Source organism: Neovison vison, chromosome 13, assembly GCF_020171115.1.
Source record: "Neovison vison isolate M4711 chromosome 13, ASM_NN_V1, whole genome shotgun sequence".
Classification (NCBI taxonomy): Eukaryota; Metazoa; Chordata; class Mammalia; order Carnivora; family Mustelidae; genus Neogale; species Neogale vison.
In genome coordinates this window covers 44,219,156-44,456,047 of record NC_058103.1, presented here as the reverse complement: position 1 = coordinate 44,456,047, position 236,892 = coordinate 44,219,156, and the positions used below count along the sequence as shown (strand labels likewise).

General features: G+C 40.6%; 3 protein-coding genes across 7 annotated transcripts; 1 reads left to right on the top strand and 2 right to left on the bottom strand.

Annotated features, from left to right (window-relative positions):
* Positions 1 to 62,259: 62,259 nt before the first annotated feature.
* On the top strand, positions 62,260 to 146,638 carry FBXO34 (F-box protein 34). 5 transcript variants are annotated; one of them, XM_044229747.1, is made up of 2 exons: positions 62,260 to 62,367; positions 143,400 to 146,638. In XM_044229747.1, the coding sequence occupies exon 2, from the start codon at positions 143,410 to 143,412 to the stop codon at positions 145,546 to 145,548; it is 2,139 nt and encodes a 712-aa protein (XP_044085682.1). In that variant the 5' UTR covers positions 62,260 to 62,367; positions 143,400 to 143,409; the 3' UTR covers positions 145,549 to 146,638. The 5 variants fall into 5 exon arrangements, with proteins under 5 accessions (XP_044085682.1, XP_044085686.1, XP_044085683.1 ...); XM_044229751.1 differs by lacking the exon at positions 62,260 to 62,367 and adding an exon at positions 62,817 to 62,840; XM_044229748.1 differs by lacking the exon at positions 62,260 to 62,367 and adding an exon at positions 116,646 to 116,757.
* Positions 146,639 to 153,874: 7,236 nt separating this feature from the next.
* Positions 153,875 to 191,548, bottom strand: ATG14 (autophagy related 14). Its single transcript, XM_044229716.1, has 10 exons — positions 191,314 to 191,548; positions 178,068 to 178,130; positions 176,836 to 176,878; positions 174,296 to 174,377; positions 171,500 to 171,737; positions 168,349 to 168,578; positions 166,267 to 166,384; positions 164,162 to 164,252; positions 163,998 to 164,083; positions 153,875 to 156,822 (listed from the first exon to the last, which is right to left on the bottom strand). Exons 1-10 carry the CDS (start codon positions 191,532 to 191,534, stop codon positions 156,516 to 156,518), a joined length of 1,479 nt encoding a protein of 492 aa, XP_044085651.1. The 5' UTR covers positions 191,535 to 191,548; the 3' UTR covers positions 153,875 to 156,515.
* A 1,825-nt stretch (positions 191,549 to 193,373) lies between these two features.
* Positions 193,374 to 223,017, bottom strand: TBPL2 (TATA-box binding protein like 2). Its single transcript, XM_044230239.1, has 7 exons — positions 222,964 to 223,017; positions 219,040 to 219,500; positions 218,116 to 218,203; positions 215,795 to 215,886; positions 208,353 to 208,520; positions 203,314 to 203,408; positions 193,374 to 193,525 (listed from the first exon to the last, which is right to left on the bottom strand). Exons 1-7 carry the CDS (start codon positions 223,015 to 223,017, stop codon positions 193,449 to 193,451), a joined length of 1,035 nt encoding a protein of 344 aa, XP_044086174.1. The 3' UTR covers positions 193,374 to 193,448.
* Positions 223,018 to 236,892: the final 13,875 nt, after the last annotated feature.

The window sequence follows — 236,892 nt, the reverse complement described above, 5'->3', positions numbered from 1 at the left end:
ATTTTCAGTTTGATGGGTCTAATTTATCAATGTTTTCTTTCATCTTAGTGCTTTGTTTATTTAAGAAATACTTGCCTACCACAAGGTCATGAAGTTATTATCCTGTTTTCTTCTAGAAATTTAGTAGTTTGAGCTCTTATATTTAGGTCAGTGATCCATCTCAAATTAATTTGTGTGTGGTATCTCTAATCTTTTTTCACTGATCTCAAAGGTCCAGCACTACATATAAATGAAATCTGTAAGTATGGCCATTCAGGCGATTTTTCTTAGTTAACTAAAACTGTAGTACTTTAGTGTATTAAGAAATATAAAACAAGGGCACTTGGGTGGCTCAGTGGGTTAAAGCCTCTGCTTTCAGCTCAGGTCATGATCCCAGGATGCTGGGATTGAGCCCCACACCAGGCTCTCTGCTTAGCAGGGAGCCTGCTTCCCCCTCTCTCTCTGCCCTCTGCCTGCCTCTCTGCCTACTTGTGATCTCTGTCAAATAAATAAATAAATAAAATCTTTAAAAAAATATATATGTATATATATGAAACAAAGCATGGTATATGGGAAGGACACAACATTGCATGTTCAATCCGTTTAGCAACAAGGATGAGATTGGCAACTTTGGTGAGAATAATCTCAATTGAATAAAGGTGGCAGAAACCATAGTGGAATGAACTAAAGCTTCACTAAGAATTACTGAAACACAGGCAGAGAGTGTAAGTAAGAAATAACGTTTTATTGATGGAAAGGACTTTGAGGACTAATGACTTGTGTTAGATCCCACAGCTATTTAAGTGGCAGATCCACGACTCAAACCAAGGTATTTTTATCTTCCTAGCTGAAAATACGGCTTGTTTCAATGTTAATTTGAGAATGAAAAAGCACACGGGCTTTGGAGTCAAATAGATGCAGTTTAAAATTGCACCTTTAGGGGCACCTTGGTGGCACAGTCAGTTAAGCCTCTGACTCCTGGTTTCATATCAGGTTGTGATCTTAGGGTCTTGAGATCAGACTCCAGGCTCAGCGTGGAGGCTGCCTAAGATTCTCTCTCCTTCTACCTCTGCCCCTCCTCCCACCCCACCCCTACTGGCTCGCGCAGGCACACTCTTTTTCCTTCTCAGATAAATAAATATATATATTTTTAAAATTGCAGCTTCACATTGGGAAAATTCCCCAACTCTCCATGTCCTTATCTACCTCTTAGGAACGTTGGGAAGATTAAATAAAATAATTAGTTGTAGATCTGTTTCCTACGAAGATGCTGACCAAGTAAAATTGCTGCCTCCTTCTTCCAAGATCAACCTCAAAGGAGCTACAGAGGGGGGGGAAATGCCACATTACCTAGTAAACACCCAAATACCAAGGAAAGAGGAGATTCTGGGGCAATGTGGCTGTTCTGAACTGGTGTTTATGGGAAGATGGATATGGCTTGGGGCAGGAGACAGTGGAGAGTAAAATAGGAAATTATAAAAATTTGGCTTTCATGTCTCTGCTACCATTCTCTTGGGACAACAGAGCCTGTTCCTATATAGCAGCAGCTGAGAGCTCCAGGAGATTTAGAGAGGAATATAAAAATAGGTGTTTGGGAGTGCCTGAGTGGCTCAGTCGATTAAGTGTCTGCCTTCAGCTCAGGTCATGCATGATCTCAGGGTCTGGGATCAAGTCCCACATCGCGCTCCCAGCTCAGCAGGGAGTCTGCTTCTCCCTCTCCTCTGCCTGCCACTCCCCCTGCTTGTGCGCTCTCTCTCTCAAATAAATAAATTAAAAAAAAAGATTTTGAGATATCACCTTACACCAGTTAGAATGGCCAAAATTAACAAAACAGGAAACAACATGTGTTGGAGAGGATGTGGAGAAAGGGGAACCCTCTTACACTGTTGGTGGGAATGCAAGTTGGTGCAGCCTCTTTGGAGAACAGTGTGGAGATTCCTCAAGAAATTAAAAATAGAGCTTCCTTATGACCCTGCCATTGCACTCCTGGGTATTTACCCCAAAGACACAGATGTCGTGAAAAGAAGGGCCATCTGTACCCCAATGTTTATAGCAGCAATGGCCACAGTCGCCAAACTATGGAAAGAACCAAGATGCCCTTCAACGGATGAATGGATAAGGAAGATGTGGTCCATATACACTATGGAGTATTATGCCTCCATCAGAAAGGACGAATACCCAATTTTTGTAGCAACATGGACGGGACTGGAAGAGATTATGCTGAGTGAAATAAGTCAAGCAGAGAGAGTCAATTATCATATGGTTTCACTTATTTGTGGAGCATAACAAATAGCATGGAGGACAAGGGGCGTTAGAGAGGAGTAGGGAATTTGGGTAAATTGGAAGGGGAGGTGAACCGTGAGAGACTATGGACTCTGAAAAACAATCTGAGGGGTTTGAAGTGGCGGGGAAGTGGGAGGTTGGGGTACCAGGTGGTGGGTATTATAGAGGGCACGGCTTGCATGGAGCACTGGGTGTGGTGAAAAAATAATGAATAATGTTTTTCTGAAAATAAATAAATTGAAAAAAAAAGATTTTTGAAAATGAACAAACACATTAATGTTTGTTGTTTAAAAACTGCTAAGACCAGAAGAAAGAGAACATACATTCACAATAACCTAGAAAGAAAGTCTCTAGATAATATCAAGATAAGGAAGGTAAGAGTAAAGAGAAAGCAAGGGATAATAGGGTGTACTCAAATTCTCATCTGATAAGGGGCTTTTACATATAGTACTTTTTTAAAAGTAAGAAATAGAAAATGTGGGAGAATCTGAAATTACAGATTAAGATGATAGAAATTTTGTAAATATATCAATAAGTACAGGAAGTATAAGTGGAATAAATCTCTAATCAGAAGATATATTGGATTTTAAAAATCCAGGTATGTGCTATTTATAAGACATATGCCCAAAGCACAGACATGAAGTGAAAAATAAAGGGATGGTATAAATTACGGCAGGCAAATACTAGCTAAAAAGAAAGCTGATACATTGTTAGGGATGAAGAGAGTCACAGTGTCATGATTAAAGTTTTTATTCATTAAGGTAGAGTAATTTGAAACATGTATACATCTGATAAAATAGACTCGGGGGGCGCCTGGGTGGCTCAGTGGGTTAAGCCGCTGCCTTTGGCTCAGGTCATGATCTCAGGGTCCTGGGATCGAGTCCCGCATCGGGCTCTCTGCTCGGCAGGGAGCCTGCTTCTCTCTCTCTCTTTCTCTGCCTGTCTCTCCATCTACTTGTGATTTCTCTCTGTCAAATAAATAAATAAAATCTTTAAAAAAAAAAATAAAATAAAATAAAATAGACTCGGAATGGATGAAGCAAAAATGTATAGAACTACTGAAAAAAACCGGTCTGTCCATTTGATTGTATGTGATTCAGCGCACCTCTGTCATTACTGATAGGCCAAACATACAGAATATTAGCAAGGATATATGAAGGGTCTGATCAAAACAATTCACAAACTTGACCAGAAGAACAAGGACCAATAAGAGAATCCATCTTTCTCAAGCACATGTGAAACAGCTACAAATAATCACATAGCAGACCATGAAGAAATGTCAACAAACTTCAATGAATAGATTCTAATGAAGTTAGATATTAAGACCAAAATGATAAATTAAGAAATTCCTGTTAAATAAACAAACAAAAAAATCTTTAGTAAATGAATAAACTTTAAAAAAATTCCTGTTAAAAAACTCTTGCTTTAAAGAGAACTTATGAGGGGGGCGCCTGCATGGCTCAGTGGGTTAAAGCCTCTGCCTTCAGCTCAGGTCATGATCCCAAGGTCCTGGGATTGAACCCCACATCAGGCTCTCTGCTCAGCGGGGAGCCTACTTCCCCCTTCTCTCTGCTTGCTTCCCTGTCTACTTGTGATCTCTGTCAAATAAGTAAAAAAAATCTTACAAAATAAAAATTAAAAAAAATAAAAAGAACTTATGAGGGAGATTTTGAAATGCCTAAAACCAAATGGTAATTTAAAAAATGCAATCAAGGGACGCCTGGGTGGCGCAGTTGGTTAAACGACTGCCTCCGGCTCAGGGCGTGATCCTGGAGTCCCGGGATCGAGTCCCACATCGGGCTCCCAGCTCCATGGGGAGTCTGCTTCTCCCTCTGACCTTCTCCTCGCTCATGCTCTCTCTCACTGTCTCTCTCTCAAATAAATAAAATAAAAAAAATCTTAAAAAAAAAATGCAATCAAAACTTGTGGGAGAAAGGAAAATTGATGCTTTGAGGGAAATTTTGAGCCTTAAATGCTCAAATTAGAAAAGAAAAAAAATCCCAATATTAATAAGCTATGTGTTCCTCTTAAGAAATCAGAAATAAAACAATAAAGCCAAAGAAAATAGAAAGAAATAGGGGCACCTGGCTAGCTCAGTCGGAAGAGCATGCAACTATTTATTTATTTATTTATTTATTTCAGCGTAACAGTATTCATTGTTTTTGCACCACACCCAGTGCTCCATGCAAACAGTGCCCTCTCTAATACCCACCACCTGGTTCCCCCAACCTCCCCCCCCCCCCCCCCCTTCAAAACCCTCAGATTGTTTTTCAGAGTCCATAGTCTCTCATGGTTCACCTCCCCTTCCAATTTCCCTCAATTCCCCTCTCTTCTCCATCTCCCCTTGTCCTCCATGCTATTTGTTATGCTCCACAAATAAGTGAAACCATATGATAATTGACTCTCTCTGCTTGACTTATTTCACTCAGCATAATCTCTTCCAGTCCTGTCCACATTGCTACAAAAGTTCGGTATTCATCCTTTCTGATGGAGGCATAATACTCCATAGTGTATATGGACCACATCTTCTTTATCCATTCGTCCATTGAAGGGCATCTTGGTTCTTTCCACAGTTTGGTGACCGTGGCCATTGCTGCTATAAACATTGGGGTACATCTGGCCCTTCTTTTCACTACATCTGTATCTTTGGGGTACATACCCAGTAGTGCAATTGCAGGGTCATAGGGAAGCTCTATTTTTAATTACTTGAGGAATCTCCACACTGTTCTCCAAAGAGGCTGCACCAACTTGCATTCCCACCAACAGTGTAGGGGGGTTCCCTTTTCTCCACATCCTCTCCAACACATGTTGTTTCCTGTCTTGTTAATTTTGGCCATTCTAACTGGTGTAAGGTGGTATCTCAATGTGGTTTTAATTTGAATCTCCCTGAGGGCTAGTGATGATGAACATTTTTTCATGTTTCTGATAGCCATTTGTATGTCTTCATTGGAGAAGTGTCTGTTCATATCTTCTGCCCATTTTTTATGTGATTGTCTGTTTTGTGTGTGTTGAGTTTGAGGAGTTCTTTTAGATCCTGGATATCAACCTTTTGTCTGTACTGTCATTTGAAAATATCTTCTCCCATTCCATGGGTTGCCTCTTTGTTTTGTTGACTGTTTCTTTTGCTGTGCAGAAGCTTTTGGTCTTGATGAAGTCCCAAAAGTTTATCTTCGCTTTTGTTTCCTTTGCCTTTGGAGACATATCTTGAAAGAAGTTTCTGTGGCTGGTATCGAAGAGGTTACTGCCTATATTCTCCTCTAGGGTTCTGATGGATTCCTTTCTCACATTGAGGTCTTTTATCCATTTCGAGTTTATCTTTGTGTACGGTGTTTCATTCTTCTACATATAGCTGTCCAGTTTTCCCAGCACCATTTATCGAAGAGACTGTGTTTTTTCCACTGTATATTTTTTCCTGTTTTGTAGAAGATTATTTGACCATAGAGTTGAGGGTCCATATCTGGGCTCTCTAGCATGCAACTCTTGATCCCAGGTATAGGAAGTGTGCTCATCTCGGTGAGGAGTTTGAGACTCACATTGGGTGCAGCGATTAATTAAAAAATGAAGTTAAAAAAAAAGAATATAGAAAGAAATAGTTAAAGAAAAATAAGAAAGCAATGAAATAGAAAGCAAAGATACATTAAGAAAATCAACACTGTTAAAAAAAATCAACACAGTTAAAACTTGATTCTTTATAAAAATCATAGCAGAGGGGTGCCTGGGTGGCTCAGTGGGTTAAAGCCTCTGCCTTCTGCTCAGGTCATGATCCCAGGGTCCTGGGATCCAGCCCTGCATCAGGCTCTCTGCTCAGCATGGTGCCTGCTTCCCTCTCTCTCTCTGCCTGCCTCTCTGCCTCCTCGTGATCTCTGTCTGTCAAATAAATAAATAAAATCTTTAAAAAAATTAAAATAGATAAAATGTTAGTAAGATGGATCCAAAAAAGAGACACAAATAATGTCATGAATGAAAATATACAAAGGGGATTCTATCAGTTATCTACTGCTGTGCAACAAACTATCCTAATGTTTGTAGCATCAAACAATAACCATTTTACTTGCTCTTGATTCAGTGGTTTGTGAATTTGGGCAGGTATCAGTGGGACAGCTCACCTCTGTTTCATGTCTGTGGTCTCATCCGTATTTCTTTTTTTTTTTTTTCTAGCTGTGGTTTCTTAAATGTTTTCCTTTGCACAGATCTAAGGGTAGAGAAGTGTTGGTGGTATCTCCAGTGGCCTGAGACAGCAGCCCAGCATGGTCCATCTCATTCTAAAGTTAGTCAAACTTATGTTTTTCCTTAAAAATCATATTGATGGGGGCGCCTGGGTGGCTCAGTGGGTTAAGCTGCTGCCTTCGGCTCAGGTCATGATCTCGGGGTCCTGGGATGGAGTCCCACATCGGGCTCTCTGCTCAGCAGGGAGCCTGCTTCCTCCTCTCTCTTTCTGCCTGCCTCTCTGCCTACATGTAATCTCTCTCTGTCAAATAAATAAATAAAATCTTAAAAAAATATTGATGTATTTTTCTCCATAAAATATGAATTCTATATGGAATTTATTTTAATATTAAAGTGTTATATTATTCTCAAAATTTTTAGCAAATGTAGATACCCCGGGGAGGAAGCCCTGTAATTTCCTGTGATGAGGTATAGGAGATGTTTATCTTTAGCCAAATGACACCTGAACCTTCATGGTTCTGAAGCTTTGTCTTCTCATATACAAACCATGGAAGTGATCATGTCTACTTACATACACACTTGATAGAGTTGTGTTTAAGATGAAATGGAAGTAATACATGTGAAAATGTTCTGAAAGCTGTAAAGCTCTGTATAGATAAAATCTGCTGTTGTTGTTAAAGTATTTTTTGATTGGCAAGAGAAAGAGAAAGCAAGAAAGAAAAGAATGTTTAGAAATAACATAGTCTGTATACACTATTTTCCTAAAATTACTAATTATGTTCTGATATAGGATCTTTGGGAGATATATGTTTTTTTTTTTTTAAAAAGAGATTTATTTATTTATTTTGAGAGAGAACAGGAATGGGGTATGGACAAAGGGCGAGGGAGAGAATCTCTAGCAGTCTCTCCGCTGAGCAGGGAGCCCATCAGGAGGCTCAATCTCATGACCCTGAGACCATGACCTGAGCTGAAATCAAGAGTCAGTTGCTTAACTGCCTGAGCCACTCAGGAGCCCCAGGAGATATATATTTTCTAAGAGTTGATTGTGTGGGGGTAATTGTTCCTCTTAACAAATTCATAAATCACGCCAGTAGTTTCAACAAATAAGATAGGCATAGAAGAAAATAGAGAATCTAGAACAAAAAGAGTTGGTGGATTTCCATGCAATTTTATTTATCTATATTACATTTAAGCATTTCTGGGTGAAACTACATAATGAAATTGGCAAAGATAGCATAGCTCTTTTAGTTGAGATTTTTACCATCAGAGGGACACCATCTTTCCGAAAGAAATATATTTAATAAGTACAAGTCTGCAAATCTTTGTCCGTTCTATAGACTTTAACTGTGCAACATTTATGATACATTCTAACTCAAAATAATGATGACCTAAAATCAGAATGATAACCCTATATTAAAAATTAATGAATCAGCAGTTCTTATCATTGTAGCAACCCTGAAATAAAAAACTGTTAAGAAAAAGGCTGTGGAAAAGAGGTCACGGTATCACTTAAAAATATATCAAAATTCCATTATTATGTATTTTAGGGCAAATGAAGACACATATGTAGAAGAAAGAATGCTGTAATTGGTGATGTTCTTCTATGTGGCCGGGAAATTATGCCAAAATCATATTTATAACAATGAAGTCAAGGGTGTAGATTTTTACATAGCTGTGACACTGTAAATTAATATAATCTTTCTGTTTATTTATTTTTAAGGTTTTATTTATTTGACAGAGAGACAGAAATGGAGCACCAGCAGGGGGAGTGGGAGAGAGAGAAACAGGCTTTCCACCCAGCAGAAACCCTGATGCAGAGCTGGATCCCAGGACCCTGAGACCATGACCTGAGCCTAAGGCAGACCCTTAATGACTAAACCAGCCAGGCGCCCTTATAATCCTTTTAGAAAACACTTGGGCAGAACATGTTGAGAGCCATAAAAACTTCAGAGCCTTTTGACCCAAAATGCCATACCTGATGATTTGTCATAAAATCATATGCTTGAAGAGGTTCACCAGTTTCCAGACAATGAAAAATGTCAACCCTGGGAGAATGGTTTGGTAAACAGTCTAATCTGTTTGATGGCATATTATGCAATCACTAAAAACATTAACAATGAAAGCCAAGTTACAGCATAGAAACATGCATATAACATAGTGTTAGTGGGAAATGAAATGGACTATGCTTGTTCACTGTTGAAAAAAGTGAACAGGAATGTAGCAAAATTGTAATAGCCATGTTACAGAGGAGCTAGAGAAAACTTTTTTCTTTCCTCTTTTCTTCAAAATGTCCAATAGCAAGGCACCATTACTTTATGATTACACATGTGTTGAATTCTTCTCACAAAGTCAATCTTAAGAGAGATCACAGCAACTGTAAATTTTAGACATGGTCAATGGTTATTTGGAGGCTTGGCGATGATAAGATCTCAATGTGTTGATATAGTTTGGGGAGTGGGACATTTTGCTCCTTCTACTCCAATTGCAAAGGCATTTTTAATACTCTGAAGGAATATTAATTGAATGGTAAAGAGTAGCAATGTAGAGGTGTTGACAACATAGACACCATTTTTGTCCCTCCACCTTGTTCATGCCCTGGAATGACCTCCCTCAGGGCTATGTGTTCCAGGCTCCCTGAGGTTAATGTCAGCCCCAACTGCAATGCCCCAAGTCTTGTTCTCTGACCCTCCCTAACTGGTGCACAGAAGGCACTGCTTTAGATAACGAGTAGAGATCTCCAGTTCTCAGATGGTGCCACTTTAGAGAACTACCCTGTGACCTCACCACCACGTCCTGAGGATTACGGTCAGGACTGGGCAGAGAATAAGACAGAGGAGAGCTGAGTGGTGCTTGGATCATTTGTCTACTGGATTTCCCTCCTGTCTGTAAGTTTCCCTGGATGAAAGTTTCTGGACAGTACGGAGTGGCTTACATCATTTTTCTGTCTCAAAGTACTTTCTCAGTTTGGCTGATACACCACCTTTAATAGGGAAGATAGCGGGGAGGAGCTCAATGACCTACAATTAACCAAACTGTAGTATTAATTTGTATTTATTTATTAACCTTTAAAAAATCTATTATTGGGGCACCTGGGTGGCTCAGTGGGTTGGGCCGTTGCCTTCGGCTCAGGTCATGATCTCAGGGTCCTGGGATCGAGTCCCGCGTCGGGCTCTGTGCTCAGCAGGGAGCCTGCTTCCTCCTCTCTCTCTCTCTCTGCCTGCCTCTCTGCCTACTTGTGATCTCTCTCTGTCGAATAAATAAATAAATAATCTTTAAAAAAATCTATTATAGAAGCCACCAAATGTTGATAAATGGTTACCTAACTTTTAAATCATTTTGTGGAATTTAGTTCAACATTCATTGATCTGTAAGAACTATTTAAGCACTTGGGACATCATAAATGAGTAATATACAGTTCTTGCCCTCAAATCGTTCTTCCAATGGTGACCTTATAAATATACTCGTATCAAATCCAGAGAAGCTACGGAGATCCCAGTCAGCACTAATCACCTTTTTTAGCTAAGCAATCACTTAATCAGCTAACCAGCAACTGCTTAGTGAAGGCCTGCTATTAATGAATAAACTAAAATTAGTGAGATTTTAGTTACTTTATTATTTAGTTATTATTTTAATGTATACTAGTAACCTCTGAACATTGTGCTATTTTCAGTCTTTTAAATCATATTAGTTCTTTTATATTATATTATTATTATTTATTTAGGTAGTCTTCACACTCAGCTCAGAGCCCAACGTGGGGCCCAAACTCACGACCCTGAAGTCATGACCTGAGATGAGATCAGAAGTCAGATGCTCAATTGAATGAGCCACCCAAGGGCTCCTAGTAGTTTTTTAATATTTTATAGTAAACATTTTTCTTTAATGAATACTATCTCAATTAGATACTGGTGAACTGTCCTCCATAAAAATCTCAAAACCATTTTTCCAAGAAGAGAATTCTGCCTGCTACCGTAAGCAATAGTTTTATCAATGAGGCCTTAAAAAAAAAAAAAAAAGGATATGGGAAAGTACTGTTAAAATAACGAAAAGTTTTTTTAAAAAGCAGAATCCAAAACTATATAGTTTTAATTCAGTTCTGGAAAGTAAAATATCTATAATTATAGTGGCAGTCACTGTTTTGAAAGTTTTTACCCATTTAGTCTTCACAAGAACCTTAGGAGGTAGCTAGGGTTAGGAAACTGAGCTACAGACAGGTAAGTGATGCGCCTTAAAATTACCTGCCCTGGGTCACTCAGAGAAAGTGGACAAAGGGAAAAGGAAATGTCAGAATTCCAATAATTCTTAGATCTAGAGGGTATAATAAGAGGTAGTTCTCATTTCCTATTTTTGGTTACATAATTTCCTAATTTTTCTACAATGAACCTAAATTGTTTGGTAATCATAAAATTGTTTAAAAATAAAATATTCAAGTTTTATGGTCAATAAAATTGCTCAGTAAAGTAGCAAATGGAGTGCTGTAAGCCAAGGCATTGCAATCATTTCAATGAGCATGCAAAGAGCAAACATGAGAGTGGGGGCACATGGTGGGGGGAGGGGCAGTGGGAAGAGAGAGAGAGAGAGAGAAGAGAAAATCTTAAGCAGGTTCCAAGCCCAGTGCAGAGCCTGTTTCAGGCTCCATCTCATGACCCTGAGATCATGACTTGAGCAAAAACCAAGAGTCGGTCACTAAACTGTTGGAGCCAAGTGCCCTGCAAAGAACATTTGTATTGACTCTGATGACATTTTCTTATGGTTTAAGTGGGGACATGAAATGATGTCAGAATGTTCCCTACAGTGACTGTAAAAATCCTTAGGCTTGCATTTTGAGTCTATTGCCTGGTACACACATACTATATACAATGTAACTTTATACAAAACTTCTTCAGGATAAATCTAATACATATTAATTGAATTCTGACCTAAAGAAACAGAGCATTGCAGACTCAGCAGGACTGCTACTATCTGGTTTTTGACTCCAGGTCTCCTTGAAAGCCATACTGGTGGGTCATGTTAAAGGGATAGCACTTCTTCATGCCTTGATTACTTGACTACAGATTTGAATCTACACCTCTGACCTCAATATTTATGCTCTTTCTAGAATACCAGGCTGCCTCTCAAAATGATCTTACCAGTGTTTCTCTTTGGTTTCTTGTATTCTGAAAACAAAAGATGTTCATGCAATATTGAAGCAAATATCAGAGTATACCTCAGAAAACCTGCTGATTAAAATGATTTACCAATGTTTCATAATTAGCCAAGGACAGAACTGCAACATGAATGTGGGTATACTTTTCCCCCATTAAGTCATCATGAGTTATACAAATGTCTGCTCTCTGAGGCCCTATCCACACAGATGGAAGTAGATAGGAGGGCTGCCCACAGTCTGGCAAAACTCTTCAATGCTGACTCAAGGCACTTTTAATCATTTCTGTCCCAAAGAACCTGAAGTGTATCTTACTTGTAATGGCATCTAATTTCAGGAAGAGCTTTGAAAAACTTCATAATTCCTTTATGCTCTTAGGGACGCACTTGGAAGAAGTAAGAGATAATGCTCCTAGGTAACAACGATGAGGGAATCCCTGCAAAGGGAGGAAACAGGGCTGATCAGGAGCCCTGAGATTAAATTTAAGGTGACCTAGCCTGCCCTGCAGCAGAAAAGAAAAACTGGAATCCAAGAAAATTGAGTTCCTTTAATGTGGCAGAGCATTTGTGAGTACCAAAAAGAAGGGATTAGTGTGGGGTCTCCTGATTGGATGAGGGCCACCAAATGTAGGGCAAACCTAGGTCTGGAGCTACTCCATTCCAACACGGTGGAGTGGAGGCCAGCAGCACAGAAGGAGAAAGAATTCACCCAAGGCAGAACAAAAGGAGATGGACGTTTATTGAAAATACCTTAAGGAAGCAGCAGGCAGGATAGCAAAGTTGACACTGTCAAGAGGTGGGGGGTGGGGGAGGAGGTATGGGAACCTAAGGAATTTTTCTTTTTGGTACCTGTGTCTGGTGTAAGTAGACCATTGGTCAGCTAGGACTGCCCCCCAATGGGCCTGTTTGGATTCAGCCCAGTGGTCATTGGGGGGGGGGTGGCGGCAGGTGGGGACACTGTGGGGGTGGGGGGCTGTGGGGGGGGCTGACTTCTACTTTATTCAGGACTCCATTGTTCAAATTCGTTGCCTAAAAGAGGCCTCTACAAATAGGAGAAAAAAAGAACTAAGGATAATGATGAACCTGTAAAATCTGCTTTTGTTAGTTATTGTCAAGGGCTTGGTGAGGAGAAAACGTATTCTCTAAAAGCATACATACACCTGAGCTGTCCAAAGTGGTTGCCACCAACCATATGTGGCTACTGAGCACCTGAAATGTACCTATGGTGACTAAGGACAAAATATTTTAATTTTACTTAATCTCCAGTAGTTTAAATTTGATTCAGTTGTTGGGAAGCTTTTAGGTATATTTGTAACAACCTGGGTAGGTGGATATACTTTGCAACTCTAGATTTTATGGCCTCTAAATACAGATCAAGCTTTCCCATAAAAATCTAAGTCCAAATTGAGATCCACTGTACTGGATTTGGGAGCCATGGTACCAAAAAACCAAAATATATAATATAATATTTCTTTATATTCTGTGTTTACATATTTTAGACAAATTGTGGATATATTGAGTTAAAACCCATTACTAAAATGAATTTCACCTTTTTTTTCTTTTAATGTGGCTATTAGAAAACTTTAAATCACCTGTGTGGCTTGCATTACCTCTGTTGGGAAATGCTATCATCGTTATGAGAAACATTGCCATTTGAAATATCAGTGACAATGGAATGTCTCATTCCTACTCAGAAGATCTGAGCCCTGTGGGTTACTTTAATACAGGGTAACAGAATCCATTTCTAACCAAGAGCTTCAGATAAGAGGTTCTTCAACTGCAGTTTCCAAGGAAACAGGTAATCAGAGTAGAATATTCCTAGGAGAACTTCTAAAATGTTTCCAATGGAAGGCCAAGGCCGTGTAAACAATGTTTCTCCTCTGGCTATACAGACCCTGTCCTTTGGAATGATTACTGACTTTTCTTTTCTCCCCCTCCCCCCCTTTATCAGTGATATCTGTTGTTCTGCTCTGTTCCTGTTGACTCCAGAACCAAAACTGCAGAGAAACCTCAGTTGCTAAACTGCTCCTGCTTCATGACATCACGATTTCAGAGCCGATCCCCACTTGTCCCAGGCCCTTTTCAGAATCCTTCGGCACAGGCTCCAACTTTGAGGTAAGTCCCTTTCAAGTCTCTGATGCCCAGACATCCAGGGTCCTGGAGAGGCCTTATGCTCTCTCTCTTGCAGCAGCAGGTAAGTAGCCCCAACTTTAACTACAAGTGTGTTCCTGGTGGTCTTCCTCTAATGAACTTCATCTAGGGACATCTGAAAATGAAGTCTTAAAATCTTGAAATTGGATTACCAAAAAGGAGCAAGAGGAATTATTCATTGATTCTAGAAAAATTTGAAATGTAAAGAGTGGAAAGCAGTTGTAGAGTCTAACCAACCTGGGTTCTAGGCCTGGAGCTACTCAATTTCTATTTTCAGACTTCATTAAACATCAAAACATCTATTTCAGGGGCGCCTGGGGAGCTCGGTCTGTTAAGCGTCTGCCTTCAGCTCATGTCATGATCCCAGGGTCCAGGGATTGAGTCCTGCATCTGGCTCCCTGTTTAGTGGGGAGTCTGCTTCGGCCTCTGCCTCTCTCTCCCCCCTGCTCATTCTCTCTCTTGCTCTCTCAAATAAATAAACGACCTTTTTAAAAAAATCTATTTCATAAGGTGGTAAGAATTTAAGGAAATATCCTACTTAAATTGCAGCTGGCACAGTGAACACTTTAAAATGGTAATTACCATTAGCTGCCCACAAAGGGGAAAGTTAGCAGGAGGACAGAATCCTGTGGGCATTTCTGTGTTCTCTGGACCAGCCCCGTTTCTGGCAAAGCAGGAAATGGGTGTGTGTGTGTGTGTGTGTGTGTGTGTGTGTGTATGGAACTTAATTCATTAATCAATTTTCCTGAAGAGTTAAAGCTAAAGGAAGGTAAAAGGAGCTCTAAATTTTCCTTTGGAATCAAAAGATGAAGGAATTGCTGATAAAAGATTCTCCTTTTCAGAAATTTGTTCTGCTTTTACGTGTTTTATTTTTATTTTTTAAAGATTCATTTGAGACAGAATGAGAGAGAGAAAGAGAGAGAGAGAGCGAGCATGCACCAGGAGGGGGAAGGGACAGAGGGAGTGGGAAAGAGAATCCTCAAGCAGACACCCCAGTGAGCATGGAGCCTGCTGCAGGGTTCACTCGTAGGACCCGTTATTAGGACCTGAGCTGAAATCAAGAGTTGGATGCTTAACCAACTAAGCTACCCAGGTGCCCCTGCTTTCCCTTGTTTTAAAGATGCTTTTATTTTATATGCCTAATAAACTTTTAATGTTTAGTGGCTCCAGAGTCCCTGTAAACCAAGCCTTGGATTAACAGGCTATCACAATGAGAATAGGATAGTAGTAAAAAGAGAGTGGGCTTTGGCCTCATAGAGACATGGGTTTAAATTTTGGTTCTGCCACTTTTTCAATCCATAGGTCCAAGGCTACATATGGCCTCGGTCAAGAGATTTACTTCTTCCTCAGCTTCCCTTTGATAACAATACTTTCCTCACGGAATTTTAAGATAGATTAAAGTATTTGACAAGTATAATAACAATATCCTTGGATCTACCAACAGAAACTATGTGCATATCTGATTAAAGTATTGAGAAATGAAGAGCAAAGAGATAATGCTGTCAAAAGTTAGTGAAAATGGGGGCGCCTGGGTGGTTCAGTGGGTAAAAGCCTCTGCCTTCAGCTCAGGTCATGATTCCAAGGTCCTGGGATTGAGCCCCGCATCAAACTCTCTGCTCAGCGGGGCGTCTGCTTCTTCCTCTCTCTCTGCCTGCCTCTCTGCCTACTTGTGATTTCTGTCTGTCAAGTAAATAAATAAAATCTAAAAAAAAAAGTTAGTGAAAATGGGAAAATTTACTGTTAATTGGTGACAACTATAAACTGATAGAGCTTTCTAGAAAACAAGCATTGAAGCTGTTTCCCAATCAGTCTCACTTGTGGTAAAGTGGGTAAGATTTTCCTCAATCCACAGCACTGTAAGCTTTGGAACAGCATCTCCTCCCCAACCCCCTAAGTCCATTTTGAAATTTAAAGAAAGTCAAACTCATTCAGATGTCTTTTCTCCTCCACTTATGGCTGCTTTCTTTCACCAATCATTAAAGGCTGTTGATTCTTCCCTCAGAACTGGTCTTAGAAAACACAGCAGAAATGTAAGAAATATTGATTGACATTTTTATTATGCAGATGTTCTATATAAAGTGACAAGACTTCATTTTTTATGCTGCCGTGAACTCATTTCAAAGTGATTGAAAACCCTTCTCATAATTTTCTGTAAAATTTAAGCACACACCTGCAAAATTATCTGTGAAAATATATAAATACAGAGTTGACAGATTGCAATTATTTAAAAGTTACATACATATTTTGACAAATCCTGGGTGGAACCATGCAATGTGGTGAGATTGTGTGGCGCTTTCTTGTATTTTAATTCCTACTGTATTGTATTAATAGTTTTTGTACAATAAATTGTAGCTTAAAAATTCCTGCAAATAGTTCAATCTAATTATATGTCCCTAAAGATCTAATTTAATGTTAAAATCTTCAGTTATTTAAAAAAAACACATCTATCTAAAAAACCCCACATCTTTCTTTAAAAGAAAATGCTTGCTGAATAATATATTATATTTTATATATGTTATATATTACAAATTAATCATTCTCTTCTTATTAGCTAGCTAAGCTATTTTTAATTTCCCTATTATACATAATCTTTCAATTAACACCTTTTAAAATGTCAAGTGTTGTTCAAGCTTTTCTTTTATATCTCAACATTTTTTTCTTTATTTGCCTTGTCTTTACAATGGGAGAAAGAGCAACATAATTTTTAAAAACTGAAGGAAGTAAAAATACCTGTTAAAGCAAAATACATATATTTACATCACCATCTGTCATTTCCCACTAGTGGCACCTCCTTCTTTTTTTTTTTTTTTTAAGATTTTATTCATTTTGTGGGGGAAGGGGCAGAGGGACAGAATCTCAAGCAGACTCCTAGCTGACTGTGGAGCCTGACACAGAGCTCAGCCCAGGGCTCAATGAGGGGCTTGATCTCCCAACTCTAAGATCATGACCTGAGCTGAAACCAAGAGTCAGAAGTAAGCCTCTGGCCAACCTAGGTGGGTCCCACTGCTACCTCCTTCTGAGTGTGATCTCTTTCAGTGTGAAAGGGATCTTTAAAAAAAAAAACCAAAAAAACCCCTATTTATTTATTTGAGAAAGGGAGAAAGAGTGCAGGGGAGGGGGAGGGACAGAGGAAGAAGAAGAGAGAGACTCTCCAGCAGACTCCCTCCTGAGCACAGAGTCCTGCATGGAGCTCAATCCTGACCCTAGTTGAAATCAAGAGTTGGAATTGTGGGGTGCCTGGGTGGCTCAGTGGGTTAAAGCCTCTGCCTTTGGCTCAGGTCATGATCCCAGAGTCCTGGGATGAGCCCCGCATTCGGAAGGGGAGCCTGCTTCCCCTTCTCTCTCTGCCTACCTCTCTGCCTATTTGTGATCTCTGTCTGTCAAATAAATAAATAAAATCTTAAAAAAAAAAAAAGGAGTTGGATTCGCTTAACCGACTCAGCCACCCAGGCGACCCAGTTTCTAATTATTTCTTAGGAGAGAATCCCAGATGGCGGTGCTTACTAAGTAACAAGGGCTTCAAGAATTTGGAAATTACAGAAACATTAAAGGAAATTGTTTGTGACAAGATAGAAAAATTCAAATACTGTCTATGTAAAGTGAGAAACATTTGTACAAAAGAAGACAAAGTCAAAAGGAAAAACAATGGAGTGGCAGAATGTTTGTAATTAATATGTTAGATGGAAGTTTGTGATCTACAAGGGAACTGATGATAAATTTCTCTGGACAATAACTAGCATCCCTTGGGTAAGTAAATATTTTTAAAAAATGAGAGCTAGGAATAAAGGAATTTTCCCAGTTCCTGAAGGAATTTGTACTCTGATACCTGTGCTAAGTCCAATTTCTTAGTGACTCAGTATAAACTTTCTCATATTCAGGACCAATGTGTATGTGTTATACATACACATGCGATTTCATGACTAAATATATAATGTAATTTATACTGATTGAGAGTATAGATAGGAACTGTGGTTTAATTTAACGGTGCTAGAATAGATTATTAGAAATAGTTTTACTGGATGATTTTTTTGTGACTCTGATAATGAAATGTTTGGATGATTTCTTCTTTTGAGAGTCTGTGTACTCATTAATACTGCTTTGTTCTCTTGTTAATTTTTATTAGTGTTTTTCCTTCCAGTTGTTTTCCAAGTGTTTCTTTTTGGGTAAACTATTTGTGCATCCATATAAAAACAAGATTTGTTTTATAGTGTGGATTACTTTTAGCAGGTGTTTATAATATGAGAAGGGATTAACTAGCGAATTTTTAAAATAAAGGCCTAGTGTCCATAGGCAAATTTTAATGTGTGAACTCTTTATTAAATACATCATAAATATTAATGAGACAGTGTGTTTAAAATAGCTTCATGTCTTTATTTTTAATTAATCTGGGTTTGTTTTTTTTTTTGGTTAGAAAAGAATTGCATGCACATAATAAAGAAGTTAGAATAAAAAAGCTTAAGATGAAAAAAAAGTCTCCCTCCTCTCCCCAACTCTACCCTCTCCACCAGAGTCCCTAATTCATTTCCTAGGAATCACTCTTATTAATAGCTTCTGCTTTTAGTTTATCATATTTCATGTCTTATCAAATCTACATAGGATCTATCGATATTCTGTTATGAAAGATTAATTTGTCATGAACCAACTACCCTTCTACCTCTGGATTTTATTGCTTATATTTTCATATTTCTAAATGTCTTCTAGTGGCTGCCTTGTTTACTTATTTACTTCAATAACACATTGATGCCTTACAGAAGCAAGAGACGGGGAGAGGCTTCTCCTGGAGGTTTCATGAGGGTGGTGGTGAGAAGCTGTGTGAGACTCAAACTCTGCTGCATGGTGAAGCCCTGTGAAGGGGGGCAAGCTCAAAAGGGAGCCGTGTCAGGTATCTGGGAAGCACACTGGCACAAGCTTCCCAACCTCAGCTAGGACTCCCATATCACATGTGGAACCCCAAAAGAGCAGAGATCTGCTGCAGTGGAAACAATCATTTGTTGAGGCTCTCAGTGAACTGAGCACAGATTACTGATGACTGGAGGCCCCCCTTCTCTCTGATGTCTTGGTGACTGTGCACTTTGGGACCCAGGGAGGGCAGAGAAATCCCAGTAATGTTTGTGTTTATGTTTCCCATCAAGCCCGTCTTGGAAGAGAGGTAGAGGGATAAAGGGACTATTCCCCAGAGGCAGACATTAAATTGAAGAGTAGAAGATAAAGTGATATTTCTTACATACTTGAATTTGTTGGCTGAGGTTTATATCCTGCCACATAATTTTTAAATTGCCAAGGATTATGACCTCCATGCTACCCTGTAATAGAAATCTCCTACACTTTGGGCATTCTTTGATACCCCAAAGAATAAACCCCAAAGGTTTATTGGTGAAGCCAATAAACCGCGTGTATGATATTATGATTACATAAGTATTATTTACTATAAAGCAAATATTATGATTGGACTAATTTAGAAAGAAACCAAATCCTAGGACATTAAAAATTTGTTGCTTAAGTGTGCCTGGGTAACCCAGTTGGTTAAGCATCTGCCTTTGGCTCCAGTTATGATTTCCCAGTCTGGGGATCAGGCTCCTTGCTCAGCAGAGAATCTGCTGCTCCCTCTGCCTCTGCCTTCTCACTCTTGCTTGCTTTCTCTCTCTCAAGTAAATAAATAAATCTTGTTTTTTAAAAAATTGCTGCTTAAATCTTTCCTTTATTTTTTCTCCATTCTATTTAGTTGTCACCATTATTGTATAACCTGATGACTTGGGTTCCTATTTCTGTGCTGAAGGACTTCCTGTAGTAATTTTTTTTCAGGTAGGGAGTATGAATGGTAAATGTTTTATTCCCAGATGTCTTTATTTTGCCCTCATGCTTAATTAGCAATAAGGCTAAGTTTAAAAAAAAAACTCCCTTTGGACCTTTGAAGTCATTAGTCTACTTTCTTCTATATTCTTACTTTTTATCCACTTGCTCTAACAGATTAAGGGAAGTGAATTGAAGTCTGTACTTTTAGTGTTTCTATTGTTTCCTTGTATCTTCTATAGTTTTTTTGCCTTATGACTACTGATGCTATGTTATTTGGTGCATAGATTTTATATTTTCCTTGTGAATTCTGCCTTTAATATTTTCTTTCCTGTATCTTATATAAAGTATTATATAGTATTAAGAAGTATCTTGTTTTTTTTTTCTTTATTTATTTGTCAGAGAGAGAGAGGGAGAGAGAGCGATCACAGGCAGACAGAGAGGCAGGCAGAGGCAGAGGGAGAAGCAGGCTCCCTGCCGAGCAAGGAGCCCGAAGTGGGACTCGATCCCAGGATGCTGGGATCATGACCTGAGCCGAAGGCAGCTGCTTAACCAACTGAGCCACCCAGGCGTCCCAAGAAGTATCTTGTTTATAAAGTATCTTGTTTATAGTATTATAAAGTATCTTGTTTAATGCTTTTATATATTAAGTATTATAAAGTATCTTGTTTAATGCTTTTTTGGCACAAATTCTTTTTTTTTTTTTTTTGGTAAGATTTATCTATTTATTTATTTATTTGAGAGAGAGATAATGAGAGAGAGCATGAGAGGCGAGAAGGTCAGAGGGAGAAGCGGACTCCCCATGGAGCTGGGAGCCTGATGCAGGACGCGATACCGGGAGTCTGGGACCGTGACCTGAGTGCCCACAAATTCTTTTTTTTTTTTTAAGATTTTATTTGTCAGAGAGAGAAAGAGAGGGAGACCACAAGCAGGGGGAGCAGTTAGCAGAGGAAGAAGCAGGTGCTCTACTGAGCAAGGAGCCTGTAGCAGGACTAGATCCTAGGACCCTGGGATCATGACCAGAGCTGAAGTCAGATGCTTAACTGAGACTGAGTCACCCATGTGCTCTGGCACAAATTCTTAAGTTACTACAAGTCTGGCTTTGATTTTTCTCTCAGGCCCCATCTTATTCAAGCATCTTGAATAAATGACACTGAGAGTTGTTGTACAGCCAACTTTTCTCTTTGAATTTGCTGATACTGACCTGGATCTTGTCTGAGGCTTTTTAGAAAGAAGTGGTTGGCCTGTGGTATCCTGAGATGCAATTTCTTCTTTATTGATTTTTTTTCAAGGAATTCAAACCCATTTGCTTCCTATTTTCTAAGTAGTTCTCAAAATTTCTGATATACTGATGATAATACTCTAATTGTTTTCTACTGTTCAGGTTTTGTGCTTTTAAAATGATTTATCTTTGGAATTTCAGTGGGCTGTGGGAGGGGGCAGGAGGAATCATGTGTCACAGTCTATACTTTGGTATGAAATCTTTCTTGTAACAGAATCTTAATCTCCACATTTTTGGTGCCCATCTATTTTCTTCTTCCCTCTCTTATTCTTCAACCTTCATTTGCATGCTGAAATTATTTAATCATTTAATATATCATCTGTATACTTTTCCTTAATATTTACTAAAAATTTCAGTGCTGGAATTCTGTTTTTTCCCTCATCCTGAATATTTAAAACACTAGAAAGACCTATTTGACTGACGGGTATCTAGCAAGCATTCAAAAATTTCAGCGTACATTTTAAGATGTTAGTGTTAGGTAGCCATGATAGAATGGTATAATTTCAAAGGGAATTATAGCAACTTGTAGTCAGAATATAGTACAATAATAAAAATATATATCACTAAGTTTGAGGACTTGAATAAATTACTTGCATGTAATTTTATTCTTTTTTTTTTAAAAGATTTTATTTATTTGACAGAGAGACAGCAAGAGAAGGAACACAAGCAGGGGGAGTGGGAGTGGGAGAGGGAGAAGCAGGCTTTCCTCCAAGCAGAGAGCCCAATGTGTGGCTGGATCCCAGGACCCTGGGATCATAACCTGAGCCAAAGGCAGACACTTAACGACTGAGTCACCTAGGTGCCCTATTCTTTTTTTTTTTTTTTAAATAACACTTTTGTTTGCCCCAGAAACAAACTTCTCATGACAAGAAATCCTTAATCTCTAGATCACAATTTCCCAGTGGCACTTGAGAGGACCCAGGCTGTGTGTGATTAAGTGTTAAAATGAGTGATACCAAAAATGAGGGCTCTAGGGATTCAGAGACAGTGGCACAGTGGATTCTATGGGAGAACACAGGGTCCAGAGCCTTCGGCTGGACCTTACAAGGGAAAAGACACAAAGGGCCAGAAGGAAGACAAAAAGCATACACAGGCCACATGAGGGTAGCAAGGTGACAAATTCTAAGTTCAGGAGAATCAGTATAGCATCATTGCCCAAGTCCAGTCATGGCATCTGTATAATGATACGGGCACTCCTCTGAGATAGTGAAGGCTCCATTCCAGGCCGTAGTCACTTCCCTTTATGGAAATTGGCAAGAAGCAGAGCACAGGAGTCAGGCCTGACATGGGTCAGCATGAACGGACTACGCGGTCTGGCTGGAGACAGAAGACTCTGAGATCATTCTCCCTCATGCCAGGACAGGGACCAACTCAGATCAGGGTCTTATAAACAAATGATCAGATCAGGCCAGCAAAATCCTCTGTAGATACACCCAGGGGCAAAGAGGTCATGTCTTCCTCATCTTTGGATCCTAGTGTTATGCTTTGAAGGACTGGGATGGGGGAGTCAGGAGGACGGTTGTAATTTTATTCTTATCCTTTCTACGCATTACCACCTTCAAGGCATTTCACAACTAGTGGCTAAAAATATTTGTAGTAAGTCATTTTTTCTTTATATGGTAAATATTCAAGCAGAAAGTTATATACTCAGTTTAGCTATAAATGATGTCATTATCTATATGATCTTAAATCCTCCTTTTTGAATATGAATCTTTTTTTTCTTTAATAGAAATATTAGCTCACCTACTTTAATGGTTGGCCTCATCAGAATCTGTGTAATTACTTTTCATTTTAGGAATCTAATTGCTTGAGTCCTTGTTTCAAAGAATCAAATAGCAGTAAACAGACTCACCACGTGGTGGCAGCCAAAAGCCTGGAAACCAACATCAGCCAGGCCTGTATTAGGCATGTGTCCAAAAACTTAGGCAGACAGCTGCCTTGTGGGAATGTAAGACAGTCCTATTAAAAGGCTGCTGGAGGGGCACCTGGGTGGCTCAGTTGAGCCTTCAGCTCAGGTCATGATCCCAGAGTCCTGGGATCGAGTCCCGCGTTGGGCTCCCAGCTCCACAGGGAGTCTGCTTCTCCCTCTGACCTCCTCTCTCATGCTCTCTCTCACTCTCTCTCTTTCTCAAATGGATAAATAAAATCTTAAAAAAAAAAAAAAAGGCTGCTGGAAATGTTCTCTATCTTGATCTGGACAGTGGTTCCATAGGTATATTCATATGTAGAAATTCATCAAACTATTTTTTTTAAAGATTTTATTTATTTATTTGACAGAGAGAAATCACAAGTAGATGGAGAGGCAGGCAGAGAGAGAGAGAGGGAAGCAGGCTCCCTGCTGAGCAGAGAGCCCGACACGGGACTCGATCCCAGGACCCTGAGATCATGACGCGAGCCGAAGGCAGCGGCTTAACCCACTGAGCCACCCAGGCGCCCCTCAAACTATTTTTTTAATCAAACTAGTTTTTCAAACTATATTTAAGGTCAGTGCATTTTCCTATATCTATACCTTAAAACAAAATTTAAGAGACCATTAATGACAACCATTTTACATAGGTCATCTTCAACTTCACCCTAGTACTGAACTCAACAATAAATTTCAGAGGGGAGTACTCGGTATGAGAAATTCCCCTAACCAGTAGAAAACTATTTTGTGACAGTTATTTTAACTTATAACAATAAATTTAAAGGATTCCAAGATTGTTAATTTAAGTGAAAACAGCACCATTAAGAAAATAGCACAGGGGCGCCTGGGTGTCTCAGCAGGTTAAAGCCTCTGTCTTTGCCTCAGGTCATGATCTCAGGGTCCTGGGATCGAGCCCCACATTGGGCTCTCTGCTCAGCAGGGAGCATGCGTCCCCCTTTCTTTCTCTGCCTGCCTGTCTGCCTGCTTGTGATCTCCGTTTGTCAAATAAATAAATAAAATCTTAAAAAAAAAAAAAAGAAAAGAAAACAGTACAATGGATAGATAACTCGTGAGCATAATCACATTTTGAAACATTATTTAACAAGGAGAATTAAGCACAGCTGCATAGATAAATCTCACACGCACAGTGTTGGGTGAAAGAAATCACAAAGAGCATTGCCTGGGTGGCTCAGTCAGTTAAATGTCTGCCTTCAGCTCAGGTCATTATCCCAGGGCCCTGGGATGGAGTCCCACATGTCCCATGTTGGGTTCCCTGCTTAGTGGGGAGTCTGTTTCTCCCTCTCCCTGCACTTGTGTTTTCTCTCTCTCAAATGAATATATAAAATCTTAAGAGAAGTCACAAAGATAACGGATACATACATTTTTATATAAAGTTCAAAAGCAGTCAATATATATTGCTTATTGTTGCATACAAAGGTAGCAAACCTAAAGAAACACTAGAGACTGATAATAAAAGGGATAATGGTTTCCCTCGAGGGGCAGGAAAAGGAAGCGATAAGAGGAGAAGAACAGAGATGGTTTCTAAGGTACTGGCATTGTTCTGTTCTATTTCTTAACCTGGGTGATACTTACACAGGAGTTTACTTTGTAATTGCTCTTTAAATGTAAAAGAGGCAGATTAAAAAGTGAAAATCGAGGTATCAGATATTTTATTCTCCAGGAATTCTAGTGGTTTACTCTTTGGCAAACTAAAGTAGTCACCGGCACTTGGTATTACGTGTAGGGGTGCCAGATTTAACAAATAAAAACAAGAAACTATAGCAAATAAAAATATAGAATGCTTAGTTTGTGAATTTCTGAGAACAAATGACTTTCAGTGTAAATGTATCCCCATGGGGTATTTTGTCCCATACACTATCTGGGACATACTTAGACTGAAAAATAATTCATTGTTTATCTGAAATTACATGTAACTGAGCATCCTGTATTTTGTCTGGCAACCCTAATTATGTGGCCAATTGCTCAGGCAGAAGCTGTTCTCTTAGTGGAGTATCCAGAGGAGGATCAAAGGAAGAGGAGAAGTCTTTTTTATTCTTTGGATGAATTAATTTTAATTTTTTTTTATTTTTTGGAAGAAGTATTAAAATAAACTAGTCTGACCCTAAACCCCTGTTTGAAGAACAGAATAATTAAATTTGCTGAGTTTACCCATTATTGCAGTAGTTTAGGAATAATGAATCCACATGACGTATTGCATAATTTCTATTAACAAAAAAAAACAGCATCAGCAAATGTTTAAAAGAGGCATCAGTGTTTCCCGTAAAACTTGTGTGTCTCTCACCGCATCAGTCCTTCTTCTGATCACTTTAGTTAAAGATACTGTGAAAGATGCCTGAAAATGTTCATTCTGTGGCTAATGTTTTTCTAGTTAGTAGCCAATGATTAGGAGTGAAGTTGAAAGGCAGTTTGCTTGGTTTTGTTTTTATTCTCAAACATTCTGACAACCTACCATGGGCCAGGAAACCATCTTAGACTCAGAGAAGAGAATAATGAATAACACAGACATAGTCCTTTTTTGTGAAGCTCAAAGTCTAGGCCCTAGGGGATGATAGATTAGATAGATGGATAGATGATAGATAGATAGATAATGTGCACTTGGTAAAACGTTACCCAGCAATAGTGGGTATTTGCTCTTTGCTGCCCAGCATTCCTCTTTATTTGGGGAATTCAGCCAGACCCCCTTCTGTATTATACGGTTTGGGTAGAATTGACCCCAAGTCAATTGCCAAAATGACAATACTTGAATAAAGGATGGGCATATAATCCAATTAGAATTGATGACCCCAGTATGTAGAAGCTTCTGGAAAAGAGAAGCATTCAGTCTTGCCTTAAGTTATGGTCACCACGTTGCTAACGTGAAGGGAGCCATCCAGATGACCAATGCATCAGGTATGTTGCAGGGACGTCTGGGTGGCTTAGTTGTTAAGCATCTGTCTTCAGCTCAGGTCATGATCCCAGGGTCCTGGGATCAAATCCCCCAACAGGCTCCCAGCTCACTGGGAAGCCTGTTTCTCCCTCTCCCTTTGCTCCTGCTTGTGTTCCCTCTCTTGTCGTCTCTGTGTGTCAAATAAATGAATAAAATCTTTTTTAAAAAGTTACAGATTAATTGCAGCTTCTTCTATACTCCCACTAATTCCATTCCTGTCTCTTTCCCCAGAGGTAACAACTACATTGAAGGTGATGTGCTTGTTTTTGGAGACTAGAAACCTGAAAACTCCCTCATATGCACCGAAGGTTTAAATATTTTCTTGTCTCCCAGAAAGAAAAATAAAAGGCAGCAATAACAAATGGACTGTTAACAGTTGTTCTCAACTAAGTCTTCTCAACTCTCAACTAAGAATCTGCAGGCATATTTCTAAGAGATGTTAATTTCACATTATTGCAATAGGAAGGCTTGCAAAGTTCCCATGAGAAGCTGTTCACAAACTGTGCCAGCCTTCTGATTAATGTTGCTAATAAAGAACAGAGGAGAATCTGCCCATCAAACTTGCTTCAAATGAGGTCACTGCATTTTTGACAGGGTGTGCTAATACTATAATTTATTTTTAGCCCAGAAGAGGTTATTTTTAAAAAGGCCATCATACCTCTTTCTGCTCACTTTGGAGCAGACATTAGTTGGGGTCAAAGACCTTGTGTCCGTTTCCATAACAAGTGAGCTTGTGGCAGTGAGTGTGTTCAGATCCCCTTGGACATATGAAAAATGAAGAAATTTCATAAGTAGAGTGATGAAATCAATGCAGTTATGCCTGAACATTGTTGCAGAAAGAAAAGACTGTTGAACATTCTTTGAGTAATCTCTAGTCTTTTGACTGAAACTTATATCTTCACTGTTAATTTTTAAAAGGACCCAAATTAAGCTTTGCCTAAACAAGGGAGTCACCTGTGATTTTGACAAGCACCTTAAATAGTATACTTTTATGGTTTTACATTTTTTTAAACAGATCTATATTTCTTTAGAAGTTGTCTATAATATAATTTTGTAAAATTGCAAAGTTTATATAAATTTCATGATACTGTGCATAGCATTCTGCAATTTGCCATAGTTGTTCCAGTGTGACTTCCAAATTTATCCATGTTGATACATATAGATTGATTTTTTCATTTTAGCTAGTGCATACTATTCCCTTTCATGAATGTGTCTATTTTAAAATTAACGAACATGTAGATTATGCACCTTTATTTCCTCTAGTAAAAATAATGCTGCATTGAATGTATCTCCTTGTGCATACGTCTGAGAATTTCTCTAGTGTATCTGTCTAAGGGGGACATTGCTTGACTCTGAGTCCTGCGTACCTTTTAACTGCATGTTGCCAAATTGCTTTTCAAAATAGTGTATCATACAAGTTAGACTTTCCCCAGCAGTAAATGACTGTTACTCTTAGGGGGATTCTCATATCCTTTCTGTCTCTGGTATTTTTGCTTTGGGTTTGTATGAATTTGAGTAATAGCATAATGTACCAAACTCTTGCCTTATGGCCTCTGTGTGGGATGAGTGTGTTCTCATGTTTAGAGGGTGTTGGGGTTATGTTTAGTTGGGGCAATGAATGGTTATTGCTGCTTACCTTGGAAACACGGTGATGCTGTTCATTTTGCTTCATAAAGGTAAAGCTGAAACAGAAGAGCACTGATAGTCCAGGAACCTAGCAATCCTGCAGCACAATTCTACCCAGATCGTACAACACTTTGCCTTCCGCATATTAAGAGGGGCTAACAGGGGCGCCTGGGTGGCTCAGTGGGTTATAGCCTCTGCCTTCGGTTCAGGTCATGATCCCAGGGTCCTGGGATCGAGCCCCACATCAGGCTCTCTGCTCAGCGGGGAGCCTGCTTCCTCCTCTCTCTGTCTGCCTCTCTGCCTCCTTGTGATTTCTGTCTGTCAAATAAATAAATAAATCTTTAAAAAAGAAAAAGAGGGGCTAACGGTAAAGTTATGTAAATTTTTAAAAATTGTGTTGGGGAAACCGTGCTGATCACTGTGTGTAATAGGCAGGTGTTTGTTCATTGAGAAGTTTTCCCTCTCTGCACAGAACTGGGTTATGTAATTGTAGTGTTAATAACTGTATCAGTCCAGGGGCCCCTGGGTGGCTCAGTCGTTAAGCATCTGCCTTTGGCTCATGTCATGATCCCAGGGATCCCTGGGATCGAGCCCCACATCAGGACTCCCTCTCCCACGCCCCCTGCTTGTGTTCCCTCTCTCACTGTCTCCATCAAACAAGTAAAGTCTTTAAAAATAAAAAATAGAATACATTTTTAAAAAATAACTGTATCAGTACAGGGTGAATTGTTAATCTAGAGAATTCCAGGGTTAATGTTTCTCTTCCCCCATCTCCCTCGTCCTACTTCTGAATAGTATTCACGTTCCCTTCTTTATCAGATCAAATCTTGAAGTTTCAGGGAAGTCCTAGATATAACAAAGTTCAGGCTAAAAATTTTTGTGGCCTGAGCTTATCCATGGTATTAAACTTTCTTATACCATCCCAGCTAAAAATAAACAAAAACTCCAAACCAGTAGGATAACCAGATGTGACATCTGCTGAGCTGTCCTGTATAAATAAACTATAAATTACAGAGTGAACAAGGAATTTGGCAGGTGTGGTAAATCAGGAATGACTTTGTGACATAAACTGGTATTTTTACTTCTGGAACAATTGGAGGCATTTTCTTATTTTACATGTTCAATGTTATTTTTTTTTAAATAAAACATATTATTTCATAACAGTATAAAACCTAACAACAGTTTTTGATACTATCTCTGGGTGTGTGGGGATTTTTTTCCTTTCACCATCTAAATGTCCCTAAATGGAAAATTCTTGCCTCAAGATGTACATTCTTCCAATTACATGTGAAATTTTTTTTGAAAAGAGCCCAGCTGCTTTAGGAAAGTTTAAATTCTGTGTAAGCAAAATCATTTTTAAAATTTATTTTTATATTTTTTTAATTTAAACAAAATTTTTTTTAAAGATCTTATTTATTTGAGAAAGAGAGAGCATGAGAGGGGAGATTGTCAGAGGGAGAAGTAGACTCCCCATGGTCCCCCCCTGGGACCCTGACGCAGGACTCAGTCTGGGATTCTGGGATCATGACCTGAGCTAAAGGCAGTTGCTTAACTAATTGAGCCACCCAGGTGCCCTAACTTTTAAAAAATTTTTAAGTTATCTCTACATCCAATGTGGGGCTCGAACTCACAACCCTGAGATTAAGAGCTGCATGCTCCACCAACTAAGCCAGCCAGGCACTCCTTGTTTTGTGTGTTTTTTTAAATATTTCACAATTTTTAGAGGGTGGGAAAATCCTTAATCCCCTTTGGCCATATCTGAAGATTTTTTTTTTTTTTAAGATTTTACTTATTTATTTGACAGAGAGAGAGAGAGAGAGAAAGCACAAGTAGGCAGAGGGGCAGGCAGAGGGAGAGGGAGAAGGAGGCTCTCTGCTGAGCAGGGAGCCCAACGTGTGGCTTGATCCCACCATCCTGGGATCATGACCCAAGCCAAAGGCAGCCGCCCCACATACCTGGGTTTTTAATGAGAGTTTAAGGAACTCAAATAAATCTTCACTCAAGACACATGGAAAGACATTCCTAGTTTACAAAACCTTCTCAGGCTCTTAGGGTGCTGTATTTGTAATGTCAATTCTCTCTACAGCTATGTGTTGACAACAATTGTGTTATAGTATCTCCCATTTATTATTACTGTAGGCTATTCAATTATTGGAGGTCACTGTTTCATAAATCTGTACCTGCCATTCACCTACCATCTGACTCCCTGATTGCTGACTCCTACCTTCCACTTACATCAGCTCTCAAGTGAAATGGGTCAACTCAGACTCCAAGAGGGAAACGGCTGTTGCCTTAGATGATAGAGGTGCCGGGTTTAGAGCAGCCTCTGGGGAAGCAGGCATTTGTTTTGAGAAAGAAGGCCAAAGTTCCTTAAGGCAACTACCGTCAAGGCCTGCGAGTAACATTCCATGGGACACTTAGATTGGTTCAAGATTGACTTTAATAACTATTTTTTTTCCTGAATGTTCAGACTCCATCATTATTAACCCATTGTCTTTTGTTCCCTTTATTACATTCTTTTTTTTTAAAGATTTTATTTATTTATCTGACAGAGATCACAAGCAGGCAGAGAGGCAGGCAGAGAGAGAGGGGGAAGCAGGCTCCCTGCCGAACAGAGAGCCTGATGCGGGGCTCGATCCCAGGACCCTGGGATCATGACCTGAGCCAAAGGCAGAGGCTTAAACCACTGAGCCACCCAGGCATCCCCCCCTTTATTACATTCTTATGGAACTAGTCAAAGATTTAAAAAAATCTTTTTAGAGAAGATGAAGTTACCTATAATTATTCATTCAGTTGCTGAATGACTACTTCGAAGAATACTACTGGACAAGTCCTGAAGCCTAGAGCAAACATCTGGATTCAAAGAGTAACAACTGGTATAGCAGTGTTTCTTCTTTGTAGTTCCTACTAGATGCCAAGTAGCCAATTTATTAGCTTAAGAAAGTACTTTCCTGCATTGTAACTGTCAAGGGGTGAAAATGTTGGCTAGAAGCATTGGCTGAGCAGTGTGCCTGTTGTGAACTCTTCTATGTATGAAACGTAAGTGAATGATCCTATTATATCAAAAAGGCACAAAGTCTTTTATGCAGTCAGTAGTGATCAAAGGCAAAAATTAAAAAAAAAAAAAAAAAAAGGGCGGCTCACTCAGTTGAATGTCTGCCTTCGGCTCCGGTCATGATTTCAGGATTCTGGGATCAAGTCCCGAGTTGGGCTCCCTGCTCATCCGGGCGTCTGCTTCTCCCTCTGCCTCTCCCCCTGGCTTGTCATTCTCTCTTTCGCTCATTCTCTCTCTCAAATAAAGAAAAATAAGAATTTTAAAAAGACAAAAATCATTTAATGTGACAATATATGTATTGAGATACAAACTGAATTAATTACTTGTTCCTCTTTTGGATACTGCCCTGAGTATTTTTTTTTTTAATTTTTAGATGCATAGTAACTATATTTTGAAGGAAAAGGAGTGTAACATAAACTTTTGAGTCCTGAAAAGAGCAAACTCAGTCAATACATTTAATTCCTTAAGCTGCTTGTAACATCATCTTCAGTGGTATAAGAAAAATTCCTCTTTTTCACATCTGGAACTTACAAATCAAACTTTTTCAGTAGTATGTGTCTCTCTGTACTCACTGGGAGCTCCTAGCAGCTGGTGCTTGGTATTAATCTCTTCTAATTAGAGAAGCATATGCTATAAATTTATCATTCCGAATGAGAGCAAAATGTTTCATCAGTTTCTCTGATCCTTCTTGCTTTACTGTCCGTCAAACACTGCCTGACGATTATGCAGCTTGTCATACAGGGTATGGGGTGATAGAATAACATGCGAATGGGAGGTTTATTGCTTTGATTGGAGTCTAGGCTTCTAACTAGCTGTGTAACTTCTGATGTGTTACCTAATCTCGCTGAGCCTCAGATTCTTTATCTGTAAATAGAATTATTCCAGTTATCTCACAAGACAGTTTCGATGATTAGATGAGATAATACGTGGGAAAGCACCACAAAAATATCTTTTTTTTTAAAAAAAGATTTATTTATTTACTTATTTATTTATTTGACAGACAGAGATTCCAAATAGGCAGAGAGGCAGGCAGAGAGAGAGAGAGAGGAGGAAGCAGGCTTCCCGCTGAGCAGAGATCCCGACACGGGGCTTGATCCCAGGACCCCGGGATCATGACCTGAGCCAAAGGCGGAGGCTTTAACCTACTGAGCCACCCAGGTGTCCCACAAAAATATCTTTTAAAAACTTTAATTAATGAAAATTTCAAATGTATGTATGTATGTATGTATTTATTTTTAAAGATTTTATTTATTTATTTGACAGAGAGAGATCACAAGTAGACAGAGAGGCAGGCAGAGAGAGAGAGAGAGAGAGGGGAAAGCAGGCTCCCCGCTGAGCAGAGAACCCAACTCGGGGCTTGATCCCAGGACCCTGAGACCATGACCTGAGCCGAAGGCAGAAGCTTAATCAACTGAGCCACCCAGGCGCCCTATTTTTATTTTATTTTTTTTAAGATTTTATTTATTTATTTGACAGACAGAGATCACAAGTAGGCAGAGAGACAGGCAAAGAGGAGGAAGTAGGCTCCCCGCTGAGCAGAGCACCTGATATGGGGCTTGAACCTAGGACCCTGGGATCATGACCTGAGCTGAAGGCAGGCTTTAACCCACTGAGCCACCCAGGTACCCCTCAAGTGTATTTAAAGACTGAGAGAAAGGTTGTACCCTTATTACCTAAGACTCAACTTCAACAATCATCTGCTCATAGTCAATGATGTTCATATATACTCCAGTTGGTGCTCCCCCATCCCCAAAAGGAATGGTGAAAAACAATTTCCAGATATTATATCATTTCCATCATTGACTATTTAAGTACATGTCTCTAAAAGATAAGTTATTTTTTATGTTTTAATTTTTTTATTCTTTTAAGGATTTTATTTATTTATTTGAGAGAGAGAGCAAGAGAGGGGGTGGCTCAGACAGAGAAGCAGGCTTCCAACTGAGCAGGGAGTCTGATGTGGGACTTGATCCCAGGACTCTGGGATCATGACCCAAGCCAAAGGCAGACACCTAACTGACTGAGCCACCCAGGTGCCCCAAAAAACATTTCTTTTTTTTTTTTTTTTAATTTGAGAGAGAGAGAGAAAGTCAGCATGAGCAGGGAGAGGGCCAGAGGGAGAAGCAGACTCCCTGCTAAGCAAGGGGCCTGATGCAGGGCTTGATCCCAGGATCCCGGGATCATGACCTAGCCAAAGGCCGACGCTTAACAGAATGAGCCACCCAGGTGCCCCTTAAGCTTTTATTTATTTAATCATTTAAGTAATCTTGGCACCCAGCATGGGCCTTGAACTCTCAACCCTGAGACAAGAGTCACATGCTCTTCTAACTAGCCAGCCAAGAACCCTAAAAATGTTTAAATTATTTTTTAAAACATGACTGTCAAATCATTATCATATTTAAAAATGGACAAATATCCAGTCAGTGTCCATTTCCCCAATTATGTCATTAATTTTTTTTTATAATTATTTTGTTTAACTCAGGATCTACATAATTCTCCATATAGCATTTGGGTGATCTTTTTGTCTAATCTACAATTGCCCTGTTTGATATGGTAGCCACTAGCTACATGTGACTCACTTTAAGCATAAACGAATTAAAAGTGAATAAAATTAAAAATTCAGTTCCTCAGTTACACATAGCCACTTGGAGAGTGTAGATATAGAACATTTCCACCATTGCACATAGTATTATGCGATAGTACCAATCTACAAGTCTCTTTTCCCTCTGTTTTATTCTTTAAAATTTAATTTTGAAAAAAACCAAGTCATTTGTCTTACAGAATTTCCCACATTCTGGATTTTTTTTTAAGATTTTATTTATTTATTTGACAGAGAGAGATCACAGGTAGGCAGAGAGAGAGAGGAGGAAGCAGGCTCCCTGCTGAGCAGAGGGCCCGATGCGGGACTCGATCCCAGGACCCTGAGATCATGACCTGAGCCGAAAGTAGCAGCTTAACCCACTGAGCCACCCAGGCGCCCAACACATTCTGGATTTTTAAGTTGAATTCCCTGGTGTCATTTCACATGTTCCTCCATCCTCTGTATGTAACTGATGGTTAGAGCTAGTGACTGAAATGTTCACCTGGCTTGTGAGCTCAAGTTCAACTGTGTGACCTTGAGCACATAATCTGACCTATGTAAATATCAGTTCCCTCATATATAAAATGTGAACAGTAACCATTCCGATACTGAAGGGCAGTTGTGAAGACTAAACAAGATCATTGATATAAAGTGCTCAGCCTGGCGCATGGAACATAGATTAAGTATATATTAGCTATTACTTGTGTTTGTTTTTTTTTAAAGATTTTATTTATTTATTTGACAGACAGAAATCACAAGTAGGCAGAGAGGCAGGCACAGAGAGAAGGGGAGACAGGCTCCCTGTCGAGCAGAGAGCCCGATGCGGGGCTCGATCCCAGGGTCCTGGGATCATGACCTGAGCCGAAGACAGAGGCTTTAACCCACTGAGCCACCCAGGCACCCCTACTTGTGTTATTATACTTATTTTTAATCAGTGATTCTCAAATAGTAGTCCATGCCTTGGCTGCATCAAAATAATCTATAAACTTAAAAAAAAGTTCTAGAGATTTTAGTTCAGGACGTTTCAGTGTGGTCCAAGAAAAATCTGTATTTTTAATAAGTTCTTGATGATTCTGATGAAGTTATGACTTTAAAAACTCATGGTTTTGTGATATGTTGACTTGACCAGGCAGAATTTCAGTCCCCAGAATTTCTGTTCTAGTATGCTGCCTGTTAGAGTGGATGACAAGAGATCATTTCTTGCAAGAATTGGAGGAGGGCAGGGAGGCAGCAGTCATTTTGTAGCATGCACATATCTTCTCCTAGTTATTCAGTCCAACATACTTTAGGTGCTACTGTAAAGAGATTGTGTCATTGTAATTAAAACCCCTAATTAGTTGACCTTAAATTAATCAAAATGGAGATTATCCTTGTTAACCCTGACTTAAATCAATTGGAAAGCTCTTATAAGAGGGTTTAGGGCATAGTCCAGACCAAGCTGGCTTCACTGGTGAATTCTAGCAAACATTTTTTTAAAAGATTTTATTTATTTATTTGACAGACAGAGATCACAAGTAGGCAGAGAGGCAGGCAGAGAGAAAGAGGGGGAAGTAGGCTCCCCACTGAGCAGAGATCCTGATGCAGGGCCTGATCCCAGGACCCTGAGATCATGACCTGAGCCGAAGGCAGAAGGTTAACCCACTGAACCACCTAGGTGCCCCTCTATCAAACATTTAAAGAAAAATTAATACTGATTCTGCACAAACTCTTCTAAAATATGGAAGAGGAGAGAATACTTTGCAATTTATTCTATAAAGCCAGTGTTAACATGCCAAAATCAAACACATCACAAGAAAGCAAAATTAGAAAACAGTATCTTTAATGAGTATAGATGGAAAAATCCTTAATAAAATACCAGCATACTGAATCTAGCAACATATAAAAAGGATTATATACCATGACCAAGAGAGCTTTCTCCTAGAAATACTAGGTCACTTTAATAACTGAAATGAATGTATTATTAATAGAATAAAGGGCAAACCCACATAACTATTTCAATAGATGCAGGGAAAGCATTTGATAGAAATCACTGATTTATCCTAAAAGCAATCAATAAACCAGGAATAGAAGTGAACTTCCTCAGCCCGGCAGAAGACATCTACAAAAAACTTTCTCTGGGGAACTCATGCTTTCCCAGCGGGGAAGGTGGGGAGATCTGGAATAGCCAAGTATCTGGGTCTAGGCAGGTGAGACTGTCTTCTCAGTGGGGTTCAGTTTTAAGAAGTCCACCTGCTCACAGGTGTATGAAATATTATCCACTGTAGTCTTTATTAATAACAAAGGTGCTACTTTGCTGGCTCAGTTGGTGGAGCTTACAACTCTTAATCTCGGTCATGAGTTCAAGCCACATGTTGGGTGTAAAGCTTACATAAAAAAATAAAATATTGGGCGCCTGGGTGCCTCCGTCTACTGGGCATCTGACTCTAGGTTTCAGCTCAGGTCATGATCTCATGGGTGTGGAATCGGGCCCCACAATGGGCTCTGTACTCCGCGGGGAGCCTGCTTGAAGATTCTCTCCTTTTTGCCCCTGCCTCCCGCTCCGGCACTCACTCTCTCTAAAGTAAATAAATAAATCTTAAAAAAATAAAATAAAAAATTAGAAGTAAAAATAAAAATATTTAAAGGTGATACTTTGCCTCCTGCCAGTCCTTAATGTTTTAAACTCTATATTCTCAGCTGATTCAGAATTAGGGCACGAGAGAGGGATGGTAGTTGTTGACACCCTCAAAGACTCCAGCATGAAACAATGGAAGAAATAATCTATTGAAGTTTTAGACATGCACAATAGTAATCCCTGTAGTAATGATTAGAGTCTTAGACTTATTTTAAAAGTTGGAAAAGATCTAGAGATCATTTAGCAGCTAGATTTGAACCCCCCAGAGATTAAGAAATGTGTACAAGACTACCTAGTCCTCTAGTGACATATCAGAACTAGAATCCAAATTTCCTTCAACCTGCCATACTTGCCACCACACCCTGTTGCTTCCTTAATATGTGGAGATAAAACGTTTTTATCATCTGCTTCCCTGAAGATCAGAATTTTGTCATTGCTATAAATGAAGAAATAAATGCAATTAAGTTAAACAATTTTCCCGTGATAATGGGACTTATCAAAGTAGCCCTGGAAATGAGAAATACTCCTCTAATTTTAGTTCAAGGCTGTGCCGATGAGATCATTTTCTCTGTCAAAATGCCAAACTGGAATAAATGGATGAGTGGTACATCGTGGAAACACAATTGCTATGGCAGAGTTTCCGGTTCACATGTTAATTCAACTGGTGATCTCTGGTTCCTTTTCTAGCATGATGTCATAGTATGTTATGGTATTAAAATTTCCTCCTGAAAGAATAGAAGGAAGTGAGTAGAATGGGGTGTTACTGCCTAACTCCAAAGCCTGTGATCTTAATTAACCACGATGTTTACTGCCTCCCCAGATCTGTAAGGTACAAAGGCAAGTGTTTGGACAGTAAGATGAAAGTTTAGGTGAATTCTAAATGTAGGTAATTTATGGTATGTGTGAAAGTAATAGAACCAAGCACTTGGCTCTTTGAGCTTTCTTTAAATAATCGTCCCTGCAGTTCTATTGGTGGAAATGCAATCATGTGAAAGATACACATTAAACCACCAAAATAACAGCGGATGTGCTTTATTAATCAGGCCATTACTGTTTGATTTTCTACAAAATCTACAAATGAATTTGGCTTTGCTTTTCTACAACAAGATCTTTAATCTTATATGCTTTCCACATTGAGAAATCATTCATTCATTCATCAAGTAGTTTTTGAGTGTCTACTGTGTATCAGGCACTGTTTTAGGTACTGGGGGGTAGAGTTATAAATAGAACTAGGTTCCTGATCTCACTGAGCAGAGGACATTATAAAACAGTAACATCCTTTATTTGTTGCTGTTACAGATAGGCATAATTCTATTTAATAAAGTTGTTATATTAGTGTTTTTAGAAAAGAAAAAAACCAATGGTCAAATCAGTTTAGAAAATAATGCAATGATAACCTCTTCTTAATGCTTGAAATTACACACACTTATTAAAGGTCCAAGGATATTAGACAATAAACATTTCTGCTTAACACTGTTTTCCTGACTTGACCATTTAAACTTTTCTTCCTTTCTCTCTCTCTCCTTTTTTTCTTTTTTTTTTTTATTTCTGGGATAGTACCTATTAACTTCTTGTGGAATTAATATTCCAAAGAAGACAGTTTTAGAAAATGACAGACTGTAAGCGCTCTTTGTGTTGTTTCGTTTTTATATGTGTTCTACATTTCTGTGTCAGTTGTAGTTCTTATTTTATATGGTTACATTTTGGAAGACACAAATGGACCTGCACTAGCTTAAATACATAATAATAATCAACTCTGTTATAAGGGTGTATCTACTGCATGTACTTCTTTCTTACCATTTTCAGGTTGATTTGTCTCCTAAACCACTGTAACTTTTTAATACTTTTAAAGTTTTGGGGTTTTTTTTTTTTTGACAGAGAGATAGAGAGCACAAGTAGGCAGAGCAACAGGCGGAGAGAGAGAGGGAGAAGCAGGCTCAGCAGAGAGCCTGACGTGGGGCTTGATCCCAGGACCCCAGGGTCACAACCCAAGCCAAAGGCAGACGCCTAACCAACTGAGCCACCAGGTGCCCCGCTTTTTAACACTTTTAAATTACAAAATAAATAGAAACACATAGAAACAGGAAACTAAACACATGTAGAGCTTAGTGAATAATTGTACAGTGAATACCCTTGTAGCCACACCCATGTCAAGAAACAGAACTTTTCCAGTCATCTCGGGAGCCCCCCAAAAGCCCTAGACAATGCACAGCCATCGCTCTTCCTCCAAAATAACCTCGATCCTGACTCCTAGCAATCACTCTCTCACATTTACTTACACTACAGTTTAGTCTTGCCTGTTGAAAAGAAAACCCCTTGTTATTTTTTCACATTTCCTTTGATCTTCACGTTCTCCTCTACTGTTTCTTTTCCTTATACTTTATCTGTGGTGGAACTCCCCTGTGACACAGAGAATTTCTTGCAGTCTGGGTTTTGCTGAGAGTACCCTCGTGGTATGGCTCAATATGATCCTGTGTCTTACGTGTGTCTTAGGAATTGGCAGGTGGAGCCAGAGTCCCATCAGGTTTAGATTTGATTCCTTTGTGTTCTTTTTTCAGAAGTCTGGTTTTCACTCCTTTTCTTTTTCTTTCTTTTTCATGCTAGCAGCCATTGATCCTCAATATTTAGATTTATTAACTGAAGCTTGCAAAAAGATGATATTCTGTTTCTACCATTTTGCGTTCATGTATTACTTTGAGATGCATCCCAATGAAACAGTTTACTACAGAAAAGGCAGGAAAGATGTTTGAGTTTTTCCCTTTTATTTCCCCAGGTTTTAAAAAGATGTATTTATTTGAAAGAGAGAGAGAGAGCGTGCACAGGGCAGAGGGGCAGAGAGGCAGAGGGAGAGAGAGAATCTCAAGCAGACTCCGCACTGAGCATCGAGCTCAAGGCAGGGCTCAATCTCACAACCCTGAGATCATGACCTGAACCAAAACCCAGATTCTGACCGTCAACTGACTGTGCCACCCAGACACCCCTCCCCAATTTTTTTTTTAAGATTTTATTTATTTATTTGACAGACAGAGATCACAAGTAGGCAGAGAAGCAGGCAGAGAGAGAGGAGGAAGCAGGCTCCCTGCTGAGCAGAGAGCCTGATGCGGGGCTTGATCCCAGGACTCTGGGATCATGACCTGAGCTGAAGGCAGAGGCTTTAATCCACTGAGCCACCCAGGTGCCCTGTTCCCCAGTTTTTGATGCAACAAATTGATTCCCTGTCATCTTTCACAGATTTAGATTTTTAAACTATTACAATAAACTTAAGGACTTAAACATATTTGGGGAATTTCAATCCATTGCAGTTCTTATCTTTCTTCTTTTAATATTTTATTTATTTATTTGACAGAAAGAGACAGCACAAGCAGGGAGACTGGCAAGCAGAAGGGGAGGGAGAAGCAGATTCCCTGCTGAGCAGGGAGCCAGATGTGGGACTTGATCCCAGGACCCTGGGGTCACCAATTCTTATCTTTCTTGAAGCTCCAACTGTCCTGTCTTTGCCTGTTGGTACTCTTCAAATTACCTCCTTGGATGTGATCCTAATAGTTTCTTTTTAAATAGCTTTCTTGATAGCTGATATGTTGAGATATTCCATTTTCCTTCCAGACCTCAGTTCCTGGAATCAACCATTTCTCCAAGGACCCCGATTTCTTTCCATGGCATGTATTTCAAGATCACAATGTAATTGCTGTTTCTAAGCCTCTTTAGTGGAAGTGGATATATATATTACATGATGAGTTCATACTAATATTTCTGTTTTAAATTCAGAACTACCAGGTTTGTACTTAACCTCTTTTGTGTTATATCTTTATCTCCTGTCTTTCATACCAACAACCCTGTTTCTCAAGGTAACAGGGAATGGTAGAGTTAGAATATTCCCTATTTTTCATTTACTTCTTTCCATATGACACCAACAATAGTCCAGAATTATAACACTAATACTACTACTGATGGTTAATATTACTAATATCACCACCAATTACTAAAAAAATTAAAATTTGTGTATGCTATCTCCATTTCTCTCCATTTTAAAAATGGTTGTGGTGTGTTTGTACCATGCTGTATATGATCTACTTGGTGAGATCATCTAGCCATTGTACACTGTAATTTCCTCCTTTTTCAACTTTGTCTAACTTCTGCAAACAGCTAGATGTTTAATAATCACCTCTTGTCTTTATATTAATAATTCTGTAGTCATTTTGGTTGGCTGAAACTCTCTATTCAATTTCTTAGGAAGAGCACAGAGGAACAATATTTTTTGAGATTTATCAAAAATAATTTGTACCTTTTATACATGCAGGTCAGTTTTGCAGGATATCAAATGTTTGGCTGATAATTTATTTTTCTGAATCTTGTAAAAACAGCCCTTACCTTTCTTCTGGCGTAATGGCTGCTGTTGAAAAGTTTGATGACAACCTAGTTATTTCTCCTTTTTAAGTCAAATGCTCTTTTTGCCTCAGTACCCAAAACTTTATTTTTTTAAAGTCCAGTAATTTTAGGGGTTCCTGGGTGGCTCAGAGGTTAAGCCTCTGCCTTTGGCTTAGGGTCCTGGGATTTGGCCCTGCATTGGGCTCTCTGCTCAGCTGGAAGCCTGCTTCCCTCTCTCTCTGCATGCTGCTCTGCATACTTGTAATCTCTCTCTCTCTCTCTCTCTCTGTCAAATAAATAAAATAAAATCTTAAAAGAAAATAAAAAATAAAGTCCAGTAATTTTAGTAGAATACGTCTTGGTCTTGGTTATTTTGATCAATATTCTCAGGTACATAAACTGTTATTTCAATATTAATTTCAAATCTTTTTTTTATTCCAGAAAACTTGTTGTGAATTACAGTATTTGTTTTGTTCTTTCTGTTGGTTTTCTTCTTTGGACCCCTTTTGTCTGCATGTTGATCTTCTTTGACAATCTTCCATATTGTCAACTTTTGAATCCCTTTTTAGTTTCTTTTTTTAATTTAAAAAACATTAATTTTGTTTTAGTTTTAAAATTGTCCTTTTCATCTTTTATTTCTTATAAGGCATTATTTGTCAGTGTGTGTGTGAGTGTGTGTTTTACTTTTATTTCTTCTAGTTTAGCATTTATTTCTAAAATGATTTTTTATTTTCAAATTCTCCTTTGAGAATTATTACTTAATTTGTAAATTTTTCTAATTATGATTTATGTTGTTTTCTCATGTGTTGTATTGTTTATTAAAATTCATTTTTAAATACTACAATTTGGGCGCCTGGGTGGCTCAGTGGGTTAAGCCACTGCTTTCGGCTCGGGTCATGATCTCAGGGTCCTGGGATCGAGTCCCGCATCAGGCTCTCTGCTCAGTAGGAAGCCTGATTCCCTCTCTCTCTCTCTGCCTGCCTCTCCATCTACTTGTGATTTCTCTCTGTCAAATAAATAAATAAAATCTTAAAAAAAAATAAATACTACCATTTGTACTACCATATTTATCTGTTTCTTGAGTATAGCCTTCTAATGTGCTTTTGTTTCTTTATAAGGATGCTATTCTTCTCCTTATTTTACTTATTTTTGGGGGGGTGGGCAGTAACTGTGAGAGTTGACCTTGATACTTCTCTATTGCTTGCTCTTAAGTAAAATTAGTTTTCCTGAACTTTCTGCAGGAGGCTTGGTTCAGTCAGATAGCTTTTAAAAACTTGACAGTGATGCTACTTCATGTTTTTGTATAATATTTAAAAAATAGGATTGTTTGCTTTTTGAGATTTTCTTTTTTTTAATCTTTAACTTTTTTTGGAGATTTTTTAAAAAAGATTTTATTTGTTTAATTGAAATAAGGCAAGACCAAGAGAGTGAGAGAGTGAGAGCACAGAAAGAGAGGGAGAAGCAGACTCTCTGCTGAGCAGAGAGCCCAACTTGGGGTTCGATCTCAGGACCCCAAGATCATGACCTGAGCAGAAGACAGCCACTTAACTGACTAAGCCACCAAGGCGCCCCTCTTTCTGAGATTTTTCTGACCATTTCCCTCGACCACTCCCCCCTCAACCATTTTTGGTATGGATCTTCTCTTTACTTCTATGTTGTTCCTGCCCTGATCAATTTTTATTACATGGCCAGTAGTTTCTTCTCAGAGCTATGTCCTAGAAGGGCATTTTGGTTGGTCAGTATTGAGAATTCATAGGGACGAGACTATTCCTACCCCTCTGGGTCTTATCAGGGCACCCTTGCCCTTATCTGTTATAGGAATGGGCAAAATCATCCCAGGTATAGTCATTATTCTCAGATTGACCTAATGGGCTTTCTAGCAAATATCTGTTTCTTTTTGGGAATCTTCTGTTCTCAGGTCCATCAAACATCCCATTGATTCCCTCTCTTCTGCCTTTCATAAACTCTAGTACATGGCCTTGTGTTTGTTAGTGATTTTCCTCCACCTGCTTATATTTGTGATTTGTGGAGACAACTTACTATCTTGTTTTGTTGTAAATGTTATCCACGAGTTTTTAACTTTACTTTCTAATTTATTTGTTTATATGTAGGGATTTGAGAAGATCCAAACCTTATGTTGTCACTTTTTAGATGCTGACTATAATCTTCAATGAACTGAGAAATGATTATTTTTATATTATATATTACGTTTTTTTAAAATACAATTTTATTTATTTATTTTTAAGATTTTATTTATTTATTGACAAAGATAGAGAAAGCACAAACGGGGAGAAGCAGGCAGAGGGAGAGGGAGAAGCAGGCTTCTCGAGAGCAGGGAGCCTGATGTGGGGCTCAACCCCAGGACCCTGGGATCATGACCTGAACCTAAGGCAGATGCTTAACTGACTGAACCACTCAGGCACCCCAAAAATACGCTTTTAAAAATTGTTCCAACCTTACAGAAAATTGCAAGAACAATATAAAGGATTTTAGTTTACCCTTTACCCAGATTCCCTAATCAGTTATTAGCATTTTACCATATTTGACTTATCATTCTTTCTGTCTCTTTCTCTCTCTCAATTATTTTGTATAGCATATAGTAAAATCATTAAAGTCAAGTAATTGGTAAAATTATTAAAATAAAAAAATTACGATTGTTACAATACTACCATCCAATCCATTGGCTGCATTTACATTTATCTAATAATATGCTATGTAATCACTCTTTGCTTTTTAATGCAGGATCCAATTAAGGATCATGTGTTGTATTTAGTTGTTACATGTCTTTAGTCTCTTTGGAGCAGTTCCTTGGTTTATTCCTGTCTCTAATGCCACTGACTGTTTTTTGGAAGACAACAGGCTAGTTACTTTGGAGAAGTTCTCAATCTGAGTTTACTTTATATTTATTCTGACTAGGTTCATGTTATTCATTGTTTGGGAAGGATACCATAGACATGATGCTATGTTCTTCTCAGTGTATCATCAGGGAGCAAATTAACAAATGTTAATTTGTCCCATTTCTGTCAGTGTTGATTTCTATCACTTTGGTAAGGTGTAAAATTAATTGTAAAATTTTTAAGTATTACATTGTTATTAATCAATGAGTTATTAATATGTATTTTTTGAGAACTACTTCGATATTTTGTTAATATTTTGTTTCTCAATACATTTTCACTCACTGTTTTAGTGTCCATTGTTGGTTCTGCTTGGAGTCAGCTATTACTGTAACGGCTGACAAATGGTGGTATTCTAAGTCCACCATTCATTCCTCAGTCATTAGTCGGCATTGTACTATGAGGTAAAGCTTTCTATCTTTCTTCTTATTTATTTATTCCATATACTTATATCAAGATGGATTCATGGATTCCTATTTTATTCAATGGGTCATAATTTGTTATAATTTTTCATTTTATGTTTAATTGTCCCAGAGTTAGCCAACGGGAGTCCTTCAATCTGGCTCTTGTCCTTCTAACATGTCCTCATTGTTCCTTGAGTACTTCCTTACTTTCATACTCAACAAGATGTTCCAGGAACATGTTGTACTTTCCCTGTCCCAGTTCTAAATTCAACTATTTCTCCAAGGAATTCTAGATCCTTTTAGTGGAGAATAATATTCAGAAGTTACCATCCGGGTGTAGGTGTACTCATTGCTACTAGGGGATCACTTCCTGTGGGTCTAGTTTTCTCCCTTTCCACATTAATAATTGGCAGTGAGAAGTCTGGCTCCCATTATCTTTTTATTTTTTAAGATTTTATTTATTTATTTGACAGAGATCACGAGTAGGCAAAGAAGCAAGCAGAGAGGTGGTGAGAAGCAGCCTCCCCACCAAGCAGAGTGGCTCGCATAACTACATTAATGTAGTTACTTCATCTTCCTATATGTAACCAATCCCCTGACCTACTAGTTGCCTTGCAGATCAAGACCCCCACCCTCCTACTTCTCCCCATTGAGGCTACTGTGTGGGGGAAATGAAGACTTTCTCAATGGGCCAGGTCCATTACCCTTCCCATTATAACTTATAAATTGCATCATCCAAGCAGAGGAGACACTTAAAAAACTCATTTCTACTCCTTACAAAAAAAGAGTATATATGAAATTTGAGACTCTGTGTATGTAATTTATTATAATTCTAAATATTTTATTTTGCTGTAGAAATTAATGCCATAAATATTACAAGTGGAATCTTTATGTGAAATTTCTGTCTTTGTGTTTAGGAGTTTGTTATGGCACAGTGGGAATATTTGCTCAGCTACTTTCTGGATGCACATCTAACAATTTGATAAATAAGACCTGCCTAGCAGGGAAGAAAACAGTGAGAATTTTTTTAAAAATTCAATTAACCACAAAACTCAGTTTCTTGTGTTTAAAATGTGTTCTTAAAAAACTAATGAAAATCTCACATATCATTTTTACCTCAATAAGTGTATTTTACAAAATTAACCATGTTACCGTAAGCCTCATTATAATTAATAACAGTTTCATCTGAAGGAACATTATTGCTCACAAAACACTTACCAACGATTATTTCAGGTCATCTTTTTCCAGCTTGGTGAAGTAGTTGATTTTATCTCAATTTACAGATATCATCACAGTCTTCTAGAAGTTAGGCAATGTGTCGAAGATTGTGCAACTCTTAGATGGCCAAAATGGGGTGTAAACACTGTTCTTTTAATGCATAATTTATTGTTTCCTTTTCACTATTTCAATCCTCTGAATTGGGATTTTTCCCCCCTTCTCACCCCTGTCCTGTTTGCCAGATTACACATGGATAATTACTTTCCCAAATAATTTATTCATTAGTCATGTAGCCTGAGATCATTCAGTCAACTCCAACAGATCTTATTTCTTCAGAGTAGCAGAGAGTTCTTGTCCTCAATATTCATTTTCCCTTCATTCCACAGTAATGGAATGGTTAGCCTGGAAAATAGTCACCCAGGATAAAGTTAATTCTTGTTATAGATGTGTTCCTTTGCCCCTTCTTTGTCACTTCTTCCATCTTGCTCCCTGGAGCAGAGATCCTCCCTTGGATAATGAAAATTAGGGCCTGCACCCAAGAAATGTCCCCAGGGTGGTGGGCTAGAAGGAGACTCCTGGGTCCCAAGGACTTTCTTTGCTCACTTCTTCACTTCCTGAAATGCCTTGCCCTTCTTAACATAGTTTAATCTCATTTCTCCCTTAAAGCTAAGCTCAATTTCTACTTCCTTAAAGAAGTAGTTTATAAGGTGGTGGATGGAGGTCTCCTTTCCACCTTTTTTCTTTTCCCTCCTTCCTCTTTCTTCCCCCCACCTTCCTTCCTTCCTTTCTCTCTTTCTTTCTTTCTTTGTTTGTTTCCCAGAGTCAGATACATGTCTGGCCAGCTAAACAGAGGACAGCTAGTCTTTAGCAAACCTTTCAGCAAGTTCAGGAAACACCTATAAGATGTTTAACTTTATCCCCGCACAATCTAATTACTGTACAGAGACCACAACCTGAGGGCAGGCCACTAAGAAGGACTCTTTTTTCTCTTCCCATCTCAAGTCTCCAGGGTTAAACCCCAACCCCATCTGGCAAGAAACCTGACTATGTCAAAACACTGGCATTTGGGATGCCTGGGTGGCTCAATCGGTTAAGCATCTGCTTTCAGCTCAGGTCACGATCCTGGAGTCCTGGGATAGAGTCCCACATCGGGCTCCCTGCTCAGCTTCTCTCTCTGCCCGCTGGTTGCTCTCTCTCTCTCTCTCTCTCTCTGTCTGACAAATAAATAAATAAAATCTTAAAAAAAAAAAAGAGAGAACGAGAGCAGGGGAGTCACTCTGTATCTCCAATTCTAGAAGCAAACATTCCATATATTCTTTCAGAATGTGTGAACTTGACCTGTCTCTCCAAGTGGTAAGACTTTTTGGAGACAACTACAGTACCATCTCCTTTCTAGAATATGAGTATGATGGAAATAAAAAGCACACTCAATGGGTTTAACTGAGGAGTTTAAAAAGGGACTATTCCCAGTGGAAAGCCATAGGATAAGGGAGTAAAGGGCATGCAGTTCTTGGAGGTCATTTTTCTAAGACACAGAAAACAGGATGGAGAATAATAGACAATAGATCTGTGGTGAGGGGACAAACCCAGAATACCTAGCACAATGGAGCTGTAACTGTTCTCTCTTCCAAATCCCATAGCATTTATTGCTTATACTCTCATTTCAATTTCCAACAAACATTTCCTAGGTGCTTTGGGATGATATACAAATTAACCAAACATGGGGTCCCTTTAGAAGCTCAAATCTGGTGGACAAGCACTGGACACAGAATTCGCTATACTTTTGGTGGGTGCTGCATGTTTTCACGCTGCAGGTGCAGAGATGTGTTCAGGTCCTTTCTTATGATGTGTGTTTTGTATCAGGTTCTGTATAAAACTAGAAGGTTGGTTCAGACACTGTGGCAAATTCTAGTGACAACCCAATGGGTTTTGCAAGAGTTGTCTCTGAACCAGGTGGTTGTGGCTCTTGGTTCCCTACTCTTGTTCCTTTCCATTCCTGTAGCCCCACTCTCTCTGCTAACTGTTGACCACTCTGTATGTTTCACTCTCAGATTGTATTGTCTGAGAGGATTAAATTGGGGCAGTTTGTCCCTCTCTGTCCGTATTAGAAAGTGTTCATCTATAAGCCACTTCCGAGGGTACCTATTTTTAATATGCTCCATAATAGATGATAAGTTATGCCTGACTAGCCAGGTCACGTGACACAAGTATGGGAACTGTAATGAGTATCCATCATTCATGGCTGTTCAAAATTTTCTGAGCATTCTCTCCTCATAATTGTAGTTCTTCACAGAGGAAATCCTGCCTTCCCCATGTAGAACTCTTTCCCTTCCTCAGCTTTCCTTCTTCTTAGGGTACAGACATGTGATGTGGATTCTGCTCATCAGATTTAAGACTTTCAGAATGGAGGGAAAGAGGGAGAATTTAGAGTATGTATTTTGCAGGTGCGGATCCTGGCAAAGATGCTATGGTTGGAGCTTGCAAGTGAACCAGAGAAACAGAAGAAAAGAGCATCTGTATCTGCTCTTACTCTATGTCCCAGTTCCAAACAGCCTTTTGTCTCCCTGAGGATGAGAACTTCATAGGAAGAAAAGAGAAGGCCATCAAGGCAGTTGTGGACATCTAATAGCCAAGGCAAACTTTATAAAATGTAAAAGGTCTCTTGTGCTTCTGCCATTGCCAAGGGATGACATGACTGAGCTTTTCTGCTGTCCTGGGAGGAAGATGAGAGATGGATAGGGAGAGCTAGTGCACAGCTGGGTCCAATCTTCATCAGCTGATTCCCAGCTGACCCTTCGATACTTTGAGCTTGTCTAACCCAGCTCAGTCTACATCAGCTGACCCCAAAGCACATGAGCAAATCTAGGCAAGATCAGTAGCCCTGCCCAGATCAGCTGACCCCTAGGTAACCTTGAGACATGTGAACAAAGGCAGCTGAGGTCAACAGACCTACTCATTGCCTCCCTTTTAAAAATCAGCCAATTCCCAACTGACCCACAGTTTAATTGTCAACAAGATTCAGCTGGACAAGGCTGGCATTCCCCACGCACCCGCTATGCTCAAGGACCAGGCTCTACATTGAAGAGATGTTCACATGGCCCTATACTCCTGCCATAGGGAGGAAAGCTCCATCCAGCACCCAACATCCCCTAAGATTCTCGTTCTGAATAACAGCACCTTGAAGGGCCTCCGTGTTATCCAACATTTCACCACTATGTGCAGGAGTAGTTTGAATGTCATACATTCCTTGCTCACAGGTGGACTGCACAGTCTTGAAATGTGAAGACCTTGAAAATACCACTTGCTTCTTCCTTAGTTTTTAAAGGTAAAGTTAACAAAGTAAGTTGAAACTCATTGTGGGTTCAGTAACCCCTATAGTATCTCTTCTCTCCCCCACCCACCCCTACCCACCCCCACCGCCACACACATGCAGAGGTCAATCAGGTATAAACCATGAGGGGAGCTGAGAATAGTTTTTTGTGACTTTTGTGGGCAGGACAAGGCCTCTAGGTTCTCAGAATTAAATATTTATTTAAGAAAGGGACCATGAGGGATGCCTGGGTGGCTCATTTGGTTGGACGACTGCCTTTGGCTCAGGTCATGATCCCGGAGTCCCGGGATCGAGTCCCACATCGGGCTCCCAGCTCCATGGGGAGTCTGCTTCTCTCTCTGACCTTCTCCTCACTCATGCTCTCTCTCACTGTCTCTCTCTCAAATAAATAAATAAAATCTTAAAAAAAAAAAAAAAAAAGAAAGGGAGCATGATTGACCAGTGTCTTACGGTCTCACTTCCTCACCTCCATGGAGGTTTGTGCCTGTTGCTAACAACTATTTGGTTCTGGGCTGTATGCTCACCAGTGTTCCCTGTACTCCCAGCAGTGGCCTGGCATATTTTTTCTTTAAATAAGATTTCATTCATTTATTTGAGAGTTAGACATAGTGACAGAGATAGCAAGAGAGAGAGCACAAGCAGGAAGGAGAGGAAGAAGCAGTCTCCCCGCCAAGCAGGAAGCCTGATTCAGGGCTCGATCCTAGGACCCTGGGATCATGACCTGAGCCTAAGGCAGAGGCTTAACTAACTGAGACACCCAGGTGCCCCAGAGTCTCAGCATCCTGAAGAGGTCAAAGTAATAGCCATGATGCTCCATGTTACATTGGTCCTGGAGACACTGTGCCAAGTGGTGGCAGCACAGACAGGAGACAGCAGATCAGACCCAGATCTTCATGGATTGTTGTGGGAAATGATGTATTTATATTCATAGTCATATTTTTAACTATTAAAATCTAACTTTAGGGGCACCTGGGTGGCTCAGTGGGTTAAAGTCTCTGCCTTCGGCTCAGGTCATGATCCCAGGGTCCTGGGATCGAGCCCTGCATTGGGCTCTCTGATCAGCAGGGAGCCTGCTTCCCCCTCTCTCTCTGCCCGTCTCTCTGTCTGCTTGTGATCTCTGTCAAATGAATAGATAAAATCTTAAAAAAAAATAAAAGCTTACTTTAGATAAAGAAAAAGGATTGGCCACTGGAGTTTGTGCCCTTCTGTAGAAAGATAAACCAAGTTTTTGACAAGCTTAGCTTGGTTCAGTAAGAATAGAAAAGGCTACATGCTGTATGATTTCAGCCACAGGACATTCTGGAAAAGGCAAAACTGTGGATACAATGAAGAGATCAGTGATTGCTAGGGGCTGGGGGAAGGGATGGATATGTGGAGCACAGAGGATTTTAGAGCTATGTATTCTGTATATACTACAATGGTGGACACATGTTATTATACTTTGTCAAAGCCCATAGAACGAATAACATCAAGAGTGAACCCTGAGTGAACTATGGACTCTGGGTGATAGGTCCATGGAGGTTTATCACTTGTAATAAATGTATCACTTTGGTGTTCCATGTTAATAATGAGGCTGTTGTATATGTGTGAGAACATGGGCTATATGGAGCTTTCTGTACTTTCTGTTTGATTTGCTGTGAACCTAAAACTGATCTAGAAAACAAAGTTTATTAATTAAAAAAAAATCTTTAAACTACAGAGAAGTTGCAAGTACAATGCAGACAACATTTGATCTTGAACTATTTAGGAGTAAGTTCTTTTTTAAAAATTTTTTATTTTTTATAAACATATATTATTAGCCCCAGGGGTACAGGTCTGTGAATTGCCAGGTTTACACACTTCACAGCACTCACCATAGCACATACACCCCGCAATGTCCATAACCCCACCCCCTTCTCCTAACCCCCCTCCCTCTAGCAACCCTCAGTTTGTTTTGTGAGATTAAGAGTCACTTATGGTTTGTCTCCTTCCCAATCCCGTCTTGTTTAATTTATTCTTTTCCTGCCCTCTTAACCCCCCATGTTGCATCTCCACTTCCTCATATCAGGGAGATCATATGATAGTTGTCTTTCTAGGGGCAAATTCTTAACCTGTTGCCCCACACCCACAAATACTTAGGGGGTATATGGAGGACATTCTACTACGTAATCCAGATATCACCTTCAAAATGGGAGTATTTGAGCCACAACAAAGGCACACACACTAGCTAGTCAGAGCTCCAGGAGTAATCCAGCCTCATCCCCAAGAGTCAGTTTACCGACATATCCCTGGCTCTAGGGCAGTAATTCTTAACCTTCCCTGTGCATTAAGATCACAAATGCCTCGGTTCCTCTTCCCAAAGACTACGATTCAGTGGGTCTGGGCTAGTACCTAGACATCCAACTGTTCAAAAGCTTTCTAAATAATTTTAATGTGTGCCAAGCTTCAGAACCACTGCCTGTAAATACTTTCAATCAGACTTTGATCTGTTTATTGTGGAAGAGACCTTTAGATGTTACCTTCATAATGATTCAAGGAAAAATAAATTGACCTCATTAAGTTCTGAATTCTTATCTTCTGGGGCTTCTCTCCCCCCACGCAGTAAACAACAGTAAGTAAAAAAGATTATAGACTGTCTGGCACAGAGCTACAGGCATTTCATAGCTGGAAATCCCCTCCTGAGTATATTTGGGTGTTACTAGCTCTTCTTACCATGGGGTACTTAATAATGATCACAGAATGGTCTCTTTAGATTGGATGCTGCTTTTGACATAGGTCTCTGGCACTAACTCATTTGAAATAAGTGGCGGGACTTCTTTTTCTCATAAGATTTTTATACCTAGGCAAAATAAAATGTTTGAATTATTATTCAGCTTTTTGTTTAGAGCTTTGCTGAGTAAACAGAGAGGAACAACATATTTGAAATTTATATGAAGCATAGGGGTCAAGAATTGGGTACTTGATGTGGTGACCAAAGACAATGGCTTTGCCACAGCTCCATTAAAGACACATAATGGAATCATGTTGGTTTCTCTATATGTATGCCTTGGCTCCTAGCATTCTCCACTGCGCTGGGTCATTGAGTGGTACCGCTCTGTAACAGGTTAGCCATATATTTCTGTGCTTTCTTTGTGTACAGATCTGGAGGGTATGGAACAACCACAAATTCATTAATGCAATTTAGTAATTTTCGAGAAGATTCACATCATTTATCTCAGACATTGGTGTGCCAAATTGCAGTCCAGTCCAGGAAAAGGTCGAATGTGTTAACTTGGGCCATCAAGCTCTCTAGAGAGAACCTGTAAGTAATTTCACGTGAGCCTTTGGAAAGACCAGCAAGATCCATTCCAACAGCATCGCGGCCACAAAGACTAGTTCTAAACAACTCAGAAAAGGATCACAGAGCTGTGACTGTTGAAGAGTGTCATGTGCTTTAAATTAGTTTCACTTATTAAAGTTGACAAGTTTGGTCATTCAAATATCATTGCACTTGATGAAAAGGTAACTTTCCCTCTGAATGTTTTGACATAGTCACCAAACTGTTCTCAGAGATCATCTATTCTCTGATTCACTAAATCTTTAGCATGGGTCCTTAAAGAGCTCACAAAGAAAGAAGGTAAGGTCTGTATATAAATCACATTAAAATGTCTAAAGTGCGAGATGGCTGGCTGGTTCAGTAGGTGAAACTTTTTTTTTTTTTAAAGATATATTTATTTGAGAGAGAAACAGCAAGAGCAGGGGTAGGGGTTACGGGAGAGAGAGAAGAGTCTTTAAGCAGACTCCACACTGAGCACAGAGCCAGCCAATGTGGGACTCATTCTCATGACCTGAGATCACAACCTAAGCTGAAACCAAGAGTCAGATTTTTAACCAACGTTGCCACCCAGGCACCCAAAGGAACATGTGACTTTTGATCTCGAGACTGTGAGTTCGAGCCCCATGTTGGGTGTAGAAATTACTTAAAAACAAAATCTTTAAAAAATAAAGTAGGGATGCCTGGTGACTCACTGTTACGCATCTAACTTTGGCTCCAGTCATGATCTCAGGGTCCTGGAATGGAGCCCCTCTTCCGGCTCTGCCTTCAGCGGGGAGTCCGCTTGTCTCTCTCCTGCCACCCCTGCCCCTGTTCAAGCTTTCTCTCTCAAATGAATAAAATCTTTAAAAATAAAATGTCAATTTAATAGCAAAAGTGCAGCAAAGTACCATGAGATGATATGCGATGGGGGTGAATAATTCTGTTTACTTTTAGGGAAGAATATTATGATATTCTGATGATATTATGGTAGGTGGATAACCTGTTTGTGTGAACTATGGTGTTCACCTCTTCTCTGGACAGCTTGATAGCTACCCATGTATAAGAACAAGGGTGAAAAAAAAAAAAAAGAACAAGGGTGGAAGCATAAAAAATGAAAATGACCAATTTCATTCATTTTATGGTTTGTGTAGCTTTTTGAAGGAAGGAAGCCTCAGCCGATTATTTTGGAGCTTGAAAAACATCTCTTTTTCTGTGATGTTCCAACAGGGCTTCTATTATCAGAGCACAACTTCCTCCTCAAAGCAGGAGATTGGGAATCAGAAATGACAATAACACATATGTAAAAACACAGTGAGGACATGTTTGAGACGTGTTTAGTGAACTTACCTGTTACCACACGTATGAATCACACGTGGGTTTTATTCAGAGTGGAGGCTGAGAGCCTCGCTGAGCCTAGAAATGTAAAAAAAAAGGCAATGCATGCTGCCATGTGAAAGTAGCCTCTGAGTAGCAGAGAATGAAGGAAATGACTTAAGGGGAGAGGGCTCAGACCTGCACTCAGGATGCAGAGGCTTGAGTGGGAGTACGTAAGGATCAGGAGAGCCTCACCAAGAGGAGTCCGTGATCTTCAGCTAGGGATGCCTGTCAAAGTCAAGCTGTTTGCTAAGAAAGTCAAGATATATGGGAGGAGGAGGAGGCACAGAGAGGAGAGAAGGAACGCCTACAAAAGCTAGAGAGGTGTAGCAACAGCAAAACCAACATATGGTAAAAGCCATGGGAGCAATGAAGTCTTAAGGAGCTTGGAATCAGAGTGTGGAAATGCTGACTTTAGAGTAGCTCCGAACAAGGAGGAACAGTCAGATGCCCCTTCCTTTTACAGGGTCATCACTCTACCACCTTGAAGGCACACGCTGGCTTTGTTGAGGGGAGGGACATCAAGAAAAAGGGCAAAACAGGTTTAATTTATTTTTTTAAAAGGAGAATTTATTTGAGAGAGAGCGAGCATGAGAGAGAGAGAGAAAGAGAGCATGAGCAGGGGGGAGGGGCAGAAGGAGAAGCAGGCTCTCCACTGAGCAGGGAGCTCCCTGTGGAGCTTGATCCCAGGACCCTGGGATCATGACCTGAGCCAAAAGCAGCTACTTAACTGCCTAAACCACCCAGGTGTCCCAATGTACTTTAATAATACATACATGTATTACTTTTCAGATCTTGCCAGAGGTGTCTTGCTGGAGGCACGCATACACACAACAATTACACATAGCTCAGCAGTCTCAGAAGGGGGCAAGAGGGGAGGTGTGGTGAGAAATCAGTGGGATTCCGTTAGAGCAACAGTAAACTATAGAGTGGTGGGACAGAAAGCATGCGGTGGGCATTCAAAAGAAGCCCAACCACTGTACACGTTTCCAGGGAAAATCCAGTTTGAATACACTACTTAATTGATAAATGATTTTTGCAAGGAAATGCTGGTAACTGAGCTCTGTACTTTTTGATAAGCATCTTTGGTATTTCAGAGCAAGACTGGGCATGAAAAGCATAGCTATACTTGGTAGAAAATGTCAGCAAATCATAAAACTGCAGAAAAAGTTACTGGCTTTCTTAAGAAACTCAATTCTGAGCAAAATCAATCCCCTGGACCAGGTTAGCAAAGTTGATATAACTAGGTTATTTTAGCCTGGCTGTCTCTCCTCTGCTATGGCAGGTGCCTGTGAATTAAGTGTATAGAACTTAGGAAGAATAAGGACAGACTGGCTAGTCTTAGGAAGACAGGCTCCCTCAAATTAAATTTCAGTGGTTGGAAAATGTCATTTTCTTAAAGATTTCAAGGTGTCATAAAAGTTCTCTTCCTTTATTTAAAGAATACAAATATATTCATTGACAAAGATTTTGTTCCCACTGATTTTTATTTACTTCTGATATCATTAGTTTGATTACTCTGAGAGCATGGTAAAATAAAATTATTTTATAACAGACTATTGTAAAGCTTGTTCCCAAAGAAGTAGGTTAATGTCTTCACCTGCCCATTTATATGTGTGTGCGTGTATAGTGAATGAAGATGTTCTCAGTTACTTTCCTATAAAATAAATGACTTAAGATGGTTACAACATAGATTATCTCACATAACAAGGGGACTCAAGGACTGGGTAAGTCAGAGGTGCAGTGATGACCTCAAGGATGTGGGTTACTTACACCTTTCTGCTTGGCCATTCTCTTATGCTCTCTTCAGCTAACAACTCTCATGGTCCCCAGACAGAAACTGTAGTTCTAGACACTGCACACAGACATAATGACATCTAGCCGCACAGAAGGGACTCTTTCTTTTTGTATGTTTCTCTGTCCCATTCTTGGTAAATATGTTTCTACTTAGGAAAGTAATGCATTGCAACAGAAAATGAGTATCTTCCTTTAATGGTAAGAAAAACCTTTCCAGAAGTATATCAGTCGATTTCTCATTGCATTTTATTAGCTAGTTTTGCATCACACCCCCATGTCTGAACCAATCCCTGAGAAGGAGATTGGGACCACACTGATTACCTTAGAGCAAGGTCTCTGAACCTTGGCACTATTGGCGTTTTGGAACAAATAATTCTTTGTTGTGGGGGACCAGCTGAACTGTATATTATGGGATATTGAGGAGCACCTCTTTTCCTACTAGATCCAATAGTATTTCTCCCAAGATGTGACAATCAGCAATGTCTCCAGATGTTGCTGAATGTACCCTGGGAAAAAAAGTCATCAATCACCCTATTGAGAACTACTGGTTTAGGTCAATCATAATTCACTCCATGAGTCTGGGCTCTCTTCCCCTGAAGCACAGAGAAGGCCTGAGATCAGGATTCTGTTAACAAAGAAGAAAAAGGGAATTGTTATTTGAGAGGTAGTCAGTGGTCAGGGACACCCTACCCCACCCTTTTCCTTTCTTGCCATTTTTCAACAAACAGATCAAGGACTTATTGAAAATATGAAAGATAGAAGGATGAGTTATCTGGTATTACCCAGAGAATGCTCGTTCCTGTCTAAATGCCAAGAGATAATGCAAATATCCTTATAACCAATTGGTAATCTAGAAAATATAATCAAGGATAGTGTGTGTTGAAGCACCCAAATCGTGACTGGTAGGTTGGTTGGGTTCTATAGGTCTCTGACGTTCTTACTTTTGGTTCTGTTCTTGAAGCACCACCTTCGATTCTCCCTTAACTCAGGTCCTGTTTGTGATGTGTAAGACTTTCTACTCTTGTAATTTTTGTCATCCACTGATGTTAAACACTTGCATCCTGAGTTAATTGTTTGGGGATAAATAGTATGAATATTTTGATTAATTCAACAGCCATCTATTGAGTACCTTTTTTTTTTTAAAAGATTTTATTTATTTCACAGACAGATCACAAGTACGCAGAGAGGCAGGCAGAGAGAGGAAGGGAAGCAGGCTGCCCGCTGAGCAGAGAGCCTGATTCAGGGCTCCATGATCATGACCTGAGCCGAAGGCAGAGGCTTAACCCACTGAGCCACCCAGGCACCCCTAATAAGTACCTTTCATCAGGCATAAGTACTATGAAGGAAAGTGACAAGGCTGAAATACCATAGTTAGAAAGCTGAGGAAGCAACATCTCAGCCAAGAAAAGGGGGAGAATGGAGAGAGATTGAGGGAGGGGACATGTCTGATTATATAATGGGGTGTAGGAAGGAGTTCTGATTTTATGCTAAGGTCAGCCAGAAGAACTGATGGACTTGGGGATGGTGTCTGTGTGTGTGTGTGTGTGATGAATTGTTTTCCTTTTGCCTGTTGTGTTTTTGTACTTGGAATGTAGCATAATTCTTGGCTAGGTTTAATTTCTTCTGTGCTATAATAATTTGTGGGATATGCAAACCTTCATTCTCTTTTTGTGATTTTTTTTTCCCCTTTCTCTTTCTTAAGGCAGCATTGTTATTCGGCTTTCAATCTCCCAAGCCGAGTTTAGACCTCCTTGTTCTCTCAGAAGCCCCACCCTCTAGCTTTAGACCTGATGTAGCTTTAGACCTGATGTTCCCACATGAGTGGCTTCAGGCTATAGGTCTATGGCCTTATCTGGATATAAGACTTTTGGTCTTACTCCACTGGCTAAAGAGAGAACATCTCTTGGGGAAAATTTCACTAGGAAAACTCTTCTAGGAGCAGTGAGATACTCTATTTTTTTCTGCCCCACTTTCAAAAACGTCTTCTAGCTCTCATAACTGCTGGAATTAAACCATTCTTAATATAGATCACTGCTGTCCTTGCAGAAAATTAGTTCTAGGATTTAAAAGAGATCATTGAACCATTACTTATTTTTTTTTTAAAGATTTTATTTATTTATTTGACAGAGAGAAATCACAAGTAGATGGAGAGGCAGGCAGAGAGAGAGAGAAAGAAGCAGGCTCCCTGCTGAGCAGAGAGCCTGATGCGGGACTCGATCCCAGGACCCTGAGATCATGACCTGAGCCGAAGGCAGTGGCTTAACCCACTGAGCCACCGAGGTGCCCGAACCATTACTTATTGAGTAACTTCTGTCAGACACTGGGCTTAGCATTAGGATATGGTAATGAATGAAGTCCAGTCTCCATTCTTTTGAAGCTGTCCGTCTGCAGGGGGTTATAATAATAATTATTAAAAAATAGTGTAAATTATGTAACACAATTTTTGAAAGGATGGCTAGGGACATCCTGGTTTGAAGAGGCTCTACCCACTTCCTCATGTCACCCCAAAGGAAAATAAAATCTAAGTAAAAACTAGACTTGATAGGGAAATAGTTCCCCAGCTTATCTCCTTCTTTCCCTCAAGACCCTCCTGAATATAAATTCCAGTGTTTCCAGTGCTCTGTGGAGACTTCAAGCCAATACCTAAGATCATGTCAGGGCTAAGCAGTTGCAGAGAGAGGAGAAGAACCTTCTAGGCTGAGGGACTAGCAGGCCCAAAGTCCTCGAGATGGAACAGAGATTACCTGATTTGATAGAGCTAACAAAATGCTTTCATTGTCTCTTGCTGAACTGCACGACTTGGATTCTATGGACTACATGGAGTTTAAATAGAGGAGCATCTAGAATATACTCTTGTTTATGTATAGATTTCTAGTAAAAAGTCAAACGTTAAGAAGGGACTTGGAATCCCTTATGGCTGGGTATCAAATCTACCCACGTGTTAATTATGATGATCAGAATATGAAGAGTTTGGTGGGGGAATTGCCTTTTATATGCTTCAGGAAGTGGGATACACAGAAATTGCTGTGGACCATAGGGTTGGTGTTATAGAAACCGTCATCTGAAATGTCAAGGGTACTGAAAATAAGGAGAGATTCTAAGGACAATCGTACAGGGGAAGGAGAACTTGGGAACTTGACTGGGTTTTGCCATGGCATTTCACTGGAGGAGACTGTCAGTCACCACCCTGCATTTCTTTTACTTCCTTTCATAAGCATGCAGGGCATTATAAAGTAAGCTATTCTAAAGGACTTTTTTTTGAGAAATTAAAATTATTTTAAAAATTATCTGTGTATCTATCAATATGTCTCCCCCTCAGCCCCGCTCCATAAAGAATCTCTTGGTTTTTAGCTTTTATCAGATTTTCATGGGGCCACAGATCCAAAAAAAAAAAAAAAAAAAGGATAAGTAATAGGGTTTTCTGATTTCAATATTCAACTTTATGTATATCTCTCACAATCTACAACTAAATTGTGAGATACATTCATCTGTTGGCAGTTTGCTGCCTTTGTTGTTCTGTTTCTCCTTAGTTGTTCTTCAATGTATCATGAATGAAGTCATCTCTCATGACTGAGTAGCCTCTGCCCAGCTTCCCGGTGCCACCTCCATGCTTCATACATGCATATGGGCTCAGAGCTTTAAGCATGCTCCAGTGACTTTTCCTTAGGCCTGTTTAAGTGCATGCCTTAACTTGGTGAACTTGAAAGTACTTTCCCTTTTTTCCCTTTTTTTGACAGAGAGCGAGGGAGAGAGAATGGGAGTAGGGGGAAGGGGTAAAGGTAGAGGAAGAGATGGAGAGAGAGAATCTTAAGCAAGTTGCATGCCTAGCATGGAACCCGACACTGGGCTTGATCTCACTACCCTGAGGCCATGACCTGAACTGAAGTCAAGGGTCAGATGCCTAACCACTGAGCCACCCAGACAACCTTCTTTTTTCTAATTTAAACTTCATAATAATAGGGAAAGGCATTCTAACACCCAGTGACCTAGTTCTATAGTGAAGATGGACCTAGAAGTCTAATGGAGTCTGTCTCTGGCTTTCTTTTTTACTGCAGTGGAGGCTGTAGATTTGGTTAAGGATGAAGAGCTTGGGGCAATGGAGGGAGATGAGATGGTGTTTTTCTTTTAGAGGTAAGAGTGAGCTTCTTAAGGAATGGGTGGAAGGTTCTGAGTTTTATTTTGTTTTGTTTTTTGTTTTTTTATCTGAGCAGAGAGGAATAATGAAACCAAATGAAACCAAATAATGAAACCAAAAATAACGAAACCAAATGGGGCTACAAAGAGCCCCATTTGATTTAATATGCTTGATGGCTTGAGATAATTGTTTTAATCATTGCTGGAATAAACAAAGTTGTATACAACATATATTTAGGACTTTTCTGCCACTCTGCCATCTCAGGCCAACTTCATCTTGTTCCTCTTTCAGCTTCTTCTCACTCACTGTGGCCTCACTGTGCCACACTGTTGCCTTTTTTGGGGAACTCCCTTAGAAGAGCGTATCATAGGGTCTGTCACCTGATGCACTGCACTGGCTCTGGTAGCTGTGTTTTTGGGGATCATTCCCACTGTGTAAATGGAGAAAGAAAATCAAGGGAGCAACTAGCCTAAAATGGTTTCACTGCCCTCTGACTTAATCTTATTTCCCCCAAACTAGTCCTATTCGAAGTGTGGCCCACTGGCCAGCTTTAGGATGAGTCTGTGATAAGGACAGAAATTAAGGGGGTGCCTGGGTGGCTCAGTGGGTTAAAGCCTCTGCCTTTGGCTCAGGTCATGATCTCAAGGTTCTGGGATCAAGCCCCGCATTAGGGCTCTCTGCTCAGTGGGGAGCCTGCTTCCCTTCCTCTCTCTGCCTGCCTTTCTGCCTACTTGTCATAACTGTCAAATAAATAAATAAATAAAATCTTAAAAAAAAAAAAAAAGAACAGAAATTAAGAATGGGTGCCTGGATGGCTCAGTCAGTTAAATGTCTGACTCTTGATCTCAGCTCAGGTCTTGATCTCAGGGTTGCGAGTTCTAGCCCCATGTTGAGCTCCATGTTAAGTATGGACATACTGAAAAAACAACAACAATAACAACAAAACTTTGAAGAACAGAAATAGAAAATAAGAGTTTTAGAAATTTTACTGGCAATTTGACAGAGTAATTTTCCATGTGCTGAGTTTAATAATAAAGAATTTGGGCTTTTATTTTGTCTTTTTTAATTTTCATTTTTTAGTAGTTTTATTATATTTTACAAAACAGTTCACAGTGTATTAAGAAAAAAAGCAAACTGGTCATTAACCACAGACAGTTTGAGAAATTAGACCACAGAGTTTCTAATAGGACTTTTTAAAATGAAGGTGTGCTCTCCACATACAAACCATTGTCATTTTAGTTTGATGATCTCTCTGTAATGCTTTGTCGTTTCATTGTTTTTAACTCATCTGAAATTCCCCCAAACAGTACAGTGACATGGTGAAAATGCTGGAGTCTTTACTAAATTTGGCTCTATGCCACCTACAATCCTGGGAAAATGGTTTAAGTTTTCCAACCCTGGCCTCCTTATCTGTAATATGAAACCTGAGAGAGGTGTTTTTCAGATTAAACGAAAGAATGTATGTAATACACAGAATAGTGTGGATCAAACATTGTCAATGCAATAAATGTTGGGTATTAATTAGCTGTAGTAAATACTATTATAAAATGATCATACTTATCTACCATCATGAGAAAAGTACAGATTAACATATTATAATTACTCATTAAACATGAAACCATATCAAGTACAAGATCTTTTGGTGGAATGAAGATATAATCTTTGTCCTCTAGCAGTTTAGAATCTAGCAGAGGATATTAAATACACACATTGAAGATGTGTGTGGAGGAAAATCAAGGCCATCAGAGGAAAAAATGAAGGAAATCAATTTTTTTTATTCTTCCAAGGAAGCAAAACATTTAAACAGGACAGTATTCGCAATGAACCTGAAAGGGTGGATTTACATTTTAGAACTTTGAATCAAATATAACACAGAGTAGTTTCAAATGATCATGATATATTAAGCTAATACTGATCAGATATTAAATCAGACATTAAGTTTGATGTTAATATGTACAGTATGATTCCTTCCCAATTTTTTAAAAAATTATTTGTACAGGGATGCCTGGGTGGCTCAGTGGGTTGGGCCTCTACCTTCGGCTTGGGTCACGATCTCAGGGTCCTGGGATTAAGTCCTGCGTGAGGCTCTCTGCTGGGTGGGGAGCCTGCTTCCCCTCTCTCTGCCTGTCTCTCTGCCTACCTGTGTTCTGTCAAATAAATAAATAAAAATCTTAAAAAAATAATTTTACAGATAAAGGCCTAGGTGAAGAAATTAAATGATTATTTCTTGGAGGTGAGATTATGGGAAATATTTGTTTTCCTTATTCTCTTAATTAAAAATTTTTTTTTGATATTTAAGATTTTTTTTAAAGATTTTTATTTATTTGTCAGAGAGAGAGAGAGAGCACACAAACAGGCAGAGTGGTAGGCAGAGGCAGAGAGAGAAGCAGTCGCCCTGCCAGGCAAGTAGCCTGATGCAGTACTAGATCCCAGGACCCTGAGATCATGACTTGAACCAGAGGTGGTGGCTTAACCCACTGAGCCATGCAGGCGTCCCTATATTTAAGATTTTATACGTATGTATTTTATCAGAATAGTTTTATAATTGGACAAAACTACTTTTTTATTTTTTATTTTATATTTTACAAAACTACTTTTTAAAGGGCTGGCTCAAATCAAAGCTGCTAGTTTAAGTATAACTTGGTACAACCTTTAAAAAATCATTTTGGCAGTTTGTATTAGTAACTATAAATGTATGGATACACTTTTACCTAATGATTCCATTTCTGACATTAATCTTAAAAAAATCTACATTCATGAGTGTCTTGTGATTTCTTTGTAATGGCAAAGAGAGGGGAATAAGTTACGTCCAAGAATAGAGAATTCAGTAAATTTTTCATGTCCAATTAATTTTATTCAGCTGTTAAAATGCTTATGAAGCTTACGTAAAATATGAAAAACACTTATACATGTGAAAAAAGAGGACCCCCCCAAATTGTGCGCACTTTATGGTAACATTGTAAAATAAATACACACAGGACAAAAAGTCTAAGAGAAAATACACCAGATGCTGAGAGTGGCCGTGTTTATGAGAAAGGAATTTTTCTTTATTGTCCTCATGTTCTACAATGCAGTTAAAATTATTTTTACAATGAAGGCAATGATAATTTTTTTTTAAAGATTTTATTTATTTGACAGCGATCACAAGTAGGCAGAGAGGCAGGCAGAGAGAGGGGGAAGCAGGCTCGCCGCTGAGCAGAGCGCCCTATGCGGGGCTCAGTGCCAGGACCCTGGGATCATGACCTGAGCTGAAGGTAGAGGCTTTAATCCACTGAGCTACACAGGCGTCCCAAGGCAATGATCATTTTAAAGCCTGGGTATAAAAAGTTTCCTCACTGGCACTCTGATTTGAAAGTACTAAATTAATTTAGTATTACCTATTCTATATATTCCTTTATAATTTCGTGAGCTTCTACAGACCACATTTCGAGGTTGTCCATCTCAAAAGTTTATCTATGTGCGGTAGTCCTGCCATGATTTGCATAGAAACGAATGACAGAAGGGACTCTCCTTTTACAGATGAGAACTCTGAAATCCAGCCTTCCAAGCTGGTAGCAGAACCAAAATTGGAACCCGAGTCTACGAGGATATCTAATAGCATTTAATACCATTTGTAGCTCCAGATCCACCCATGAGTGCTACACTGGCCATTGCTACCTTTCTGGCTCGCCTGAGGGTTTGATTCCTTTCGCTACAGCACATCCCCGAGCTTTCGCTCTTCTCCACCACTTGGGGGCCCGCAGTACTTCACCGTTTTTAAGTCCCTCAGTCTTTCCGTCCCCAGCGTCCGAAGTACCGCAGAATGCCCGGCAGGAGTCGCTGCAACCCACCCCCCCGGTACGGAGGCCCCTCCCCTGGCCAACCGTCGATTGGGCCGGCGCGTGACGTCACGCCGTTTTAGCCAAACAAATGGGTTTCGGGGCGAGCGTTGGGCTCCGCCGCGCCGCGCTGGGCGCTCGGTCCGCCTCAGCGGTGGGGAGCGAGCCAGGCCTGCAGCTGCCGCCGCCGCATCGGGGTGTGCAGCCCCGGGCCAGGCCCCGGCCGGGGCAGGAGCGCAGGTGGGTTGGGGCCGCGGTGGGGCGTGGCGTGAGGGCAGCGCGGTCGGGGTCCTGCGGCGGCGGCCACCGTGGCCGCTCCCCGCCCCCTCCCGCCTGCCTGCGCTCCCCGGGCGCGGGGCGGGTGGGGGCGGGGGCGCCGCCCGCGGGTCCCGGGCTCGCGGCGCGCTCGGCGCGTCTGGGGCAGGGGCCGAGCGGCCCGCGCCTTCTCCCGGGCCGGCCTCGGCCAGCGCTCTGGCGGGGCGCTGAGCGCCCCCACGGGCCACGGAAGGTCGAGCGGGCCGGCGGGCGACAGCCGGGTCCCCGGTCCGGGCTGAAGCCCCGGAGATCACGGATAGGCCGTGAGGAGGCGCTGGACCTGCTCTCTCAACCTCCGTGACCCGTGGCGGGTGAGAAAGTCGGGCTCTGGGTGGAGGTCGCGTCGCCCGGTCGCGCCCGCCTGGGCTAGCCACCCTGTCGGTTCCGCCCCGGCGCAGGTGAGCTGACGCCGGCCCTTAACCTTCCTCCGGGATTGGGCCGGACGGGGGCTCGGGAGCTTCTCTCGCCTCGGAGCAGGCGCGAGTCGACTGCGGGTCGGCCCCAGTCAGCCATGAGGTCATAGTGCTCTGGGTCCTCGTGTCTGTGACGTCAGAGGTTTCCAAGAGATGGGCTGTGATGTCACAGCAGGCCCCGGCTTGGACCTTGGCGCGCGGAAGGGCGGGGAAGACCCGGAGGGGAGAAGAAGGAAGTTCAGTCTTCTGTCGACGCCTGGAATCGCCGTGGATTTGAATCGAAAGTGGTTCGATACCAACATTTCATAGTTGTAATAGTTGTCAAGTTCTTTAACATCATTTCAAGCAAGCATTGTTGGTACAGTTCAATGTAAGACACATTTGATATAGAAAAATCTAAGTCCGGAGGTTGCGGGGCGGGGGTTGAGTGTGCAACTGCCTTTCAGAAAGCTGAACCTAGAGTTTGATGGTTTGTGATTGGAATTGCTTTAGAAATGGAACCAGTTGGAGTGCTGATAATTCAGTTCGCCTCTCTCTTTTTAGCTACACAGTCTTGGAATTATATCCGGTATCTGCTTGTTTGCATTTTTCTTAGTGGCTGGGAAAAGGGGGAGCAGATCCTAAATGAACTTCTTCTGTTGCGGAGGAGCGGGGAGGGAGATTTGATTAATCCAGTATTATTTTTAAGTAGTCATTACCTGACGATTTAATTGATCTAAGTTGGGTTTGTCCTGTGCTATCATGGATAATTGAGGGTTTCCTATGGTTTTAACTCAACAAGCCGTTTTCTGCTTTCCTACTAACACTGGGCTATGACAATAACATATCCCAGGATGGCTTGTCTGGACAAGTAACTAAAATTTTGTGTTTATTGCTTTCAAATATGAAACTAACAGAATTTCATTAAAGTTCCTTGTCTGTGAATACTGTGAGTCGCTTGCCATTACTAACCCTTTTCAGGTATTTCAGCATATCAATATAATTTTTTCCTCTCTGTAGGATCATTTAAATAGAATCTAGTTTGAAAGGTAGTTGCCTTAAAATTGAAGCATAATTACAATTTAGGGTCGTTAACAGGAAGTTTGGGTAGGAGTCCTCAGTCCTTCCTTGTTGACTTTGACTTGAAATGGTAGTTTTTCGTTGCTAATACTTCCTCTTCTCCATTTGCTCTTTAAAAGTGATCGATAAGGGATTGTCTCTATGGATTTTGCACCAGCAATCTGGTGGAAGTTATGCTGTGCCCATTAACACAGGAAATGAAAGCAAAAATTTACCCTCATTAATTACTGTTGGATTTGACTGAAAGTTCACCAAAGAAGGCTTTCTTTTTTTTTTTTTTTTTAAAGATTTTATTTATTTATTTGACAAAGATCATAAGTAGGCAGAGAGGCAGGCAGAGAGAGAGGAGGAAGATGCGGGGCTCGATCCCAGGACCCTGAGATCATGATCTGAGCTGAAGGCAGAGGCTTTAACCTACTGAGACACCCAGGCGCCCCGAAGGCTTTCTTTTAAATCTCATTTTGATCTTCACTCACTGTACCTTGGAAATTTGACAGCATTGTGTGTACCACTGAAAGTTGTTATTTTTTTCTTTTAAGAAATTAGGAATTATATGTTAATATGTTGTTTGAAGGCTCAGAAGACAAAATTTGAGTGTTTGGATCCTCGTAACTGATAGTTACAGAGTTAAGGCGAAACTGCTGATAGTGAGGGCGTTAGTCAGCCTACTCTAAGAGGAAAGGATCATGGCAAGATACTATGTAATGAAATTGAAGGAGGTTCAGAAGGACACTTGCTTGTGTCTTTTCCAAGTAACCTTTCTGGGGCAGGCTATGCGGCTCTGTGTAAATTAAATGTACTTGTGTATATGGGAAGGGATGAAAGTCCAACTAAATGTGAGTTGAAAGACATATAAATGATGATAATAAAATAACCACTCCCTGGCAGTGCTTTTTTCCCCTCTATTGTGTTTAGTAGTTATGAATTTTTTTCCCTAATGGAAAATGAGATAATAGGTGGAGAATAATGTCTTTAGTGTATTCTGATGTGACTGAGGAACAATAACAGGTTTTTAAAAGCCAGCTTATGTATACAGTTTTATAACTACTTAACGAGCCATAATTCTTCTGAAACATTTTTTTACAGCTTGTTTCCATCTTTGGCAGGATGTCTAGGAAGTAGCTTTTACTTCTTATAAATGGGAATTTATTTGAAATTGGGTTTATTATTTTAAAATGTTTCATTATCATATTCGGTTACTGCATTTGAAAGGACTAAATCATTCATTCATTAGTGTCTATGGCATCTTTCAGACAGGTAAAGCAAATATGAGGAATGAAAGTGCTGTATTTTTTGAATTTTCCAAGTTCTTTGGAAATTCTATTAATTTAAATTCCTGTGCAAAATTTCTTTTTTTTTTCTATGCAAAATTTTTACATTATTTTCTAAGCTTATATTTATGCTCAGTTTAATTTAGACAGTTTGGTTAATCTAGTAATCTTGTTTTAGTATTTGTTGGGGGAGAACATACTAATAGTTAGAGACATCATTTCGTGTTACCTTCCAAAATTTGCAGCTGTTTAGAACCAGATACTTGAGGGATGCTACTATGGTATAATGAATGCCTTCCTTGTTAAGTCATGTGTGACAAAGGCAAAATTCAGTAAATGCATAATCTACAGTCCTTTGCAAACAACCACAAGACAGAGCAAATTAACTCCAAATGCATTTAAGTTATCTGGAAATTGAATTCCTGCCATTCTTTGTCTTTGTATAATTGAACTTCTCTTTAGGTGATGTTTATGGTATTTTGAAGCTGATGAATGTATTGTATTATCTAGGAGAGTACTAATGATTAAAATGTATGTGTCTCTTAACATTAGCTGAAAGAGTTTATCAACCTATCATTTCCAACTCCATCTTCTAGTTAGCTCTCTCCACAGAGGAAACTCCAGATCTTCTCCTTTTAAATATTCAACTTCAGAATCCTAGCACATACATTTCCCACCCTCAGGACAGTGTAGGTACAAATATGAAACTAAGCATTAATATGTGAGATTAAATATTATCATGAAGCATGGGTTTCATTCATCTAACACATATTTTTTGAGTACCTCTGTACCAGGTACTTAGCCAGGGACTGTGACATGCCATTTTGTCCTTGCTGCAAGGGTTCTTGACCTTGTTTTAATATTCCTTTGCCATGGAGGGCCATGGGTTTGAGGAACCAGAATTGGGCCAAGAAGGTGAACCATTAACGTTATGCTAGGTTGGCCAAAGGTCTTATCTAAAGGTCAGTGTAAGGAGGTATTTAGGGGGTGGCTGGGTGGCTCAGTTGTTAAGCATCTGCCTTCAACTGAGGTCATGATCCCAGGGTTCTAGGATCCAGCCCCACATAGGGCTCCCTGCTCGGCAGGAAGCCTGTTTTTCCCTCTCCCATTACCCCTGCTTGTGTTCCCTCTCTCACTGTGTCTCCCCCTCTGTTAAATAAAATCTTTAAAAAAAAAAAAAAAGGTATTTAGAAAATCAGGTGAAAAGAATGGGAACAGATTGTCATATAGGCAAAGGGTCTAGATGCCACGGATTTTGATTATTCTAAAGTGAACGGAACTTAGTGAGTGAGCACTTTGTTTCAGTGAAGAACAAGCATTCAAGGCCAGAACTAGTCTGTGTAGGCAGTCTAAAATTAGAGCTAGAGTGAAAGGGTAGAATCCATACTTCCCACTCTGAAGCATGTATATAGGTTTTCTTTCTTCTCTAAGGTTGTTCCTTTGTCTTTTGTTTTCATTCCTTTCCTTGACAAAACTGCAAAATATATGAGCCTCTCACAGCCTTCATTTCCACTTTATTTTTGTTTTTTTAAAGATCTTATTTATTTATTAGAGTGAGCAAGTGAGAGAACACAAGCAGGGAGAGTGGCAGAGGGAAGAAAAGCAGGCTTCCTGCTCAGCAGGGCTTGATCCTGGGACCCTGGGATCATCACCTGAGCCCAAGGTGGACACTTAATGACTGAACACCCAGGTGTCTCTTCCCTGACATTTTATTATGAAAAATTTTAATCACAGAAAAGATGCGAGAATTTGTTGAACAGTTGAATACCTACATACTAACAAACCTAGATTCTATAATTTATAATTCATATTTTGCCATATGTACTTACTTATCCATCCATCCTACCCTGCCTCTCTCTACCTCTGTCCTTTCATCAGTCCATCTTCTGTTTAGTTGTATTTTTACCCCCAAATACTTAAGTGTGCCCATCCTGAACTATTTGTTTACTGAACTTTTTTTTTTTTTTTTAAAGATTTAGACCACAAGTAGGCAGAGAGGCAGGCAAAGAGAGAGGGGGAAGCAGGCTCCTTGCTGAGCAGGGGCCTGATGTGGGGCTTGATCCCAGGACCCTGAGATCATGACCTAGGCCAAAGGCAGAGGCTTTAACCCACTGAGCCACCCAGGTGCCCCAATTTTATTTTTTTATTTTTTTTAAGAGCGTGCATGAGCAGGGGCGGAGGGTGCAGGCAGAGAATGAGTGAGAATTTTTTTTTTTTTTTTTTAAGATTTTATTTATTTATCACAAGTAGGCAGAGAGGCAGGCAGAGAGAGAGGAAGGGAAGCAGGTTCCCCACTGAACTGAGAGCCTGACGTGGAGCCACCCAGGCGCCCTACGAGTGAGAATCTTAAGCCTCACAGGGCTGATCTCAAGACCCTTAGATATGACCTGAGCTTATATCAAACGTCGAATGCTTAATTAACTGAGCCACCCAGGCGCCCCTCTTAATTGTTTTTAAGGTAGAATTTATATTAAGTGAAATGTACAGGTCTTTCGTATACCATACCTCTAGCTTGGATGAGTTCATCTTTGTGATATATAACCCTGTCAAGGTATTAAACATTACTGTCACTAGAGAAAGTTCCTTCATGTACCTTCCAAGTGTTACTTACACCACTTTATTCTGAAACTACCTCTTCAAAGGTCCTACTTTGTTAGGTGGCATTGTTCTAGGTGTTCAGAATATAAAGAAATGAAGAACACAGTTTCTGTTTTCTTTAAGCTTATTATTCATTTTGGGTTTTGGTTAGGTGTCAGTTTCTGAAAAGAGATAAGTAAATGTTATATGTATTTAGAGGAGGCAACTGGGACTGCCAGAGAAAGCTTCCAAGGTGTGGGTCTTGAGTGGGGCCTTTATTTTAGGATCCAGAGAAGAGTTGGGTTTTGGCTTGTGTTTTATTTAAATAGAGCATATGATTTGAAGTTAGAAGTGACTGTATTAAGGAACAGTAGCACTCGTGTGGTTGGGGCCTATTTTGGAGTGAGTATAAACAGTATTTTATACCCAATGATAATTATTGAAGAAGGAAGTAATGTTTAAAAAAAAAAAAACAAAAACCAACAGATTAGGGGCACCTGGGTGGCTCAGTTGGTTAAGTATCTACCTTCAGCTCAGGTCATGATCCCAGAGTCCTGGGATCAAGCCCTGCGTTGGGCTCCCTGCTCAGTGGGGAGTCAGCTTCTCCCTCTTCCTCTGCCCTTCCTCCCACTCATGCTCTCTCCTTCTCAGATGAATAAATAAAAATCTTTTAAAAAGACAGATTTAATTCTTATCTTGTTTGTTATCTCTGGTATTTAATTGTGTAGATGACTTCTTCATTTTTTGAGTTCTCTCCTTTCTTGGTTACTTGCCTATCTGGCTTCTCAGCAATGCTGGCACTTCTTTCTCTTCCAGATTTAAACTGTTGAAAGCTTTTTCTTGGCTCTATATTGTGCTCTTTGTTATCTGACCCTTAGCTGTTAGGGCTTCTCAATTATAATTCTTTCCAGGTCATGGATACTTCCATATCCATAAGCTGTTAACTCTTGTTAGGTTTCTGAATGCTGCTTTTTGTATATCCCAGTTTACTTTGTACTTGTTCAGGAGTCTGTAGCAACAGTATTTATTTAAGTAGTTGTAGTAAATAGGATTTATTGAGAAAGATATATTCTTGGGCTGAGTGAACAGACTAGGTAGAGCTTCTAGGAATAAACCCCAGAATGACACTGCAGACTTCCTGCTGAGTGAGCCACTGCAAGCCAACACTGCCTTGTTGAATCAGAAAGCTTCTGCCACCATACTTGGCGAAAGTTTATCTTTCTGGAAAAAAACATAGTTTAACTTTCTTGGCCAGAACTATCATTACAAAATATCTTATTTTTTGCCTTATGTTTCTTATGCATGTATGTCTGCTTAGCTGCACTTAGGACAAGTGTGAAATCTTTGTTTTAAGGGCATCTGGAAAATGTAGTTTTTAGTTGTTCAGTCTCTGTAAAACAGGAAATCTATGTGAGAATGGATTAGGGTAAGTACTGAGTGACACTCAGTTTGTGGAAATCTAAACTCATTTTCCCCAGATTCCCTCAATGTAACAAAGTCAAGTTTTCTATAATTTTGCTGTTTCAGTGCAAAGACCATGCATATTGTTCTAGTTTCCTGAGATAGAAACTATTGAAATCAAGTGTACCATTTAGATTTTTATGTTCTGGATATAGCAGAAAACCAGCTCAAGTTTGCTAGCTCACAATATTGAAAAGTTCAAAGGTGAAGCTTGATACACTTGTATACTTGTATGTGATCAGAATCTATCTTTCTCTTTTTTCCTTTATTTTTTTTTTAAAAGATTTTATTTATTTATTTGACAGAGAGAAATCACAAGTAGATGGAGAGGCAGGCAGAGAGAGAGAGAGGAGGAAGCAGGCTCCCCGCTGAGCAGAGAGCCCGATGCGGGACTCGATCCCAGGACCCTGAGATCATGACCTGAGCTGAAGGCAGCGGCTTAACCCACTGAGCCACCCAGGCGCCCTCTTTTTTCCTTTATTTAATGAGCTATGCTTCTGATGTGTTTGTCCCTTTGTGATCTCAGCACGTTTGTCAGCAGCTCAAGCTCTAGGTCTCATGCCATTAGATCCAGAGGGGAGGGATGAGTGCTTCAGAAGCTGTAGGGGCAGGGGTCTTGATATTCGTTCCTTCCTCCACTCCATTGGCAGTCTGAAGCCTACAGGACTCATTTCATATGTTATTTTATTTTTATTAAAAAACCAAATGGTTAAGAGTAACAGTATTTCATTGGCGGCCCTCAAGGCTGGCCAACCTCATCCCACCTTGTGGAGGGGATGGGGCACCAGTGGCCTCCCACTCATTCTGCACCTCTTATGTCACTTCACCATGCCAGATTACAGTCAAGTTCAACAGGGTCATCTTTCCATGTTCCCTTGGCTGTGGTTTTACTGGATAGTAGATAGGGACAGTGGGACTCTTGTTCCTGTACATCACTAATTATTAGATGGTGAGGCATTTGGCTACCTTGAGAGAGTCATAGTTACTCCCATGATTTACCCAGGCTTCATTGAATTTCTTCATTTTGACATTTAGAACACCGGCCAGAAATCACAACATGTCAATAGCTGCCGAAGGCCTTCACTTAAATTAAGTACATAGGTCTAATAAAGAGAAGTTATATTAAAACACTGTTATCAAATTATTTTTTAAAAACTGAAAGCTAGTATGTACTTCTTTGTTAGATAGTAAGATTTATTATGAGTCTAATAATTTCCAGGTAGTGATGAACATTGTCACTATTTGTGGGTGTCTGCAACCAATGATAATGTGATAGGAAGCTGTGATTTCTGCTGGTGACAGAGTGACTGGTGTTACTAATATTATGGTCTGTTGACTGGATTCACAAAAGAAGGACATGGTAAATTTCAGTTAAATTCATTGAAGTTGAAGATACCTTTCATCCCTTTATCTGAGTTTACAGACACCCTCAGTTCTATAACCTAAACCTTTTAGGGGATCTGTGCACTTCAGTTTAAGAAGTGTAGCTAAGAAGAGACTTTCTCTTCCCAGGAGCCCCAGCAAATGTCTTATGCATTTCATTGACTTTGGGTTAAATTGACATTTCTGAACCAACCACTAAGGCCAGATAAGATTTGGTAACTGAGTTTAGCCAGCCTAGACCTACCCCTGGAGCTGAGGTTGGGGTCATTGCTACCTAAACAACATGATGGCTTAGCTTTTTTGTCCTGAGGAAGATTCAGGGGCTACTGAATACTGAGTAGCAAATAGTAGTTATCCATTATGTCATCTTAATTCATCCCCTCTCCTTTGCTCCCATAGTCAACAAATAATTAAATTTTAGTGAATCTTTTAGTTGGATTTGTCTTTCCCTTGATCGGTCTCTCTGCTAACATCCTAAACCACCAGAATGGGGCATATGGGATAGTCCACTGGGTTGCAAAAAGAAAAGTACTAGAACCTCCACTTAATTTTTCATCCTTTTAGTATTTATTTTTGTGTTTGTTTTATACTGTATATAAAATACAGAAGTTTGGTAGTACATATATATATATATATGTAAAATTTAGAAGTATGGACATTTATGTGGGTGCATGTTAAAATTTTTCAAATCATGGGAGTGGTCAGAAAAGTTGAGATAACCATAGAGCAGTGCTGTTCAGTAGAAATATAATGTGAGCCACATGTAATTTAAAATTTTCTTGATTACCACATTAAAAATGGTAAAAAGAAACAGCTGAAAAGAATTTTAATAATGCTATTTAACATATCTCATACAGCATGATTTCAACAGGTAGTTAATTATAAAAAATTACTGATGGTTTGCATTCTTTTTTTCATGCAAAGTCTGAAATTTGATGTTCATACTATATGTAAATATCATCTCAGTTAAGGCAGGTGATATTTCAGATGCTCAAAAACCAAATGTCTCTAGTGGCTTCTGTACTGGATATCACAGATTTAGACCAGTGGTCATTCTGGGTTTAGATTTCTATAATAGTCTTGGTAGTTTTTGTAAATCCATTATTTACTCTCTTCAGTCTTTTTGTACACTTGTTGGGTTAATTGAACAAAAATCCCACTGGAATTTTACTTTTCTACATCACATTTAAAAGTAGCTTTTGAGACTTTTCATAAGGTGATTCATCCCATCTTTCTTCTTCACATGTTTCTAGGACTACCTGCAACAAACATGGGGTTCAGTTAGGTAGTTTCCTGAGCTGTGCCTTCTCTTCCCATTTCTGCAGATGTCCTCATCCATTATGAGGAGCCTGTTCCCATAAAACCGTGGACTGTCCAGTCCCTCTGCAGTCTGTCCGGAACTCCGCTGTGTGTAATGAGTGCTCAGGCGCACCTTAGCTCTTCATCATGTACTGTCATTTCTTGCTATTGTTTCCTGAGTATTATTTGTCTTATCTCCCTTACTAAATACTAAGCTTCAGATCTTATGTCTTCAAATTGTAGACACATAGTTAAAGGCTTAGCTTTTCCCCCTCATCCCCCCACCGCCCGTTCATTTATTTATATCTACACCCAGTGCAGGGCTCAGACTCACAATCCTGAGATCAAGAGTCACATGTTCCTCTGGCTGAGCCAGCCAGGTGCCGCATTTCCTCTCATCTTTAAGGGGGATTTAAATTTGTAGCTTTAAATTTTTTGAAATTCTGTTTTGTTTTCTACTCTGCTGGTTAACTTGGATACCTTCTAGCAAATTCAGTTGTAGGAGTTTGTGTATTGAAGTACTCATTTGGTTTTTAAAAATTAGTTAATTAGTTTTGGTTATAAAGTAGTCTACTTGAAGCTGTAAGATCACTCTTGGAGCTACAGTAAGGAATTATTGATTAGCTGGAGTTTCTGAAGATGAAGTTTTGAGTTTAATAAGGAAGTTTGAAAGGACACATTTGCTCTATTGTCCAGGAACCAAGAGTGGCAAACTTGTTTCCTAAGTAGGCCAAGAGATTTTATTTCAAGTTCAGTCATCAGGATTATTCTCTGGAGGTTTGTGGTACTTTCTGCACAGTAGTCACTTTAGCCCTAGGAGATAGGTTTCTCTAGTTCAGGCAGTCTTCTAGTTGAAGAGCCCTATCATTCATTACAGTGCTTTAGCTCATTTGGAATACTACAAGAAGAAGGACTAAATGGATCCTGAAAATAATTCTGAAGAGCATATGTAGCTTTATGTTTTATGAATCCTGTCTTTCATTTGATATTTTGCCTGTGTTATATTTAACATGTTATATGGTTATCTTGGTAAAATAGCTATAAACCAACATTTTTAACTTGTGGCATTTCAAGACCTATTTGTTTACTATTCATTTACTAAGAAAAGGGCAGTATGTTTAAGATGCCAGGCATTATGTTAAGCACATTAGTTAACTTCTGTCACTTTTTCTTTTAGCACTCTTTTACGAATCTTGTAAATACTCTTTGGCAAATAGCCAAAAAATGGTCTGGTCTTGTCTTTTTTTTTTTTTTTTTAAAGATTTTATTTATTTGTCAGAGAGGGAGTACAGGCAGTGGAAGAAGCAGGCTTCCCATTGAACAAGGAGCCTGGGATCAGGACCTGAGCTCTAGGCAGATGCTTAACCAACTGAGCCATCCAGGTGTCCATGGCAAATAGGAGTCTTTTTAAGAATATATTCTTTTGTTTTATTTAACACCTTGTAGGTTTTCCTGTCTTTTTGGCAAATACTAAGTAAAATTGTTTTTGTTTGGATATTTATTTATTAAAATATATTAACTTCTAGAAAGTTCACATTTTTTTTTAATTAGCAGGAGGATATGTTTTCCTCAAAATATAACTTTACATATAAGTTGCATATATTTGTAAGACTGTAGTATAAAATATTTTTACCTTTAAAAATTACACTTAAAACATTTTAGAGCTACTAATTTTCTAAAAAAAATTGATAGTCTTGAAATTTAAATGAAAACTTAAGCTATGTTATTAGTAACTGTTGTATTTCTGAATTGAAAAAATGAATTATTTCCCCCCTTCTTTATTTGATCTAGGGGCTTAGCTTTTGCATTACAGATCTTCTAAGTAACCCAAAATATCCTTGGGTATATTACAAAAAAAAAAATTACCTGATTCTTAACTGTAGTTATCTTTTTTTGTGAATCTACCTTGTCTATCCTGCTTAAATTTTTATTATCCTATTTTAGGAGAGAATGAGGAGTTGTAAAGCTTTTAAGAATTGTTGCTTTATGAATATCTCATGGATTTCCCCTCTTAAGGGACATTAAAAACAAGGGCAGCCTGCTTCTTTAAAAAATATAATTAATTTTGAAGATTAAAATCTGCTTGCCAGCTCATTTGTTGGACTACTTAAATATTATGATTTTATGTTATTAAAGGTCTGTGTGCCCCCCCCCCGCCCAGTGTTTCTAAGGATTTCTTTTACCAAACACTTGTTAAATTTTTCTCTTGTTTAATGGCTGTGGTTTAAATACATGTTACCTCTTGACCACAGTCCTATAATTCAGTGGGAATTCCTTTAAAAGCCTTAATTGGTTTCTTCAGTAAATACCTTTAGGACTAGTTTGGCAATTACTAATCCTTTTTTTCTGTAGAATCAGGTAAAATTTTTTTACATTGCTAATACCAAGAAAAAGGTAACAGGATTAAAATACGCAAATTTTCAAAGTGTTGAGAAAAGAAAACCAGGAAAGGTCAGTTCGATAAATTTCTCAGAAATCCTCATTTTATTTCAATTTCTAATCTGATTCACAGACTTTCACAGTTACTATTTGTAACTCTTCGTAATCTATACTTGCCCAGTAAGAAAGAACCTTTTGTATGATTGTTACAGTTAGTCAGAGGAAAAAGCCTGTTGGCCTTTTTGATTTTGCTAGCTGCTTTTGTTTGTTCTTACTGAAAGTAGATAATGAGAAATTAAAAGATAAATAATATATTTCCAGCAGTAGAATGACCCCAATGCCTCCCTTTTGGCTCAAAATGTTTTCTTGTCTTTTTTTTTTTTCCCCCTCGAAATAAGAGTAGTCTCCTTGCCTTTTTCCTCCTCCTAACATATTCTTTTCTCATTTTTGTGTCTAGTGGTTTTCTGGGTAATTAGTCCAGTGTGAGATCTTTGTGAAGCTAAAGTTAATAAAAGTTCAAATAAAATCTGCATATACCAAAATTTCAAAAAATTTAAATGGAATATTTAATAGGATTAATGAGCATTACTGTTTTGGATAGGTAATGTGTTCATGTGGTTCAAAATAATAAAAGGTGCAAAAACTTGAGTTTTCTCCTCTCTCCTATCTGTTGGGCACACTTTTTCCCCTCCCTACTTTTTAAAAAAACGTTAAGTTGTAGAAGATTCTGTATACTATTACCTTGCCTTTTTCACTTGATTTTTGTCTTTTATGTATTGTTATATGAAGAGTGTATTAGTGATAGAAAATCTTAACTAGCAGTGGGTTAAACAACAAAGTACTTCTCTTATTAAAGTTCAGATATGGGATCTACGGCTGATAAAGCACTCATGCTATTTCTTGCTCTTGTTTTGAGACACGATGAATACCGTAAAATGCACAGATATTAAGCAGACGATTTGATGAGTTTTGACAATTGTATATAACCAACCCTGCAGTTGAGAGCCAGCCCCTGCCCTCTAGCCTATCCTCATTCCTTACTCTACTACCCCTTGGGTCTTTCCATACTATAACTACTCCACTGTTTGTTGTCCATGCCTTAATTGCCCTAGGTTGATCTTCAGCTATTGGAGCCTCTTGCACACTACAAGATGCAAGAAGGGGCAAAGGTTACATGTCAGCCTTTTTATTTGTTCTTTCTTTCTTTCTTTCTTTTTTAAATATTTATTTATTTGACAGACAGATCACAATTAGGCAGAGAGGCAGGCAGAGAGAGAGGGGGAAAGTAGGCTCCCTCCTGAGCAGAGAGCCCGATGTGGGGCTTGATCCCGGGACCCCAGGACCACAACCTGAGCCAAAGGCAGAGGCCTTAACCCACTGAGCCACCCAGGCACCCCGCATGCCAGCCTTTTTATAGGAAGATTTTAAGAAGCTGCTACTTCACTACACTTCCAATCATGTTTCATTAGCCATACTCATAAATACAGGCATACCTTGTTTAATTGTGCTTCACTTTATTGCACTTTGCAGATTTTGCATTTTTTACAAAGTGAATGTTTGTGGTACCCAGTGTTGAACAAGTCTGTCAGTGCCATTTTTCCATCAGCATTTGGTCAGTTTGTGTGTTTGTGTAACATTTTGGTAATTCTTCAATATTTCAGACTTTTTTATTCTGTTTGGGTAATTTGTGGTGAGTGATCTTTGATTGTAATTGCTTTGGGGTGCCATGAACTGTGCCCATATAAGATGGTGCCCTCAGTAACTGTTGTGTGTTCTGACTGCTCCACTGAGCAGCTAGTTGTTCCTCTTTCTGTCCTACTCCTTGAGCCTCTCCCTATTGCCCGAGATATAAGGTAGTGGAATTAGGCCAGTTAATAAACTTACAGTGGCCTTTCAGTGTTCAAGTGAAGGGAAGAATTACATATCTCTCACTTTGAAATCAAAGCTAGAGGGGTGCCTGGGTGGCTTAGTGGGTTAAAGCCTCTGCCTTTGGCTCAGGTCATGATCTCAGGGTCCTGGGATCGAGCCCCGCATTGGGCTCTCTGCTCAGCGGGGAGCCTACTCCCCCATCCCCCCGCCTGCCTCTCTGCCTACTTGTGATCTCTGTCTGTCAAATAAATTAAAAAAAAAGGGGGGGGGCGCCTGGGTGGCTCAGTGGGTTAAAGCCTCTGCCTTCGGCTCAGGTCATGATCCCAGGGTCCTGGGATCGAGCCCTGCATCGGGCTCTCTGCTCAGCAGGGAGCCTGCTTCCTCCTCCCTCTCTCTCTGCCTGCCTCTCTGCCTACTTGTGATATCTATCTGTCAAATAAATAAAATCTTTAAAAAAAAAAAAAGTTTGAAATCAAAGCTAGAAATGATTACGCTTAATGAAGAAGACATGTCCAAAGCTGAGACAGGCTGAAAACTAGGCCTCTTGTGTCACACAGCCAAGCTATGAATGCAAAGGAAAAGTTCTTGAAAGAAATTAAAAGTGCTACTCCAGTGAACATACGAATGAAGAGAAGACAAAACAGCCTTACTGCTGATACGAAGGAATTTTTAGTGGTCTGGATAGAAGATCAAACCAGCTACCACTTTAAGCCTAATCCAGAGCAAGGCACTCATTTCTCTTCAATCTGTGAAGTCTGAAGGAGGTGAGGAAGCTGCAGCAGAAAAGTTTGAAACTAGCAGAGGTTGGTTTATGAGCTTTAGGAAGCCATCTCCCATCTCAGTAACCTAAAAGTGCGAAGTAGAGCAACAAATGCTGGTGTAAAAGCTGCAGTAAGTACTCAGATGACAGAGCTAAAATGATTAATGAAGGTGGCTTACACTCAATAACAGATTTTCATTGAAAATGAAAAAGTCCTATATTGGAAGAAGATGCCTTTTAGTGTTTTCGTAGCTAGAGAGAAGACCATGCCTGGTTTCAGGTCTTCAAAGGACAGGTTGACTTGTTAAGGGGCTAATGCTAATGATGACTTTATTATTTTATTTATAATAATAAATAAATTTATTTATTAATGAATAAATATATATAGAGAGAGATCACAAGTAGGCAGAGTAGGCAGAGAGAGAGGGAAGCAGGCTCGGAAGCAGGCTCCCTGCTGAGCAGAGAGCCCCCCCATCTTTTTTTTTTTTTAAAAGGTTTTATTTATTTTTTTGACAGATTACAAGTAGGCAGAGAGGCAGGCAGAGAGAGAGGGGAAAGTAGGCTCCTTGCTGAGCAGAGCCCCAGATGTGGGGCCCTATCCCAGGACCCTGAGATCATGGCCTGAGCCGAAGGCAGAGGCTTGAACCCACTGAGCCACCCAGGTGCCCCTAGCCCTCTCCATCTTGATCCCAGGACCCTGAGACCATGACCTGAGCCAAAGGCAGAGGCTTAACCCCTGTGCCAAAAACCAAGAGTTGGATGGTCAACTGACTGAGCCACCCGGCGCCCCCTAATGATGGTTTTAAATTGAAGCCAGGGCCTATGTACTATTCCAGAAATCCCAGGGTCTTTAAAAATTATGCTAACTCTATTCTGCCTGTGCTCTATTAAATGGAACAACAAAGCCTGGGTGACATGACAGCACCTCTGTTCATGACATGGTTTACCCAATAATTTGAAGCTCACATATTGAGTGAAACCTACTTCTCAGATATTGAAATATCACCGCTCATTGGCCACTGGAGCGCTGTGATGGGGATGTTGTTTTCGTGACTGCTAACACAACATCCATTCTGTGGCCCATGGATCAAGGAGTCGTTTTGATTTTCAAATCTTTTATTTAAGAAATTCATTTTGTAAGGCTGTAGCTGCCATTCCTGGGCAACATAAATTGAAAACCCCCTGGAAAGGAGTCCCCAGGACCCTGGGATCATGACCTCAGCTGAAGGCAGGTGCTTAGCTGGCTGAGCCACCCAGGTGTCCCTCTGCTTTGCTTTTTAGACCTAAGACTATTGCATACTTAATAGACTACAGTATAGTGTAAACGTAACTTTTGTATATACCAGAAAAGCAAAAAACTCATTTGATTTGCTTTGTTGTGGTATTTGCTTTACTGTGGTGGTCTGAACTGAACCTGCAGTATCTCTCAGATATGCCCCTATTTCAAAGTAAACTGACAGGAAGATAAGTGAGTAATGTGTTTTTCAGGAGTTCCTCTTTTAAAATGTAGATTAGGACACCGGGTTAAAATGAGGTAATTTTTTTCCCCCTCCTTCTCACATCACATTCCTTAGCGTGTAGAAACATGTTCCAGCTAATCTTTACCCATTAACTTAATTGGGGACAAAGAAAGTAATCAACCAGTATATTCAATTCAGTTCCTTTTTTAGTTATTTATTTATCTATTTATTTATTTATTTTTTAAGCTTTTATTTATTTATTTGACAGAGAGAGATGACAAGCAGGCAGAGGCAGGCAGAGAGAGAGGGGGAAGCAGGCTCCCTGCTGAGCAGAGAGCCCGATGTGGGGCTGGATCGCAGGACCCTGAGATCATGACCTGAGCCGAAGGCAGCGGCTTTAACCCACTGAGCCACCCAGGTGCCCCAATTCAGTTCCTTTTTTATAATATTCCTGTGTTTCTCTTCCTGACCTTTTATTCTCCAGTTGCTGTGTGGGCTCAGATAAATTAGGTAAAATATACTCTGCTAACTTGTAATTTTTCATAGAATAATAAATGGTTTTTTTTTTTTTTTAAGATTTTATTTATTTGTTAGAGAGTGTGCTGGGGGTGGGGGCAGATTGTGGAGGGGGAGGGAGAGAATCTCCAGCAGATTTCCTGCTGAGCACAGAGCCGAGGAGGGGGTCTGTCCTACACGCTGGGATGGTGACCTGAGCCAAAAACCAAGAGTTGGATGGTCAACTGACTGAGCCACCCAGATGCCCCAGAATAATAAATGTTTTTAAAATATGTTTTTATCTCTATAAAATAAACTTCTGGTTGGAACTCGAGGAAAAATATTCATAGTAATTTTCCATACAACCAGGTGGTATTATGAGCTAGCTATACTTAATTTTGAAGTAGGAAGTAGCAGGACGCCTGGGTGGCTCAGTCGGTTAAGCAGCTGCCTTCAGCTCAGGACAGGGTCCTGGGATCAAGCTCATATCTGGCTCCCTGCTCAGCGGAGAGCCTGCTTTTCTCTCTCCCTCTGCCTGCCACTCTTGCCTACTGGTGCTCTTTAGCTCTCTGTCAAGTAAATAAATAAAATCTTAAAAAAAAAAAAAGCCACACAAGGTGGGTTTTATATTAAAAAAAAAAAAGAAAAAAAGAAATAGCATTCAAAAAAGGATTATATACATATGTTTTCCCAAACTACATGATGTCTTAAGAGAGCAGAGACCTTTTACTCAGCTATAGTAGCGTACAGCATTGAACCTTTCACTTAGTAGATTGCGTTTTTTTCTCTAATTGAAGTGTATCTTGGGAAAGTGGCAGAAAAATGATTAGATTCCCAGTAGCAATGTATTGGTCCTTCAGGGACAGGGGGAAGAAACTATCTAATATTATTTTTTAAAAAAGATTTTAAAAATTTATTTGAGAGAGAGGGAGTGAGAAAAAGAGCACTCAAGCAGAGGTAGAGGGAGAGGGAGAAGCAGACTCCCCTGCTGAGCAGAGCCTGATGTGGGGCTTGATTCCCAGGACCCTGGGATCAGGACTTGAGCCAAAGGCAGACACTTAACCAACTGAGCCACCCAGGCGCCCTATATAATGTTATTGTTAGTACTTTTGAAATTATCATCTATTTAGGTAAAGAAATTTAATGGGCTAATATCTATGTTCTAAAGATAGAGACTTTAAAGAGATTTTCAGTATAATATCCCATTTTATCTGGAGGTCAAGTTTTTGTGAATCTTTTTTTGAGCAATGAAGCCCTAAGAAGTTAAAGAACAGGAAAAAAAAATTTCCTTTACTTGATAAGCAGCTTTTGTAGTCTTCCTCAGGCCCCTTCCTGAGGTCTTCATAATTAATTAATTAATTAATTTTTAAAATTTAAGAAATTCATTTTAAAAAGGATTTTAAAAATTTATTTGACAGAGAGAGATCACAAGTAGGCGGAGAGGCAAGCAGAGAGAGAGAGAGAGAGAGAAGGAAGCAGGGTCCCTGCCGAGCAGAGAGCCCCATGTGGAACTTGATCCCAGAACCCTGAGATCACGACCTGAGCTGACGGCAGAGGCTTAACCCACTGAGCTACCCAGGTGCCCCAGGTCTTCATAATTTAGAACAGAAAGTGGTGTGTCTTATTTTTTCCTGCGTCCTTAGCATAAAAGTGGTGTCTAGTACATGGCTGGTGTTCAGTAAACATTTGTTGAACGAATGAGTATTTATAAATTGATTTCTTTCTTTTGATTTTGCTAGCACACATTTTTTGGGCAGAGAGGGAGATACTGTTGAGAGACTAAATTATAATAGCGGACGTTTTTGCTTATTTGTTAGGTAGTGGTGGTGGTAATCAGATACGCATGTGCTTACCTTAGGACTTGTATTGGCTTTTTCCTGTGTCTAGAACACTGTTGTCTTAGATATTCATGCCTAACTTCCTCCCTCCTCTGAATCTCTTACATTTTGCCTTCTCAAGAAGCCCATATTGACCACTCCGTTTAAAATGGCAACTGCTCCCCTCTCACTGTACTTCCAACTTTCCTTATCCTAGTCTGTTTCTTCCCATAACAATTATCTCCTTGAAACATATACTATATAATTTACCTCAGATTATTACTCTCTCTCTCACCACCAGTGTTCTTGTGCTGTTAGGGGCTTTAGATTATTTAGAGTATTTCAAGTGTATCATAGGTGCTCAGCAAGCATTTTTTGAATGAATGAAGGTAGGACAAAGGTAACACGTGAGAAAGTAAGTTATAAAATAATTTTTATTTTAAAAATCTGTATTTAAAAGTACTATTCCCATTACTTAAATGTTTTGCTTTTGGGGGCGCCTGGATGGCTCAGTGGGTTGAAGCCTCTGCCCTTGGCTCAGGTAATGATCCCAGGGTCCTGGGATCGAACCCCGCGTCGGGCTCTCTGCTCAGCAGGGAGCCTGCTTCCCTTCATCTCTCTCTGCCTGCCTCTCTGCCTACTTGTGATGTCTGTCAAAGAAAGGAAGAAAGGAAGGAAGGAAGGAAGTTAGTTAGTTAGTTTTGCTTTTGAAGACCACTGTGTTCCATTATGATACCAAGGCAAAACCTGTGTAAGGTTTAAGAACTATATTCTCTAGGTGGAAAAGGGACCAAGTTTTAGCTTTGGTGAAGTTGTCATGGCCTTCAGTGGTGATTCGGTTAAGACAGAGTCTCTAGATTTGAGTGTGTTCCACTGTGTGGGCTTGGAGCATCTATTTCCTACTGGAGGTGGCTTTCCACAAAGTGAGGAATGACAATAGTAATACTTTCCTTCCTTCCTTTTTTTGGAGTAGGCCTTCTATTAAACATTTTATGTGAATTTTGTCTTTATTAAGACCCTATGACGAATGTCTTCTTGTCCCCCTTTACTTGGGAAAACTTCAGAGGATTTAGAGGTTAAGAGGTTTGCTTAGCCATAAATTTGTTGAAGTTGGAATTCAAATCTGAACAGTACAACGGGTAGAGAAACTTCACTACCCAAAATGTTTTCCTGGTGAAGAGGACCTTGTAGTGAAGAAGAAATTAGAAACAACTTAGTGGAACCCTGATGTCTCAGAGACCTTTATCTTTATTTGCTCCAGCTTCGCATGACTTCAGTTGATTGAATGAGGCCACTGTGATTGAAACAGTAGTATTATGTTAAAGTTAACTAATGCAACTTAAATAAAGTGTATTTTAAATAAAACCAGGATTGGCTCCTAATCAGATCTTCTGTTCTTTGAATTTGGTTTGGCTTAGGAACAATTAATTTTAATTTGCCTTAAAAACAACAGTGATTTGTGGAGGGTGATTTAGAATCTACAGTTGGAGGAAATTATGGTTAAGGATACATATTCATATGCTGAAGCCAGTAATGTGCTTCAAGTTGTAAGACACTATTGTGTAGATAAAATCATTTTATTTTAAAAAAATGCTCCAGAGCAAGACTACTGAACTACTACTTTTGGAGATACATTGAGACATTTTTGACCTGAGATGATCACTGGGGTGATATTTCCCTTTTAGGTTTCTAAAACTGTGATGAGAACGTCCTGCTGAATAAGGAAGGTGCTTTTCTTGATGCTCCCATTCAGCTTTAGTGGGATAAAATACTGACAAAAGCTTTCTCTTTTTCTTTCTTTTTTTTTTAAAAAGACTTTATTTATTTATTTGAAAGAGAGAGAGAGATCACAAGTAGGCAGAGCAGCAGGCAGAGAGAGAGAGAGTGGGGGAAGCAGGCTCCCTGTTGAGCAGAGAGCCGGATGTGGGGCTTGATGCCAGGACCTGAGACCATGACCTGAGCCGAAAGCAGAGGCTTAACCCACTGAGCCACCCAGGCGCCCCTCAAAAGCTTTTTCTGAATACTTCTCTTTGCCCCTTTGAAGTAGCCAGCAGAGGCTCCTTTCTTGAATGCATGTTCATGGTGGGGAAAAAATATAATGGTTCAGAAGAGTTTATGATGAAAGCAGTAATCCCCTTTCCTTACCCCTCCTTGCCCCAGTTCCCCCTCCAGTGGAACCACTTCAGTTGTTTCTATGATTGATTCATAATTCCCCTTGTTAATAGGCTTTTTCCATTTCTTGCTTTACCAATTTCAAGCATTATTTGTTGATGTTCTGCAGTGATCGTCAAGATGTAGCTCTCATTTACCACCTGTCAAGAATTACTAGGGATCTGAGATTTTACCCTACTTGAAGCTAACAAGTTAGCCTACTGCCACAGTTTCATGGATGCTGGTGGAAGACTCTACAGAGTTAGAGATGAAGTACAGTTTATTATTCATAACAGTAGCAGTAGCCAGAGTATCAGCATTCATTTGTGCCCATGTCCTGAGCCTCAGTTCCCACAGGGTGCTGCAGAGAGGACCACATAATACCTATTCACATAGTGGGTTTTGTTACTGGAGAAAACTCAGCTTAGAGATTTCAGATATTTTATTATAGACAGTCAGCATGTTTGCTCTTTGTTCCAGAGGGAGACTAAGCATGCCAGCTTTTTGTTCCTGAAGAAAACACTTCCTGTCTTGCAAGGCTGTATGTTATAAGTACAGCCTTGAAAATCCAGTCCAGAACGATGAGCAGACAGTGTCTTGCCTGAAAGATACAGAGATCCATTACAGATTATTGCCCAACACCTCTATCCCATTTCCCATCTTCTTTCTGCTATAGCTCTGTCATCATTTTTAGCTTTCTGGTTACCTTGGTAAATACTATGTATTTATTTTTATTATACTAATAGTAGGCGATATCTTTTGACTTCCTGCTTTGAAAGAGGAGTATTTAAGAGACCTTGTATGTGTTAGAAAACCAGTGCAGTCATAACTGTGAAAGAGAAAATTGGTTCCCAGAACTGAGAGTCCTGGAGGATAGAGCTGAAGAGCTGCTCTCTTGCTGTTACCAGTCTGATTTTCTCCTTTTAACTTTATTTTCAAGATCCTGCACACTGTCTACCACTTACCCACCTGTGCAGATTCTAGGCTTTGTGTTTATTTCCAGACAAGTTGCAGCAAAGCAGAGAAAATGGATTAGAATAGTTAAGAGCCTGGTAAATGTGTGTACTCTTACAGATTGGTATGGGGTCAGCCCTGTATGTGTCATGTGTATTAGGGGTGGGGAGAAGGTAATTTTCCAAAGAGAAAACGGAATGTCCTCCCCATATCAGAATCCTCAGTTGTATTCTTTTGTTGGGGCAGGTATTGTTTGCTTTTATAGCTTCCTTAATTTTTTCCATTTTTTAAAGATAGTATCAAATTTCTAGTATGTCTCTTTTTCTTAGTTAACTTCCTTGATACCCACTATCCTCCTGCTCTGTTCTGTGTGCTTTGTTTAGAATTGCTGCTCAACTGACATCTTGTGGCCTGCCTTCATTATACTCCTATTTCCCATATAGTCCTCTTTCTTGGTTTAATTGCCTGTTTTGCTAGGGTACATACTAAGGTAAGATGTGTGGGAGGTAAATTTTGAACAATTCCTTGTCTGAAAAAGTTTTTATTCTTAAACTGTTGTTAGTGTGGCTGGGAATGGAAGTCTAGGTTGAACATAATTTTCTGTCAGAATTTTAAAGCATTGCTCTCAGTTGTTAGTATCCTTCATTATTGATGAAAAGTCCTAGGCCAGTTTAATTCTTGTTTCTTTGTAGATGAGCTGTCTTTTCTCTGAAAGCTTGTAGTATTTTTTAAAATCTCTGTTGTCTCAAATTCTCCAGTACTATGTCTTGGTTTGGGCTTCTATTCATTTGAGCACTGAGTGGACCCTATTAAGGATGTTATGAAGACTTCTATAAATCTATTAACTTATTCATCTTTTGTGGAAAATTTATATTTCTTCAGAAGCTTCCTCCAATTTCTTTCTCCTTTCATTCTGGAATTCTTTTTTTAATTTTAATTTTTTTTTAATTGAAGCATAGCGGACACACAGTGTTACATTAGTTTCAAGTGTAGAACATGGTGATGCAACATCTCTGTGTTAAGCTGTGTTTCCTACTAGAGCACCTGCCGTCTGTCTCCATGCAGCACTGTTACAGTACCATTGACTGTGTTCCCTGTTCTTTCTGGAACTCTTGCTAATCATGTGCTGACCTCCTGGACTGCTGCTGTGTTTCCTTTGATCATTTTTTGTCTCTGTTTTTGTCTACTTTTAAAATTTCATCTTCACAACTTCAAACCTTATGTTGCCTTTTTAAATTTGTTTTTTTATTTCCAACAGTCTTCTCTCAATCTTTTTAGCTTTTTCATAGCATCCTTTCTTGCTTCATGGATGCAAAATTTTGACTATTTCTGAGGATCTAAGTTAGAAGGCTTTTAACAAGATCTATTCTGTTTTATGAATTCTGTTTCTTCCTTTGTCACATTTCTTTAGCTTTGTGTTTCCTTGTCTCTTTCATGATACAGATATTTGATTCTGATTTAACCAAGCAAACGGAAGAATGAAACAGTATAAAATGGTTGGGATCTCTGTACCTACCTAGAATCTGTCAACTGGTGAGCTTTGCATTAGGGTAAGCAGTTATGGGGCTTCATTATTCTTGATGAGTGGTGCTAAGGCCTATAATAGCTGCTGTTAATTCTCTTCAGACGGTTTAATTTTATTGAAGGATCTGCCAGTTAAATTATTTTTTAATAATGTAAATCTCAAAGATTATTAGGATTATGAAGAGAGGCAATGATCCAGGGTCTAGAAGTATTCAAATAGTCATCTTTCCTATGTTTTAAAGTGAAAAGTTTTGAGGTATATAGTAGTATAGCAAAGAGCAGCCCAGATGTTGGAGCTAGACTGGTTGGGGTCAATCTGGTTCTGCCACTTAGTTATAAGTTACTTAGTGTCTCAGTGCCCCACTTTTCTCATCTGTAATATTCAAACAATACTAATACTCACCTGGAGCACCTGGGTGGCTCAGTTGATTGAGTGGCTGACTTGGTTTTCAGCTCAGGACATCATCTTGGGGTCTTGAGGTTGAGCCCTGTGTTGGGCTCCGTGCTCTATAAGGAGTTGGCTTGGGGATTCTCTCCCTCTCTCTGCCCTTCCCCAACCCTGAATTAAATAAATCTTTAAAAAAAAAAAAAATACTACAGGAGGACACCTGGGTGGCTCAGTCAGTTACTTTGTCAGTTACAGACATCTGCCTTAGGCTTGGGTCATGATCCCTGGATCCTGGGATCTAGTTCCACAATGGGCTCTTTGCTCAGTGGTGAGCCTGCTTCTTCTGCCTGTAGCTCCTCTGCTTATGCATGCATGCTCTCTCTCTCTTTCTTTCTCTCAAATAAATAAAATCTTAAAAAAAAATACTAGGGTGTAGTTATGAGGATTTATTTAAAAATACATGTTAAATACTTGGCATATAGTGAATTCTCAGAAGGTGTTAATTTTCCTTTTCTCTCTGCCAGTAATAATTATGTCATTTAGGTATGGTGGTGATTGCCCACAGCAGAAATTTTGGTAGGATTAGGTGATTTTAAAATGTTTTTTCTCTTAAGAACCTCAAAAAATACTTGGTATCATTACTTAAGTGCTGAAATGTGTATGTGCAAATGTTTTCATAAAAGTCTTTGAAAGGTCCCCCCAAGGATCTTGCTAAAGATAACTTGATAAGAGAAGTAGTCTTGGAGCACAGCCAGAAAACTAGGAATGAAAAAACACTATTTTCATGCCCAGAAACTTCTCTGTACAATCAGAATCATATGTGCTCAGGATGTTAGGGAAGCTTTGTTCCCTTACAAAACACACTGACAATCCTACTTCTTGGACTTCAGAAAATATTGAAAGGTTTTTTATAAATGGATGTCTAGGGCAGGACTGGTAGGAGGAAATAATTCTTGAAAAAAAAATTGTTTTTCTTCGACTATGCCCCCATTATGTTGGAACACTGTGAGACCTTCCTCACCACACTCTGCTGACTATTTGTGAAATCTGGATGAATTAAATAAGAGAAAAACTCCTTTGTGGTGGTTTCTGTCTCCCTACCCCCTCCAAACTTGACCCTTATTTGAACTGGGGGAGCTTTAGTTTGAAATATTTATCTTGTTTTTTTTTTTTTTTCTCTCACTTTGTGGAGGAAGTTCTTGGAATCTATTATTATTCCTGTTGTTATTTACTTTTTAAAATGCTAACGCATAAGGAGAGTCAGTGAGCCCCTATATATTTACCAGTTAGTTTCAACATTTTGTCCCCATTTAAAAACAATTTTAAAACAAATTCTAGACATCATGCCATGTCTATCATATACTTAGGACATGTCATGTCCTAAGTATATCATGTATCTTTTGAAGAGATATTTTTCCCCATAATGACAATGCCATTATGTTACCTAACAAATTGCTGTGATGCTTAACTTCTGAATTTTACTCTCCATATTAGTATCATCAAATTCCTTATATCATCTAAAACCCAGTTATATTCAAGTTACTGGTATCATTTTTAAGGGACCTGTTTTGTTTTTTTTAATTTACATAAACATTTGTTTTTGCAAATGCTTGACTTTAACTTAACATAGAAATTTTAAAACACGTAAAAGTAGATGAAATCCATGTAATAAACCCCCATGCAGTTATGACCCAGCTTTGAGAATTATCAATTCAGTGCCCAGTTTTCTTGCATCTTTTCTTCTACTTTCTTCCTCCTGGGTTATTTTCAGACACATCCCAGATATTATTTCATTTGTACTCTAGATAGTGTATCTCTAAAAGATAATGACTCTTGGGGCGCCTGTGTGTTTCCATCGGTTAAGCATCTGCTTTGGGCTCAGGTCATGATCCCAGGATCCTGGGATCACTCCCCCTTTTGGGCTTCCTGCTCAGTGGGGAGCCTGCTTTTCCCTCTCCTTCTACCCGGGGGCTCCTCTTGTTTGTGCCCTCTGTCTCTCGCTCTGTCTAATAAATAAGTAAATAAAAATCTTTTTTAAAAAAAGATAATGACTCTTAAAATATATGTATGTATATATGTATTTACCTCCTCCAATTCCTTAATATCATCAGCTATCCAGTATTCAAATTTCCAGTTATCTCAGATGTCATAGTTTATTTATTTTTCAAATGTCATAGTTTTAATCAGGATCCACATAAAGTCACTACCTTCCTGCTGGTTGGTAATAACTTTTAAGTCTTTTTTAATCTAGAGGTTCCCCCTCACTCTTTTTTTCCTCTCCTTTGCAATTTTATGTATCAAAGACAACAGGTTATTGGTCCTTTAGAGTTTTTGAGTCTGGATTTTAATGATTACATCAATGTGGCTTAATTTAACATTTCTATGTCCTCTCTGTTAAGCTGGTACATCACCATTGAGCATACTAAATATTCTTGTAATCTGAAGATAACAAAGGTTATTATTTTGTAATCTTAGAATTTGATTTAATTACTATATATATAATGCCACTCACCATTTAAAGTGTGGCCTTTTCTGTTTGGTGAAACAGTATTTGTAAGGTGAGTTGATAGCTAATTAGAAGTTGTAAGCCAGATTCCTTAGCACTGCAGTGGACTACTCTTCACATAATGAACAACATGAGAAGCAGCCCTTTAAGCAACATTAAAAAGAGTTTTGTTTCCTACTGTTACGCAATATCTCATATACTTCGCCTTCTTAAATATGCAGATACTTAAGTTACAGTAGTTCCTCATATAAAATGAGGGCAGCATGTTTATCAGTGGCCTTTGGTGGATCTTGAGAGAGAAAGCATCTAGCATAGTACTAAGTATGGAAGAGACCTTTGAATATTTATTTTCTTTTCTTTAAGTGTGGCCATAATTGTGAGACTTTTCTGTTTTCTGTAGAAAGTTTTAGGTATAAGACTGGTGCCAGGAAAATCATACTTGGTCTAAAGGTTAAGTTGGGTCAAGAATAGGTTTGTCAGAGTGAACCAGGGTGTACAGTCTGAGCCACTTAGTTATGTATGTGTGTGTGTGTGTGTGTGTGTGTGTGTGGTGTGTTTATTTATAAGACAAACGAATTTGTTCAACTAAAGCAAACAACCAAATATAAGAACCTTTGTTCTTTATTCCAGTTGCAATTTTTGGTAGCTTTTGTTCTTTGATTTTCTGACCTATTCCAGGCTATTTTCGAGCTATCCTGTTATGCTCAGGTTATAAGAAATTGACCATCTTAGGTGAAAATGGCAGAATTCTGTAGCCTTAAATGAACTTACTGACTCATCATTTGCCTAGTGCAGCACCTCTTTTCAAGAAAAAGTAATTTGTTAAGATTACTGGGCTAGGGATACAAGCAAAGCATTATACTTTAGAAGATAGCGGCTGTTTTAAATCTTCGTCATTCTCTTTTGAAAATACTCAAAGTACAAAATAGCACCAAAGATGAGAGGTGCAAGGTTGCTTTGATATCACTGCAGAATTGAGTGTCTGATTTGCAAACACTTGTAAGTAACATTATATCATATAATGGGCTTTTCTTATTAACTTGTTTGAATATATTGGTGTTTTCTTTTTTTCCATCTATGACTGGTTCACCAGTGTCTCTGTGAATGGCTCTGTGAACAATAGACCTCACTCACTGGTTTGTGTTGTCTTATCCGTGGGCCAAATTTGAACTACGGATCCATGATTCCAGTGATAGACCTATTTAACAACTTACACTCTTCCCTTTAGGAATCAGCTATAAGGATCTATATCAAGGGATATTTGGCAAAAGTAGGAATATAACTTTGAACCTAATTTTTGTAAGTTTACATTAGAGAGACTTAAAATTTTTAAAAATTTTTTGTTAATAAAATAGCTTAAAGTGTTGATTCTGTTCAGAAAAGACCTCAGATGAGCTGAAATTCAAGTGTTTATAAAGATAGTTCCCTGTTTTTGAGTGTTCAGAGCATTTTTTTTGCTAAGCATTTTACATGCCTGTGTGTTAAGAACACAAAATTATTGTTCTCATATTACTAGACCTATAGTGAGGTGTTTAAAAAAAACAACAGCACAAAAACAGAACTCCCCAGGAGGTTCTAATCTACAGTTAAAGTTGTGAGCAAGTACTTCAGGTAGATTCACAGGGAGCTGGCTTTGGTCTCTAGGTGGATGGTTATGCTTCTTGGAGAGAAAATATGGAAAGAAGGGGGCTTAGTTTATAAACGTCTGATTGAGCTGGCAGTTGGAAATAGGATCGGAAGCCTAGAGGCAGTCAGTTCTAGAGATGAGGTATGGGAGAATTATTGGCAACAAGATGATGTTCAGAGTTACAGAATTAGGCAAAATTGCCCTGGGAGCTTTTGCATGATGAAGAGAAGACCCAGAATCCTGGAGAATCTTGAAATGTTTTGAGTGGGTGGAAGGAGAGGAACAAGCAAACAGATATGTAGGTATTCAGAAAAGAGGTAGAAACAGTAAAGGAGTGAATGGTATTTCAGAGGCCAAGACAGAAGATAGGGTCAGGTTATAGGGAACAGAGGTGCCTGGTATTTTGTGGGTGCTCGTTAAATACTTGTTGCAAGTAGAATTTAGTTTTAGAAGTCATAAATTTCCACTGAATCATCTGTAAGCAGGTTACTGGTGACCTGGGTAATTAATTGTAGTAGCATTTCTCCTCATCTGCTCTAGGCTCCTCTCGTATTCCTTTGTAAGTTCCTTATTCTCTGCTTTAACTATCAGAGTTTTATAGGGTTTTGATGTAGGCCGTTGGTTCTCCAGTTATGGTTCCCCAGACCAGAAACATCAACATCACCTGGGAACTTGTTAGACATTAAAATCCTCAGTCCCTTCCCAGTCCTACTGAATCAGAAACTCTGGGGATGACTCCCAGCCATTCGTATGTCAACAAGCCAACAAGCCTTCCATGTGATTGTGATGCTTGCTCATATTTGAAAACCAGTATTTTAAGACCTTTTCTCTGTCTATGCTTTCTTCTTAGGCATTTAGTTTATTATATTATCATAGCTTAAGTTACCGTGCTTTGTGCCCAGACTTCCAAATTTACCTCCTTGGTTAGTTCTTCTGAGGACCAGGTCTGCAGATTCAGTTGTGTGTTACTCATTTTGACTTGGCTGTCTCACAGTTTCTCCAGCTCAACTTGTTGAAAAATGAACTCAGAATTTTTCTTCTAACCATTTTTTAAATTAAATTTTATTTTTTATTGACATATAATGTATTATTCCTGGACTCAGTAATAGGTACTGTCATCCATGCATGTATTTATCCTAGAAACTTAAGCTTGATTCACTTTCTTACACAAATACTAACAAATTCTAAGCACATTTCACTATACTGGTTTAGGAGTCATACACACAGACAAATGAAATGGCGATAATGAGTAAGTGCCCTCCAAGTTAAGTCCAAGATCTAGGAAGTGTCAATTCTCAGAGCTGCTAATAAGTGATTGGTCCGCCTGCCTTACTGAGTGTGATTTCAGAGTTTAACGGTTCGTTATTATTATAAAACATGGTCTCTAAACTCAAGCATTCATCTCCTGTTCAAGTAAACGTGTATAAAAGTATAGTATATGTGGTTACTGTTATGGGATTGAATATACTGTTGCAGGATTGAAAGCTATGTCTATTGTAATCCGTAGACAATTTCCAGGAAAAAGATGGGTTATGAAGTGTTAGTGTGTAGGACTCTGGGGCGTGAATGTTTTGATTCAAGTCATGGTAGCACCATTTGCTGTGACCTTGGGCAAGTTAACTTTCCTACACAGTGCCTCCATTTTCCTATCTGTAAAATGGGGGTAATAACATCCATACCTCAGAGTTATTAAGATAAAGTATATTTGAGACTTTGGAGTATGCAGTCCTGGCACTTAGGTAAAGGTTCAGTAAATCTAAGCCATGTTACTACTGTCTCTTCTACTTCATTACTCGACTCCAGCCATTTTTGTATTATTTTAGCTACTAGTAGCTATTTAGACATACCATGCACTTGGATGCTTTAAAATGGTTATGTGGGGGCACCTGGGTGGCTCAGTCGATTAGTGTCTGCCATTAGCTCAGGTTGTGATCCCAGAGTCCTGGGACTGAATCCTGTGTTGGGCTCCCTCTCTGCTCTCCCTCTCCCTCTGGCCCCCAGCCCACCCCCCACTGCTCATGCTCGTGCCCTTTCTCTATCTCAAATAAACAAAATCTTTTAAATTAATTAATTAAATAAATAAATTGTGGAGAGGGGGTAGAGAGAACAAGCAGGGGGAGTGGCAGGCAAAGGGAGAAGCAGGCTCTCCACTGAGCAAGGAGCCTGATGTGGGACTTGATCCCAGGACCCTGGGATCATGACCTGAGCTGAAGGCAGGTGCTTCACTGACTGAGCCACCCAGGTGTCCCATCAACTAAATAAGTGAAATCTTTGAAATGCTTATGCATTCAGGTGTCCATTTAATCTTCCTCTGATTCCTCAGATTAGATTAGGGATCCTTTTATATGTTTCTTTAATACTCTGTACTTCTTGGAGCACCCGATTGGCACAATTGGGTAAGCTTCTGACTCTTAGTTTTAGTTCAGGTCCTGATCTCAGAGTCATGAAATCAAGCCCTGCCTCGGCCTCTGTGCTCAATAGATTCTGCTTGAGATTCTGTCTCTCCCATTGTTCTCTCCCAACCCATGGACACTCTGTCTCTCAAATAAATTAAATCTTTTTTTTTTTTTTAGATTTTATTTATTTATTTGAGAGAGAGAGACAGAGAGAGAGAGCATGAGCGAGGAGAAAGTCAGAGGGAGAAGCAGACTCCCCATGGAGCTGGGAACCCGATGCGGGACTCCATCCCGGGGCTCCAGGATCATGACCTGAGCCGAAGGCAGTCATCCAACCAACTGAGCCACCCAGGTGCCCCTCAAATAAATGAAATCTTAAAGAAAAATACTATGTCTTCTTCACAGTGCTTTGCAAGCATTTTTCATAACAGCTTTATTGAAATATAATTCACATACCACACAATCCATTTAAAGTGTATAGTTCAGTGCTATTCACAAAGTTGTGTAACTGTCACCAAAATCAATTTTAGAGCATTTGATTGAAGTCGTGAGAGTACCACTTGCTATTATGAAGATAGCAGAAAGATCCCCTGTACTCAGTAGCAATGACTTCACATACTCTTCACTCCTTCCAGGAACTGCCAGCCACTAAATCTGTTTTCAGCCTCTCTAGTTTTGCTTTTCTGGACATTTCATATACATAGAATTATATATGTGGTCTTTTGTGTATGGTTTCTTTAACTTAGCATAATGTTTTCAGGGTACCATGTTTTGGTATATACCAGTACACCATTGCTTTCTATAGCTGAATAAAATTCCATTATATGGATGTAAACAGGTGGTTTATTCATTCATCAATAGATGGACATTTAGGTTGTTTCCACTTTTTGGCGGTTAGGAATAACGCTGTTGTGAATGTCCATGTACAGTTTTTATGTGGATGTACGTTTTCATTTCTCTGGAGTATATACGTATCTAGGAGTGGAATTGCTGGATCATGTGGTAACTGTGTTTAACCTTTTTGAAGAACTGCCAAATTGTCTTCCAAAGTTGCATGTTTTACATGTCTAACACCAGTGTCTGACAATTCCAGTTTATCCATATCCTTGCGGATACTTCTCATCTCTTTGAGATTCTGGCCATCCTAGAGGGTGTGAAGTGGTAATCTCATTGTAGTTCTGATTTGCATTTTCCAGATGGCCAGAGATGTTGGGCACCTTTTCTTTTTAGAATTAATTAATTAATTTGAGAGAGAGTAAAGAGAGCACAAGCAGGGGGAGCAGCAGAGGGAGAGGGAGAAGCAAATTCCCCACTGAACAGGGATCCCAATGTGGGACTCCATCTCCGGACCTGAAGATCATGACCCTAGTGGAAGGCAGCTAAAGTTTAACTGATTGAGCCACCCACGCACCCTTGTTGGGCATCTTTTCATGTGTTTATTAGTTATTAGTAGATCTTTGGAGAAATTATTCATAATCTTTTCTCATTTTTTAATTGGGTTGTCTTTTTATTATGGAGTTACAAGAATCCATTATATATTTTAGATATTAATCCCTTATCACATATATGATTTGCAGGTATTTTCTCCCCTTGTGGGAGGTTGTGTTTTTCACTTTCTTGATAGTGAAAATACAGTTTTTCATTTTGTCTGTTTTTTCTTCTGTTGCTTATACTTTGGGGTGTCCTATCTAAGAAACCATTGCCTAATCCAAGGTTTATTGCCTAGTTTTTTCCAAGAGTTTTATAGTTTTAGCTCTCAGATGTTATGTAACTATTTTTCTGTCTTCTGTCTTAGAATGTCAGCATCATGGAAGGCTGGGGTAGTGTTTGTCTTATTTATTTGTTCCTTGGGTCTCATTTAAGGTTTAGAAAATACTAGGTGTTCAGTGATGATTGTTAATGATTTTGGAAGGTCAGACTTAAAGTCCTTAAAGGAGTTATTTATCAAAATGTTTTAAAACATCTAACTTGAAACAGTGTTTAGTTTTTTGTTTTTCTTTTAAAGCTGGGAACTGAAATATTTTGTTAATGTTGCCAGGAGTTAAATTAATACCTCAGACTTTAGAAGACTTTAAATAGTGTGTTTATTATGATTGCCTTCCCTAGTTCTCAGAACTTGCTTGTTTAGCATTACAAAACTGGGCTTTGTAGCGGAGTATTTAATGCATTTGCTTTTAGAATTGGAGAATTTTGTTTACTCTACTTGAAAACATCATTATTGATTCCTAAAGAATAAACCAATGAACGAGACCTGTGTTTTTAAACTTCTGTGTTTCCTTGGGATAAACAAAAATTTTATGCCACTTTCTGAGAATTTGATACCACCCTCAGTAGGGGCTGATGAAAAACAGAACTTTTTTTTATTTTTTTGGTTATTTCCACAATGAAGAGGATTTTGCGAAGTTTTCCTACCAAGTGATGTTCCCCTTCCTGTAATACTAGTTTGGAGTTAAGGTGGCATCTGAAATGAGGGCTTTGGCATATATTAAATTCAACTACTGTGACTTCCCTGAATAACATAGACTTTGTCATTGTAAAACTGAATACTTAAATCTTTTGAGGGGAAGAATGGGCATTTTGATAATGAGTGATTTTGTACCTGACTAGAGTCATTTTTTTGTTTTTGTTTAGTGGATTGATGCTATAATTTCAATATGAGAAGTATATAAGATAGTGCAATAACTAGATGTAGGTACCTTGCTAGATTTCAGACAGAATCCTGGAGGTGAATTTTTAGGAGTAAGCTAAATCATGGAAGGGAAATACCACCTCATTTAACACTTTTAAAAAACTGTGAATGTAAGAAGACCTCAGGAACAGGTATTTATTTATTTATTTATTTATTTATTTATTTTTAAGAATTTTATTTATTTATTTATTTATTTAAAGATTATATTTATTTATTTGACAGAGAGAGATCACAAGTAGGCAGAGAGGCAGGCAGAGAGAGAGAGAGAGGGGAGGAAGCAGGCTCCCTGCTGAACAGGGAGCCCGATGTGGGACTCGATCCCAGGACCCTGAGATCATGACCTGAGCCGAAGGCAGCGGCTTAACCCACTGAGCCACGTAGGCGCCCAGGAACAGGTATTTATAAAGAATATGTATATCGGGGCGCCTCGGTAGCTCAGTGGGTTAAAGCCTCTGCCTTTGGCTCAGGTCACGATCCCACGGTCCTGGGATCAAGCCCCACATCGGGCTCTCTGCTCAGTGGGGAGCCTGCTTCCTCCTCTCTCTCTCTGCCTGCCTGTCCACCCACTTGTGATCTCTGTCTGTCAAATAAAATCTTAAAAAAAAAAAGAATGTGTATATGTTTGTATATATTAAACAAACTTAGAATTTTACATCAGAAAAATAAGTCAACCAATCTGATTCTTGTAAGGATACACAAAGGAAAGAATAATATTTGGATTTATTGATGAGGTTACAGTGACACTTCTGTTGCTAAAGTTATGAAATTGTTTAATATGAGTTAGTATATGTCTCAGTTCTGATGAAATTGCCTTTAAGTCTGTGTTTATGCTTGCTAATTGAGTTTTTACAATGGTAGTCTCATTCTATTATTTGAAACTTAAAAAAAAAATCTGCCAGCATTGAGTGCTGTATTTTTTATGTTAGGAATAGATTATCTCTAATACTTGAAGCACTAGCCCCAGTCTCATCAACATTATCACTGTCAATCTTGTCCATGAAGAGATCTTCCAGAATATGTAAGTTTGGGTACTGATTAGACATAATCCTAAATCATTGGGCGGTGGGGGGTGGTGGTGTGGAAAATTTCAGTGAATTTTCTATAGTTCAGTCTCCTCAATTCTCACCCACCAGTTCATTTTATTGTGAAGTTGAATAATTTTTTTTGAATGATTTTTTTCTTTCATCCATAGCAATTAATTGCGAAACAAAAGCAACAGGCAGAGTATGCCAAACTGCAGCTTCTACAAATGTCAAGAGAATAGCCGAGTTCCTGTACTTCAAAGTAGTGGGGGTGGGTGAGGTGTGGGGGTTTGATTGAAATGAATGATTTATTAGTCTTCTATGTTCTGTTCAGTTAAGCTCTTTTTCTTTTGACCTTTAAGTATGTTCCAAATTCTTAAAACAGATTGAATTTTCTCATTTATATTTTATTTTGTTTTAAAAATAATTTATTACTTATATAGTTTAGAAAAGGTTTATAGTACTGTACATGTTTTTCCTTATTGTGTATGACCATATTCTCTCCCACCCCCAGAAGGGGGGCTATTACACAATCCTTTTTTAGAGATGAAGAGAAAAATGGGAGCCAGTTTACAAAAATTTGATTTGGGCAGTCTTTTGGGAATGCTATTTTGAGACATGAGATATGCCTCTTTCTCTCTCTCTCTTTTTTTTTTTTTGTAGTGCTTTCTTGCCTCACGCTCACCTAATTTGCCAGATATGTTTAAAAGTATGGCCTCAGAAATTAAAGAGTGTACTTGCGATGAGCACAGGGTGATTCATGGAACTGTTGAATTCCTATACTGTAAAAAACCTGAAACTAATATAACACTGTTATGTTACTGACTAGAATTTACTTAACAAAAATAAAATAAAATAAAATAAAAATACGGCCTCAGTCTTAATAATGATAAACCATTTTGTTTAAACTCACTATAAACTGCAAATAATTTAGATGGCCAACCCATTTTTATTGTTATCTTTCTAGGTTCGGAGCTCTCTGTGAGACTGGTTTGTTTTTCAAAATACATTTTTAAGATTTATGAAAAATATGGGTTTTACCTACTTTGTTCTTTGTGGCAAAAGTGATCATGAATGGTTCCTAGCACACTAAGGCAGTGGATGCTCTACCCACTGAGGAAGTGCCCAAGAGGAGCTTAAACCTTTAGGATTCTTTTAAGAACAGCTGGTCTGAGAAGACACTCTCCTTTCAGCTCCCCTTTCGTTTTAGTGTGAGCAATAGATATCTCTACATTAGCAATTAATTGACCTAAAATATAAGTTCTAATTAATGTATTAGAATTGCATGTGGAAAATAGTTTTCAAAAATAGAACTTTTAAAAACAAGCTATTAAAATTGTTTTGTAAAAATTTTCATTGAATTAGCTCAGTAGTGGAATTTCTCCCAAGACTTGAATTTTATCCACCATTTTTTCTCCACCTGAATAAAAGTACTGTGTGTATGTAAAGGCCATGTTGATGTGATTATAAAATCATGTCAGACTAATGTCTTTTTCATACCTTTTCTGATTTTTGCCTTGAAGTCAGTTCATAAAGGATTAATGTAATTAATGTAGATTGAATAAAATATTGATAAACTATAATGACAGATCAAGTGCACATTTTAAACCTGTATAAGAGCAAGAGAATACTCCTACAAACCAAGGGTTTTTTTTGCTACTTATTGCCAACAGTGAATTTCCACTTCTCTTAAATGTTTGTGAAGCACATGGTTTTCCCTAGAGTTGCAGGGCTTATATTTTATAATTGCTAAAGGTTTCTACTTAGTTGTTTCTACACAATATCCTTTTAAAAATTATATTAGGTCACATCTAGGATCCAGTGCATATATTTTAAGTTTATAGATTATGGAAGGAAATAATCATTGTGCTTAAAAAGAGTCCATATTTAGGCGCGCACTTGGGTGGCTCAGTCAGTTGGGCTTCTGCCTTTAGCTTAGGTCATGATCCCCAGGTCCTGGGATGGAGCCCTATGACAGGCTCCTGGCTTAGTGGGGAGTCTGCTTCTCCCTCTCCCTCTAGCCCCTCACCCCTACCTTGTGTGCTCTTTCTCTTTCCATCTCAAGTAAATAAATAAAATCTTAAAAAAAAAAAAAAATCCAGTCCATAGTTAGGACTTACTAAATGGAACCTTCTTCTCCTAGGCTTTTCAGATAATAAAAATTTTTATTGTGTAAAGGAGGAAGAGAATTTAGCATCTGCATTAGGATCATTTTTTCCTATATCCTATTAGCTAATTCCAAGATTGTTTAATATGGTATCCACCCATTTCATTTGGCTGCAACTTTTGCTTTCATGAAAGTAAGACTGATTGTTCTGAATTGCTGTGTATATGTGCTTTGGCACAGCATGAAGGTACCCTTAATAACATTGCCATTGTCTTTAAAACAGCTTGCAGTTATGACTACAAATAAAAGGGTGCGACAGGAGGGCATAGCAGATAATGGTTCTTTTTTCTGCCCTGAGTGTTTAGCAAATCTGCTTTGTACTATGAGCCTTTTGTGTGCCCTTGGACTACCTACTGTATTTTCTGTATATTTTTCCTAGTCAACTAAAGTGTTTGCATATTTGTCACTGTAACTTTGACATGTCTACAGTTGATTTCTTTTGTGGAGGCAAGCAAAATAAAATGTGTGGAAAGAAGTGGGTGGCCTTGCCTCTCTTAGCATTTATTTTTTCACCTGCATGTTTAAGTACTTACCTGTCTGAATTATTTTGGGTGACTCTTGTCTTCCTAACGTTTGTTTACTTTGGTCTGTTTAGAAATTTGGGAATGGTCTTTAGTTTTAATCCTTTTCCTTTTTCAATGCATAGTAATACTATCTGTACTGTGTAATTTATTTTTAAACAAAAATTTTCTATTGAAAAAGTTGCTGGCTATTTGAATAGTTATGTCTTAGATTGCTGAGAGATTCTGTACTGACCATTAAGGAAGGGTATTATTTCTGCTCTGCTTTATCTTTTGTTAGGTAACTATGAAGTGACGAAGGAGGAGAAAACAAATATCCATAATGTAGAAATCAGAAAAGCTTGCTTACTGCTTTGCAAGGTTATCTTTGAATCTTCTTTTTTTTTTTTTTAAGATTTTATTTATATATTTTATAGAGATACAGTGAGACAGGGAACACAAGCAGAGGGAGTGGGAGAGGGAGAAGCAGGCTTCACACCGAGCAGGGAGCCCCATGCCGGGCTCCATCCCAGGACCATGGGATCATGAGCTGAGCCAAAGGCAGCCACTTAACAACTGAGCCATCCAGGCACCCCTATCTTTGAATCTTCTTTTCCTCATTGGCCCCTTTAAGAGAAGAAGACTGACATTTAACGGCTTTCATGGCAGTCATATATGGTTGTTAGCATTTATTCCTGTTTTGCTGATTCAGAAATGGAGGATCAGAGAAATAAGTATTCGCCTAGAATTTCAGGCATATAACTTCTAATAGTGCGACTCCAAAGCCAAAACTTTTTTTTCTAAGCGTATCATTTTATACTTGAAGTGGCTTATTTTTAGGATCAGTTTTACCCTTTGGGTGATCCACTTAGTAGCATAAAATATTTAATGCATAAAATAAATCAAAATTCAGTGATGCTTAAGGTATACTAAGAAACAAGAATAACTTGTCTTTGATTTCTTATGGAATTCACTGGTAATAGCCTTACCTTTAAAGGTACTGCTGCTGTAGTACTTTAGCATGGATTTTTACATTTGATTTTCACATTAAGGTTTTTTCATGTTTGGATTATAATTTTCATTTTATAGATGCTGAAACTGAGATTCAAGCTTGAGGTAAGTGCTAAGTGTTGCTAGATGTGAAGTTCAGGTTTCAGAAGAAACAGTGATTTACTATAAACAGAACCCAATGATTTGGAATCAAGATACTTCAGGCAGTAGTCACAGTTCCTCCTTAGTTTCCTGTCTTTAAAATGAAGAGGTTGAACCAGGTGATCTGTAAATGCCTCTTGAAATGCTCCAGAATGATTATGTTTTAAAAGCCATAGGGTCCATGAACTTGAATGAGAAAAATGCTAGATACTTGTTTTTACTAATCTCTAACTGAAATTTACATTTTCTTTAAACCACAGCAAAATAGCAAGCAGTCCCTGTGACTTTGTGAAATCACAGATACTTTTATCATCCTGCTGTTGTTGCAGATATCTTGAAAATATCATTTATGTCGGTTGTAATTTGGAAGCTATGGTAGTTAATAGACTTGCCATTAGAACTTGTTTTTTTAATATATTACAAAAGTAAGAATGTATTTTATACTATATGAATTTTTTTAAAAAAAATGATAACTGTATTTAATGTAATTGGATTTCTTGAGATGGGGTCTGTGATCAAAAGAGCGAGACTGGTACAAAGCAAAGGTCAGGCAAAGCTTTATTTCGCCCCAGCACCAAGAATCAAACTGACTGGTTGGGGCCGTCTCATATGGAGAGAGCAACCCCTCCCAGCTTCACAGACTTTCATAGAGCAAAGGCCATGTGGTTGAGCCTGGCCACACACAGGAGGTCAGTGAAAGAGAAAGTTGCATAGTCATGCTAGGTCACACGCGGGTGGCCAATTGAATTTCAGTTCACCCTATAGTAGCTATTTGAACTAACCTATCACCTTGGTCAGAATTGGCACCCAGGTTTGGTGCCCAAAAGGCGGGGCCCACATTCTTTGGTAGTTAGGGCGATAGTATGTGCGCTTTACTGATTGGATGTCTCCACCTGGCCTGACTCATCCTTGTATTTGGGCTCTGTTATCAGGGACAGGTCGACCATATTTTACTGGTTTCCCAGACTTGCTTTTAAGTCAGTTCTTTGGGGGGGGGGCAGGGTCAGTTTAAGTTTTACTGCACAAACAACAAAATGTCTGTTTAACCGAGATGGAGTCGCTCAGGCTAGGTAGGCCCCTACACTTGGTGTATATATGTTTGTGTGTTTTTGCTTTAAAAAAGTTTACAGGGGTACCTGGGTGGCTTGAGTCAGCTGAGTGTATGCCTTGGGCTCAGGTCACGATCCCAGGGTCCTGGGATTGAGCCCCACATCGGGCTTCCTGTTCAGTGAGGAGCCTGCTTCCCCCTCTTCCTCCCCATCCTTGTGCTCTTTCACTCTCTTAAATAAATAAATAAGCAAAATCTTAAAAAAAAGTTTATAGTTTTCATATACTGCCAAGGGAATTTATGGCATGAAAAGGGTTAAGTACGCTTGAACTGCATGTTCTCCTCAGTGACTGCAGGATTATATGGTTGATGTGAAAGAACTTTTGGATACTGCTTTATGGGGGAGACTGTATTTGGCGGGGGGGGATCATCTCTATATCACTCTCTCAGGTTTCCGGATTGATGGATTATGTGATTTTTTTTCAGTAACACAGGGAGGCTAGATAGAACCAAATGTCAGTGATAGAAATAAACTTACGATCATCTCTATTTTGGGTATTCATTTTGCAGTAGTTAAGTTTCTAAGTAGTTGTTCCATTTGAGGGATATAGGAAAAGACCTCTTCTTTGAGTTTATCTGCTCTTGATATTCCAAGCAAGGACTAGCTTGCCAAGAACAAAAGTTACCCACACAACACATGTACTGCACAAAATAGTTTTGAAACAGAAGATGAGTTGGAAGGCTGTATTACCTTAGAAACATTAGGATTAGGACATTTGCTGTTGAGTTTTTGTGGGTTAGAGAGAGTGCATTTGTATTTTGCTCGCCTTGTTTGTTTTGCTTGTTGGGCTCTTAGTAATGTATGTATTAGTATGAGGAAGGAAATTCTTCATTTTAGTAAGAATCAGGAATATGCACAAAATTCAGTACTGTAATTGGAACACAAAGCCTGCTGGAGTTCTGTCCTGGAGTCTGTTTTTCCATTTGAAATGCATTTATCTTTGGGTAGGGTGGGATATGCATTCTCGAAGTTACAATGAGTTTCCAGATCCTTATCGGTCAGTATTAGGAGTGACTGTTTTTAATAGTGATAATGAGGCAGCTATTCCCAGGGGGAGACTTAGTCACTGACAAAATTGTCAGGACCCTGAAATAGTTTGGGAAAACTCGGGATGGAAATAGCAAGCTGTTTCAAAAACAAAACAAAAGACTCAAGCTTCTTTTTTTGGGGACAGTGAGCTGGGGTAGATGGAGGTAGCAAGAAACTAGATGAACTTCCCTAAGTCTGCAGGCTATCTAGAAGCCAGAAGAGATTAGTATTATTTACCTAAAGCACTCTAGTGTGAACAAGAAGTTTTGAATATCATAAGATTAAAGTGGTTAACAGCCATTAATCTGAAATTTTTTCTGTGTACATTGGCAAAATTTAATTTGACTTTGAAGAAAAAAATTCTCCTGGTAGCAGCGTGTTCTGGTTGCCAGTTTGAGAAAAATTTGGTATTTTATGCCAGATATTTTACTGGTGTTAGGTGGGGTGTGTGTGAGGGGAGTCTTCATGATCCTGCAGGCCACACTGACATGCCAGCATTTACTAATTAATAATGAAGACAAGATAATCTTTGTCATGATTAGGCAGGATGAAGATGAGAAATGTAGAACACGTCTTCATATATGTCTAGCCTACCTTAATTTTAAGGGCAAAAGGAATCTTTTTCAGATTCGGATTTCTCCATGGCTCCCTGCCTGCCAACATAACAAGCTGTAAAACCTTGTTTAGTTTTCCTTAAATCCAGAAATGGTTCTATACCAAATCCAAACAAACCAAATCACTCTTAAGGGAATAAGTGAAAACATGTGTAGCTAGCTGCCTTGGCTGGCCTACATACGTTTGCAGATTGGCTTAGTTCTCTGTGCTAAGCAAATTCCTTCTTAAACATCCTGCGATGACCATGACCATCCGCGTCATTCATTGTGAAGGTGAACAGAGGATGTGACATTTATTTATCTGAACTGTGTTTTGCAAACTCTGACCATAATAACTTTTCTAGCTAGCTAGACATCTGACAGCTAATAGCTGACCTGACAGCTATGTAAGACAGAATAAAATCAAATGCTCTCCAGTTGTGTTCAAATAAAACTTATGGTATATTACAATTTCTGTGTACTGAAAACTTTTAATTTAGAGTCAGGCATAGTAAAGGTATGAAAGAAATTGAATTTGTTGCCCCCTTAAAGTCACATTCTAGAGTTAATTATGTTTATTTGAATTTTTCACAGAGTTAAGTGGAAAATCTCTTTCTGGTGTTTGGAAAGAATGTAGACTTGCCTAGGAAAACCCACTGTGAGATATGGGGTCATTTGGTATCAACTGCTGAGCTAACTACCTTCTGGAAGGTAAACCACCACCTTTTCCTGAGTTGTGCCAGATTAGGTATCATGTGACCCAGCAGTATCCTTAACTAGTAGTTAGAGTTACAGATGATTTTGAATATTAGGTGGTGTGGGAAAACAAAGGCAAAAGAAAAATTAAATTTCTGTACCTCTTACAGCCCATAGACAGGTTCTTGAAACAAGCAGAGTGATATTCCTGTAGAAACTCAGCTGCCTTGATGTTATTATTTTGCTAAAGGACAAAAAGGATTGTTAATGATGTATTTTTTTTTTTAAAGATTTTATTTATTTGTCAGACGGAGATCACAAGTAGGCCAAGAAGCAGGCAGAGAGGAGGAAGCAGGCTCCCTGCTGAGCAGAGAGCCCTATGTGGGGCTTGATCCCAGGACCCTGGGATCATGACCTGAGCCAAAGGCAGAGGCTTTAACCCACTGAGCCACCCAGTCGCCCTGGCAAAAGCGAGCGATTCTTAATCTTAGCCTGACCCCCAGGATCCTTTAAGTCTACTTTAACATATAAAAATTCCTTTGGAAACTTCCTTTATCTCTACCTCCCAAGATATATTTTTGTAGGCATCCCCCAAGCATATGACCCACTAATAAAAATCTAAAGGGTCTCATGACTAAGGTTTTATTAGATAGCAATAGATGACCTTTTCCTAACAACAGCTAGCCCCTTCAAGGTCCAGGAAACCTTGCTTCCAGAATTCCTTAGAGACTTAAGCTATCCCCATCCCCCTCCGAACTTGAAAGTATATAATCAGCCTCTCCTCATGACCCCAGTGCAGCTCTTCCTGCACATGGATCCTGTCCCCATACTTTAATAAAACCGCCTTTTTGCTCCAAAGACATTTCAAGAATTCCTTCTTGGCCATTGGTTTCAAACCTTAACATCTTTCCTACATCATTAGACAGTAGTAAGATGCTTAACTTTTTATTATACAAGTAATACCTTTTTTGTAGAACATTTGGAAAAACTACAACAAATGGAAGGAGAAATTTGTTGAGAAAACTTGTAATATGAAAGGGGAGTCATGATCTAAAATATTCTGAAGTTTTTCTGCTTGTTTTTCTCATGTTTTTATTTTGTATTTTTTATTAAAGTTTTGAATGTGCATAATGATGTAATAGCTTTATAAGATGTATTTTGAAAGGCAGCAGTTCTCCTCCCACTTCATCTCCCACTCTCCCTCTCTAGAGGCATACGTTTTAATTTCTTACAGTGGATTCTTCTTGTATTTATCTCTGTGTTCCTGTAGAGGAGGAAGATTTTTTTTCTACTACCCTTCTAGGTTCTCCAACTGGGGCCCTGTAAGTTGAACTGACAAAAGACAGATTAACAAGAGAAAAGCATACAAATTTATTTAATAAAAGGTTTATATGACACAGGAGGCTTCATAAGGAAATGAAGACCTAAAGAAATAGTTAAGCCTGAGTATTTTTATACTACATTTGTTGGAAGAGTGGAATGTCATAAAAATGTGATTGTATTAAAGAGTATAAACTAAGGGTATTAAACTGGAGAAACTTAGCAAAGCCATTTCCTTTGGCTTTCTGTCTGTATCCTTCCATCTTCACAGAAAGGGATGTTTCTTTCCTCCAGGTATAGGAAGGACATCTCTTACTTGAAGATCTTAGGCCCTGCTTCAGGAGAGAAGGGAAGGTCAGAAAGTCCTTGCTGCACCTGCTGTTTCTCACATTTCTTCAGTTTAAAATACTCAGTATGCCAAGGCACCATATTTGGGGGTAGCAGGTTCTGAATACTGTCATTCAAAACAGCATGTTTGTATTCTGATTTCTTGATTTCTCAGCTTTAGACAGTATTTCTTGATTTCTCATCTTCCAGGGTTTAGTTCTTCTTTGACTTCTCCAGATACCCTTTTTACTTTTTCTTCTCTGGTCCTAATGTAGTTGTTTATAACTTGGGTTAAATTGATATTCAGTGTGTACACAGTTAAGACAGAACATGTGGGGTGCCGGGGTGGCTCAGTTCATTAAGTGTCTGCCTTTGGCTGGGTTCATGATCTTAGCATCCTAGGAGCTTAGCCCCTCATTAGGGTGGTGGTGGTGGGGGGGTCCCTGCTCAGCAGGGAGTCTGTTTCTCCCTCCCCCTTTGCTCCTGCCCTCCCCCACCCCTGGCTCATGCACACATGCACACACCACACACTGTCTCTCTCAAATAAATTCTTAAAAAACAAAAAACTGAACATGCTATTCACAGTTAAGCCACAGAGTAATCTATGAAAATTTGTACTTTTCTATACAACTTTCGGGTTTCCCTGAAATTTTAATTTTTTTTGTTATTATTTACATTTAATTTGAAACTGCTCACTAATGTAGTTCAGATTGTATCTTGTCCATATTTCCTTTCAGGAAGTTCTGACACTTCAGATATTCACTTAGTTTCCCGTATTCTTAAAGATGTGCTTCCATCTGGACTGGTTGCCACTATTTTTATGCACAGCTCTTATCCTGGGACTTCCTCACCAGTGTCTTGGGGTTACATCTTACCTCTTTGTGTTGGATTTCTTGTTTTCTAGATCTCCTGTTTTCCTGTTTATTGGTTTATGCTTTTATTTTGGCAGAATATATTCTGATATATTAGGTTCCTGATAATTTATGTGATTGGTTCTTTTCTTTGTTTCTCAGTGTTGGAAATTGCACGGTAAGGTGACTTAGTGTGAGTTTGGTTCTGTCCATTGTGCTGAGTACTGGATGAACCCTTTAAATCAGGGAACTACTTTGTTGAACTACTTTCTCCCCACTTTCTTTATTTAAATTCATTTAATTACTCTCTACACCCAGCGTGGGGCTCAGACTTATGACCTCCAGATCAAGAATTGCATGCATGCTCGGGTGCGTGGGTGGTGTAGTGGGTTAAGCTTCTGCCTTCGGCTCAGGTCATGATCTCAGGCTCCTGGGATCAAGCCCCCCATCTGGCCCTCTGCTCAACAGCAAGCCTGCTTCCCCTCTCTCTCTGCCTGCCTCTCTGCCTACTTGCGATCTCTTTCTCTGTCAGATTAGTAAAAATAAATCTTAAAAAAAAAAAAGAAAAGAATTGTATGCTCATGGGACTCATGAGTGGCTCAGTCCATTAAGCATCTGCCTTTGGCTCAGATCATGATCCCAGAGTCCTGCATTGGGCTTCTTGCTAAGTGAGGAGCCTGCTTCTCTCTAGGCCTGCCACTTGTGCTCACTGTTACACACTTGCTCTCTCTCTGACAAATAAATAAATAATATCTTAAAAAAAAAGAATTGCATGTTCTTCTGGCTGAGCTAGCCAGGCACCCCTATTTTCTCCCCTACTTTTTCCTCCCCCCCCCTCTTATTTTCTCTTGAACTCTGTTACTCAGGTATTGGACTTGCTGAATTGATCTTCCAATCTTGTTTTGCTATTCTAATGAGTTTTTTTTCATTTTGGCTATTGCATTTTTTAATTACCAAGAAGGCGTGGTTTTGCTCACTTTCACTTAGTTTTTCTTTTCTTTTCTTTTTAAAGCTTACTGTTCTTCACATTTGTGATACTTTCTTTTATGTTTCTGAAAATATTCATGCTGTCTTTTCCCCCAGAGTTTTCTTCTGTTTGCATAAACTCTGTAAGGACTAGTTGCGTAATTTGCAGGGCCAAGTACAGAGTAATTGTGTCGGTCATTTATTGAAGAATTTCAAGACAATAACAGTAAAGAATTAAACCTAACACAGAGCTCTTCTAAGTGCAGGGCACTCTAACTGTGTAGGTCACACACCTATGAAGCTGACCCTGCTCTCCCTTCCAGCTTGGTTTTTCTGTTTCATTTTTTTATGCCAGAGAGGCCTTACAATTCTTGGCTTTTGCTGATATTTAGTAGTGGGATCTTAGAAAGCTGATTGGAAGCTCTGAAAATGTAGTAGGACTTGGCAGTTGTCACCTTCACCATAGGAAGATCTGGCCAAACAAAATTTTTTTTAAAGATTTTATGTATTTATTTGTCAGAGGAGGAGAACAAGAGTGAGCGTGAGAGAGGGAGGAAGAGAGAAAGCCGAGTGCGCATGCAGGTAGGGGGAGTGGCAGGCAGAGGAAGAAACAGGTTCCCACTGAGCAGGGAGCCCAAAGTAGGACTGGATCCCAGGACCCTGGGATCATGATCTGAGCCAGAGCAGATGCTTAACTGACTGAGCCACCCAGGTGTCCCCTGAATGAATTTTGATTGAGAATTTGTCATTTTCTTTAAATTTTTCCTAGACTAATTGGTAATATTCCCCTGACAAGTCTCTCCTAATTTCCCATGCCTGAAGATGAAGGCCTGACTGTCAGCCTTTTGGGAAAGGGTATTGATGGGGGGGCTAGGGCTGGTGACTAGTATTGGCACATCAGAGACAATTCTTAAATTTTTAGGAACTTTGTGAGTCATTTGCTAAATGTAACAGTTACTAAAGATTAAACAAACATAATGAAGTATTATATTAATCACATCAGTAATACCAAAAATTCACCACCTCCTAATTATTTTTTTACATTTTGTTATTACGGAAGCTCTTGATGTTATTTACATCTAATTTATATGGTGGAAATACTGTTTAATGATAGGTTACCATGAATATCTTCTGAACTCTGTCTATACCGGTATTTTTTAGCTTGAAGCAGCCGTGGTAAGAGTATTTATACCATAAAAATTTTAGCAGATATTACAAATAACTCCCCTTGTTCCTCCCCTGACACCCCTGCTTCCCCCAGGTAGTTAAACATTTACATTTACCAACACAGCGTGGATAGGGATCTAGTACATATATTAACTTAAACTGCCTTCATCTTATCTGGTGATTCCTTAGTCCATATAACCCTTTGTTTTAACTCTCTTTAGATTACCTTCAGCCTATTTTAAGAGTGAGGGAAGGGCATTTGCCTGCCTGTCTGAAAGACTGCATCTGGGAATTTCATTTTAGGAAGATTTTCTGTTAACCCTTCCCATTTTATCTTGCTTATCCTTTTGGGGGAGTGTTCCCTGATGCTTACCTTAGGATTCAGTTTTCTTGGGTCTTTGAGTCCTTTACCTTTTAGCCATTTATATTTCAGCTTTCCAAAATGTGTGGCTATAATCTCTAGTACTCTTTGTACTTTTGGGTTTGTATCTTAAAAAAAACCAACCAAACAATACACTACACTACACTGCAATACAATACATAGGTGTTTGGGGAAGGATCAGCAAATAGTGTTGTGTGTTTAGTCCACCATCTGGTATTACCCAGAAGTCTGGGATATAATTCTTGAAATAAATAGGTACATAACCTTAGCAATTTAAGGGTGTTCTGAATAGGCTTAGCCAATCCCCTGCTGGTTTGCAAGCCCTATAAATACAGTCAGGAAATAATTCTTCTGATTCTAGGAGATTTTTTCTTTTCATAAAGCAGGAAGTAACTATAAGTAGGTATTAAATCAGATGACCTGCTGTTAGGTTTTTATGTGGATGTGTGGGGGCGTAAGGAAACACATAGTGCAGTATCAGGTCACATAGTTTGGTTTGAGGAGAATTGGGATAATAGTACTTATTCATCCTACGTCTGTAGCGATTCCGGTTGTCCTTCAGTGGCTGGATCTGGTGACCTGGTCATCTAATCGACTCTGAAGCAGGCAGACATTGATTACTCCATCATCTAGTGAGTCTTCTAATCTTAAGACTCTGTCTCCACTTGTAACCTCTTCTGCTCAAATTCAGTGCCCTTTCCCCACATTAGATTTGATGTAATTGGGTTGGTTGGACTCTCCTTTCCTTTAATTTCATACCAGGCCACTTCATAGTCCATTGAGATCCCCCCTTGTCTACTGATGGTTACCTTTGGAGAAGGTCAGAGTAGGAATGTCATAGGGTACCAGGGTAGTAGCTCAAGTAAAAACAATTGCCTGTAATCTCTAAGAAAGAGAATGTGGGCCACTCTAGCATTTAAGATACCTGAAAGGTTTTAGCTGTGGATAAAAAGAATAAATATGTAACAGGATATAAATACAGGAGTATCCAGTTGATAAATTAAGCATTTCTGGGGCACCTGGGCGGCTCAGTTGGTTAAGCGGCTGCCTTTGGCTCAGGTGATGATCCCAGGGTGTTGGGGTTCAGTCCTGCTTTGGCTCCTTGCTCAGCGGGAGCCTGGTTCCCTCCCACCCCTCACCCGCCTGTGCTTGCTCCCTCCCTGTCTTGCTCATTCTCTCAAATAATTAAAATCTTTTAAAAAAAAGCCCAAAACATTTCTGCAAAAAGGGCATCTGGCAACCACTGCTTATTGCTCCTTTTTCTTGTCTCTACTTTTTTCACCACCTTTTGTGTTTTAATTAGAGGGTTTTGTTTTTGGTTTATAAATCCAGGTCAGACTCTTCATATGTGCTAATGGCTTTTTCTTTTTCTTTCTTTTTTTTTTTAGATTTTATTTATTTATTTGACAGACAGAGACCACAAGTAGGCAGAGAGGCAGGCAGAGAGAGAGGGGGAAGCAGGCTCCCCGCTGAGCAGAGAGCCTGACGTGGGGCTTGATCCCAGGACCCTGAGATCATGACCTGAGCCAAAGGCAGTGGCTTAACCCACTGAGCCACCCAGGTGCCCTGGCTTTTTCTTTTTGTTTGGTTGGATTTTTAAAAATCGTTTGTAATTTCTGATCTCCTGCCTAGGAAGAAATGCATCTCTTTCTCAGGATTGGTCGAGAGGATTAGGTTAGGTTTTTTTCCAGATGTTATGTGCTCAGGACCAAAATTCTATGGAGAGCCTGAAAAGGTTTTTTTCCATGTTTTGAACTTTATTCACTTAAAAAAACTTACATGAGTCTAACTATTAAATCATCATCACGTTTTTAACAAATCACCGTAGGTGAAAACAATAGAATACTGTGAAATTGGGACTGTCTTGAGATATTTAGGTCCTGTGACTAGCATGCATACCATACTTACCACACCATAAATGCAAGCCCTCAGAAATGGACTTGGATTTACCTTGGTGTTGCCCACATCATGCATGTGAAATAGGAAATCTATAAATGAGGGACCTTGTCTGCATGGTGTGGGGAGAATTATGGTAGCACTGTGGTAGATTTAAGAAAAGCTTACTCGGCAGTAGGCTTTGTCAAGATGACGGTGATTGCCTGCTGACCAGCAACCTCAGAAGAGCTCCTTTTCTCAGCCGTAGATGGTAAAGCAGCGAGCCTTAAGGTATAACTGAGCTGCTGCCACACCGCTCAGATTTTGAAATGTCCTAAGCCAAGTGGTAGGGTGAACTTTTCACCAAATTTATCAGCAGTTTCTTTTTTCTGCCTCCTTTCACTTAGGGGACACTTAAGTAAGTTTTAAGGTGAGAAAGTTTAAAAAATTTTTATGTACAGTCATGGTCTTTATTAAAACTTGTTAAAACTGGCTTGCTGTGGAAATAGCAGATGGCTGTGATAAAATGGGAACACGTCTAAAAAGAAACCAATGCAGATTAAGGCATAATTAAAAATATCTTTTATATGATTCACTAAAATGTTTTTCTTTTGGGCTGTTAATATTGTGTCCTCTTTTTATTCATCTTTGACAAAACCACGGAATTTTTAAAAGGACAGAAAATGACTAGTGAAGGCTTTGAAATTTCTTCTTTTAGAGATTTTTAGGACTTGGACTTTCCAAAGTCAAAGAATCTTTTTTTTTTTTTTTTTTAAAGATTTTATTTATTTATTTGACAGAGAGAGATCACAAGTAGGCAGAGAGAGAGAGAGAGAGAGAGGATGAAGCAGGCTCCCTGCTGAACAGGGAGCCCGATGTGGGACTCGATCCCAGGACCCTGAGATCATGACCTGAGCCGAAGGCAGCGGCTTAACCCACTGAGCCACCCAGGCGCCCCCAAAGTCAAAGAATTTGGAAAATAAGACAGTTACTTGTAATAGCAAGGCTGATACTGGTATTTTTGCTTTTTTTCTTCAGTAAGTTGTCAAAATATGGGTTACTTATCAGGATTACCTGGTCCTCTTGTAATACAAGGAATATCAGAAGGATTTTATCTACCAATGTCTTAAAATGACAAAAGTTTTACATACATCCCTCACTTCTCCTCCCACTAAAAAGAAGAATAGGTATTTTCCTTTATTTCCTTTGCACCATTGCCCAAAGTAGGTTTTTATGACCTTTTGGAGGGATAACTTGTGACATTTCTAACTGGTCCCAGTGCTTACCTCAGTGCCAAGACCCAGTAGGTGTTTAACATTCATTGAATGAAATGAAGCAATACTGATTCCAATCTGGTATGTCTCCTATCCATTCTTTATAAAGCTGCACCAGGGATCTGTCAAAAATACTGAACCAACCATGCTACTTCCCCTTAAAAATCCTTTAGTGTCCCTCAGCTACTTAAAGTTTGCCTCTCAGACTTTTTTCCTTCTTAAATTGTTTTTGGTATTATAAAATCAATGTATATACTATGGTCAGAAACCCAAACATTGAAAATAGATTTAAAAAAAAAGGTCCCTAACTCTCCTCCCAACTGACCAGTTTGCTGGACATTAATGTATTTTTCTGTGTATTTGCAAATTACACATAGTCTTTTCAGTTTTGTTTTACACCAATAGTATTATACGAAAATACTGTCCCCTCTTTCCTTCTTCCTTTCCATTGGTTGGGTGAACTTTTTAATATCATGGAAATTAATCCTTTGTATATATTACAAATACTATTCTCCTAGTCTTTTGCTTATGTTTTAACTTTATGGTGTCTTCTCCACATATAGATATTTAGAATTTGTATTTAGTCAGATATGTCAGTATTTTGTATATTTAAGGAAGGAGGAGTTATTTTCCACTAAGAATTTAGAATCATTCATATTTGTCAGAATTGGATTTTACTTTTTTTTTTTAAAGTAGGGTCCACTCGGGGCTTGAACTCACAACCCTGAGATGGAGACCTGGGCTGAGATCAAGAATTGGACACTTAACTGACTGAACCACCTAGGCACCCTTGGATTTTACATTTTACTCATTCTGGCACTTTTAAGTTTTTATGATGAAGTAGGCATCTGCTTTTCACTCAGATACCCAGTTTTCTCAGTTTATTCAAACATCCTGCTTTAATCATTTAGAATGTTGTTTTCTTGATCTATTTATTTCTGATCTCTTTCTATGCTGTTTTGATTACTCTAGTTTTATGTATGTTTTGGGAATTTTATTTTTCCCACCACAAATCTTATTGACTGTTCTCTTTTAAAATTTAGATATAAATTCCATGCCAAAAGATTCGCCTTTTAAGAGTATACAGTTCACTGGTGTTTAGTATAGTCACAAAGTTGTGGAACCATCACCTAATTTTCATAACCCCTTAGAAGAAACTTCACACCTGTCACTCCCTACCCTCCGACCCCTTGTCCCCACATTCCAACAAGCCCCTAGGCAACCATTAATCTACTTTCTGTCTCTGTAGGTTTCCTATTCTGGACATTTCCTGCATGTGGATCGTAAAATATGGGATCTTTTGTGTCTGGATTCTTTCACTTAACATACTGTTTTCAAAGTTCATCCATGTCATAGTATTGTGATGAGCATGCTGTGAAGGTGCCCTCAGAATCTGTGTCTTTCCACAGTGTCGGTTTTATTCACTCAGGAAGCAGGGTTGACATAATTATAAAGCACGTTCAGGATTCCAAACTCAATGACATTTCATCACATGATTCACTTGGCTTCTTACAGGGCACACAAAGCAGAACACAAGTCACACAACAAACATGATAACACAGGGGGCAGGGAGTTAACAAATCAAATGAGAAGTCTGCCTGAGCAGTCAGTCTGTGAGCACACAGTTGAGGTAAGTAAGGCCTCTGTCCTGTCTGGGTCAGCCCTTGGCACTTACTGCTTACAGTTTTCAAGGAGTGAATGATCTCAGTTTGAAGGTCAGTCAGGCAGAGCAAATGCCTTTTTTAAGTGATCAGACATAGAAGGGTCAATGTCTGAAGAATCTGACAGTTTGCTGCAAAAATTCTCTCTTTTTAAAGGGATTTAATCAATTTTGGACCCTGCAGATCTCCTCTGCTTCTGCTCGTTATCAGTTCTGGGGTGTTGTTAACTGGTACTTTTCTTGGTGATACCTTATAGCTATAGTACCCTTATCTGCTTGTGACGTTGCTTGACACAGTCCCCTGGTTGATACAAGTGACTCCATCTTGCTTTCTCCTGAGGGGTGGGCAGAGGGAGAGAGGGAGAATCTCAAGCAGACTCCCTGCTGAATGCAGAGCCCAACACGTGCCTTGCTCTCATGACCCTGCAATCATGACCTGAGCCAGAATCAAGAGTTGGATGCTTAAATGACTGAGCCACCCAGGTGCTCCCATCTTGCTCTCTACAAGTGCTTGTACCATCACTTTATTAATCTGTTGTATGCAGATACCGTAGTTTATCCAGTCGTCCACTGATGGACATCTGGTTTGTTTTCACCTTTCACTTTTTACCTGTTTTAAATAGTGCTGCTATAAAATATGTGTACAGCTGTTTGAGTGTCTTGTCTTCACTTCTTTGGAGGTATATCCCTAGGAATAGAGTTGTTGGGACATGTGGTAATTCTTTGTTTAGTGTTTTTTGTTTGATTTTATATTTTGATCTTTTGTCTGGTAAGTTTTTGAACTATTAGACCAAGTAATATTTAATTTGATTTTTAACAGGAAAACCCCATAGCCTGTAGTTTGCAAATAAGGAGAGATTTTTGTCTCTTCCCTTTGAATATTTTAGTTTCTGTTTTTTGGTAATGTGCTGGCTGGCATCTTTGTTTTGTTCCTGGATATGGTATAGGAATCTTTTTAATATTTTGCTATTGGATATGCTGTGTTCTGTAAATTTCTGTTAGTTTCCTTTTATTAAGGTCAAGTTTTCCTGTTTGGTAAGAATTTTTTGAAAATCAGGAATAGGTGCTGCATTGTTTCCTTTTAGGAATTTATTGCACTGTGGCATCTTTCCTTCAAACTGCTGATGGTTCAGGAGCATTGGGCTTGTACTACTTGGTTGACATCTGGTCGAGTGGATTTTTCTTCCCTTCCAGACTGATGGTTGTTACACATACACAAAACTCATTGTAGGAGGTTAGTAGGAGACTAATGCAAGTGAGAAAACTAATGTGTTTTGTGTATGTGTGACCAGTCTGAAAACCAGTCTAAGAACCTCCGTTCTGGAAAATCTGTAGCAGCGGCAAGTTCAGCAGTGGTATAGAGCTGTTTATGTTAGAATATAGTCCATCATTTATTTCCTTCAGTCCATTTATTTCGCTCATTTTTTCCTGTAAACTGAACAGTTTAAAATCTTGCTATTCAGAGTCAAGAAACACACTCCTTTTAAGTGTTTATAAATATATTCCATAATTGGTTCTACTGCTCCTCTCACCTTGTTCTGATAAAAAACAAAGCTACAAAATGCTTTGAATTTTAAGCAAGTGGCAAATTGTCTCTGTTCACAGGGTGCTCAGCTCATCACCATAGTAACAAGAAGCCAACTCATTTTTGAAGTGGGGCAGGATGCTGGTCCATCGCTTTTCAGAAGGACCTAAGACAATCCAAATACCTTTTTGTAGATTAAACAACAGGCCTGCTCAAGGTGTGTCTAAATATCTTCAGCAAACACAAGTCACAGATGAAATAGTTTGTAGAGGAAGTAAAATCCCCATTTAAGGTTCTGTCACATTGCAAAGACTCCAAAACAAATCTAGATGGGCTTTACTTTCTGCCTGACAATTATCAAGTGGCTTCCACTTAAGGCTTATTAATGCACCCTTCACCTCCATGTCATACATGTTGAAGACAGCTGGTAGGGAAGGTCAGGGGGACTTAGGGAATTAAATGACGCAAAGGTAAAAAGTGAGTTTTAGATTGGCCCAAATTGTGTGGGCAAGGGTCACAGATGTAATCTTTGATTTAATTTACGTGGTTAGATTTTGAACTGCCTTGTGTTCGATCTTGCTATGGAGAAAGGTTGTTTGGGATCTAAATCTCAGAGATTTTCCTTAAGTGTGTTTAAAGCTGTATTTAAAGCTTAGTTCTGGGGAGAGGGTTGGTGGAGAGAGAAAAATAGATCAGGATTTGAGATTTGTCACCTGAAACATCTACCATGACTTTTGGAGGGTGTCAGAAAACAAAACCAAATTTTCAGGTAGCTAGTAAAATATAGAGGGCTGTCTAATCCTTTAGATTATGAATAGAATTAGAGAGTTCAGGTAAATCAAAATATGATCTATTGAAGGGAGTCTGGCTGGTTCAGTTGGTATAGCATGCGACTCTTGATCTTTGGGGTTATGAGTTTGAGCTCCACATTGGGTGTAGAGATTACTTAAGGATAAAATCTTAAAAAAAAATCCATTTTGGACTAGCCAAATAATATGGATAGTGATGGCAAATAAAGCATTTTTAAAAAAGTAAACCACTGCACCCATCATGGGGCTTGACGTCTTGACTCCACGATCAACCATCACATGCTCTACTGAATGAGCCAGTCAGGTGCCCCTAAAAAAGCATAAGTTTAATAAATTACTGTCAAGAAAACCGGCAAGTTTGACATTCAGGATCAAAACACTCCTGCTTTTACAAACTCTGGGGACATTTTTTTTTTTTTTTAAACTGGTCATCCAGTATTTTTTTTTTCCAATTTATCTATTTTCAGAAAAACAGTATTCATTATTTTTTCACCACACCCAGTGCTCCATGCAAGCCGTGGGGACATTTTGACGTTTAGAACATTGAAGTTCTCCTGAAACAATTGGTGAGATTTTTATTCAACAAGTTTTGTCTATAATATACTCTTTTAGGCCTCATAAAGCAGTGAACAGAAGTCTTCTTGAGCTGATATTCAGTCAGAGGAAGATGCACCAACATGGATACATGTCAGGAGGGAGGGAGCAGTTGTTGGAGAGAATGTAAAGAAAGGATAAAAGGAATAGGAATGTGGGGACTAGCACTTCTTTATGTGGATATTCAAGGGGTTCCTCTCTGAGAAGATGACCCTTGAGCAGAAAGAGGGAAATAGTCAGTGATACAGTAAATACCTGGGTGTTAAAAAACAAAATTCACCCAAATAAATTTGAAGATCTAATTGGCTTTATTAAGTGATTGGTGAATCCGCAGCATCCCACCTAGCAAGTAAAGGAGAGCTCCAAGGATATGTACAAAATGGAAGGTTTTTATAGGAAGAAGGGTGGAGCAAGAAGGATATTAGGAAAAAAAAAAAAAAAAGGTTTTGGGCTAGATCCCCTTCCCTTAAAGGGAAGGGCAAGGGGTCTGATTATGCTGATTACTCCATCTTCCATTGGGGGACTGGAGTGGGTCCTTGTGACAGATTACTTCATTTCTCCTAATCAGAAAATTCCTGACTGACTGGATAAGACTGCATTTCTAGGGGAGGTCGATACTGCAATTAGGTCAGGTATTACTTCATTTGGTGACTTCGCCTAGCCCAAGTGATGCCATTTTGGGCCTGTGGTTTTATTTTTAACAGGGGTTTGGTGGAGAAGAAAATGATAGATGGAATTTCCCTTTTCCTTTATGGGATTACACTGGCTGCTGGGTTTGAGAGTGGACCAGCAGGAGTAGAATTGAGAGAACTAGTGCAGGTAAGAAAGCATGGGGGCTTAGAACAGAATGGTAGTGGAGGTGGTGGCTGGTACAAGTTGACCCTTGAACAACATGGGTTTGAACTGCATGGGTCTGCTTATCTTATTTTTATAGTACAGTACTGTACATGTATTTTCCTAATATTTTCTTTTCTCTAGCTTTATTCTAAGAATGCAGTATGTAATACACACACAAAATATGTGTTAAACAGCTGTTTGTTATTGGTAAGGCTTCTGGTCAACATAAGCTGCTAAGTTTTGGAGGAGTCAAAAGTTGTACTTAGATTTTTGACTGTATAGAGAGGGGAGGTTGTCTGTGCCCCTTATCTCCCTCATTGTTAAAGGGTCAGCTGTAGTTGGAGTCTGAGTATATTTTAGAAGGAAGAGCCAATGGGAATTCCTGGTGTGGTTTGTGAGAGAAAAATGCGGTCAGGGATGACTCAAGGATTTTGGCTTTGGAAATTGGAAAAATAGGGTTGCTGTTTACCAAAATGGGGAGGACCGAGGAAGGGTGGTGGTGGAAAGTGCACAGGGAATCAGGATTTTGATTTTGGACATGTCAAGTTTGAGACATCCAGGTGGAGATTTAATAGTATACAAACCTGGAGGTCTGGCCTCTTGGGCTGCCCCCTTGGTGCACATTTAGGTTATATTTAGAGCCATTAGACTTGGATGGAACACTTGGCCAGTTTCTGGTTCTGTCTGAGGAGCCCTAGAACATCTTAGTGAGTTCACATGTGTTGCTGCAAAGTATTCTAAAATTTCTAAGGGAACAGTATGGATGGTGTGTAGACTTGACATGTATTAAAAAAAATTTTTTTTAAAGATGTTTGACATGTGTGCTTGTGTTTTTTATATTTCTGTGTATTTCTATATAAGCTGAGTGCAATTTTTTGTTTAAGATTTTATTTACTTATTTGAGAGAGTGAGTGAGCACAAGTGAGGGGAGGGGCAGAGGGAGAAGGAGAAGCAGACTCCCCACTGATCAGGGAGCCAGTGTGGGGCTTGATCCCAGTAGCCCCCAGATCATGACGTGAGCTGAAGTCAGATGCCTAACCAACTGAGCCACCCAGGTACCCTCTGAGTGCAGTTTTGAATGTACACTTAGTGTTTCTAATAAAAGCAAACACAAAATTCACATTTTATTAAAATTGCTTCCCAATCAGTCAGCCCCATATAGGGGAACTGATTGTACTTAATTAGAAATTTCAGGAGGGTGGGGTAGAGAATTTGCCCTGAAAACTATAGAGAATCACTGCATGGCAGCCCAGGAAAGGGCTGTTGGAGATTTGTGCAAAGTGTCTTTAAGAAGCAGTTTATTTCTAAAATTGATGAATATTTTGAATTTTTCTCTTGTATTCTCTTCCCATTCTTAACATTAGAAATGTTTTTAAAATTAATTCCATGGAATAACATTTACTGCAAGAATGAATGTTCCAGTATGTTCTTCTCTTTAAAGTCAGTATACTATTCAGTTTTAAAATGTGAAGACTCAAAATTGGGGAGAGCTGGATGGTAACAGATGTAGTCAGGCATCTTTAGAAGGAACGTTGATCCAGGGGTGCCTAGGTGGCTCAGTTGGTTAAGTGTCCGAGCTCTTGGTTTTGGCTTAGGTCATGATCTCAGCCCCATTGGGCTGTGTGCTTGAGATTCTCTTTCTCCCTTTCCACTGTCTCTCCTGTCCCCTCGCTCTCAAATAAATAAATCTTAAAAAAAAAAAAAGAAAGAAAGAAAGAACATGGTCTCGTTAAATTAGCAGCTGAAGAGATTTAGAACAATTAAGGGAATTAGCTCAAGCTCAGAAGATTATGAATACCTAGGAAGTTAAAATCCATTTGACCGTATTACAAGAAAGTATTTAATAAACCGAAGTTGATGAGGCTTTAAGGAGGAGCTTAAAAAAATTGTAAGTTATGCTTGTTCTGCTTTTAGGAAGGGGTGGAGGTCCTGAACTTTCTTGTGTTGAGGAAGTTCTTTTTTAAAATTTTTTTAAAATTTTATTTATTTGTCAGAGAGAGAGGGCACAGGTGAGAGCGCAGGCAGAGGGAGAAGCAGACTCCCTGCTGAGCAAGGAGATGGATGCGTGACTCATCCCACCTGGGATCCTGACCTGAGCTGAAGGCAGACACCTGACTAAGCGCCCAGGCGTCCCAAGTTCTTTGGTTCTTGGGGGTATAATTAGTCATGAGTCAAAAACTGTATGTACATCAGGATTCATCATAACCTGGTTGAATTATTCCTTAGGTTATTTTTCTTTCTTTGCTTTTTTCACTTGTAACCCAAATCTTCTGATTTAATAATATTGGTACCAGGAGAGGAGACAAATATGAATGAAGGACTCAGGTACTCCAGTTTCTGAAATTGGAATTTTGATCCCCATTATGACTTAATAAATCTACACTAATTTTTAGTATAAGCTAACCTTTAGAGCCTTGTCAGCTCAAGAGTTCGGTGATAAAATTGGGTTTTCTGGTCCTGTATAAAGACGTGGCTAGATGGTCATCTCATGGTTCTTTGATTGATAATTCCCACAGTAAGGAGGATTCTTTTCAGGAAACCAAATAAACATTACACTTTCTTTGTTTCTGTTTTATTTTGAGCATGAGATAACAAGATTGGATGATCTTAAAGGATGTTTAATCAAGTTTTAAATTTCTTGATGCCTTTGAATTGCTTCCTTTCTAAAATTTTAGCAATTCTATTCAGTATTATTTTGGATACTCACTGAATTTTTCTGTTACTGGATTTGTGGGATATGGGTAGAAATGTGATCGTTGAATAGGATTAAAATACCTGTGCAACGTTTATTTAGAAAAGGCATTTTGGGACTTAAGTCTTTGTTTAAGACCAAAAAGAAAGTTTACAATAATTTGATTTTCTGATAAAATTTGCCTCTTGAGCCTTCCCATTTCCTTTTTTCTAGGGCCATGCTAGGAAAAATGTTAATTTTAATACTGCTTTTTTTTTTTTTAACCTTACAGCTAGCTTTTATTTTTGTGTTACATTCAAAGATAATGCTTTTCCTGTTTGATTTGCCTGTTTTTTATTCCTTTACTGATGTTTCTCTTTCCCCTTGCCATCTTCCCAAATAGGAACCTATAAGAAGGCACTTATCTGTAGTTTTGATTTGTATGTTTCCTGTAATCATGCAAGAAATTTAGAGCTGAGTTGTATCAGATAGCTATGATATCAGTCTTCTCTTTCCATCAAATTTAATTTTAGTGTTTAAAACTTGGGAAATACTGTACTCGTATGCTAACAGTGAGTGACCTAAAGAATAATGTCTTGATTTTTAATGTGATTCCTAGGTGTTCTTCCTTTCCCTTATATTGTCTCAAAATCTTTTTGAAGTTTCTTTGTGTCTCTTCATAAATCTTCTAAAATTTGTTTCAAATCTACGAGTATTTCAGGAATGGTGTGAGCACACACCAGGATCGGATTCAGTTCCAAAAGAGACCTTGCTTAATGTGCCATTTTGTTTCTATTATACTGTGTTCTTTTTTTTTTTTTTAATTTTATTTATGTATTTGACAGTGAGATCACAAGTAGGCAGAGAGGCAGGCAGAGAGAGAGGGGGAAGCAGGCTCCCTGCTGAGCAGAGAGCTTGATGTGGGGCTCGATCCCAGGACCCTGGGATCAGACCTGAGCCAGAGGATAAGGCTTCAACCCACTGAGCCACCCAGGTGCCCCTATACTGATGTTCTTATCCCATCTCTAGATTTGTCATGTAAATGGACACTCATATTCTTTCTAATGAGTTCCTATTTATTAAGAATTTTTTTCACTTCATTATGTGGTTGACTGTAAAACAGCTTCCTGAAATCTTTTGCATCAAATATATTATTTATGTATGATACATATGCTCAGTACTTCCTTTTCTCTCTATAAAGAGCTTTATGTCTATTTTCCAGCTAGAACGTTTATTTAATGAGGATGAGAATTTTTATATTTTTTCACTACTGTATCCCTGGTCTTTGGAAGAGTACCTGGTACATAGTAGATGCTCAGTAAATAATGAGTGATTGAATGAAAGATCGAATTAGTATCTTAGCTCCCAAACTGAGATTTGAATAGAAGGAGAAATGATTGCTTGAATGTTCAAATTAGAGATTGGAAATTATTTTATATGTGTGATGTGAAATGCAAGAAAATTTACCAACTTAAAGGATTGGTGAAAACTCCCAGGAATAAGAAAGGCCTGATATCTTTAGGCCCCACAGATAGTTGCAATTTTTTTTTTTTTTTTAATTAAGTAGGCTCTGTGACTTGAGCTCATGTGGCTTGAGCTCATGACCCTGAGATCAAGAATTGCATGCTCAGGTTGCCTGGGTGGCTCAGTTGAGGAAACATCTGACTTTTCGACTTAGGTCATAAGCCTAGGACACTGGGTTCGAGTCCCACTTTGGGCTTCTTGTGCAGCAGGATGCCTGCTTCTCCTTCTGCCTGCTGCTCCCACTGCTTGTGCGTTCTCTCTCTCTGACAAATAAATCTTAAAAAGAGAGAGAGAATTGCATGCTCTCCTGAGCCAGCAGGTGCCCCAATAGTTGCAGTTTGAGTGCAGTGTTAGTGTTGCGGATTTGAATGAGGGTGGGTTTAGAGATCTCCGCCTTCTGTGTTTTAATCAAATCTCTGTTGCATACACTCATAAATATATTAATAGTTTTTCTTACGCTACTCTCATCTTCTCTTGCACTGAATAATTTCAGATCTGGAGCAGTATTTTAAAAATTTGAATAACATGTGAATCCCATCTAAAGGAAATTTATTGAAACCCTTTAATATACATAGAATTATAACATTTTTATGTTGCATTATTATGTAGTTACTAGTAAACCCTGTATGCTTCTAAATTTTATACAACTCCAAAGAGAAAACAAATACATAGCATATATAATACTTGAGTATTATTTTGACACTATTTTTGAAGTCTGAAAAAACTTGGGTGGCTCAGTGGGTTAAGCCGCTGCCTTCGGCTCAGGTCATGATCTCAGGGTCCTGGGATCGAGTCCCACATCAGGCTCTCTGCTCAGCAGGGAGCCTGCTTCCCTCTTTCTCTCTCTGCCTGCCTCTCCGTCTACTTGTGATTTCTCTCTGTCAAATAAATAAATAAAATCTTGAAAGTTTGAAAAATTAAATTGATTACAGTATAAATGCTGACATTCACTCTGCAAATTCTTTTGTGTTTGTCATATTTTATTTATTTATTTATTTATTTATTTATTTATATGACAGAGAGATCACAAGTAGGCAGAGAGGCAGGAAGAGGGAGAGGGAGAAGCAGGCCTCCCACCAAGTAAAGAGCCCGATGTGGCCCCATCCCAGGATGCTGGGATCTTGACTTGAGCCGAAGGCTGAAGCCCAACAACTGGGCCACTCTGGTGCCCCACATATTTTAAAGATACTGTGATAACTCATCTCTACTTTTCTCCTTTTGGTTGCTGCTAAAACCTTTGTTCACATACCGGCTTTCATTTTGCCTTCATTAAATCAGGGTTTCAAGCACATTGGAGTATATTTGTAGGTGTTAAATAATTATTTTCCAATTGAATTCAGGAACTGAAGAATTTCCTGTTTGACTATCCTTGGGTATTTAGTATTTTTCTCACTTATACATTTTACTCAGAGCAGAAGAATTATAGTAAATGTTATTTTCCTGGAGGGCATTGGTATATGAAACACTGAATGAACTGATATAAAGGATCTGACTTATGCATGAACCTGGGGTTAGCACTGTCACCTCTCCATTAGATTCCAGTTAGGAATCTAAATTCCATACAGGTTAGCTTCTGGTTTGCCTCTGGGTGATATTTAGTTCTTTACTAATGACCGTGAAGGCTTTTTGGATACAAAGCTCTTTCTCAGGTTGTCTTCTCCTTTGCTTTCTAAAAGTTGGAGGGAAATGTTTTAGATGGGACTCAGTTCCTAAAGTAAGACATGTTACAGAGTATTTTCATAGGGAGAATTTGGTGTACCTCTTTATTTGAATCTTTTATAACTTAAGATGTAGTGTTTTGAGTTTGTAGCATATCAGAAAATGCTGACCTTTGAAGTTACGGCTACATCACTGCTTGATTTTGAGCAAGTTTCAGTTTCTGGCTTTTATCTTCTCTTCTGACAGTGGTTACAGACTGCAATACAAAAACACTGAAAGCTGTAGGTTTGTGGTGATATGTGGACCACAGCGGGGGAGGCATAAAGAGACTGGGGAGAACGGAAAGAAGGAGCAGCTGGTACAAAGGACCCAAGATGCAAATGATGTGAGGAACAGAAAGAGGGCCATATGAAATGTTTGCAAAAGTGCTTTGTTAGGTACAAAACATTCCTTACAGCTAAGGTGCTGGTATGTTTAGGGAAGATATTTGTTTTCTTTTTCCAGTGGGCTACTGTTTGTTCACTTGTAAGACCATCTTGCCTAGGGCATAGGATCCTGCTTTGGGGCTGGCAAGAGCTGGACCCATGAGTCACAAATTCAGCAGTCTGTGAATTACAATTAGTTATTTATACTAACAGTCTGTTTCTATAAGATTAGCAGTAGGAGAGAGAGGAATAGGCTTACTACTAAAAATTTGGGGGTGAAGGAGTTTTGTATCATTTCTAATTCTTACTAAGTTTGGCTATGCTATTTGGTATGTATAATTTTGCCACCTATTAGTCCAGCAATGAAATCTGATCTTGGGTACCAGGTTCTTCTCTGTGGTTTGGTTTGTTAATAATTGAAGTACCTAAAGAGTCTGGGTATGAACTCTGCATACTTGATAATTAATTTAGAAACAGAGAACTTAGGATTTTCTGTTGATGTAATTAATAACAAATTGTGGCTTTACAATTAATGTATGTATAATTGTTACACCAAAATAACCGAAACAGGATAATAGGACATAGTTTATGTTTTTAGTGCCCTTTAAAGATGAACGTGTTTTTAAACTTCTTGGTGTCCTTATTCTTTCAGGTTTGGGTGTGTAAGAGTCTATTTATCAGAAATACTTTAGCACTAATGTTGGTTTGGCATTTTAAAAAATATATATGTAAACATGACCCTAGACAGCTGTGTTTAATATAGTAAAGAATCATGGGGAGACTTTACAGTGTTTCTTGTTGGGACTCAGTGTATGTGTATTTTGGTATTTAAAGGATATGGTGTGGGGCTTTGAAAATGAGAGGGAGGTTGCCTAACTCATACCTGAATGCATGGATATCTCAGTTGTTCTGTCTTAGAGGTTATTAGCAACGTGAAAGTTGTTTGTACCCTGGTGAAACTGACAGTACTAAGTTAGAAACCTTTTGTGAGAGTATTTGCACATGCCTGGTGAGTAGGATTTTCTTTAAAATCTGACATTGCATCAGAATGTTTTAGGTAACTAGGGTGCTGGAAAAAAGCTGCTGTTTAAGCCAAACTACTTTTTGCTTTGCAGAAAGGTAACCAAGATTAAGAGTGACCATGACCTGGAGAGTAGCCTCTATCTTTCCACCTCATCCACCTCCCGTTTCTGAGCTAGCAGTGCACTAGATCAGGAAACAGTGGGTGGAGTTGCTTAATTGCATCAACTTCCTGGGCTGCCCAAGTATTGACTACTCATATGTTCCATTTAAAAGATTGTTGCTGATTGGCTGGTTTCTTTTAAATCTTTAGGTTTGACATTGATTCACTCTAATGAATGCTTTCCAAGCACAAGGCACTGCGCTGCATGCTCTGTGAGAGCTACAGAAAGAATATGATTACTCATACCTTTCACTTTACAGTATAGTAGGGAGAGGAAGACAAGATAGATAATGTTAAGTGTCCCAGGGGAGGCATATAGCAGCCATTCCGTAATATTGATGGGTGAGGGTGGGGCAGTGGATGAGACCTGGGCAGAGAGGGCCCCAGCTGAGTGAGCAGTTTTCAGTAGTTCCAGTGGGTAAAGAATGAAAAAGATGGTGGTAATGGGTAGGGAAAAAAGGCCAAATGGCCACTGTGAGGATGAAGGGAAAAATACAAGGAAGAGCTAAGGCAGGAGCTGTTAATTAGAAGCCCTGAGATTTCCCAAAATTCTGTGCAGAATTTTTTGTTTGCTCTGGCCTTTTTTCTTGGGCAGAGAACTTTGACTTTTTCTCAGATACTGAAGTGTCCAGAATCAAAAAAGATGGAGAACCACTGCTAAGTTATCAGCCTTTGATGACAGAAGATACTGAGGCTTTGTAGAGAAATTAAGTCATGGGGTGTACAGTCTTTTTTCTTGCAGGAGGTAGGATTTGGAGGACCGAGTTTATGAAATTGTTTTGGAACAGGGCAGGGATTGCTTTGTCCAACTGGGTGTCCCACCCAGCAAGTCTGGTGGATCCATTAGATTGTGTGACAGTGAAGGGTAGGTGTTTTGAGTTAAAGGAGTTTCCTAAGTCATTATTTCCCCCTTTATTTGGAGACCAGATTGATGTAGATGTGGGCTGCCCAGATGCTGTTACAGAACAATTCAGTGTTTACTTTTCATGGAGCTCCTCTTATGTGTAAAGTGTTCTGTGCTTGATCCCGTTTGGGGGGGTGGTGTATAAAATACCATACAGACATCCTTCCCTTAAGGAGTTGATGGTATGCAGTGCTTATCTTTTGGCTTTTTGTTCAGCTTGGATCTATGTTTGTTCAGTTAATCTTTGAGTCTGATCATTTCCTGGGCAAAAAAAAAAAAAAAAAAAAAAAAACCCAAAAAACTGATTTCTATTAAAATGGACTCAAAATGACTTTGGTCTGTGACTTAATTTTCCTTTTAAAGAATGGAGAACAACTGCGATTTGAGGGTTTAGGAAATACCACCATAAATACACTGTACTCATAATTGGGAAGCTCTGCACAGCTGATTTGGTGACTTTGGGCAAATCATTGGACTCTTCTTACTGTTGATTTTTATATCAATATGTGTGTATACACACACAGCTTTAAAATATTATAAAGTGCATTTTATTTGTTTTAATTTTTATTTTTTAAAGATTTTATTTATTCATTTGAGAAAGAGAGAGAGACAGACAGAACACAAACGGGGAGAGGCAGAGGGAGAGGGAGAAGCAGACTCCCAGCTGAGCTGGGAGCTCAACATGGGGCTCAATCCCAGGCCCTGAGATCATGATCTGAGCCAAAGGCAGATGCTTAACTGGCTGAGCCACCCAGGTGTCCCAGACTTAGTTTTATTTATTTATTTTTTAAAATATTTTATTTGTTTATTTGACAGACTGTGAGAGAAGGAACACAAGCAGGGAAAGGGGAAGAGGGACAGGCTTCCCGCTGAGCAAGGAGCGTGATGTGGGGCTCGATCCCATAACCCTGGGATCATGACCCAAGCTGAAGGCAGACGCTTAATGACTGAGCCACCCAGGCGCCCCCCCCAGAGTTAGTTTTTCATTTAAATAAATAAATGTTCCTTTAGGTCAATCCTCTTTAACCTGAGTCCATGGACCCTGCTGAGCTTTAGGGAGGTGGTTTGTGAATTTCTTAAAACAGCAATCATGCCAGACTTTGTGGATATATGCCCCTTTTTCCAGGAAGATTCCTTTGCTTTCATCAGAATTTTAAAGGTCTTATAGTGCCTGCAAAAAAGATTAAAAACTGTATTTTGTACAGATGAGATTTTAATTAATAAGAGTGGTAACATTTTTTTCCCTTCTTAGACATATTTTGCAGGAAGACAATTTTCCAGGAGTTAATTATTGGAGCAGTGAATATTCTTGAATGATTTGAAGGGTTCTCTTAAAAAACTTGGATTGTATGAAGATAGGATCAGAATAGTTTGCTATTTTTCTGTTATTTTTTTAAAAGATTTTATTTATTTGACAGAAAGAGATCACAAGTAGGCAGAGGGGTAGGGGGAAGCAGGCTCCCTGGGATCATGACCTGAGCCGAAGGCAGAAGCTTAATCCACTGAGCCACCTAGGTGCCCCTGTTATTTTTCTTTTATGTGATCTTAAAACATCAAGCCTTAACCCCTGAGTTTCTTATATTTATCCCATTGTTGTGGGCTGAATTGCAAGCTGCTCCCCTCTTCACATGTTGAAGTGTTACCTGGGAATGTGATTGAATTTGCAGAGAGGGCTTGTGTGTGTGTGTGTGTGTGTGTTTAAAAGATCTTATTTATTTGAGAGAAAGAGAGAAAGCAGGAGCAGGTGGAGGGGCAGAAGGAGAAGCAGGCTTCCCACCAAGCAGGGAGCCCAGATATATATACAATGCTGGGCTTGATCCCAGGATTCTGGGATCATGATCTGAGACGAATAAAGTCAGAAGCTTAACCAACTGAGCCACCCAGGTGCCCCAGGAGAGAGGTCTTTTACAGAGGTGATCAAGGGGACACCTGGGTGGCCCAGTCATTTATGTGTCTGATTTTTTTTTATCTCAGCTCGGGTCTTGATCTCTGGGCTTGTGAGTTCAAGCCTGCTGTTGGGCTCCTCACTGTGTGTGGACCCTATTTTTTTTTTTTTTTTAAGTGAGTAAGTTAAAAGAAGTGGACAGGTTGGGCCTTAGTCTAATTTAACTGGTGTCTTTAGAGAAAAGAGGAATTTTGAATATAAGAGAAAGACACCAGAGGCATGTGTACCCAGAGGAAAGATCCTATGACGATACAGTGAAAAGGTAGCCATCTATGCAAAGAAGAAAGGCCTTAGGAAAAAAACAAAAACCCAAAACAAAACCCACTGTCACCTTGATCTTGGGCTTTTAGCCTCCAGAACTGTGAAAAGTAACTTTTCTGTTGTTTAAGCCATGCAGTCCATGGCTTTTGTATCACAGCTCAAGCAAACTGACACACTCATGATGAGGTGGTAGTTGAGTGTCAATAAGAAATACAGCAAGGTTACTATTTCTTTTTGCCCCAGTGCATTTATGGGGTAATGATGAGATGTTGTGTATAGCTTCAGATAATCTAGTACTGGAAAGAGATGGTAGGATCTATGAAATCTAAATATAATAGATATTAATATTTTTATTCTTTTGGCCTTATTCTTGATTATTTTGTAGTTTCCCATTTGCCTGTGGTTATATTTTAATGTCATATCTTCTGTTCTCTACCACTTCTCATTCGTTGGAACTAATTTTTATAATTAAGTCTATTATAGATCAATACGAGAGTAGTGCTGTATGTATTCTCCTGTGTGTTCTGTACAGTCATTCCAGCTCAGCCTTATTCTCCGGGAATATCATCTGACTCCAGCCTCTGTTCCAGACTGTCGTATTTGCATTCACTTTTTGAAGTTTCTCTTTGCCAGAAATAGAATTTGAGTGCTCCTAGTGATGTCTGCCTTTATTCTGCACATTTTTAAATTTGCAGATTAATCAAAAGCAAAGGGATCCATATATATTTCTCAAGTTTGCCAGGAGGTCAGGAATTCTGTCGGTTGTCTTCATGCTGAAGCCCCAAGGTCTAGTCTAACACTTAAAGGGAAGTTAAGTATTTTAATAAATGAATAGTTTTATTTTAGGTAGGTTATCAAATTTGGGCACCCAGAACTGAACCCATAACCCAAATTCTTCTTCCTCTCACAGTTAGACTTCAGTCTTCATGTCTGACATTGAGAATAAGCTTAGTGGTAGTGAGTGCCGCATCCCTGTGTTCCTCATTGGCTTCCCCGTCCTCATTTCCTAATGTGGTAGGTAAGAGCAGACTTTTGACTCCTAACTTCGAACATCCAGACTTCTTTTTTTTTTTTTTTTTTAAAGATTTTATTTATTTATTTGACAGAGAGGGATCACAGTAGACAGAGAGGCAGGCAGAGAGAGAGAGAGAGAGAGGGGGGGAAGCAGGCTTCCTGCTGACCAGGGAGCCCAATGCGGGACTCGATCCCAGGACCCTGAGATCATGACCTGAGCTGAAGTCAGAGGCTTAACCCACTGAGCCACCCAGGTGCCCCAGAACATCCAGACTTCTTGATGTGCTTGCTGCAAGCTTCTTAAACTCCCTCTGCTTTAGATTTTTCATGTACGATGAGAGATAATAAGGGTATGCACTTGTTAGGTTTTAGGGGGATTGTGAGCTTTGAACAGTGTTTGGCACAGTAAACATTTTAGAGCTGTTAGAGCTATTATTATTCTAGAAGTGAAAACAGATTTTTCGCATCTCACTTATTTGTATCTTTTATCTCTATGTCTACATTTCTTTCTTTCATTTTAAACAACAGAACTTTTGCCCATAAGACTGGCATGATTTTCCCTGGTAGTGGCAGTGTAAATTAGCTCTACTAGAAAGTGGTTGGGCAAGGTATACCCAGTCATAAAAACAGTCACACTCTGACTCAGGAATTCCACTTCTGGGAATCTTCTGTGCCTAAGAGAGTGCATCTGTGAAGTTTACATTATAACCTCCAGGGTTGGGTGGAATAGTTTATTAAATTCTGGCACTTAGACATTTACAGTTGATTGGTTTCCAGACCATGTAGTAACATGGAAAATATTCGTGATGAAAAGTATAACATTTTATGTATAATATGATTACAGCCATGTTAAGTAAATACATACTTCCAGGAATTTCAGAGGATAGGACATATAAGAGCCCTTTTAACCCTCTTGACTTGTCGGATTCTGGATTTATGTAAAGCTGGTGCTGAAGGCCCAAAGTTTACCCTGTAATTGAGAGTTCTATATACCTTGTTTGTAAACCACTATCTTTCTTGTTTGGCTTTAGCAATTCCAGGCTTAATCAAATTCTGCAGAACTGAATGGACATGGGGATATAAAGGCGAAGACAGACCCTCTGTATACTCAAGGGATAGTTTATATGAGATTTAAGACAAGTGCATAAACTCTGGTATGTGATTTTTTGTCCAATAATAAGACAGTTTGGGCTCCTGGTGCCTAATGATTTGTGCATGTATGTTTGTGTAGTTAGTGTGTGTGTGTGTGTGTGTGTGTGTGTGTGGTATAGTATAGATTTGTCACATTTACTTTTGGGGAATACTCATTTTTAACACCAGGATTTAAGTTGGCTTTGGTAAACTCAAAAAACAGGCCGTAGAACAGCAACTTTTACAGTTTTCTTTTGACCATAAGCCTCATTTCTTTGTAAAGTGTACTTAGAACAGCCAGTGCATAGACTGCCATTTCAGTCTGGGTTCAACAGATCCTAGGGGAATGTGATAGAAAGAAGAGTAATTCCTGAACAGTTGGGCACAGGGCTGTGGCTTAGGCTTTATTTCTTCTGTAAATACCATGGGCCCTGTTTCTGAAGTAATTCCCCCACCCCTTCCACCTCACCCAGGATTGCTGGGTGATTATTATTTTAATTTAATTTAATTTTACTTTTTTGGTGTCCCAAGATTCATTGTTTATGCACCACACCCAGTGCTCCATGAAATAGAGGCTTGCCACATATTTTGTCTGCATTGATACTGCAAACAGTTTTGGTTGGTGCATTAATATTTGTTACCCTGAATTTTTACTTTTTTGCCTCTTTTTTTCTTTCCTTAGGGATAAGCCATTTTAAAATTCATTTACACATCAGGGGCCAGCCTCTGCCCAATAGGCTGTTGTGGTACTTTGCTCAAGATCAAGGCCCAACACAGGGTACATGTATGTTGGCAGACTTGTGGTGTGCTGTTGCATATACACTCTAGATTTTGTGCTGTTCTTTGATTTTTCATATCAAACTTTATTTTGCATCTGATGGATTGTTGAACTGTGTTTGTGGTTGGCCTTAAAATCTTTAAAATTTATTTCCTAGGAGAGTTGACGTCTTTATGTCCAAGTTATATTTGGCCAAATAGGATCTATGTTAAAGCTCTGATCAGTTCTTTGAAAGGACTGCATTACTTTCAAAGAAAGTATTGCCTTAAAAATATGTTACATTTATATAAAATGTATATATGGAAGAATGCTTTCAAAGTAAAAAGTATCAGGTCACTCAAGGAATAAAATTTTGCTATGTGAGAGGGTAGAGATTTTCTTTTCCAATGTTTTCTTTAAGAACTATTAGAATAGGAAAATAAGGTTTTAACAGGAAAGCTGAATATCTGAAAAATCTATGGAGGTGAAATTTTTATGGTAATGTTCAATGTACTTTTCAATATATAATCAGTGATTGGGGGGCACTAAACTTTATTGGGTTTCATTGGATTTTGATGTTCATTCTAGTGGGAGCTACCAAATTGTAAATTTCTCATCAGCTCAGGTAACAATGAATTATGATACACCAGAGTTAGGTGTTTGGCATTATGTCACAGGAGCAATAGGAAATAACTTTGTAAACCGTTAACTGGATTAATATAAACATAGTAAGCTTAACAAATCGTAATATTTCAGTTTGTCTCTATCTGCAGCTGTTACTTAATAAATCAGAATAGCCTGAGAAGCGTTCTTTCCTCTAGCCTCCTCTCCCCCTTCTTCTCTACTCCAGGAAAAGGGGAAAGGAGGATCCATGTAAACTGATCACTCAGTATTTTGCAGTACTGTGAAACTATTAGGTATTTATTGCTTCTATTGTGATCACAATAGAAGGGCAAAGTAGTAAGTAGTGGCTACCCTTCCCAACTTGTAATACTCCTTTTTGGTATGTTTTAGATACTTTATTGTCCCATCAGGCTTATCGTACACTTTTGTTTTGGGGAAGTTAGCTTTTTAAAATTTTTAAATATTTCATTTATTTGAGATAGAACACAAGCAGAGAGAAGGGTCAGAGGGAGAGGGAGAAGCAGACTCCCCACTGAGCAGGGAGCCCCCAGGGCTCCATCCTGATATGACCTGAGCTGAAGGCAGATGCTTAACTGACTGAGCCACCCAGGCACCCCCTTGGGAAGTTAGCTTTGTTTGGTCTTTAATCATGATACAGAATCTATATTAGATAACCATGAAGCATGTATGTGCTGTATTTCCTGTTCTTCCTCACTGAGTACTTCAGCTCCTTGCCACTCCCCAGGGACATCACTGGAACCCACAGCAAGCAGGGATGGTGTACCCGGCGAGAGGTCCTATTCCTTGTGACCCCAGGTGATGACTGAGCCCAGGGTTGATCGAGGACTTCCGGTAGCAACAGCATTGTGACATGAACAAGGGTCTATCATCCTTAGAGCTGTGGTTTGAGCATCTTATTTTTGTTCATTTGATTTTTTGGTGGGGGATGCGGTATCAGAGTTCAGAGGGAGTTATGTTTTCTTGATTAACATGATTTTCCAGGTGTTGCATCCAGGACACAGGGGCAACCTCAGCCTTAAACTTTGTTTCTGCTCCTACCCCCGGATCTCCAGGCAGCAGGGGGAGGGTCTGGCTACCCTCTGCCCAGCCACCCTATTGTAAGGAAACTCCATCAGAAATTCAACTGGCTTCCAAACTGGGGGGGGGAAATTGTGAATTCTAAGAATGGTGAAAGCTGTGAGCAGTGAGTTCTGGAAAACTATGCATGTGCTTCCAAAAGCTAATCTCTTTATTGCTCCGTATCTTTGAACAGACAGTAAAGGATTTTTCAATTAAATTGTGCACTGTTAACCATCTAGCCCTCCCCAGGTGAAGTTCAGAGATCCCATGAGATGGCTTTAGAGATGTTCCCTGAAAAAAAGGAGTGAACTCTCTCCCCCGAGAATGTTAGTCCTCCACCCGCAATATTTTGGAGGTCAGTTTGAGAATTACTGTCTTTTCTGTCTTAGTTTGTTCAGGGTTTTTGTTTTGTTTTGTTTTTGTTAAGAAACTCAGTGGGCGTTGGATGCATTCTGTCAGTGTTTAGAGGCCTATGAAGAGAAGTCCTTTCTTATGCCTCCACCTGTATTCATTCCCTCCTGGTCTTGGAACTTTTTCTACTTTAATAGCCATAGAAGTCATTTCTACATATTTTAGATTATATGGCTTCTTATGTGATATGGTATGTCTGCTTTAATTCATTACAGATCTGTGTTAGGTTTTATGTGGCACTGAAGAAAAACTGACCCAATTTGAAAGACAAAAAGCTCTTTGAATAGATGCTGTGAGAATTATTTAATTTTATTTGTGTCATAATTGGACCTAGTTTTTTTAATATTTTTTGTAGCAAGGAAAATAGATCCAGGAGACTCTTACCTAATTCTCATCCTAATTCCACCACTATCTAGTTGTGGGGCTTCAAAAGTCATTATAATAGCTTTATTGCTTCATTTGCAAAAACAAAGATTTCATTATGTATACATTCAGTGTTCTGCTGGATTTGCTAATCATAAAAAGAAGTTGGTTTTAAGATGTTCTCTGAAGTTTTGTTTTTTTTTTTTTTAAAGACTTTTTGAGAAACTCAGCAGAAGCAGGGTGGGAGGGAGAGGGAGAAGGAGAAACAGACTCCCTGCTGAGCAGGAATACCCATGCGGGGCTCAATCCTGGGCTCAAGCCTAGGACCTGGAGATCATGACCTGAGCCAAAGGCAGATGCTTAACTATCTGAGACACCCAGGCACCACTCTCTGGAAGCTTTTACATTTTTAAAAAAAATTTTTATTTTTTAAAGATTTTATTTATTTATTCGACAGACAAAGATCACAAGTAGGCAGAGAGGCAGGCAGAGAGAGGAGGAAGCAGGCTCCCTGCAGAGCAGAGAGCCTGATGCTGGGCTCTATCCCAGGACCCTGGAATCATGACCTGAGCCAAAAGTAGAGGCTTTAACCCACTGAGCCACCCAGGTGCCCCAGCTTTTACATTTTTAAAGAAACAGTGAATTTACTTACTGTATACTTTTATCCCCTCTAATGGTATCATGGGAATGGTCTTTCAAGGACTGGTCTATTTTAATTCCGCTGGTCTTTTTAAGTAGGTTCCATGCGTGTGGGGCTTGAACTCAGGATCTTGAGATCAAGAGTTGCATGCCCTACTGACTGAGTCAGCCAGGCACCCCTCCTCTGGCCTTTTGTAAAGGAAGAGTGGCTCTTACTATTCTTTTTCTTCTTCTTTTTTTTTTTTAAAGGTTTTATTTGAGAGGGAGAGACAGAACATGGGTATGTGGAGAGAGGGGCAGAAGGGGAAGGAGAAGGAAAGGGAGAGAATCTTAAGCATACTCCGTGCTAAACGTGGAACAGGACATGGGGCTTAATCTCACGTGGGTTAAGACCTGAAATCATGACCTGAGCCAAACATTTAATGGGCTGAGCCACCCAGGCACCCACCCCCATTACTATTCTAGTAAAAGTTGACTCCTTTTTGGAGTGCATTCCTGTACCTTTAATGAAGCGGAAAGAAACAGGAAATATCTTCTAACCTGTTTTGATAGGCAAAGCTATATACTAAGAGTGACAAGTTAGAAAACAGGCATCTGCTTTTGATTTTTAGGCTTCCTGTTAGCACTAAGCCTATTTTATTAGCAGTGGGAGAAATCTCATCCTTTCTCCTGTTCTGATCCCATGTTGCCATTGTCATTGGTCAAGTCTGCCGCCCCCAGACTAAAGTTAGTATGATTCTTTAAACTTTGGGATTTATCCAAGCACTTTTTTCTTCAAAGTTAAATTCTCTTCCATGGTTCCATTTTGGGATTGTATACTTTGTTTAAAGGTGAGAGTTTTTCTAGCTTTTTAAAGCTGAAAACAGAAGTTAGAGTCTAAAAAGGGGGCGCCTGGGTGGCTCAGTCGGTTAAGTGGCTGCTCAGGTCATGATCCCAGGGTTCTGGGGTTGAGCCCCACATCGGGCTCCCTGCTCAGTGGGGAGCCTGCTTCTCTCTCTCCCTCTGCTGCTCTGCCTACTTGTGCTCACTCTCTCTGTCAAATCAATCAATCTATCTATTTATTTAAAAAAAAAAGAGTTTAAAGGAATACTGGAATTATTTGAAAACAATTTTGGCCTTCAGTGGAGGAAAGTTGTTCAAGTTTTAATTGATTCGTTGTTATATCTTACCTTATTCCTGGAAAGGATTAAGGTGACAGGTGCATACAAAGACTTTCTCCTTCACAGCCATGCTTTGTGAAGGAGTTGCTAAGGTTCACTTTATCACCTTCGAGTCACAACTTCACCATGAACTTCTGGCTCTGCCCTACTCACCCACTGTAGTTCGTACAGGGGAACAGCAGAAGTCTCCTTCAGTTTTTCTAGGCCAGACCTGTGTCAGTCTGTCTACTAGATATCTGTCTTGCAGACAGCACTTTTTTTTTTTTTTTAAAGATTTTATTTATTTATTTGACAGAGAGAGATCATAAGTAGGCAGAGAGGCAGGCAGAGAGAAAGGGGGAAGCAGGCTCCCTGCTGAGCAGAGAGCCCGATGTGGAGCTCGATCCCAAGACTCTGGGATCATGACCTGAGCCGAAAGCAGAGGCTTTAACCCACTGAGCCACCCAGGCGCCCCGCAGACAACACTTTTTAAAACCAAACTTACCAGGGGTGCCTGGGTGGCTCAGTGGGTTAAGCCTCTGCCTTTGGCTCAGGTCATGATCTCAGGGTCCTGGGGTTGAGCCCCATGTTGGGCTCTCTGCTTGGTGGGGAGCCTGCTTCCTCCTCTCTCTCTGCCTGCTTCTCTGCCTGCTTGTCAGATAAATAAATAAAATCTTTAAACAAACCCAAACAAAAACAACCAAAGTTCCCTCTCTTCCCCTGCTCCAAAATGCTTAGCCACGTTTTTCACTATCTCAGTAAAAGGTGCCACTCTTCATCCAGTTGCTGAAACTATAAGCTGAGGACCCATCCTTGATACCTCTCCCTCAACCTCCACTTAAAACCAGCAGGTAAAGTTACTGTCTGTTGTTGCTTATTAATCCATTTACTTGTTGTCTCTCTGCTCACAGCACCTTAGCTGGACTGTTTCTCACTTACCTCAGTTTCCTAAAAGCCTCATCTACTTTTGGACCTCTTAGGACTTTGTGTATCCTCTTTTAGGGCTCAGCTTAGAAAATCAGGGATTCCCTGACCTATTTATTTCTGTACCCTCAAGACTAAGCTTGGTATTGGTAGTTCCATCTCGTACCTTCCTACACCCCTTCCATCTGTGTGTTGTCCTCCCCACCCCCATACATGGGCTCTCCCAGCACCCATACTCTCTTCATAAACACACGTCACATTCTATTGTAATTGCTTATTGACTTTCCTGTCGTCTTAAGGGCAGTGATTAGGTCTTACTTACAAATTGCACAAGTAATATCCAGCCCAGAGTGTTCAGTAAATTCCTTATAATCAGTAGATAGTCGGAAATGGGTGGTGGTTAGTATGAAAACAATGTTGAAGCTGTTACGTTAGTTTTATTGTTCTGGTTGCTTTAAAATTTGCATTTTAAGTGCTATGGTTGGCCTTCATCTACTACTGGGTCCTATAGTAGTGGTTCTGTGCATAAGCTCCCAAAGTGTGAAGTATGGTAGGGCAAAGTGGAAGTGAAGCTGATAGGTGGGCTGGGTAGGTTCCACTTCTCATTCCATCAGTAAAGAGGTTAGGCTTTCTTGTAAGTAGCAATCATGTAGCAGAGATAGGATGGCTGCTTAAACCAGGGCACTTGTGCCATAAATGAAGAAGAGGTAGCATTTTATTTATTTATTTATCTATCTATTTATTTATTTTGGGGGGCTGTAACTTTTTAAAAATTAATATATAATGTATTATTTGTTTCAGGGGTACAGGTCTGTGATTCATCAGTCTTACACAATTCACAGCACTCACCATAGCACATACCCTCCCCAGGGTCCATAACCCAACCACCCCATCCTTCCTATCCCCTTCCACTCCAGCAATCCTCAGTTTGTTTCCTGAGATTGAGTCTCTTATGGCTTGTCTCCCTCTCTGGTTTTGTCTTGTTTCATTTTTCCCTCCCTTCCCCCATGATCCTCTGTCTTGTTTCTCAAATTCTTCATTACAGTGAAATCACATGATAGTTTCCTCCTCTTCAGTTGACCTATTTCGCTTAGCATTATATCCTCTAGTTCCACTGATGTCATTGGAAATGGCAGGATTTCATTTTTTGATGGCTACATAATATTCCACTGTATATATGTACCACATCTTCTTTATATATTCATCTGTTGATGGACATCTAGGCTCTTTCCATAGTTTGGCTATTGTGAACATTGCTGCTATAAACATTGGGGTGCAGGTGCCCCTTCGGATCACTACCTTTGTATCTTTGGGGTAAATACCCAGTAGTGTAATTGCTGGGTCATAGGTTCGCTCTATTCTCAACTTTTTGAGGTACTGCCATACTGTTTTCCGGATTGGCTATACCAGCTTGCATTCCCACCAGTATCGGAGGGTTCCACTTTCTTTGCATCCTCGCCAACATCTGTCAATTCCTGACTTGTTAATTTTAGCCATTGTAACTGGTATGAGGTGGTATCTCATTGAGGTTTTGATTTGTATTTCCCTGATGCCGAGTGATACTGAACACTTTTTCATGTGTCTGTTGGCCATTTGAATGTCTTCTTTGCAGAAATGTCTGTTCATGTCTTCTGCCTATTTTTTGATCATATTATTTGTTCTTTGGGTGTAAGTTCTTAATAGATTTTGGATACGAGCCCTTTATCTTATTTGTCATTTGCAAATATCTTCTCCCATTCTGTTGGTTGTCTTTTGGTTTTGTTGACTGTTTCTTTGCTGTGCAAAAGCTTTTGATCTTGATGAAGTCCCAGTAGTTCATTTTTGCCCTTGCTTCCCTTACCTTTGGTGATGTTTCTAGGAGGAAGTTGCTGTGGCTGAGGTCGAAGAGGTTGCTGCCTCTGTTCTCCTCAAGGATTTTGATGGATTCCTGTCTTACATGTAGTTCTTCCATTCGTTTGAGTCTTTTTGTGTGTGTGATGTAAGGAAGTGATCCAGTTTCATTCTTTTGCATGTGGCTGTCCCCAATTTTCCCAACACCATTTGTTGAAGAGACTTTCTTTTTTCCATTGGGCATTCTTTTCCTGCTTTGCCAAGATTAATTGATCATAGAGTTGAGGGTCCATTTCTAGGCTCTCTATTCTGTTCCATTGATCTGTGTGTCAGTTTTTGTGCCAGTACCGTACTGTCTTGATGATGACAGCTTTGTAATAGAGCTTGAAGTCTGGAATTGTGATGCCACCAGATTTGGTTTTCTTTTTCAACATTCTTCTGGCTATTCGGGGTCTTTTCTGGCTCCATACAAATGTTAGGATTATTTGTTCCATTTCTTTGAAAAAAGCTGATGGTATTTGGATAGAGATTGCATTAAATGTGTAGATCACTGTAGGTGTCACAGGCATTTTCACAGTATTTGTTCTTATAATCCATTATTATGGAACATTTTCCCATTTTTGTGTCTTCCTCAATTTCTTTCATGGGTGTTCTGTAGTTTTCTGAGTACAGATTCTTTGCCTCTTTGGTTAGATTTTTTCCTAGGTGTCTTACAGTTTTGGGTGCAATTGTAAATGAGATTGACTCTTTGATTTCTCTTTTCTTCTGTCTTGTTGTTGCTGTATAGAAATGTAACTGATTTCTGTGCATTGATTTTATATCCTGACACTTTACTGAATCCCTCTATGAGTTCCAGCAGTTTGGAGTGGAACCTTTTGGGTTTTCCACATAAAGTATAATACCATCTGCAAAGAGTGAGAGTTTACTTCTTTGCCGATTCAGATGCCTTTTATTTGTTTTTGTTGTCTGATTGCTGAGGCTAGGACTTCTAGTATTCTGTTGAATAGCAGTGGTCATAGTGGACAGCTCTACCGTGTTCCTGACTTTAGAGAAAAGCTCTCAGTTTTTCCCCATTGAGACTGATATTTGCTATAGGCTTTTCCCATATGGGAATGATATTGCGGTATGTTCCATCTTTCCCTCTCTTTGAAGAGTTTTGATCAAGAAAGGATGCTGTATACTGTCAAATGTTTTTTCTGCATCTATTGAAAGGATTGTATGGTTCTTGTTCTTTCTTGTATTAATGTATTGTATCATATTGATTGACTTGCAGATATTGAACCAACCTTTGAGCCCAGGAATAAATCCCACTTGGTCATGGTGAATCATCCTTTTAATGTACTGTTGGATCCTGTTGGCTAGTATTTTGGTGAGAATTTTTGCATCCATGTCTATCAGAGTTATTGGTCTATAATTCTCCTTTTTGATCAGGTCTCTGATTTTGTGATCAAGGTAATGCTGGCCTCATAAAATGAGTTTGGAAGTTTTCCTTCCATTTCTATTTCTTGGAACAGTTTCAGGAAAATAGGTATTAATTATTCTTTAAATGTTTGGTAGAATTCCCCTGGGAAGCCGTCTGGCCCCGGGCTCTTGTTGGTTGGGAGATTTTAATTACTGTTTCAATTTTCTTACTGGCTACAGGTCTTTTCAGGCTATCTCTTCCCGGTTCAGTTTTGATAGTTTATACATCTCTAGGAATGCATCCATTTCTTCCAAATTGTCTAATTTGCTGGCCTATAGTTGTTCCTAATATATGTTCTTGTAATTATTTGTATTTCTTTGATGTTGGTTGTGATCGCTCCTCTTTCATTCATGATTTTATTAATTTTGGTCTTTTTTCTTTTTGGTAAGTCTGACCAGGCAGTTAACAGTTTTATTAATTCTTTCAAAGAACGAGTTCCTAGTTTCATTGATCTGTTCTACTGTTCTTTTGGTTTCTCTTTTATTGATTTCTGCTCTGATCTTTGTTATTTCTCTTCTCCTTCTAGGCTTAGGCTTTATTTGCTGTTCTTTCTCCAGCTCCTTTAGGTGTGGGGTTGGGTTGTATATTTGAAAACTTTCTTGTTTCTTGAGAAAGGAGGGGGAGCATTTTAGTGACTTAGTGATTTGATATGGTTCGGGGTTGGGGGGTATCTTTAATTGACCCAACTTTCTGGCTTGATTCTAGGTACTTGATCCTTTCATTAACTAGTTGTGTTGATTTTTGAGATTGTTTCTGACATCCAGCAATGTCTGTGAGGCAGGCAATAGGATATGAAGTTTGGGATAGCACACCACTGGCGAGTCGTCAGTATGAACTACAAGACACACTTACATATGTAGCCTGAGTAATAATGGTCTAGAAAAAGAAGGAGCTCTGCGGAACATGGATGTTTAAGGCTGGGGAAGAAAAGAAGAGAGCTGGGAAAAATCAGTGTCAAACTGAAGAGTTGGTGTTAAAGAGGAAATTTGGCAATAAAAAGGCCATTGTTTTGTGTGTGTGTGTGTGTGTGTGTGTGTGTGTTTTAAGATTTTATTTATTTATTTGACAGAGAGAGATCACAAGTAGGCAGAGAGGCAGGCAGAGAGAGAGGAAGGGAAGCAGGCTCCCTGCTGAGCAGAGAGCCCGATGCGGGACTCGATCCCAGGACCCTGAGATCATGACCTGAGCCGAAGGCAGCGGCTTAACACACTGAGCCACCCAGGCGCCCTTGTGTGTGTGTTTTAAGGAAAACATAACAAGTAAGAAAATGGGCTTGTCTTTTTTTTTTTTTTTAAAAGATTTTATTTATTTATTTGACAGAGAGAGACACAGCGAGAGAGGGAACACAAGCTGAGGGAGTGGGAGAGGGAGAAGCAGGCTTCCCGCAGAGCAGGGAGCCTGATGTGGGGTTCTATCCCAGGACCCTGAGATCATGACCTGAGCCGAAGGCGGACGCTTAATGACTGAGCCCCCCAGGTGCCAGTTTGTCTTTAACCAGCTGTTAGAATAGATGCTTCGGTACATGTTACCTGCAGGGCTTTCTGTTGGACAGTTCTTCCTCAGCCCACATCCAGAACTCCACTGACAGTCTTACAGCAGATCTAACAATGACCTTTAATCCTTTCCAAGTTAAATTTAATAAAACCAGATGGCAGAGATTCTGGATCCAATCCCAGAAGTTCTGAATCATTGAGCCCAGGGATCTTAATTTTTTACAAGGATATTTCTGATTGTCTAAGGAACACTCATGTGTAGGTAGGTGCTAGAGCCCTTCGTTTTAATTACAAGAGAACAGGACTTTATTATGGTGAACATTAAAGTACAATTGTGATGGAGAGATTGGCAACCATGGAAACCTGACTGGAGCTTTCCACAGCGCTGGTCTGTGTTTGTGGGGGTGAGGTGGGGCTGGGCACAGCGCCACCATCTGGTGTAATATGTTAGAGATGGAAATCGGCTATCTTACAGGTTTTGTGGCAGATGCCACTGGTGCCCTGCAACAGACTCTCCTGGTCTACACTGATTTCAACCCAGACTCAGGTTTCCAGTTTCTCACTTCACTCTAAGTCTCGCCAACACTTTTCTGTTTTCTGCTTCAGGACCTTCAAGCCCAGCAAAAGAAGGAGGGAGGCTGATATTCTGTGCAGCCTTTAAGTACGGGACGAGAGCCCATACCTAATTGTTGTGCTTCCTTCAGGGGTCCCACAGACTTGTTCCCCACCCCCCAGCAGTCACCCTGTTTGTATCCAATGACCTCACTGGCTTTTCTCCTTCCCAGTTCTCACGTCTGTTCCCTGGGATCATCTCCTATTTTAATACTGCTAAAACCCTGACCGCTAGCAATATGTCAGTTGAGCTGACTTCACAGGTTAATGAATTCAAACAAAGCCTTCCATAATTACATTAGTTTCTTCTTAATGTCCCTGCCTATCAATAATAGCACCTAAAATAATGTGAGGGGGAAGAAGGCGAAGAGAACATACTGTGCAGTGCAGAATGGCACACACATTGCTGAAGTTTAAATTTATTCACAGACACTCTGTAATGAGATCATTTTGTGAGAATTTATTGGATTTTTCAACAACCTCCATTTCTTTTTTCACTTAGAGAAGAGTTGAAGGGAGTATGAAAAACCGGAAAATCATTGACACAGAGAGTTAGCACTTGATGTCTCTTTTTATTAATTAATCTGCTTTTTTAATATGTATTCATCTTGTTCTTGAATTCTCAGTGGATCTTTTTGTAAAACATAAATATACAAATGATAGAAAACTAATAAAAATGCTATACTGCAGGAAAGGGGGACATCACAGATTTAGGATAGAAATTGGGAAAAGTCATCAACAAACCAGTCTAGTCTATTTCAGGGATATCTATGAAAAGATTCTTTGTCTTGAATGCAAGATTTTTCTTCACTTCGCTAGAAGATATTCAGATTCTTGCCTCTTCTTTTAGCTGAGCCCAGACTCAAGAAATTAAGAGTTGAAAGGTGAAGAAACTTGTCCTGGATGATCACTTTCATCCTTGACAACTAGAATTAATATCTGAAAGCAATTATCATAGAGACTGACATGTTGCAGGCACTCACTGAATGTTACAAGGTGAACCAACAGAGGAATATGCCAAGTTGCCGAATTTGTGTGTCCTAGACTGGTGTCTCCACAAGTGAGAGTAGGGAAACTCCATATGCTTAGACTTGTGGGGGCTCTTGCCGCCAACCTTTGATTGTTGATGTTTATTTTATAGGTTATTTTGTTGGAGGCCAGGCATCCCTACAAAACACTTTTTCTCAATTCTGGTAACAATGACTATTTTACTGTAAAAATTGATGAGATCATTAGTTATTTTAGTATTCTAACCCTTCTGTCAGCATTTCGAGTCAGACCCAGAGAGGAAGTGACTTATCCAAAGTAAACTCACCAAGTCTAGCTAATTAATGGTACAGCAAGGACTAAAACACACATGTAATGTGTGTAATCACATGTAATCATCTTTCTAATTTATAAGATGGCTCCCATCTCTGCCAGCCTTGGTCAGGGAATAAAATGGCATTTGAACTAGTTCAAAATGGCTTTTAGACTTAATCAGGATTATGGGTTCTGTATTTAAGGCATTTGGAGGAAATTTGATAGTTAAGAGCTTATATAAATAGATGATTTAGAAAATCAAGACTAGAGGCAATCAGGGACACCTGGGTGGCTCAGTCAGGTAAACATCTGCCTTCGCCTCAGGTCATGATCCCAGGGTCCTGGGATGGAGCTCCGCAGTGGGCTCCCTGCTCAGTGGGGAGCCTGCTTCTCCTCTCCCTCTGCCTGTTCTGCCTGCTGCTTCTCCTGCTTGTGCTCTCTCTCTCTTTCTGACAAATAAATAAAATCTTAAAAAAAAAAAAAAAAAGACTAGACACACCTGGGTGGCTCAGCTGTTATAGTATCCAACTCTGGATATCAGCTCAGGCCATGATCTTACGGTTGTGAAATCAAATCTTGTGTTGGGCTCCCTGCTCAGTGAGATTTGGCTTGAAATTCTCTCTCCCCCCTCCCTCTGCCCATCTCCCTGCTCATGCATGTGCATTGCACTTTCTTGCTCTCTAGCTCTCTCAAATAAATAAAATCGTAAAAAAAAAATCAGGACTGGTAGATGGGCAAAGTACATAAACAGGTGAAAAATTATAAACCTCTAAAATAGTCAATAGTAAGAGAAAAGCTTAGAAAGCAACACAATATTTTGACAGACTGCAGCCGATAAAATGCTAGCTGTGATGACTTAGAAATAGTGTCAGTCCACTAGGGATTCTGGCCAGTTCTTTTAATCTTTTCCTTCTATACTGTACCTTGTATTTGGAAGCTTTCAGTAAGTTATTTATTTTTTAACATTTAAAGGACCAATTTTATGTAAGAATGTTAACTAATGTCAGTTTCTGAAATTCACTGTCTATTCAGCCTCAAATTTACCAATTTATTTTCTGGCCTGTAACACCACAAAAAGTGGTTTGCTCTTGTTATTCTTGATCTGTATATTAAAAACAGGCTGAAATGAGAGTTGGTATGGTAAAGATTTAATGACCTGACAAAATGTTTCTATTACTCGCTAGAACTCTCCGAGATTACATGTTAAAAAAAAAAAACTTTTCTAAGAACAAAGGTACTATTTTAATCAAATACGTATTTCTTTCCTGTAGAGCCTCTGTTATGCACCTAAAGCCATACTGGAAACTCCAGAAGAAAGTGCGACCTCCGGAAATCAGCAAGGAAACTCTGAGAACTCCTATGAGCCACGGAGAAGCTATAAATGATGAAAAATGCAAAGCTAGCTACATGAAACCAAGTGTCTTTCCTTCACCCTCTCTTGGTAAAGCATCATCTCGAAAGCCTTTTGGGATTCTTTCTCCAAATGTTCTGTGCAGCATGAGTGGGAAGAGTCCTGTAGAGAGCAGCTTGAACGTTAAAACCAAGAAGAATGCACCATCTGCAACCATCCACCAGGGTGAAGACGGGGAAGGGCCGCTTGATATCTGGGCTGTTGTGAAACCGGGAAATACCAAGGAGAAAATTGCATTCTTTGCAGCCCACCAGTGTAGCAATAGGATAGGATCTATGAAAATAAAAAGCTCTTGGGATATTGATGGGAGAGCTACTAAAAGAAGGAAAAAATCAGGGGATCTTAAAAAAGCCAAAATACAGTTAGAAAGGATGAGGGAAGTGAACAGCAAGTGCTACCAGCCCGAGCCCTTTGCGTGTGGCATTGAGCACTGTTCTGTGCACTATGTGAGTGACAGTGGCGATGGCATCTATGCTGGGAGGCCTCTGTCAGTCATCCAGATGGTCGCCTTCCTTGAGCAGAGAGCCAGTGCCCTGCTAGCTACTTGTACGAAAAACTGCACCAGCGCGCCTGCTGTGCTGAGGCTTCCCGGGCAGCCCAGAGGTGTGCTCCCAGCCTCCGAGCCCTTTCCTGCTCCGGGAGCTTGTGAGGAATCCACGGAAAGAGGAAGTCCTGAGGTCGGCGAGCCGCCGAGTGAGCCAGTCCGTGTGCTTGACATGGTAGCCCGGCTGGAGTCCGAGTGCCTGAAGCGGCAGAGCCAGCGCGAGCCTGGGAGCCTCTCGAGGAATAACAGCTTCCGGCGAAATGTGGGCCGGGTGTTGCTGGCGAACGGCACTCCGGCTGATGAAGGCAAAGCTAACAAAGGCGCCTTGGAGGCACCAGACACTCAGGTGAATCCTGTGGGGTCTGTAGCTGTGGACCGTGGCCCCTCACGAGCGGACCGTTGTTCTCCCGAGGGGAATGAGGCATGGGACAGTGCTCCCCGGGGCTGTCCCCCGTTGCCAGCAAGTGTGAATTTCCTCACAGACAGTGCAAAGTTTGAGCCAGATCAGCACAGTGCTATGAAGAATGGCAGTCGGTATGACGTGGAAATGACAGAGGAACTTGCCGGGTCACCTTTCCCTCCTCACACCCGCTCTCAGGCCACGGAGTCGCGCACGGATGCTGTTGATTGTATGAGCGGAGAGCTCGTGCCGCTTCCGAGCCAGGACCCCGAGCAGAGAAGGAAGGAATCTTTGTGCATTAGTATCACTGTGTCCAAGGTAGAGCAGGGCCAGCCTTCTAGTTTAAAGCCCTGTGAAGACCCACTTCCAGGGATGTTGTTTTTTTTGCCACCTGGTCAGCACCAGTCAGACTGCTCCCAGTTAAGTGAAGGCACAAGGGAGTCTCCTGAGGCCGGCCGGCTTCGAGATGCTGCAGAGGCCGACAGCGCCTCTGAGGACAAAAGTGTTTCCGCTGATGCATTTGTCCTGCCAGCCTCTCCTGTGGAAAGTACGTTACCGGTGCTTGAGACGTCCAGTTGGAAGAAGCAAGTGTCTCATGACTTTCTGGAGACCAGGTTTAAAATCCAGCAGCTTTTGGAGCCTCAGCAGTACATGGCATTTCTGCCCCACCACCTCATGGTGAAAATCTTCAGGTTACTTCCCACCAAGAGCTTAGTGGCTCTCAAGTGTACCTGCTGCTATTTCAAGTTTATCATCGAATACTACAACATCAGGCCGGCAGATTCCCGCTGGGTGCGAGATCCTCGATACAGAGAGGACCCTTGCAAGCAGTGCAAGAAGAAATACGTGAAGGGGGACGTGTCCCTGTGCCGGTGGCATCCCAAGCCCTATTGCCAGGCATTGCCCTATGGGCCAGGGTACTGGATGTGCTGCCACCGGTCTCAGAAGGGCTTCCCCGGCTGTAAACTGGGGCTTCACGACAATCACTGGGTCCCTGCTTGCCACAGCTTTAATCGGGCAATCCATAAGAAAGCGAAGGGGACCGAAGCTGAAGAGGAGTACTGAAGTCTGGAGAGGTGACAAAAGGACAGATTTTTAAAATGGCGAAACACCACCTAGATCTACCATTCAAGTGAATGTTGCCTCTCAAAGCCCTCACTCCAGGAGAATCTGTACTTCCTCCAGCAGGACGGCCATTGATTGCTCAGGCATTTTTTTAAACTCTTGCTTTATGAGCTCTACAAGGAAACTGGTCTCATTGTTTTAGAGTGGCGCCTCCCCTGGGTCCAGGGTGGTATCCCACAATTTGATTCACTTGCCTGTGAATATGCCTGTTCTCCCAAATCAAATCCACCCCCAAAGGACGAAGACTTGCCACCATCAAGGACATTCAGAAGACTTCATTGCAGACTATGCAGGCAGTCCCCCGAAAGGGGTTCCAGAAATGTTTTAAGCACTGGCACCATATTTGAAATAAGCAAATAGCGTCCTATGGAAAGAAGAGCAGCACTCTTGGATGAAAAGTATGCTTACAAAGGAAAAGTCAGGCACCTTACCTTAGCCCTTGTATGCTTGATCTGTGAGATTGAAGTTTGTGGTTGGAGATGGATTTCATGCCCTGTGGTGTTTACAGTGTATATAATGGGTTGTGTTTTCATAGGGCTATGAAAGTGCACATTAAACCCGAGCGCCTTTACCTTAGATGAGTGCTTTTGGCCCCTCTGTAAATAACACTATTAAATCCAGTTGTATATAGTGGACAGCCGACTGAACATAATCCCCACAATGCAGCTAGGATAGTGTTGCGGCTACAGTTGTGTGGTTTTTTTTTTTAATTGTCTCGTCTTAAATTTGTACATCCTGTATAAAATATGAATGTTTCCCAAATAAACTATGAATGTTTCCTGTATAATATATGAATGTTTCTGAGAAGAAACTCTAAAATAGTTAAGAGGTTAACCTGTTGAAGATACCAAATAATGGTTTAACTGGACAACCTTATAATTAGCATAGAGAACAATCCTGTTATATTTTAGTGATCCATCAAGAATGAGAAGATATTATATAGTCAGATTATAACATTCTTGTCTACTTTACTCTTTGTCTGGTTACAGATTTTTTTTTTAACTTCAATAAAAATGCATCTTAAATGGAACCAGAGTTGCTGATCTTTTTTTTCCTCCTTTTTTGATGTAATTAATAATGGAGAATTATGTTGTGAATTGAATCGTAAGAATTAAAAAAAAATTTGAGTTGTTCGGGGATGGGAGAGAGAAAATTGTTTTTCTGCTGCAGAAAAAAGACCATCTTAACATTATGGGCTTACATTTTTGTAGCACTTTATGTATGCTTATTTTGAATTTGTTGTCTTCCCATACCTGCTGCATCTCCTGTTGGAGGATGTTCTCACAGCTTGTCTAGGCATAACTAGTTAATCATTAAGAAGTCAGTGAGGATATGACCACCTAAATCTGTGGTCATGTAATGCTGGGTGGGGATGGAAGGTATTGGGCCCCAGAAGGCTCCTGAGAAGGACCTAAAAACTAGGTCGGTTTGAAATCCGGTACCCATCAGAACCCATCAGGTTCCCGCTGTGGAGAAGCATGATGAATGTTCCAGGGGGGAGCTGAGGGGGAAGTGGTGAGTGCAGGCCGTCATGGCCCCGAAGGACAGTTAAAGGTTGAGTATGCTCCGGCTAGGTCAGCCAAGCAGAGTGGGACAGAATGGTGCCAGGTGGAGCAAGGGTCACCTGTGGCGGAGGTGTTGGGTGGCCACGGAGTGGCTTCCACGCTGGAATCCGCCTTGGGCTCTTCTGCCGCTTCTGCCCTTTATCGGTAGGCAAGCTGCTCCTCCCTGAAAAGGCAGGATACTAACACTGAAAAGTGTCTCTCAATGGTCTGACCCTGTCAGGCAATGATAAGGATGCCTCTGACCACACTCGGCCTGTGACCCAGAACAAGGAGAGGCTGAGAAGAGCTCACCTCTCCGTTGTGGTGTCTGTGCCCTTCCTCACGTCTTGTCCCAGCGGAGGGAGGTATGTGGGAAATGCTTTTCAGTTGAGTGTCCTGGGCTGAAGTTTCCAGTGCCTGCCCTCCTCCCCTGTGATTTGCTTAGACTGGCAGTCTCTGCACGCCTTCCTGCTAGCTTTGTCATGGCTCATGACTTAGGATTAAAGCAGATCTGCACGCACAGGATTTCGAGTACAGCTGGGCATGTGGGAAGCACCGGAAAACATTGCTGGCATTGTTACTGGCTGTCGGTTCTACCTTTGCCCAGGTGGGTGCATAGCATAAACAATTGTTTGGTTGGCTTTCCCGTCAGCCATTCCGGATCTGGTTTTCGCATGGGACACAAAGCCATAACTCAGGGCTGCCTGAAAGCAGAGGAAAGGTAAGAATGCCCCAACCCCATCTTGGCATGTGATCCTCAGGGGCCTTGGAAATCAATGACGATGACCCCCCCTTTTTTTAAGATTTTATTTATTTGACAGAGATCACAAGAGATCACAAGTAGGGATAGAGGCAGGCAGAGAGGGAGGAAGCAGGCTCCCCGCTGAGCAGAGAGCCCGAAGAGGGGCTCGATCCCAGGACCCTGAGACCATGACCTGAGCCGAAGGCAGAGGCTTAACCCACTGAGCCACCCAGGTGCCCCTGACAACGACCCCTTTTGAACATTGCGGCCAAACCCTGTTCCCAGTGCTGTCAGAGAATGACGGAGGATTTTAGCAGGTGGCACCCCCTCCCTGCTCGTGCTGTAGAATGGTGTGACTTCTCTCTTCGGGGAAAGACACTGTGCTTCAGAGCCCCCTAGTGCCAAGCTTCTGAAAACAGTCAGCCTTGCAGCACTCTGGGCTTTTCCTGCACTGCTGTAGAATCGTAGACTTGCAAGAAAGGAAGGAACAATATGGACACCAGGACTCTAGCCTCCTCCCTGCCATGGGGACCCAAAGAAGACTTCCACCTTTCGGCTTTTGTTCAGAGGCTTTGATGTGCCTGGCCTAGTTTTCCTGTTCTACCATTAGAAAAAAATCAGAGAAGTCTGGGAGTCAGAGAGCCCTCTGCCCCTGTCTCTGGGGCAGTTTGGCTTTGTCCCCTACTCAGCGGATGACATCAGATATCCAAGGCAGGGAGGAATTGGAAATGGGAAAGGGGCAAAGGTAAAAGATTTGTTTTCAGGCCTTATCAAAATGACTCTGGCATTAAAATGGCCATGTGAAAGGATCCTTCCAAATTGACCACGTACCCCGCCTGAGCATATTGTTAGCTCTGTGTTCAGGGGCACCTCTTCTGGGAGCGCCCTGCCCTGCCCCACCCACCTCACTGAGCTGCCGTCTGACATCGGCTGCCACTGTCCCATCTTGCGGGGCGATCTTGCTCCCTGACTACTCTAGGTTCTGAGAGAGTAGCTCCATCCCGCCATCCTCTCAGGGCCTCACGCATGGTACGTGCTGCTGGTGACCGTCTCACTGTGACAGGTGCTGGCGAGTTCTGATGGCCCTGAGTGATGCTGTAATTTTCCATCTGAAGTATGAGAATGCCGAAGTGGGGAGGATTCTAGCTGGTCTCATGGGGGCGTTGGTTAGGGACGTTCGCACAGCAGCCCCGAGTCTGCTGGGTAACTGTCCTGCATTTGATATGATCTGGCCTCTGTTGCCGGTGGCTCTCCTGACCACAGGATGCTTTGGGCCTTGTGGCTGCAGAAGGCTGTGGGCTGATGGTTATGCATGATCTAGGAGCTCTGTTTCTGGGCTCTGTTCAACTATCCCTTCTAACTCGGACTTGTAAGGGCGTCTCTGCCTACCTGTCTGGACTAGCCTTGGAGACTCTATTACATGGGTATTCCCAGGCATCTTCCACACCTTTCACTGCCTTCATTCTTAGCAGACTGGCAATTTGTCCCCTCCTTTGTCCCACAGAAAGAGCCTACCTCAAAACCAGAATGAAGCCAGTCTGCGCCAAACTTCTGGCTGTATACGGTGGCCGGCACTAGTAAGACTCTCCCTGTCAGGTACCACTGAAATGCTTGGTCTCCTGGGCACATTGCCTGGCATTTGGAGAAGCTGATCTTTTCTATCCCTGTTTTTCCTCTGGGTTCCAACGAGCTAGTGTTGCAATCTTTGTGAGTTGGTAAAAGTACCTCTGTGGGAAATGTGCAATCCCTTCTATTGACGTTCATGCTGTTCCTGAGTTCGTGGCCATAGCTGGTGTTTGCACAACCTCATGGGAAGAGCAAACATCCTTGTGGTCGTGCTCCCTTGGGTGACTTCCAGTGTATTTATGCCTAAGCAAAATCAGTCAGGCAGCACCCCTATTCTGGGTGGCTCATTTGACTTTGCTGTTCTCTTAGAAGAGCAGAGCCACTAGTGTTGGTAGCTGGGGAGTCACAAACAGAGAGGTGACAGTCTCTTAAAATGCAACAAGCCTGGTGAGAGGTGATGCTCCTTTAAAAACCAAAATGAGACCCCCTCAAAGGCCCTCCCGTTCACGCTTTAGTGAGCAGAGAAAAGGCCTCAGGACAAGTTGGTTTGGGGACAATCTGTCTCAGATTCTCTGTGGAACAATGAAACACAGCAGGAATTAAGTTCTAAAGTTGGCATTTCGGGGGGAGATGGCATATGGCTGAATTACTCTTGGAAATCCTTTGCGTCCATCGCCCAGTAGAGAATGGTCTAGGCCCTGCATGGTGGTGGGAAATGTGTAGGGCGTGAGAGAGGAGGCTGAGCTCAGCAGAAACTGACTTGAGGAATGGCACAGCCCATCTTCCAGTTCAGGGCAGTATCACCTGTGCTGCTTAAATGACTTCCTTTCTGCCCACCATCCCCGAACAGTTGATCTATGAACTGGCGTCTTCAGGTGTCTATTAAGTAGTATGAAGAGTATGATGCAGTTCTTCAGAAAGTTGCCACTCAGTAAAATGTGGAGAGCAAGTTTGTATTTGTGTCAGTCCTCGTCTTGTAGGAGGTGAGATGTCCCATTTGCTCAGTAGTTTGCAGTCCAGTGGGAGTAGGGGTGGAGCCAGGCCTGGCCCACCAGCCTTCCCCATCCTGGGACTCAGCTCTTGGCTTTCAGTCTGGTCATCCTCAGCAAGCCTCTGGAGGCAGCTGGGCAGGGTTTTCCTGCGGGGCACGGAGCCTGCCGAGGACAGCGCTCGCATTTCAGCCCCGGCTCGCTCCTCCTTAAGTAGAGGTGGTGATGACGCTGCCCAGCACGCAGCTCGGACCTCTCCCATTCCCTCTTTCCCGGGGCCAGTAGTCTTGGCTTAAGGCCCCTCAATTTGTTCTGGTCTGTGCTTTGCAGAGGGTTCTCAAGAGGAAACGGGGAGGGGAGCGGGGCACACCCGAAATGAGCGAATTCAAGGAGGACTTATTGTAAGGGTGTAGGTATAGGTGCAAGCCTTCTCCAGTATATTTGTGGCTCAGGGCAAGAATACCAGTGTGACCTTTTTGCAGACCCCCTCTTCTCTGGCTCCCCATCTTTTTTCACATTGATTACATGTTAAAATAATATTTGGGGTATTTTGAATAAAATATAAAAATTTTTACCTACCTTTTTAATGAGACTAATAAAATTTAGTTACATGCAAATTCCATTATTTCCACAGGATGGTGCTGATTCTGATTCAGGGGTGTCCAAAATCCTGCATTTTTAAAATACACATAGACACAGAGACTCATTTATAATCCCATCTTTTAAAAAATGTTTATTGGAGTGTAGCTCACAATGTTTTATTAGTTTCAGGTGTGCAACATAGTGCTTCAGCAATTGTATACATTACTCAGGACTCACCACAGGTAAGTATACTTACCATCTGTCACATACAGTGCTGTCGCAGTATTCCTCCCTGTGCTGTACTTTCCGTTTCTGTGACTGCATTTTAAGTAAGCTCTATGCCCAGTGTGGGGCTTGAACTCACGACCCTGAGTGAGTTGTATGCTTTACACTCAGTCAGCCAGGTGCCCCTGTGACTTACTGACTGGTAAGTCTGTATCTCCTCATCAACTTCATCTGTTTCATCCATCCCCTCTACTTCTCTGTCAACCACCATTCTGTGTGTGCATTTTTTCCAGATCCCACATATAAATGAAATCATGGTATTTGTCTGATTTCACTTAATGTAATACCTTCTAGGTCCATCCATGTTGTCACAAAAGGCAAGATATTGTTCTTTTTTTATGGTTGAGGAATACTCCATTGTGTATACAGACCGTATCTTCTCTGTTCATCAGTTAGTGGACATCTGAATTGCTTCCATATGTTGGCTATAGTAAATAACGCTGCCATAAACACAGGGTACCTCTATCTTCTTGAAACTAGTGTTTTCATTTTCTTTGGGTAAATACCCAGTAGTGGAATTACTGGATCGTATGGTAATTCTATTTTTACTTTTTGAGGAACCTCCATACTGTTTTCCACAGTGGTGCTACCAATTTACATTTCCACCCAACAGTGCCTGAGGGTTTCCTTTTCTCCACATCCTCGCCAGCACTTATTTCTTGTCTTTTTTATGTTGGCCATTATGATTGGTGTTGAGGTGATATCTCATTGTGGTTTTGATTTGCATTTCCCTGAGATGAGTCATGTTGAGGGTTTTTTCATGTGTCTGTTGGTCATCTGTCTGAAGATTTTAAGTAAGCTCTATACCCAGTGTGGGAAACTCACAACCCAGAGATCAAGAGTTACACGCTCCACTGCCTGAACCAGCAAAGCAGTCCTTTCCCTGTCTTCTTTCCAATTTTTAGTATATGTGCTGCCGAAGTGAGCACTTTTCCTGTCTTCTTTAGAAAAAAATATCTATTCAGATTGGGACTTGGATTGTTTTTGTTTGTTTGTTTTTGGTGTTGAGTTGTATATTTTGGATACTAACCCCTTATTGGATTTATCATTTGTTAGTCTTCTCCAATTCAATAGGTTACCGTTATGTTTGTTCATGGTTTCCTTTGTTATGCAAAAACTTTTTATTTTGGCGTAGTCCCCAAATCCCATACTGTGTATGTGTTCTTTGAGGAGTTTTATGGTTTCAAGTCTTGCATTTAGGTCTTAACTCCATTTTGAGTTTTCCTGTGTATGGTATAAGAACGTGGTCCACTCTCATTTAGAAACTGTCTTTTCCACATTGTATGTTCTTGCCTCCTTGATAACATAGATTAATTGACCGTATACAGGTGGGTCTATTTCTGGGCTCTTTATTCTGTTCCACTGATCTGTTTTGGTGCCAGTACCATCATGTTTTAAGTACTACAGCACTGTAGTCTATCTTCAAGTCTGGGGTTTATGATACCTTCAGCTTTGTTTTTCTTTCTCAAGACTGCTTTGGCTATTCAGGGTCTTTTGTGGTCCATACAAATTTTAGGATTATTTGCTCTTTTTTTTTTCCCCAGGGTATTTTCTCCCCAGATCCTCGGAGTGTGCTGTTGGTGGCTTTCTCTCATTGAGCATTTCACAGCTGAAGTTTAGAGGACTTTCCCAAAGCCCGCTCCATTTCACTGATGTAAGTTTTAATGACCACTAAGGACAGAGCTATCGTTCATGCTTCCCATTTGGTTCACCCTGTTTCCTGCATCAGTCATGACATAACTCTGGGGTATGCTCTAGACAGGAGCGTGTTTTTAAGTGTAGAAGGGCAGTAGAAGGTAGGTAGGAGGAGGCAGAAGGGCAGTAGCCCTGAAGCACATGCCCTGTTTGGGAACACTTCTGTTTGCTAGCCTTGGTTCCTCCTGCTGCTGGACTGCAGGCAACAGTTCTGCAGTAATCACTCCTTGTATCCCTGTCTACCTGCAGGTGGCCCCACTCTAACCTGAAAGGGGTAGAGGGCAGATTGGAGGGGGTGATTCTCCAAACTACTTGGTTCTTCCTCTCAAATGAACCTCCGATACTTCACTTTCTCTCTTGTCCTGAAAAGTCTGGGCAGATTCCAAAGGCAACCTCCTCACGGAGCTGTCTTTAAGGCACGGAGTCACTGTAAAGCAATTAGTTCTTCTCAACTTACCAGAGATAGACCATTATTGTTAATCCACCATAAACTATAATTTTGGGGATTACCAGACCTTTTTCCTTACCTAGCAAAAAAATTCTTAAAAAATTACCCTACAGGGCGCCTGGGTAGCTCAGTGGGTTAAGCCGCTGCCTTCGGCTCAGGTCATGATCCCAGGGTCCTGGGATCGAGTCCCGCATTGGGCTCTCTGCTCGGCAGGAAGACTGCTTCCCTCTCTCTCTCTATGCCTGCCTCTCCCGTCTACTTGTGATCTCTGTCAAATAAATAAAATCTTTTTTAAAAAAAAATTACCCTATAATTTGTATAAATTATTCCAGAGTTAAATCTCATTTTTGTTACCCTCAGTGTATCAATAGAAATGAGTAATCAGAGCTTGAAAAAGACACACATATTAGCAAAGTACTGTTAAAAGATTTATTGCAATAATACAATAAAAGTTTAGAAAACATTTGTTATGACTCAAACTGGTTTGGAAGTCGCAGAGTAATGGGAAATTCCTGCAACATTACACCACAAGGAGATTCTCAGACACTGTGGTTCTTTTAAAAACAGCATGGCCCTGAATGTTCTTTCCCAAATTATTGATACATGAATCCTTAAGTGAATCCTGTCCATATACCCAATTTAACATACAGTTTTTCCCTTTAATTTACAGATGTGCAAAACTTCTCCTATAGTCCATCCCAAAAAAGAAGTCTTTAATAGACCATTTTAAACAGTCTACTTGGTGCCTGTAGGTTTTTATTAGTATTACCTTGTTTCAACAAATCATTTTATATGGAAAACATGACCCAAGTTCTATGGCTTTTGTTTAAAAAAAAATACCAGCTTCAGTTTTTTAAAAAGCTGTTTACATATGGTTCTGGCACCTACATGAAAGATTTTAATGAGCAGCAAAGAGAGTAGGAAAAAACAGTGGTTGAAATGTGTATTTAAGAATATTTACAAAGTGGATCCAGTGCAAAATAATGAAAACCAAAATATCTCAGCAGTGTAAGCCAGTATGTTGGTGTTCCAAACCACTAAAGGGTTTGATCATTTAACCCTAAATAAAGTGCCTCTAGTTGATATAAAAAAACAACAAAATATACTCTATCAATCCCTACTTCCTATATCCTTTAAGTTTTGTTGACTTACTCTTTAGACAGGAGTTGTGATCTCTGGTTTCTATTCTTTACTGTAATCTCACACTCATGGTTTCTTAGGCGCCTACGGGAGAGAAACCATGATAACTGTGCATCTTTTATAAGTCAATCTCTATCCCCAAGCCCCAAATCCGTCTTCCATCTTCTCTCAGCTTGAAATTAAACTCTTCTTGAGGGTTTGAAGTGCCTAGACAACCCTAACCTCATGGGATTTTAAGTTCATTTGGTATTTGTTCAAGTCTACGTACCCATTCCCTATGAACTTCCGACCTGGGTGGTACAACGCTAGCTCAGCCATCATGAAGCTGAGTACTGACACCAGCTACTAAGAACCCACATGGAGCAAAGCCTGTTACCTCCCTGAGTGGAAAATTCATAGAGTCAGGGAACTTGGAACTCCTGGATAGGAATAAAAACCCTTCTTCTGCAACTCTACCAAACGTTAAATATACCATAGCAAAAGCTATATAGCACCTCGGATTCGGAGGCAAAGTATCAACTATAATAATTACAAGAAGAAAAGAAGCTAGGGTAGGGTAGGTCTCTGAATGATTTATCTGAGGTACGGTCATGCTAATCACACTAACAAGATAGGGTAATAATGCCTGTTAGAAATTTTTCCATAGGATTTCTTTTTGTAGTTGTTACATAGGAGTTTTTGCAATTATTAAAAATAAAAAACTACTTACACATTTGTACATAATGCCTCTCTACAGTTTTCTTGTGAGATTGTCACTAAGAGAATAACACGACGACACAACATTAGCTGAAAATGATCTCTTGGTGAGGGAAAATTCTGTCAGAGAAGAGTAGGATCAGCTGTGATTCGCTCTGCATTTCTGAGTGAAGGGAGTGTCCCTAGAGCAACAAAGACCTCTAAGCAAGCAAGCAGGATGGTTTTCCCTGGGAAAACCCGCCACCTACTGAATTCCTTAGAAAAAAACTGGGACACCAGAAGAATGACCAGAGGCCATTTAGTTAAGTGGCTTTTAACCTGTGCCCAGGCAGGCATTTAGCTTACATAAGGGAACCACCTTAATGACTTTCCACTCAAAAAATAAGTTTGATTTCAAAATGCACATAGTATAGATGGTAAAATTCAATAACCTAGGTGAGAATGAATTTAATTCCTTTCAGAATATAAGAATATAGTTTTTAAATCTCCAGCCATACTTGCAGCTGGGATTTCTTCTGTTCATGGATGTGGGTCCAAAAATAAAGACCTTCATTTCTTTGGCGTGTGGGAGAAAGAAAAACAGGAATGTCTGACAAGCTACGACAGCAGCAGCATGAGTGAAATAACTTTATACTACCCCTCCCCATATGCCCCTCCCAAACAAAACCAACATCCTTGACCTAAAAAACAAACATGACCATATTCTAAAGAAATCAAGTATTTCAAATTGCCTGCTGGTGCTCCATACAAAAAATGATGGCATAAGCACAGACTCATATGAAACAGTTTTTGTCTTTCAAGTCCTAATCGTCAAGAATCACTGGCTTGTGATTCAACTTCTAAAACAAAGTGTTCAGGAACAGTCTCGGCATCACAAGGACCAAAGTGTCAGCCTGCCTCTGCGGGCCCAGTGGCCCATGACCAAAGGGAGCCCAGGTGGATTTTCTGCTTCAGCAGACCGGCACACACACGCTCGTCTTCCACCGACACGGGTCTCGCAGAGGGACCCCTGACCTAGCTGTTCTAGCAGAAGCGTGTGGGTCACCCCCATCGGCCATCTGATACATAGAAATGCTTGTCCTCCCTGCTTTAAAAAAAAAACCCAACAGTTTAACCTCTTTTTGTTCCAGGCACTATCTTAACGGAACACAAAGTTTACTTGAGCGTAGCGGAAGAACAACTTTCTTGACACAAACCTGGCGCACTGCGGCCGGTGCGCACTAGCGGTGTCCAGTGTAAGCCTTAAACCAGGAGGTCACCGAGGCGGCGGCGGACGAGATCATCCCGCCCGCACTGCTGCTCGCAATGGGCGGGGACACCTGGCTGCTCTGGCTCTGGGAGCCCTCCACGGGCTGGGAAGGGATATCACAGAAGCGGGGGCTCGGCAGGTTCTCCCAGTCCGTGCCCAGGTCGGTTTCCTCATCACTGACGCGCTCGTCGCCGCTCTCGTCCGACTCCCCAGCAGCGCCGGGGTCCACGAACTCCATGGACTCCTCCAGGTCAGCTCGCACTTCAAAGGGTCCCGACCTGCACGAGCACACAACCAGCATTGTGACAACAGCGACACAGGCCTGCCGGGACCGAGGAGGTCCAGAGCCTGCACTGTACCCCCTGGTGGTGTGTAACTGCGGTTATTCACCCAGATAAGTACCATGGGAGGAATGCACACCACCACGCGCCCACACTGTTCCTCCTCCCCCGGCTCGCCTGGTGGAGCTCCGGGACGCACCGAGACCAGCCGTCCTGGTCCCAGGGATGACTTCCTCCCTGAACAACTGCAGGATCCACGCATCTCGGGGGGGACAGTCCCACCAACAACCATCACTTGTTGTATACACTGCTGTATCACTTGGTGGCACAAGAAAAAAATGGTATAGAAAAAAAAAAAGTACAGCTGTTCTCTGCCTTATGGAAACTCCTCATTTCTACGTTCTTAGGACTCAAAAGAGCTAAGCGGCCCAGCTGTATGCGTGTTAGCAGTGCTTCCTCGGACCGCTGCCAACAGCAGGCTCTGCACACATTTTCAGACATGGTCACAGTTTTCTAGAGGCCCATTTATAACAGAATGAGCTATAACTATTAAGAATATAGTCATCTGGAATAATGCATATTTCTGCACTGTACTTTAGGAGAAAACTATTCCCCAAACGTCCCTGATGACATCATCGTCTCCAAATCTAATAACCCTTCTCAGGCCTCACCCTCTGGGACAGCTGCTGATGACCGATGTGGGACAGCGTAAGCAAACCCCACCCAGGCCCGCTGCTGCTCCTCCCCCGCCCCCTTCCAAGTGCCCTTGCCTCAGGAGAGCCCGGCTGCACGCGCTCCCGGTGGGCAGTCCTCCTACAGCCCCCTGCTCTTCTCCCAGGATTTTCCTGGAGCCAAGGCCCTCCAGCAGCCTCTTTCTCTCTACCGTTGCCCCCACAATAAGGACACATGCCTCTGATGATGACTCTAGGGGAAATGATAGGGGTTAGCAAAAATAAAGAGATATCCCCGAATGGGTAGAGCCTGCCATTTTAGTCTGTCTAAAATTCTTTATGGCCTTAACAATGACAAAAGCCTAGCACTGGCCTCCAGTGTACCTCACCAGGCCTGCACCTTCCAACTCACTTTCTCCTGGGTCAAGTAGCCTTTGTTCCTCGAAGACAACCTTGCTTCCTGGCTGTACCAGCAATAGTTAACAGCGAACATTTCTGTCCCAGGCACTGTTTTTAGGGCTTTATCTTAAATTGGAAGATGTACCATGGGGTCTCCCCTTGGTCTCCCTCAGGCAATTTACATATCAAAAAGCCCCTCTGACCAGGGGTTCCCAAGTCCTATCTAGCCCAGAAGTCCTTACTTTGCAAGGAGTGAAGGCATTAAGAACCAAGAGCCTCTCCCCTTGACCCCCTGCAGCTTTTCCAAACAAACCAACAGGGCGCCTGGGTGGCTCAGTGGGTTAAGCCGCTGCCTTCGGCTCAGGTCATGATCTCAGGGTCCTGGGATCGAGTCCCGCATCGGGCTCTCTGCTCAGCAGGGAGCCTGCTTCCCTCTCTCTCTCTGCCTGCCTCTCCATCTACTTGTGATTTCTCTCTGTCAAATAAATACATAAAAAACTTAAAATAAATAAATAAATAAACAAACAAACCAACAACTGGCATCTTATCTGAGTATCCCTTTCCTGTTTCCTTAAAAAGCTCTCCTTACAATTCCTCTCTTTTCTCTCTTTCCCTCCCCCCACCCCTTTGGTAAACAGGTCTACTCCAAAGATTTTCTTCCGAGGATGCCTCTCCTTCCTCCTAGCTTCATGGCCTGCCAGAGCTCTCCACGTGAGGGCTAACCTCTCCGGCTCATCTCAGGTTATCTGAGCCAGGCGACCCTTCTTAAAACAAGCCAGCTGGGCCGCCGCCCTCACGCTCCTGCCTGGTATCACCCAGGAAGTCCCCCCATCAATCCTCCGCATGTGCCCCAGCTCAGGTCCTCTCTGCAGCAGCACCTCCTCGAAGCAGCGTCTGCTTGCAGCCAGCGGCAGCCGCCTCTTCCCTTCCCGCGTCACCTACGCACAAATGTTCACAGTGTAGCACCTCAGCTGGGTTCCCTCCTTCCCTAAACACAGCGCCCGCTCATTCCATCCTTTGAGCTTTGTTTTCCAAGGGCCTCAGCCCCTAGCGCCACATGAAGCCTGCCTTCCTCCTAGATGGGAGGCATAGCCTGTTTTCTGTTTCTCTTTGATGCTGCCTTACCTACATGGCACAGGACTGCCACTGTCCCCAGACCCCCTCTCAAAAGTTTTCCCAGGAGACAGACAGGAGTGATATTGGGTGGGGGGTGATACTCCCTCCAGGCAGAGCTCCGTGGCAAGCCACTTGGGACTCCAGTTCTCTGCTGGAATCCCACAGGGCAGAGTCTGGTGACATGCAGCAGACACTCAACGAAGTATTTCAACTGAAAAACCACTGGATGACCCCCAAAGTGGCCAGGTGGAGCAATTTTTGTTGCCCAGAATACGCTGAGCCAGACACATCACACAAAATTAGCAAGACAATGAAATATTTTATACTTAATGTCACCAGGGAATAAAAATTACTAATTTTCTCAAGATGCTGCAGGGCACTATTCTTATCGATTAAGGTAACAAAATGACCTTTTTGGTTTTAAAACTCTCTTTTGCAAAATATTTCAAAAATATTACTGGACAGATACACAACGACAAGAATGAGCTCTTTGTAAACTACACAGTCTGGATGATAACGGTATTAATGTAGGCAACATCACAGTAAAGACTGAATCCGATAAGAAAAATCAACCAGTATTAAACCCAGGGGGAAATTCTGATGAGCGCAATAACTGCATGGTCTCAAAGTGTCTCCGCACAGAGTTGCAAGGAAGGAAAAAAATCTAGGAACTGGACAGTGGAGAAGGTGGAAAGCATCGTGACTGGGTGATCAAATTAACATCACCAACGAGGGACAGATGGTCACTGTGGCCGAGTGTCCAGGAAACACTCCTGGCCCAGGCAGTGTTCTACCTTGAATGCTTGGATTCTTGGAATCTCACTAAGAAGAAATACCAAATTCAGAAAGAAAGCTCTAGTAATACGAAGGGAAAAGTGTTAATGTTGTAAAAGACAAAGTAGGCCGTGGAAACGTTCCAGATTTAAGAGGTTCAAGAAACACAGCGACTAAACCCAGCACCAGACTCTAGGTTGGATCATATACTGGAGGTGAAAGTGCTGCACGGGACATAAATCTGGTCCACAGACAAAACGTGCAGATGGGCAGTGGATTAAACTACTGTATCAATGTGAAATTTGCTGATGTTGCTTAAAAGGAAAATACCCCTATTTTTAGGAAATACAGATAGAAGTATTTAGGGGTCAAGAGCCATGATACATGTATGTAACTTACCCTCACAGGGTTCAGGAAAAAAAATGTGTGTATGTATGTCTTTATGGAGATTATACAAATGATAAGGCAAAACAGTAACAAGGTGAGTCTGGGTAAAGATATATATGTCTTTGTACTACTTTATTTTTTGCAATTTTGACTATTTTTGCAAGTCTGAATTTATTTTGAATAAGATTTATGTTGGATTCTGGATTGGATCCTCACTTCAGCTGGTCTCCATGGAAACAGGAAGTCCCACCCAGGTTCCAATATCAGTCTCTCTACAGCCTTGACTCTGACTGAGGCAGGTCTGGAAGGGGACTTCTGAAGCTCTAGCTCCTAGACTCCCGGCTCACGGACAACCAACGCGGATGTAATAAGCCCGGCTGAGCATGTGCACTTCACATACATCACACAGACCCCTACCCTAACTGGAGAGCTGACTCAAGGGCAAGCCCAGAGAAAACTTCAGACCCTCCAAAGAAATCCACCCCTAGTAGGAGAGAGCCTTTTTTTTTTTAAGGACAACCACCAATACTGGATATCATCCATCCTTTCCATTTTTGCCTAACTGATGGGTAAAAAACTGGAAAGCTGTTTTGAATTGCACTTCTTTATTCTTCACTGAAGCTGAAGACTTTTTTCATTTGGATACTGATTACTTGCCTTTCTTTTGTGTGAACTGCCTGGATTAATCCTTTGGCTATTTTTCTATTAGGTCTGCCTTTCTTTTACAGATTTGAAATTTTAAGTGGTCTAGATTTTTAATCCATTGTCTGATATACAGGCTGCAAAACATACTGTTGCTTATCTTTTAACTTTCTGGTATCTGGTATTTTACCAGAGGCATTTAGAGTTTTTACACAGTAAACTATGTAACTCCTTTCCTTTGTGGTTTGGGGGTTTTGTGGCTTGCATGGGAATTCCCTCCCCACCCTGTGATTATAAAACACTATCTTTTCTCCTATTTTATAGGTTTTGTTTTTTTTTTTTAAATAAAATAAGGTCTTTTCTATCATCTGGAATTTATTTTTACATGGGGAATGTAGTATGAGTCCAGCTTTGTCCCTGTATGAATACTCACTGGCCCGCTGCTATTGATCTATTATTATCTGGTTCAATATGCCGGGTCTTGTCGTGGTCCCCTCCCTGCAGGGACAGGGCCCGTCTCTGGACTCTGTTCTCTGTGTCTAGTTGCTCCACCCACCTGCATGCTAACAGCACCTGGTTTAACCACCTTTACGCTATGTTTTAAAAGGGGTCAAGCCCATCCTTTACTATTCTTTTCCAAAATTTCCTTGCAGCCTGTGCTTCTAGCTCAACTTCAGAATTAGCTTGTCAAAGTTCCATGAAATATCTGTTGAAATTCTGATCAGGTTTCCTTTTGGGGAGAAGAAGCATTTTTATACTACTCAGCCTTTCTCTCCAAGAAAATCTTGAGGGTGTTCCCTGCCTCAGGCTTTCTTTCATCCAGGCCCACACCTCATGCGCTGCCTAGCAGAAATTCAAGAAATAGATGTTGAGCCATTTTTTTCAAGTTTCCTATTTTCTATGGTTTGCACATGTTTTGTAAAGATTATTCCTACGTAATGTATAGTTGGTGTTGCTACAGTAAAGGGGAGCCTTTCCTCATTCTGTTATCTGACTAGCCGTCAGCACATAAGCAAGCAAGCTCTCCCGGATGGCCAGTTCAACCATCTGCAACAACGCCAACCTAGTTTCTTTCTTCCCGGCATAAATAGACCTTACTTCTTTGTAAAATTGTTCCGCTTCGCCTAGGCCTCCAGAACGAAGTGAACATAGCAGCGACAACAGGCCTCCTCTTGTCCTCACTGTAGAGGAATGCCTTTATTAAACATCCACATAAGGAACTTGTCACTGAAACACTCTTTTCTGTAGGCTTAAGGCAGATATTCTTTTTTTTTTTTTTAAAGATTTTATTTATTTATTTGACAGAGAGAGATCACAAGTAGGCAGAGAGGCAGACAGAGAGAAGGAGGGAAAGCAGGCTCCCCGCTGAGCAGAGAGCCCGATTTGGGGTTCGATCCCAGGACCCTGAGATCATGGACCTGAGCCGAAGGCAGAGGCTTAACCCACTGAGCCACCCAGGCGCCCCTTAAAGCAGATATTCTTAATAATTTTTAAATTTGCAACTAATTTTCTCTAATTATTCACAGGAACTGAATTTTATTCACTGCTGTTCTGGAATCTATCAGGTTGATCTTATTATTATTATTTTTAAATCTGTTCATGTGATTAAGTGGTGTGTACTGGTTAAAAGCACGAGCATCTACCACTTTGTGGAGTCAGATGCGGGCTGGGACTGGCTCTATTACTCTGACTGCCTCTGTGATCATGAGAACAAATTACTTGATTACGCTAAGCTTCAGTTACCAGCCAGCCCCTTCTGTAAAATAAGAATAATCAGCACACCTATGAAATATTGGCTCAATAAACATTAGCTCTTATTATTAAGGATTAATTTCCTAATGTTGAGGGGTACCTGGGTGGCTCAGTGGGCTGAGCCTCTACCTTCAGCTTGGGTCATGATCTCTGGGTCCTGAGATCGAGCCCAGCATCAGGCTCTGCTCAGCAGGGAGCCTGTTTCCCCGCCCCACCCCCAGCCTCTCTGCCTACTTGTGATCTCTCTGCCAAATAAATAAAATCTTTTTTAAAAAATTCCTAATGTTGAACTCTTCCTAATGTTGAACTCTGAAATAAAGTACAAAGAGGATGGCAAACAAACCCACAGAAATCAACCACTAAAACTGGGGTGGATTTCTAACAGGTTCTTGTGCTTTGTGAACTAATAAATGGAATTTGAAGCAAGGAGTATGAAACGGCATAGAATTCTAGATGTGTGTGTGCAGTTCCCCAGAGAGAGTGCACAGCTTTTTCCACAGGGTTCTATGTCCCAGGTAAGTTACTGTTTTGGGTGGGGGTGGGGGGTTGCAGAAAACACAAGCCAGTGGCTAAGGGCAGATTCCCATGGAAAGTTCCCTGCCATGGGGAGGAAGCCAAGCACCCTGGCCAGAGTAAAGACCCCCCCTGAACCTTGGTTCCAGTTGTAAAGGCAAATGAATGATGGGAAGGGGACTCCCCAAAAGAACATCCCTGCCTTTTATTTTCTTTAGCCTCTTTCAAAAGTGCAAATACATTAACTAAGTCGTATCTCAGAAATGTAGGGACAGACTGCTAAGAGCATGGAAAAGGATATGTACTCAAGAGGGGTTACCTGAATGGTTCTAAAGAAAAGCTTCCTCTACGTTGGGCTGAGGGCCTAGAAGGATCCCACAGACCAGCCCTAGTTGGTCTTTTTTGTTACTGACTCTCGTTCTTATCCTAATGGATTTTAAACTAGTTCACCCCTGAAACTTCTAATACCCTTTATCTCCAGTTGATGGTGGCCAGAGAGACAAAAAGATGCCTGGGAAGAACTATTACGGTGGGAGGAGGCATGAAAGGAAAGGCACAGGAAAAGGGACAGACACTACAGAGTGCTGAGAAGAAAGGGGACATGGAGTCCAAGAAATAGCTTCTGGTCTTCAAACGTGGCACGAGGCACCCCCCTCTGGGAACATCTGGGGTCTTCTAGTTCATTTTAGGTGTTAAAAATGTCTGATATTAATTTTCCAAGAAATGATTATGTAAGGACCATAAAGGCTCAAACTTGACTAGCTGCTCTGCCCTTCTGTACAGGACCACATTATTTCTGTGCTTTGTGGAGACTCTGGAGGTGGGACCAGGCCCCTGGGCTCTGCCGACACGCACAACCACTCTGCTTTGAAGGACGCACAGCACTACCACTTAGAAAAAAGCAAGAAGCATTCTTACCTGCCCAGGTGTTCAGAGCTCGGACTGACCAGGTACATTAGGTTCCTGAGAGTATGCAGTGGTTGTAACTGATCTAAGTTTACATGCTAGAAAAAGCAAAAAACTGATTAACATTTTCAACCAAGTAACACATTAAAAATGAGCTCACAGCATATTTTCCATACCTGAGAAAAGCACAGGTAAAGAATATTTGCATTCAGTTTCTTCACTGCTCGAGTAAATTTCTGTCTACTGAGATTTTCCCCACAAAATTCACTGGAAAACAAACATACAGTTTGTAAAATTGTATCTTTCCGAGGAAATTCTATGGTAAAATGTCTATTTGGAAGAGTGTATTTTACACCACAGTTGAGTATAAAACATACCCCACATCCTTTGCTTCTTTATAAGTTAGACTCAACAGAGACTTTTTTTTTTCCAATTTATTTATTTTCAGAAAAACAGTATTCATTATTTTTTCACCACACCCAGTGCTCCATGCAAGCTGTGCCCTCTATAATACCCACCACCTGGTACCCCAACCTCCCACCCCCCCGCCACTTCAAACCCCTCAGACTGTTTTTCAGAGTCCATAGTCTCTCATGGTTCACCTCCCCTTCCAATTTACCCAAATTCCCTACTCCTCTCTAACGCCCCTTGTCCTCCATGCTATTTGTTATGCTCCACAAATAAGTGAAACCATATGATAATTGACTCTCTCTGCTTGACTTATTTCACTCAGCATAATCTCTTCCAGTCCCGTCCATTCAACAGAGACTTTCTAAGAATGAACTACTGCCCTCGTGACGAGCGATTCCCCTGCATCTATAAAAATTACGAATGCATATTCCCTCTGACCAGCAATTCCACTTCTGAAAAGTTACTCAACACAAATACCTGCACACGAACGAAATGACAAATGTACAAGATTATTCTGTGAACAGAATTAGGGGACTGGCGAGATCGTGGCACACCACACCGAGAAACCTCTGCTAACTGTCCGCTCTGTGCAGAATGACAGCTGGAGGCTCACAATGGCCCCACGAGGCTCACACAGTTTTTACCCCCACCTTCTTCACTGTCCTCGCTCTCTCCAGGGCTTTCTCTTGGTGCCAATGGACCCACGTGGCCTGCTCCCCTCTTTCCTTCCCTCAGGGTCACAGGTGATCGCACACGAGCCCACTCACAGCCCTGCCTCCCCGTCCCCTTCTCCTCCACTTTGCTTTTGTGTCTTCCACGGGCTTCATGACCAGCGGACACACCGCTCATTGCTTATCTGTCCCTCTGTTAGAATGAAGGGCCAAGAGGGCAAGGATTAGGTTTTCATCACCACTGTACCCTCTCAGTGCCCAGAAAAGCGCTCAAATATTTGTTAAACACTCAAAAAGCAAGATGTAAAACACCCTGGCAACTTTTGTGTTTTAAAGGGGAGAGAGATGATAATACATATTTAATTGGCTTGAAATGTAAGGATGACTCAACAGTGGTAGAAAGGGCTGAGCAGAACTTAGAACTGAGTATGCTGTAAATGTTTACATTTTTTTTTTTTTAAAAGATTTCATTCTGGGGAGCCTGGATGGCCCAGTCAGTTAAGGATATGACTCTTGGTTTCAGCTTGGGTCATGATCTCAGGGTTATGAGACCGAGCCCCGTGTCAGGCTCCCCACTCAGGGCAGAGTCTGTTGAAAGGACTCTCTTCCTCTCCCTCTGCCTGCCCCACCCCCAGGACCCCATTCCCAGGTCCTGGATGCGCAAGCTCTCTCTCAAATTAATCTTAAAAAGAAAAAAAAAATTAGGTTCCTGAGAGTATGCAGTGGTTGTAACTGATCTAAGTTTACATTTTTAAATTCATTTTTAAGTAATCTCTACACCCAACGTGGGGCTCAAACTCACAACCCAGAGATCAAGAGTCACATGCTCCCCCAACTGAGCCAGCCAGGCACCCTTACATTTTTTTTGAATTCTAAGCCACTTGTTTTTTATTTTATATTCAGGTGTTATGATTTACCCAGTTCTTACACAGGAGCGTACCCTCTGAAGATCCTAGTTTTTCCTTCAATTACTTTCACAAGTGGGAGAATTCTCCGTGGTCTTCTCGAAGACTTCATGTGCAATTTTAAGATAATGAAACAAACTTGCACAGTAGGCTTTGGAAATTAATCTCAACATTTCCCAGTCGTTTTTCTGGCTTAATAATACTTAAATTCCTATTTTGGGTTTAATTAGAGTAAGTACTAATAGGAAAACGAGATCTGTGATAAAGAGGACTTCGTCACCTTCGATTACTTGCCTGTTGCACAGCTTTTTAGGAAGATTTATGTCAAGTATATGAGACAAGATGTTGAGCAGCTGAGTCGCGTAGCACAAGGCGGCACTGATCGTGTAAGCGGGGTTACTGTGCTCCATGTCTGAGGCAGAGAAACAACCACATACAGCTTTAATTTCAACAAAAAAATACCAGGGAACCTAGATTTTATGATCTGTAATTTTATCATTACATTGTCGATGGTTCTGTTTTGCTCCTAATAGACTAATAACACGTTCCTGGCCGCACAATAATGTTTCATCACTTCTGATTTTTGCGGTGTGGAATGTAACCCAAGCAAATGAGCCCAGACAGACCCAACATAAATGAAATTGAAGTCTGAACTGCTTGGACCTGATAATGTATTATTTATTAGAACAGTAAATGTCCAACTTAAATGTCACCTCCTCAGAAAGGCCTCACCTAGGCTACACCTGTCTTGGTGACATCACTTTGTCCCACCAGCACCTGGCACCGTGCGTGACAGAAAGCACACACTCACTACGTATTTGCTAAATAACTAAATGAACAATCTTTTCTCCACCAAAGAAAGCTACCAGAGTTTTTTTTTTGTTTGTTTTTTGTTTTTTAAGACTTTATTTATTTGACAGAGAACACAAGTAGGCACAGAGGCAGGCAGAGAGAGAGAGAGAAGCAGGCTCTGCACTGAGCAGAGAGCCTGATGTGGGGCTCGATCCCAGGGTCCTGGGATCATGACCTGGGCCGAAGGCAGAGGCTTTAACCCGCTGAGCCACCCAGGCACCCCAAAGAAAGCTACCAGAGTTTTAAAGGGTTTTTCTATTGGGCAATTTCTATCTCCGTTTTGGGCTGCTAAAAACAAGCTCTTTACAAAGATACTACAAAAACGACTCTACTGGATAAATATACTAATTAGTGAGGTCTTTTATATAAATAAAGCAGTAGCACCCCCCAAAAGTGAAATGCCTAAAAATGGATATAACGTGGAATATCCACATTACATACAATGGAATATGACCTAGTCATAAAAAGAATGAGATGCTAATTCATGCCACAAAATGGATGAACCTTGAAAACACTATGCTATTTAAGAAAAGCCAGACACAGGGCGCCTGGGTGGCTCATGGGTTAAAGCCTCTGCCTTCGGCTCAGGTCATGATTCCCAGGGTCCTGGAATCGAGCCCCGCATCGGGTCCTCTGCTCAGCAGGGAGCCTGCTTCCCTTCCTCTCTCTCTGCCTGCCTCTCTGCCTACTTGTGATCTGTTAAATAAATAAATAAACTCTTTAAAAAAAAAGAGAAAAAAAGAAAAGCCAGACACAAAAGGTCACACATTATATGATCCCAATTCTAGGAAATATCCAAAATAGATACCTCTAGACCTACAGAAAACAAAATTATGGATCTTCCTCGACTTAGGATGGGGTTATGTCCTGATAAACCCATTGTAAATTGGAAATATCCTAAGCTGAAAATGCATTTAAGGCACCTAAATAACTACCACCATAGCTTCACCCGGCCTGCCTGACCCAGGCCCAGAACACTGACGTCAGCCTACAGCTGGGCAAAGTCATTTACTTATAAGAACATGCTGGACATCTCACGCAATGCAGTGCACGCTGTACTGAAAGTGAAACATGAAACATTATCGGTGTCTCTACCGGCTGTGGACCCTCACAGCCGCAGAGCTGCCTGGGGGCCTCGGGGGCTTGGCACCCTGAGAGTACACATGCACAGCACCGGCCCAGGAAACGATCCAAATTCAAAATTCAAAGCTTAAACTCTACTGAACATGTATCGCTTTTGCATCACCATAAAATCAAAAAATTGTAAGCTGAACCATCATAAGTTGATCTCATCTGTAGGGGCTGCTCAGGGCGGGGAGCAGAGGGGACAGGGGCATGACAGCTCCAGGCCCCAGAGCTCCCGTCTGGGGTGATGCAGCGCTCCGGATACCAACACACAACACGGCGAATGTCGCCGTGCCGCGGGATGGTTCGCTTTACAGCTGTTCGTCTCGTTACGTAAATTTTACCTCAATTAAAAAACATACATACTTCTAAGTTTTCAAAGACTATTCTGATTCTCACCAGGCCCCTGCGTGGTTTTCTTCTCTTCCACCCAACTGTAGTAGGCAGAGTAGTCCCCGTTGTTGGGAAGGCTAATCCAAGGCCCTGTGATGCTAATGCTGGTGTCCCCGTTGTGATCGTCACAGACCCATCTTCCCGAGAGGTAAGTCGTCCTCCGGGCTTCGGCAAGCTTGCTCACAGTGCTGGAGGTCATGGCACTGTCGCTCTCCGAGGACACATCTGCGGGATCTCTGGAAATCAGAACACACACACAGATTTCAAGGGAATGGGTTTCAAAGAGCATCCAAGTTGCCCGCCTGACCAGCAGAACACTGAAAGATGCACACACGAGGACAGGAGTTTAACTGGAATATACAGAGGTGAGTAACTCCATCAGAGATGACGCTGAAACCGCTGTGGCACAGAAGGCCGCACCGATGTGAGAGGGTGGCACCTGCCACCTCACTGTCAGGTTCTCGAACTATTTGGTCTCATGCTTACACACTTGCAATTTTTGGAGAACCCCAAAGAGCTTTTGTGATGGGCAGATTATTGACATTTGCCTGTATTAGAAATCTGAGAAAATTTTAAATGATTCATTCATTTGGAAATAATAAACCTATTATGTTAACACAGTATATTTTTATGAAAACAAAACCAAAAAAACCGCTGTACTTTTCAAAACAAGAGAAGTAGTGAAGAGTGGCTTTGTCTTTTAACCACTGGAACACAAAGCAAAACAGCACTGGTCAAGACCTCTGAAAATCTCTTTCACACTCAAGTCTTGCAGTAGTTCTTTCAAGTAAAAACAGTGTCCTACGCACACACCAGCTCGTCCCGCCTGCAACTCACTCGAGTGCTTTCTGATAAGCCGGCTGCGGCCCTTCAGAACGGAGCAAAGGAGCTTCTGCCCACTTCCCGTTTCCTCGTGTGGTCTACTAAAACGATGTGTACGCAAGGATCAAGACAATAAAATTTAAATAAAAAAATATGATTTCCACTGCTTCATTATGAGCGTCCTTGACGTGAACGCTTTTCTCTCAGAAAATGCAAGTACACAGTAGAATACAACAACAGGTGACACAGTTGGCGTCACTGCTCAGACATCTGGCAAGGCAGCAGTTTTGACCCACAATGGCTTCTGGGTCATCAGTGCAAAAGTCTGCACCATGAAAAAGGGAAATGCAGTGTTACTATCCACACAGAAATACTTGTGACAGTGTGGATGGCGCTCTGAACTGAGGGCCAGGAGAGTGGGAAGGCGCGAGAAGTCAGCATGCCCCATCAGGGGTGGGGGCCAGGTGTGTGTGTGCGCGGGGGACATTGTGTGCTCAGTGGTGGCGCAGAGACAAGACGATCCCTGCTGTTGGGTCAGAGTCAGTGTAGGAAAAGTAGGTGAGAAAGGGGCAGACTGGGGAGGGTGTCTGCGCTGCATTAAGTTGAGGTTCTGTTCTCAATTCTTTCTCCTCCAGCCACCCCATGCCTGTGGGGCGAGGGCCCTGGCAGTCACAGGGAGGGGAGCGGGGCACTATGGCCAGTTCTGGGCGGCACTTCTGCTTCTTCCTTCTTCCATGTAACAAGTTTGAGAAATGTGAATGGACAAGAAACCTTTTTACAGAAGTAACTTCAGAACTATGGGCTTTAAAAAAGTACCAGCATATAGTATCATATACTGCTTATAAAAGATTTAACAGCACAGAGAGGAGAAAGTTTTTGTCCATGTTTTCTCTTCTGCAAGTTCGCATTCAGCTGTTGGTCTCCCTGGTCTCCTCAGATCTGAGACAGTGTCTTAAGACCGTGTCTTTGGGGACGCCTGGGTGGCGCAGTTGGTTAAACGACTGCCTCCGGCTCAGGGCATGATCCTGGAGTCCCGGGATCGAGTCCCACATCAGGCTCCCAGCTCCATGGGGAGTCTGCTTCTCCCTCTGACCTTCTCCTCGCTCATGCTCTCTCTCACTGTCTCTCTCTCTCAAATAAATAAAATAAAATCTTAAAAAAAAAAAAAAAATTAAAAAAAAAAAAAAGAAAAAAAAAGACCGTGTCTTTGTTTACTGTGTTTTAACACTGATACCTTAGCCCATCAGAATCTAATTTAGCACTGGGACTGCCCGGCCAGCTCGGTTGGAAGAACACACCACTCTTGACTCTTGGGGTGAGGAGCCCTATGGGTGTAGAGATTACTGAAAAAATAAACAACTTAAAAAAAAAAAAATTCTAACTTACCATAATGTTTCTGTTTTATGAGCTTTTTCCTCCCCAAAGGCCTGGTCGCCTGTTTTATATCCTAACTTCTCCCCACTGAGCCAAAAGGCTAGCTTAGAGTCTATTTCTGAACTTCCTATTCTGCTCTATTTTGAATCTGCCTTTTTATTTTTATATTTGCCTACTATTACTAATTACTAATTACTACTATTACTAATGAAAAATTACTTGGTAGAGAGCAGGGTTTCAAGCCAGAAGAACAATGAGACCTCTAGGCTTTTAGGAAGTTAACTCGGGCAGAGGCCTAAAGGACACAGTGAAGTAGAGGGAGCAGACAGAGTAATGGTCCTCCTGAGTCACAGTCCACGGACCAGCTGGGGAAGGATGCTGGGCAGTGAGGGCAACCAAAAGAGACAGGAAAATCCTCAACTGGAACAACCTGATGGTTAGTGAGAAAGCAAATGAACTCTTCCGTAGCAGTTTTCAAACATCAATTATCATCTTGGGAAGTTTAAAAAAAAAAAAAAAAAGATATTACAAGATAGGCTGGGGACCGGATGATGTGTCCTCTGGAACCTCTATTTTTCAAAAGTTCCTGAGTGACTCTGATGAACATGCAAGTGGGGAACCACGGTCTTGTCCATCCGATGACTCCTGAGGGTAGCCACGCACTAGAGCCTAAGACTAAACTCACGGTCTTCACTGCTTGCCAGCAGCTAGTTACCAGGAAAAGGCTAAGTCAATAGGTTAGTCAACAAGTGAGGGCCCCACTTCTCTGAGGGCCACCACCCTCCACCTTGGCAGCCTCCCCAATTTCATGCAGCGTGTACTGTTTGCTGAAGCAGATAAGACTTCATTACCAGGAAAGCCAATGACCCCAGAATGAACCCGATAAATGAGGTGCTGCCATATTTGAAATATACTTGCTCTGAAACTTGATCTATTCCTAGAGTCGAAAGACTCACTGTACCTCACACTAGTCTTTACTTCCTCGATTGGAAAAATGACAGAGGTGAGCTCTAATATATGAGATCGCCGAAGTTTTGCCAGACGCTCATAATGACTTCTTAAGTCAATGGTTTTTTTTTCTACCAGGTCACCAAGTCTGCGATTGTGCCTCTGAATCTTCTCCTTTTTCTCCTGGTGCCGCTGTGCCCGAGTGTAGAGCTTCTGGTTCTTTTCCTTGGTTTTAAGAAGGCCTTCAGAATCTGAAATAAATTACACCCAACAATTAACTCTATAAATAGCTCCTGGAGACTGCAGAACCCACCTCCCAAGGGTAAGCATCTTCCTGTGGCTTAAACCAAAAGCAAAACCTCCATCAGGTTAACTACATAATGTTCACTAAGTGAAAACTGGGAGTTCAGCTTATGTAAACAAATGAATCAAAGGGGCCCACCACTGAAAGGGCTCTGGGTCTCCATCTGTAGTCATCATTTCAAAGAATCACTCAACAACTATCAAGTTACGGTACCTGACTTACGGTAAGCACTGAAGAATAACCATGGCGGGCAGAAAAGGTATCTAATCCAGTTTGAAAAACTTACTGGCTATCTGGCTATCTATTAGGCACTTCGCTGCAGGCCTAAGGTTTGCCGCAATTTTGTTTCCCCTCACTCGTGCATTCTCTTTACCATTCTTGCTCAGTGTGGATGTTCTAATGTTTAAGTCACTGGTTCCATCACGCTTATCTTCCAGCAAGCTCACTCATTTTCATGATCGCTACTGAGCTCTTTACAAGTGCTCAAATGAAAGTCTGGCCAAGGCCCCCGGTCATGGTGGTCAGATTTTTTAAGAACAGTTTCCAACTTGCTATCATGACCCTTCCCAGGTGGCAGGAGATCACCAGTCACCTAATCTGCATTCGCGCAGACTCAGCGCTCAAGAGTTTCATCTGTCCTTCTCTCCATGCCGTCTCTCCCTAAACATGAAAACACTGATGCTAGTTCTGTCATCTACTGTTGCTTGTCTGGATAAGTAACTTTATAACACCGATCGACTCAACCTTAAAGGTTCATACAATCCAACTTCCTTATCAATACCATATAACATATCTGTATTATTCTGTATCCTGACACATAACACCAAAAGATTCTGGAGAAATACTCATCAGGTTCTACAATTTATAATATATGACCTTTTCTGAATATATGTGATATTTTTAACAACAAAATTTTTAAGAAATACTATTTGCTGAGTAACAAGCTCTTCATCTGTGGACTTGAGACCATGCATAGTTTCTGGAATTCATGACCTCCCCTAAAATTGTTTGCAGAATTGTCTGAGTCTCGTCTAAAGGGTGGCAACGAGACTGCATTTATGTTCTAAAGAGCAGTGGTTCCCATCCCTTGGTAAGTCATCAGGGCCACCCAGAATAGTACTACTCAAAGTGTGGTCCCTGGATCTGGGCCCGTCAGTAAACTTTCACCAGTCAGACAAGAGGTACAGAAATACAGAGTAAGCTCAGCAACATTTCTCTTTAACATGGCAATATGACACGGACATACCATTCAAGTGTGCAATCATTTCCCTAGCATTTTATGGTATTTTACAAAAGTACTGGGATCAATTTATGACAGAATAGAAGTCAGAGAGGAAGAAAATGGTCTTTTACTACAGACAATTTGAGAACCACTGACCCCGGCCCCACGCATGAGACCTGAACTTCCTACGTCCAAGGTGGGTCCCAGGATTCTCTCTCTAAATTGTACAAGCATCAACAGGTGACTGAGGATTTGTAGGGATGGGAAGCACTCTCACAGGGTCCACTGCTCTAGGGCCAAATCTTTTCTGTGGTGGTCGTTTTGTTTTGGGGAGTTAGGAATCTGTGAAATTCAGCTCATCAAAGATTTAAACTTGCTCATCAGGCGAGGCACAAACTCAGTGAATCCAGCAGTTCCAGGAGGGTCACAGACACCTGGGAGCACATGTGAGTATCACGGGAGGATGGGGAGAGAGGGGTCAGTCCCAGGCTGCTACGCTGCTGCTGAACCAGAGCCTCCGGAGGCGCAGGAAAAGCTCCGTGGGTAACTGGCTGTGTGTGGTTCTGAGCAGCTCTTCCCCACGCGGCCCTCCTCTCAGGCTGACTAATCCTGTGAAACTCCACAGGAGCCCTTTATGAGGAAAAACATTTTCAAAGGAAGCTTTTGCTCTATTACATACCACTATAAAATACTTGCTTCTGAAAGCACAAGCAGACAAGAAAGGGAGTCATAAGGCATGACGGTGACTCACTCTGAACTTTAAACAATGATCTTCAGAAACAGACGGGATACATCTAAGGATACAGGGTTTCTAAGAGGATTCTCCTAAAATCTGACAATCATTTATGATGAAGGATGAGGTACACAAATACAATGTAAGAATAATACAGATTGAAATGTACATGAGACTCACTAATGGAGAGAAAAAGCCAATATTCTGTGGTTCTGGAGTGAACTAGTAATTATAACTCAGTACCAAGCTTCCTGTTAGCGAAGGTGAATGGGAAATATGTATTCCTTAACCTTTTTAACTGAGAAAAGTACTTTATTCAAAGGTCATTATATTTGTGTATATGTGTGTATATAAAATACAGGTATTTGTAAAAATATTTACTTAAAATTCTTATACAAATGCTTGATAAGAGAAGCAAGGCAAGTAGGAAACCTTCCCAGGTTGCTGTTGCCTCCCCTCCCACCCACTTCTGTCTCTCTAGCTTATGAAGCTAATGATATTCCACACTAGCCCTTTATTAGGTCTAGAAGAAGGGGGACAGATTACTTACTTATTTTCATTTCTTCATTCCCTTTACATATTGTTTGTTTCAGCTGTTCAATCCTCATCTTGCAGGACATTATTTTCCATCTCTTAAAAAAAAAGTATGCAAAAAATATCACAAATGTTGGTCTCTTATGAGTAACAGGATTATCAACCTAGGATCACCATTATTTTGAGGCATATCTTAGAAAACATAATGAAGAAAAGACCAATATATTTATTATAACTTTTGTGACTACAGTGGATTATGAAAAAACAAACTGTTATTCTGGTTCAGTGCAGAAGCTGGTTGGAAATTAAGACAGAGAGAAAGAAATACACGTAGTTCTTTTGTGTGTTAATGAGGACAGAGAAAAAATGGCAAAGTATATGCTCTTAACCTGCTCTGTCCAATATACAGCTAGTGACCACATGTGGCTATTTAAAAGTCATATGAAATTGCATGAAATTCAGTTCCTACTCAACACTACCCACAGGTCAAGTGTCCAACACCACATGTGGCTAATGGCTAACATACTGGTGGGTTTAGACACAGAACATCTGCATCACCACAGAAAGTTCTACGGCTGCACTGCTCTAAACTCTTCATGCTGTTTACTGAGGAGAACATTAACATCACTGTATTATCTCACTAACACAATACACAATTATTACTTGCAAAATAATCAAAACTTCAATAAAAACAGAAGGTTTTCTCCCCCAAGATGAAATAAAAGATCAGTAAAAATGCAACCTGGTAGTCAGTGAAAAAGTAGGATTACCTATTCTATAATGCCTCTATAAATGTGGATAATTAAAAGCTTAAAACAGCATTCAAATATTTATGGTGTTTAATGCCGTCCTAAGGAGCCTGACAGTACAAGACAGAGCAGACTGCAGAGCTGCCGCAGGTACGAAGTGCCACCCTCCCTGGAGGGACACTTGAGAACAGACCCATGGGACCCCGTGGACTGACTCAAAGATGAAACAGCCAGGAGACGTCCTCACTTGTAAACAGTATTAGTCTTCAAGAAGCAATATTGACATTTTTGATAGAAAAATTAGAAAACAGTATATGGAATTTAGAAAAATGGGGATGGGATTCTTTATAAATAGTCTTTTCCCATACAGTGTATTTTGTTTTGATAACTCCAAGTATTTAAAAATTATGAATGATGCTTATTGTGAAAAAAATTAAACATCACAGAAGAGAAAAAATAAAGCGATCACAAGCTTGACCCCTTCAAGGGTAATTTCAATTAAACTTTGATATGTATCTTTTCACATTTTTATTTTTTTAAATTTAATTTTATTTATTTTTTTAAAAAGATTTATTTATTTCACAGAGAGAAAGATCAGAAGTAGGCAGAGAGGCAGGAGGAGAGAGAGGAGGAAGCGGGCTCCCTACTGAGCAGAGAGCCCAATGTGGGGCTTGATCCCAAGATGCTGAGATCATGACCTGAGCTGAAGGCAGAGGCTTAACCCACTGAGCCTCCCAGGCGCCCCTCTTTTCAGATTTTTTGGATTTCAGATTTTTCAAAACACACACACAAAGGGAATCATACTTTATCCTAGCCTACTTTTCGTTTGCTCTATCATTAGAAAACTCTTGGATATCACTCCGTATCAATACGTATGGACTGGGGATTCTTTTGAACAGCTACACGGTATCAGTTATCTCATCCTGTTTAATGAGCTTTTAAGATATTTATGGATCACTACCCACACTCTGGTCAATCAGATCCATTAATCTCTGCATTCATGTATTTTCTTAGGAGGAATCCTGCCGAAAATACCACGTGTGAGAAAAAAACCATAAACACCCCAACAAACCACCAACTTGTCCTCCAACCAAATACATCGATGTATACTCCCACCAACATGGAATAAAAGTGTTATCAATCGAACTCCTTATTTTCTTTTTTTAATTAATTGTTTTTATTAACATATAATATATTATTTGCCCCGGGGGTACAGGTCTGTGAATCGTCAGGCTTACACACTTCACAGCACTAGCCATATCACATACCCACCCCTGAACCCCTTATTTTCATATGCTATACTCATTTTTTCCCAGTTATGTTCATTTTGCCTAGAGTTTTCAACAAACAGAACTTTAAAACTTTTATGCAGTCTGTGAAGATGTTTCCCTTTATGGCTTATAAAGGTATGTTCATCAGTAGGTTACATTTATAAACACTCTCCCATATTTTAATATTTTTATGAGTTTACTTTTCACATTTAATCATCGATCTGTGTAGGGAGTGTATGTTTACAATGAGTAAGTTTTTCCAAAAAGGGTAGTTCGTCATTCTTGTATTCCTATGTCAATATCAGACTTTGTACTTACCCTTTATAATGGTTCTATAATTAATTACCAGTACTCTCTGTTTGGCATCTAGATAAAATATTTGAGAGCCCACACTACAAATATATTCGAATAGAGGATTGCCAAAAATTGATTAAAATAAAGTTAAATTCAAAGTGACATTCTAAGCACCACCAACTGAAAAGCATGTATTGTCAAGTATAAAGAATATTATTATTTAAATACTTCTTACAGCTTACCAACTGATCTGTTATCCATTTTCCTTCCATAGCTTTTAACACTCTGTGCAGAGAAAAGACAATAATAATTGTTGTGAAGCTCAAAAATGTAAAATCAACATTTTTTTAAAGTAAGTTCTTAAAAATGTCTGGAAATACCAAAGTGAGACTCAAGCAATTAATAACCTTTTCCAGGGGGTCCCTGGCCAGCTCCGTCAGTGGAGTGTGCGACTCTTGATCTTGGGGTTGTGAGGCTGAGCCCCACACTGGGTGCAGGGATCATTTAAAAATAGAATCTTTAGAAAAATAAAAATTAAAAATGTTTTCCAAATTCCAAATTCTCTATTTTTTTTCTCATTTCCTTCTCTTTGCACTTTTAATGCTGCCGAGAACCTTTCTGTAAACATTTACAATTTCCAGTAATAGCAAGAGCTTTTGTCCTCAGTCATAATCAGTAATTTCTATCAGTCACAATTATTAACAGTAACAGTTACAAGAGAATTCATAATCTAAAATGTGATGCTCAGTTCCCAAAGAAATGGCACAAGCCGGCATCTGTAAAAATCTGTTCTGTGGAGTGAAGTGTTCTATGGAAGAAATGAAAGTTTCTGTGATTAGGTTAGAGAAATGACTTAAATAAATCTAAGCAGGGTTCTGTAACGCAGGGCATCTTACAAGATTTAATCTGCTCACAGATGTTTTCAGAAACCTGGGGTGCATCTGGAGAACAGCGACTAGGTCAGTTTGGGAGAGAAGATTCTACGGACGATGCTCAAATCAGCGGGTGGGATTCGTCAGGGGGGCAGGTTCCAGGGCCTTCCCCTCCAGACTGCAGAACTGAGGATCTGCATTTTAAACTGTTACCTCAGCTAGCAAATTCTGATGGTCTTGATACCAAGACCGTGCTTAGGAAAACGCTGATCCAGAAGAAGAAAGATAAATGGAAGGCGTGATGTCTTCCAGGAACTACCACTTGTCTGCCTGCTCTAGACCCACTTGCCGCACATCAGTTATCCGGGCCAGGGGTCTTGCTCATGGGTCTAGTCACTGAGTGCCTGCTGCAAAGGGACTGGGTCTGATCTCAATGATTTCCAGGAACTTGAGAATCTCTATTTTGCTTCTCCCAGAGGCACTGTTCTTCCCCACTTTGAGACTGTGTCCTAAATTCGACAAGTCAGCCGTCCAGGTGTCTACATACCATAGCACTGAATTAAACCACACGGTGACAAGAGAAAAGCAAGAGGGAAACTCACTCTTTTTGAAATTCTTCTTGCTTGCTCTTAAGTTGGCTTAACCTTTCTTTCTTGTCTATAAACCTGTAAGAAAAAAGTATAATGTTTTATTAAATGTTCATTCTTTCCAGTTCAGTGAGATTATGCAAATTCCTAAGAGCCAATCCACACTCTTCTGGAGATGCCAGGGTCCTGACGGTCAACACACATCTTCTCAAGGGGGTGTGCGCACAGCTGCTTACGCCATTTGCTCATTTTAAAATGAAGTTCAAATTCTCAGCTTTAAAATACTTGCATGGGTTCAGGGGTGCCTGGCTGGTTCAATCAGTAAAATTCTTTCATGGTTTATAAAATATGTCTAGAAGCCACCCCCTCACCCCACCCCGATTAAATTATCTTCCAAAACAGGCACATCAGAGCACTAGAATGAATCTGCGTTCAAAGAAATTGAGGCTTCTCACATAAATATTATTTTAATTATTTAGTTTAAGTCAATCCTTATCTTACCTATAAATTGGTTACTTATAATTTTTCAAGTACACTGCTGGTTTTTTTTTCTTACTAATTTCATTGCTGATCCTTATGGGCTAACAATTTACTGAGTACAAGTTATCAAAACGAAGAGATATCACATTGTAGTTCATTTGTAGTTCACATTGTAGTCTTCTCCTCCTATCCTTTTCTTCCTGTTACCTTGACTGGGGTTTAGTCCTTTTTTCCTTTGTGCAGTTTAAGACAAAAACTTAGATCATTCATTTTAAGCCTCTCCCTTTTAATTATAACCATACAAAGTTATACATTTCCCAAGTATTGTGTTAGCTAAACCCCAAAGTGTCTGATAGGGTATATTTTCGTATCCTTTAGTTTGGAATTCCTGATTTTCCAGTAATTCCCTCCTTGACCTCTAAGTTATTTAGAAGTATAGTGCTTCATCTACATCGTTGCAAATAACAAAGCCTCATTATTTCCTATGGCTGTGTAATCTTGCAATACACACACACACACACACACACATACCACATTATCAATCATCATGGGACTCTGGGCTTGCATCCATATATTGATTGTTATAGATAATGCAGCAGTAAATATAATGGTGTATTTTTTTTTCAAATTACTCTTTTCATTTTCTGTGAGTAAATACCAATGAGTGGGAAAAAAAAAGAAGTATAGTGCTTAATTTCCAGATAGAGGGCTTTTCTAGGTAACTTATTGTTAACCGTTTTCCACTTTCTGACGTGGTCACAGAAGATACTCTGTGAGATTTCAATCTTTTGATTTCAGAGTATCTTAGGGCCTTGCATCTGGTCTGCCCTGCTGAAAAGTATCCTGTGTACTTGAAAGAATATGTATTCTATGGTTGTTAAGTACTGTGTTCCAGAAATGTCAACCAGCTGAAGGTGATGAACAGTGACATACAGATCTTCTAGATTTGTGCTACTAAGAGAGCCACCCGTCACATGTGCTATGAGTACCTAAAATGTGGCCTGTTGCTTAACAGGGATCTGCATTTAAAAAAAATTATATATATATATATTATATGACTAATATCATGCAGCTGACTTTTAAACAAGCTAACAGTGGCTCGCTATTTAAAAAACACATGATAATGCCATATGCTATAGTAACATAGTATGGTGTCCAAGATTAGGTTTCTGGCAGTCTCCCAAATTCTTAGCCTAAATGAAGACTAAAAATTTAACAGAATAGTAACAAACCTAGAAATTACTTCCTTAAAATGGTCCAGACTGGGGCCCCTGGGTGGCTCAGTGGGTTAAGCCGCTGCCTTCGGCTCGGGTCATGATCTCAGGGTCCTGGGATCGAGTCCTGCGTCGGGCTCTCTGCTCGGCAGGGAGCCTGCTTCCCTCTCTCTCTCTCTGCCTGCCTCTCTGCCTACTTGTGATTTCTCTCTGTCAAATAAATAAATAAAATCTTTAAAAAAAATGGTCCAGACTAATAGCAGTCTAAAATATTTCTAAAACCCCATTTTTGAAACATTTCCTAAGATACCTACTTCAAAATGGAAGGGATCAATAGATGAATGGATAAAGAAGACATGGTAAATATATATGATAGAATGTTACCAAGAAAAAAGAATGAGACTTTGCCATTTGGGGCCACATGGATAGACCTAGAAGGTATTATGCTAAGTAAAATTAGTCAGTCTGACAAATACTGTATGATTTCACTTATGTATAGAATCTAAACAAAACAAACAAGAAAATACTGAACTATATATAACTGGTGGTTGCCAGAGGGGAGGTGGGAGAGGGGAGAGCAAAATAGATAAAGGGGATTAAGAGGGACAAACTTCCAGTTATCCAGGAAATAAGTCACAGAGATGGAAAGTATAGCACAGGAAACATAATCAACAATATTGTAATAACACTGTATGGTATATGTGACAGATGGTGACCACACTTACTGTGGTGAGCACTGAGTAACATATAGAAGTGTCAAATTACTGTGTTGTACAGTACGCCTGAAATTAATTTAACACTCTAAGTTAATTATACTTCAATTTTTAAAAAGAGAAAAAAAATGGGAGGGATAAAATATTCTAATTATGACCCTACCATTTAATAGGTAGTCACTGAAAATGTATAATGTATGTTAAACAAACAAACAAAAAAAAAGCAAATCTAGTGGTATTATATACTTGTGTGACTAAATTAAAATAAGGTTAAAAATTCAGTTCCTGGGTGGCCCAGTGGGTTAAGAGGCTGCCTTTGGCTCAGGTCATGATCCCAGGGTCCTGGGATCAAATTCCCCGTTGGGCTCTCTGCTTGGGGGGGGGAGCCTGCTTCTCCTCTCCCTCTGCCTGCCACTCCCCCTGCTTGTGCTCTCTCTCTCGCTGTCAAATAAATAAATAAAATCTAAAAAAAAAAATTTAAAAAAATTCAGTTCCTCTATTCCACTAACCACACTTGGCTAGCACCCATGGCTGGGAGCTATCTCACTGAGCAGCATAGATACACAACACCAGCGTGGTAAGGTAGGAACTGCATGAAGCAGGAGAACACTCAGAAACCAGTGTGGAACTGAGACAAACTCATAGATTCATCCATGACTTTATCAGGCAACTTGCAACAAAACATCTGTCAGAAGATTAATAAATCTAATTATATATTCTGCAGCTGTGTATTCCTTGACATACAGTTACGTGCTTCCATCTCCATATATCAAAAATGAGAAACTGATGTGGCATTTACTTCTACCTCACTGATGCAATAAGGTGATTCACGTTCTGATAACCTGAAGGAAGTGATGAACTCACAAGACTCATCAAACCAGGCAAACAAAGACTGACATGGAAGACAAAATCTTGTTTTTAGAGGCTATAAAAGCTCTCCCTCTGTTGTAGAAATGCCACTAGGCACTACAGTGAACTGGGATGACAAACAACCCTGTTCAGCTTCACACTGAGCCGGTTCTCTTGGGCTTCATTAAAAACAAACCAACTTAAAATGTAAACATACAGTCACCAGCAGGGATAATAAACAAAAGATAACCATTCCTACTGTATCAACCACGTCATGAGTAATGGTATTCTTCATGAAGGAGATTAAAAATAGGTGGTGTTCACAAAGCTAAACAGCAGATGAGGTCAAGGAATGTGGTGAGTCAGCATTTTGACTGCTCATCTGCACACTCATCCATTCTCTGCATTCTCTGTCCCCCCACTCATGGAAAGATAAATTCGTTCCACAATTCTGTGCTTTCTCAATAGGGTTTCCAAGAAATAGAAAGATTAATGCAGTTATCAGATTCAAACTAGATTTTCTTTAAAGCTTTTATTTACTCATTTGAGAGAGAGACAGAGAGAGAGAGAGAGAGAGAGAGAATAGGAGTGGAGGGGCAGAGGGAAAGGAAGGAGACTTTCCACGGAGCAGGGAGGCCGATGCGGGGCTCAATCCCAGGACCCTGAGACCATGACCTGAGCCAAAGGCAGATGCTTAACCCACTGAGCCAACCATGAGCCCCCAAACTAGGTTTAAGGATACATATTTTACAAAAAAAAAAAAAAAAAGGGCGAGGAGGAAAGGAATATTTTATGTACTATCTTTCAAAAGTAGGGTTTATCACATAAAATATCTTGTGTCCTTTTCCATGTCGGGACATACCAACTAATTCCATTCTTCAACAATACACAGAATTTCAGTGAATGAACATCCTATAATTTATTTATATGAACTCCTATTGACGAACATTAGCATCACTTCCAAATTTTCACTATTATCAGTAATGTTATAAGTGAATATCCTAGTGCACAAATCTTTTTTTTTTAAAGATTTTGTATTTATTTATTTGACAGAGAGAGATCACAAGTAGGCAGAGAGAGAGGAAGGGAAGCAGGCCCCCTGCTGAGCAGAGACCGATGCGGGGCACGATCCCAGGATCCTGAGATCGTGACCTGAGCCGAAGGCAGTGGCTTAACCCACTGAGCCACCCAGGCGCCCCCACAAATCTTTAAAAGCTTTTAGGTTTTTCAGAAATTCCTATTAATAAAAGAAACTGCTGGGTCAGGTATTTACATACAAAATTCTGGCAGTTATCTTTAAATTTCCTCAGAATCATTTCATATAATTTACAACCCCACCAACAGTGAGTATCTCACTCTCTCCAAATTGCACACTTTTTAGTCTTTGCCAAGCTGACCGGCCTCTCCCCTCCTCCCCCAAAGATCATAATCCGTCTTTTTGCTTTTATTTCACTATTAGAAATGTTGAATGCCCTTTCCTATCTTATTGGCTACTTACTTTTCTTTTGTTGTTCCCATGTCTCTTGTTCATTTTCTTGTTCAACTTTTTTAAGGATTATTAGGAAAATTAGCCATTTTTCTTTCCAACATCTTGAAATTACTTTTTCTCACTTTGCTTTCTGACTAAAGTGTGTTTCTGCTCTACAGAACTTTTCAAACTTTTATGCAGATACATTTAGCAATTCTTTTGCTATTGTTGAATGGCTCTAGTTTTGGGCTGATTCCTGAAAGGAATCTGCCAGTGAAACTGTACGAGGCTCTGGGGATTTTACAACACCAGATTTTCTCTCCCAATTTAAAAATGCCTTGTATTTACCAAAAATCCTCCACATGTAGAATAGTTTTTTCCCTAAAAAAAGTACTTCCTTAAATGGACTTTGTCTCCTAAATTCTCCCATACTTTGCAACTATGATCCTCCCCCCCCATTAAAAAAGTACTCCCTTGGGCAAACCTGGGTGGCTCAGTGGGTTAAGCAACTGCCTTTGGCTCAGGTCATGATCCCGGGGTCCTGGGATTGAGCCCCACATTGGGCTCCCTGCTCAGCAGGGGGTCTGTTTCTCTATCTCCTATCTGTCGCTCTTCCTGCTTGTGCTTTCTCTGTGTCAAATAAATAAAATCTTAAAAAAAAGAAAAAGTACTCCCTTAAACTAACTTTTAAACAGTTCCCCTGCAGTGGAGACAGAGGAGAATAGGGGTTGGTGGTCCCACAGTACGGGGGTGGTCCCAGGATCGGCACACAGCCCAGCTCAAAGCATCATGCCTGTCTGGGCTGACTTGGGGATGGGTTAGAGCCGGCCCTGAGAAGGGAAGGAAGGCATGACAGGCAGAGGGAATTCTGCCGTTTCACAAGACAAAGAGCTAATTTGTCCTGCATGAAAGCATTTCAACACAGCAGGCAGGGTAACAGGGTTAGGGGTGTGCTGCTGCTGAGGCATCAGCTAGGAGTGTGAGCCCTCTCTCTCTCCACACTGTTCCAGGGCCACAATCACAGGCAACTGAGTGGCTCTATCCACAGGCTGGACTATTCACATAAATCTGCTCCATACCACCAGAAAACCAGCACCAGGCTGTGTACTTTCTCAGGGATCCATTTCATTAATTCGGCTATTAAGTCTAGGTGATAACATCCTCATAACACCCATAAATTGAGTACTTACTATGTCCTAATCATGTCCTTTCCTAAAATAACTAATCTCTCCACCTGCTTGCCCTGTCCTTGCCCTCATCCTAGCAACATAAGTTTACTTTGTGCCTAAGAATATGGCAAGAGAAAAGTCTAAGAGACAAACACTAATGGATTTTAAGAAAAGCAGGAAAGAAATAATAACCTTTCAAATGTGGAGTTGAGAACCTTAAAAATATTAAAAACTTTGAACCAGTTAATGCAGTTCAAAGAAACAGATCAGAGATGAGGAGGAAAATTTATATCTGAAGGCATCAATCATGAAATCGGTCATAATAGCAAAAACTAGAAACAACTTTGATGTCCAATAGGACAATTTATCAAATGATACTATATTGCCATGCAGGAGATTATAGTATTTTTGAAGATATGTTTATGAGATGTTGAGTTTAAAAAAAAAAAGGTACAACACACTATACACACGGTATGTATATATTTTATTTTCCAAATGAAAAAAATCTGTAAGCACACACATACACATGCAGATCAACAAGTGTGGAAGGAAATATAACAAATTATTAACAGAGCTGCGAAAATATGGGTAAAATTATCCTTCTTTAGGGATTTCTGTATTTTAGTTTTCTACAATAATGACATGTCCATCTACAGTCAGAAAAAGAAAGATACCAATCAATCAAAATTTCTCATGCTTCTCCTCAGAGGATCATATATACCATAAAAATATATACATAATCCCCTAAAAGTACTTAAGTTCTTGGGTCTCCTGAGTCAGGTTATAGTCCTTGGGGTCCTTAAATTTAAAAGGGGGAAATAAGTACTAACAGTTTTTAGGTTGAAAGTGGAGAAGATTCCCCATCTCTGATTTGGGCACAGGTTTGTTAGAAGAATTAATGATAATTTCTGGTTCTAGAAATAAGGCAATGAGAGCACAGATCTCTCTCTTATGTAAGCAAAGACAGAGAACTAAATATTTCTTCAATTAAGATACTAACATGGGGGCGCCTGGGTGGCTCAGTGGGTTAAGCCTCTGCCTTGGGCTCAGGTCATGATCTCAGGGTCCTGGGATCAAGCCCTGCATCAGGCTCTCTGCTTGGTGGGGAGCCTGCTTCCCCCCTCTCTCTCTGCCTGCCTCTCTGCCTACTTGTGATCTCTGTCAAAAAAATAAATAAAATCTTAAAAAAAAAAAAGGATACTAACATGGTAAGAATTCCTAGTCATCAAATTTTTCTTCCTTAAATTCCTTAGGCATACAAGGGTATGCCTAAGGAAGGTTTACAGACAAATGCAATATGAAAAAAAACAACAACAACATGATCCTTATCAGGATGGTTCTTTTATCATGTTAGAATACTTAGAATATGAGAAAATAGGATAAAAATATACTCTACTGGCAGGAATGAAGGGTAAGTCATTAAAAGAAAATAGAAACAAAGCACTGCTTAGTTTCCTCACTCGTAAAACAGGAACAAGGCTTATCCTACTTGGTTACAAGGATTAAATAAGATAAATGTGAACATTAAGGCATTAAGGTACAGCAACTTTGTACATAACATATGCTAATTTCACTTTTTCTTCATTGCAATGAGTGATTTTTGTACTTAATCTCACTAATGTATTAAACTGAACTACATATATAAAAATATAGTTCAGAACGGAAAGTGAGTTTAAGAATTAGCAGAGAGAGCCCAGGAGTAAATAAAGATACAAACACTCTGTATTTCCTCGTGTTAAAAATAGGTTCATAACTCATGGGTTTGAGGTAGGGAACAAATGAGATCATAAATGTGAAAGCCTTTTACAAATTCTAGAAGGCATAATGATAAGAGTAGCCACTGATACTGACTGAAACAGAAGCTGTTATCTTCTTAGGAGACGTACATATGTTGGTATAAACACAATTACTAAGCTTCATGGGATGGCAGCTGAGTTCCTTCCTGAAGGACACAGACAAAAAGAGAAGAGAGGTTGACAAACTGAACAGGGTATTCAAATGTGGGCTTGGAACTGAATTCTCAAGACAGTAGATTCTTATAGGCTACGTCAACTGACAACCAAAAAGATCTGGAGAACAGAAATATCGGAAGAATAATTCTGGGTGGAGATGGGAGGGCACCTGCGTGGCTCAGTCGATTAAGTGTCCGACTCTTGATTTCAGCTCAGGTCATGATTTCAAGGTGGTGAGATCCGGCCTGGGGTCTGGCTCTGTACTCAGTAGGGAGTCTGCCCGAGATTCCTTCCCCCTCTCTCCCTGCCTCTTCCCTCGCTCTCTAAAATAAATAATTAAAAAAAAAAAGAATAATTTGTGGACATTGGATGTGTTGTCCCTTTGAAATCTTCAATAACATTTAAAATTTTCTGCTTGTCTTATATCCCACCACCCAATTTATTTAGCACCTGTATTTGTTTTCTGGTAAAAGTGTAACATATACTCTTCAAAGTCCTAAGTGAAGATAATTCTCCATCATTTCTGAAAACCTACTTATAAAAGCAACATTCATATGCTTATAAATGTCTTTCTTTTCTGATCCATGAGTTAAAATAACTGGTTCCTAAACCAGCAGGCAGACTTTTGGGGATGCTACAGTCTCTGATTATCCTCAGATTATGTTCCCCATCTCATTCCTACACTTATCATTCACTCTATGGGTTGAGTGGAAAGATTAGTTTAACTTGTCAGTTATCTACTGGGTAACAGTATTATTTTTGGTGTCAAATAAATGTAAATCCAGAAAATTATGTTCCAGTAAAAAGTGCTAATTTTAAAACGTTAATCAAAATTCACATAAGACTGTGTTGAGAGGGCTGCTTAGTACCACTCCTCTTCATCTCTTAAAGAAGTATACAAGTTAAAAGGCAGATAAAAATCAGAGAAGAAAGTGGGTATTGTTTTAGGAATGGGGCCAAAGTGGGAGATGAGGACAGGAGAGTGTTGGTGAGGATACCAATATTATAAATCTTCCCACTGAACAACAATAATAAAATATTCATTTAGATATTTTTCAATCAATCTATCTGCCAAACTCGTTCAGTCCACAAAATTATGTGAAGATCCATGTTCCCTATTTAGGAGTCAAAGGAACTAACTGTTGTGAGGTAGACTGTTGATATCTAATTTTCTCTGAACTGCTAAACTATTAAAACCTTTACATTCAGCTAGTCTATTAATGAAGACTGAAAAAATAAATTTATAAGAACTCTGATATACATCATTGCATCCAAGATCCACAGAGGCACAGCTAATCCGGCTAATTTACCAAAAAGAAATCAGAGGTTAAACAAGGGTTTTCCAACCGTGCTGTAGTGTCCACATTCTATATCTAAGTGTTTTCCCGAAGTTAGTGAGGGGCTTCTTATGGAGTATGAGAGACTGAAGGCAGCAAAGCAGAGAATACAATATTTTTCATAAATACTGAGAACAGGAAGCGCCTGGGTGGCTCAGTGGGTTAAACCTCTGTCTTCGGCTCAGGTCATGGTCTCAGGGTCCTGGGATCGAGCCCTACATCGGGCTCTCCGCTCTGTGGGGAGCCTGCTTCCCCCCCCCTCTGTCTACTTGTGATCTCTCTCTCTGTCAAATAAATAAATAAAATCTTAAAAAAAAAAAAGAAAAAAATACTGAGAACAGGAGAATATTTCAAAATCAAGCTATGACCTGCACAACTTAAGGCTTATTAGTATTAAGTGTAATGCCTGGAGAGTAAGAGACCTTTCTCCTCTATAACTTGCCAGGGTATTTTGTGCAGATAGCTGTGCCCACTGAGAGCACATTAAAAATCATTTTACAATTAGGACAGTGGTCCTGGGTCTTAAGAGATTCTTACATCCTACTAGATATTGGGCACTGTTCTGTGGAACAACAACAAAAAAAAACACAAAACATTCCACTTATTAAGGAATGCACAGTTGGGAAAGGGGAAAGATGGAGAATGAAGTGAAGCGGGCTGGGCAGAACCCTAAACTTTCTTTTTTATCTCTAAAAATTCTGGATGATTCTGGTATTTGCTCTTCATTTGTCTGCTTGGTCAGAAAAAGAAATCCATGATTACAAACCCCTCTTCTGAAAATTCACTTTAATGTTCAGATTTAGCAAAAAATCTTGATCTCAGTTTTGAAAGTGGTATTGCCTTTGCCATTCTTTCAACAATATGCCTACCATGTGCTACCCACAGCTGCCACACTCAGCACCAGTGATCTGACTGAAAAAAATCAGAATCCACACTATCACGGAACTGCATTCTGGAGGCAGGTATCTTCTCTGAATAAATAACATCATATATCATGCTCAGTACCATGTAAGAACAGAGAATTCCAACAGAAAATGATGGCATGGCGGAGGGGAGATGGAAGTGGGAATTTATCTTACTGAAGGTCAGGGAAGGCCTTGCTGACTAAGTTACATTTAAGGTGAGAGCTGAAAGACAAAGCGGCAATCAGAAGGGAAAAAGTGTTCAGGCACAAGGAACAGCAAGGGAAAAGACCCAGTGGTGGAAAAGTTTTGTATATTTGAGGATCTGATAGAAGGTTTCTGACTACAGAGAAGTATGAGGGAACATGGCATGAGTTTATTTTCTGAGCACTTAATATATGCTAGACATCATGCTAAGTACTTTAATGCACACTCTTACATCATCATTACCAAACCTATGAAGTTAGAGTTTCCCTCCCCATTTTCAAAAGGACCTAAACAAGCATAGGAGAGATTAAAGAAACTTGTTTAAAATCACATAGCAAGTGGTGGAGTGTGGATTCAATTCAATGCAACATGAATCCAAACTTACAGCCAAAGTTAGAAGATAAGCAGAAGACAAATCAAATAAAACTTTATATGCCACAGTAAGGACCTTGAATTTTATTCTAAGTGCAGTGGAAAGCCACCAAGAAATTTAAACAAAACTGTGACATTATCTGATTTACATTTCTGTGGCTGCTGTGTGGAGGAGTTATATGGGTAAATGAAATGAAACCAATAAATCATCAGGAAAGAAATGGTATTTGTCTGGACTAGAAGCAAACCAATCCGAGACCTATTTTGGAGCAAATAAAATTAGCCTTGCCAATGACTTAAAGACATGGAATAAGAAAAAAGGGAAAGTCTAGAATAACTCCCAGGTTTCTGGCTTTAGTAACAAATAGATGACAATGGATAATCATGAAATAGCTTAGGATCAGACTAAGTTTAGGAAAAGGGGGTAGTGTCATTCAATCATTCAATAAATCTTTACTAATTCTAATATGTGAAGGTACAAGAGAGTACAAAATTGATGTAGTTCTGTCTTCCTACAGCTTCCACCACTGGAGTGTGTGGGGGGGGTAGACAAATTGACATGTAAACCATAAGAGAGTGCTAAGTGCTATGGAAGACAAAGCAGGTGGGAAAGGAGGTTACAATTTTAATTAAATGGTTAGAAAGAGCTTCTCTAACATATGAGTTGAGGTTTGAAGTATACAAAGGAAGCAGCCCTGAAGATTTCTGGGAGAAAACAGCTCTTGGCAGTCTGAGTAAGACTGCACTGGCCCCGAGGCAGGAGTGTTCTTCATATGTTTGAAGACTGGCAGGGAAGCCAGGGTGGTACAGCAAAGTAGGTAAGGGAAAAAAGAAATCAGAGGGGAACAGACAATATGGAACTTCTGTTAAGGATTTCACCTTTTTTTACTTTGGGTAAAACAAAAAACCCTTGCAAGATCAAAGATTTGTAGAGTAGAGGAGTGGTGTTACTTCAGCTGCAAGATGGAAATTACACTATAAGGGAGCAAGGGTAGAAGCAGAAACTCAAGAAGCAATATTCCTCTCGTGGATCAGACCAGGAAATAGTGAAAGGGTCAGATTTAGATAGGTTTTAAAGAGAAAACAGGATTTCTTGAAGGCTAGGAGGTTTTTCTGACCTGTATCAAAGAACAATAAAGTTACCATTTACTGGGTTGGGATGAGCATGGGAGGAAAAGATTTATCATGGAAAACCATGAGTTCAGTTTGCCATCTTAAAATGGAGATACTTAATTACAAATTTAGAAACAGATGTTGAGTAGGCAGCTGCTTACTGGATCTCAAAGAGGTCTGGGTTGGAGATACAAGCAGGCATCTTTAACGCATGGCCATTATTTAAATAATGGCAGCGGATCTGGGAAAAAGTAGAGATGGAGAATTGGGGCCAGAACCGAACCTTGATAAACTCCATCAGTTAGACACTGCCATCTCATGCCTGGTAGTCTTATAGTGAAACAACTGGTTTAATTTTTAAAGCTATCACTTATTACACCAGCAATTTCTAAAGCCATCAAGAGCATCAGTGAGACACAGTAATGAACTAAAAAATTACCATACAAAACTCAAAAGAGAAACGGCATTTATGATGAGAGAAATACTAGGAACTCAAAATGTCTCCAAATATAGAGATTGTACAATCCTGTAGTTAGGTACATGATATACGATATACTCAGGCTGTCTGGCTATTAATTCTGGTCCCTGTGCTTATTATCTCTGTGACCAAGGCAAGGCACTTACTGTGCAGTGTCCTCAACGGTAAGTTGGAGATAAAAACCTACTGGCTTGTTGTAAATGAATACTTGAACTTTCGCTCTCAAAAAGTTACCTTACTGTCAATGACACTAAACAAAAGCTGAGATCCTGCAGTTAATCACACTAATTTTTCAATTATCTTAGCCAGAGACCACTAGCTCTGTGTTTAGTTTCAAAACAAGGCCAAAACATGCTTTGATATTTAATTCTCTTACCTAAAGGCTTATGGCTCTCAGTCTGGATTTTTAAATAAAGCCAAAACATCGCCAAATGCCTTAATATCCAAAGTGATCTTTGGAGGCATAGAGGGGGAAAGAGAACAACTAGCTAGTCCTATTTAACACATCAGAATAAACATGTCTCCTAACAAGGTCTAGCTGTGACATAGGGCACCATGGCCCGAATCCTCCTCAATCAGTTATCTGATTCTCTCCTGGTCTCTCCTCTAGAGAATGAACGTGCTTTCGAAGATAAAGAAAGGTTAAACCCAGCTTTTGAATGAAAATCCAGTAAAGTGCCGAGAACCCAACCCTATGACAGCAATAGGGGAAAACTCCTCCAGGGTCACCATCTATCCCTTACCTTTAGTACCCAGGAGCACCGTAGGGTCGGACTCCTCTCGGGGAGGTGGGTGCTGGGGGGAAGGGTGTTAGTGGGGAAACCACAACCTTCCCTCTTCTGGTCCCCACCCCCGAGCCCTGGGAGCAAAGCGGCTACCCTCCCCATATTCCCTCTCCTCTCGCGGGGCTCCGGGCCCCGGACCCGAGCCCCAGGCTCTAACCTCCATTCGCGGAGCAGTAAGAGACACCCAGGGAAGAAACAATAGAGCCGTGGCGGCTGCCGTACCTCTCCCGGTCGCGGCCGTCGAAGTAAACGAAATCGCCGTTCTGGACGCACTTGGCGCAGGTCAGCCGCCGGCGGGTAGTGTTGCACAGCGGACACCGCTCGACAGCCACGTACAGCCCCTCGGCGTCGTCCACAGAGTCCACCAAGTCCCGAGCGAGAGGCCGGGGCCCGCAGCCAGGAGCCTCCGGCGCCCGGGCTCCCTTCCCACTGGGAGACGCCATGATGGCCTGAGAGCATAGCCAGTCACGTGGGATTTTGTTTTCAACCAGGTGCATCCTGGGCGAGGAGGAGGGGCCTGGGGAGGTGCCACAGAGCGCGGGCGGGGTCCGACGAGCCCCTTGCCCAGCCTCTCCGAGCTCGCGCCCGGGAGGGCGGGTCGCGCTGTTGCTCTTCCTGTCTGCGGAGGGGGAAGCCTGCCCGAAGCGTGAATTACGTTAGAGGGGCGAGTCAGCCAAACAAAATGTCATCGTCCGTTTCTTCACGCCAAGGCTACAAGTTAAAGCCTCAAACTCGTGCAAGAAATAGTAATACGGTGCCCTAGGGATTCTGGGGAAACGGGAACAAAATAAGGGAATTTCTTTAATTCGCTATGGGTGGTTTTATATTTGCTGAAAGTACAGCGAAGTCGGGTGAGGGGGCTGGGTCGTGGAGAGAGGCAGTATTTGGGCTCACCCACCTCCTTTATAGGTTTGTGATTTGGGTCAAATTCATAACTTCTCTGTACTTGCGTTCTTATCTGTTAAATGGAGATACAGCCCCTACCCAAAGTCGGGAGGATGAATCATACGTTTAACCGTACTCCCATAGTACTCTACTGATAATAGCGAACAAGTGGAAACAATCGTGCTAAACGTGGAAATCAAAGTTCTCTTTCTGAAAACTGAATTTTAAATTAATGCCCAACATTCTTCTACTCTGGGCCATGCTCTGAGAAAGAATGTGAACTAGGTAGAATTTAACCGAATTCGATTACTCCAAATTACTTTCTGTGGAGGTAAACAGGGTGCGTGGGAAGATTAAGGTAGAGTAATTCGTGTTTGAAAATGCCTCCAAACTACAGAAGGAAAAAAGAAAAGTGTGCCTATAAGTCAGTTTACCTAGACCGGTGACTCTCTAGGATTCTTCTGGTAGGCTGTCAAGTGATAACTGCCTTCAATTCTCCAGCTGCGACTTCTCGCCCAGGTTATCACACCCAAAGATTCGCAGCTACCTCAGCGGCATAAAGCGATGGAAGGGGAACACCACAAACTTGGCAGGTCAGAAACTAACTCTCCCTCCTCACAAATCGGTTTCCTCATCTTGGTGCAAGACGTAATAGAATCCCTGACCACTTGGGAACCAGAGCCAGGAGTCCTCTTAGCCCCATCTCTCCCTGAGAACCAGCACATCTCCATCAAATTCTGAGGATTCTGCAATCTAATTGGGTCTTGCATCTGAACCCTTTGCTCCATCCTCCCAATCTGGTATATTGTAATACCATGACATAGAATTTTAAAGGCACAAGAAAGCAAGAAGTCCCTAAGCTGTTTTAGCCTATGCTAAACCTGAATGGTTCCCCAAAGTTTCTTTTAAGCAAGAGGAATAATTTCCTCTGATCATTTCAAACAAAAGGATATATAATTTGTCTTAAGGTTTCAGACTTTCACGTTTCACTTGTATTCTGACAGGATCCTTCATGGTGCCTGTATAGTGGCCAGGACCATCCCTCAATATTTTAAAAGGCAAAAAAATAGACACAATTTCTATCCTGCCAGATGATGTTGCAGATATTATCTATTCTATGCAGTTATCTGAAACTTCTGTATATTCCTGTGTATTTTAGGGGAACACATTAACAGACTAAATCTTTCACAAGAGCAGAATATTAAATTTTAATGATTAAACATCATTAACATCATTCTAGCAAGGCCCTAAATCTCTCAAATTCTGAAGTGTTTACTTTTTCTGTTTTTAAAATAACATACATGTCATTTTTGAAAAAGAAGCTTCTTCAGTTCTTAGGCATGGATACTCCCATAGAATCATCCTTTAACAAATAGAGTCAAAATCTGCGTGGAAAATCTACGATCCAGTGGTTTGCGCTGGGCTTATGCACACACTCAAAACAGTGTAATGTGAGATGCTGAGTGACTTGCTCAGGCTTTTTTAAAACCCTTTAGAATAGGATAGATGTTTTCAAATGCTTCATAGATCTCAGAACGTTCTTTGGCACCTATAAGGAAACCCAAGTTGATACAATCTTTAATATAAAGACAATACCCAAATTTTCTTAGGACTAAAATTTCATTGTCAACTCCAAGTACTTTTAATACAAAGACATCTCCTTAGGTTTACTTGGGAAGTGACATTTTGGTAAAGACAAAAGAATTTGCTGGTGACAGCCATATCCCACAAACACATACCCTAGAGCAGAGTTTTCTAGTACTTCACTACATGGGCGTATCAGTTCATCTTTTGCCTCACAGAGCACAGTATGAAATATGGGGAGGTTATCATTCAGCATGCCATGAACAGGACCACAGAACATGATCTTCATCAGGACCTGTGGACACTTAGCTATCAGCAAACGGGACTTCCTTTGATCCACTCAGATCTAGTTAATATCTTGATTCCCTAATATTGACTAATAGGGTGAGACAAACTACAGCAAATGTTTTCCATTTCATTGTATGAGAAGAGATTATTAGAGGAAGAAAACCGTACCACTGTCACTCCTTAGTGACTTAAGTTTCAAGGGATCTTTCATTAGAACTGCTGTAGGGATTAAAATAGATAAAAACATGAATTAGACATGGTCCCTCCTCTTGAGAGGTGATCAGTCAGATGTTGTTCATCTCTCCCCACCACCCACTGCCACTACTTCCACCTTCAAAGCTACACAGGTACACTGCCTGTCCACTGTACGGAGTGGGGCGGTACCCGGTTATGGGCCGGTAATACTGATGTTTAGATGGATCTCTCAGCTAATCAGGAAACTACTGCCTGGATACCACTGGCAGGAGGTTAAGGAAAAGAATATAAAAACAGCATGAAGAGAAATAGAAAATAGCTTAAGCTGATAACGACTCTTCCTTGAGAGCCATAAAGCTAAGGCTCAGTAAGAGAGAAATTGCCAGTGAGAAGTGGTTATCTGGTTTAATCACAAGACTAAGAGGAGGGGCGCCTGGGTTGCTCAGTCAGTTAAGCATTAAGCATCGCCTTCTCTCAGGTCATGATCTCTAGGTCCTGGGAGAAGCCTGCATCCAGTTTCCTGCTCAGCAGGGCATCTGCTTCTCCCTTTCACCTTATGCATCTACCTCCACTCACGGTCTCTCTCTTTCTTTCTCAAATAAATAAAATCTTAAAAAAGAAATAAAAAAGATGAGAGGAAATCACCAAAAGGAGGATCACTAGATTTGAGAATCAGGTAGAAATCCCAATTCAGAATCAAGGATGAGCTGTAATAATAATTTTTAAAATGGAAAATAAAAAAGTATTGGCAAAGATATGGAGAAATTAGAACTCTCGTACATTGGTGGTGGGAAGGTAAAATGATTCAGCCACTGTGGAAAACAGTTTGGCAGTTCCTCAAAAATGTTAAGAATTACCATATGACCCAGCCATTCTACTCCCGGGTATACATCCCCCCCAAATTGGAAACAGGTACTCAAACGACGTGCATGCAGACACGTATTCATGGGAGCACTATTCGCAAGAGTCAAAAAGTGGAAATAGGGACGCCTGGGTGGCTCAGTTGGTTGGACGACTGCCTTCGGCTCAGGGCGTGATCCTGGAGTCCCGGGATCGAGTCCCACATCGGGCTCCCAGCTCCATGGGGAGTCTGCTTCGGTCTCTGACCATCTCCTCGCTCATGCTCTCTCTCACTGTCTCTCTCTCTCAAATAAATAAATAAAATTTAAAAAAAAAATCTTAAAAAAAAAAAAAAAGTGGAAATAACTCAAGTGCCCATCAACAGATGAACGGATAAACACATTGTGATGTATACATACAATGGAATATTACTTAGCCACAAAAGGAATGAAGAATGCGGTTGTTATACATGCTACAGTGTGTGAACCTCAAAAACATTACACTAAGTGAAAGAAGCCAGACACGAGAGGTCACACATTGTAGGATTCCATTTATATGAAATATCCAGAATAGCTAATTCCAGAGACAGAATGCAAATTGGAGGTTGCCAAGGGCTAAGGGGAGGAAGGACGGGAGAGAAACTGCTTAATGATATGGGAATTTCTTCTGAAGTAATCCAAATGTTTTGGCACTAGCAAGGTCATGCAACCACCTGGTGGTTGCAGAAACTTAGTGTACTAAATGTCACTGAATTATTCACTTTAAAATGGTTAGGTTTATATTATGTGCATTTCACCTCAAGTTTTTAAAAAATGTTAAAGAATAAGTCCTTGTAAGCTTAAATTTCGTTGAGAGGCTGGCGAAAAGTTACTTATTTTGGGGCACCTGGGTGGCTCAGTGGGTTAAGCCTCTGCCATCAGCTCAGGTTGTGATCTCGGGGTCCTGGGATGGAGCCCCGCATCAGGCTCTCTGCTCGGTGGGGAGCCTGTTCCCTCCCCACTCCCCCACCCTCCACCCCCACCTGCCTCTTTGCCTATTTGTGATGTCTGTCAAATAAATAAATAAATAAAATTTTTTTTAAAAAGTTGCGTATTCATCGCTGATGAGTTTACTATGTGTGAGTCTCTGCCCTCAAAGAAGATGTGGGGTGGGGGGAAAGGATGAGGAAGAGCGTGCGTTACTGACATAAGTATCAGAAACTCTGTACCTTGAGGGGTAGGAAAAAACCCATAAGCCTCAGATTTTTATTACAGGATGAATATTTTAATTTCTCAAGTGATCGTTTTTGTAGAAACCAGTGAGTTGGGAAAGCAGTAAGTGAAATACCGTAACAAAAGAATCCTGCCTCTGGTTTGATGGACCTTTTCTGCTTCTAAGTACATATGAATGTGACAGCTTTCTTATTAGGAGACAGTGAAGTGGAGTAGATCTAGCAAACACCCACCTACCCATTCAACCTCCAATCCCACCCACCAAAATCAGCATTCCTTTTATATTTAATTAGAAACAGAGGGTCTAGGTCCAACATTCTAGGTAACTATGTACTTCAGTTTCTCATTACACTTAAATTATACTTAAGAGGATTTTTTTGAAGTCCCTGTTTAGCATTCTGGCCTCTGCTAGAGAGCAGAAAACACCCATCGCCCAGGAGGAAACAGACACTGAGAATGATCATTATTTTATATCACAGAAAAACTTCTGTAGACACAAAAGGGCTTTATGGGAATTAACTAATCCATTTCCCTTCATTTACTTCATGGGAAAACAAGGCCCACCAAGTTGAAGTTCCCCTGAATCATGGACAGCAGCCATGGATGAAGTCCTCAGTATCCAGTATCCCTTCTAAAAGTCAGCAAATACTATGTATAGAAGAATGAAACTCGACCATTCTCTTACACCATACTCATGTTAAGACATGAGGCAGGAATCTAACAAAATCCTAGAGAACACAGGCAGTAACTTCTTCAACATCGGCCACAGCAACTTCTTTCAAGACATGTCTCCAAAGGCAAAGGAACAAAGGTGAAAATGAACTTTTGGGACTTCATCAAGGTCAAAAGCTTCTGCACAGCAAAGGAAACAGTCAACAAAGAGGCAACCCATAGAATGGGAGAAGATATTTGCAAATGACACTACAGACGAAGGGCTGATATCCAAGATCTATAAAGAACTCTCAAACTCAACACCCAAAAAACAGATAATCATGTCAAAAAATGGTCAGAAGACATGAACAGACACTTCTCCAAAGAAGATATACAGACACATGAAAAATGCTCATCATCATTAGCCATCAGGGAAATTCAAATCAAAACCACATTAAGATACCACCCTATACCAGTTAGAATGGCCAAAATTAGCAGGACAGGAAATAACAAGTGTTGGAGAAGATGTGGAGAAAGGGGAACCCTCTTACACTGTTGGTGGGAATGCAAGTTGGTGCAGCCACTTTGGAAAACAGTGTGAAGATTCCTCCAAAAATTAAAAATAGAGCTACCCTATGACCCTGCAATTGCACTACTGGGTATTTACCACAAAGATACAGATGTAGTGAAAAAAGGGGGGGCATATGTACCCCAATGTTCATAGAAGCAATGGCCACAATTGCCAAACTGTGAAAAGAGCCAAGATGCCCTTCAACAGACAAATGGATAAAGAAGATATGGTCCATATATACAATGGAGTATTACTCAGCCATCATAAAGGATGAATACCCAACTTTTGTATCAACATGGATAGGACTGGAGGAGATTATGCTGAGTGAAATAAGTCAAGCAGAGAGAGTCACTTATTATATGGTTTCACTTACTTGTGGAGCATAAGGAATAACATGGAGGACATTAAGAGAAGGAAAGGAAAAGTGAGTTGGGGGAAATCGGAGGGGGAGACAAAACATGAGAGACTGTGGACTCTGAGAAACAAACAGGGTTTTGGAGGGGAACGGGGTGGGGAGTTGGGTGAACCTGGTGGTGGGTATTAAGGAGGGCATGTACTGCATGGAGCACTGGGTGTAGTGCATAAACAATCTTGGAACACTGAAAAAAATAAATAAACATGGCCAGCATTTATAACTGGGTATTATAATGAGGGGATTTGGTCCCTTTGGTCAAATACTTCCTCACCAGAAATAAGTATCACAACTTTATGGGAACTGACATTGGTCCTGTAGTCTTAATAATCAAATATCTCAATCTGAAGCACCAGGCTCCAGGTAGAGGACTCTAGCTTTTAAGCAAACCTGACCAGTCTTTTCCTTTAGATAATAATGCGCACCACTCTGGGGGATAAACCCTGGTGACAGAGGTGGAAACTCTGGGGGATAAACCATGGTGACAGAGGTGGAAACTCTGGGGGATAAACCATGGTGACAGAGGTGGAAACTCTGTGGCCAGTGCAATAAAGAAAGGACTGGCTCTGAAATCACTCTGGATGGGCTTGAATACCAGCTCTACCATTAACTAGGTTTGAATATCACAGGCAAGTTGTTCAACTTCTGAGTTCCCATTTCCTTACCTGTAAAATAGCCTTCTCAGAGGGATGCTATGAGTTTTATGAGTGAACATTTGTAAAAAGTCCTTTGTAAGCCATCCCATTTTATAAAATCTAAGCCATTATTATTGTCCTAGAAGAACAGGCTTCAGGATCAGGGACGTCGGGACAGCTGGCCCAAGCACACATGGTCTAATGTAAGAGCCAGTCTCACATAATCTGTGTCCTTCCCCAGGGCTGATTCCTGGTGGGGACTATGGGGACTGCAGGAGATTTGCTTTTCCATCCTCAGCACCTAAAAACAGTATGTGTACCTGATAGGCACCCAAAGTTGATGAAATATCTGCCATCTGTCAAGAAGGTTTATAAGCTCATCCCTACCCCCTTAGCCATCCCAAACATCAATTTCCAATACTGCTTGGATTTTCCAATTCTATTTTTATGCCAAGTCATAACTACGTACCTTATTTTCCCTATGATACCATATGTGTATGCACACAAGGGAAAAGGCTTACAAATTGCAAGAGATGGCATTAAATCCTTCCAAGTGTACATTTTACAGCGTATACTAACTTGCTTTATTGGGGGACTCCCAGTAATGACTGGCAGGGGTATGCTCTCTCCGGCCTACTTGCTAACAAGAACCGCGGATGTCTAGCTGATGGACAGTCCCCCGAAGTAACAAAGACCCAGCTTCTTAAGAATTATGCTGGAGGGAAAGAAAGAACTGTGAAGCATTTTAGATGCTAGACTAAAGCCTCTTTAGATATCAGATGCCCATCATCAGGAGAAGGCAGCACAGCAAGACAATGCTAAGGGGGAAACGAGTGGGCTTTCACCAAGGGAGCACCAGCTAACGTTTACAACACATTTACCATCCACTGGTACTGTTCTTTGGCCTGCTCACACAGAGCAGGTAGTTTCTCTGGCCACCTGCCTTTTACAGGTGTGGAAATCAAGGTGAACTTAAACTCACCCAAGGCCACACAGCCAAGAAATGGTCGAGCCTGGATTCAAAGCAGACAGTTGGTTCCCAGAGCCCAGCCTCTTAGCCATCACACGTGCTTCCTCTCACCACTAAGAGCATTTCTCTTTCCTTAAGCTGATGAGGAAGAGAAGGGAAAAGGTGACCTCAAAGACCACAGAGGTGTCTTCACAGACACCTAAGGAGCTGGGAGACAGGGTGAGTACAGGGAGGGTGGGCGCTCCGGAGCCAGGCTGCTCAAGTTCCCACCCATGCCGTAGCACATACAGTTGTCTGACATTGTTAATGACTTCTCCACTGGCCCCATTTTCCAAGTGAGGAAACTGAGCTCCTCAGTGCAACCTCGTGGAATTAACTAGAACCCACATAAAAGCTCTTATCACGGCGCCTGGAACGGACACGCCCAATGTATGTTCACTTTATGGTGTCTGACCTTAGAAATGAAAGCTGACATTATTTGCTGTTCATTGTATATCGCTCCAGCAGATCCTAGCTATATTAGTTTTACTGTGGTTTGAGAAAGAAAAATCCTAGGTCCTAAATATCATACCAACCACAGGAAAACAGCATGGGCTTGGGAAAACAGAGTTAAGCTTGGCTCAGGTCCCGTTGCTTTCTGCTGTCAGGGGGCACCATGCGGTAGGGCTTCTTTGCCATCAGCTCACTTAACTATAATTAGAACATTCAGATGTAGCCTTGGACATGGTGGCCCCAGCTTTGGCACCTCAGGGAGTAAGACAATTTTACACGGATAAGTTATTTTCAGAGGCCCTGAAAATGGCACATGATACAAGGGTTTAGAATTGCACTTGCGGTAGGTGTGCTGATGTTCTACAGTTCCTAACTAGGGAAGGGCTGGGATCCACCATTTAATTGCAGTGGAACGCACAGTGCATTTGTAATTTCAGTACTCTAACATTTTCTAGGCAAAAAATTATTTACCCTTGTTGGAACCTTTCAAAACAGCTCTGCAGAGTCTTGCTGTGTGGGCCTCTAGGAGTCTCCTGGACACTCCACATGACCATCTCCTGCTAAAATACTAGAAGCAAGGCTAAAGGGAGGCCTCCTTGGTCCCTTTCCTTAGGTTTATACCCAAAATTGGGTCCTTGCATTTTTAAACCCTTTGCAGGTGAAGAGTCTAGATATGCAAGGATAAGAGAAAAAAGAATATGTGTCCCAAAGTGTGAAGCAAACATAACCTAAACCATGGATTCTAGAGGAAGTGCTTTTAAGACAGTATAGTGCAAGCAGGGAAAGATCCCAATAGATAATTACTCCTATTTCAGTATCAAGACATCGGTTGTCGGGCGCCTGGGTGGCTCAGTGGGTTAGGCCGCTGCCTTCGGCTCAGGTCATGATCTCAGGGTCCTGGGATGGAGTCCCGCATCGGGCTCTCTGCTCAGCAGGAAGCCTGCTTCCTCCTCTCTCTCTCTGCCTGCCTCTCTGCCTACTTGTGATCTCTGTCTGTCAAATAAATAAATAAAATCTTTAAAAAAAAAGAAAAAAGACATCGGTTGTCTTTTTCTACATATTGTAAGCAGAAGTTTGGACTTCAGTTAATACAACTCATTCCTCCCTTCACAAAACTGATGATCTGCACCTCGCAAGAATGAAGAAGTTCAGCTTTGTTTGTTCTACATGCTGAACGCATAACAAGCTTTCAGGGAACGGTACTGCACTGTCTTTGGCATAGCACGTAGACACCACTTCTGTCACTTGAAACTTGTAGCAAATGCGTACATGCAAGTTGTTTTCCTTTTCCCTTTTAATTGGGGTAAGCAGGAAAGCTGGTTTGAATTAAGGATATTTAAAGGGGCTTGTTTTGTGTATCTATACTAGAAACTTAGCCTGTGCTTGTCAACGGGAACTTTTAATAAGACTAATTAATAACAACACATAGCAAGTAGGTGAACGTGCCCTTCCCAGGATCTTCAAAAGTTTCTTCCTTTCCATAGGCCATACGCTTGTTCCAATATTTATACTGTTCAATTTACTTGGCATACTTTCCCCCACTTCCTTCAGGACAGATAGGAGTAAACTTTATGTCAGTCACTTGGAGGTCTTGATTATTCTAGACTCTATATTCATGGCATCTGAGAAGCTGTAGGTTTGCTGTATTTGAAAGGTTCTTGAATTCCAAACAAGCTTTCCCCACTTCAAAGACTAGTTATTTGTTACAGTAAAACAAACTATGAAACTTTACTGGGAGTTCTAAAAGAAGACTTAAGAACAGAAATTCCATGTTTTTGGATGCTGAGTGATAACTTCATATGGAAATATAAAGGTCAAATGGAGTCATCATGAATTAATAATAAGGAGACTGATACATCATGGGAAGCTGGCTGGCTTGCTGTTTGAGGTTGGCATAATCAGTATGGCCTCCTGCCATATGAGTTCAGCATTCATCTCGATAGAGAATAGTAAAATGTGTAAGAAGTCAGACACAATTAGATAAAAGAAGCAGACTTCATGAAGATGGTATGGAAAAGAGTCTTAACAATTTAGCTCAAGAATTTTAAAAACCCTTCTCTATGTAAAAATAAACCAACTGGAAAAAGCTATCAGTGTAACAAAGAGTAATTACTTTCAATATTATGGTGAACTCCTATAAATCCTTATGGGAAAAAATAATTTAAAAAGTAAGTAGACAGAAAGAATTAAGTTATGAACACACTCTACAAAAGATAAAATGCTATTACTTGAAGAGGTTTTAAAAAATCATCAATTTCTATTTCTGATTACCAGTGAGGTAAGGCAGTGAGATCATTTTCACTTACAAATTTTCTTTTGTGCCATTTTTGTTTTGAATGCTACTGAGAGTTTGTAAAAGATACTTCAGCAGGAGCACCTGGGTGGCTCAATGGGTTAAGCCTCTGCCTTCGGCTCAGGTCATGATCTCAGGGTCCTGGGATCGAGTCCCACATTGGGCTCTCTGCTCAGTGGTGTGCCTGCTTTCCCCTCTCTCTCTGCCTGCCTCTCTGCCTACTTGTGATCTCTCTCTCTCTCTCTCTCTGTGTGTCAAATAAATAAATAAAATCTTTTTAAAAAGGATACTTAAGCACATTGCTGGTAAGAATGTATCATGGGAAAGAACTATACTGTGTATCCCTTTAAAAAAACAACTTGGTAATTTGTACTCAGAACCTTAAGAATAGACCTATCCTTCAACAAAGTTCCACTTCCGAACATCCACAGTAATTATTCTCCACACATAAAAATAGCCAAATGTCTGTGCCATTATAAGCAGCAAACAAAGAAGGAGCATTTAAATGTTTTACAATGGAAAAATAAGTTTGATATGATAATATGTTAGAGCAGAAGTCAGGAAACAGACGGCTAGTCCTATTTTTGTATAGCCTATGAGCTAAAAATGGTTTTAAATTCAATCATTAAAAAAATGGCTGGGGGCAAAACAAAACAAAACAAAAAACAAAGAAGAATATTGCATGACCCATGTAAATTATACGAGTTATATTAAATTTACATTTCAGCATACTTTCTTTTATGTAATGTCTATAGCTACTCTTGCACCAAACATGGCAGAGTTCCACTGTTAAAACAGAAGCCCTATGGTCACAAAGCCTAAAATATTTAGTGTTTGGCCCTTTACAGAAAAAAGGTTTGATGACCTCTCTGTTAGAACACTGTGCAGCTGTGAAAAGTGTTCTTGAAGAGTTTGTAACAATAATCGAAGCTACGTGGTATAATGGTTAATAAAAATGCAGGATGTAAAGATAAGCATATATATCAAAAGGACATAAAAACATGAAAAAATTATAATTCTTTGGGTATTGAGACCAATGAGTGATGGTATAATCCTTCCCGCTTTTTTTCCCCCCAGGTGTTCTACAATATTAAGACTTACTTTATAATGGTGAACAAAGCTATTTAAAAGGAAAAGCAAAGCAACATGTAGCTACAGAATTTTATGAAAGTCAGAAAATAACCTTAGAACTTACCTGTCAACACAACTTTTCCAGATACAAAGATAAGCAACACAATCCGTGGTTTCACCATTCTATAAATAAGGCCAGGAAACAGTTCAGGTTCATAACTGTTCAGATATAAAAGGAAAAAGTTAAAAATAGTGCTATTCAACTACTTTCCCAAAACATTCGAGACCCGGCATGTTAAAGCTATTCTACCAAAAACTTTTGGCCATCTTAATAAAAATAGTCTGGAGTGCCCTATGCAGTTCCTTGTGACAATCAAGAACAGAATTCATCCTTGATCATAACATTTTTTCAAGTGCAGGCCATGCTAAGCTAGAAATTAAGGTAATGTAGGGCATCAAATTTAATGTATTAAGATCCTATTGGTTAAAAAAAGTCTATCGAGAATAATACATAAACACACTTTCTACATTTCTTAAATTGTCCAAGTTTCCCAATAATGAGCATATTTTCTATATATTTATAAACTGCTAAAGATAACAATTTTAGAACCTATGAAGTTTTCCAGACCACCATCATTTGACTCTGGACAAGTGCTGTAAAGAAAACTAAACTATCCCAGCACTTAAAAATTTAGGATTTGTAGGGCACCTGGCTGGCTCAATTGGAAGGGCACTGGACTCTTGATCTCAAGGTCATGGGATCAAGCCCCATGTTAGGTATAGTGATTACTAAAAATAAAAAAATTTTAAAAAAAAGAAACTTAAATTTAGGATTTGGTCCTATAAATAGTAACTCACTCATATTTACTACTAAATGGAGGAGGAGGAGGAGGATAGAGCTAAGAATTGCTTTAGTCTCCCCCATAGAGAAGTAGAGAGACTCTTAGAAAGGCTTAAGGAGACTTCAAAAAAGAAGTCAAGAGTTAAAAGGAAACTGACAAAATAAAAGCAATGGCTAAGAACAGATAAGGAAAAAAAAAGAAGAAATCTGAGAAATGAAACACAACACACATAAATCTTTGCTTTTAATGGGTGAATCAGGACCACACAGAAAAAGTCTCTCCGTTTCATTCTGCAATGAGTAAGACCCATACAACAGATGTGAAATCTCCTACTGGTACCAGAATGATGTGTTACAGCGGGGAGGCTACCCTTCTGAAGCATAAGGAGTTGGCTCTGGGTAGTCTTGTCTTCCTGGGATGTTACTCTTACTACAGAAGGCCTGTCAAGACTTTACCCATTTACCACCTCTCAACACGGGAGTCAATGATACTGGCTTGAGCCCTGGAAAATTTGTATGGGAGTGGAGGTTTGAACCTAGAAAGTGAAAGCTAGAGACACAGAAGGAATGCTTTCATTTGATCTTCCAACAGAATCTTAGCATTTTTAAGGGAAAAGAGGTGGGGGTGTGCCTTGTTAGCTCAGTTGGTTGAGAGTCTGATCTTGGTTTCAGCTCAGATCATGATCTCGCAGTTGTGAGATCGAGCCCCACATTGGGCTCTACACTCAGCAGAGAGTCTGCTTGGGATGCTCTCTCCCTCTCCCTCTGTCTCTCCCCCTGCTTGTGTTCGATCTCTCTCTCTCTCCTCTCTCTTCCTCTCAAAAATAAATAAATAAATAAATAAATCTTTTAAAAGAAGAGGGAAAAGAGAAAACAAAGTCTTCGGTATGTAAGTGATGGCAGACTGCTGTTGGCTTTCACAACCATAGTTTTAAGATGCCAGCACAATAAACTTCCAAGGAGACACTTACTTCATTTTACTTATCCTCTGCCTCATTGCAAGAGAAAGTTGAGGCAGGGGGGGAAAAGGAGATTTTGGAGAGGGATGGAGAATTTTGTAAGTTCAAGAATAACAAACATTTGCCAATCTCTTGCCAACCCAACTTCAACTCACCATTCAAGTCCTGGCTGAAATGTCACTTCCCATGAGAACTTTGACCTGCACACTCCCCTGACCCTGTTGTATTAAATATCCTGTTTAATGGTACCATGGCACTGCAAGGGGTGCCCATCTGGGAGTTACTGTGTTATCTTTAGTTACCACATTGTCTTTAGCTTTTCGGTCTTCCCTTTTAGACAGTGAGCTCCATGAGGGCAAGGAACAGTGGCTGTATTTTTTTCTTCTTCTTTTTTCCTTTTCCCTTTTTGAGGGAAAGAGAGTGAACCAGCATGGGTTCAGGGCCTGGGAGGGTAGGGCTGGGGGTTGGGAGGGAGAGAGGGAGAGTAGGCTGCATACTCAGCACGGAGCCCATTGCAGGGCTCAACCTCACAACCCTGAGACCATGACCTGAGCTGAAATCAAGAGTCAGATGCTCAACTGACTGAGCCCCCAGGTGTCCTGGACCCTGGCTATACAGACTATCATGGTTGCTGTAGCATCTGCTCCATGGTAGTCACCTAGGTATTATTCACTTAAGAAATAGTTATTATCAGGATAGCTTGGATTTAGAAAATGAAGGGAGAATAATGCTCAGGGAAAACTGGAAATAAATACAATGTAGAAATACTGACATCCCCCAGTGACAAGGGGATACTTGTGGTATCAGATGCTAATACACAAACTTGTAGAACCAGGGGAATTAAAGGACCTTGAGGTTTTAACATAGGATAACTTTTTTTTTTTAAGATTGTGTTTATCTGAGAGAGAATGAGCAAGCACAAGCAGGGTAGAGTAGCAGAGAAAAAGGGAGAAGCAGCCTCCCTGCTGAACAAGGAACCAACATGGGGCTCAATCCCATGACCCTGAGATCATGACTTGAGCCCAAGGAAGATGCTTAACTCATGGAGTCACCCAGGCGCCCCCTTGACATAGGCAAACTTGACCTAATAATTACAACTGATGTGGGCCACGGTTCCCCACACAGCTGCAGACACTTAAAGAGAGGCCTATTTTTTTTTTTTTTTAAGATTTTATCATGTCAGAGAGAGAAAAAGTAAGCGCAAGTAGGGGAGTGGCAGGCAGGGGGAGAAGCAGACTCCCCACTAAGCAAGGGGCCCAATGTTGGACTCCATCCCAGGACCTGGGGAACATGACCTGAGCCGAAGGCAGACGCTTAACCAACCGAGTCACCCAGGTGCCCCATGAGAGGCCTCACTTTAAAGACACAAATTTGTTGGGAGAGAAGTGTTTTAACGCCCAGTGTCATCAATACACACACTGGAGCTGTAATCCATAACGTAACAGTAGAGCCTGAATGGCAAACTTTTGGAGCAGGCAAAAGTAAGACTAGAAAGATAGTGGGAGGGATACGATGCAGGCTTTCTTGCTAAATTTTTTGAAAAGATGGATGAGATAATAAAACTGTTCCAGAACGAAGATAGAGCGGCGATGGACCCCTCCAAGCGGCTAAAGTCAGCTTATATGATGAACTCTCTTCTTGCCCTGCTCTCCATTTTATCTCTCAGAACGTGGCAGTAGTGACAAGAGGCACTCCTGCTCTAGACTTAAACCCGAGCTACAAAGACGACAGTGTTGGAGAAAAAGAAATGAAAGGCAACTTGGGAGGAACGGCACAGATCATGTAGAGCCCTTAAGAGCCAGAGAGTGGAGAGCTCAATCTGATATAGACAGGCAGAATTCAGGCGGAGATCTTTCATACATTCAGAAAAAGTGGGTTTGGAGAAGAGACAGACTGGAGGCCCACGGTTGAGAATCTGGAAGAAAAAATAGCTTCTGTGTTGAGATACTCTTAATAACAATGGTTATGAATTTATAAGCCATCCCAAGATTGAAGAAAGAAAAAGATCCCTAAAGAGGCAATATTTCTTGCATGGGGAGCTTTGCAGTGAGCTCAACGGGTACCCAATAAGCACATATTGAAAAAAATTCATGCAGGGAGGAAAAAAAATACAATCAAGGGGAAAATAAACATTGTCTAAAGAATATCACCGAAGCCAAATATCAGCATGAACTTGGATTTTTTTAAAAAAACTAGGAAAAAACAATGCAATTTTTAACAGCTGTTCAGACCATGTCTGTAAAAGAAGGCCAGCGAGTGTTAGAAAAGGCTCTGCTGCAGGACCCCTGCTCACTCTGTTCATAGGAATGACCACTCCAGGGCAAAGAAGTGGAGGCTAGAGAAGGAGAACATTAAGAGTGTCTGTGATTCTGAACAGCTCAGTGGCCTTGGACTGGTATATGTGCCCCAGGGTGGTGGGGCCCCAGGGCTGACCCATTCGCCTCTGTCACTGCTGAGGGCCTGACAGGCTGGGAGAAGCATCAAAGCAGCTGAGGGGAGAGGACCCCGAGCCTCTGCTGGTGAGACAGGAGGTTACGTGGGAAGCAGCAGCCTACAGAGGCTCCCTGAGGAGCAGGAGTCCACTAAAGAAGAAACTGGAGAGGGGGCTAGAACACAAAACCCCTGGAAATCAACAGGACAGACAATCGATAGACTTGCCTTCACAGAATGTGCTAGGCCACTCTTTCTTCATCCTCTCCAACCCTCTCCCCCATGCCAGCTGTCAGCCATCAGCCCCTTCAGACCTGCCTAACCCACCTCATAAACCTTCTCTTCTGGGGTCTCCACTCTGCCCGCAAGGCAGGTGGGCCTGTCTCGGAAATCGGCGCGGTAGTGAATCTCAAGCCTCTGGTGAGCAGGACTGACACCACCCGTGAGCTTGTTAGAACTGAAAATTCAAGGGGTGCCTGGGTGGCTCAGTGGGTTAAAGCCTCTGCCTCGTGGTCCCAGGGTCCTGGGATAGAGCCCCATGACATTGGGCTCTCTGCTCAGTGGGGAGCCTGCTTCCCTTCCTCTCTCTCTGCCTACTTGTGATCTCTGTCAAATAAATAAATAAAATCTTCAAAAGAAAAAAAAAAAAAGAACTGCAAATTCAAGCAACATCTGGGATGATGCAGCCCAGGTAGCAAAGTGTTTTCAGAAAAGCAGGCCAAGTGATGACTGTACAGTTTAATTTTGAGAACCATGTTTCAGAAGACTGGACACATGCAGTAACCAGGAAGGAGTTAAGCTCAGCATGTTAACCCTCTCACCTACAGTCATGAAAAAGAAAAACTCCATTTTCTCAAAAGACACACTATATATGGGGCCCATAACACAACAGCCGTATCTTTGTAAACTCAGAAAGTTACAGAAAGGTCATACCTACTGAACTGCTGATGGGTTAACACCAGACCTTCCAGCCTGATGGCGAATCTCACATCGCAGCTTCCAACCATGTTCTGAACTTTAAAATCGAGGAATCTGGCTGGGAACCCCAGCTTCTGCACCACACGAGCATACTTCCTCGCTGCAAGTCGAGACTGCTCCTCACTGGGGAGGGACAATTGTGTTTAAAGAGATCTTCATCGTTCTATCCTCTATACTGCTTGAGCTGTGCTCACACACTTCCCTGATTGTACTTTTAGCTTTTTTTAGTACTAGGTCTATCTTTCAGTATATCTACAAACCTGTAGATGCGGAGGACACAGCCCAGCCTCCCCTACGTGTGTCCCTAGCACCTAGCCAAAGGTATGGCACAATGGTCAAAGCCAAGCCATATACACGTTTGCGTCTTACTTTGACATCTCTCACATATAGCGTATTTTTCTCCTTTATTTGTTTTAAATGCAATTAAATAAAATTAACTATTCCCCTGGTTCTCAAAGTGTGTGCAGCAGAGCAGCACCACCTGAGAACTTGCTAGAAATGCAAAGTCCCAGGTCCCAGCCACAGGCAATCTGGGGTTGGGGCCCAGAAATCTGTATTTTAACAAGCCCTCCAGATAAATAAGGACACATGCATTAAAAAAAAAAAAATCAACATAAGGAAATAAGACGTATGCCAATTAGGTGGCAAAGACAAAATATTAGAACTTGAATCTTTATGCAACAAACTACATTAAAAAAAAAAAAGCAAACATGAAAACATCTTGAAACCTGACCAGTTTTGCTTGAGCTTTCTCACAGAATGTCACTCAACACACACCCAACATGAGAAAGAAAAAAAGTCATTCAACTTTGTGGCTGGCCATACTCTTCTGAGCGTTTGTCTTGCTCCAGCCCTAAACCCAAGTCACAGAAGGTTAAGTTCCACGAAGTGAAGCTTTATTTGGCAAAACAAAAAGGGATGAAAAACAAGGGCGAAACCTGGTGGGTGAACCGTGTGAACTCTACCTTCTCTTATGGGTTGCCCCATCTTTACTTTGAAAACCAAAACACCTGATTTTAATTAATGAATTAATGTATCTTAATTCCTTCACATATTTCACTCCACGTTGCTTTTCCTCACCCACTTCCAACTCCTGAGATGTCCCTCGCAAGGTCATGTCTACAAGTTAGCACCGAAATAAACGGTTTCTATTTTGAAAACATACAGTCTACTAATTGGCCCATTACATTGCCCATTGCGCTCATGTTTATAAGGCCAAATTTTAAGAATTTGAGTGGCCCTGTAGTTTCGTGAGATATTAGCTGTGAATAGGACATTGAAATTCCCATGCAAACAGCTTGTGGTTAGAGTCTACATACATGTTCTTCTATGATCATTAGGAAATAAAGAACCTTGAACGTCACCACCAGTGGTGATAACCACAGATTACACTTGACACTTTTGTAATCTTCCTGGGCAAAAATAGCTATCCTTCACTTGCAAACTTTGGTTATTACAGTTAAAAAGAATAGGTTTGTATATCCTTTTTTGGAGAGAATTCTGACAGCTCATAGACTAATCAAAATTTCATAAATCTCTATCCAAGACTCAAGAACCAAATAGATTTGACTAACAAGTATTTCTTATTACCTGAACTCAGTATCCAAACTTTCACCATCAGATTTTGGGAACCAGATAAATTCAGATTGGGAAAGATACTCATGAATATGTATGTAATATAAGCATATTTTAAAGTGAAAGTTGGATAATAGACTTATAATTTAGTTCCTATTCCTCTATAACTTAAAGCAATGTTACCATCCTTCCAACTTGATATGTGTGTGTTTTAATTGCTTAATATAATTTTATTTAATAACCTATTCAAAACTTTATTACTCAGTATTTGTGTCCCACGTTTTAATTTTTATCCCCTTCCCCCATTTTACACAATGCTGAAATGAACATCCTTGCAGATGCCTTGCAGAGTTGTCCAATAAGGACTTAAAAATGGTAGATCTCTAGGTCCAAGGATATCATATCAACATAGGAGAAAGCCCAGAAACTTATCCAGATACATGTAAAGAATTTAATATGTAAAAACGGGTTGTGGGGGGAATGGATTAAGAATGGACTCATAACATAAATGTACAAATCCTCCACAAAATATTAGCAAACCACATATAACAATACATTAAGAAGATCATTCACCATGATCAAGTAGGATTCATTCTGGCGATGCAAGAAAGTTTCAATATTCACAAGTCAATCAACATGATATACCACATCAACAGAATAAAGGATAAAAATCATTTGATCTTTTAACAGATGCTGACAAAAATATATGACAAAATTCAGATTCATTCGTAATTAAACTCTCAACTTGGCTTTAGTGGGAACATACCTCAACCTAATAAATTCCATATATATGAAAAACCTAACTATGGGGAGCCTGGGTGTCTTAGTCATTAAGCAGCTGCCTTCGACTTGGGTCATGATCCCAGAGTCCTGGGATCAAGACCCACAGGGGCTCCCTGCTCGATGGGAAGCCTGTCTCCCCCTCTCTGCTGCTCCCTTGCGTGTGTTCCTCTCTCACTCTCTCTGTCAAATAAATAAATAAAATCTTAAAAAAAAAAAAAACCCTAACTGACAACATACTCAATGGTGAAAAACTGAGAGCTTTTCCTCTAAGATCAGGAATAAGACAAGGATGTCCACTGTCATTACTTTTATTCAATATAATACTGGAAGTCCTAAACACAACAATCAGGCAAGAAATAAGAGGTACTCATCCTGGTAAAGAAGAGGTTAAACTGTCACTCTGTGCAGATGACAAGATACTATATATAGAAAATCCTAAAGAATCTATAAAGAACTCCTCAAACTCAACACACACAAAACAGATAATCATATCAAAAAATGGGCAGAAAATATGAACAGACACTTCTCCAATGAAGACATACAAATGGCTATCAGACACATGAAAAAATGTTCATCATCACTAGCCATCAGGGAGATTCAAATTAAAACCACATTCAGATACCACCTTACACTAGTTAGAATGGCCAAAATTAGCAAGACAGGAAACAACATGTGTTGGAGAGGATGTGGAGAAAAGGGAACCCTCTTACACTGTTGGTGGGAAAGCAAGTTGGTGCAGCCACTTTGGAGAACAGTGTGGAGATACTTCAAGAAATTAAAAATAGAGCTTCCCTATGACCCTGCAATTGCACTACTGGGTATTTACCCCAAAGATACAAAAAGATACAGATGTAGTGAAAAGAAGGGCCACCTGTACCCCAATGTTTAAAGCAGCAATGGCCACAGTCACCAAACTGTGGAAAGAACCAAAATGCCCTTCGACAGACGAATGGATAAGGAAGATGTGGTCCATATACACTATGGAGTATTATGCCTCTATCAGAAAGGATAAATACCCAACTTTTGTAGCAACATGGATGGGACTGGAAGAGATTATGCTGAGTGAAATAAGTCAAGCAGAAAGAGTCAATTATCATATGGTTTCACTTATTTGTGGAGCATAAGAAATAACATAGAGGTCATGGGGAGATGAAGAGGAGAAGGGAGTTGAGAGACATTGGAAGGGGAGGTGAACCATGAGAGACTATGGACTCTAAGAAACAACTTGAGGGTCTTGAAGGGACAGGGGGTGGGAGGTTGGGGGAACAAGGTGGTGGGTATTGGGGAGGGCACGTATTGCATGGAGCACTGGATGTGGTGCAAAAACAATGAATACTGTTACGCTGAAAAGAAATTAAAAAAAAAAAAAAAGAAAATCCTAAAGACTCCATCAAACTACTAGAAGTAATCAATGAATTCAGTGAAGTTGCAAGACGCAAAATACCCAGAAATCAGTAGCATATCTATACACACACAAAAAAAAAGTAGTAAAAGGAGAAATTAAGAAAACAGTTTCACTTATAACTGCACAAAAAAGGATAAAATATATAGGAATAAACATAATCAAAAAGAGGTAAAAGACCCGTACTCTGAAAACTGCTAAACACCAATGAAAGAAACTGAAGACAACACAAGTGAAAAAAAAATATTACATGCTCATGGATTGAAAGAATATTATTAAACTGTTCATATTACCCAAGCAATCTATAGATTGAATGCTATCCTTATCAGAATACCAATAATGTTTTTCACAAAATTAAACTACTACTAAAATTTGCATGGAACCACAAAAGTCCCCCAATAGGCAAAGCACTCTTAAGAAAAACAAAGCTGAAGGTACCACAACACCAGATTTCAAGATACACCACAAAACTGTAGTAATCAAAACACACAAACAGGCACAAAAACAGACCTACAGATTAATGGATGGAGAATCCAGAAATAAACCCATGATTATATGGCCAGTTAATCTATGACAAAGGAGATAAGAATATACAACAGGGAAAGGAATAAATGAATAAATAGTATAATAAATAAATAAATAAATAAATAATTCAATAAATGAGGCTGGGAAAACTGGACAGCTACATGTAAAAAAAGTAAAACTGGAGCACTTTAACACTTTTCACAAAAATAAACTAAAAATGGATTAAAGACCTAAATTTAGACCTGAAGCCACAAAAAAATCCTAGAAGTCAATATAGGCAGTAATTTCTCCGTCATCAATCACAGCAACATTTTTCTAGATATGTATCCAAAGGCAAGGGAAACAAAAGCAAAAATAAGCCATTGGGACTACATCAAAATAAAAAGCTTTTGCACAATAAGAAAACCATCAACACACCAAAAAGTAACCTATTGGATAAGAGAAGATATTTGCAAATGACGTATCAGTTAACGGGTTAATATCCAAAATATATAAAGAACAGATACAACTCAACACCAAAAAACAATCCAATTAAAAAATGGGCCTAGGACCTGAACAGACATTTTTTCCCAAAAAAGCATACAAATGGCCAATATACACATGAAAGGATCTCAACATCACTCATAATTAGGGAAATGCAAATCAAAACCACAATGAAATATCACCTCATACCTATTAGAATGGCTAAAATTAAAAAGACAGTAATAACTGTTGGTAAGGATGGAGAAAAAGAAACCCTCGTACACTGTTGGTGGGAATGTAAATTGGTACAGCTGCTATGGAAAACGGTATAGAGGGCCCTTAAAAATTAAAAAAAAAAACATTAAATTCAATAATTCCACTATTGGGTATTTACTCAAAACAGAAATGCTAATTTGAAAAGATAAATGTACCCCCATGTTTACTGCAACATTATTTATAATAGCCAAGATATGGAAGCAACTTAAGCACCCACTGACAGAAGATAAGGAAAATGAGGTCTATATACACAATATATTATGCAGCCATATAAAAGGATGAGATCGTGCCATTTGAGACAACATGAAGGGCCCTCGAAGGTATAAGGCTAAGGGAAAAAGTGAGACTGAGAAAGACAAATACCACATGATTTCACTCACATACAGAATCTTAAAACAACGACAGCAACAACAAAACACAAACAAAAAGCAGAAGCAGTCCTATACATACAGAGAACAAACTCATGGTTGCCAGAGGGGAGGTTTGGGGTTTGGGCAAAATAAGTGAACTGGAGTGGGAGATACAGGCTTTCAGTTATGGAATGAAGAAACCAGAGGAATAAAAGGCACAGGAACATAGTCAATGCCATTGTAATAGTGAGGACAGATGGTAGCTACACTCCTAGGGAACCTAGCATAGTGTATAAACTTATTGAGTCACGTGAAACTAATGTAACATTGTGTGTCAACTATACTAAAAAACCATATATGGATTCTTCAATAAATGTATCAGGTCACTTACTGGCCATTTGCAAAGAAAAATAAATAGTGAAACAAAATTCCAGGCCAGCTCTGCCCAGTATGGTAGCTACTAGCCACTTGTAGCTAATTTTTAAAAAAATTCTATTTATTTATTTGAGAGAGAGGTAGATTGAGAGAGAGAAACACAAGCAGGATGGGGAGGAACAGAGGGAGAGGGAGAAGCAGACTCCCTGCTGGCAGGGAGCCCAGCTTACAGGCTCACCCAGGAGCCCCCGCATTTAGCTATTTATATTTAAACTTAAATTAAGTAAAAAATTATGTTCCAGGGCGCCTGGGTGGCTCAGTCGGTTAAACATCTGCCTTCGGCTCAGGTCATGATCCTGGGGTCCTGGGATCGAGCCCCGCATCAAACTCCCTGCTCAGTGGGGAGTGTGCTTCTCTCTCTCTCTCTCTCTCTCTCTCCCCCTCTGCATCTCCCCCAGCTTGCTGTCAGAGAAAATCTTTTAAAAAATAAAGAATAAAACATGCAGTTCCTCTGTGTATTACCTATACTTCAGTTGTTCAACAGCCCCATGTAACTGGTGGTTACCAAACTGGAGAGCACAAATGGAAAACATTTCCATCACCTAGAGAAAGCACTCATTGAATCAAAACATCAACATCATTTGCCAGAAAAATATACAGAAGTCAATATTTGTATAATGTTGTGCAAGCAGAATGCCTTCTTCCTAAGCATGAAGCCAAACATCAAAACTCTAAAGAAAAATGGGACTGTACACACCCCAAAATGTTAGTTGTATAAAAAAAATAATAAAACACCACTAACTGTAATTTGGGAAATAATATTTATAGTACAAAATGGTGGGAATACTTACAAACAAAAAGCTGACAAAAGAGCAAAAACTCAGAGATGATTGGTCAAAAGACATGGTAGGCCGTTTACATGCTTATGCAATATTCGTCTCACTAGCAAATCAAAGACATGTAATTAACACTTTTTTTTTTTTTTTTTTGGCCAAACCATTTGGCAAACTTTAAAAGAAATGTTAACACCCAGTGTTTTTGGGAGGAAATGAAGCTCAGTATATCTGTAGAGTGAAGACAAATTCACACAGCCTTTCAGGAGGACAATTTACTACTCATCTTCTAACACTTAGAGGAACCAGCAGCACTCCCACTGCAGTTTGATGGTGAAAGGCTCTGTATCAGCACAGGCCTTCCTCGGTGTGAGATCCAGGAAAAGGGAGCCTTTTCAGAGTTGCCTCCTGAGCTAATGCTCAAGATAATGGGCAAGGAGTACCTAATTTGCCACCTTTAAGAAGTTCTATCCAATTACCTGCAATAAGGAAAATATACAATAACTATTTCTCCAGGCTTGTAACAGGTTTCATCACTATGGTAGTTTTTAAGTGCATCTTAAGATCAAGTTCTAATAGCCCACCTACGTCCCCTCGGTTTAATGGGGGAACTGCAAAATGGGACAGGAGTCGGTATTACACAACTGAATGTTTTTAACCCCCAATTTGGCATTTCATGCAATGAAATGCATTTCATGCAACTCTTCGGCAAAGTATTTTGCTCCTCCTAGGTGTTTTGGAACATAAATTCTATCCTTCCCTGTTTTATACACTGAGTTATTTGTCTGAGAAGGTTTGGAGAGTGGTTCCGCATACCTTTTGGCTCCCGTGCAGACCATTTTTCCAGAGCTAAATATGAGGGCGGTTGTTCTGGGCTCTCGGATCCTCATTATGACAGCAGCAAACCTCTATACACAGAAGTCAAAAGGACAATTAGCCTCTGCTAGGACGTAACACTATTCCAGCTGAAAAATTGATCTGGACGTAAAAGAGTCTTGAATAAACGGAGATCGGATGGGAAAGTGAAACAATGGTCTCCCCGCGCTAAGGTAAACAAAACAAGTACATTCTAAAATGTACTTAAAAAAACCAAACAGGTAAGAATAATAACAATAAAGCTAAAATTTAAGTGCCTGTTCTATTTCAAGCCTGCTACCAAGAGCTTTACAGGTTTTGTCTCCTTTAGCTCAGGATAGAGCTCAACTGTGTCCATGATCATCACCATTTAGTGCATAGGGAAACAGAGTGGTTGTTTAATTTTCCACATTACACAGGCAACGGTAAAGTTGAGATTGGAAGCCATGACTAATTAGATGCTGTGGTTTTTTTACTTGGAAATACTTCCTTTTTCTTTCAAAGACTATTTGGGGAGGGGAGAGTATAAAGTATGTTATAGTTTTGCCAAGACTCTAGAATGTATTAAAAAAAAAAAAGCCAAACTATAGAACAGAATATATATATTGATAGGCATGCTGAAGATGAAGGACATGTTGATTTTCAGTTCTCAGTGTGGTGCCCTACCCTGCAGCATGGGCAGGCTCTCTGGAAGGTGCTGAAGCAAGGGGCACCAGGGCTACTGGCCTGCCATGCTGATATGTCATCAAAGACTTGCTACTCCTTTTGGTCCTACCCAGGCGGCCCCTTCTGTGTTCATCTTCCCCCAGCAAGCTGGGAAGGAAACCAGGGTGAGTATTCTGCACGACTGCAGCTTCCATGGGTTGGAGGGGGTCCACAGGACCAAGATGGGACTGGCAGTTTCTGATTTGAAATGTGGACAGTGAAAGAGCCTTGAGTCAGCACTGCACAGAGCTGATTAAATCTGGTGAATGTTTTCCAAGTGTTTAAGGTAATACTCTAACCTGGTATGCATTTTTATTAAATTCTGAATGGCGCTTAAGTGCCAAGCCAGAATTTCTCTGGCTGTCAAATTCAAGTTTGGATAGATCCTATATACAAAAACAAAATGAGGGAGAGCAGAAGATGATGGACAACAAAATATGCTTAAATATGCTGACTTAAAAGTGTGGGCAATCATGGCTGTGGCCATAAGCATCCTAGCTTATCACTGTGTTTCTGTGCTCATCCTAGTCAAATATTTCCAGAAAAAGGAAATATTTGGCTAATATTCAAGTACATGTAAATTCAGAAATCAGCAAGAATACTCCCACAACAGCAAAAATGACTTCATCCATAAATAGCTGATGCTTACAAGGTCCTCTTGTGTTCCTAGAAATACGACCTTTTTCATCTAAGGCTGTAAATCCTCCACCATCTGAGACAGTGAACTTTTCCCTAATAGAGACAAGGCCTTACTTGTCTTTGCATTCATAGGTACAAAGACCAGCCAATTACTAAATGTTGACTGAATGAACAAATCTACTTCTTCGGTTAATAGGCCATTAAAATGGGACGCCTGGGTGGCTCAGTTGGTTAAGCAGCTGCCTTCGGCTCAGGTCATGATCTCAGCGTCCTGGGATCGAGTCCCACATCGGGCTCCTTGCTCAGCAGGGAGCCTGCTTCTCCCTCTGCCTCTGCCTGCCATTCTGTCTGCCTGTGCTCGCTCTCTCCCTCTCACTCTGATAAATAAATAAAATCTTAAAAAAAAAAAAATTGGATGCTTAGCCTTGGCAGGACACAATAGAGTAAATTTTATTAGACTTTGAGAGAAAAGAAATACCTGAATCTTAGATCAGAAAGTAGAAGCTTGAACTTCACACTTGAAACAATTTACCTTTCTCAAGTAAGGGAAATTATAAATGGAAAAATATGTAGCAGGCAGGTGGGACAGCATTTAGGAAAAAAACTATGAACTCTGATGGCATTTTAAAGAAGGTTAGCATTCCCATGGGCTGAAAGGGGTCATACTGAAAAATCTTTTTGAATGACAAGGGGAAAACCTTAACTTTTAGGAACTGCTCAATCACTGCTTTTATTCGGCATGGAGAATGAGGTAATTTTTTAGAACTTCAAAGCAGACAATGAGGCAATTAACCTCTTGAGTTGTCAAAAGTTTTGGCCTAACAAAATTTTCTTTTTCCATTTTAAAAACAAAGACAAAGGAATGAGTCAATAACATGATCGTATGAAGGAAATCTAAGTAGAAGCTAATTGTTGAAAGGAATACAGAGAAATCTCACCTTTGGGTTATACTCTGCATTTTTTGCGTGCAAAGCTATTTTCTTCAGATCCAATTTACAGGCCAGGTTTACAGTGGAAACTATATTCCTGATGAAATAAGTCATTTTAGGAAATTACATAAGACATAACAAGTAAAAAACAATTCAAATGTATTAACTTCCTCATTTTATAGATAGTATATTAGCAACTTCCTAGGAGAATTAGTCTCAATGTGAATATACTGTAACATGATAAACCCTAGTAAAATGTAAAGATTCCAAAGCGAAGCACTAAAAATAGCTTCTAAAATGTCACGACTAGCTGATGAAAAGCAAGTTTTAAATCTTTTTCAAAACCAGGCCTCAAAACAGAAAGCATAATTCTAAATCAATTTGCAAACTGAATTCAAATTTTACATCTTTATATTCTGTTTATCCAATCCCAACCACAATTCTCAGCAATCACAGTGCTGTAACATAAACAATACAACCCTTCGAGAATATATATACTAGTCTTAAGTCTCTCTTAGGAGATCAAGAACTAGTACTTCATTTTACAAACTGTGTAAAGCCAAAATCCATTAAGAATAGACAAAAGAATAATTAAACCTGAAATGCTCTTCCCTACCCTATTACTCTGAAATTCGTCATCATTACATTTGGAAACTAAAATGTGTACCTGAGAGCATCACCCATTAAAAACACACACATACAGGGGCACCTGGGTGGCTCAGTGGGCTAAGCCTCTGCCTTCAGCTCAGGTCACGATCCCAAGGTCCTGGGATCGAGCCCCGCATCAGGTTCTCTGCTCAGCAGGGAGCCTGCTTCCACCTCTCTCTCTATCTGCCTGCCTCTCTGCCTATTTGTGATCTCTGCCTGTCAAATAAATAAATAAAATCTTTAAAAACACACACACACACACACACACACACGTAAACAACTTACTGTAGCTGAGGCACAATTCCAGAACATTCTGAAACAGGGGTCATTGGTGTCATGGGCGTTATGGATACCAGAGGCATGGAGTTTGGTTTCTCAAGAGAAGGCTGGACTGAATCAGCATCACCAGGATGCAGATGTGAGTGGGAATTCGATACATTGCTGCTGCTTATTAACCCCAGACCAATGTCCTGTTCTCTGGGTAATGACATCTTCCTTGGCGGACTTTGAGTTTTATAATTTTCTTCAATTTCATGCTTGCTTCTAAGGACACTCTGGTCTTTATTTTCTTGGGTAAGTTCATCTGGTAGGAAGCTAAGATCCACACATGAGAAATGGCCAGAGGTTTCTTGGACTTCTTCAAGATGTGAATTAAACACAGTCTCTGGATGGGATGAATTAGGGATGTCCACAACATCAGGTGTGACTGGGCTGAGCAGTGGCGACCTGGGCGCAGCGAGGTCATCCTAGGCCATTCCCAAAACAAAATGCAAGAAACAGAACACCAAGTCACACCAAAGGGATACCACTATTGCTAGCCAGCAGGGTGTTCAAGAATGCAAGCAGTCCAAGACAGCTTATGTTCATTCCTGTCTCTTTCCATAAAGTACCACTAAAGTTACATTTCAGAGTTGCAGCATACTTAATAGAAACAGGAAAGTCGATCTTAAAATGCAGAGAAAGCATTTTTCAAAAAATGTTTTTCCTACATTAGATTCATAGTAAGTTGCCACTCTAATTTTGTAATAAAGGCAACTGAGCACCTACACTCCAAAGTGTGTGTACTCTGGGTCCTCTTTCTGCCCTTTCTGTGCCACCAGAATGATGTACATGAATGGCCTGGCAGGTGCTCTTAGAAGCATTAACAACACTGAAAAGAGAAGCAAACAAAACCTGAAACAATAAGGCCAGGTTCTTATTAAGCCCTGCTCCAAAGTCATCGTCTGGTGTCTGTGATGATGAAGCCTGGTTACCTTGGCAAATTTGAAATCGCTGATGATCACAGAGCTGGGAACATTACTGTGAACCTCCCAGGCAGGCTAAACAAGTGTGATCAGCCCCAGATTTGATGTAAACCTCAAAGATTTAGAAAAATGGCAGAATAATCTGTTCCTGTCCTGCCATTGTATAGACAACCTCAACTGGCATCATGCATCATGAAGAATCAAGACAAAAACACACATGAGGGAAAATCCTGGGATTCTTTTTCTAGGGATATAATATATATATGCAAATAAAATGCCACAATGGACAAAATAAAATTTTAAAAAATAATGTGGACTTTGAATAGACTTATTGTACTCCTTGATTATGAACTTCAGTTAAGTCTTTTTTTTTTTTTTAAGATTTATTTGAGAGAGTGAGCACGCACAAGCAGGGGCAGCGGCAGGCAGAGGGAGAAGCAGACTTCTTGCTGAGCAAGGAGCCAGATATGGGACTGGATCCCAGGACCCTGGGATCATGACCTGAGCTGAACGCAGACTCTCAACTGACTGAGCCACCCCAGTGTCCCAAATTAATTCTCAGTGGGTTATTTTCCCACTCTTTTTTTTAAAAAACGTTTTTATTTATTTGAGAAAGAGAATGGGGGTGGGGTGGGCAGAGGGAGAGGAAGAAGCAGGCTTCCCACCGAGCAGGGAGCCCAACCTGGGGCTTGATCCCAGGACTGCAAGATCATGGCCTGAGTCAAAGGCAGATGCTTAACCAACTGAGCCACCCAGGCACGCCTATTTCTTAGAGCCTTAAATTCATATTTTATAAAGAAACAAGTGCCGGGGCGCCTGGGTGGCTCAGTGGGTTAAAGCCTCTGCCTTCAGCTCAGGTCATGATCCCAGGGTCCTGGGATGGAGCCCCATTTCGGGCTCTCTGCTCAGCAGGGAGCCTGCTTCCTCCTCTCTCTCTGACTGCCTCTCTGCCTACTTGTAATCTCTGTCTGTCAAATAAATAAATAAAATCTTAAAAAAAAAAAAAAGAAAGAAAAACAAGTGCCTTGAGTGCTAATCAGTACTCTACTGAAGACCCAAGGTTATTCTTTCTAGTCAAAGGAGATAGGAGCAAATATTCTAGATTTGTGAATCTACAATAGGAAAACAGTCATTGAAATTTAAATGGAAAGAACAGTTTAAATCAATGTATTGTACTTTCAGTCTGGGGAAGGCTGTTCAGCCTCCATTATCATCAACTCAGGGAATGAGGTGTGCAACTGAGCAAAGCAGCTTCATGTCCAATTCACAGGCTTCCTTATTGGGGAAAAAAAAATCGATTACCTTGATACATATGTTGCCACCTGCGTTGCCCAGGCTGTAGACCTAGATTCCAGATTTTGAGTGCTGCTAGCAGGAAAACCTCATCCCTTAGAAAATCTGACTTCTGACAACTGGTTGTTTGTGAACACCTCACGCTGGATCCTCATGACAAAACGACCTCAAGCGAATATAAAATGTCTGGCTAGATCCTACTGAATTGTTCTATTACTCCAAGTCCAGCAGATGGCAGGGGTGACTAATTCTTCGAAGAAAACACTTCTCTAGAAGAAGGTAGCTATTCTCTATAAAGAAGATTTTGGACAAGATTTTGGGTTGTATTTCTTTCTGAATTATATAATTCCCCCCCACTTACCCCACTCCACAGATCAGCTTTACGAAAAGTGAGGTGGGGAACAGCCAAGACTCCTCTCCATTGTCCCACTGGCCTCTCCTATACTGGTGGAAAGAGTCTCACCAGCCAGTTCACAATATTTGCAACAATCCCTGTCTCCCCTCGTTCCCATCACAGCATTTGGGCAGGGATGCGGCACTCACCCAAGGAAACCCAACCTCCTCCAGGAATCTAAGGCAGTGGCAGCAAGATATGGGATGTTTTATAGCAAAAGCAGCTTGACAGCCTCCATTTCAAGTTCACCGTAGGAACACACCTTACAGGATGTAATTACAGCATATTCACTGCATCTTTGGCTGTCTATCTGCAGAGATGTTTCGTTAGACTGTTTTTGCAGAACCGTCAACTCATCTTTCCTGCGTGGGCTTTCATTTGCTATATTAAACGCAAGGAGGCTTCCCTATTTCTACTTTGGTGCGAATCCTTGTCTTTTTAAAAATCCCCCACACAGGGCTCAGTGGGTTAAGCCTCTGCCTTCGGTTCAGGTCATGATCATTGAGCCCCACATCAGGCTCTCTGCTCAGCAGGGAGCCTGCTTCTCCCTCTCTCTGCCTGCCTCTCTGCCTACTTCTGATCTGTCCGTCAAATAAATAAATAAAATCTTAAAAAAAAGAAAGAAAGAAAATAAAAGAAAAAAAAATCCCCTACACAGAAGGCTGCACTTTTTTCTTTTTGAGGACTCCTTGCTCTCTACAATACTTGACTCAAAGGATTTTTTAAATTGTAAAAACAAACAAACAACTTAAGAATCATGAACTGAAAGAAGCCACAGGTGTCTTCAGTTCAAATTTTGCGACACCCCCACCCCACCTGTCCCTAGAGACTTTTTTTTTTTTTTTTTTTTTGAGGCCTGTTTATGGCATGGGAGGCTGTCACCCCTTACCACAGCTGTACGGGATAGTCCGCCTAGGTTTGCCATAGCACAGCAGAGACATTTGGAACCAGTGGTCCCCACGGGAGACACAGAAACGAACTCTCCATGTCTGCGTCTTTATAACGAAGTCGGGGTCTTCTAACCATGGCTCTGGAGTCACACTACACCAGGTTCCGCTCCTGGCTGGCACCCGTGGCGAGTTATTTCCCCTCTCGAAGCTTTTGAAGCTTCTATTTTTCAACTTAAAGACGAGGACCAACCAGCCCACCTCTGCGGTCGCTAGGAGTTCGGGGCCAGATAAAGAAGGCAAAGCCCTTGCGCTCAGGTGTGGACGCGCTCAGCCATCCGGTAGGGACGCGCTTTGGCCCCAGGACAGTGGCGACGGCTTTCGCGCTCACCTGGGCGACACACTGGTCCAGGTAGAGCTCCAGGTACGTCTGCTCCTCCTCCATGGGTGGAGGCCGCACCGTTAGAAAGGCTGAGAACCGAGAAGTGCCGAGGCGAGTCGAGCTACAGCGGAGCCCCACCAAGCGCACTGGGAGCGCAGACCATTTATCAGCCCCGCGGTCGCACGCGGGGGGCGGGGCGGGGCCGTGGGGCGGGGCCGTGGGCGGGGCAGCAAAACTGAGCCCCCGCCCAAAGGCCTTTGGGAAGACGGAGAGAATGGGGAGCCTGCAAGGACACTGGAGGGAAGAGGCCCCTCTCTAGGATGCAATCACCGCACTCCGCCCACAGCTGAGCCCCAACTTGGCCCACAAATCTGGAGATTTCCTTCAGTCCCTGCAAGTGCTGCCACGGCCTGCAGGACAGAGGTCTGGGTGTTAGCAGCATAAAAAGTGAACACGTGGGACGAGGAGGAAACAAAGGATATCCTCAACCCCTTTTGAAGGGATTTTTTTTTTCCCTCTCTCCTGAACAGAGCGAGGGAAATTTGAAACACCCTTACCCAGTCAAGTGTAGTACTTTTACGCTGTGATTGCTTCTCACCTTCAAATCCCAGGTGTTTCTTCTCCGCTCACAGAGAATTCAGTCTAAAACCACATCGAGTCTGAAACTAATATAACACTGTATGTTAACTATACTGGAATTGAAATAAAATACGTAAAAAAATAAAGCGACACACAATGGAATGTGCGCTGCAGTCTGAGGCAGCTCAAGCAGGTCCTACACAAACCAAATGTTCAGAGGTGCCTCTTTCTTGAAATCGTTGTTTTAATTTTCAGTGCCTCCCCTTTCTTGAGAACTTAAATGTGCAGATGGTTCTATACATAAAATTGACACTTTCTATGTAAAATATTTCAAAATGTACACGGAGACGCACATAAAATATGTCTTTCCTGTTAGACTATACCCTCTGAGAGCAGGAATTTTGATTACTCATCTTTGTGGCTCTGTACCAAGCTCAAAGATAATCCATCAAACTTCGCTGGTGAATGAAACTCAAATGGAGCATGGGGTGGCCCCTGCGAGTCTTAGTGGGTTAAACAGCAGCCTTTCTCCCAGGTCAGGGTCCTGGCCTAGGGCTCCCTGCTCAGCAGGGGGTTGGCTTGTCCCTCTGCTCCTCCCTCTACTCGTGTTTGTGTGCACGCTACTTTTCTGGCTCTTGCTCTCACTCTCTCTGTCTGAAATAAATAAAATCTTTTTAAAAATGGAGCATGGGAAACACATCATGGTAGAGACAGATGGCTCTCACAATCAGATCACAATAGAAATCTTACAGAATTTCTAATCAAGAACATAGGAAACGCTTTGATAAAGCTGACTTTTATATAATGGTTTATAATGACATGGAATTTTTGTTACAATTCTGCCCACAAAAAATGTTTAGCACAGTTCCTGCCTGGTCACTGAGGTACTAGCTCTTGGTTTTGTTATTAGACTCTTAGGTCTGAATTGTGTTCTCTCTCAAATCCAAATGTCAAAGCTCTAATCCAATATGACTGGTGGCCTTCTAAGAATAGAGAGAGACATCAGACAGAGATGCATGTGCACAGAGAATAAGGCCATGCAAGGACGCAGCGAGAAGGCCACTATCTACACGCTGAGGAGAGAGGCCTCAGGAAACCAAATCTGCCGACACGTCAATCTTGGGTGTTCATCCTCTGGAACTGTGAGAAAATAAATTTCTGTTGTTTAAGCTACTCACTGTGCTATTTTGCTGTGACAGCCCTAGCCAACTAATGTGTAGAATCATAAAGCGTCTCATCATATGTAGTGGGCAGAATTCTGAGATGGCTCCCCAAATTCCCACCTCTCTGATGCATGCACAGTTTCTCCCAGTTATTCAAACACTAATCTAGGTGCTACCATGAAGGGATATTGCAGATTTAATTAAGTTCTGAAATCAGTCAACTTCTAGAAAGGCAGATTATCCTGGGTGAGCCTGACCTAATCAGGTGAGATTTTAAAAGAAACGAACCCAGTTCTTCTCCCTCCTGTGGGAGATTCAAAGCATGAGAAGGAATTACAATGAAGGAGATTCTCCACTGCTGGCTCTGGAGATGAGTGGAGCCATGCTGCAGTGAAAGTGGGTGACCTGTATTTGCTGACAGTGGCCCACAGTTGACAGCTAGCAATAAAATGGAGACCTCCTCCTACAGCTTTAAGGAACTGAATTTGGCCAACAACAAAGAAAGAAATCCCTGAAAGGAACTCAACCTGTTCAATATCATCATTTCAGCCTTGGAAGCCTTGGAAGCCCTGACCCGAGAACCCAGTCATGGCATGCCCAGACTTCTGACCCATACAACTGTGAACTTATAAATGGTTTGTTTCAAGCCAACAAACTTATGGTAATTTGTTACTCAGAAATAGAAAATGAAAAAAAGAGAGAAATGGAAAAGGAATACATCATAAATTATAAATAAGAAGTAGGGACACAGATTTGCAGTGATCTGCAGTGCAAAGGGTAAAGCAAATGAATAAAATGTTAACAATAAGCAAATTTGGGTAAAGGGTTCATGAGGGTTCATAGTACTACTTTTCTTTTTGTAACTTTCTCTAGGTTTGAAATTATTTCCAAATCATGTTTCAGAATAAAAGAGACATGACTGTTTGGGTGAATATTTTCAGTTGTTTTGTTGAGAGTTAACTTGTCCAAAATCTTCAACTGGTTTATTTATGAGAATCAAAGATTGATATGGTTTGACTGAATAATAATTAAATGCTAGAATTCACTGAACTCTTGTTATGTGCCAAGCACTCTTCTAAGTGTTTCAGACACGAACTCATTTAAACACAACAGCTCTTTTATTCCCATTTTATAGTAGAGAATACTGAGGCTCGGAGAGATTAGGAAACTTGTCCCAGGAAATGCTGCCCCTATTCAGAGTATTTGACTCTTGAGCCACATCTATGTATTGTCTCCCCTCAAAGTCTATGTATGCCATTTCAAATTAGTAGTTTGTTTTCAGTTGAACTGTGTTTGTTAATCAGTTTTGATTCTGATTTTTTCTTCAGATTTTGTAATATTTTGTACTTTGGCAGAAAAAGAAGAAAAAGGAAAACAAAATAACCTTATCCAAAAACTTTAATCTATACTTTCGTAATTACTGTTGTGAAGATTAAATGGATTAAATGGGAGTATGGGTAAACTTTTAGGAACCATTTTGCACCTATAAAATATTGTTTTTAATGATTTAAGAGAATAATATCAAGACTTAGATGGACCACACCAATAGTTGTTATGAAAAGTGTTTAAGAGAGGTCAGCTCTTTGGAAAATAGGCCTTTACCTTTACCTCTTATTTTAATAGGCCCTGTCCCTCATCATAGAAAATATTAAAATAAAACCATATCTCACATTAAATGTAATTTATAAATCACTAAGAGTTGAATTCCTTTGACCAGTTGATATGTCCCATTTTGCAGACATTTAATCAAATTTACTAATTCAGTTTTGGAATTTAAAAACATTTTCGAGGGCGCCTGGGTGGCTCAGTGGGTTAGGCCTCTGCCTTCGGCTAAGGTCATGATCTCGGGGTCCTCGGATCCAGTCCTGCATCAGGCACTCTGCTCGGCAGGGAGCCTGCTTCCTACTCTTTCTCTGCCTGCCTCTCTGCTTACTTGTGATCTCTCTCTGTCAAATAAATAAATAAAATCTTTAAAAATAAAATAAAATAAAAACATTTTGGAGCCAACAAATTATCCCCAGCTCTCAAACAATCAAGAGTACTGGGCCTTAGCCTCTAAAATGCAATTGCCTGCATGGGACCAGATAGTCTCAGGCAGGAAAAAAAAAAAAAAAAGAGATGGAACTTCAGGGTTGAAGGAATATTGGGAAACATGTTTCACTAGGGGGCGCTCTTTTCTCTCCATAAATATCTTCAGGTTTGGGACACAAAGGACTTTCAGAGTGAGATTACAAAGGGATCCACGCATGCCCTAGATGTTAAAATGAAAAGTGGATATTTCTCCGTGGCAGAAGACCCGGGGGGTGCTTCCAAAAGATAAGATTACTCACTGTACCATCAATTCCAATACATTTATACGTATTTATACAAAGAGATTCAATTTACAGTGGCTAAACCAACTGAAAGAGCTAGTAGAGTATCCACACCCCACCTTGATGGGGGTTATATGTGAGGGGCAATTTGGCTGCCTAGGAAAAATCTGAAAGGCAAGCATTTTCATGAATGTGATTAGGTTTCTTGAGGCCATGTTAGGAGAGCATATTTTGAATTCGTGGCCATTTTGCTAGACGCAGCCTTCTTTTTGTCTTAGGAGCTGTGGACGTTCATTGCGATTAATCTCTATATTGAGCTGCCAGCTTCCTGACAGGGATTTTTATACACAAGAATATGAAGGTGGGTTTGAGCAGTGCCTGAAGGTCTTTTCTAGATCAAAACTTAATGAATTGTTGTCCTTTCAGTAATCATGGGACATAGAAATATCCCACAATAACTCATCCTTACCCTTCTCGCTGGAGATGGAGCCTAAGCGTCAGCATCTGGGAAGGAGCCTGTGGGATGGCTCCATCAGGAAGGTGCTGAAGCATTGTCACGAGTGACCTTCTTAGTCACTGTAGCCGTGCCTCACCAACCTCGGTCCCCTGGAGATCTCAAATGGTAACCTCCTTGTGCTCCCTCCCCAGGGATGCTATTGCCGCCCTTCTGTTAGGTGAGGCCCTGCGCTGAAAGTAAAGAAGACTTGCTGTATTTTCACTTTCCCAGGAACATGGTTCAATCTCATGTAAAATTAAAGCCAAGAATTAAAATTTCACAAGCTCCCTTTTCTCTTTTGGATTAATCCCGATTATTTTCTTTCGGTGTGGACCTCTACCATCAGAGGGATTCTACAATAATGAACACATTATTTTTTAAAGCACGGTATAAATAGGAAGTGTTATTCACGGCACAGCTTTGGCAGCCCTTACGTGAACATGGAACTGAGTACGGCAGTCCCGATTCTGAGCAGGAGAGAGGTGCTCGGACTGGTTCTCAAACTGAATGCCTCCAGGGCAGCCTGGCCCCAGAGGACAGCTGCCTGACCCTTGCCGTGCACGGTCGCTTAGGTTTTATAGCAAATGCTCAGGAAAGTACGGACAAGGATTTCAGCTTCCTCTTCCCACTGAAGTGAACTTTGTACACACCTCCCTAAACTGGAATCTTTGTACATGCCCACACTTGCTTTCTGTGTCATTAGAGTCAAGTTGGGAATGGCTCTCTGATGCCGTCTTCCCCACCCTGAGAATAACATCTTAACCTTGAAAATCTTAATTCTGATAGACATTCTCATGAAACTTGAAACACGTTTACATTTTACTGTGTAAAATCAAGGACAGTTCCCAGGTTCCAGCTGTTTGCCCACCTGTGAAGGGTCGGCCTCCATGTTTCTAACCTGGGAAATGCAAGAGGACTTATTTCCACGCAGTACTTCGATATTGAGTGGGCCTCTGTTTTGCAGTTGTGGGAAGAGAAAAATCTGCTTTTCCCGTTGTGCACATGTGTCTTCAGGGGCAGGAGAGTACGGAGTGTGAAGAGCCTGAATCTGAGACTTAGAACTCAGTTCAAGTCTTTGTGTAATCACGCCCAAGGCTTGTGACTTAAGGCAGGTTATTTAGTATCTGTAAGCCTTACCTTTCTCCCTTGTGAAATAGAGCTGACCCTAGGGTCACGGTCAGGATTACATGAGATGATCGGTAGAGCACTGAGTACAGTGCCCAGTTGGTGGGGGGTGGTGTTGCTAGAACATTCTGCAGCGAGCGGGGAGTGCCTTGTAGTTCTCCTTCCTGATAGTGAAAATCTTCTGGAAACCTTCAGAGTATTCTAAAACAAAAGACAGAACCCTCCATCGAGAGTCTTTAGAAGGCAACTTTACAGAGTAGCCCACAGGATTACGTGCGAACTTCATGCTGGGGGTAGAGAAGAACAGGAAGTACCAGTGAAAGCTTCCACAGCTCCTGCGAGGCCCTCGAGGGAAGCAACCTTTGGGGGCGGGCTGGAGGCTGAGGTGAGTCAGCACACCCACCCAGTTCCTGAGAGAAGGCTCCCCAGGGCCACTGAGTCACTCTTCCTTAAGCCAGGTGTCAGCCCCTCCCCCACCCCTTTTTTCTTTCTGTTTCAGAATCAAGTTAATGCTAAGAGGTATAATGGAAATAATATAATATAATTACCATGATGACACATCTGCAAATGATGTTACTTATGAAAATGAATTCTCCTTTGGATACGCTGTACTTACTCAGAAGGGCCACTGAGGGGCAAATCTCCAAGTGGTGCTTCTTCTAAGTCAGAGGTAGGAACTGTTGACAGAAATGTCTTAGGAGTGACCAGAAGGGACTCTCCACCTTCACGGAAGATACCACTGCTGATAGGGGAATGCGCAGGGGACTAGCTCCCTTCATAACATTTCTGGATGCATCTCTGAGTTACTATCTTATATCTTTTCCCTTTTTTTTGAGATGTACTTATTTATTTGAGAGAGAGAGAGGACACGAGTGGGAAGGGGAGCAGAGGGAGAGAGAGAATCTTCAAACAGACTCCCCACTGAGTGCGTGGAGCCAGCTCAGGGCTCCCTCCCAGGACTCTGAGATCATGACCTGAGCAGAAATCAAGAGCCCATTGCTCAACCAACTGAGCCACCCAGGCAGCCTGACTATTTTATTTCAAGAGAACTTATCTGTCATTTCCCCCCCCATCCCAAAATGTTCACTCATCCATTACTGTGCACGAGATACTCCTTAGATCCCATCAAGGATACAGAGATGGCGGTCTCTAAGGAACTTACAGCATGGCAGGGAGGACGACAGCAACAACAGTAATAAGGACAGTGATAATAACCATGCTTATTCAACACTTACCATGACTTCCTCCGTCCAGGCACTCTTTAAGCTCCTTGAAACCTCTTTTTTTAGTGCTCATTATCACTTGGCATTAGGGAAATACAAATCAAAACCACAGTGAGATACCACTTCACACCAGTCAGAATGGCTAAAATTAATGGCAGGAAACAAGAGGTGTTGGCAAGAATGCAGAGAAAGGGGAACCCTCCTACACTGTTGGTGGGAATGCAAGCTAGCACGGCCATTCTGGAAAATAGCATGGAGGTTCCCCAAAAAGTTGAAAACAGAGATACCCTATAACCCAGCAGTTGCACTACTGGGTATTTACTCCAACTTACTACAAAGGTAGTGATCCAAAGGGGCACGTGCACCCCAATGTTTATAGGAGCAGTGTCCACAACAACCATACTGTGGAAAGAACCTAGATGTCCATTGACAGATGAATGGATAAAGAAGATTTGGTATAGATATACAAAGGAGTATTATGCAGTCATCAAAAAGCCAAATCTTGCTATTTGCAACAACATGGATGGAACTAGAGGGTATTATGCTAAGTGAAATAAGTCAGTCAGAGAAGGAAATTATCATGTGATTTCACTGATTTGAGGAATTTGGAAAACAAGATAGAGGATCACAGGGGAAGGGAGGAATACTTGAAACAAGATGAAACCAGAGAGGGAGACAAAACTTAAGAGACTCTTGGTCTCAGGAAACAAACTGAGGGGAGGGGGGTAAGAGGGATGGGGTGGCTGGGGGATGGACACTGGGGAGGCTATGTGCTATGGTGAGGGCTGTGAATTGTATAAGACTGATGAATCACAGACCTGTAACCCTGAAACAAATAATACATTATATGTTAATCAAAAAAATCTTTTTTAAAAAATCAAAACAAGGTTATAAGTAGATGTAATTATCATCTCAGTTTTAAAGACGAGGGAATGGAGGCCTGGGGAGTTAGGCAACTCAAATATAAGCACTGCATGCAAACACGCAGTAACGATGAGCTGAATTCTGCTCTGTGTCCTGGCAGTTTATGAGGGAGAGATTGCTTCCTGTGGCGAGGCATCAGAACCTAATGCACAGAGGAGGCACGGATAGAGCAAAGTCTTGAAGGGTGTAGGGGGCTGACCTGTGGCACCTCCAAAAGACACACCCTCCCCAAAACCTTGAATGTAACCTTATTTGGAAAAAGGTTATTGCAGATGTAATTAAAGAAGTTGAAATGAGATCATCCCAGACATAGGTTGGGCCCTAAATTCAATGATAGGTGTCCTTATAAAAGAAACACAGAGGGAGATGTGAGGGGCACAGGCACCAGGAGAGGAGGCCCTGTGAAGACAGAGGCAGAGACTGACAGCCCAGGAAACATCAAGGATGTGGACAGACATCAAAAGCCAGGAGCAAGGCCCAGAACAGACTCTCCCTCGGAGCCTCCTGGAAGAACCAACCCTGCCAACACCTTCGTTTTGGACTTGTGGCTTCCAGAGCTGTGTGAAAATAAATTTCTGTTGTTTTAAGCCACCCAGTCAGTGATAATTTGTTCTGGCAGCCCCAGGAAGCAAGCACAAAGGGTCAGCAAGAATCGCCCGGAAACACTGGCTGGAGCAAAGGCACCGAAAAGGAAAAATACGGAGGTTTGAGTGTGTCTATTTTGGTTTGCTTGAAGTATAAGGACCCTGAAAAGGAGCTGGCTTTTTAAGATGAAGGTCATAGTATGGAGACTTTGAATGTCAGGTTAGGAAATCTAGATTTTCCTTGATTAGCAAAGAGGGATGCGGTGAGCGATGTATATTTAGAAAATCAAGGTGTCCCAGAGCTGGCAGGAGATAACACGGGGCTGATTTAGGTCAAGGGTTGTGGGAATGAAGAGAAGGGACAGCGGGAAAGGATCTTGTAGGGATCCAAGAGAATTAGTGATCCACAGATCCTCAGTCTGGCTCCTGCTAAGTAGCTTGGTTCATATCTTACCTGCCATGGTGTAGCCATTTTTGTCTTCTGGGATGCCTAACACCCACACCTTAAAAGAGTTGTCCCAATGGGGGCACCTGGGTGGCTCAGTGGGTTGAGCCACTGCCTTCGGCTCAGGTCATGACTCAGGGTCCTGGGATCGAGTCCCGCGTCGGGCTCTCTGCTCGGCGGGGAGCCTGCTTCCCTCTCTCTCTTTCTCTCTCTCTGCCAGCCTCTCTGCTTACCTGTGATCTCTCTCTGTCAAATAAATAAATAAAATATTTAAAAAAAAAAAAAAAGAGTTGTCCCAAGTCTTTTGGCTACCTGTCCAGTTGGATTATTAACTTGTCCTGGCTTCTTGGTAGTTAGATTGAGCTCTACGTTGAGGGCTTCCTTTTCCTGAATCTTAGAAGAACGTTTCTTTTACCTTCTCTGGACCTGTTTTTCCTACGTGAGCTATGCCTTTAGAAACTGTTTCAATACCCTTAGTCACCTCTTCTTGGCATCCATTCTGCCTGAACTGAGGGCAGGAGGCAGCGTTGCAGGGATGTGGGGCCATGGGGCTGGCCTCTCTCCAGCATCTTCTTACAGATCCTGTCTCACCATTCGATGCTAAGTGTGATGGAGAGGCGGCATTGATCAGGCTGTGACATCTGGAACAGATACAAATCTTAGAGCCATGTCAGACGTTGGACGCTGCCAGTGCCCTGGAGACCTCTAATGGGGTCTGAACCTTCAAGCCTCATCAGCATCATATTCCTTTTGTTGGTTTCCAAATCACACTGACTCTCTTTAGCTGGCTTTAGGATATGGTGCCAGTGGGAGGGAAAGAGGAGGAATGGCGCTCACGCAGGGCTCACTCATCCTGCGAGGCGCTTTGCCTGTGTTATCTCATTTCATCTTCATGTCAGAACCATGAGGCAGGTGCTGTCATCCTCTTTTTTACAGATGAGGAAATTGAAGCTCAAAGCAATTAGGTCACGCAGTGACGGGTGCTGCCAGGATTCAACGTTTGGACTTTCCCAGATACCATACTGCCTCCTACATAGGAGACTAGTTTTGTCCATGCCCATAGGATGGTACGATCAGTTTGTGGCATACGTACAGAATTTGCTTGATGCGTGCTGGGTTTTGACTTCAGGACATGATTCTGTACCATCATGTCTCCCCATGTCTCCACTGACCTAACACTTCCAGGATACAGGTTCAAGAATGTTTGAGAACCTTCTAGGCTAATGAACTTGTGCTGTTTCCCAAAGGAACCGAAGTGTGGTTTTGCATCAGGTTACAGTCTGCAGTTGTCTGGTTTCATCTCTACGTTTGATTGTATTGGAAAGAATGAATGAAATGGTTCCTTTTATGTAGCCTCAATCTCTACATTGGTGTGGGCAAAGGACATGGCTTGGACGTGGGTGGTACCATCTGCAGTACATGTTCCCATCCTCTAGTTTCCAAACCCAGGCTGATATCCTCAGGACTCCAAGCCCACCACCCTAACCACCTTTATTCATGCTGCTTTTGTCCCACCTTTCTCCTGCCCAACCCCAGAAGATACTTCTCCCTTCTTTCTGCAATCCCAGTCCTAAACGTTGTTCATGGTTTAGCACCAGATCGCTGCCTCCAGTAAGCCTCTCCTGGTCTGCTTTCCATCACTGAGTTCCTGCAGTCTGTTTGCTTCTATGGAGCTCTTCCCCAGCTTTCTTTTGGATTTTGGGTGTGTGCATTATCTCTTTAAAGGATTACAGCCTCTTAGCATAGGGAGTTCGGGTTTCCTTTTGGCCTCAGGGTGCCTGGCAGAATGCTGGGCCTACAAGGGGAGTGTGGGGAGGAGACATTAATTATTGACTGAGTCTGTAAATTGCAGATACATTTCTAGAACACAGATTACCTTATAAAATCTGCATTGTATATAGAACAAATACCTTGCTATGTATAGAACAAAGTACAAATTTCTGAGCCTGGCATTAATAACAACAAAAACAAAGAGCAAAATATAAAACAAAACAAAATAAAATAAAACCTCTCCACCATTAGCTTCCAAACTATACTTCCAAGCTCTGCACAGCACTAGGTCGCCGTTGCTCTTACAGTTCCCACAGGTGGGAACATCATTTCCAGACTCTCTGTTCTGGAAACTCTTCCCAGCCTTCTGATGCTGCCTTCTGTGTGGAGCCCTCCTTGATCCCCCAAGACACAGCAGAGACCGTTTTTCTTCCACATGCCTGTACCATGTCACGTCCGTCCAATTTGGCCCGTTTTTTTTACTTAACCTTGTCCTATATTTCTTTGTTTATGTCCCTCCTGGATTGCACACTGCTCGAGGAGTGGAAAGCTGTTGACTCGCCTTTGCATCCAGTTAATGCCTAACGCACAATAAGCAGTCTTTCCTTAAGGCTGGCTGTGCTTGGTGTAATTCCTGTCTGATAAGAATCTGCAGCAGCTCTAATGCTTTTCAGCAGCTTGCTCGCCTGTAGAGGAGCTAAAAGGGTAGCTAAAACCCAGCAGGAAGTGCACCTGCTCCTTCTTCCACACCTTCCCTGGTAGAAGAGACCAGGTTCTTAGGTCTGTTTCTGATGCTTTAGCTGACCTTCCTTAGCAACCTCTCTCTGCTGCGGAGGGTGGGGGATGGAAATCATCCCCAATTCGAGTGTGCACATTGCCTCAGAGGCAGGCCAGGGCCCCTGTGTCTTATGAGTCAGCAGGCATTAAACCGAGCTCATCTCTCCTGCTTACTTCTAAAGCCCACAAAGCAGCAAACTCATTATCGCTGCACAGATGATAATGAACGTCGGGCCAAGGACAGAGCAGTCGGGACTATGGCGCAGGGCTGCTTTTTCTCAGGGATGGTGCAGAGAGCCATTTTTCTTCACTCTCTCATGACTTCCATACTACTCACTGACAGTGAACCTGAGACACCCACTTGACATCATTAGTTGTGGGAACCAGATGTCAGCCACTAGATGTTGCTAACTTCCCCGGCTTGCTGAGCTCATCCGGTTCTTTATGATTTTGTAAAAATTGTCTCAAATCCCCACCCTTTATGCAGTAAGTAGTCCAGATGCTTTGCCAATAGCTCTGAGAATTTTTGCTGGCAGGATGTCTGGAAGGAACCTGGGTTCCCTCTGCCTTACTCTCTGCTTGCTCGGTTTCCTGGTCTTTGTTCTGCCTCTTGGGTGCCCTGTTCCTTTTGCAAGGGAGCATCTGTTTACTGGACTCCTAACAACCCCTCAGCCCCCAGAGTGCCACTTTTCACCACCGTGTGTGCTGCAGACTTTACTGAGGATTTGGGCAATAGAGCAGTGTGTGTGTGTGTGTGTGTGTGTGTGTGAGAGAGAGATTGAGAGAGAGAGAGAGATTGAGAGAGAGAGAGAGAGAGTGAGAGAGAGAACACCCAAGCATGCTTACCCATGCCTGTGGATTCCTAGGGCTGCTGTAACAAAGTAACTTTGGCTTTAAACAGCAATTTACTATCCCACAGTTCTAGAAGCTGGAAGTCTGAGATCGAGGTGTCAGCCAGGCTATCCTTCATCTGCAGGCACTAAGGAAATATTCATTCCCCGCCTTTCTCTTGACTTCTGGTAGTTCCTTGGCTTGTGGTAGCAGAACTCCACTCTTCGCACAGTGTTTTCCCTGTGTGTGAGTCAGTATCCAAATTTCCTCCTTTTTAGAAGGACACTAGTCACACATGAACAGGGGTCCACCTTTTTGCAATATGACCTTGTCTTAATTATGACAACCCTATTTGCAAATGTCACATTCTGGGTAAAGGCATGTTAGGTCTTGAATGTGTGAATTTGGAGGGGATATAGTTCAATCCATAGCTGGGTGTGTGTGCGTGCGTGCGCGCGTGTGTGTGTGTGTGTGTGTATGTGTGTGTGAGGGTTGGGGTGCTACATGACAGAATAGAAAGGCAAAGCACTTACACTTGAATATTTAACCACCTCAGGTTTAAAAACTCCTCAGCCATTCCATCCTCTGGGGAGCTTTCTGGAGTCCCCTCCCCCCAGCCTCCTGCTCCAATGCTCTCCTTGAACCTCTCCCCGCTCCTTCCTGTTTCATTCAGTTACAACTCCAAAACTTACAATGCATTTCTGAAGCAAAACAGTTTAACTATTTTCCTCTCTCCAGAGGAAACCAACCAGACTTGGCCTACAGAGACATCCTGATCACTAAAAGCCCCATTTAAGATGTTTCTCACAAAGACAGGTCTCTGGTTGAGGAGAAATTCTCTGATCAGCTCTGATAAAAACTGTTTTTTCCCTCCCTTCATCAGTAAATAAAATGAAATAATTTATTGATCTAAATATTTTTTGTGAACAAGTTTCTGTTTTTATCTGGGTACATCAAAAAAGGGCTTCCTGCACAAATTGAGAAAAAAACAGACATAAGGTGAATGTAGGTTGTGCCTCACAGGCAAGGGAAGGACAACTTATTATATTTCCTTCTATGACAAGATATACTGATAACTCTGGCACCTTTTTCCTGCTGGGCAAGGACATGGTTTTTGAGTCCTCTATGGAGCTGATTCAGGCTATTGTTATGGGTCCTTTAGAGTTAATGTGAGAAATGAAGCCACTTTGCTACCATAGTTCCAGACATTCTGTGGAGGGAGTTTTGTGCTTCTGCTGATTGCTTCTGTTTCTGTTCATTAATAGTTGCTGGTTTGGGGAAATGGATAGAGGTGGAGAAATGTGATTTCTGTATTAGTCAGCATAAACTGGGATATGCTGTAGTAATGAATGACCCTCAAATCTTGGTATTTCTTGCTCATACCACGTGGTTTTCAGGATCAGCAGAAGCTCTGCTCTATGTCGCCTTTACTCAGGGAGTCAGCCTCTATCTGGAACATTGCTGGTCTTGTGGCAGAAGGAAACAGATACTGCTGAACCATGCACTGCCTTTTTTTTTTTTTCCATAGATAAAGTTTTATTGGAACATGTCTATGCTCACTCATTGACATGTGGTCTGGGGTGCCTTGTTTGCAAAGCCTAAAATGTTTACCATTGACCCTTTGTAGACTGTTTCCCTGGCTTCCTTTGGTTTGAGGCATTTTTTTTCTTTTAAATTTTTAAAATTAACATATAATATATTATTTGCCC

What these genes read in the sequence shown, in the direction of transcription:
- FBXO34 (XM_044229747.1), top strand. Translation starts at nt 143,410, where the DNA reads ATGCACCTAAAGCCATACTGGAAACTCCAGAAGAAAGTGCGACCTCCG.
- ATG14 (XM_044229716.1), bottom strand. Translation starts at nt 191,534, where the DNA reads ATGGCGTCTCCCAGTGGGAAGGGAGCCCGGGCGCCGGAGGCTCCTGGC. An exon ending in CAAGAAGAATTTCAAAAAGA is followed by an intron (nt 176,879 to 178,067) that starts GTGAGTTTCCCT and finishes TTCTCTGCACAG; the next exon opens with AGTGTTAAAAGCTATGGAAG. An exon ending in GAATGAAGAAATGAAAATAA is followed by an intron (nt 171,738 to 174,295) that starts GTAAGTAATCTG and finishes AATTTATTTCAG; the next exon opens with ATTCTGAAGGCCTTCTTAAA.
- TBPL2 (XM_044230239.1), bottom strand. Translation starts at nt 223,017, where the DNA reads ATGGAGGAGGAGCAGACGTACCTGGAGCTCTACCTGGACCAGTGTGTC. An exon ending in ACCCATCAGCAGTTCAGTAG is followed by an intron (nt 203,409 to 208,352) that starts GTATGACCTTTC and finishes ATATCTGAACAG; the next exon opens with TTATGAACCTGAACTGTTTC. An exon ending in TGGAAAAGTTGTGTTGACAG is followed by an intron (nt 193,526 to 203,313) that starts GTAAGTTCTAAG and finishes GTTTCCTTATAG; the next exon opens with GTGCCAAAGAACGTTCTGAG.